The 288,358-nt window shown below is 38.6% G+C and overlaps 2 protein-coding genes, 2 non-coding genes and 1 pseudogene across 4 annotated transcripts; 3 read left to right on the top strand and 2 right to left on the bottom strand.

The window, feature by feature from the left end:
- Positions 1–39,742: 39,742 nt before the first annotated feature.
- LOC123953667 lies at positions 39,743–39,846 on the bottom strand. Its single transcript, XR_006820929.1, has one exon. It is a non-coding gene; the product is annotated as a U6 spliceosomal RNA (small nuclear RNA).
- A 51,399-nt stretch (positions 39,847–91,245) lies between these two features.
- On the top strand, positions 91,246–95,576 carry LOC123953524 (5'-AMP-activated protein kinase catalytic subunit alpha-1-like). Its single transcript, XM_046023853.1, has one exon. It carries the CDS (start codon positions 91,261–91,263, stop codon positions 92,911–92,913), a length of 1,653 nt encoding a protein of 550 aa, XP_045879809.1. The 5' UTR covers positions 91,246–91,260; the 3' UTR covers positions 92,914–95,576.
- Positions 95,577–128,878: 33,302 nt separating this feature from the next.
- ERCC6L2 (ERCC excision repair 6 like 2) lies at positions 128,879–264,099 on the top strand. The gene is made up of 19 exons (XM_046022877.1): positions 128,879–129,412; positions 134,659–135,083; positions 154,719–154,838; positions 169,348–169,541; positions 176,922–177,083; positions 177,487–177,694; positions 181,239–181,379; positions 182,397–182,510; positions 183,427–183,546; positions 189,009–189,080; positions 189,704–189,849; positions 192,438–192,533; positions 208,736–208,835; positions 218,848–219,000; positions 223,334–223,414; positions 224,610–225,774; positions 229,694–229,848; positions 252,397–252,578; positions 258,878–264,099. The coding sequence occupies exons 1-19, from the start codon at positions 129,367–129,369 to the stop codon at positions 259,839–259,841; spliced, it is 4,644 nt and encodes a 1,547-aa protein (XP_045878833.1). The 5' UTR covers positions 128,879–129,366; the 3' UTR covers positions 259,842–264,099.
- LOC123953624 lies at positions 132,968–133,128 on the bottom strand (annotated as a pseudogene).
- LOC123953658 lies at positions 223,111–223,217 on the top strand. Its single transcript, XR_006820921.1, has one exon. It is a non-coding gene; the product is annotated as a U6 spliceosomal RNA (small nuclear RNA).
- Positions 264,100–288,358: the final 24,259 nt, after the last annotated feature.

Genomic DNA, 288,358 nt, shown 5'->3' with positions numbered 1-288,358 from the left:
CTGACCTGCAGAAACCGTGACATCTTAACAAGTCAGTCTTACATGCCACTGGGTTGTGGGTTGATTTATTATGTAACAAGAGACAATTGGTGTAGTCCCCAGCTGAGACTTTTATCCCCTCACTCGAGACCTTGAGTCAGAGGTGAGCCTGGTGTGTTACATCTACTGCACAAGCGAGTGATTCTACCCTAGAGAGTCCCTTTCAGGTGTGACGTTTGAAAAGGTGATGGCTTGCCCATATCGGTATTTGATACTAGCTGTACTTCTCCTGGGCAGAAGTCTTGCCCTTCCTTGCCACTGTAGACCGGGGCTCACAGCTTGGAGCTTCCAGGTATGCTGTGATGCCCCAATGTGGCCACTACATCCATTGTAAGTGAGGTGAACCTTTCTGGTCTCCTGAAATTTGTAGACAAGGAAAGACTCTGAAATGTTGGAGACAGAACCATTTCTTGAATTCTATTTTTTTTTTAAGATTTTATTTATTTATTTGAGAGAGAGAGAACGAGCAGGAGGTAGGGGCAGAGGCAGAGGGAGGAGCAGGCTCCCCGTAGATCAGGGAGCACGAGGTGAGGTTTGATCCCAGGACCCCGGGATCATGACCTGAGCCAAAGGTAGCCGCTTAATGGATTGAGCCAACCAGGTGGCCCTCTTGAAATCTTTTTGAAAGAATTTCCTTTGGCTCTACTTTTTTCTTTCCCTAATACCACCTTCTAATACACTTTATACTTTACTCTTTTATTCTGTTTATTGCTTATTGTCTGTCTCCACCTACCTACATATACTCAAAAGAATTTCTGCCAGATGAGGATCTTTGCTTTATTCAAAGATGTACTCCAAGAGCTTAAAACTGCCTGACACACAGCAGGTGCTCAGTAAATAATCTCTCAGTAAGGGATTGTTTGTTTAGAGGTTAAGTAGGGTGTGGTGACAAGACAAAGGTATCAGGGTAGTTAGCAATAAACTTCGAACTGTGCCTGCAATAATAATTTTTTTTTTCTTTAATGGCCACATTGGGCCTTAAGTACCGTATTGTGCCCAAACTTAGAGTCCCAAAAGACCGCAGTACAAGTTACTGTTCTTCTCAGGACTTGGGATGTCTGGAATCCTGGCCAGGGGATCAGCAGGCACTAGGGGGTGGATCCCAAATCCTACCTCCCCACCCCCCCAGGCTGCCTATACACATTACACACATGAGAACCAAGACCTACAGAAGTTTGGGAACCCCTGCTCCAGCTAATTTAACCTGAATGGGAAAGTTCAAAATAGAACATTTGTGAATATTAGTATGTTGGTAATTATATAGTGAATTGGACACATTTTTCTTCTTGTCTAGGGTTTATTTTCCTTTCCTTTAATCAAAGAATCCATAGTTTTCTAGAAAACCTCTTACTTCTCCACTCTTAAATCCCTGACTATATTTATGTCTGGATCTGCCATGGGCACCTGCCCCAGGCCTGAGAAACAGGTTTCCCCTGTTGGAGTGATTGGTCTAAACTCCTGTGTGTGATCCAAGTCCTAATAAGATTCAATTAGGGGATGTTTGAATTGTTATGACAGAGATTCTTCTTTTTATGCAGTTTCAAGAGGATGAAGCATAAGCCTGAATCTCCTAGTGTCTGTCTTGAGTCCTGGACCTGCCTGATAAAAGAGCCAACATGGAGGAAAGCTGAACCGAGAGGGGAAGAATGAGGTTAAATTCAGATGGCCTCATTGGAGTTTCTGGATCCAGCTATGTCTGAAGGAGGACTTTAAGTTACATAACTCAATATATTCCCATTTTCTTACTTTACACTGGTTTGAGTTCAAAGAGTCCTGACTAATCAAATAAAATATAGAGGATATAGTACGCAAACCAACACATCTCATTTTCCTTATCTTTGAAGCAAGACAACAAAAAGATGTAAACATGCATTTTTTTTTCACATTTAGCAACATTTTAGTCTAGAATTTTTTTTAATTAATATATAATGTATTGTTTGCCCCAGGGGTACAGGTCCGTGAATCATCAGGCTTACACATTTCAGAGTACTCACCATAGCACATACCCTCCCCAGTGTCCATAACCCAGCCACCCTTGCCCTCCTCCCCCACCCCCCAGCAACCGTTTGTTTTGTGAGATTAAGAGTCTCTTATGGTTTGTCTCCCTCCCGATCCCATCTTGTTTCATTTTTTTCCCTCCCTACCCCTCACAACCTCCTGCCCTGCTTCTCAAATTCCTCATATCAGGGAGATCATATGATAAGTGTCTTTCTCTGATTGACTTATTTCACTCAGCATAATACCCTCTACTTCCATCCATGTCATTGCAAATGGCAAGATTTCATTTCTTTTGATGGCTGCATAGATTCCATTGTATATATACACCACATATTTATCCACTCATCTGTTGATGGACATCTAGGTTCTTCCATAGTTTGGCTATTGTGGACATTGCTGCTATAAACATTCAGGTGCACGTGCCCATTCAGATCACTACATTTGTATCTTTAGGGTAAATACCCAGTAGTATGATTGCCAGGTTGCAGTGTAGCTCTATTTTCAACTTTTTTTTTTAATATTTTTTAAATTTTCAACTTTTTGAGGAACCTCTATGCTGTTTTCCAGAGTGGCTGCACCAGCTTGCATTCCCACCAACAGTGGAGGAGGGTTCCCCTTTATCTGCATCCTCAGCAACATCTGTAACGTAAACGTGCGTATTACTGATGATTAAGCTAATATTGCCGTATTTGTGACAACACTTTTTTTTTTTTAATTTAAGAGTTTATTTGAGCAAAATTTGATTCAAACTGGGCAGAAATCAATATAGCAAAGAGGAGGTCTTAGTTATTGCACAAAATTGAAGACTTTTATAGGCAGAGGGGAGCAAGAACAAGGAAGTTATGGTAGGCAAAAAAGTGGGTTGATTATTACAAGGTTTTTTCCTTTACTCTTCCTTTCCTTCGGGGAATGGCAAGAGTCTGTTAGACAGATTATCTAACTAGGACTGATCATGTGATTCCTGATGGACTGGATTAAAATTTCATTTCTGGGATGCCTGGGGGGCTCAGTCATTAAGCACCTGCCTTTGGCTCAACTCATGATCCCGGAGTCCTAGGATTGAGTCCTGCAACAGGCTCCCTGCTCAGAGAGGAGCCTGCTTCTCCCTCTGCCTCTGTCTGTCTCTCTCTCTCTCAGTCCGTCTTAGTAAGTAAATAAAAATCTTAAAAAAAAAAAAATTCAGGGGCACCTGGGTGGCTCAGTGGGTTAAAGCCTCTGCTTTCGGCTCAGGTCATGATCCCAGGGTCCTGGGATGGAGCCCCACATCTGGCTCTCTGCTCAGTGGGGAGCCTGCTTCTTCCTCTCTCTCTGGCTGCCTCTCTGCCTACCTGTGATTTCTGTCTGTCAAATAAATAAATAAAAAAAAATCTAAAAAAAAAATTCATTTCTGTGAGAGCTGAGATTGCAATTAAGTCAAACTCAGTTTGGTGAAGTAGGGCTTAGCATAATTGACTCCATTTTGAACCTGTGGTCTTATTTTTCCCGTAAGTTTCATTGCTCTGTAGAGTGAGTTGGGTTTTTAAAATTTTTTTAAAAACTCAAACTCTAGTTAACACAGAGTTACCTTAGTTTCAGGAGTACAACATAGTGGTTCCCCAAGTTTATACTTGTGCTATGCTCACCCCAAGTGTAGCTACCATCTGCAATGATAGCATCTTAACAAAAAAAAATTTCTCTGTGCTTCCCTTCTATAAGGGGAACATTTTGGGCAAGGATGCTGCTGTTATCCTACTGCCAGAAGAACTCACTAAGATGCCCATTTATCTGGTATTTATAACTATTAGGTTCGTGGTGCTGCTGACCCACTTTGGAAACCTCTAGAACACAGGGTCCTGTTGGGTTACTCACCTCAGTCCGCAAGTGTGATAGTGACAAGTTCATACCAATTTTCCCCCCTTAACTATATTCCCTGTGCTGTACCTTTCGTCCCCCCTGACTTATTCATCCCATTACTGAAAGTCTGTGCCTCCCACACCCGGTCACCCCTTGGTCACTGCCAGTTTATTCTGTTTCTCAATTATATATAAAATTGAGATGGTCTCTTTAGCACAAACACCGAGTAGGAGCGCTGAATGGCCCTACTTCCTCTAGATAAGCATATAAGCAGCGGGTTTTACTGAACATAAAATGTAGTATGTTTCTCTTCTGCCACTTTGGGCCCCTACTGCCAGAGCCACACGCAGCCCGAGATCCGAAGGAGAGCAAAGTGGAAAGTCTGAGCCTGAGTGTCTGAGTGGTGGCTCTCTGCGCTGGGAAACCGCGTGGTGTGTGGTCCAGGAGCTTCAATTACGCAACCCCCCCTCCCCCGCCCATTCCGACAAGTCCCCAGGGGGCAAACGCTTTGTAAAGCTTCCCGGGGATTCCCCGGCGACCCCCACTCTAGGCTGAGAATCAAAGCAGGGCTTCCTGCCGAGAAGTCCCATCTCCCAGGCTCTTGTCAGAGGAGGCGCTGGGCTCCAACTACAGAGACCTTATCTCCAGCAGGAAAACACCCTTCTGTTGGTCAAAGTAACTAATGCGTTCATTACAGAAGATATGAAAATACCAGGGGACATAAAGAAGACAAAAACCCACATCCACCCGCTCTAGCCGCGGTTGTCCCATGGGGTGCGTGGGATCGTACCTGCATTTTCCCCAGCCCCCCACCCCGTGGCTTGTGTGCCCATTCCAGTGTAAGAAGCCCTGAGCTAGATAATCCCACAATTACACTTAGGTTCATTTCCTGGGAGGCTTCTGTTTACTGAAGTTGGGATAAATATGCAATCATTAAGGTGGCCATGGTCGACTTCTAAAATGTTGTTTTAATTTTATTGTAATATTATTCAAATATTCAGCTTAGTGTCCTGCTTCTTTTCCTTAAGAGCATATGCTAGACACTGGCTTTCTTGAAACCCAGTGTCTCCTTTCATTCTCCTGTGAAGACTACAATGGCAGGCAGCAAACAAAGGGTTAATGTCCGCCTGTTACTTGAATACCCACGGAGAGACCCTGTGGCCACCTCCAGCCAAGCCCAGATTTTGCAATGTTTGCCGTGTGTGCGTATGCTTCATGTTGAAAGATGGACTGAATGGAGATTTCTTTTTGTTTGCACGTATTTGTGTGTGTGTGTGTGTGTGTGTGTGTGTGTGTGTGTTTCTTCGCGCACAGTCTCCGTGTGTGGCCTTCTCTGGGTGAAAGCGCAGTGTTCCCACTGTTGCTTATCCTGAAGCCTTTCCAAACCTCCCTCCCCAGCCGACAGACAGCTGTGGGGGGGGGGCGTGCACGGCAGGGGGAACATCTCTCCGAAGAGAGGAACAGCAGCGAGCTGCAGAGATTTCTGGGTCTGTTCCTACCCAAGGAAGGTGAAGTGAGGGAGCCCTTGATTTAAAAGGCCTCTTTTACAACCCCTGTTTCTTTTTAGAGGCATAGTTTTGGAAGGCGCCCAAAGGACAGTCTGGAGTGTCCCAACCTTCTTCAGCAGGGCTGGGAAAACAAAAGTGGAGTTTGCAAGTATGGATGAAGGGCTGAGTGATCCCTGGGGCACTGGGGACCAGGAAGGCGGCAGGGGTGGGGGGTGGCAGGGTGGGGGTGGTTCTGGGCAGGGGCTGAGGGCAGAGACTGGCCTGAGGTGAGAGAGGAAGTAATGTGAGCCACTCTACAGGGGCCAACAGCTCACCTGGTTGTCCCCCTCCCTCACAGGAATGGTCTGATCTCTCTCTCTTTCTCTCTCTCTCTCTCTATTACACACACACACACACACACACACACTCTTGCCAGGAGCTCATTGTCCCCCAGCTGCTCTCACTCCCTCACCCCATGTTCTGCCCTGGGCTGGTGCTGTGGCCTGGCCCTTCTCTTTCTTGTCAGCACTACTCTGGCTTTAGAAGGCTGTTTGGCCTCTGAGCCTGAGCTGGGCCCCACGTCCCTGTGTTGCTCAAGTCTGTGGCCCATGGCCCTGTGGCCTGGAGAACAGACCAGCCAAAGCCCATAAGCTTCTCCCGACAACAACCCACAGCTCTGGTGGCTATCGTCTCCACGCCTGCAGCGGCTCTCCCCTGCCAGCTCAGTCCCCAGCAGTGTTACGGTCGTCCTGAGCAGCGGCCTTGCGGGACTTCCCAGAAGGCGGAGGCCAAGCCTGGGCCACCATTGCTCGCAGCCCTGTCATCCTCCCTTCACCCTTATGGACCCATGGGCCCCCAAGATACCCAGGACAAAAACTGTTCACTTCTGGTAAGCTCTCAACTCAAAAGATCAGTGTCCAGGTGAATGGGCTTTGGATCCAACCGTCCTGAATATTGAGAAATAAAAGACGGCATTTCATGTGTGTTTGGCACCAGTGGAAACCAGAATCCCGTGGGTGTCCGGCTCTGGTCCCCGCTGGCGTCACTGTGTGACCCCTGTGTCGCTGGCTTCCTGTTACCTGGAACTCATCCACCCTGTTCTCTGTGAAGGTGGGTAAGCAGGAGACTTCTCAGCACTCAGGATGGTTTGTCAGATGTGGACTTTGGCCAGACCCTGAAGGTACTAGAAAAATGTAGGTAGCTTGGCCACCTAAGTGAAAACCATGGTTGGTATTTCTCTCAGTCCCTGGCTGAATTCACACTACCACACTTTGTGCCTTCTATAGTTTTCCTAGGTATCGGGACTGGATGCCTCTAAAAAAACATTTCAAAATAATATTTTAAAACTTAGCATTATTTGTTTTTCCTTCTGGAAGGGCGAATAACTCATAATTTCTGCATAGCTTATTTCGAGGAAGGGGGTGGGTAAGGGACAGATGAGTGTTAGCCTGCTAACTAGGAAGAGCATGAGACACGAAGGGAACAAAAGTCCTGGGTTCAGATCCCTATTCAGCCACTTACTGACTCAGTCAAGAATCTTTCAGGGTCTCAGTTTCCTCCTCTGGAGAATGGGAAGAATAATATTCTGGGCCTGATTTTATTGCAAGATAGTTTTATGAATCAAAGGAGCTAGGGTTTGTAAAAGCATTTATTCACCAGAAAGCACAGCAAATGTGAGTTATTTTGCTTTAAAAAAATAATTTGAAATAGTATTAAGTGTTTCTGGAAGTCTTGGTATCCAGAACCCTATCTGGGCCCTTTGCTCTCCGGTGGTTAACAGTGGTCCCTGCATGATCTGTGACAGCTGCTTTCTCAAGAGTTTTGGGGAGATTTCCCAATGCAGCAAATATGAAGAGAAGAGCTCCAGAAACACATTCTTCACTTAGCTGTTTCTTTGTCTTAAACCACTACAGTGAGCACAATGGTTAGGGTTGCAGGTAGTATTGGAATAAGACTGATGGAGCTTTGAATCTGGCTCTGCCACTTGCCAAAGGCAAGTTACTTACCTTCTCTGAGCCCAGTTTCCTCATCTGTAAAATGGGTATAATAAGAAAAATTAAAATAAAAAAATAGCTTATTAAATTCATGTGAGATTAAAAGATAATGCATGCAAATTGCCTAATATTACAGGATCTAGCACATTGATTCAATGAATGTAAGATGATGATGATGATAATTATTAAAGAATATGAGGGAGAAAATTTCTATCAACTGATCTTTTGCATTTAGTGATAGGATTTTCCACTGGTCATGGATTCATTTGACAAGCATTTACTGAATACCTTCTATGAACTCAAAATACTTTTTGGTTCCCTTTTTTAAAAAGTATTTTTACTTTTTAAAGATTTCATTTATTTGTCAGAAAGAGAGAGCATGAGCAAGGGGAGCAGCGGGCAGAGGGAGAAGCAGGTTCCCTCATAAGCAAGGAGCCTGATGCAGGACTTGATCCCAAGACTCTGCGATCATTAACTGAGCTGAAGGCAGATGCTTAACCGACTGAGCCACCCAGGTGTCCCATTTTTTGGTTCCCTTTAATGAAGAGCTGCCGCCCTAACCAAGTACTACCCAGTACTCTAATACTGAGAACTCCAGTTGCAGTGCACAAAAGGAAGATGAACATAGGGAGAGTTAAGACTTAGTTGAGGTTAATGAAGGAGTTCAGTGGGGTGCTAGGAATGTGGTAACAGAGCTCTGGCATTTGGAGTAGATTATGGACACAGTAAAAATGATCTGGAGTAGTGCTGCATTCAGAGACAGGATAGACTGCAGAGCAAAAAGACTCAGAAATTTCGTGGCTGAAACAAGACAGAAGCTTATTTCTTGCTTACTCAAGGATATGGTTGGCAGTCCAGGTCTGCAGTGTGCCTGATGGTGTCAGGGAGCCAGGCTCTCTCCACCTTGTTACTCTGCCTTCTCCTAGGGTGTTCATCTGGTCATTTAGTTCCCAGACTCCTATAATGGCTTTGCATTCCAGCCAGCAGAAAGGAGAAAAGGAAAGGTACAACCATTCCCTTTAAGGACATGAGCTGGAAATTACACATATTCCTATAATAACTAGGTCATGAGATCAGAGCTAACCAAGAAGAGTGGGAAATGTAGTCTTCATGCTAGGTTACCATCTGGCCAACTAAAATTTGGGGACTTTTTTTGCTACAGGGAGGAGATGTTCTTGGGGAGCGGCTAACCTTCTAGAGGGTAGATTGAGAGGGATAGTAATATAGTAGACAGCACAGCAGACGAACGCAATTTTGCCAAATAAGAGAGAGTGGCGAACAAGAGGGCAGTAACAGTGGCTGATTGCCTGGGGGAGTTGAGCCACTGACCACAGAGGCCCCTGTGAACTGGAAGGTTATAAAGAGGACCGCGTGGTAAGAGGGGGAATGTTGTGCGTGTAGCCACGTGGATGGTTGGCACACCAACTCCATGGGATTGTAGGAGAAGGTGTGATATGAGGACTGCACATCATCCCCACGGTGCCTCTTCTGGCACAGCCTGGCTCTGTATGGGATCTCCGCTCCTCGGATCATTTGCCTCATTCATTTTGAACTCACTTCACTGACTTTCCACTCAGATTTCGACTTTCTTCTCTAGCCACTAATCACTCCTGCCTATGGTCTGGATGTAATGATATCAGCAAGGAAGGACGTAGGATTGGACTAAAGACTTCCAAGTGGTCTAGAGGCTGTCTCACTTGAGATGAGAAGGATGGATGCTGCCATCTTTCATGGTCTTCTCCAAATTTACAGTCTGGAGATCTCCACAGAGCTATTGACAACTCAAGAAGTCAGAGAAGTTTGAACTTGCATCAAACAGAGTAGGGAAGACACATCAGTATGTATGTTTTAAGTTAAATTAATTAAGGAATTATTTTACATCTTTTTAATTTTAGATTTCCTATCTCCACCCTCATTTTGACAGCACGAAGCCAGAGGTGGTCTTTACAAACATGTGTATCTTGTGTTTATTACAGTTTGAAGTTTTGTGCCTAAAATACACATTTAGCTGCCATTCTTCCAGGCTAAATGCATCTGAATGTGAGTTCCCGTGTTCTTGTTTGTTTCCCTGTGGACAAAATGTGCACTGAACCAACAGCGTGTTTGGAGCAGTGTCTTATGATTTCAGACGAGATCGGGTGCGTTCAGGGTGGTATGGCCGTAGACTGTCTTATGATTTCAAAAGCCTCTGTCTGTAGCCACCAAACAGGCATTCGTGGTGGGCATTTGAAGTTTCAGCTTGAACCTTACGTCACAGAGGTGTGGTTCTTCAGCTCAAACATGGTGCTTCCAGGGTGCCCTCTGTGGGGCTAGAGCCCTCAAGACTTGGAGAAAGAGAAACATGCTAAATGTGTCTATACAAACTTTCATCTGCCAGGAAGTAATATAGCTGATTGTATTACAGGAGAATGTGAGCTTACATATTGGTCCTCCAACTCGGACCTTTCAAGAAATCTTTAGGAGCAATGGATAGGAAGTAAATTACTAGCGTCTGGTTCAGTTTTATCACTCAAAACACTTTGGTCATTCATTAAGTTCCATGTGCCAGACACTTGTGTGTTCCTAAGGACAAAGGGCCTGGACATGATAGACAAGCAGACACATAATTACAATACCCTATGTGAGTTCTAGATTGAAGGCTGTAGGACTATAGCCAAATTAGAACACCAAATGTAGGATTTGGCACCCAGAGTGAAGCCTTCTACATTCTGGCATTTCAGGGTCCAAAAGAATCAAGGCAGGCACCCCTCACTCTAAAGTGAAGCTGTCAGTCAAAGCATGTAAATGGCACCAAGACTGACAATGGAAACTCAAAAACAATGGAGACAGAGATGGCAGGAGAGAAGTGAAAAGACTTGGAGGTAGATGGGCTCATGACCTCCTCTACAAAGAATGGGACAAGAAATTTCACCTTTAGTAGTGTAAATAATACTACATTTACAAACACAAGTAATAGAGAAATCCAAATAGCAATGAATCTTTATTGACAGGAAGAATAAAGGAATGGAGGAGGGGCTCAGTGAGCTGAAGTCAAGAGATGGCGTCTGCCACGGACAAATGGAGAAATCAGAATCGAACACTATTTAGAGATGCGGAAGTAACTAGTTGAAAGAGTTCAAAGTGCTGTTCTAGCTGGGGCTGGGGCAGTACCGGGGTTCATTTTAAGCCCTTCTCTACTGTTTGCTTTTTGTCTTGTTGCATTGGTTAGAATCAGGTTTAGTTGAAAGTGACAGAGTACTGGAAATAACAGTAGTGTCAACAAGAACAATGTTTATTTCCTTCTCATATAAATTTAGTCCAGGGTAGGCCGTCCAGGACTGCTATGGCAGCTCTGCTTTGTGCTGTCTTCAGGCTGCAAATTTCATCCAGCTCACAGCTCCACAATGCCATCCCTAGGCTGGGGTCCTTGTCCACGTGGCCCAAGATGGTGACAGCCATGTTCCAGGCAGCAGGGTGGTTGAAGGCAAATCAGGAATAGGCACTGGCATGCTGCCTCTTGGAAAGGTCCTGGAAGCTGTCACATGACATTTCCTATTGTATTTTATAGGTCAGAATTTAGACACGTGGCTATATCTAGCTGTAAAGGAGGAATGTTATTTTTGTACTGAATTTCCATACACATGTTTAAAATTCTGTTACTGTGGAAATAGGGGAGAATATATATTGTAGGACAATTCGCTGTCCCATCCTACACTCACCTTGATATAATAACAAAATAATGAGCATTTAACAATAGATCTATGTTTTCATAGGAAAATGCTGGAAATAACATGAATCAATGTGTGATCAAGCAAATATCATGGAATAATCACTGTATTATGGAGTACTCACTGTATGATTTTCAACTTCTCTATATATTTGAAATGTTTTATAATAAAATGTTGAGAGAACATAGAGTTAGGGAATACAAAAGAAAATCAATTATTTTTAAAACTTCTTTTAAATTTCATAGCATGTCTAACCTGAGAGCTTGGTTTTTCCCATTCTTCTAGTCAAGTCCTCAGGTTTTATACAAAATTCGTTTAATTCTTCATATTCTACTCATAATCAGGTCAGGGCAGAGCCTATGGGGAGAGGTCCAAGCAGGCAACTCAAGCCTGAGACAGCAGAAGCCATGCAAGACCCAGGCATAAAGAGAAAAAAAATATTTTTCCAAAGAAGACATACAGATGGCCAACAGACACATGAGTCTTACTACCATCAGGGAAATTCAAACCAAAACCACCATGGGCTATCACCTCATACCAGTCAGAATGGCTAGTATCAAAACTACAAGAAATAAAAGTGTTGGCAAGGATGTGGAGAAAAGGTACACTGTAGCTGAGAACATAAATTGATGCAGTCACCATGAAAACAGTACGGAGTTTCCTCAAAAAACTAAAAATAGATCATACAAACTAGCAATTTCTAAGATAACTACTTTCTGGACAATTAGCATAACTGGGAACATGAGACCAAATCTTACATAGGTCACAGTTGAGATTGTGGTCATTCATACATTCAGCAGATATTAAACGCCTACTATGAGCCAGACTCCATAATGGCTCTGGTCATGGATTCTTCCCAAACATCAATCATTTGTGCCTGCCCAGATGGGTCTTTCATTATGCTCAGACTTCCCCTGTTAGCTTTTCCTTTATATTTTGGCTTTGAAAGCAGTGGTTATGAATCTATTCAGTGTGTGGCCTTTGTGTGGTGCTTTCTGCCTAATATTTCCAAACTTCCTTTCTGTAGAATCTGGTGAGGAGTGGAGAGAAGGGAGAATAAGGAATGGAAGGCGGAAACAAAGCCAGTTCTGCTGAGAAGCAAAAGGGTCTGCCACCATTGACTACTGGGAGCCAGACATCTTGAATTTTCTTGTGGTTTGACTTTCCAGGTTATAGTGGATAAAGGTGGTGAGGAATGACTGGGTGGGTTCTTAAGAACCCTTAAGAACCCTTTCAATCTGGCCAGTGGCCTCTTTAGCCTAAAAATAGCTTATAATCAGAGGAATTTAATGTCAATCAGGATGGATCAGTTACTCTATCTCTTTGTAATTTCTTTGTAGTAGAAAGGGACTGGAATGAATAAGCACAATAATTATTAGTGATGACAACAACAATAATTCAGGTTCATTGTTCCCTGGCTTCTCAGAGCTCCTCAGTTCTGGAGGGCTGAGGGGATAACCCCTCCCCCTCCCTCTTTTGACCTGAGTAAGAGAGCTGGGCGGTGGCCTTCCTGGTAATCCCCTGGGTACAAACTGGCAAGATATATGAGAAGGAACTGTCTCTGAATGCATGCAGGTGGCTTCTTGCCTCGGGTAACGAGTCTCATTGTCCTTTTGTGTACTCCCATTCATTTAGTCTCTGGCGAAGCAAGAGTGACACTGTAGAAAAGGTAGGAGGGCAAACAGGGAGCCCTAAACAAAGAAGGTAGTTTGGAAGGAGGAAAAAAAAAAAAAAAAGACAGACAGACAATCCCTTGAACCATCTTAAAAGCAGCCAAGCCTGAGCACGATCATATGAAACAGACATTCTCTTTTATTTCACCATGTCGAGGCAAATTTACTTGCTGGCTTCTCCTTTTTAAGAGATTTCATGGCACAGATGAAGCCGCTTGTGAGATCAAGTCCATGGGCATTTTCAGTGATCCATTGAAAAGGACCGTCCAGTTCAAGCAGACATTTCAGACTCTATTTTCATAACACAGACTGCATGGTAAAATCAAGGAGAATAATAGTCCAGTAATACTTTGGTGCCTTCCTCCAAGGAGCTCACGGTAATTTGCAAGCACTGGTAATTCACAAGGCAAGTACATTGTCAGCTGGTTAAGCAAGCAGTAATGACTTATCCTTCTGGGCAGATGGGGAACCGAGGACCCAATGGATGCCCTCAAGCTTCTGGCATCTCTGCTTGAATGTGCAGAAATGGTACAGGCCAGTCTGACCCTGCTGGGATTTGCTCCCAAGCTGAGGGGCCACAGCCACCACCGACCAAACGTCTTGATGTCTCTTCAGCTGCAGGCTAGTGGCTCGGGGAGGCCCCGCTGGCCTGGCAGAGGAAGGTGGTGGCCTTAGCTACTGGAGCCTAGACTCCTCTGCCCATAATCATTCTGTCTTTCTCAATTCTGAATTTGCTGCCAAATCTAGCTTTGTGACATCACCTTGCCAATTAACCTCTTGAAACCCTGGTTTCCCGATTTGTTAAACTGGAGCAAGGGCAATAACAAGCACTTCTCAAGATGGTTGTAAGAACTTGAAGAAAAATGTGTAAGGTACATAGCACTGTGTCTCTCACAGAGACGATGTTTGGAAAATGGTGGATTTACATATTTCTATTTTGTTAGTAAGTCAAATTGTTACTCTGCTGCCTTGCAAGCATCAGATAAGCTCCCCTTTTAGAAATGCTTCCTTTGAAGATTGCCCTTAATGTGAGTTCTGAGATGGCTTTACCTAATAGGGGGAAAATGTGATTACACTCCACTTTCCTAATACATACAAATGCATAGACACCAAATCTTCCCCAAGGAGGGCTTGGTTATAGTTTTTAGCAATTTGTACCAAGCCCAGCCTTAAAAATTTAAAAAAAGTCTATAAAGCAAGAAACAGATTTTATTAGCCATGTGGTTACCCCTTCATGAAGGAAGCTGGTAGCCTAGGTTCACTTCCAAATAGAAAAGGATTTACCCCCAGTCTCTCCCAACAATAGGCAGATAGGTCATCTTTCCAGCAAGCCCTCAAGCTTTATGGAGCGCACAGGCTCTGAAGTCAGGCACACCCGGGCTTGGTGTTCTAGTCAGCAAGACTGGGGTTGATAGTCCTTCCTGGCTCACAGCTTGGCGGAAGAATGGCAATCGTGTAGGTGAGATGCTTAGCACTGTACCCAGGTGCTGCCTGGTGAGAGCCATAATGGTTCACGATCACTGTGCCGAGGTGAGAGCATATCTGAAACCTTAGCTGATACACGTTGAAGTTTGCCTCTGAGCCTGAGCTGTGCAGCTTTTCCCAACTATTTCTGCATGTGCACCCATGGCCTGGCTCCTGGAAGACAGGAAACTTTAACAGCTAATTCGTTTGAGAGAAAAGACAGACACGTGGCACTTACACACGATGAGCGTGGCATCCGTGGGTGTTTGGACTTGTTAGAACATTCTAGCATAGCTGCTGGAATTCAAGTTTCAGGACTTCATCTTGCCTTTTTTATTTTTAAAACTTCGAAGAGTTTTGTGGGGACTGAAAACATTTCAGGATAAATGTCTAAATGCAAGGCTTTTGGCAGAGACCAAAAAAATCATCATTCTGAATCTAAGTTTGACTTGGACAGGAAAAGACTTAAGAAAACATCAAAAACAGAGAAATTTACAAAAATTGTATTTATTCAAGGTTGAGGAGGTTTCTGTCTAGCCTAAAAGTGATGTCATGCAGATGACGAAGGGAAATGCTGAGGGGACACATTGGGCAATGTTTCTCAAAGTAGGCTCCATAGAACCAAGTCTCATGGGATGCTTAGTGACAGAACTGTTCTGTGTCACATAAGTTTGGGAAACTGTATGTTAGCTTGCCCCTTGAGACAAACACTACACATATAAGACAAATAAACATATACACAAATAAAATATAAAACATATAAAATAGTCACATATAAAAGCTTTCAGAAGTCCTGGAGCAAAGACGTCTATCATGGTAGACCCTACTAGTAACCCCCAAATAGCCATTCCTCCTTTTTTGCTGTCAGAACTGGGAGATAATGGGCCTGGGCTCAGGGAAAGGCAGGTCACAGGACTTGTGGTCTTCTTTGCCGCAAAGCAAAGCATATGACTCAATTCTTCTGGTCAATGAGACTTACCAAGGGGATGGGGGCTTCTGGGAATAAAAAGAGAAATGCAGGGATAGTGTGCTTCCTTTTTGACACCTCCTTGCTGTCTGCTTTTGCATGAGGTTGTGTGAGTACAGGATACCTAGAGCTGTAGCCGCCATCTTGTGACTAGGAGGGGAGGACCATGAGAATTGAGACACAGTGCCTGATACCATGGAGTTGCCCCCCACTACCCCTGCTTCCTGCTGATCAACAAATGTCCTTAGGGTTTGAAACTCTGGTGTCTGGGAATGGAATACACCCCAAAGAAGCCACCCTTTCCTTTTATTTCCCCCAGTGTTTCCCAGTTGGTGGCAGGCCATTCTTAGTTTCTGAATAGCCATGCTTCCCTGTCAGTGAAGATGCCCTGTTTCTTTCAAGAGGCAGTGTTACTCTGCAGCTGCCTGACCACAGGATCCATTATTTAGAACAGCTAGAGCTGTCTCTCACCGAGGGCACATACCAGATGGAACATACCTTGGGAGATGCTGGTGGGAGGGCACCAGGAGAGAGAAGCCAGGCAATTGGGCATGAGCCCTGTTCTTCCATTCCCCGACTAACTCAGCTTTTTGTTCCTTAGTTTTAGTATCTGGAAAATGAAGGGCTGGCCTACACCACCACTCTCCTTTGCCAGCTCCCTGCACCTGGCATCGGTGGGCCCCGGCCCGGGGACCACAGCTGTTGCCATTTGCCTCCTGCTGTTTCATCGGATCTCCGCATTTCCGAGGTTTCAAATGTAGGTACTGTTTAAACGAGATGAAAACAGCGCTGAAAATACACCCAGGGAGCCATTCATTATTTGACTTTACTTTTTGAAAGTTGGCTTTCCTGATTTCCCCACCGGCCTTCCTTGGGAGCGGGGTGGGGCCCGCGGATGGCACTGGGCACTCCTTGTAAGTCAGCCCTGCTCAGTGCCATCCGCAGGGCTGACTTACGAGGACAGCCCAGCCAGCAGGAAGGAATGGAGTGGCTTGGAGGGCCAGCAGGTGGTAATGCGACCCAGGCCAGCCATGCTGGCATGTCGCGGGGTCAGTGGGCTCCCAGGTCGCCAGTTACCAGGCCTGTGTGAAAATCCCATGGCAGAACTCGATAGCACACTGTGTTTCAGGTTTCCCTGGCTGCTGCGCTGGTGCGCTGGGCTCCGGAGGGTGGGGGGGTAGAGCAGTGGGATGGGAAGACCCCTTCTGGGGAAGGTCCCTGAAAGCTCCACACACGGGCTCCACAGGGGCTCCAGGACTTAGGAAGCTATGCCCCAAGCAGGCGCAAGACGTTGAGGCTCTGTTTTCCTGCTTTGCTGCAAACAGATTCTCTTCACCCAGACAGCAACCCCTTCTTCCCACCCAGAAAGCAACAACAGTGAAATGATATGAGGGGGTTTTCTCTCTGGGAGATTTCCTGCCTTATGCATATGTGTGGAGGGTGGGAGAGGAGGGAAGCAAAGAACCATGAAAAGAGATTTGTTCACCTAATTTTTCTCAGTTATCCTAAAAAGCCAAGCAGCAGGTTTTACTACACTGCTTCTTAGAAATGTAGAAACTGAGGCTCAGGGAGATGAAGCAGTCTGGCTAAGGACACACAGCCCTGCTCTTGACTCTACTTTGAACCCCATCTCTCTGAAGACAGAGCACCTGGGCTAGGAAATTCCCCCAATCTTGTTCTAGGTTTGCGGGAGCCTTCCGAGTTATAGAAGGGCCAAGAGAATGACAAGATGTTTCAGACTGAGTGTGCTCAGCACCGGGATGATCTGGGTCACAGCACTACTGCACATTGCATTAGAGAGGGAAAGGGGAGGACAGGGAGGGTAGAACCCAACCATGGCACGCCCAGCATGTAGACAGTTCCGGGCCATAGGCCTGGTAGGATCAGCCTCCCTTGGGACTGAGACCGCCTGGGGGCAGTGCTGTGACTGCTCCCTTGGGAAGGCAGCCCCCCACACTGTGGCACAAGAGCCTGGCAAGGCGTCTCACCCTGGTGCTGGACAAATGACCTCATCAGCTGAGGCCATCCACCAGACACCTTCTCACGAATGCTGGGGTAGTTTTAAAAGGTGGTGGGGCAAAGGCAAGGGTGAGAGAGGACTCCTCTTTAGGAATCCTGTGTTGACAGCCATCTATGACCTCCAAGATGGGAACTGACTCCTGCAAAATTATATGTTTAATATTAAAGGAAAAATAGGCAAGCTTGTGTGGGCCTAAATGAATTTCCAATGGTTCAGCAGAAAAGTCAACAAAAGGTCGTGTTTCTTGTTCTAATCCCTTCACTTATTCCACCAAATGGTTGTCAGATGTTCAACCACACTGAAAGTCAGGGGAAGCCCACACCAGAAGGTTAAACTTTTGGCTGCAGTGAGGTGTCTTAAAAGCAACGGTGTTACGTATGGTCCTGGAACCGGTTGAAAAGCCTTGAAGAAGAGTTTACCCTGTGTGTTTAATGGTGCCTGGGGACAAGCAGGAGGAAGGAGGACTAAAAGGCCAGCTCATTGCTTGGATAAAAGGAGTCAGGATGAAAACCCAGGTTTTTTAAGCAAAGCTGTGAGTTCCACAGGCTTTTCCCCCCATGTTGGAGGGCAGGGATGTCCTTCAGAATGAGTTTTGGACTCTTTCCTCTGCCTTCTAATAAGAAATGAGAGTAAGACTATTGATTCTTGATTTTACCAAAGGACTGTTTGCAAATAGATTTCCACTTATTTTCCAGCCCTGACCAATCGGTAGTGCTTTCATGGAACACTGTGTTAAGAAGGCTTCTGAAGCCATGTCTGGCCTCAGAGGATGAAGGATCAATCATCGAGGTCTACCATGGGTCCCCACAGAGGAAAGACAGAGCACACAGGCCAGATATTTGCATCCTGTGTGGATGAGAAGAGTGGAAACCAGCCAGGCTTAATCACCTTGCTTATTTTCAAATCCTGCTGCACGTTTGTGACTTCTGAGGTTCACATGTTGTGGGGCTCAGATTTACACACACTATTTCAGATGAACAAAAAAGACAAGTCTTCCTTATTTTCTAAAGGGATCTAGTATTCCTTGCAAGCACTCACCTTGCTGGGTAGCTGGAAAAGATGGGTGGCAAGAAGAGGAAGGAGGCAGTGGGATCTACTTCTATTTGCCAATTTGGGGGCACCTGGTGGGCTCAGTCAGTAGAGCATGTAACTCTTGATCTTGGGGTGTGAGTTAGAGCCCCCCACTGGGTGTAGAGATTACTTAAAAAAATAAAATCTTCAATAATAATAATAATAATAACACCAATAATAATAATAATGATAATTTGCCAATTTTTGTATTTCTCTTTTTTCTCATTGAAATAGTCTTTCTGGGGTTGGGTGGGTAATTTGGCCTTCCGTATTTCTTCTTCCTCACCTTGCTCTTCTGCAGAGGATACGTGGATAGGTAAGGATAGGGACAGATATGGTGGTGACCTGGCAACCGAGGGGAGGAGCCTGGTGTGGGAGCTGTCCTGGGATTCGGGTTTCACACTCTCCACATCAGGCTGTCTTCTGGCCCTGGAGCCTTTGAGTTCAGAGAGGTAACCAGTGGTTTGTTCTCCCAGCTTGGTGAAGACCCCATAGTCCTCCTTGACTAGACTTCTTCTCCTCTCTCACTGATGCCCTAGATGCTTCTGAACTTCTGCCTGCCTCCCATCTGGCCCCTGGCTAGGATGCTCGGTTTGCAGCCTCTTATCCAACATCCCTGTATAAATTAGAATTTCAGAGCTTCAAGTCACACTACAGAATTTCAATTCACACTGCCTGAGGCGCTGAGGAAATGTATTATTTTCCAACGACAAGTCCAAAGGCAGGCTGGAGGTACGTTGGGCTCAAGAGGTAGTATATTCTCTCCCTCCCTCTGCTCTTCACGGTGAAGCTGCTCTTCCTTCTCAGACCCAGTCACATGGCTGTCACAGGAGGTCAACTTATGGTAACGCATGTTCTCAAGTAGAACTGCTCTTGGAATTGTAGAGAATACCTAAAGTGAAGCCATAAGTCCCAGATGACCCTCCCAGAGGGCATTGCTGCCTGTGGAATGTCCTGGGTGTTCTCAGAGAGAATGGCCCCAAACCCTTCAGCCTCCACGGAGTACTCAAGAGCTTTATATGCTGACACCTCCCTTGGCTCTTGGCAAAGACTGGCTGAAGCCCTAGGACAGTCTAGCTTGCCATGACCTATTCCACAGATAGTCATGAAAGGCCGGTTTAAGACCCTCATAATGTTAGTGATACCAGCGAGTCCTCTTTGCAAAGGTCTACATTTTCAGATCACAAAGTGCTCGGGAACAGCATATTGCATGTAATAGTCTTGGAGAATTGATTCAATAAAGAACCAAAGGGGTCCAGAAGCGGGAAAGGGATTGACTGAAGGCAGTTTTCAGTGTGTGTGAAATGAACGCAGAATGGTACATCTGAGGCTAGATTCTGGGGCGGGATTTTATTCAGTGGATAGACTTCCGCCAAGTTCCAACTGCTGCCATGATTTAGCTGGGGCCAAAAGGAGACTCAGATGACTTTCATGAAGAGATGGGTGGCCAGCGTGCCCATTTTGCCTCTGCAGATGAACAAAAATTTCCTCTGCAAGGTCACCACGGGAGACCTTGGGACCAAGGGGAGAGCCCCAGTTCAGCTGAGCACTTTGTAACATCCTCATTAGAAAAGAAAGATAATTTTGTCATTGGCTGTCTGCTCAGTGTAGCTGCTCATGGGATGAGGCATCTTTGATCCACTGGCACAGGTGGTGATGTCAAGCCCCTGTCACTGCCCATCCAGATTAGTCTCAATGGGCAGCTTTGTTTTGAAGTTTATTGGTTATTGTCATTTGCAATACATGCAAACAGAGCTCCATCTCTCCCTCTCTGACCCTTTTTCTCTTTTTGCTTTTAGCCCCCCTGGAAGTATTAAAAAACCTAGACTTTTTGAATGAGGGTGTGTATTTTTTATTATGAAACTCTCTAATTCTGTGTTGTCCAATATGTATCCATGAGCCACCTGTGGTTATTTAAATTTGAATTCATTAAAAGGAAATATCCAGTTCCTCAGTGGTACTTGCACATTTCAAGTACTCAGTAGCCACATGTGGCTAGTGGCTCACATTGGACAGTGTAGATGATAGAACATTTCCATCATCGCAGAAAGTTCTATTGGAAGCATTTCTCTAGATTCTTGTTATTTCAAATGTGGTCTGGGGCCAGCAGTATCAGCTTCAACAGAAAGCTTGATGAGCAGTTCCAGCCAAGACCTACTAAATAAAAAATCTGTATTTTAAGAGAATGCTCAGATGGTTCATGTGCACATTGAAATTTGAGAAGCATCGCTCTAGTTCACCTGGCTACACCCTGCCAAAGACTTGAAACTTGGGCTTTGAAAGGTGCTAATTTTTTACTTTTTCCTGGGCTCATTCCATGAGAAAATAGTGCTTATTTTGTCCCTGTGACAAATTTTTCTTCTTGACCTCTAAAAGGTTTGATAATTATTCTAAGCTACTCTATCCTAGCAGGGGCTGTGAGCTAGTTCACCATTGTTACTTTCTTGGTTTTGACAAATGTACATCATGGTGATGAAGATGCTAATATTAGGGAGAACTAAGTAAATAATATTTAAGAGCTATCTGTATTATCTCTGCAAATTTTCTACATGTCTAAAATTATTCCAAAATGAAATGTTTTGTTAAAATAAAGAAAGTTAACCCAAAGTATTTTTTTGCAGCAATTTTCATGTTTCTAAATTCAGTCTCAGCCAAACTATACTGTGGGGGACTGTTTCATCACACTTGACCATCCTAAAGAATTTACCAGAGGGGTCTTCTGGAGTAATGTTTACGGGGGGTGCCAGTTTGATGTGGAGAGTCTTAGGCCAGGATTCTAAGGATAATCAGGAATTGGCAGAGCAGCCAGGGATGCCTCCAGGTCCCAGGATTCCAAGGGTATATGTTTCCCTCTACTTTTAGAGTGTTTTTTTTTTTTTAAATAATAGAACCCCAATTTTGTTGACATAACTTTTTCAGTTCTCCACTTGATGAATGCAAGATTTCAATGGGAAGACAAAAGATAAATCAAGAATTCTTCTTGTTCTTTACATTTTATATTGTGACAAAGTTATATGGTTTCTTCTTAAGACTTAGGTTATTGAGATGTCCCATCTCCTGGAAGTCCTGCCAATTAGTTACTGTTTTTGACCTTGATGAGGCAACATACCTCCCCTGTAAGTCCTCTTAACTATATCCCAAACTTTTATTTGAGCTAAATTTCCTACCTTCAGACTGTTACAAATGCAAATTTAACTGCTAGTTTACCTTATTGCCTATTAAGTATATGGCCAACCTTGAATTACTCAGAAACCTAAAATCTAGCATTGCTTCTCCTTTATCTTTGTTCCTTCATGTTGGTTAGTACTTCCCACTCAGGAAGAACGAGGAGTATTTTTTATTGTGGAGATGGAACAGATCAACCACCAAAAATCTTACTTATCTTCTCTGGTCTATGGTGTAAAAAGTACCAGAAGAAATAGTAATGCAGTTAGCCTTACTGAATTTCAGTGATATAACTCTTGAAGCTCACCAGAAAGAAAAAAAAAGTGTTATGCAAATTTACCTCTTTCTCTTCTTTATTTCCCTTCCCCAACAAAAACATTGTAAATTGTTAAAAGTCTTCTTGTGACTTGTCATATTTGGCACTAGTTTAATTGGTCTTGGCAAGTGTATTTTAGTGACTCATAAGAGAATACTTTTAGTCTCTTTACTAACAGATGCGTGTGCTAAAAGCAATGACAACAATGTCACATGGCCATAAAACTGCAGGAATTTGCTGCTGGTGGTCCAATAAAAACAAACTTGTATGAAAAGAGAGTCAAGAGAAGATAAGATTTAAAATATACATTGTTATAAACATTTAGTCATAAAAGATCTGACCTTTCTTCATTTATTTAACCACCATATGTTGAAATGGGGAATCTGCACGAGACATCTTAGGAATCACAAAGATTTTGCATCTGATGACGTGTTTATAATCCTCATATTTCATTGGAAGCAGTGTTCTTATTTCTCGTTCAGGAATGTTTCCGACATCATATTCAGGTGATATCCTACTCACATTGTGCTTCTCTAAAAAATTTCTTTTTGAAAACGTATGTGCTATGTTTCTGGGTACCTAAAATCATTACCATTTCCCCATGCAGCATCTGATTTGATGGCCATTATAACCACATGTGGTACTCTCATCTGAAACATGCCAATATTTAGGCAACAAATGTTTGAGTGCCTATTTGTCTGCATGAATGCTACTGAGTACTGGAGAAACAGCTCTGAACAAACCCTTGCCCCCAAGGAACCTACAGCAGAGGCAGAAGAGGCAAGAAAAGGTTTGTACTTAATCAGAGCTATGGTAGGATGCCATGCTAGTATCACAGAGATAAGATTCATTGATGTGAGACAGTCCCAGCCTCCTCTCTGTCCCAACCCAAGAACAATGTTGGTCTTTGCCTATTCTGCTTTGCCTGCAACCCATTACTCTCAGGAGCTTCTGTCTTTGCCAGCCTTGATTATGGATGTTTGTACTTCAGACTCAGGAGAATGGGTAGAGACTAAAAAGAGGTGAGGAAAGAGGGGCCAATAACTTTTACCTAGACTGTTTCTTGGTGTCACCATTACAAAGAATACTTGGGCAAAAGAGAAAGGACACTTTTAAAAAAAGGAAGTTTAGTGGCTAAGCCATTATACATAAAATCAGATTCATCAGGTTGTAGTGGCTAACTTAAGTCTAGACAAAAGGCATGTTCATGAGCAATTCTCTCTGAGCTGGGGTCCAAGCTTATGCCCCCAATCCCAGAGACAGAAATATTTTTTCTCCCCATCCAAGTTCTTGGCTGGTCTGTGACCCATACAGGCAATCATGGGAAATAATGGTACATTTCTCAAAGTTTGGAACATTCAGTTCAATCCAACACCATAGATGGGCATCTGTGTAATGTCTAAAATTCTCCAAACTGATGTACAGATTCAACATAATTCCTATTAGAATCCCTATTGGTTTCTTTGTAGAAATTGAGCAGCATATCCTAAATTTCTTGTGGAAGTGAAAGGGGCCCACAATAGCCAAAACAATCAAAAAAAGAAAAAGGTGGAGGACCTACACCTCCTGACTTCAGAAATTATCACAAAGTTATAATAACCAAGACAATATAGAACTGGCACATGGATAGACATAGACATGAACAGAATAAAATTTGAGAGTCCAGAAGTAATCCCATACAATTATGGCTAATTGATTTCAACAAGAGTATCAAGGCTATTCATTGAGGGAAAGTATAGTCTCTTTAACAAATGGTGATAGGACAACTGGATAGCCACATGCAAAAGAATGAAATCAGACCCTTCCCTCACACCATAGCCGACATGAATTCAAAATGGATGAAAAGCCTAAATGGAAGAGCCCAAACTGTAAGACTCTTAGAAGAAAACAGAGATGGGGCCCCTGAGTGGCTCAGTCAGTTAAGCATCTGCATTTGGCTCAGGTCATGATCCCAGGGTCCTGGGATCGAGCCCCACATGGGGCTCCCTGATCAGTGAGGAGCCTGTTTCTCTCTCTCTTCCCTCTCTTCTCTGAGTCCAGGAATGGGCTCTCAGCTCCAGGTCACCATAAACCATGGGCACAGTCAGGCTACTGCTCCCTGAGCAGGGGCCCCAAAAAGCAGCAGATCTGGGGAGACTGCCCTTCCTCCCCCAGAAGGAACCTCCTGCAGTAATCTGCTGGTTTTGGAGACTCCAAATAGGGCCATGTGCCAGAGATAGTAACATTCAGTCACAAGCCGGGTGAGCATGGAGTGTGGCCGGAGATGAGGGAGACAGGAGGGATTGATTGCTTTTCTCTAAGAGTGCACTGAGGAGTAGGGCCCCAAGCTCTCAGCTCCTCTGGGGCCAGAGATTGGGAGGCCACCATTTTCATTCTCATCCTCTAAAGCAGCACAGAAAGCCTTCAGGGAACAAAAGCTACCCAGAGCAAACCTGAGCAGATTACTTAGCCCAGCTCTTGGCAAGGGTGGTGCAATTCCACCTCAGACAAAGACATTTGAGAATCACTGCAACAGGCCCCTCCCCCAGAAGATCAGCAAGAACATCCAGCCAAGACCAAGTTTACCAATCAATGAAAACTGCAGAACTCCAGCACTAGGGGAATACAGCATATAGAATTCATGTTTTTTTCCCCCCATGATTCTTTAGTCCTTCAATTTAAATTTTTAAATTTTTTCTCTTTCCTTTTTCAACCAATTTTTTATCTCAACTCTTTTTATTTTTTTTTAGAGATTTCATTTATCTGACAGAGAGATCGAGAGCACTAGTAGGCAGAGGGACAGGCGGGGTGGGGGCGGGGAGAAACAGGCTCTCTGCTGAGCAGGAAGCCCGATGTGGGGCTCAATCCCTGGACCCTGGGATCATGACCTGAGTTGAAGGCAACCACTTAACTGACTGAGCCACCCAGGTGCCCCTCATCAACTTTTTAAAAAAATCTCTTTTAATTTTCATTTTTATATTTACAGTCTATACCTTCATTGTATTTAATTTTATTTTTCTTTATAGATGTTTTTCTTTGTGATTTTGCAATGCAGTTTCTTCTATCAGACCAAAATACACCCAAAATCTAGTGTATGGTTCTGTTATATTCATGTTTCTGATCATATTCTCTCTTTGTTTTCCTTCCTTTTTTTGGTTTGTTTTTCATTTTGTTAGAGAGTCTTTTAAAATTTTCATCTTTACAGTTACATTCTCTCCTTTCAATGTATTTAATTTTATTTTGGGATATATATATATATATATATATATATATATATATGAGTTTTTCTTTCTTTACAATTTTGAGATGTAGTTTCTTCTAACAAACTGACCAAAATACAGTCAAGATATAGTATATTGCTCTGTTCTGTTCACCTGTCTGTTTATATCCATTCCTTTTTGTTGTTGTTCTCTTTTGGTTTTTTTTTTGTCTTTTAATTTTCATTTTTACAGTTACATTCTATCCTTCCATTGTGTTTTATTTTTGTACATATGTAAATTTTTCTTTCTTTAAAATTTTGGGATCTAATTTTCTAACAAAGAGACCAAAATACACACAGCATCCAGTGTATTCCTCTATTCTGTTCACCTGTCTGATTATATTCTCTCTCTTTTTTTCTTAAAAAAAATTTTTTTTTCAGTTTCTGGTCTCTTCTGATTTGTTTAGTGTATATTTCTCTGGGATCGTTGTTTCTCTGGGATTTTCGTATTTTATTCTCATATTCATCTATTCTCCTCTGGACAGAATGACAAGATGGAAAAACTCACCTCAAAAAAGAGAAAAAGAGGCAACACTGACTGCCAGGGACTTAATCAGTATGGACATAACTAAGATGTTGGAACTAGAGTTCAGAATAATGATTATAAGAGGCTTGAAAAAAACATAGAAGACACTAGAGAATCCCTTTCTGGAGAAAAAAAAGAACAAAAATCTAACCAAGTCAAAACAAAAAGGCTATTAATGAGATGCAATAAAAAAGGGAGGCTCTAACTGTTAGGCTAAATGAGGCAGAAGAGAGAATTACTGATATAGAAGACCCAATGATGGAGAACAAGGAAGCTGAGAAAAAGAGAGATAAACAACTACGGGATCACAAGGGGAGAATTTGAGAGGTAAGTGATACCATAAATCAAAACAATATTAGAATAATTGGGATCCCAGAAGAAGAGGGAAGAGAGAGAGAGGGGCAGAAGGTGTTTGGGAGCAAATTATAATGGAGAATTTCCCTCATTGGAGAAGAAAACAGGCATCTAAGTCCAGGAGGCACAGAGAACACCTCTGAAAATCAATAAAAATAGGTCAACTCTGACGTATAATAGTGAAACTTGCAAATCTCAGAGACAAAGAGAAAATCCTGGAAGCAGCTCAGGATAAGAGATCCATAACTTACAAGGGTAAAAACATTAGCTTGGCAGCAGACCTACCCACAGAGACCTGTCAGGCCAGAAAGGTCTGGCATGATATATTCAACAGAGTGTTAAATGATAAAAATGTGCATCCAGGAATACTTTATCTATCCAGATATGATGCCATTCAAAATAGAAGGGGTGATTAAAACCTTCCAGGACAAACAGAAACTGAAAGAATTTGTGGTCACCAAACAAGCCCTATAAGAAATATTAAAAGGGATCCTTTAAGCAAAGAGAGAGCCCACAAATAATAAACCAGAAAGCAACAGACACAATATACAGAAAAAGTCACTTTACAGGTCACTAAATGTCACTTGAAATGCCACTAAATTCATATCTTTCAATAGTTACTCTGAATGTAAATGGGTTAAATGCCCCAATAAAAAGACACAGGTATCAGATTGGATAAAAAAGCAAGACACATTGAAATGCTGTCTGCAAGAGACTCATTTCAGACCCAAAGATACCTCCGGATTGAAAGTGAGGGGATGGAAAACCATTTATGCTAATGGACTTCAAAAGAAAGCTGAGGTGGCAATCCTTATATCAGTCAAATTAGATTTCAAACCAAAGACTGTAATAGATGAAGAAGGACGTTGTATCTCAATTAAAGGGACTATCCAACAAATTTACCAATTGTAAATATTTATGCCCTTAACATGGGAGCAGCCAATTACATAAGGCAATTAATCACAAAATTAAAGAAACATATTGATAATAATACAATAATACGGGACTTTGATGCCTGAATCACTACAATGGACAGATCACCTGAGCAGAAGATCAATGAGGAAACAAGGACTTTGAATGACACATGGGACCAGAGGGACTTCACAGATATATTCAGAGCATTCCATCCTAAAGCAACAGAATACACACTCTTCTCAAGTGCACATGGAATATTGTCCAGAATAGATCACATCTTGGGTAACAAATCAGGCCTCAAATGGTACCAAAAGATTGGGATCTTTCCCTGCATATTTTCAGACCACAATACTTTGAAACTGGAACTCAATCACAAGAGGAATTTGGAAGGAACTCAAATACATGGAGTCTAAAAAGCATCCTACTAAAGAATGAATGGGTCAACCAGAAAATTAAAGAATTAAAAGTTCATGGAAACAACTGAAAGTAAAAACACAATGGTTCAAAATCTTTGGGATGCAGCAAAGGCAGTCTTAAGAGGGAAGGATTAGCCTTTCTCAAGAAGAAAGAAAGGTCTCATACACCTAAAGGAGCTGGAGAAAGAATAGCAAATAAAGCCTAAACCCAACAGAAGAAGAGAAATAATAAAGTTTAGAGCAGAGATTAGTGAAATAGAAACCAAAAGGACAGTAGGACAGATCAACAAAATGAGGAGATAGGTCCTTGAAAGAATTAATAAGATTGGTAAACCCTTGGGCACACTTATCAAAAAGAAAAGAGAAAGGACCTAAATAAATAAAATCATGAGTGAAAGAGGAGAGATCACAACAAACACCAAAGAAATACAAACAATTATAAGAACATATTATGAACAACTATATGCCAATGAATTAAGCAATCTGGAAGCAATGGATGCATTTCTAGAGATGTATATACTACCAAAACTGAAATAGGAAGAAATAGAAAACCTGAACATAACCAGCAAGGAAACTGAAGAAGCAATTAAAAATCTCGCAACAAACAAGGCCCAGGGTTGCATGGCTTCCCAGGGGAATTCTACCAAACATTTAAAGAAGAATTAACACCTGTTCTTTTGAAGATGTTTCAAAAAATAGAAATGGAAAGAAAACGTCTAAATTAATTCTATGAGGCCAGCATCACCTTGATCCCAAAAACCAGACAAAGACCCCACCAGAAAGGAGAATTACAGATGAAAATCCATGATGAACATGGATGGTAAAATTCTCACAAAAATACTAGCCAACAAGATCTAACAGTACATTAAAAGGATTATTCACCATGACCAAGTGAGATCAATTTCTGGGCTGGAAGGGTGGTTCAACATTCACAAGTCAATGTAATTCACTACATAAATAAAAGAAAGGACAAGAACCATATGATTTTCTCAATAAGTGCAGAAAAACCATTTGACAAATTACAGTATCCTTTCTTTTTTATTTTTTTAAAATATTTTATTTATTTATTTGACAGAGAGAGGTCACAAGTAGGCAGAGGGGCAGAGAGAGAGGGAGAAACAGGCTCCCCACTGAGCAGAGAGCCCGACGCGGGGCTCGATCCCAGGACCCTGAGATCATGACCTGAGCCGAAGGCAGAGGCTTAAACCACTGAGCCACCCAGGTGCCCCTATAGCATCCTTTCTTGAATAAAACTCTTCACAGTGTAGGGATAGGAACACACCTCAATATCATAAAAGCCATATATGAAAAGTCCACAGAGAGTATCATCCTTAATAGGAAAAAACTGAGAGATTTCCCCGAAGGTCAGGAACACGGCAGGGATGTCCACTGTTCAACATAGTCCTACAAGTCCTAGCCTCAGCAATCAGAGAACAAAAAAAAGTAAATGGCATCCGAATTGGCAAAGAGGAAGTCAAACTCTCACTTTTTGCAGCTCACACTATACTTTATGTGGAAAACCCAAAAGACTCAACCCCAGAATTGCTAGACTCCATATAGGAATTCAGCAAAGTGGCAGGTTATAAAATCAATGCACAGAAATCAGTTGCATTTCTATACATTAACAGTCAGAAAAAGAAAGAGAAATTAAGGAGTCAATCCCATTTATAGTTGCACCCAAAACCACAAGATACTTAGAAATAAACCTAACCAAAGAGGTAAAGGATCTGTACTCAGAAGACTATAGAACACTCATGAAAGAAACAGGGGGAAACACAGAGAAATGGAAAAACACACCATGCTCATCTCATGGATGGGAAGAAAAAATACTACACGTTCAATTCAATCCCTATCAAAATACCATCAACTTTTTTCACGGAGCTGAAACAAAGAATCCTAAAATTTGGAAGGAACCAGAAAAGACCCCAAATAGCCATAGGAATGTTAAAAAAGAAAACCAAAACTGGTGGCATCACAATTCTGTGCTTCAAGCTCTCTTACAAAGTTGTAATCATCAAGACAATATAGTACAGGTACAAAACCAGACACATAGATCAATGGAACACAACAGCATGCCCAGAAATGGATCCTCAACTCTAAGGTCAACTAATCTTCGACAAAGCAGGAAAGAATATCCAAAGGAAAAAAGACAGTCTCTTCATCAAATAGTATTGAGAAAAATATTGGACAGCCACATGCAGAAGAATGAAACTGGACCATTTCCTTATAACATACACAAAAATGGAATCAAAATGGATGAAACACCTAAATGTGAGAATCTATCAAAATCCTAGAGGAGAAAACAGGCAACAACCTGTCTGACCTCAGCTGCAGCAACTTCTTGATAGACACGTCTCTAAAGGCAAGGGAAACAAAGGCAAAAATGAACTATTGGGACTTCATCAAGATAAAAAGCTTTTGCACAGCAAAGGAAACAGTCAAAAAACCAAAAGATAACTGACAGAATGGGAGAAGATATTTGCAAATGACATATCAGATAAAGGGCTAGTATCCAAAATCTATAAGGAACTTCTAAAATTCAACACCCAGAGAACAAATAATCCAGTCAAGAAATGGGCAGAAGAGGGTGCCTGGGTGGCTCAGTGGGTTAAGCCTCTGCCTTCAGCTCAGGTCATGATCTCAGGTCCTCGGATCATGTCCCGCATCGGGCTCTCTGTTTGGCAGGGAGCCTGTTTCCTCCCCTCTCTCTCTCTGTCTGCCTCTCTGCCTACTTGTGATTTCTCTCTGTCAAATAAATAAATAAAATCTTAAAAAAAAAAGAGAGAGAGAGAAATGGGCAGAAGACATGAACATATATTTCTCCAAAGAAGACATACAAATGCCAATAGGCACATGAAAAAGTGCTCAACATCACTGGGCATCAGGAAAATACAAATCAAAACCACAGTGAGATGCCACCTTGACACCAGTCAAAATGGCTAAAATTAACAAGTCAGGAAATGACAGATGTTGGCAAGGGTGGGAAGAAAGGGGAACCCTCCTACACTGTTGATGGAATGAAATCTGATACAGCCACTCTGGAAAACAGTATGGAGTTCCCCCAAAAAGTTGAAAAAGGAGCCACCCTACAACAAGCAATTGAACTACTGGTTATTTACCCCCCAAATACAAATGTAGTGATCTGAAGGGCCACGTGTACCCCAGTGTTTATAGCAACAATGTCCACAATAGCCAAACTATGGAAAGAACCCAGATATGCCCATAGACAGATGAATAGATAAAGAAGATATGATATATATGCAGAATACTACTCAGCCATCACAAAATTGAAATCTTGCCATTTGCAAAGACATGGATGGAACTAGAAGGTGTTATGATAAATGAAATAAATCAATCAGAGAAAGACAATTATTATATGATCTCACTGATATGTGGCATTTAAGATACAAAACAGAGGATCATAGGGGAAGAGAGGAAAAAGTAAAGGAAGACAAAACCAGAGAGGGAGACAAACCATAAGAGAGTCTTAATCATAGGAAGAAACTTAGGGTTGCTGGAGTGGAGGGAGGTGGAGCAATGGGGTGACTGAGTGATAGACATAGGGGTGGGCACATGATGAGCACTGGGTGTTATATAAGACTGATGAATCTCTAACCTCCACTACTGAAACCAATAACATTATATGTTGATTAATTGAATTTAAATTAAGAAAATGGAAAAAAATAATATAATATCAAAAAAAGAAACTAAAAATACAACTTACAGAACAGGAGAAAATATTTGCAAATCATATATTGGATAAGACTTGTATTTAGAATATAGAAAGAACAGTTGGTTACAAGTCAGTAATAAAAGACAACCCAATTTAAAAATGGATAAGATACCCAGATATTTTTCCAAAGATATTATAAATGGCCAATAAACTAAGATAGCTAAAATCATGAAGTCAGATACTAACACCTGTTGCAGAGGATGTGAAAGAATCGGACCCCCCATACACTGCTGGTGGGAATGTAAAAGAGTGTAGCCACTTTGGAAAACTTGACCCAGCAAATCCACTGCTTGTTATGTACATTGGAAAAATGAAAACATATGCCCAGGCTAAAACCTTTTCATGAATGTTCATAGCACAATTATTGATAATGGCCAAAAATGGAAACAACCCGAGTGTTCATCAACTGACGACTGCATGAACAAAATGTGGTTTATCTATAATATATAGTATAATATATATATAGTATAATAATGTACTATTATTTGACAACAAAAAGAAATGAACTACTGGTACATGGTACAACTTGCAGGAAGCTTGAAAAAAATACGTTTAAGTGAAAGAAGCCAGTCATGAAGGAACGCTACTCAGCCATCACAAAATTGAAATCTTGCCAGTAGTAGTCTGCATTTCTATTTATATGAAATTTCCAGAATTGGAAATCTATAGACAGTCAATTAATGATTGCCTATGGCTGGGAGAAATGGGGCGAGGGGTTAGGCAAGTGATGGTTAAGGGAGTTTCTTTTTAAGATGATGAAAATGTTCTAAAATCAATTAGGCGAAGATGCGCAACTCCGGGAGTAACTGAAAATCTGTTGAATAGTACACTCCCAATTGGTGAAATGTGTGGTATATGAATTATATTTCAATAAAGCTTTTACAAAAATCATATCCTTTTCAAATTTTACTTCGATGAATATGCTAATTCAAATTCTAAACAGTTTTGAACAGCTTTGAAAAAAAACAGACCGTGACTGATGTCCTCCAGCAAGACTGCGTCCGGCATACATCCCTACCAAGAGTGTATACAGATGCCTTCCCTGGGACGACTACACAGCTGTAAGCACCAGGATGGACATGGGCTAGTTTATGGCCTCCATCAGTTCTCAATGCTTGCTGCCAGCTATCCTCGTTGTTAAAATATTTTGAATTTCCCTCCTACTTGTTCCCCACACTCTGGCCTACCTTGGGAATCACCAAATTTTGTAAATATTTGCAAAATTCATAATTGGAAGTGATTAGATGGAATTCCTTTAATTATGAATGAGGTTGAATCTGATTTCTTTTTTTTAAGCATTGAAATTTTATTTGTATTAAAAACATCTACACATGGTTTAAATATTTAATTGGACAATAAGAATTTAAAATGAAAAGACCAGGGATGCCTAGGTGACTCAGTCACTTAAGCATCTGTCCTTGGCTCAGGTCATGATGCAAGGGTCCTGAGATCGAGTCCTGCATTGGGTTCCTTGCTTAGCAGGAAGCCTGCTTCTCCCTCTGCCTGCTCAGCCTGCCCCTCCCCCCTGCTTTGTGACTCCTCTCTCTCTCTAACAAATAAATATATAAAATCTTAAAAAAAAAAAAGAAAGGAAGGAAGGAAGGAAGAAAGGAAGAAAGAAAAGAAAGGAAGAAAAGATCAGTCCCTAGCTCCATCTTGGTCCTGATCCCCAGAGGTGACCATGTTATTCTTGTAGTATTTTCTGATTTTAGTTCTTTATTTTTTTTTTATTTTATTTTTTTTATTTATTTGACAGAGAGAGATCACAAGTAGATAGAGAGGCAGGCAAAGAGAGAGAGAGGGAAGCAGGCCCCTGCTGAGCAGAGAGCCCGATGCGGGACTTGATCCCAGGACCCCGAGATCATGACCTGAGCCGAAGGCAGCGGCTTAACCCACTGAGCCACCCAGGCGCCCCTGATTTTAGTTCTTGGCATGACTCTCAATCTCTTTACATTTACTCGTGACCTCTCAATAATATACACAAACTCTGATTTCTCTATTTTTCCCTATAAGCGACTAACCCTTGATTTCTGGCCATAGTACATAAGGATTTGGCTCATCTCACCCTCCTTACAGTCAGGTCACTATTTTTATTTCTGTTGGTTGCTTTTGTAACTTTGAATACTATTCTTACACATTTTGTTCCTTTTTTGTCAGTTACTAAGATAAGGATATTGGGCTAATAGTCTTTCCCTCTTCTCTCATTTCCCCCCTTCTACTTCCCACATTCTGTGATCTGTACTTGAAAATTCCACATTGTCGAGGCAGATGTCATTTATTATTTAGAGTCTGCTCTGAAATGGTAAATCCCCGGTGCTATGCCAATACTTTGATTCTAAAAGCTGAAACTGCATAAAGTGCTTATGCTATTATTACCATGTAAATACTGTTCACTGCAGATCGAAGTAATGCTCTGTGTTTATATTTCCCTTTCTTGGTCTTCCTGGAGCTTCTAACTGCTCATTTATTCTGCCATTGTTGGCTTTCTTGCATCTTTAATCATGTATTTCATGTATTTCAAATACATGAAATCTTCTTTTCCAAGATCCCTCATCCCTGGACACCTAGCTCTCCCGCACTGATCATTCTTCTATGTTTGTGGCACAGCTACCTTCTGGAACTTCCTCCCTTTTTCATTCTCCTGGGTTCAATTGTCTATGTCTCAGATTCTGGTATTGTTCATCCTGAGAAAAGCCATATGAGAGCTAAGCTCGGTTTGCAAATATCTTTATTATTTAGTCACATTTAAATTATAATTAGAGTGAATATAGAATTTCCAGCTGATAGTATTAGAATATTTTTGTTGCAAGTGTCAGAAAGTTCGATTTTAGAAAGGTGGAGTAGGAGTTCTGGTGGAAATAACCAAAAAGTCCAAAGTTAAATTATTTTCAGGTCTGGTTTGATCCAGAGGTTCACAGGATCTATGGTCTTTGGCTCCTTTATCTATCTATCTATCTATCTATCTATCTATCTATCTATCTATCATGTATCATCTATTTATTTTTATTATGTTATGTTAGTCACCATACAGTATGTCATTAGTTTTTGGTGTAGTGTCCCAAGATTCATTGTTTCATTTAATACCCAGTGCTCCATGCAATACGTGCCCTCCTTAATACCCATCACCAGACCAACCCATCCCCTCACCTCCCTCCCCTCTAAAATCTTCAGTTTTTTTCTTAGAGTCCACAGTCTCTCATGGTTCCTCTCCCCCTTTGATACCCCCCTTCATTTTTCCCTTCCTTCTCCTAATGTCCTCCATGTTACTCCTTATGTTCCACTAGTAAGTGAAATCATATGAAAATTGACTTTCTCTTCTCGACTAATTTCATTCAGCATAATCTCCAGTCCCATCCATGTTGGGGCAAAAGTTGGGTATTTGTCCTTTCTGATGTCTGAGTAATATTCTACTGTATATATGGACCATATCTTCTTTATTCATTCATCTGTTGAAGGGCATCTTGGCTCTTTCCACAGTTCAGCAATTGTGGACATTGCTGCTATGAACATTGGGGTACAGATGGCCCTTTTTTTCACTACATCTGTATCTTTGGGGTAAATACCCAGTTCTTACTGGGTTATAGGGTAGCTCTATTTTTAATCTTTTGAGGAATCTCCACACTGTTTTCCAAAGTGGCTGCACCAACTTGCATTCCCACCAACAGTGTAAGAAGGTTCCCCTTTCTCCACATCCTCTCCAACACGCGTTGTTTACTGTCTTGTTAATTTTTGCCATTCTAACTGGTATAAGGTGGTATCTCAATGTGGTTTTGATTTCAATCTCTGATGGCTAATGATGATGAACATTTTTCCATGTGTCCATTAGTCATTTGTATGTCTTCATTGGAGAAGTGTCTGTTCATGTCTCCTGTATTTTTTTTATTTTAAAAAATATTTTATTAATTCCCCTGCCCCCTCCTCCTGCATTATGATCAGGGAGTGTGATCTGCATTTTTAAAAATTTTTTTTACATTTATTGAGATATATGTGCCTAGTACATGATTAGTTTTATAAATGTTCCTTGGATTTTGAAAAATTTATATTCTTTCATTCTAAAAAAGAAGTTATTTGTAAGGTTCTATAAATATTCATTTTATGTTATATTTTTAAAAACCAGGTTTTTTCTTTCTTTTTCTTCCATTTATCTGGTATGTCTTTGTCCCTGTTGTTGCTCTGTTAGTCCAGCCCACTGTTGTACTGCAGGAGTTGTGACAGAAACTATTTTAAGCTCAAAGTATTAATTGGACTATCTATGGTGTATAATCTTTACATACATAGAGTGTAGAGTACAGTGCAAAGGTGCTCAAAATTATTTGTTAAAAGGATTAATGAATAAAATGCAACAGCATTCCTAATCAAAGCAGTTCAGTTCTGACCTATGTATGTTGGCAATTTTCCATTTGCCATATTTTTTTATTCTTGTTTGCCATTTGAGATCAATGTCTAATTTTCAGCAGGAATTTCTTAGGGACAGAAATATGTCACTGGCCACCTCTTTTGTCTGCTTTTCTATCCACCCAAATTCTGACTAATCATTTACTAAGAGTACAGAAAACCCATAGAAGAATGGTTCTTATCCACAACTAAATTAAAGGAACTTATGGAATATTGGTTTTCTCAAACTCCCAGAAACGTCCTAAAGCCAATCACCTAGGGGAGCCCAGTAGAGCTCACAAACAGGCTGGGATTGGGTAAAGGGGTGTCAGTGGTCTGCTCTTCTTAGAAACACCCAAGGGCCCGGCCTTTGTGATTTATGGAGCAAATCTAGCCTCGCCCAGAAAAGTTTCTCTTTTTCCTAAAATGAAACTTCTATATTCAGACTTACATCAGCAATTTTGTTCTTTTTAAGGACACAGTCCCGTTTAATCTCTGCCAACCTCAGTGACTTAGGCATAATTCGAACCTGTCATATGGTGTTGATATACAGAAGGTTTGGTCTGGCTGCTAATACTGGCAAAAGGAGTTGAGTTTTTCCCAGTAGGATGAACATTCTGCACTTAATGAAAGCAAGATTCTAAAATTGGCTTCTCCTTTACAACATCTAGGTCTTATAAAATTACATACAGCTTGGGGACCACTTAGATGATATATGGGGGGCAGTTACTTTATACAGAGAAATCTCCTTGGTGACTCCGGTTGAGGCCCAGGCCTAACAGCTTCCCATAAATCTTACCCGAGAGAGACCAGATAAGCTGTTGCCTTCAGTGTGACTTAATCACAAAGATCTGATCAGGTACCAGTGACTTTCAGATGGCCGTTTATGGAACTCTCTCCACGGCATGTTAAACAGGATACGCTACTCACCTGATAGCTCATTTTGTATTATCCTGGAGTGAGAAAAACATTGTTAAGGACCCCATTTTAAACATCTCTTCAAGAGAAGGGCCTCCCAGTTTGAATTTGAAATGAATCAAGGCAGCTGGACCTATGCATTTGGTGTCGTTGATGTTTTCCATTTTGTTCTTCCTAACCTAAGCAAAATAAAAAAGCTTTGCCCCTCTAAATTGTAGGCAATATTAAAGGTTAGAATAGATTGAAAAAGAGAACTTCTTTTTTAAAAAAATTCTACTTCTAGGAATTTAATCTACTAAGACACCCTTTTTTTAAGCCAAGCTGTAAAAGGATCTTCAGTCAGCATTTTTTTTAAATCAGAAAAACCTGGAAACTGTTTAAATGCCAGTTAACAAAGGGTTACTGAAATACATTGTAGACTGTATATATATATACAGTCTTTCTTAGGGAAATATATGTATACATATATTGGGTATATATAAAATCCAGCATAGTGGATGGTATGCCACTGCTAAACGGAATGAGGTTGGTCTATTTGTGCTAACATGGGAAGCTCTGCAAGACATCTTATTATGTGAAAACAAGCCAGGTGAGGCATTTCAGGTAGTGATTGCATGATCTCCCCATAAAAATTTGTGTGTGCGTGTGTTTGTATATATATATGTACATGCATATTTTGATGCGGGAGAAAAAATGTTTTCTAGAAGAACTCTAAGAAATGACTAATAACCTGGGTGACATGAGGAAGTAGAATATTACTTTCATTGTATAACTTTCTTTACAGCTTGAATTTTTCATTATTTACATGAATTAATTTTTATTAAAATATATTATCAGGTATTATCTATGTGGTAGGTACATTCTTTATCAGTACATCTTTTATAAAGAAACACTGGCAAATGTTTTAATTTTCAGAACCACGTTCATGGGAATAGTCTTGGCAACAACAAGTAGGGTGGTTAAATTTCAAAGTTTGATTTTTTAAAAATAACTTACAAATGACAAACTCTAGTCAAATAGAAATAACCTTTTACAAGAAAACTTTTGATCCAGTATGTGAAATAGGCTCTGGAATCCAGTTGAATCTGGGTGGAGAAAGTTGTTTCAAAGTGTACAAATTAGAATTACTACTTTTTCAAGAAAAAAAAGAATGATTACTTTTTCAAAGAATATTAGAAAGAAACTTTTGAAAAATATTGATGCATGGTGATTTCAGGAAAATACATAAAATGAATGTGCAAACACTATAGATAAGTTTTGTTTTCTGGTATTTTCTGAGATTGCACACATATTTTTAGAAGTGTTTTTTAAATTTAAAGATTTTCTCAAAGATGTTATTCGCCACGTTTTTAAACAGATAGCACCAGATGAGGACACTGGAACGGGTACTGGATATTTTCTTATCATGAAGTAGTCGGTTAAGTCATTCTGCATTTCCTTTTCTCTACCTGATCATTTCAATTCTGTGCTTAAAACTACTTGAATCCAGCCCTGAACCTTCACTTACCACACAGTGACATTCTGCTCTCTGTAACCTCATGCAGCCCATGACAGAGAATGCATAGCCCTCCTACTCCCCTTGGACTTGATTAACTGATTGATTATAAAGTAGGATGGAAGTTTATTCTGGTGTATATCACTTCCATAAAATTAATGATCATCTCAAAAAATGGTTCTAGTCTACATTCAACAGGACCTGTGAAGTAATTTTCACTCAGCTTAAGGTTTTTCTCTGATTAAAAATAGATTTTCCATTTTCCTTAAACTTAAATTTCAAAGAAAAGTTGCTGTGATTCTCAGTAAGAAAGAAGTGAGTCAGATTTGCTTTTGTGAGGTCCGAAGACTTTTAGTGGTGGATGGTGAGAGAGGAGGAAGTGGGATGTGTTGCTGCGGACAGGGACACCGGGCTTCCATGAAACCAAGAATTCTGTACCTTTTCTCAGAGTTCCAGGAGACTTAAAAGCATTCTTTTCTTAGCAGATACTGCTTCAGATGGGTGCCAAGTCCCAACATATTTATTCAGACTGCTTAATGTGCATGGTCAAATTGAGGACCACATTCCATATTAATTATAGGAAGAATATTTAACTTTTTTTGTGTGGGGGGGAGTTGACTTGCTATAAATGCATTTCAATTAAATATACCCAAATATTTGCTGACGAAATACCTATTCAGGTCACAGCTGAGTCTCTTCCGCATCAGGCCTCCATCCACTCCCTGTCATTTCACTGAATGTGCTTTCCATTGCTTCAGTGGCGACTCATTACATTTTATGAATTTTCTGGAAGACGTTTTCCTCTAACTGGGTTCTTATGGGTCTCCTTGGAAACTTGCTCCTGAATTTAATTCCTCTGCTCCATGCCAGTTGAGTTTTCATTCTAGTCCAGACATGTTCGAAGAACCGTTCCGGGGCTTAACTCTCTGTGGCCTATTTTGGTCCTGATAAAACTTCTCAGTACTTCAGTTTGAACCAACCCTTGCTCTGCTCCTATTCCCATCTGCTACAAGAGGCTGTGAATCTCCATCTGAAGTGGGAATTTGTTTGGCCCGATGAAGCTCCTTTAAAAGCCCTGGAAGTTCCTGTGTTTATTGTCTTTCGACTTTGAGGTCTCCAGGCTTGCTTACCTCCCATGACCTTGTGTCCCTGTGTCTTCTTGGATGTAAACAGTTTCACAGCAGCAAAGCTGCAGATCTCCATGACTTTGGCAGCAGGGAGGTGAGTCATGGCTTGCAGAGAGAAATCTCTTTTTGAATACATTTTCCTCCACATCTCCTGGCCCCAAAAGGACTGCTATTAGCAACAGTCGGACATGTCATTTCATCTCCACATGATCTTATTTTTAGATGAGTATCTTCAAAAAAGCAAACTGAATGATATTTGCCTTCATTTTTCAATTATCTTCCATTCCTTTTTCTCATCAAAAATAGACTCCCATTTCCCCACATCTTTGGGGGTATGTCTTCATATTTAGCCTTCTGTCAGAAGAAAGATATCTCTGCCATCTTCCTCCACTAGCCATTGATCTAGGTCTCTCACATCCCCATCCCAAATCTTTAGGAAAGAAGCACGGGCTGGTTTCTGCACTGAAGCAGCACTGCATGGAAAGACAGGGTCCGCTGACTTCCACCCTTGGCCCGCCTGCCTTCTGCCATCTACCCCTGTAGCTTCCAGGCAAACTGTCCAAGCAGAGACCCGTCATAGATTCCAGGAAGGAAAGAGAGCTGGGCTCAGGGACAGGGTGACACCCAGAAGACACTAGTTCCCTGAGAATAAGGACTCTTTTACAGCAGGCCGCCCTTACACAGTCTGAATGTGGCTTCCTGGGGTGCCCCTCTGTCCAGAAACAAGCCTGGGTCAAGGGGAGAAGTCCAGAATGAAGCAAGTAGGGCTTCTCTGCTGTTCCATTGGCTTTCCCAGGGTAGGGGGCTGGACATTGCTTGCTAATCACCTGGAGGCCAGGATTTGCAAACCTGATGCATGCCAATAAAGGCCGTCCTGTTTCGCTAGGACTGCTTGCTTATTTATTTATTTATAAATATATGGGACGCTTCGTGGAATTGCCTGTCATCCTTGTACAGGGGCCATGCTAATGTCTGTATCACTCTGATTTTAGTGTCTGTGCTGCTGACGCGAGTACCCTAATCCTGCTTTTTAAAACATCATTTGAACTTGAACTCCTTCTCTAGCTTGCCTTCTCCCCAGTGGCTCCCTGTGCTGCCGGCTCAGTGTCGGGAGTTTCCAGCCTCTGAGACTCAGCAGGCGCCCACCGAGGACCCCCTGAGCTCTCGGCTCTGTGTTAGGCACTATGGGGAGGACTCGGACAGATGAGACAAAGGCGGCAAGTTCCTCCCTAGCGAGGTGTCATGGGACGTAGGATCTCCAGGAGATAAAGCAGGAGATATGTAAGTAGCCCAGTGAACGTAGTTTTAGACAAACGGATCAATGTTGGCCAACAGAGCTGGGGGAGGCATTTTTGTCTTGTGTATGAAGAAGGGATTATTGAAGGGCAGGGAGGGTTTGTGGAGAGAGAAGAGCAATCAGAGATTCCGGAGCCAAGATGTAAATCTGTGGGCAAGCCCTCCGGGGGCAGGAGGAAGAGAGGATCACTGAAGCAGCAGTGAGAAGCTGTGTCTGACTCTGAGTGCTGCAGATTACTATCTTATTGACAGCGGCTTTAACTCCCCATCTCCTTTAATGCTCTTGTAGTCAATATTTAGATAGTATGATTTTGTCTCTGCATTGCCCAAGTGGCCAAGTGGCCAAGTTGGACTGCTGGGAATGGGTCCTCCAGGCCACATCAGCCAAAGCAGTACTTCGGATTCATTTTTCTGTGATCATCTCCCGTTAGAATCCTCTTGATTTTCACAATGCGGAGTGAAACCCGGCAGTCTTCTGTAGCCATACCATGGATCATCAGGTACATGAAAGACTTCGTTCTAGAGCCTGAGCCATACACTGAGCCTGCCCTAGATCAAGTCTAGTAGTAGAGATCATGTGACTGTTTAGAATAATCAAGTTAGAGTTAGTATTTTGTATATTTTGTATAGCACTTACTGAATTTCTCAAGCAGGGTAGTTTATTTTTATAATCAATCATTGCACTAAACCAATGTATTGATAATCAGGTTTGTTTCAACGTCTTATTACTTTATAGGTTAATTGTTGGAACGGTTAACCAGCAATAACAGGAGACATCATTCACTTTCTCAGCCATTAGGCTAATTTGGCTATTCACAATTATGAGATTCTTGGGAAAAATATAGGTAGCTTCTAGCAGTTAAAGGTTTACGTCCCTTCCCCTAGACAATCTCACCACCAAGACATATGTTTAAATGAAAACAAAACTCAGACCACATTCTGCCACCTACACTCAAACATGTCCTAGCAGGTAAGCCCAGAAAAATCATTCAACCTCTTTGCCCCAGTCTCTTGTCTTTTTAGGAACGCTGACAAGCCCCTTGCAGGAAATACTCAGTTTGATGTGGTCATGATGAAATTTTGACATCAGGATCAGGTGACGGGTGACAGAGATGGCCTTCCCTCCTCCCATGGTTTGGGACTGTGGGGGCAGAATTCTATCCCTAGGGCATCATTGCAGAAGGTGCTGGACTGCTGGGACTGCCAGATCAAAGAAGGAGGTGCCAGTGGAAATCTTAGCCAACGACTTGTTTTCTCCGGAGCAAACTTACTTCTAACACTCCCTGTGGTAAGGAACTCACCCTCTGAGGCAAAGGGAGATAGGGTTATTGAAGCCTTTGCTTTTGTTTCTTTTGGAGCCTGAATTCCTGATAAGAGTTCTTTATATGTTAATCAACAACTGTTGACTAATCACCCAAGAGCACAGATGAAAGTAAAGTATAATCACAGATATCATCTGGTTGGCCTATATTTTAGGTTCCCTCCCTTTAATCCCCAACAGCTGTTCTAAAGCCACCTCCAGTAAAAATAGAGCCTAAGAATAAATGAAACAAGATGGGATTGGGATTGGGAGGGAGACAAACCATAAATGACTCTTAATCTCACAAAACAAACTGGGGGTTGCTGGGGGGAGGTGGGGTTGGGAGAGGGGAGGGGGTTATGGACATTGGGGAGGGTATGTGCTATCGTGAGTGCTGTGGAGTGTGTAAACCTGGCGATTCACAGACCTGTACCCCTGGGGATAAAAATACATTATATGTTTATAAAAAAAAAAAAATTGGAAGGGGAGGCGAACCATAAGAGACTATGGACTCTGAAAAACAACCTGAGGGTTTTGAAGGGTCAGGGGTGGGAGGTTGGGGGAACAGGTGGTGGGTAATGGGGAGGGCACGTTTTGCATGGAGCACTGGGTGTTGTGCAAAAACAATGAATCCTGTTACGCTGAAAAAATAAATAAATTTAAAAAAAAAATGGAGGGGCGCCTGGGTGGCTCAGTGGGTTGGGCCACTGCCTTCGGCTCAGGTCATGATCTCGGGGTCCTGGGATTGAGTCCCACATCGGGCTCTCTGCTTAGCGGAGAGCCTGCTTCCCTTCCTCTCTCTCTGCCTGCCTCTCTTGTGATTTCTCTCTGAAAAACAAAAAACAAAACAAAACAAAAACAAAAACAAAAAAATAATAGAGCCTAAGTCCGAGAGCATACTTGCTACATACATGCAGCTTCCATCCAAACCCTCCGGCACCTCCCAACCCCTCTCTAGTCTAATGAGATCACCACCATTGAATTATTCCTCTGGAGAAATATAAGAGCTACTCCTGCTGGAACCCAGATGCCAATGATTGATCTCACAGAGACCCAGAGACAGCTACTTGGATCCATATATAGTAGACGTTGTGCCCCTTCAGGAAGGAAGGAAGGAAGGACTTGTTCCCTGAGCTGCTGAGAGTTCTGCTGGAGGCAGGCTGAACCTCTCAGACCCTCTGTGAATTGCCCAGGCTTGAAGACAGCTACTTTACCCAAGGTTACTTCCCAAGGTTGCAAGTTCCTGTGACAATGGGCATCCAACTGGTCAGTACTGGGATGTAAAAGTCTGCCCCCTTAGAGCGCCTGGGTGGCTCAATGGGTTAAGCCTTTGCATTTGGCTCAGGTCATGATCCCAGGGTCCTGGGATAGAGTCTTGCATCGGGCTCTCTGTTCAGCAGGCAGCCTTCTTCCCCCTCTCTTTCTGCCTGCCTCTCTGCCTACTTGTGATCTCTCTCTCTCTTCCTCTTCAAATAAATAAATAAACTCATTAAAAAAAAAAAAAAAAAGTCTGGCCCCTTGTCTTTAATACCTTTGGTCTGTCCCAGCTCTAGAACTCCCAGCCTCTCTCCCTGCCCAATGCTGCTTCCTTCCCTTTGCCCATCTCCTACACACTAAACTCCATCTCAGAATCTTGTTCTTTCAGAATAATTTACTATAAAATCATAGGTTTGCAGGGGTGCCCATGCATCCTTGCAGAATCCATTCTGCAAGTCATACCAGAAAAGGAGCTGTAAGTATCTGGAAATGGAAGGATTAAAGCAGGGTACCAAATAGGACTGAGTCTTCTGGGCTCTACACCATCCATACTGTCTGTTCTGGGGATGCCTGCACTCTGCTTCAGGACCCTTGTCTCTAGGTTTGAATCATTCATTCCCTGTTCAAAAGATGATCTTAAGGCATCATGTCTTAAATTCCATTTTCATTTGTATTGAAGTTACACAGACCCTTGGTTAAAAGAAATATATTTGACAGAGGCTGCTGGTGGAGCTACTTCCAGGTCGTGTTCCTGTCAAGGTGTGCACAGTGCTGTCCTGACCCATTGCCCCCTCCCCCTGGCTGGCGTCACAAGAACGAGAATGGCTGCTGTGGTTCCCGAGATGGAAGCTCCATTTGGGGATCATAAAGCCAACCCTTTAACCCAAATTGCTTCTCTCTGGACCATATCAAACAAGAACGAGATATACCTAAATCATTTAAGCATTTGTGTTTTGAGGTTTTTGTTTGTTTTGTTTTTTCATTAAAGCAGCACAGCCTGTATTTTCATCCATTTAGCTTGGTTGTTTTTTGAGTCATCTTTTCTTTTTCCCAGAAACAACCATAATAGGTTTAAAGAACATATTTCTATCTGATATATCATCTTTAGACATTCTCTATTGAGTCTCCAATTTGGACTATGACTATTCTGCTCTTTCTCCTTGTCTCCTACCCGTCCCATCCCGCCGCATACCTGCTACACTTCTCCCCTCATCCTCCCAAATAGTTATGTCATCATTTTAAATAGATCAATATTAAGTGGTTGTATCATTATGACAATACAAATGGTATCCCAACTGAACTCTACAGTGCCCTATGGATGCTTCTCCTTTCTTAAATAATACTTTCTTTGTCCCAGAGATGATATTGAGCTATTTATTTTTTTAAAATTTTCTTAGCTTCCCATTGACTTATCATTAATTCAAACCTAAACATTCCCCCAGTTGTATGATCTCCTCTGAATATGTTCAAATGTACTTGGGATGCAGTCAGTTTTATCTCTTTGAAGAAATAGTTCCAGGGTCTTCTGACTGGCTCCATCTGGACTAGCTGTTCACTAAGCCTCAGGTGTGTGTCTGATCAGCCATCTTTAACTGGACATCAGTTACCAGTTCTACCACTTTGGATTGATTGCTCTGCATGCCTTAATCCTTTCTATAGGCTAGAAGGGCTGCTCTGGCTATTTGCAAGAAGCAAATATTCTCCGTGGTAGAGGTTTCCTTTTGATAGTAGTAGCAACCTTCTGCACAGGGAAGACATTGCAGATCTCCAAGATGGATCAGTGTCTTCCTTTTCTGGAGTTGAAACTTAAAACTCTTCCTGCATTAGGCAAAAAAAATTAACAGCCTCCTTAAATACCCTCTAACTCAAGGTCATATGCTTAATTATTTGAAATTCAGTATTGTTCAGGCTATCGCATTGCACAGGGATACTGACCAACCTTCAACTTGACAACAGCCCCAGATATTTTGGGTATGGTACTAAGGCATAGTTTTTTGGCCTTTGTCCAAGTTCAGGTTTAAGTATAACTCTTACCAAGAAGGCCTGGAATCTAAAAAACCAAGTTTAGAACTTCAGCAGAACCCCCTTCCTCATGTTCTTTTACTGCCAACACTGCTAATCACCCCCCCTCCCCAACCCCTTTGAGCCCCTGCCAGGGAATTCTGGGAAGTCAACTCACCTTGGCATATTTTATTATTACAAGATGAAAGCATTGCAGGGAGGTGATCTGCCCAAAAATGGGTGGACACTGGTCCACTATTGTCAGTCTCATTCTCCCCTCAGTTATCTTTCTTAAATTGCAGTACAGTTTTAGATGGTTGAATAACCAGTGTGGTCTGATGAAAGTTTGTCACCTGAGAGTAGCCACGGAGAGCAGAGTGAAGATCACTGCTTCTCACTGAGGCTGATGTGAAGCTAAACCAGTCAGTGCAGCTTCCTAAAACACACACACACACACACACACACTAACAGCAATACAAAATCAATGTTTGATCATTTCAATCTAGCTATTGCTAAAAATTTTGAAAAAAATTTAATGTAAGGAAATTAAGAGTTGAATTCCAGGGAATGTAGGCATTCATTTCTAAACAGAAGTGTCTTTGAAATTTGTGCTTTTTTATTTGCAATTATCACCACACATTTCTGAACCCATGCTAGGTGTCAGCTGCCACAAACACAGATGACCAATGACAAAAGAAGGTAAGACATATTAACTGGCCAACAGGAAGTGAGGGGGGAAAGTAGAGAGGTAGGGACTTTACTTATACATCCAAGAAAGGATAGATTATATACTGGTGAAAAGGAGGAGGCGAGCAATGTGTGCAAAGGGGTGCACTGATTCTAAATTGTGGTGGAGCTGGAAGGTCAACTTAAGGGATTTGGGCATCTTGAAGCCATTGGGAAACCACAGGTTTCTGTTGTTGTTTAGGTGTGTGAGTCTGCGTAGGGAGGAAGGGAAATGTGATAGACACATGATTCATCTGACCGTGACGTGTGATGGATTAGAATGGAGAGACCTGGGGGTCAGGGACCAGCAGGCTCAGCATGAGGAAATGAGAAAGGCCCTCAGTGATGAAGCACCTAGGCTGTGAGCACACTACAGGCCGTGTGAGCTCACCACTCCACACTGTCATCGAGTAATTCTCCCAGCACCCCGTGGAGTAGGTATCTGGCTCCATCTTTCAGATCAGGAAAGTCCAAGGTCATGTAACGAGCAAACGACACAGAGGGGATTTGAACTCATTTGTTTTCTGACGTCAAAGTCTTTGTTCTTTCTATTCATCATGACACATCAGACTTGGTTTTTTGTTTCCATTAAAGATTTTATTTTTCAGTAATCTCCACACCTAACATAGGGCTCAAACTCATAACCTTGAGATCAAGAGGCGCGTGCTCTACTGACAGAGCCAGCCAGGCACCCCCAGCCTCTTGTTTTTAATAGTGGTTAAATATATAAATATAATTATAACCTAATTATAGGTGGTGACAGAGGACAGGGAAGGGGAACCTACCTACGACAGGGCTGTCCTTGCAGCCTCAGTGCCATGATTTCGTAACTCAATATCCTCGTATTTCCCCTTGAGAGTTGTGTGTGGGGGTAGTGTGGGGGGTTGTGGGGGGAAGCCATTCCATGGTGCAGGAGTCTCCCTGCCGGCCAATGGCCGGGATCGCCCAGAGACAGAAAGCGAGCAGTGAAACACGCTTCAGGTTTGTGGGAAATTGCGAAGGACAAGACAGAAATCATAAAGGTGCAATTGAATTACGTTGTGCCGTGGCCCCTGGGATAACAGCTGTTTTCCAGGCCTACGATCGTTCTCATTAGGAAATTAAAAACGTGAAGCTCCAGGGCCCAGCCCTGCCCGGCTCAGGCCACGTGGTGACAGGAAGCCCTGTGTTTGCACAGGTGGGGGAGCGAGCAGCCGCACAAAGTGGGTGGCTGAAGGCCCTGCCCGGATCGCAGGTGGGCTGTTGGAAGAAAAGCAAACCCAGGAAGAGGCTTGTGTGTTCTGGTGTTGTCAGCTTCCCTCTGCGGAGGGAGGAGTGGTCCAGCAGGCCTCTCCACGTTGGTGGGTCAGTTCAGGGCCAGAGCCAACTGATGGTTAGGGCCCCCCACCCCCGAGGCAGAAGGATTCTATCCTGGCGCACAGTCAGTTCCCCTCTCTGGGCTGGTCCTTGGAAAATTACCTACAACTTGATACTTTTATCCACAGATAAGAACAACCCGAACTGTGCCTTTTGAGAACACACTAGGAATGTCGTGGATTACAGAAAAGACGTTTGTTGCAGACAAAGGGAATAAGCAGCAGAGGACTCAGGAGAGTGCCCACCGCAGGTCTGGGGCTCAGGGAGCCAAGGGGTCGGGATGGGCCAGCAAGCTAGTTTCTTTCTCTCTCTGTCTCTTTTTTAAAGATTTTATTTATTTATTTGACAGAGAAATAGAGAACACAAGTAGGCAGAGGAGCAGGCAGAGGGAGAGGGAGAAGCAAACTTTCCACTGAGCTGGGAGCCCCATGTGGGGCTCAATCCCAGGACCCTGAGATCATGACCTGAGCTGAAGGTAGCCGCTTAACCGACTGAGCCACCCAGGTGCCCCAGCAAGCTAGTTTCTGAGTGGGGTGGTGACGTCATGCAAGTTGACGCAATTATTATTTTTTTCTTTTTTAATTTATTTGACAGAGAGAGACAGCGAGAGAGGGAACACAAGCAGGGCCAGTGGGAGAGGGAGAAGCAGGCTTCCCACTGAGCAGAAAGCCCAATGCAGGGCTCGATCCCAGGACCCTGGGATCATGACCTGAGCTGAAGGCAGACGCTTAACGACTGAGCTACCCAGGCGCCCAAGTTGATGCAAATTATTAAAACCACATCTACATACAGACCACAGAAGGGCAAGCATGGACCAATGAGGAGAGTAGGTCAAGAACCTAAGATGTCTGTCCACCTGAGGTGCAGAGAGAACAAGAGTACAGCAGATGTGACATCACTGCCACTCTGCCAAGACACCCCTAGGATGAGACACCTGGGCTCCCCTCCTAGCTTGCTGAAGGCCCTGCTGTGCTGCCCAATGACCTGACACCTGACCTCTGCAGCCTTCCTGGTTTGCAGCGCCCCCTGATCTCCACGCACAGAGATACCATGGTCCTTGACTCCAAGACTGTTCAGTGAGCCATGGTAGAAAACTTCACTGAAAATGAACATGGAGGACGGTAATGATACCAGACTCTACTGGAAATGTAGATGCCAATCAGCATTTCTTCCAATTAAAGGATATTTTAATATCAGAGAGAAAGTAAAAAAATGTTGAATTTTTACACCTGGCCTACAAGCAATCAGCTTTGTGACCTCAAGAAATTACTTTCCATGTCAGGGGCTAGAAGGACTCAAGTACACTTTTTATCATTCCCTTCCCCATTTCTCCTCCCCTTCCCCCCTGTACCCTTCCCTCCTCTCTATTTCTAACCTGAAACATTCTTTCCTCCCTGAGAGAACACACGATCTTATGAGTTTGGCTCAGCTGATATCCAAGGTGCCTCTGGGTTTGACATCCCTCCTGCTGTATGGGTCTGACAAGGCACTGGGGTCAGGGGCGGGACATGGGGCAGCTGCCACCTCCTCCAGTTGAAATGGTCCAGTCCAGCGTGAATTAGGGCGTCCTCTGATACCTCCTAAGACTTATCTTGTTTCTCTATCCAAAGTCAGGAAACTACCTTTAACTTCTTCCTACCTCGAATGCTTGAGGCCCAGAGTTGGAGTCATTGCAAAGTGGAGAGAAAGAGGGAAAAGAAGGCAGAGAGATTAAGCTTAATGGGAATGCGTGGCTGTCTGAGAAAGGCCCAGTGACCACAGTGAAAACACAATGGTGTAGTTCCGAATGTGTTCTCTGAACTCTTCTCGCAATGGCATTCATAGAATTAAAACGTGCTCCTGGTGTGATGGACAGCATGTGTAGTATTGGTGAGGAATAAATTAACAAAAATGTCCTGAGGAATAGCTATGTGCCCTCAAGTGTGTTAGGCCCCAAGGTCAAAGAAATGGCCACGCCCAGTGGTCCTCGCTCTGGAGGAATTGTATGGGGACAACGACAAACACCTGCATCTAAGTGACTATACTCCATAACTTGGGTGGAGAGGGTGCTTTGAGGTGGAAAGTCTTCAGCATGTGGGGAGGCAGGGACTGTGTGGGTGTGGTGGTCACAGAAGGCTTCTGTGGTGGGGAGACGGGAGACCTGAGTGAAGGAGAGAGGCAGCCGAGTGAATGGGTCACAGGGCGCATTCTTGGAAGCAGGAATGGGTAGCACCTGGCCTATGGCTGCAGCCTGAGTGGCCTTGTGCCTGACCCATGTGCAGACCAGAGGAGGCTCGTGTGCCTGCGGTGAGAGCCAGCCGCTACATGATTTGGGAGACCCAGTGCAAAATGAAAATGCAGGGCCCCTGGTTCAAAAATTATTAAAACCTCCCAAAGAGCAACAGCAGAGCGCTGAACCAAGTGTGGGGTCCTTCAAAGCTCAGGGCCTGGGCACCTGCACACGGCAGGCCTGGTGGCCCTGCCTGAGGAGGGAAAGGAAGTCTGAGAAATATTTGAGCTGGCTGTGGATGGTCTTGGAAACCGTTGTAGGGACCTTAGATGTAACTCCAGGTATAACAGGAAACCATCGCAGGTTCTGAGTAGGACAGCAGTGTGGCCTGGCTGTTTCCAGAAGGATTTCTGACACTTTTATGAAGGTTAAACTCAGGAGACCACGCTTGACAGTAAGGGGGCCAGGGAGGTGGCTGAAGAATTGGAACGATGACAATAAATGAAGAACTAACTCAGCATGCCCATCTTTCGTCATAACTGGATACAATATTGTCTTCACCAACTCCCCCATTTGGAATATTCTGTGTTCTTTGGCTCCAGTAATGAATGAAACTGCTGTGGCGCCTAGAGCAGATTTGGGTAATGTGCTCAGAGAACTTAGGCAGAAAGGGAAGCCAGGCTGAACGTGTCCTCTACCTTCTCCAGATGCCTTTCCTCAATTGATTTGACATCAGGTGCGGACAGGAAGTAGAAAGAACAGAAACACATACTTCAGAAAAATTCCATCCCGTGGGTCCCTGATCTGGAATTCCATTTCACTTTCTTTAAAGGAAAAGGAAATTCCTGAGGGCTTAAAGAATGTCTGTCAATGGCTTCCACAGGTGTCACAAGAAGGGAGTGTTGGAATTCTATCAGAGCCAGAAGGGAGGGGCAGGCTCTTAGGCATGATGGAGTTGGTGGCCTCCGTGAGGGGCAACCATGATGGGCATCCTCTATTTCTTCCCCAAGCCACTGAGGAGCACCCTGGAGAGTCCACTTTCTGAATGATGGCTTCGGGAGCAGATATTGATGCAATTATGGCAGGGGGATTGAGGGTGATCCTGCCTGAGAAAGGAGGTAAAGGTAGCTAAGAAAACAAAGAGGAGGATTAAAACTAGCCACCTGTTTGTGAACACTGATGCACTCTAACATGGATGTGTGCCTATCCATAGCAACCTGTGGTTGATGAGGTTATGTGTTTGTACAGTGAGGGAGAGGTCAGGTCAGTTGCCTAAGGTCAGCCATTTAGAAATGGAGGAATCAGGATTCAAAACCCAGCTCATATTTTTCCCTTCTTGCCAAAACCCTAATAGTGGTAGTTCTTAAAAGCAGTCACTCACTGACTCCTCCCCTTGAATCTGTGTGGGCTTATGAGGGTTTTACACAATATGTATGGCAGAAATGATGCTATATGACTTCCAAGATGAGATCAGAAAAGACCAGGCAGCTTTCCATCTGATTCTCTTGGAATCCTTGCTTTGGGAATGCTTGAGTTTGCAGTGTTCCCTTTTGGATCCTATCGGTTATGCTGTGAGAAGTCATGGCACATGGAGGAGCACATAAAGCACCTGGATCAAGACCCCAGGGAGCCTAGCCCCGAGCAGCCCAGCCCCAGAGCCAGACAGGGATGCAAAGAAGCAATCTTGGAGCTGAACCCTTCGGGCTAGGCTCTTCCAGTCTTCTCTGCTGAGGTCACAGACATCGTAAAGCCCTCATATACCCATGCTTTTCTGGGCCCTTTCCATATTTTTGACCCCTAGAATTCATAAACATAATCTAAGGGTGGTTGTTTTATGCCATTAAGTTTGGGATAGTTGGTTATGCAGAGAAAGACAACGCACCTAATGGTTTGGCTGTGGGCTGACTTGATGGTATAAATGGACCTAAGATCACAAGTCTAATACGAATGAGCACTATGTGCCATGATTCTGAAATATACTGACTACAGAAACAACAACTTAATTCTTTATTTCTTATCACCTGTGGTCCAGTTCCCGAGGAATGCCATGCATTCTCTTAAATCCCGTCATTTAAGTGACAGGTGTCTGAAATGAAAGGTTCTTGGACCAAACAATCAACATATCTCTCTATATAAAGTTTAAATAAAGTCTTTCTGGTTTACATAAGATCATTGAAGTCTCCTTTATCCCAATAGTTCCATGCTCTGTAATCTGTAAAGTTATTTGGAATAGCATGGCAAATGACATTTATAAATCAATCTCTGGTGGGAGCAATTTTAAATCAAAGTACTTGAATAACCTCATTTTTTTTTTCAAAAGTAGTATGTTTTAGGCTATATCTCATATATGAGGAGGCTTTGTCAAATTTGTATTTATTCATGTACCCAAACCATATCCAGATTACACTTGAGCCCCCTCTGAGGCCTCTATGTACTATTTAATTGCTTTTGACAGGCATGATATCCCATAAAAGATATGGCTTTCCTCTGAAAACCTCCTTCAGCTAAAAATACATTGTATTGAAAATAAAGTGGTTGCGTCATCTAAATTCGGTTCTCTGTAGCATTTTGTAAAATCTCATGACCATAGAGAAAGAACTCTTAAACCTTATTTCAGGATGTCTGGAACAAGACATGGGCATGAGGACAGGAGTGTGCTGTCCTCATGCCCGGGAATCAGGAAGCACTTTCAAGTTCCTTTTTCCAGGCTCCAAGCACACCAATGCTTGGGCTTTCTGAAGGAAAATCATTCCTGAGGAACAACTTTTGACGGGGGAAACTGAAGTTCTTGGAGCAGAGCATGGGCAAACATCTGGGGCAGAACCAAGAGGAGGAGAACGTGTCGTAGCTAAAAAGAAGGCATTTGGCAAGAGCTGAGAATAGGGACAGGAGAAGAAAGCAGTGGGTGACTGAAGTCAGTCACGCCAGGAGCTCTGAATATTCTTGTCACCAGGGCGCCTATCTTTTGCCTGATGGCGAAAACTGCATGGTTTTCCTGGCCAATCGTCTGCCTCCCGGGGCCTGCTTGTTGCCCGGATTCTGCAAACTCCAGATTCCTTCTGGGAGTGTGCAGGAAGGATTGTGGCAGAAACCACATGAAAGACTTGGGTTTCGGCATTGATAAATCTTCTGGAAGATGAAATGGCTCTGATGACTTGCATGCTGCCATCTGGACTGTGGTCATTTGGGAGGTTAACTCTTTCCTTGCTGCATTTGGTGTGGCCAGCACTGCTTGTGTTGTTCGATTAAAGATAAAACAAGGGGAACCCACCTCACTGCCACAAAGTTATGGCCTGAACACAGCTAGAGGTCTGCCTGTGAGCTTGTCAGGAATGACTCATCAGGCTCCTTGAAGCCAAAGGCTCCAGTAAATCTAAACATTTGATAATGCTTGTTTTTGTTTAATTTATGAGGCAAGGCCAAATAGTCAACCCTACTGCCAGGCATGAGGGCAGGCAGCTTTTTGTAAAAACAGAGGGCGTGTCCTCAAGATTCCAAGAACACCTATGTCATCGTGCTGTTTCTAGACTTCTGGAGGTTTACTTCCCAATGAGAAACATGTATAGAGCTTCAAATCACGTTCAGCTTGGTTGAAAGGGCCTTGAGAATTGATGCTGCGTTTTATACATGTTCATACACCCACAGAGTAAACACGCTTGTAAGGTCAGATTCTCCAGAAGTCACTCTCTGAGGTGCAGATTTGAATGAAGGGGTTTATTAAGGAAGTACTTGTGGGAGGACCCATCTGGAGAGAGGGAAGCAGAACATTAAAGGGAGGAAGCCAAATGGGGGAGCTATCTCAGGCTGAGGTCTGAGGGCGCGGCATCAGTCTGATGCTGTAGGGGACTTTAGTGCATCATGTTTGCCCCAACTGGCAGCAAAGGAACGGAGCAGTCCCATTCTCTAGGCATAGAGCCCCTGGGAAATAAGACCAATAAAAATTTTCTAGTGCAAATATAATTTGGTGAGACTAGGATTTGGTGAGCCCACTTTTTGTCAGCTGCCATAGAATATAGATGTTTCAATATGGTAAAGTGTGAGTGAGTGCCTCAGTTTCTGTTATGAATCAATGGTCTCCAATGCTAAGGCCCTCTCTTCTCACAGGAAGTTGGAGAATAATTTGAGACCAGACTGAGAAGGTTCGACATGGCCTCGTTTTCCCAGAAAATGGTGCTTCTCACATTTCCAGTTATTATTAGTGCTTTCCATGGCAACAATCCTGCCTTCCATAGTACAAGGGAATCAGAAGAAATAAGATCCAGTCTATATGGAATGGCTAGGTTTCCATTCGTTTGGCCACCAGTTCAACAAATACCTATTGTGTGCCTGCTATGGTCCAGGACTCGTGGTAAGTTTTGGAGATACAAAGCAACAAAAGATATATCTGTAAATGGGCCAACATCCTTGGAACAGAGGCTAGGAAGGACGGAGGGAGACACGAAACTGGAAAGGTAAGCAGGAACTATTTCAGGGAGCTTCTTGAAACCTATGTTAAATGCAATGAATTTTTATTAGTCATATTTCCTGGGGCTCATCTGCTTTGAAAAATATTATCAGCTTTCTAATTTCCCCCTCTCCCTATTCTAGGAGAATCAGAGACCACATGATGCAAATATATCCAGATGCCTCCCCCTCCAGTTCCAAATCAAGATTTCCATGTAAACTACCCCTCGAGGGCACAGATTTTACAGAGTATAGATGATTATATTCTTTCATGTTTCTGTCTTCTTTTCTGCCTCTTTTCCTGAATTCTTTAAGCTTCTGGGCATGTGACACTCAGATAAAATAATCAGAAAACAGATTAAAAATTTAAAATATTTTAGGAATCTTCTTCCTTTTCTAACTTGAATCATGTAAACTTGTATTGGCATGGACAGTCTTAAACTTCTTAATTAGCTACATGTTGACACTTCATTATTGATATGCAAAAGAAGTATTTTGTAATTATAAGAATGCAATCCCTAAAAAAGAGAGAGAATAGTTTTAAGAATGACATTCCTGAATTGAATTAAGAGTCCCTACCTGGGGTTTGGCACTATAGAAATAGGTTTTTTTCAGTCTTCTTATCTCTCTAGAATTCTAATTACCTGAGTGGTATGAATCTTAATTCCTATTTTTTTTTTTTTTTCTGATGACTTTAAATTTTCTGGTTCAAACTAACACCCACAAGATCTTCTGGTGGGGGGGTGGGGGAGGATGGCCGAACAATGGAAAGTCAGTTAAAGAGCCCAGCCATATTTTTGCATCACCCATGAGCCCAGAATGTGCTCCCACTGACTGTATCCTTCACTGATGGGACACTATGAGGCACCAGCTCGTTCAGGTATGTTTGAGGTATATTGTCTACTAAGGATCCCCACATGAAAGCGTGAACTCTACATTCTGGATTGTATTGGTACAAAAGAAGGATCATAAATAGGCCCCAATATTTACCCTAAAGATACAAACATAGTGATCCAAAGGGGCAGGTATGTTTGAGGTATATTGTCTACTAAGGATCCCCACATGAAAGCGTGAACTCTATATTCTGGATTGTATTGGTACAAAAGAAGGATCATAAATAGGCCCCAATATTTACCCTAAAGATACAAACATAGTGATCCAAAGGGGCATAGTGATCCAAAGGGGCAACATACCCGAATGTTTATAGCAGCAATGTCTACAATAGCCAAACTATGGAAAGAACCTAGATGTCCATCAACAGATGAATGGATAAAGAAGATGTGGTATATATACACAATGGAATACTATGCAGCCATCAAAAGAAATGAAATCTTGCCATTTGCGACGACGTGGATGGAACTAGAGGGTATCATGCTTAGTGAAATAAGTCAGTCGGAGAAAGATAACTATCACATGATCTCCCTGATATGAGGACATGGAGAAGCAACATGGGGGGTTAGGGGGATAGGAGAAGAATAAATGAAACAAGATGGGATTGGGAGGGAGACAAACCATAAATGACTCTTAATCTCACAAAACCAACTGGGGGTTGCTGGGGGAGGTGGGGTTGGGAGAGGGGGAGGGGGTTATGGACATTGGGGAGGGTATGTGCTATCGTGAGTGCTGTGGAGTGTGTAAACCTGGAGATTCACAGACCTGTACCCCTGGGGATAAAAATACATTATATGTTTATAAAAAAAAAAAATTGGAAGGGGAGGCGAACCATAAGAGACTATGGACTCTGAAAAACAACCTGAGGGTTTTGAAGGGTCAGGGGTGGGAGGTTGGGGGAACAGGTGGTGGGTAATGGGGAGGGCACGTTTTGCATGGAGCACTGGGTGTTGTGCAAAAACAATGAATACTGTTACGCTGAAAAAATAAATTAATAAAAAATAAAAAATAAAGTTAAAAATAAATAAATAAATAAATAGGCCCCAAGCAAAAGGTGATTGTAAGAATGAAATAATAGCCCAAATTTATCATACTCAGCTATATGGTACTATTTCTACCACATAAGAGAGATAATGAATGACTTACAAAACTATCAATAACTTAACACACTTTAAAAAAATCCAAACTGAAACATTGATGCCACCACTTAAGAATATGTACCTTAAAATCAATATACCAAGGTTTGAGTCTAACTGTATGATTCTGAGCAAGTTGTTTAGTCTTTGTTTTGTAAAATGTAAATAATAGGCAAAATAGGAATAATAAGAATAATATAATAATAATAATAAGAGGAAGAAGAAGAAGAAGAAGAGGAAGAGAAGATGATGATGATATGTTGGAATCTTCACCCCCAGCACTTGTGGATTTGACAATCTTTGGAAATAAGGTCCTTGCAGATATAATCAAGTTAGGATGAAGTCATCAAGGTGGGTCTAATTCAATATTACTGGTATTCTTATTCAAAGAGGAGAATAGACCCAGGGACAGACACACAAGGAGACTGCCATGTGAAAACAGAAAACAGAACAGAAATGACAATGAAACATCCACAAATCAAGGCAAGGACAACCAGGGATTTCTGGTGACACCAGAAGCTAGTGAAAGGCATGGCCCAGATTCTTTCCTAGAAGCAGCAGAGAAAGCATAGCTCTGCTTTCAGAGAGATGGTTTGGATGAACCAGAGAGGTGGTTTAGATCCAAAAATCATGGATCCAAAATTCATAATTTTGGATGTCTAGTTTCCAGAACCATGAGAGAATAAACTTGTCTTGTTTTAAGCCACCTTGTCTGTGGTACTCTGTTACAGCAGCCCTAGGAAACCAATACAATGAATATCTGTCCCACCTTTCTTCATGCAAATTGTATATGGGTGCCCTTTGTAAAGTTTATAAGTTACTGGTCAGGACACTTTCTTTTTCAAGAAAACAGAAAATTAAACTAGAAACTGAAAAAAGGAAATTTACTGACTCATGGATTAGAACTCAGGGAAAGGACTCTTAGATCTCAGCTCAGAATATTTCATCTTTTTCTAAGAAATCTTGTAATGGTACTTGTAGTCCCAGACATACATCTTCTCAGGTCAAGTTCAGGTGAAAAAGGAGGTGACTTCCTGTAGCTTCCGAAGAAGTTCTGGGAGTACCAACTCAAGGCATGTGCCCATTTCTGAACCAATCAGTATATGATGTTCCACTTGGTCAAGCTAGGTCATAGCCGCCCTCCCCCACCCCCTCCCACCAAAATAAGGGTTGAGCCTCTCTTGAACTACATGTGGTGAGATGGGACAGGAAAGGTTTCTTGAAAAAAGTTAATGGCGTTACTAGAAGAAAAGAAAAGAAATGTCCCATGTCTTCCTCCAGCTTCTGTCCTATTTCTTTGCTCATCTTCAGCAAAATGTCTCAAAAGAATTGCCTATTGTCACAGCCTCAGCCTCTTATAATCTACCCGGTGGGCTTCTGCTCCATTGCCCCACAGATGGGCATCTCCAAGGTCACCAATGGCTTCTGATGTACTCCAGTGTGCAAAGCCAGATCACAGTCTGTCCTTGTGGGTCTCAGCATCTCACAGATGACCTAGAAACACTCTCTCATCCATAAGCATGGGCATCTTATCTGTCAGTCACTGCTTGCTCCTGCCTTCCTTGCTTGCTCCTCTCTGTCTATAAGGAGGCCACCATCCATCCTTTAGCTGTACTTTCCCTAGCTGATTGAGGCATTAAATACAAAATGCTTGCCAATGGCTCCCAAATGGAAACCCCCCAAAACTGATTTCTCCCCTGGGTTCCAGACCTGCATTTCACTCTTGTGGATTTTACCTTTACTGGCTTGGTTCTCCAGGCTCTGTCTGATACTTTGACCTCATCTCAGCCACTGCAATGGCTCACCTGGCATCCTGCTTCAGCCTCTCACTCAACTCCCTGCTTCCACTGCTGCCAACATGATTGTGTTAGAAACCACAATGAAATTGAAGGTACTCTTCTTCTCCATCCCCCCCACTGGCTTTCCTCAGCACTTGACATTCAAGTAAAATAAAATCCCAAATCCTTACCCCAAGCTTCCAGAATTGTATATGGTCCGATCCTGCCTCCCCCAAGGACCAAGTGAGGGGAGTGGTCAGCTTTGGGTGTGGACAGGAAGAGGATGCATTTGCCACAGAAGACCTAAAAATCATGGTAAAACCCAGTTACTCTGCCTTCTAATATCATCATGAACCAGCAATTCCAAAGTATCTAAATGCTAAAAATACTCTTGTGAAAAAAGCACTTGTTGGTCTGAGTTCCGAACAATTGCAGAAAGGATGTAGAGTTTTGATGACATACAGGTAATCTGTAAATGGGCATATTTTCATCCCTTATCCTTTAATGAACTTTGTATTTTACATGGAAGTTAATTTGGAGTTCTCCAGATATAGTAGTTAGGGAAGACTCAGCCACACACATATACTAGTTCCAAGAGGGAATTTTTAACAGTTTGAGATCATTGAAGCTCTCTTTGGACACTGTATGTAGCCAACCCAATGAGACATAAATGCTTGTAAAGATGAAAACTAGGAGCTGACTTGCTTCAGTTCTGTTTTCTACTGTGTCTACTTGAAGCTTTTATTTGTATTCAAAATGCAAAATCAAAATTTCTTCTTCTTTAATTGCCAGTGATTTAATAACTTAAGAATGGATAAAATGATTCTTGTTGATTGCTGCATAATTCTTATAGAAAATAATTTGTCATATAGAGGGAGCAAGTGTTAAAAACATCTCTTGACCTTGTAGGTTGGACCCTTTAAGCTTGATCATAACTGAGCCTTCACTCCAGCTCAGTGGCTCTCAAACACAATTCTGCTCCCAGGGGACATTTGGCAAAGTCTGGAGATATTCTGATTGCCCTAAGAGCGGGTCGGGTGAGGGAGCTGCTACGAGTACTTAGTAGGTAGGACGTGGGGATGCTGCTAAGTAAGCATCCTACCGCGCATAGGACAGTCACCCAAAAGAAAGAATTATCCAAGCCAAAATATCAACAGTGCCATGACTGAGTCACCTGCTGTTCTCTCTGCCTCAAAATGCCCTTTCCTCAGAGCTCATTCCGTGGCACTCAAGTCTCCGAATAAGAGTCACCTCCTTGTGGAGGCTTCTTCTGACCACCCATCTGGAGTATAGCTTCCCTGATCACTCACCCTCATATCACCTTATTTTATTTTCTTCATAACACTTTTCACCGCCCGAGATTAACTTTCTCGCTCATGAGTTTGCTGTTTGTTGCTTATTTCTCTTCTGTGAATGGAAGTACACTTCTCTAAGCACAAGGCCTTGCTCGCTGTTGTATCCCCTGAGCTTAAAGAAGTAAATGACACTGAATATGAGCTCAATAACAATGTGCATAGTGAACAAATGGACAAGAATAAGACAACAAATGTCTACTAAATTCCTATAGTAACGCAAGTACAGCTTCACTGTTTTTCTCTATTTATTGGGGGCTTCTCACTTTGCTTTACTCAACAGGCATTCACATACCTACAGATCAGAATCACACTTCTGATTGTCCCAAGTCAGGATGGAAATACTCTTTTTGACATACACACTCAGTGTTCTTTTTTTTTTTTTCATGCCAATATTCCAGTCAACTGGGTAGTTCTTTCTTGACCATATTGAACTGCTTCTCTACTCCTTTTGGGCATATAGTTTTAGACCTGAGCAAGAGTGATAAATACTAAATGCAAGAAGGTAATTTCTCATTGATCTCTCAGATATCCTGCAACACTTGACTATGCCTATGATTATATCTGCTTTTTAAATGATATTCACATATTATTAGGGCAGGTTACATTGTTATTCACTATGATAAACTTATTTTGGTGGTAGAAGAGGGAGAATTACACAGAGTCATTTCTTTTAAATATCTATTTTTAAAGATTTTTTAAAATTTATTTGACAGAGAGAGAAAGAGGAGAAGCAGGGGGAGCAGCAGAGGGAGAGGGAGAAGCAGGCTCCCCACTGGGAGGCAGGAAGCCCAACACAGGGCTCAATTCCAGGACCCTGGGTTCATGACCTGTACCAAAGGCAAACACTTAATTGATTGAGCCATGCAGGTGCCCCTTAAATATTTTTTAATTGTCAACTTTCCTCCCATAGTAGGAGTGAGATGCCTTACAAATACTGGTGTAGATGGGTACCAGGAAGTAAAGCATGGCCCCTCTGGGAGCTTCCAAGAATTGACGGTCCTATTACAGGGGGGATAAGATAAACATCAATCAGCTATGACACAACCTATACAACATTTCATCCCTTGTGAGTGGTGTAGCTGAAATGTCCTAAAGTCCAGCTGTTAGACTTGGTAGAACATGGAAGACTCTGTGGAGGGGGTGGAAGGGAGTTGGGCTGTGAAGGCGGGGATGGATTCAAATGTGGAAGTCAGGGGTGGGGTGAGGGGGAAAAGGACCAAGAGCAATGTAACCTGAGGGCATTTCATGAGCCGAGCCACAAAACCCAATGCACATAGTGTGCAGCAAACAGCAAGTATTTTGATTTGACCAGAATTGGGATACAGAAGGGGAGTAACAGAAAAGAAAGTTAAAATGGTGGTGGGGGTAGGTTCTGGACACTGTAGAACTCCCTGCTGAGGCGCTGGTTGAGCTGTGAGTGGGAAATCAATGGGGGTTGGGAACATGGAGGTGAGATGACAGGAACTTTGGGAGATGCAGTCTTGCAAGGCTGGGTAAGAAGAGTCGGAGCAGGCTGGCAGCAAGTCATAGCTGGCCTCTGGAGAAGAGGCTGGAGGGGCCAGAATCATCTTGGCCTGGTAGCTTGGGGGTTGAGGTGAAAGTGGGCCAGTCCGGGGCAGCCATCTTACTTGCTTTTCAGTAGTTGCTCCTCTACATTTATCTAACGGAGAATCAAAGTGCTCTGTGGTGGAAGAAGAGAGAAGGTGATATTGTGTCAGAGCTAGAGTTCTTCAGGGAATGCTAGGCCCTTTTAGAAGGCAAATTACAGCCATTCTTTTCTCCTTGAGCTTACCTGTGGTTGGGTCTCCCCTGGTCCACCCTACATCATGGCCATGTATCACAGCATCCTTGAGGAGTCCCGACAAGTACACTAGTCCATTGGGACATTTCCAAAGTAGTTTGGTGCCTTTATCTGCTGGCAGCTTGCACTTTGCACACCTCAAGTGTCCCAGGTCTTGATCCAGATCTGGAATGAGAGGATGAAATATTATGGAACAGTCTGCTTCACCCCTAAATAGCACTTGTTCTTGGGTGTGACTGAGTAAATTCAACCAGTTACTCCTAGTGCCCATCTCCTTTTGACTATGAAATTCCTTTAAAAAAAAAAAGAATTGCTTCTCTATGTCAGTATCCTCTGAACCTCTTTTCAAAGAGCTGGGAATTATCTGAAAATGTAATGAATCTGCACTATTTCTTTAGTGTCTCTGACTAATAAGGTCAATGCTAAGATAAGGCCAAATAATGCAGAAACTGTACTACAAGGAGGTCAAAGAAGAGAAACAGGGGTTTGACATGTTGAAGTTTAAATCTGTATTTCTTCTTGTCAATGCTGAATTTACTTGTCAGTTAAAGATCTAATTTCTGGGAGGAAGAATGGATCTGGGTTGCTGGGGTCAAGAGCGCTCTTCCTGATTCACCCTAATAGATCCATTCCTTGATAGCAAGATGCAAAATCCTTCTTCCATCGGTTAGAACTACCCTGTTGAAGGGTCAAGTATGGTGAGGACACCAGTTAGTCTCCCTTGCGGAGTGCTCCATCCACTTGGGCCCTCCACCCACTCAGACTCCCCGCAGCTCTGTCTCCTTCTGCAGTCCCAGTCCAGAGCAGCCATGCCACCCAGACCGCCACAGCCCCAGCCCCTGTGGCTGACACCCAGGCCTTCTCCAGCAAGGAGACTAATTCATGTCTCCTGTCAAAGTCATGGTGGTCGATCCCCAGGCACTGTTTACTACTGCTGCTAACCCTGCTGTTATTATCTTCAGAGACTGCAGAACCAACAACCAGGCGTCGCTGCCATGGCTCCAGGGGCACTACTAAATGCTGCTGGGCCACTGGGGCCAATGCTCGTGATCCGCATAGCAGCCTTAGTGGCACAGCTTCTTGTTTTCCTACTCTTTTCATACAGCACCTGCTTAATATTACTCAGGCCTGAGCCCAGGGAACCAATGAGAGGAAAATCTGTGAGACAGACACTATGCTATACTTGGGATCATCGCTCTCACCAAGCCCTGCTTCCCCAGCTTCCGTTGACCCTAGTCTTGCTGGATAGAAAGCCCCATGCATCCTCACCTCATCTCTACCACCAACAAGTGGTTGCCTGGCAAATTCAAGCAATGAGAAAGAAGATGTAGAAAGAGGAAATAAATTTAACCAAGGAATTAAAGACCAGTATACTGAAAACTTATGGACATTGATGAAAGACACTGAAAGTCATAAATAAATGGAAAGATACTCCATGCTCATGGACTGGAAAAATTAGTATTGTTGAAATGTCCCTACTACCCAAAGCAATGCACAAATTCAACGTAATTGCTATCGAAATTCCAATGGCACTTTTCACAAAAATAAAACAATCCTAAATTGTGTATAGAACCATAAAAGATCCCAAATAGTGCAAACAATCTTGAGAAAGAACAAACCTGGAGACATTACTCTCCCTGTTTTCAAACTATGTTACAAACTATAGTAATCAAAACAGTATGGTATTGTCATAAAAACAGGTACATAAATCAATGGAACAGAATAGAGTGCCCAGAAATAAGCCCATGCATATATGCTCAACTGATTTACAAGAAAGGAACCAAGAATCTTATAAATGGGGAAAGGGTGTTCTCCTCAATAAATGATATTGGGAAAACTGGACAGCTGCATACAGAATGAAACTGGACCACTTTCTTACACCATACTAAAAAATAATTCCAAAATGGGTTAAAGACCTAAGTGTGAGACATGCAACCATAAAAATCTTAAAAGAGAACACAGGCAGTAACCTCATTTGCATTTTTTCCAATAACATTCATTCAACAGATTCATTGTTTCTTATCATATGTACTGGATATTATTAAAAACCATGACATTGACATGTTACATTAGTATATGGAATTAGGCTTAACAGAAAGGAGATATAGGAGAGTATCCTAATTTTATACCACTTAAGATTAGAATCTGATTTTTATTTTTTCTGATCTGCACACTTCTACTGGGGTTTAATCATAAAGGCTTTGACAGAATATTTTTAATCTGGAATCTTCTAAAATCATATGACTTATCTTATGGCATCAGACTAATAAACACTGAAAAACATTTCAAGTACCTTCTCAGTAAGAAAAAGCTGAGTATAGAGAAGGTCTGTTGGTAACTTTTTGTCACTAAATAAAGCCTGCTGGGTGTCCTACAAAATGTCAGATGGAGACCCCGCCAGCATGGGGATGTGGACGTGCTGCGTCATGTGCCTGAGGAACACGGAGGGTGGCTCTTCTGAAAATAAGATGGGGGTACCTGCTAAGGTCACCTTGAAGGAATGATACCTGCTGTTTCATTACAATAAACAGTTACGGAAGATTCAGGCCCATAGCAGGATTTAAACATCTGAAGGCATAAAGATCTTCCCGGAATGGCATTTCCCAAATTACCACAAATAACCATTTGTAACCATATGGAGGGGAAAGTTACCAGATTCTAATGGTGAAACACTGAATCTCATGTTGGATCCCTATCGTGCAGCCCTGTGGTGCCATGTCTTCGTTTATTGGTTGCCCATGTGGCTGTCTCCCACTGAAATTTTATTTATTTCTATTTTTTTAAGATCAGTTTATTTTCCAAATTAAGTGGATATTTGTTTTTGAGAATTTTAGTTAAGATGCTGTCTTTCTTACTTGGCCAGACTATTTGTCCCAGCAGTGTCTTAAACCAAGGGCAGGGCTGCTAGGCATGGGGTAGTCACAGCTGTTTCAAACTGTCTCTTAAGCTGTCCATTACCATGGCTTGTAAGGAAATTGCTCCAACAAAATAGCTGAGTCAAGACTCATGAATTCTTTGTTCTACCAAGTAAGTTTTATGAACTTCATGACATCCTCACTTTGTTTTGGTTTCATTAATACTTGTATTTATTCAACATACATGATTAGTTAGACTTAGGAACCTGAATGTCCTGGGTTATTTAAGTAGGAATTGATGCTTTTGCTGTCTAGTTTATTGGTTAATTATAAATCATCCTTAAATCTGTTCTCTTAATGAGAGATGACGGAAGTCCCCTTGCACTTCTCTGCCAATGAACAGTATTACTTGTGATTACACATGAATTGGTACAAGTGTTCTCTTGCCTGACTTGTCCTTTTCTGACTCTTAACTTAGTTTTTCAATTTAGATTATTTGTTGGTAGATGAGCAGAACCATTGCCCAAATTAGTAAGGTTTAGAAGATTGCTTGCCCAGGATGCCTCCAACCCGATGTGAGCATGGCATTTCTGCAGTTTCAGTGTCTTAACTCCAAGAAGACACAGAAATGAAAGATAGTCACTAACTTCAAATTGTTATTGAAAGATATGTTACCGATAATTTTATAAAAGTCGACTAGGTAACGTGCAGTTGCTCTCCAGGCAATGGCTAAGAGTAAAGTATATTTTTTGAAGTCTGTTAGCATTTCAACTTTTTGTCTTTTAGGTTTAACTGGGAGGAGTGAAGTAATAAAATTATGTTTCTCCAGGGGTGATTAGAAAAGAGTAAATATGTTTCTTTGTTGGAGAAGGGCCAACAGTTTTATTTTCCTAGGAAATCCAAAGCCTGAGCAATCAAATCGATAAGACATTTTAAATAAAATAACAGAAAAACACCTGGATGGGAAACTCCAGTTGTTGGTTAGTTTTACCCCAAATTGTTAAGTATGTGGATTTTGTCTTTGAGGTCCCCTTGCTCTCCACCCCTCCAAATGATGATAATTAGAATGTCTGCAATTGACCACAAAATACTTGCCGAGAGCCTAGCACTCCCAGTTGCTCTTACCAAAACCCCCCATCTAAGATGGTGAGCTTGCATCCTACCAGAGAGGACTTGCTCAGAGGCCATTCCTGGACCAACATGTGGAGCTTTTCTAATTAGCATAGTGAATGTCAAAAATGAGATTTTATTGATGAAAATCGTGGTCTGTTGAATGTTGTGAAAAACACTATAAACTCCAAATGTTAAATTTAAAAGTATTCAAGATGCATGGATTAACTAAAAGTTGTTTTTGTTTTTGTTTTTTTAATTTCGTGGTTAATCCAAAGGTGTCCTAAATTGGTCATGTTTCCCCCCATTGACTGTAAGGGATGTAAGACTCTAGTGAGTCTGTAGCTTGTGCCCTATGCCGTGGTCTTCATGCTTGATCCTTAAACAGTCCTATGTCCAGGCATTGGTTAAGGATCTGATGAGGTTAACTAATAAGGTTAACAGAATCCTGCTTCTGGAATACTGTTGCATTTTTCTCAGATGAGCCCCTCATGAAAGGCAGTGGTCAGAGCACCTAAAAGGGTAGGAGGCTGGGACCTTGTGGGGCCAACGAAACAGGTGGTAAGAAATGTTTGGGGTCTCCTTGCCTGCATATGTGCTTTTGATAAATATTTGGAAGGTAGCAGAATTTGTGAGACTTGCTTTCATTATAACCTGACAGTGAGTTTGGGGGCGGGGGAAGTTGCTAACCCTCACCACAGAAAACTTCCTTACCGCTTTCACCAAAATCCAAAGGGAACCTAAGAGTGGTACAATGGCCAGACTGGCTTGGGTTATTTTGGAACACATCTTTTCTTCTCTTCCGATTGCCTTTCCTTTTATCCCTCTGTGTATCTTCTTCAAAACATGCAGGTTTTGCAAGGATCCTGTGCTCTCCGTGCTCCCCTCTCTTGGTCCTCTCCTTTCTCTGTCTTCTCCCCTCACCTACACACCCAAGAGCAAACTATTAGCTTATTGTTAAGACTCAGTTGCTGAAAGTCTCCAGGGAATTCTCTTTTAAGCCCAAGAAATGAAATTTAACAACAGAACTTCAGGCATCAGGAAGAGAATAAAGGAGGGGTTTTAGGTCTGTTGTCATCCAGCTACTTTTATAGTTCAGCCCCGGGCAGTGGCAGGCAATTATTGGACAGCACCAAGGGGAGATGGGGACAGTTTTGGGAAAAGCTGGCACTGGTGTGCCATTTGTATTCTGTCCTCTGTGTTCTGCACTCAGAATTCCAGGCTCAGAACTTCCCCAATTTCTTGTACTGTGAAACCTCCTTTTACTTACTGACTCCTTAGCATCCAATGTCCTGAAAACTCATCACTGCACCAGTATCAGGGATATTTGTGGGCTCAAGTAGTATTTTTAACTAATCTACTTGATCATCATCACAGCCTTGTTGGTTCCAAATCCAGAGGGAGAACCAATGGGGGAGATGTTGGGGATCAGAAAGTCCAAAGGAGAAGGTGATTTTAAGTAGAGGTCTTTGTCTGTCTCCCTAGTTGTTTAATGTGCCTACCTGTCAGCTTCAGCTTCACAGACTGCTGGTCTCCCGCAGTGACATTCTTCTTATAAAAAAAACAAACTATCTTTCCACTAAGGAAGTGTTTTTTTCTTTTGTTCCTCCTGCTCTCCAAATTCACGGGTTCCAGTTGTTCATAATCATTTTAACAGCGATAACAATAATACAATGAGTGAACATCTTGCCTGCATAGGAATGTCATACATTTCTATATAAAAAAATACAATTACATGTTCACCTGAAACTAATGTAACATTGTGTGTCAGCTAAAAATTTAGAAAACAGATATATAATTAATAGATAGTCATATGTTAACATTTATATATTTACATGAGAACATTTCCATTAAGTTAAAGTGAAATGAGATGGTAGATGTTTTTATTTTTATTTTATAAAGAAATTAGCAGGTACTGTTGGTGCCCCACCCATATTCCTGGGTCCTGTGGCTTCAGCACCGATTGTGATCTCCTCCCTGAGGATAGACAATGTTTCTCTTCCCTGCTTACTAGAAGCAGAAGCATCATGGGGAATCATCCACCCCCACCCAGACACCTTTCCAATGATTGACCGAATGGATATATAAATGCCCCAGCTCACTCCACTCTGTAGCTATACCTCTGTAGTGTATTATACCTTTGCGGTGTGTCCTGTACCATTGCCTACAGTTTCTTCCCAGAATTAAGTTCCAGCTTTAGTCCAGGGGACAACAGGCATATATGAACGTGCCCTTAATAATGTGTCTGTGGGGCGCTTGGGTGGCTCCCTCCATGAAGCATCTGCCTTTGGCTCAGGTCATGGGATCAAGTCCCAAGTAGGGTTTCTTGATACAAGCCTGCTTTTCTCTCTCCGGCTCTCTTTGTCTCTCCCCACGCTAGTGCATGCTCGCTGGCTTTCTTCTGCTTGCTCTCCCTCCTCTCTCAAATAGATAAATAAAATCTTTAATAATAATAATAGTAATAATAATAATAATATGTCCTCTTTCCTGTCTTACTGCTCCCCTCTGCTACTGTGTATCCTATACTAATGGTGCTCACTCACAGCATAAAAGAAACAGAAAACAGCCCTGATGTTTAGCACTTGCTGATTTCCTTGGTGTAAATGCTCCTGCCTCTGCCTATCTCTGGCTCTCTGTATGCTGTCACCAAACTCGGACCTGAGAAGAGATGTGTCTGGGCAGCTCTCCCAGCCAGTAGGAGCTGCCTCCTGCATTCCACCCACTGTGAGTCTGAAGTAAGGGCTTCCCCTCATATCTGAGCTTTTCCTTAAAAAAAAAAAAAAAAAAAGTTGCTAAAACACATTTAGAACTTCATAACTTTTGAGAACACTGCCTTGAAGTCACTTCTCTAAATGTTTTCCACTGCAACTCAAAGCATTAAGTTCAAAGCGTTGAAGAAATTCCAAGCAACTCAACTCCTTTTGCTTTTCCTTTGCAACATGGGTTCCATATTGCCAAGCACATGAAGTCTGATCTGCAGGCATCTCTAGTGTGCAAAATAACAGGATTTCAACTCTCGGGCACATTCTGTCTTGGCCTCCTGCAAAAATGGGTCAGTGTGCCAAATATGATATGTGATATGAATTGGATGCTAAGAGAAACTTGCATGACTGATTCATACATGGCTCTTGGTATTTCTACCAGTCTTAAGAACTGTTCCACACTCCTTGGGTAGAGTCAGACGTGAGTTTCGGAAGTCAACAGTATGGAACCAATTCCTTCAACTCTACCGACCCTACCTGCAGATCTTAACGTCTCCTTTACTATGTGTGTATTCATGGCTCTATCAATATCCTCTTTGATTTAAATAGCTCTTTGAATTATATTCTACTTAGTAGATTGCACCAACATTCCTTATCTTCCACCTGAAGAGCACAGGACTAAAAAGACTTCATGATTATTAATGCACTGATCTATGTATGATTTTGGGACACAGAAAAAAATACTGGGTCTAATTATGCAAATTAAGAGTGAATAAATTGCAGACCAGGCCGTTAGAAAACTGTTTAGGCCTGGGAAGAGACATGATTTTTTAGTTCATTCAGAAAACCATTTATCGACTACCTACTTTTTTACTGGGAACTGGACATGCTAAGAGCATTCTAATGGATCCAGAGAAGCTGACAACTTACTGCTTTTGTTTTTGTGTTTGTTTGCTTGCTGAAAATTAGTCAATGTTTTGCTTGTATCTCTTACATAACATTTTATTTCCATGTCTTGCATTTATTAATTTGTGTATTTATCTTTCCCCCTTCATTAGATTGTAAACACTTTCGTGACAAATGCTTGGTCTTATTTATATACCATTGGCCTAAGTGCCTTGTAAAAAAAAAAAAAAATACTCAAGGAAAATTGCTAACCTGAACTGAGAGGTCGATGCCTTCATTTTTAGGCCTGTTCTTGAGCTAGCAACACAACTTAGGACTCCTGACTTTACATTCTTAGCTGCTTTACCCTCTATTTACAATTCATAACATAATTTGTGATGTAAATGCCTTGGTGTCTGAAGAGTTTATTATTAATGGGACCACGTGAGTGCTTGATATGGCAACATGTATGAATGCCGATTTGGATAATATTTTTTAAAGTGTTAGATTTTATTCTGACTCAGCAGATTATCTCTTTCACTGGCTCCTATAAATGGGGCCCAAGGTTGTGGTTGACAAAAATGCAGCCTGTGGACCGCATGTGTTCTCTAGGCCATATTCAAAACATGGAGAATTCTTGAATTCAAGATGCAACCCAGGCTTTGGGTACAACTTGCCTTAAAAAAGCCATGCCTCAGAGATTCTGAGCCAGTGATGGGGTCAGTCCCTGAAAAATACGTTGCACCCCCTGCCCCACCTCCCCCCCACACACAGAGTCTTTAACTTTCAACCCAGTTCTCAAGCTTTGGCCTGCTTTTAATTGAGTCCTTGGGAATTCACAAGAAATCTCAGCATACACTTTTCTGTTTGTCACTCTTTTCTCCAACTTGATCCTGTCAGCTTTCGCCCTTGTCTTTATTCTGATCCTCTTCTCTCCTCCCCCATTCTACCACCTCAACACCCTCCTCCAACCCCCACAAGGGAAAAACCTACACCCTGGCCTGGTTGAACAACAGCGACTTGAACAACAACTTTGGCTGAAGCCCAGCATAGCATCTAATCCTATGATATGGATTAAATTCAAGTGCAAGAATGAGATTGTACTATAAAATGGATATAACAAGAACGAGATCAAAACCATTCAACCTTGTGGATGATAAACATGTGGCATTTATGCTTTCAGCTCACCCTCCAGTGTCGATGATGTACACTGGTACTTTCCTAAAGTTCTTTCCCACTGAGCCTGGACATGATTAAAGAATCCTGAACATTGTATCTACCACCTTCAAACAGAACTGGTCCACAATTTGGAATATATTTTTTTAAATCCTCCTTTGAATGCCTTCTCTTGTTGGGTGAGAAGAATTCATCTTTAAAGGAAGGTTACTTCAGGTGTGGTTTCTAAGTCAGCAGCATGAGCATCACCTGGGAGTTTGTTAGAAATGGAAGTTCTCTGACTCTCAGCCAGATCTAGTAAAATCCTCTGGGGATAGAGCCTAGGAACCCATGAGTCGTTGTTGTTTTTATTGTCGCAAAATATGCATAATATAAATATACCCTTTAACAATTTGTATAGTATACAATTCAGTAGCATTAAATGCAGTGTTACTGTAGTGTAGTTATTACCATGATCCATTTCCAGAACTTTTTCATCATCCTAAACAGGAACTCTGTAACCGCTAAATAGTAACTCCCCATTACTCCCACCCATTCCCAGTCCCTGGTTACTTCTACTTTCTATCTCTCTGTATTTGTCTATTCTTTATACCGCATATAATGCAATCATACAACATTTTTCTTTCTGTATCTGGCTTATTTCCCTTAGCATAATGCTTTTAAGGTTCATCTATATTATAGCATGTACCTGAATTTCATTGGTTTTTTATTTTTTACAGCTCGATAATATTCCATTGCATCTATAAACCACATTTTGTTTAGCTTTTGATCTATTGATGAATATCTGAGTTGTTTCAAACTTTTAGCTTTTATGGGTAATACTGTTATGAACATTGGTGTACAGCATAACTTTGAGTTCTTGCTTTTATTTATTTTTAGATTTTATGTATTTATTCTGAGAGAGAGAGCCTGTGTGAGAGAGAGTCAAGGGAGCGGCAGAGGCAGAAGGAGAGAAAGAATCTCAAGCAGGCTCTATGGAGCCTGACTCGGAGCTTGATCCCATGACCCCGAGATCATGATCAGAGCTAAAATCAAGAGCCAGATGCTTAACTGACTGAGCCACACAGGCACCCTAAGTCCTTTTAATTCCTGTGAGTATGCACTAAGAAGTGGACTTACCGGATCATTTGGTAATTCTATGTTAACTCTCTGAGGAACTGCCAAACTGTTTTCCCTAGTGGTTGCACTATTTTGCATTCTTACCAGCAACATACAAGGTTCTAATTTCTCCACATCATTGCTAACACTTGCTATATATATATATATATATATATATATATATATATATTTAATTAAATTTAATTTACTTATTTGACAGTGAGAGAGAGATCACAAGTAGGCAGAGAGGCAGCCAGAGAGAGAGGGGGAAGCAAGCTCCCTGCTGAGCAGAGAGCCCGATGTGGGGCTTGATCCTAGGACACTGAGATCATGACCTGAGCCAAAGGCAGAGACTTTAAACCACTGAGCCACCCAGGCGCTCCTATATATATATATATATATATTTTGATAATAGGCATCCCAATGGGTACGAATTGGTATCTCACTGAGGTTTTAATTGACATTTCCCTAATGACAAATGATGGCAAACATCTTTTCATGTGCTTATCAACCATTTATATATCTTCTTTGGAGAAACATCTATTCAAATCTTTTGCCCATTTTTGAATTGGGTCGTTAATCTTTTGCTGTTGAGTTTGGGGAATTCTCTATATATTGCAGATATTAACCCCTTATCAGATATATTATTGGTAAATATTTTCTCCCATCCTTTGGGTTGTTTTTTCAATCTCTTGAACGTGTTCTTTGATGCACAAAAGATTTTTATGTTTGTGATGTTCAGTTTATCTATTTTTTTGTTTCCTATTTAAGAAGTCATTGCCAAATCCAATGTCATGAAATATTTTCCCTATTTTTTCCTAAGAGGGTTATAGTTTTATCTCTTATATTTTAATTTTAGCTCTTAGGTATTTGATCCATTTGAGGTAATTTTTGTACATGGTACAAGGATCTAGCTTCATTCTTTTGCATGTGGATGTTCAGTTTTGCCAGTACCATTTATTGAAAAGATTGTCCTTTTCCCATTGAAGGATCTTTGCACCCTGGTAACAACCTGTGTTTTGACTAAACCTCCAGGTAACTCTAATGTACACTGAAATTTGAGAACCAATATCCTTTATCTTAGACTTAACCAACATAAGATATGTCAGTCATAACTTGACTTTACCAATGCATAGAAGGCATTTTATCTTGAAATTTGAAGTCTCACTATAATCATCTAACTATAATCATCCTAGACATTGAGAGTACTCATATCAAAAAGGAAAATGTTACCAATTTAACATTTGTTAAATTTGTTGTTAACATTTTTTTATATCTTTTTTTTTAAAGATTTTATTTATTTATTTGACAGAGAGAGATCACAAGTAGGCAGAGAGGCAGGCAGAGTGAGAGGGAAGCAGGCTCCCTGCTGAGCAGAGAGCCGGATGCGGGACTCCATCCCAGGACCGGGACTCCATCCCAGGACCCTGAGATCATGACCTGAGCTGAAGGCAGTGGCTTAAACCACTGAGCCACCCAGGCACCCCTGTTGTTACATTCATACTTGTTACAACCAGTAAGTGATCCACTCAATTTTTCTCATTACTCTGCTAGAATTAACCATAAGAAAAGACCCATGACATTTGATTAACTGAGCTCTAAAAATAGTTTCCTAACAGATACTCTTAAAAAAGATTTTTATCAAACTTGATCTTAAACTTGTTTATGCTAAGCAATGTTCATCTCAAGTTTTAGTGTAGAGAGTTAATGAGACTAAAAAAATTTTTAGAAGATTTTATTTATTTATTTGACAGACAGAGATCACAAGTAGGCAGAGAGGCAGGCAGAGAGAGAGAGGGAAGCAGGCTCCCTTTGAGCAGAGAGCCCGATGCAGGGCTCAATCCCAGGACCCTGAGATCATGATCTGAGCTGAAGGCAGAGGCTTAACCCACTGAGCCACCCAGGTGCCCTGAGACTAAAATTTTCTTTTAATTTTTTATTTCTTATTAACATATAATGTATTATTAGCCCCAGGGGTACAGGTCTGTGAATCATCAACCCAAGGCTAAAATTTTTAAAAGCTTAGCTACATTTTATATTAAAGCTTGGCTTGATCCATGCTAAACTGGTACTTAGTTTTCATGTATTAATGAAAAAAGAGACTAGTACATTATAAATAAATCTATTTACAGTATAGTTAATTTTTTTTTTTTTTGTATAGATGGCTTATATACAACCAAGCTAAACCAGCCACATTTAAATGTACCCATGAGGGATGCCTGCGTGGCTCAATGGGTTAAGTGTCTGCCTTTGGCTCAGGTCATGATCCCAGGTTCTGGGATTGAGTCCTGCATCAGGCTTCTTTCTCAGCAGACAGCCTGCTTCTCTCTTGGGTTGCTGCACTCCCTGCTTGTGCTCTCTCTCTTTCTCTCTGACAAACAAATAAATGAATAATCTTAAAAAAAATAAAATAAATGTACCCATGATATACATGTCCAAGCTTTGTAGCAGTCCCTAGAAATTTATCTTCAATATAGTCCTAGAAGAAAGATAGTTACATGAAGCTGCCAAACATTTTAAAATTCAGTGACACAGATTGATTTCTACTTATTACTTAGATATCCAGGCTCATTTAATTGACAAATTAGACTTTATATCTTAGTTAACTGTATCTTTCAGTGATCGGTCATCATCCAACCCTGCAATAAATGTTAGTTGATTAAAGTAGTAAGGTTAAACGTTAAAGGTTAAAACGTTAAAACCACATGCTGCGGTTCTCAAAAATCAAGTCAACATGTGTAAAGGGAAGAATTATTAGAGGATTTATGGACTGAATCTGGACTGAACAAATTAATTCATCAGTTTAGCCAAAGGTCTGTCAATGAATTCAAGAATCTTTTCAAAAAGGGAAACATCTGTTGCAATTTAAGTTTCTGTTTTTAAGTGAATGTTGTGGATTATTCTTTCTGAAAAAGGATACAACAATTCATACAAATGTATTTGAAAGTTAACTTGAAATTACTCTTGTGTCTTTGGGGATCATGGGGCAGTCTTTAGGGGATTTGTACTATTACGGTATTCTCCAGCCTTTCTTGGTTATAGAAGGTAATGTGAACCTCATTGGGACTGAAAGATGTTGCAACAAACCATGATGCCAAATGTCCAGGAAGAGATCATTGTCTAGATGAGTCCACAAAGCCTCTACCTACCTGTGTGGGATCTATTGAAATGATGTACATAATGGGGGATTTAAAGGTACTTCCAAACATATACACATATATCATATGTATACTCTGTATATACATATATACATTTCTGCCTTACGCATTTACTTAGAACATAGACTTCGAGTTAGAAGGGCCCCACCATATTTTGAACTGGGTGTGACAGGAATTATACACACATAATAGATAAGAAAACTAAAGCTCACAATCATTGCATGAATTTGTTCCAGAATGCACATCAAGCAAGTGGTAGGACTTCAACTTACACTAATGTCATTTGATACTGGGGCATGGTTCTTCCTGTTGCAACATATTACCTTCCCAGCTGTTTTCATAAATAATGAGGGTTCATCAAGTGTCCCCTACTCCTGCTACTTAAAGTGTGATCTGTGGACCAGCAGTACGACATTTTTTGAGAGCTTGGGAAATGCAGAATCTCAGGCCCCTCTCAGACCTAATGGATCAGAATCTACATTTTTATAAGATTCCTGAGGTGCAGTTTTAGAACTCACTTTGGGAAATCAATGTTACAATTTACATGTTAATAAAGACTTGCTGAAATCCTTAAGATTTAATTTCAATTTTCAAAACAATAATTTTCTATATTTCAAAGATGCATAATAATGGGGAGGAGTTAAGATGGCGGAGAAGTAGCAGCCTGAGACTACATCAGGTAACAGGAGATCAGCTCGATAGCTTATCTAAACATTGCAAACACCTACAAATCCAACGGGAGAGCGAAGAGAAGAAGAACAGCAACTCTAGAAACAGAAAATCAACCACTTTCTGAAAGGTAGGACTGGTGGAGAAGTGAATCTAAAACGACGGGAAGATAGACCGCGGGGGGAGGGGCCGGCTCCCGGCAAGCGGCGGAGGAACGGAGCACAAAATCAGGACTTTTAAAAGTCTGTTCCACTGAGGGACATTGCTCCAGAGGCTAAACCAGGGTGAAGCCCATGCGGGGCCAGCGTGGCCCCAGGCCCCGCAGGGTCACAGAAGGATCGGGGGTGTCGGAGTGTCGGAGAGCTCGCAGGTATTAGAACGGAGAAGCCGGCTTCAGAGACAGAGCCGAGGACTGAACTCTCAGCTCGGGGTTACCTTGAACTGGTCGCGGGCTGGGTGAGCTCGGAGCGCGGCTAGAGGCTGGGGATACGGGAGTGATTGGGTGCTGTCCTCTGGGGGCGCACTGAGGAGTGGGGCCCCGGGCTCTCGGCTCCTCTGGGCCGGAGACTAGGAGGCCGCCATTTTCATTCCCGTCCTCCGGAACTCTACGGAAAGCGTTCAGGGAACAGAAGCTCCCAAAAGCGAACCCGAGCCGATTACTTAGTCCGGCCGCCGGTAAGGGCGGTGCAATCCGCCTCGGGCAAAGACACTTGAGAGTCACTACAACAGGCCCCTCCCCCAGAAGATCAACAAAATATCCAGCCAGGACGAAGTTCATCTATCAAGGAGAAAGCAGATTCAATTCCTAAGACAGCAGAGCAATTCCAGAGGAAGAGAAAGCAAAGCACGGAACTCATGGCTTTCTCCCCATGATTCTCAAAGATGCATAAAGATTGATTTTTGTGGAATTTATTCCAGACTTATTAAAAGACAGAAGATTCACTATTATGGGTTTGAGACTAATTCTTTAATTTTTATTTAGGAATTTGTTCAATGTTACACGCAAAAAAGTTGAGCAATTTCCTATTGAAAACAGTCTTTAAATCATGAATAAAGCTTTAAAAAAGATTTTTCTCACTTAAGTTTAAAATTCATGATATTCCCTTCAGCTATTTGTTATATACTCTGTGTGTTCTTTTATTTATTTTTTTTTCATTTTTTTTCCATTTTATTTATTTTTTCAGCATAACAGTATTCATTCTTTTTGCACAACACCCAGTGCTCCATGCAAAACGTGCCCTCCCCATTACCCACCACCTGTTCCCCCAACCTCCCACCCCTGACCCTTCAAAACCCTCAGGTTGCCCCAACCTCCCACCCCTGACCCCTCAAAACCCTCAGGTTGTTTTTCAGAGTCCATAGTCTCTTATGGTTCGCCTCCCCTCCCCAATGTCCATAGCCCGCTCCCCCTCTCCCAATCCCACCTCCCCCCAGCAACCCCCAGTTTGTTTTGTGAGATTAAGAATCATTTATGGTTTGTCTCCCTCCCAATCCCATCTTGTTTCATTTATTCTTCTCCTATCCCCCTACCCCCCCATGTTGCTTCTCCATGTCCTCATATCAGGGAGATCATATGATAGTTGTCTTTCTCCGATTGACTTATTTCACTAAGCATGATACGCTCTAGTTCCATCCACGTCGTCGCAAATGGCAAGATTTCATTTCTTTTGATGGCTGCATAGTATTCCATTGTGTATATATACCACATCTTCTTGATCCATTCATCTGTTGATGGACATCTAGGTTCTTTCCATAGTCTGGCTATTGTAGACATTGCTGCTATAAACATTCGGGTACACGTGCCCCTTCGGATCACTATGTTTGTATCTTTAGGGTAAATACCCAGTAGTGCAATTGCTGGGTCATAGGGTAGTTCTATTTTCAACATTTTGAGGAACCTCCATGCTGTTTTCCAGAGTGGTTGCACCAGCTTGCATTCCCACCAACAGTGGAGGAGGGTTCCCCTTTCTCCACATCCTCGCCAGCATCTGTCATTTCCTGACTTGTTAATTTTAGCCATTCTGACTGGTGAGAGGTGATATCTCATTGTGGTTTTGTTTTGTATTTCCCTGATGCCGAGTGACGTGGAGCACTTTTTCATGTGTCTGTTGGCCATCTGGATGTCTTCTTTGCAGAAATGTCTGTTCATGTCCTCTGCCCATTTCTTGATTGGATTGTTTGTTCTTTGGGTGTTGAGTGTGCTAAGTTCCTTATAGATTTTGGATACTAGCCCTTTATCTGATTTGTCGTTTGCAAATATCTTCTCCCATTCTGTCAGTTATCTTTCGGTTTTGTTAACTGTTTCCTTTGCTGTGCAAAAGCTTTTGATCTTGATGAAATCCCAACAGTTCATTTTTGCCCTTGCTTCCCTTGCCTTTGCCGTTGTTCCTAGGAAGATGTTGCTACGGCTGAGGTCGAAGAGGTTGCTGCCTGCATTCTCCTCAAGGATTTTGATGGATTCCTTTCTCACATTGAGGTCCTTCATCCATTTGGAGTCTATTTTCGTGTGTGGTGTAAGGAAGTGGTCCAATTTCATTTTTCTGCATGTGGCTGTCCAATTTTCCCAGCACCATTTATTGAAGAGGCTGTCTTTTTTCCATTGGACATTCTTTCCTGCTTTGTCGAAGATTAGTTGACCATAGAGTTGAGGGTCGATTTCTGGGCTCTCTATTCTGTTCCACTGATCTATGTGTCTGTTTTTGTGCCAGTACCATGCTGTCTTGATGATGACAGCTTTGTAATAGAGCTTGAAGTCCGGAATTGTGATGCCACCAACTTTGGCTTTGTTCTTCAATATTCCTTTGGCTATTCGAGGTCTTTTCTGGTTCCATATAAATTTTAGGATTATTTGTTCCATTTCTTTGAAAAAAATGGATGGTATTTTGATAGGGATTGCATTAAATGTGTAGATTGCTTTAGGTAGCATAGACATTTTCACAATATTTATTCTTCCAATCCAGGAGCATGGAACATTTTTCCATTTTTTTGTGTCTTCCTCAATTTCTTTCATGAGTACTTTATAATTTTCTGTGTATAGATTCTTAGTCTCTTTGGTTAGGTTTATTCCTAGGTATCTTATAGTTTTGGGTACAATTGTAAATGGGATTGACTCCTTAATTTCTCTTTCTTCAGTCTTGTTGTTGGTGTACAGAAATGCAACTGATTTCTGTGCATTGATTTTATATCCTGACACTTTACTGAACTCCTGTACAAGTTCTAGCAGTTTTGGAGTGGAGTCTTTTGGGTTTTCCACATATAGTATCATATCATCTGCGAAGAGTGATAGTTTGACTTCTTCTTTACCAATTTGGATGCCTTTAATTTCTTTTTGTTGTCTGATTGCTGAGGCTAGGACTTCTAGTACTATGTTGAATAGTAGTGGTGATAATGGACATCCCTGCCGTGTTCCTGACCTTAACGGAAAAGCTTTCAGTTTTTCTCCATTGAGAATGATATTTGCGGTGGGTTTTTCATAGATGGCTTTGATAATATTGAGGTATGTGCCCTCTATCCCTACACTTTGAAGAGTTTTGATCAGGAAGGGATGCTGTACTTTGTCAAATGCTTTTTCAGCATCTATTGAGAGTATCATATGGTTCTTGTTCTTTCTTTTATTAATGTGTTCTATCACATTGATTGATTTGCGGATGTTGAACCAACCCTGCAGCCCTGGAATAAATCCCACTTGATCGTGGTGAATAATCCTTTTAATGTACTGTTGAATCCTATTGGCTAGTATTTTGGCGAGAATTTTTGCATCTGTGTTCATCAAGGATATTGGTCTGTAGTTCTCTTTTTTGGTGGGATCCTTGTCTGGTTTGGGGATCAAGGTGATGCTGGCCTCATAAAATGAGTTTGGAAGTTTTCCTTCCATTTCTATTTTTTGGAACAGTTTCAGGAGAATAGGAATTAGTTCTTCTTTAAATGTTTGGTAGAATTCCCCTGGGAAGCTGTCTGGCCCTGGGCTTTTGTTTGTTTGGAGATTTTTGATGACTGTTTCAATCTCCTTACTGGTTATGGGCCTGTTCAGGTTTTCTATTTCTTCCTGGTTCAGTTGTGGTAGTTTATATGTCTCTAGGAATGCATCCATTTCTTCCAGATTGTCCAATTTGTTGGCGTAGAGTTGCTCATAGTATGTTCTTATAATTGTCTGTATTTCTTTGGTGTTAGTTGTGATCTCTCCTCTTTCATTCATGATTTTATTGATTTGGGTCCTTTCTCTTTTCTTTTTGATGAGTCTGGCCAGGGGTTTGTCAATCTTATTGATTCTTTCAAAGAACCAGCTCCTAGTTTCATTGATTTTTTCTATTTTTTTTTTTTGGTTTCTATTTCATTGATTTCTGCTCTGATCTTTATGATTTCTCTTCTCCTGCTGGGTTTAGGGTTTCTTTCTTGTTCTTTCTCCAGCTCCTTTACGTGTAGGGTTAGGTTGTGTACTTGAGACCTTTCTTGTTTCTTGAGAAAGGCTTGTACCGCTATATATTTTCCTCTCAGGACTGCCTTTGCTGTGTCCCACAGATTTTGAACTGTTGTGTTTTCATTATCATTTGTTTCCATGAATTTTTTCAATTCTTCTTTAATTTCCTGGTTAACCCATTCATTCTTTAGAAGGATGCTGTTTAGTCTCCATGTATTTGGGTTCTTTCCAGCTTTCCTCTTGTGATTGAGTTCTAGCTTCAGAGCATTGTGGTCTGAAAATATGCAGGGAATAATCCTAATCTTTTGATACCGGTTGAGACCTGATTTGTGACCCAGGATGTGATCTATTCTGGAGAAGGTTCCATATGCACTAGAGAAGAATGTTTATTCTGTTGCTTTGGGATGAAATGTTCTGAATATATCTGTGATGTCCATCTGGTCCAGTGTGTCATTTAAGGCCTTTATTTCCTTGTAGATCTTTTGCTTGGATGATCTGTCCATTTCAGTGAGGGGAGTGTTAACGTCCCCTACTATTATTGTATTATTATTGATGTGTTTCTTTGATTTTGTTATTAATTGGTTGATATAGTTGGCTGCTCCCACGTTAGGGGCATAGATATTTAAAATGGTTAGATCTTCTTGTTGGACAGACCCTTTGAGTAGGATATAGTGTCCTTCCTCATCTCTTATTATAGTCTTTGGCTTAAAATCTAATTGATCTGATATAAGGATTGCCACCCCAGCTTTCTTCTGATGCCCATTAGCATGGTAAATTGTTTTCCACCCCCTCACTTTAAATCTGGAGGTGTCTTCGCGTCTAAAATGAGTTTCTTGTAGGCAACATACTGATGGGTTTTGTTTTTTTATCCATTCTGATACCCTGTGTCTTTTGATTGGGGCATTTAGCCCATTAACATTCAGGGTAACTATTGAGAGATATGAATTTAGTGCCATTATTAGCCTGTAAGGTGACTGTTACTGTATATTGTCTCTGTACCTTTCTGATCTACTACTTTTAGGCTCTCTCTTTGCTTAGAGGACCCCTTTCAATATTTCCTGTAGAGCTGGTTTGGTGTTTGCAAATTCTTTCAGTTTTTGTTTGTCCTGGAAGCTTTTTATCTCTCCTTCTATTTTCAATGATAGCCTAGCTGGATAGAGTATTCTTGGCTGCATGTTTTTCTCGTTTAGTGCTCTGAATATATCATGCCAGCTCTTTCTGGCCTGCCAGGTCTCTGTGGATAAGTCTGCCGCCAATCTAATATTTTTACCATTGTATGTTACAGACTTCTTTTCTCGGGCTGCTTTCAGGATTTTCTCTTTGTCACTAAGACTTGTAAATTTTACTATTAGGTGACGGGGTGTGGACCTATTCTTGTTGACTTTGAGGGGGGTTCTCTGCATCTCCTGGATTTTAATGCTTGTTCCCTTTGCCATATTAGGGAAATTCTCTCCAATGATTCTCTCCATTAGACCTTCTGTTCCCCTCTCTGTTTCTTCTTCTTCTGGAATCCCAATTATTCTAATGTTGTTTCGTCTTATGGTGTCACTTATGTCTTGAATTCTCCCCTCATGGTCCAGTAGCTGTTTGTCCCTCTTTTGCTCGGCTTCCTTATTCTCTGTCATTTGGTCTTCTATATCACTAATTCTTTCTTCTGCCTCATTTATCCTAGCAGTGAAAGACTCCATTTTTGATTGCACCTCATTAATAGCTTTTTTTATTTCAACTTGGTTAGATTTTAGTTCTTTAATTTCTCCAGAAAGGGCTTTAATATCTCCAGAGAGGGTTTCTCTAATATCTTCCATGCCTTTTTCAAGCCCGGCTAGAATGTTCAGAATCGTCATTCTGAACTCTTGATCTGACATATTACCAATGTCTGTGTTGATTAGGTCCCTAGCCTTTGGTACTGTCTCTTGTTCTTTTGTTTGTGGTGATTTTTTCCGCCTTGTCATTTTGTCCAGATAAGAGGATATGAAGGAGCAAATAAACTACTAAAAGGGTGGCAAAGACCCCAGAAAAATGCGCTGTAACCAAATCAGAAGAGACCCCAAATTGTGGGGGGGAGAAAGGGGATAAAAACAGGTTCTTTCAGAAAGTGGTTGATTTTCTGTTTCTAGAGTTGCTGTTCTTCTTCTCTTCGCTCTCCCGTTGGATTTGTAGGTGTTTGCAATGTTTAGATAAGCTATCGAGCTGATCTCCTGCTACCTGATGTAGTCTCAGGCTGCTACTTCTCCGCCATCTTGACTCCTCCCTCACTCTGTGTGTTCTTGATAAGACTTATAGTTTTTCATAATTAACTGTGGAAAATTCATAGCTTTTAATTTGCCCAAAGAATGGGGGGGGTCTCAGTTCAATATACTGACCAGCAGTATGCATGAGTATTTCACTTGGAAACAACTTCATTTCAAATTAAGCCAATTCTCTCTATAATTAACTTTTATTACCTTCCTAAAACTGAAATCATCCCTAGGCAAAAGTATATTTTTATAAGCACAAAGTTGCAAAACAACTTCTATTATCAAAAGGTCTTCATGAAGTCCGTGGCTTCACAATCACCAGTTTCAATAGCAGAGGTTGATGTCTGATAACCACTCAATAGTTAAATTTTGGTCTTGTAGGTTGTTGTGAACTGCAAATTCTAACTGGCTTTTAGAAGAAACCCATAGCCATGTCAAAGAGGAGTTAATTCCTATCTCTGGTATTTTTTGTTCAATGAAAATCCATAGGATCATAACTCAAAACTTTTTAATTCTGCCTCTGACTTACCTAAGTGTAGCAGAGTCCCAGCCCAAGACAGGGTCATACTCACTATGCAACTTGGGCATAACTAATATATCAAGAAGCCTTGCTGGGCTCCCAGGGGTCAGTTCACACAGGAACCCATGGTACTTTGGCGGGAAGTTGAGTGATGGCATTTAGTTCTTTCCTGACTACCTTCACAGGTAGCTGGAGCAGAACGGGACAGGGTTGGGTACCCTGAAAGCTAGAGTGGGATTTCCTTGGTAGACCTGGCACATAGCAACAGGCATAAAGTAAAGGGATAATAAGCCAAATGCCTTCAGAAAGCAAGAATTATATAGTTGAGTGTCTCTTATAGTTTGCCTCCATTAATAATATACTATATGTTAACTAAATTGAATTTAAGTAAAAAATTTAGAAAGACATAGAAAGAGGAGAAAGAAAGAAGAATTTTAGATTAATAAATCCAAAATGAAGGGACTTAAATAGAAAATAAACACAGTATGGAATGAAGATGTGCTCAGTATCATTGGTCATCTGACATGGTGTAATAACATCACACACACAGCAGAATGGCTAAAATGAAAAGATTAGCAGCTCCAAGAGCTAGTGAGCATGTGAAACAACTAGAACTCTGAAGGTAGTATATATTGGTAGAACCACTTTGGAAAAACCTCCATCAGTGTCAGCATACATGAATATGTTTCACGACACAACAATTCCATTCCTGGGTGACAAAAATAAGTGCATATCCCAGTTTCCAGTCTGGAATATAAGAAGCATGGAAGTCATCACTCCATCCTAACAAGGTAAACAAGCAGAAAAATCAACAACTCTTCTTAGATCTGTCAGAGATGTGAAATCATAGGGGTAAGTGTTGCCCCACAAATTGGAGAGGCAAACAAGCAAATAAGAGTCACAATTTTTACTGCAGCTGAAACCCATGAGCAAAAATCTCTATGGGAACCAGTACCAAGGTAGGAAAACTGAACCGTAACCAAAAAATAGCTGGAAACTCAGCATGGACAGGTGTGTGACTTAAAACCTCGGGAGGGGGGGTACTGGAAGGAGGGATACTTTTGTGAGTTTTGGCTCTAGGACTCTAACAGATTCTCATGGTGAACATCAGAGAAAAATCCTTTCATGCTTTCAGCAAGGGAGAGGAGAAAAGAAGCCACTTTGAATAACCCAGAACATTCCATTCTTCTTAGAAAAGCCTGACCTCAAGAGAAACTGTTTTAACAGGAGCCTAACCTGTTGAGTTTTGTCAGAGTCTAACTGATTTGGGAGAAGAGAAATATGCAACTCCAACTCACTCTAGCCATCTCAGCCTGCCTTAGGAGGGTGGCAGGAGAACTGAGAAACCCTTGTGAAGTTCACAGCCCAGGGACACTACTCACTAAAACACTCAGACATAATCACAAGATGGTAGGTAGAATGCTTCCCTTCCTTTGACACCACAACACTAATGCCCTGTTTGCTGAGGTTCCTTATATCTAGCACATCATGTCCAGCTATCAAGAAAAAATTACAAAGCATACCAAAAGGAAAAAAAAAAAAAAAACAGTTTGAAGAAATAGAGAAAGCAACAGGACCAGATTCAGCTATGACAGGGATGTTGGAAATATCAGACCATGAATTTAAAACAATTGTGATTAATATGCTAAAGGCTTAAAGGAAAATTATTTCTCTACTTTCAATATTTCTGACACTACATGTGTAGACTTTCCACACTGAGCAATTCTCCAATTCTCTGTGGACACCAACTGGGCATCCTGCAATTGAATTCACTTCTGACATTGACTACCAAGAGTTAGCACAGATGGTCATAGGTTAAGGGCCCAGTCCCCCAAGATTTTTCTCCACTTCACATGCTAATTGCAAGCAGTGGGTCCAAGGTTGTCTGGCTCCCATACAAATCGGGAGTTCCCACAGCCCTCTCCTTCAGTTTGGTTATTTGCTGTAACAGCTCACAGAACTCAGGGGAACACTTTACTTACATTTACTGGTTTATTTTGAAGGATACAAATTAATAGCCAAATGAAGAGGTACATAGAGTGATGTTCAGAAGGGTCCCAAGCACAGGAGTTTCTGTCCCAATAGAGTTTGGGATGTATCACACTGCCAACATGCAGATACATTTACTGATCTGGAAGCTCTTCAAATCCCATTATTTAGGATTTTTATGGAGTTTCCATTAGGTAGGCATGATTGACTAAGTCATTGGGCATTGGTGATTAACTGAGTCTCCAGCCCCTCTCCCTTCCCTGGAGTTCAGGGTAGGGTGGGGGTAGGGGGAGTGGAAGGGGGTTGAAATTCCAGCCTTCTAATCACATAGGGGTTCCTCTGACAACCAGCCCTCATCTTCCAAGAGTCACCTTATTTCCCTAAACTCCTGTATGGTTGAAAGGGGCTTGTTATGAATAATAAAAGATGTTGCTATCACTCCTATCATTCTAGAATTTATAAGTTTCAGAAGCTCTACCAGGAACAAGGCATGAAGATAAAATATGTATTTCTTATTGCACCACAGTATTGCAGTGTTCTGTTGGAAAAGTAAACAGCATAGAGGAGCAGATGAGTAATGTGAGCAGACAGATAAAAATTCCAAAAACCAACATGTAATGCTAAAGATAAAAAAACAACAATCACTATAACAGAAATGAAGAATGCCTTTGACAGACTTATTAGTAGACTGGACATGACTGAGGAAAGAATCTCTGAGCTTGAGGATAGATTGATAGAAACTTTCAAAACTGAGAAACAGGAGAGACTGAAAAAAAAAAAAGAATCAGAATATCCAAGAACTGTGGGGCAACTAAAAAATGTAACATATGCGCAACAGGAATACAAGAAGAAAAAGAGAAAGAAACAGAATTAGTTAGACACCAAACCACGGATACAGATACAGAAAGCCCAGAGAACACCAAGTAAGATAAATGCCAAAAACAAACAAAAAACCCCCAAAACCAAAAAAACCCCACCAAACATACATGAAAACAAACACAAAACCTAACACCTATGCATATCACATTCAAACTTCAGAATATCAAAGGTAAAGAAAACATTCTGAAAAAAGCTAGAAGAAAAATACACCTTACCTGTAAAGTAACAAAGATAAAAACTGTAATGGTAACTAACTAGAGAACTAATTATTCCTATCAGATACCATGCAAGCAAGAAGAAAGTGGAGTGAAATATTTTATGTGTTGAGAAAAAAAACCCACCAACTCAATTCTGTATCCTGTGAAATTATCTTTCAGAAGTGAGAGAAAAATAAAGACTTTTCCACACATAAATCATATAGGAAATGTGTTGCCAGTAGATCTTACAAGAAACGTTAAAACAAATTCTTTAGAGAGAAGGAAAATGATATATGTCACATATTGGAATCTACATAAAGTAAGGAGAAGTACTGGAGAAGAAATAAGTGAAGGTAAAAAAAAATCTCTTATTTTCTGATTTTTAATTGATCTAACAGATAGTAGTTTGTTCAAAATAGTAATAGCAACAATGTATTCAATAATGTATGTTTATATGTATATGTGTGTGTATATAAGTGAAATGAATAACAGCAATGATACAAGAAGTGGGAGAGGGAATTACTACTATTTTGATATTAAAATGTATTTGCACTATACCTTGGGTGATATAGTGTTATTTGAAAGTAGACTTGGATTAGTTGTAAATATATATTCCAAACTCTAGAGCACCAATTTAAAAAGTTAAAAAGAGGAATAATCAATGCACTAAGAAAAGAGAGAAAATGAGACCATGTAAAATACTCAATTACAACCACAAAATGTGGAAAAATAATGGAATGTAAAGATAGGAACCAAGTGAAAGTTGCTAAGATAGTAGATCTTAGAAGTCCTCATCACAAGAAAAGAAAATGCAACTATTTATGGGGACAGATATTAACTAGACTTATTGTGGTGATCATTTTGCAACATATACAAACATCAAATCATTATGTGTACACCTGAAACTAATATAATGTTAAATGTTAACTATAAAATAGCAACAAATTGAGAATAATAACAAATATGGTAGATATTAATCCAGCTATGTCAATAACTTTAAAACCAATACTCTGAACATACTATTTTTTTGGTAAATGTGACTTTATTTTTATTTTTTAAGTGTTATATTAGTTTCAGGTATACAAAATAGTGATTCATATGCTATTATGAATAGTAATATGGATCAAAAAACAACACTCACCTATATATTGTGTACAAGAAAACCACCTCAAATACAAAGACATTTATAGATAAAAAAGTAAATGGATGGAGAAAGATGTACTATCCTAACACTAATCAAGAGGAGTAGCTATATTAATGTCACACAGAGCAGATTTCAGAGCAAAGAAATGTATCAGGAATAAAAAAAGGCATTCCATAATAATAAAGGGGTCAATTCCCCAAGAAGACATATAGTCCTTAATGTGTACGCACCTAACAACAGGGTTGAAAAATACATGAGGCAAAAATTGGTAGACACACAAGGAGAAATAAGTGAATCCATTATTATGTTTGGAGATTTCAGTACTCTCTATCAGAAATGGACAGATCTAGCAGGCAGAAAACAGTGAAGGACAGAGCTGAATTCAATAGAACCATCAATCAAATGTATATAATTAACATCTTTAGGCTACTTTGTCCAAAAACAAAAGAATAAGCTCACATGGAACATCCACTAAGACAGACCACATTATGGGACATGAAAATCACCTTAATAAGTTTAAAAGAAAAGAGATCATTTAATGTCTGCTCTTAGACCATAGCAGAATTAAACTAGAAATCAGTAAGAGAAAGATAGCTAGAAAATCTCCAAATACTTGGAGATTAAGCAATACTCCTTTAAACAAAACACAGGTCAAAGAAGAAGTCTCAAGAGAATTAAAAAATAATTTTAATTAAATGAAAGTGAAAATAGAACTTACCAAATTAGTGGGATTCAGCAAGAAAAGTACGTAGAGGAAAATTTATTGCATACATTAGAAAAAGAAGAAAGATCCAAAATCAATAATCTATGCTTAGATCTTAGGAAACTAGAATGAAAGAGCAAATTAAATCTAAAGTAAGCAGAAGAAAAGAAATAATAAAAATTAAAGCAGAAATCAATGAAATTTAAATAGGAAAACAATACAGAAGATCAATGAAACCAAAAACTGATTCTTTGAAAAGATCAGGGAAATTGATAAGCCTCCAGTTGTGCTAAGAAAACACGAGAGAAGATATAAATCACTAATACCAGAAATAGGGGACATCACTGCTGATCCCATGGAAATTAAAAAATAATGAAGAAATATTTATGAACAACTGTATGCACTCAAATATGATTACCTAGATTTAATGAGCCAGTTCCTTTAAAGACACAATTTGTCAAATATACACAATAAGAAATAGACTATCTGAATAGGCCTACATATATGAAATAAATTAAATCAATAATTAATAACCTTCTAAAACAGAAAACATTAGGCCTGGAAGCATTCACTGGTGAATTCTACTAAACATGTAAAGAGGAATTATACCAATTCTGTATAATCTTTTCCAGAATGTAAAAGCAAAAGTAATACTTCCTAAATTATTCTATGAGGCTAGCATTACACTAACACCCAAAGCAGACAAATGCATTATAATGAAACTATAGACCAATAACCCTCATAAACATAGATGCAAACAGCCTCAAGAAATTATTAGCAAATTGAATCCAACAATATATAAAAAGAATTATATACCACAACTACGTGGGATTTATCCCACATATGCCAGGCTGTTTCAACATTTAAAATCTCATTAAAGTAATTCATCACATCACCAGGCTAAAAAGAAAAAATACATGATCATATCAGTAGATTCAGAAAAAGCATTTGACAAAACGCAACACCGGTTTATGATAAAAACTCTCAGAAAACTAGGAATAGAGTGAATCTTCCCCAACTTGGTAAGGAATACCTACAAAAAACACACTGCTGACATCATACTGAATGGTGAAAAACTAGAAACTCCTGCTAAGAACAAGACCAAGGCAAGAATGTCACCTCTCAAACTCCTTTTAACACTGTACTTGAAGTATCAACTAATGTGATAAAAAAGAGAAGGAAATACAAGTTATACAGATTGGGAAGGGAAAATAAAACTGTCTTTTTTATAGACATGATGGTCTATGAAGAAAATCTGAAAGAACTGACAAAAGCACTCCTGAAACTAATAGTAATTGTAACAAGGTGGGAGGATACAATGTTGATACACAAAAGTTGATTACTCTCCTATATACCACCATGAACAAATAGAATTTGAAATTAAAAACACCATTAACATTAGAACCCTCCAAATGAAATACTTAAGTACAAATCTAATATATATGTACAAGATCTATATGAGGAGAACTAAAAACTCTGATGAAAGAAGTCAAACAAGAACTAAACAGATATTTTCCATGTTCACATGTTCATAGATAGGAAAATTCAATGTCATCAAGATGCCAGTTCTTCCCAACTCAGTCTAATAGATTCAACACAACCATAGTCAAGAGTCTAGCAAATTATTTCATGGATATCAACAAACTGACTCTAAAGTGTTTATTAAGGTCAAAACATGCAGAATAACCAACATGATATTGAAGGAGAGGAATAAAGTCACAGAACTGATACTACTAGACTTCAGGACCTTCTGTAAAGTTCTAGTAATCAAGTGTGGTACTGGTGAGTAGACAGACAGAATTGACAAACAGATCAATAGAACAGAATAGAAACCTCAGAAATAGTCCCACACAAATATAAAAAACTGACCTTTGACAAAGGAGCAAAGGCAATACAATGGAGAAAAAGATAGTCTTTTCAACAAATGGAATATCTAGATAACTAGAACAACTGGACATCCACATGAAGAAAAATCTAGACACAGACTTTGCCCTTCACAGAAATTAAAAACTGGATCATAGAACTAAATTTAAAATGAAAAACCATACAATCCTAGAAAATAACATATGAGAAAATGTAAGTGACCTTAGGTATGATGATAACTTTTTTTTTTAAATTTATTTATTTTTATTTTTTTATTTACAGCATAACAGTGTTCATTGTTTTGGCATCACACCCAGTGCTCCATGCAGTACGTGCCCTCCCTATTACCCACCACCTGGTTCCTCAACCTCCCACCACCCCCCCCCCCCCTGCCGCCCCTTCATAAACCTCTGGTTGTTTTTCAGAGTCCATAGTCTCTCATGGTTCATCTCCCCTTCCAGTTTCCCTCAACTCCCTCTCCTCTCCATCTCCCCATGTCCTCCATGTTATTTGTTATGCTCCACAAATAAGTGAGACCATATGATACTTGACTCTCTCTGCTTGACTTATTTCACTCAGCATAATTTCTTCCAGTCCCGTCCATGTTGCTACAAAAGTTGGGTATTCGTCCTTTCTGATGGAGGCATAATACTCCATTGTGTATATGGACCACATCTTCCTTATCCAGTCATCCGTTGAAGGGCATCTTGGTTCTTTCCACAGTTTGGCGACCGTAGCCATTGCTGCAATAAACATTGGGGTACAAATGGCCCTTCTTTTCACTACATCTGTATCATTGGGGTAAATACCCAGCAGTGCAATTGCAGGGTCATAGGGAAGCTCTATTTTTAATTTCTTCAGGAATCTCCACACTGTTCTCCAAAGTGGCTGCACTAACTTGCATTCCCACCAACAGTGTAAGAGGGTTCCCCTTTCTCCACATCCTCTCCAACACATGTTGTTTCCTGTCTTGCTAATTCTGGCCATTCTAAGTGGTGTTAGGTGGTATCTCAATGTTGTTTTAATTTGAATCTCCCTGATGGCTAGTGATGATGAACATTTTTTCATGTGTCTGATAGCCATTTGTATGTCTTCGTTGGAGAAGTGTCTGTTCATATCTTCTGCCCATTTTTCGATATGATTATCTGTTTTGTGTGTGTTGAGTTTGAGAAGTTCTTTATAGATCCTGGATATCAACCTTTTGTCTGTACTGTCATTTGCAAATATCTTCTCCCATTCCGTGGGTTGCCTCTTTGTTTTGTTGACTGTTTCCTTTGCTGTGCAGAAGCTTTTGATCTTGATGAAGTCCCAAAAGTTCATTTTTGCTTTTGTTTCCTTGGCCTTTGGAGACATATCATGAAAGAAGTTGCTGTGGCTGATATCGAAGAGGTTACTGCCTATGTTCTCCTCTAGGATTCTGATAGATTCCTGTCTCACGTTGAGGTCTTTTATCCATTTCGAGTTTATCTTCGTGTATGGTGTAAGAGAATGGTCGAGTTTCATTCTTCTACATATCGCTGTCCAGTTTTCCCAGCACCATTTATTGAAGAGACTGTCTTTTTTCCATTGAATATTTTTTCCTGTTTTGTCGAAGATTATTTGACCATAGAGTTGAGGGTCCATATCTGGGCTCTCCACTCTGTTCCACTGGTCTATGTGTCTGTTTTTATGCCAGTACCACGCTGTCTTGGTGATCACAGCTTTGTAGTAAAGCTTGAAATCGGGTAACGTGATGCCGCCAGTTTTGTTTTTGTTTTTCAACATTTCCTTAGCAATTCGGGGTCTCTTCTGACTCCATACAAATTTTAGGATTATTTGCTCCAGCTCTTTGAAAAATATCGGTGGAATTTTGATCGGAATGGCATTAAAAGTATAGATTGCTCTAGGCAGTACAGACATTTTAACAATGTTTATTCTTCCAATCCAAGAGCATGGAACAGTCTTCCATCTTTTTGTGTCTTCTTCAATTTCTTTCATGAGTGTTCTGTAGTTCCTCGAGTACAGGTCCTTTACTTCTTTGGTTAGGTTTATGCCCAGTTATCTTATGGTTCTTGGTGCTATAGTAAATGGAATCGATTCTCTAATTTCCCTTTCTGTATTTTCATTGCTGGTGTATAAGAAAGCCACTGATTTCTGTACATTGACTTTGTATCCTGCCACGTTACTGAATTGCTGTATGAGTTCTAGTAGTTTGGGGGTGGAGTCTTTGGGGTTTTCCATATAAAGAATCATGTCATCTGTGAAGAGAGAGAGTTTGACTTCTTCCTTGCCAATTTGGATACATTTGATTTCTCTTTGTTGTCTGATTGCCATTGCTAGAACTTCTAATACTATGTTGAACAAGAGTGGTGAGAGTGGGCATCCTTGTCGTGTTCCTGATCTCAACGGGAAGGCTGCAAGCTTTTTCCCATTGAGGATGATATTTGCTGTGGGTCTTTCATAGATAGATTTTATGAAGTTCAGGAATGTTCCCTCTATCCCTATACTTTGAAGCATTTTCATCAGGAACGGATGCTGGATTTTGTCAAATGCTTTTTCTGCATCAATTGAGAGGACCATGTGTTTCTTCTCTCTTCTCTTATTGATGTGTTCTATCACACTGATTGATTTGCGAATGTTGAACCAACCTTGCAACCCAGGGATGAATCCCACCTGGTCATGGTGGATAATCTTTTTAATGTGCTGCTGGATCCTGTTTGCTAGGATCTTGTTGAGAATCTTTGCATCCATATTCATCAGTGATATTGGTCTGAAATTCTCCTTTTTGGTAGGGTCTTTGCCTGGTTTGGGGATCAGGGTAATGCTGGCTTCATAAAAAGAGTCTGGAAGTTTTCCTTCTGCTTCAATTTTTTGGAACAGCTTCAGGAGAATTGGTGTTATTTCTTCTTTGAAAGTTTGGTAGAATTCCCTAGGGAATCCGTCAGGTCCTGGGCTCTTGTTTTTTGGGAGGTTTTTGATCACTGCTTCAATCTCATTACTAGATATCGGTCTATTCAGGTTGTCAATTTCTTCCTGGTTCAATTTTGGGAGTTTGTAGCTTTCCAGGAATGCATCCATTTCATCTAGGTTGCTTAGCTTATTGGCATATAACTGTTGGTAATAATTTCTGATGATTGTTTCTATTTCCTTGGTGTTAGTTGTGATCTCTCCCTTTTCATTCATCATTTTATTAATTTGGGCTTTCTCTCTTTTCTTTTGGATTAGTGTGGCCAATGGTTTATCAATCTTATTGATTCTTTCAAAAAACCAGCTTCTAGCAGACTCAGTTCCTGGAGAAAGATGGTGACAGCCGAGAAGCAGAAACACGACGGGCGGGTGAAGATCGGCCACTACATCCTGGGGGACACGCTGGGGGTCGGCACCTTCGGCAAAGTGAAGGTTGGCAAACATGAATTGACTGGGCATAAAGTTGCTGTGAAGATACTGAATCGACAGAAGATTCGAAGCCTTGATGTGGTAGGAAAAATCCGCAGAGAAATTCAGAACCTCAAGCTTTTCAGGCATCCTCATATAATTAAACTGTACCAGGTCATCAGTACACCATCTCATATTTTCATGGTGATGGAATATGTCTCAGGAGGAGAGCTATTTGATTATATCTGTAAAAATGGAAGGCTGGATGAAAAAGAAAGTCGGTGCCTGTTTCAACAGATCCTTTCTGGTGTGGATTACTGTCACAGGCATATGGTGGTCCATAGAGATTTGAAGCCTGAAAATGTCCTGCTTGATGCACACATGAATGCCAAGATAGCTGATTTTGGTCTTTCAAACATGATGTCAGATGGTGAATTTTTAAGAACAAGTTGTGGCTCACCCAATTATGCTGCCCCAGAAGTAATTTCAGGAAGATTGTATGCAGGTCCAGAGGTGGATATATGGAGCAGTGGGGTTATTCTCTATGCTTTATTATGTGGAACGCTTCCGTTTGATGATGATCATGTGCCGACTCTTTTTAAGAAGATATGTGATGGGATCTTTTACACCCCTCAGTATTTAAATCCGTCTGTGATTAGCCTTTTGAAACATATGCTACAGGTGGATCCCATGAAGAGGGCCACAATCAAAGATATCAGGGAACATGAATGGTTTAAACAAGACCTTCCAAAATATCTTTTTCCTGAGGATCCATCATATAGTTCAACCATGATTGATGATGAAGCCTTAAAAGAAGTATGTGAAAAATTTGAGTGTTCAGAAGAGGAGGTTCTCAGCTGCCTTTATAACAGAAATCACCAGGACCCTTTGGCAGTTGCCTACTACCTCATAATAGATAACAGGAGAATAATGAATGAGGCCAAAGATTTTTACTTGGCAACAAGCCCACCTGATTCTTTTCTTGATGATCACCATTTGACTCGGCCCCATCCTGAAAGAGTACCATTCTTGGTTGCTGAAACACCAAGGGCACGCCACACCCTTGATGAATTAAATCCACAGAAATCCAAACATCAGGGTGTAAGGAAAGCAAAATGGCATTTGGGAATTAGAAGTCAAAGTCGACTGAATGATATCATGGCAGAAGTTTGTAGAGCAATTAAACAGCTGGATTATGAATGGAAGGTTGTAAACCCCTATTATTTGCGTGTTCGAAGGAAGAATCCTGTGACAAGTACATACTCCAAAATGAGCCTGCAGTTATACCAAGTGGACAGTAGAACGTACTTACTGGATTTCCGTAGTATTGACGATGAAATTACTGAAGCCAAATCAGGGACTTCTACTCCACAGAGATCGGGATCCGTAAGCAACTATCGATCTTGCCAAAGGAATGATTCAGATGCTGAGGCTCAAGGAAAATCCTCAGAAGCTTCTCTTACCTCATCTATGACCTCACTTGACTCTTCTCCTGTTGACTTAACTCCAAGACCTGGAAGTCACACAATAGAATTTTTTGAGATGTGTGCAAATCTAATTAAAATTCTTGCACAGTAAACCTAAAACTTTGCTTATTTCTTTGATAGCAATAAGCATGCATAATAAATAATAGCCAAATGCTTCCATATATAATCAAGTTATACCTAATTATAACTGAGGATTGGCCTTTTGGAATGCAGTTTGCACAGGAATTGGAATATGATTAATAGTTAAAAGCCTAATGTGCAAAAATGAATTAAGATAATTTTGTTCATTGTTCAGTAGGCATATAGCATAATGTAATATTCACAATGAATTATAGGTCTCTCAGGCTCACTTGATATTTGGCTATTTTATATTTAGTGTACACAGGGCTTTGTAGAATATTAATTTACCATAAAGGCCTTCATATATTATTACGTGTTGATATGTTATATAACTGCTTCATAAATTTATTCAATAAATATTTGCCTAGAATCCCCAGAGATCTTTATAGGTGATTTTGTTTTGGGGGCTCCTTATCTTCTTAAATAGCAACTGTCTTCTAACAGTAGTGACAGTCTGGATGACTATTCCGTATCTCTTCCCTTAATATTCTTTAGTATCTGGTGAGCACATCAAAGATATTAGACACAATTAAAATTTTCTCTTTAGCTTGGTAAGTCCAGAAATGCACAGAACTTATATATTCAGATACTCTAGGCACTAACGTAAATCTTAGTTTGTCTTACTATATTCTGTATATAAATCTCTTTTTGTCACAAGAGCTGAGTTGCATATACTATAAATCATGTTTTTGTCAATCTCACAAAGTTCGCTGCTCATGTCAGTATTGAATGTATATAAAAAGTTTCTAGTCATTCAATTATGTTTTAAATTGATTTAGCACACAGAAAGAACATATCTTACAAACTGTTTAAATGCTCAGATATGACTTTTTCTCCCAAATTTTATTGTGAACATTTTTAACAACAGAAAAACTGAAAGGCTGTAGGGTGATCACATGTGTATCTACCACTTAGATTCCACATTAGTCAACGTTTTGCCATGTTTGGTTTATATCTATATCTGTATATAGATATAGTTGTGTATATATGTGTGTGTGTGTGTGTGTGTGTGTGTGTGTGTGTGTGTATGCTTTTTCCCCCTGAACCACTTGGCTGTTGCTGACATAATCACCCTCAACATTTTAAGCATTTCCTAAAAATAATGACATTTTCCTAAAACATAAAATTAGTAATTCCCTAATGCCATCTAACCATGCCCCAGTTGCCCTCCAAATTTCTTATATAGTTCATTATTTCAAACCAGGATTCAGTCAAAGTTTACACATTGCATTTGGTTTTGTCTCCTTAGTCAGATAGGACATTATTATTTCAGTATAATATGGAACAGATTGGTTAGTGCTTGTAAATGGTCACATACGTTTTGGATTTTAATCACTTTTTAAAAAGTAGCATTATGGGAACTGCCTAAAGATGGTTAAATAATCTTTGTAAGATCTCTATATTTTCTTTTCCTTGCTCTTTCCTTTTTCCTAGTAGCATCCCGTAATAGTTGTAAATGAAAATTTAAAAGTCATATCAGTTAAAATTGGTGTCCTGTGTATGCTAATAAAAAAAAATACTGTATCACCCATAATTGCCTTATACTATTTTAACTTCAAGGTATTGATTTTTTTGGTATCGATCATTTTTCCATTTCAAAAGAGCTATCTTATTTCTCATTTCATACCTTTGTATTATAGAAATGTTTTTGTCAAATACAATGAGCACCTTTGTATTCAGACAGTAATGTACTCAAGTGTCTTGATAGCTACATACTTAACTGTCGTAGATTTGGTTCCAGCGCCCCTAGAAACATGCACTTAATTCAAAAGAAAAATCTTGTTTCTTTTTGTCCAGGGCTTCTCTATTCAACTTAGAATCTGAAAGCTGTATAAACTAATAAGAGTTCAACTTAAACAATAAGTTCACAAGTGTATTTATAACTTGTATGTGGCCCCATGTTTTGGGGAATATTGGCTTAATGTAGGGTCTGTAAAATGCAGCATTATGTTCCTGATGTTAACAGAAGACTGTATTTTTAAAGTTACAGATTTGTATATAGAACTAAGGCATCTTCATAATGTCTCTATAAGCTGTTGAGGGGAGTTCGGGAGAACAAAAGGAGGAACCAATTAAATAGGACCTTCCAAAAATTGTTAATTTTGTAAACTTTGCTTCTTGTTAAGTTATTGTGATTCCTTTTAGTTACTGAATTTTATTTTGAAGATATTTAAATATTGCACTTGTACAAATAGTATGATAAACACACAGATTATTGCAGTAAATTCTTTTTTAAGCTGGGATATTTGAAATGACAACTTTTGGTTGAATATGTCAAGGTTGCATCAGAACTTTCAAAAATTTGTAGTTTGAAAATTCTTAGTAACTAAAGATAAAGGGAGTCAATGCAAATGATTTTTAATCTTTTTTTATTATCTTTTCAGCAATTTATATTTTTTGTGATTTTCTGCAACCATATTTTTACTTTGTCTTGACAACTGAAAGATGTATAAGGTTTTTGCCAGAAATGTACTGTATACATAGTTTTAAATATAACAGATTTTACTGATATGTAAAAAATTTTGCCATTAAAATAAATGATTTCTCACTGAGAGGAACTTTTCTACAGGTTGGGGGATATGGGAGCTTAATATATGTAATTTAATTTCACTGAAATAAACTCCATTGCTTTTACTTTGAAAAAAAAAAAACAAACAAAAAAAAAACCAGCTTCTAGTTTCATTGATACGTTCTACTGTATCTCTCGTTTCTACCTCATTGATCTCTGCTCTAATCTTGATTATTTCCCTTCTTGCATGTGGAGTTGGTTTGATTTGTTGTTGATTCTCCAGTTCTTTAAGGTGTAGAGACAGCTGGTGTATTCTGGATTTTTCAATGTTTTTGAGGGAGGCTTGGATGGCTATGTATTTCCCCCTTAGAACCGCCTTTGCTGTATCCCATAGGTTTTGGACCGAGGTGTCTTCATTCTCATTGGTTTCCATGAATTGTTTAAGTTCCTCTTTGATCTCCTGGTTGATCCAAGCATTCTTAAGCAAGGTGGTCTTTAGCTTCCAGGTGTTTGAGTTCCTTCTGAACTTTTCCTTGTGATTGAGCTCCAGTTTCAAAGCATTGTGATCGGAGAATAGGCAGGGAATAATGTCAGTCTTTTGGTATCGGTTGAGTCCTGCTTTGTGACCCAGTATGTGGTCTATTCTGGAGAAGGGTCCGTGTGCACTTGAGAAGAATGAGTATTCTGTTGTTTTAGGGTGAAATGTTCTGTATATGTCTATGAGGTCCATCTGGTCCAATGTTTCCTTCAATGCTCTTATTTCTTTATTAATTTTCTGCTTCAATGATCTGTCTATTTCTGAGAGAGGCGTATTAAGATCTCCTACTATTATTGTATTCATATCAATATGACTCTTTATCTTGATTAATAGTTTTCTTATGTAATTGGGTGCTCCCATATTGGGGGCATAGATATTCACAATTGTTAGATCGTCTTGGCGGATAGTCCTTTTAAGAATTATGTAGTGTCCTTCTGTATCTCTGACTACAGTCTTTAGTTTAAAATCTAATTTATCTGATATGAGAATCGCTACCCCGGCCTTCTTTTGAGGCCCATTGGCATGAAAGATGCTTCTCCATCCCTTCACTTTCAGTCTGGGTGTATCCTTAGGTTCAAAATGGGTCTCTTGTAGACAACATATGGATGGGTCCTGTCGTTTTATCCAATCTGCAACCCTGTGTCATTTTATGGGCGCATTTAGGCCATTCACATTGAGAGTGATTATTGAGAGATAGGTTTTTATTGACATCGTGTTGCCTTTGAAGTCTTTCTGTCTATAGATTGTTTCTATATTTCTGTTCAATGATATTCTTAGGATTTTTTCTCTTTTATAGGACCCCCCTTAATATTTCCTGCAGTGTCGGCTTGGTGGTTGCATAGTCTTTTAAGCCTTGCCGGTCTTGGAAACTATCTCTCTATCCATTTTAAATGTCAGTCTTGCTGGATAGAGTATTCTTGGTTGCATGTTCTTCTCATTTAGTACTCTGAATATATTTTGCCAGCCCTTCCTGGCTTTCCAGGTCTCTGTGGAAAGGTCTGACGTTATTCTAATGGGCTTTCCTCTGTATGTAAGAAGCTTCTTTGTCCTAGCTGCTTTTAAGAGGGTCTCTCTTGAAACATAATTCCCCATTCTAACTATAAGGTGCCGTGAGGACTTTCGAGAATCTAAGATCTTGGGAGGAAATCTTTCTGCCTCTAGTACATGAACTTTGTTTCCATTCATGAGATTGGGAAAATTTTCATAGACAACTTCTTCCACTATATCTTCTAGAATTCTTTCTTTTTCTTCCCCTTCAGGGATTCCAATAATTCTGACATTGGAACGTTTCATGGCATCGTTTATTTCCCTGATTCTGTTTTCGTGGCTTCTGAGCTGTTTGTTCCAGGCTTCCTCCTGATCCTTTCTCTCTATCTGTTTGTCCTCCAGATCACTAATTCTATCTTCTGTCTCAGTTACCCTAGCTTTTAGAGAATTTAGATTGGATTGGAACTCATTGAGAGCATTTTGAACATCATCCCTGGTGGCTTTCAGTTCTGCCCTAACATTGTGAACATCATCCCTGGTGGCTTTCAGTTCTGCCCTAATCAATTCTGTTTGGTCATCCATGGCTTTCTCCAACCTAGCTATTGCCTGGATAATTGTTAGTCTGAATTCCTTTTCTGACATATTGTCTATGTCGATAGCCATTAGCTCTGTTGCAGAAGGCCCATCCTCTGTATTTTTCTTCTGTTGGGTATTCCTCCTCCTAGTCATTTTGGTAAAAGATGACTAAACAGATGCAGCTGGACTTATCGATTGTGGTGCAGTCAATGTGCACCCTGGAACGCTTCTGTGCAATCGGGATTCCCCACCCAAATGAGAGAAAAAAGAAAAGAAAAAGAAATAGAGAAGAAGAAAGAAAAAAAAGGGGAAAGAAAAAAGGAAAAAAAAAAGAGAGAGAGAGATAGGAAAAAAAGGGAAGATAAAAGAGAAGGCTCAGCCCAAATGGGCCACAAGGTAAGATTTGTGGAGTATACAAACAAAAACAGACAGACAAAAAGAGTGATAAAAGTATATGACAAGAGAAAAAAATATGTATATATAAGCAAAAAAAAAAGGGAAGAACCTCATCAGAAAGAACCCCAAGTATAAGATTTATATATTATCAGGACAAACACAAATTCACAGAAACACTGACAGAAGGAAAAATTGGGAGAATGGTTATAGATTCTCAGTGTGGGTGACGAAGGTTATTTTGATTCTTCCTGAAGGTATCTTGATGTTTTTGTTAAGGGACTCAACTTTCCTAAGTTACAGGGGGATTAGAAACTGGTTTGCCTATAGGGGTAGCATTGATTGGGGAAAGGGGATTACCTTGAAGTTTAACTCTATATGTATAGTAGAAAATAAAAATTAAAAAAGAATAAACTAGACTAAACTAAGTTAAAATTTAAAAAGAATTAAAAAAATAGAAAAACAAAAGAAAAACACGGGTGTGTGTATCAAAAAGTTCAGGTTAGAAGGCTATTAAAGAATTCGATGTACTGGACATCTCAGTGTGATGGTAAATAGGTTAAAAAATTATCTGTATGTATAAAAAAAAAGAACCAGAATATTGGTAAAGAGTTAAAAATAAAAGTTGTATTTATGAAGTAGTGGTGGTTGTTCTCTTGTAGTCTTTTTTTTTTTTTTCTTCCTTCCTGGTTGGTTTTCTGGGGGAGGGGCCTGCCACGTGGGTTTTCAGACAATGATGTTCCCTGAGTTAGGTCCTCCCGCTCTCCTCAAGGGGTGAGCTCTTTTTTTTTTTTCAGGAAACTGTTTTTTTCAGCCTTTTGTTCTCTGGGGGTTTTTATGTTCTTTCATCTGCTTTCTCTGGCCTTGACAGCTTTTGATGGTTTTTGGAGGTTTAGAGGAGAGCAAACAGCACCCCAACCTCCCTCTCAGAGAGAAGCCTCAGACTGTTTTGCAAAAGCTGCTGGCAGAGTCGGTTCTGAGTCACTGTCCCTGGGGATGCAGGAGCTCCTCCTTGTACCCAAAACCAGGGCAGCGGTGGCTGTCTAGGCAGCTCCAGACCGCCAGAGAGGTTCCGAGCAGAGATCGCACACTGAGATTTTCCCGCTGTCCCGGGCTGGGAATGTCTGGTTTTTCTAGCTGCCAGAGCTCCAGGCTAGCGCCTATGAGCACCTACCCCAAGGGAGGGTGTGGGACGCGCTTGTTTCAGGATTGCCGTCTGGCCAGGCTCCCAGCCCCTCACGGAAGCCAGACCCCACTCGTTCTCGGGCGCGCTGGCATTCAGGTGCACTGGCGGCTCAGGGACAGAGACCTGATTTCTCCGCCGCACTCTCTCTGGCTCCGCGCCAGGGGAGGCTGTCCTGGGTCTGGGGACTTAGGTCCCTGACCCTAACCGCCCAGGTTCCCACTATTACCCCCTGCGATCCTTTGCTGTTTGTTTTTTGAGTGCTTTCAACCAGACTCCAAGTTAATGCTGGTCCCCAGACGCAGAGCACTCTCGTGTTGGGGTATTACTTTCCAATCAGTCACCTCTGGTGGCTCCCTCCCCCTTTTGTTTATCTTCCGATATCAGTCCGATGCTCCCAGTCTGCTTTACCTGCCACTGGCGTCTTCTGCTCCAGTAGAGATCCAGACGTGTATAATTCTGATCTCAGGCTGATTTCATGGGTGGTCGGAGTTCTTTGGTAGGTAATCAGCTCACTTTAGGGTACAGGTTGAAATGGTGCCTCCTCCTACTTCCCCGCCATCTTGACTCCCCTGATGATAACTTTTTAGATACAACACCAAAGGCACAATCTGTGAAAGAAACAGAACTCCCTAAAATAAAACTTGAGATGAACACTGTTTACCATAAGCAAGTTTAAGATCAGTTTGGTCAAAATATTTTAAGAGTATTTGTTAGGAAACTGTATTAAAATTAAAAATGTCAGGGGCTCCTGGTTAAGCACCCAACTCTTGATTTCAGCTCAGGTCATGATCTCAGGGTTGTGAGATGGAGCCCCATGTCAGACTCCATACGTGGAGCCTGCATAAGATTCTCTCTCTCCCCATCCTTCTGTCCCTCCTCCGCCAACAACACGAGTGCTCACTCTCAAAAAAAAAAAAAAAATTAATTAATTAATGAATTAAATTAAAAACTTCTGCTCTGCAAAAGACACTCTTAAGAGAATGAAGAGAAAAGCAACAGATTGTGAAAACGTATTTTTAAAAGACAGATCCGGTAAAGAACTGTTTTCCAAAATATACAAAGAATTCTCAAAAATCAACAATAAGAAAACAAACAACCTGATTTAAAAATAGGCCGCAGACTCTGACCCTTTGTCAAAGAAGACATATAGATGGTAAATGAGCATATAGAAGATGGTCTAAAACATATATCATTAGAAAAATGCAAATTAAAAATAACAAGTTACCACTACACACATATTAGAATAGCCAAAATCCAGAACACCAACACCACCAAATTTTGATGAGGAGTAGCAGAAGATCTCATTCATTGCTGGTGGGATTGCAAAATTGTACAACCATTTTGGAAGATGGTTGGCAGTTTCTTACAAAACTAAACATACTCTTACCATACAATCCAGCTATTGTGCTTTGTAGAATGTACCCAAAGGAGTTGAAAACTCTGTTCTCACAAACACCTGCACATAAATGTGTATAGTAGCCTTATTCATAAATGCCCAAACTTAGAAATACTTAGAAATAACCAAGACGTCCTTCAGTAGGTGACTGGGGAAATAAACTGGAATATTCGGACAACGGGATAATATTCAGTCCTGAAAAGTTCCAAGTTAGTTATCAATTCATAAGAAAACATGGGGGAAATTTACATGCATATTACTATGTAAAAGAAGTTAATCTGAAAAGGTTACACACTATATGGTTCCAACCATATGACATTCTAGAAAAAGCAAAAGTAAGGAGATAGTAAAAGAACCAGTGGTTGGCCGGGATTAGTGGGGAGGAAGAGATGAATAAGCAGAGCACAGAGGAATTTTAGAGTTAAGGAAACTATTCTGTATGATATTATGACTGTGGATACATGTCACTATACACTCACTAAAATCCATAGAATGTAAAACACCAGGATAAAAAGTTAATATAAACTATGGACTTAGGGTGATTATGTATCAACGTAGGTTCATTGATTATAACAAACTACCACCCTAGAGGGGGACATTGATAATGGAATGGCTGTACATATTTGGGGGTAGGGGAGATATGGGAAATCTCTACACCTTCTGTCCAGTTTTGCTGTGAACCTAAAACTGCTCTATAAAATAAAATCCAATAAAACAAAACAAAGTGCTTTGTTCATCAAAAGACCTATTTTGCAACAATCAAAGCAGCAGAATGGAAATATGAGTGATGGCATTTTCATACACTAGAACACTATATAGGGCAATGAAAAAGAACAACAAGGTGGACAATTTGCATTTTATGTCTCACATAATAGGCAGGAGAGAGTACACATTTTATTGTTATATTTACATCAAGTCATTTCTAAGGTGATGGAAATTAGGATCATGACTATCTTTGGGTGGGGGTGTATCTTGAGCTAGGAGGAAGCATGAAAGAATCTTCTCCCTGTTCAGCAGGAAGACTTCGTCTCTCTCTCCCACTCCCCCTTCTTGTGTTCCCTTTCTGTGTTTCTGTCAAATAAATAAACAAAATCTTAAAAAAAAAAAAGATTTGTGCACTCTGCTATACAGCAATGAATCTTTCCTTCAGATTGCCCTTCAGGTTAGTACCCATGTCCTCATGCCTGGGTCCCAGGATGAAGGATATATGGAGCTCATCTGTTGAAATTGTGTCGGACACTGAGAGCTGAAGGTGGTAGCAGCTTTGGTAATAACAAAGTGTAGTACCACCAGCAGCGATGGAGAGGATCCTTTGTATGGAAAGGAATATCCTCCACAGCTTTGGTTTCCACATCAACAGCAGGAGCAGTACGTTCCATTATAGCTGTTGTACCATTGGGGCATCTCAGCTGTTTTTTATATTTTCTGGGACTGGAGATTTTAGCACTGAGGTGGAAGAGGAAAATGGAGGCAACTTTGTAGGAGCCAAGAGAACCAGTTTGTGGAATCTACTTCTCCTGAAGACTGCTGACACACAAAGAGACCAATGCATTAACAACCTTGTCTTCCACTACTGTTCTGAGCCATTTGAAATAGAAAGTGGAACCAGACAGATGACAAGCAAAATATCAGCTTCATTTTTGATAGAGCATTGGGAGAATGTGTACAAACATGGGAAGAATGAGATTCCTGATACTTAACTTTAGGATGAGGCAGGTTTACTAATCTACTGGAAAACCACAGTCACTTGGTCCCCCACAATAGCAAAGCCTTTATTAGTTACCTCATGGTCAAGAACAGCCTGAAGCACACGACTTCTGCAAGCAAACAGACTCCAGTAATAAAGGACGGAGGACTAAGCTGTAAGTGTTCATTTCATTTTCCCAAGCTCCCTACTTAGACAAGTACTACCTTCCAAAGGAGAAAGTCAGGGAGCACTATGCCACATGAACAGATGTTCTCTACCTGGAAACGTCGGAATGAAATGAGTGCTTTCCAACAACTGCCCCAAATATCTAGCAGGAATATGAGAATCTTGAGTTCCCAGACAAAGATTTGTGATTACCACTATGATCTATTTTTAGTGAGATGATGGTGTGGTCTTGGGATTATGTTGCAAAGGAATGGCACACCCTGAATTTAGGATGTTTTATGATGACATCTGGAGGTCATCATCTTATGTCAGGGTCCTGAGAGAGTATCAGGAGACAACGGGAGAAAGATGATATTTTTTTTTTTTGTCTGCTTATGAGAAGAAAAATAAAGCAGCTTCAGATTTGAGTCAGGATGCAATTATCATAATTCCAAATGCCTCTTGCACCAAGGTGACCTGAAAAGGAGTATTCTTCTTCACAGGTGGGCCTGTGGGGGAATAGGAGATCTATCTCCAGAGGTCTTTCCTCTGGACAGCCAGAGGCCCCATGAAGAGGTCAAACCCAACCTCTCTCTATTCTAAAATAGGAGAAGTCTGTTCAGATTTCTGGGGTAGGGCTCCAGTTATAAGGAAGGGAAAATCTCAGTGTGTTCATAAAGTCTCACATTTTCATACAGAAAATAAATTTAAGTTTAAGATTATTTCAAGTTGAGGGAAAGTGAACTAAATTGCTATAGTTTAAAAAGTAAAGATAAAGAATTGCCACAATTACGTGAACAATGTGTAGAAAGTACCAAAGTTCAGGTACTTTACAAAAATTGGGCTTAAGACATCTTATTTTCAGTTATTACTACATAGTATTTTCTTACTGTTTTGGAAATTATTAATATATTTTAGAATTATTCATATTTTTACCCATAAGAGTTCATTTAAATACATGATTTTAACAGCTGCTGCAGTAAGCCTTATCTAGACACTAAAATTACGTTCAGGATAATATATGTCTAATTTTATAATGAAAGTAACAACCACATCACAAAATAGAATTCACTGGAAAGATATGCTTTAATTTTTTTTTTAAACCAAAATTCTAGTACTCCCTAAGCAACTGTTCCGTGAAAGAAAAATAGAGGGTTTCAAATCCTCTGCTGGGTGGATTATCAAGCCAGACATTTAGTGCATCCTTGAGAAAGCAGAGAAATTGTGAAAGAATCAGAGAAGATTCTGGGGAAGCACAGAGGAGATATAACCAAAGGGACATCAGCCAGGGAGGGAAAGGAATGACAAGAGCAACCACAAGGAAGGAAGGAGGCAAAGTTGTTACAAAATGCCCCTATTTCATAATTTTGCAAAAGAATTGGGTCTAAACTTCTAGCAAATCAGGATGGAAGATATGTAAAACCGTAATTAGATAAGTAAGGGCAATTCTTCAAGTTTGACTTTAATCTTTGGCATAATTTCCTCTATTTTCTGGATTATTAGAATCTGCAGACAAAAGACAGTCTTGTAGAAACAAGGAAGTAAATGATTCTCTTTTATATTGGCACTATATTTTTCTCCCTGATACATTCTTTCTGTGGGCTTCTTCAGCTGTCCTGAGTCTATGCAAAAGGACATTTACCAGAAAGTCATTGAATACTTATTTATATCCCTCTCTGCTCTACTGATCAGGAGAAGAAAACTTATCAACTTCTTAAAAGTCCAGTTTAGATGTTCCTTAAATGACTCAGTTGACATGTTCCTTGGTGATAAGCAATCTCATGATGACTAAACCAGGTTCTACTTTTGACATCGTCCAGTAGAAGAAATGAGTCGCTGTGTAGAAGTTTCCCTTCAGGTGGCCTTACCTCAATTTTAACAAATAACCACTTCTATAATAGGAAACTTTCTTTTCAAGAGATGAGAATGTTATATTAAGGCAAAGTGCTTATTGCTGCCTTTCTGCTGCTGTAGAGCTCTTTTTTAAAGAGTTCCTTACTTGGCACCCAAGAATAATACTTTTTTCTTGTGCTTCAGATTTTTAGAAAAATAAGAACATTCCTCCTAAGAAACAGGCACCAGCAGTCTCTGAATGCAGCTGACTGAAAAGTGGACTTTTGCATGCAAGGTGGAAATCTACATTCAGTTCAAGGTAACTAGAAAGCTAATATTTAATATTTGATTGCAGTGAGAGGCAGGTCCTCTCTTCCTAACAGCCCTGAAAACCTTCTTTATTATTTGTGGTGGGTTTAAAAAGCAGACTCGGATTATCAAGGCACTTGAGAAGGGTTGGCAGGGATGCTGTAGTGTCTGATGAAGCTGCAGAGGGTAGACTGGGTTTGAGAAAATGATGGAGGGACCATGACTCAGTACTTGTCAATGTTCTCAGGGCTTGTTGGAAACAACAGGATATCATGATAGATTTTCCAAACATATTTAAAGTGAAGGGAAAAATCAAAGAAAACAGAAAGGTATGTAGGATGGTAGAATAAACGCAAAATAAACAGGAAAAAAAAGAGTAATTGAGTATTAATAGCAGAGTGAATAGCAAGGACAATTAAAATTATGTGGCATCAATTATTTAATGATAGATCTTTCATGCTAATTTAGATCACAGTGTATGATGTAGTTTGTGCATGAACCTTATTTTAAATGATATAATTATTATATTTTGTCAACAGCCCCTAAATTAATAAATAACTTACCCTGATCCCACTGCTTAGCATTGTCTCAATGTCAATGCCAGATATTAAGGGAGAAATTTTTATCACCATTGTATAAGACTAACAGATATTTCTTTAGCTTAATGTTTCACTTTTATATTTAACAGGTAGACTGGTTTGCTTCTCAGTTTGTTTCTCCAGTCTGGGCTGTAAAAATAAAATAGCATTCTCTGGGGAAGCCCTTCGCATTTAATCCAGTATTACAGAGATGCCAAGACACAATTTCAGCAAGAACCACGCTTACTCTGGTAAACTCACTCATTCATGTGCTATGTTAGCTAAATAGTAAAATATTCACCTAGTTGTTATGCTTACAAAGATTGTTAGATTTTATACTAAGAATTTCATCTGACTCATATAAAATTTCTGTACAGTTTGGATATCTATCATAGCAAAGATAATTAATATGCTGACTTCTCTGAGCTTATAGTTATGTAGCACTCTAAGCCATTGGCATCCTGCTTTATCCTGAGAACATACATAATACTTAGAAACAGATAATTGATATTGTAAGGCCAACTGCCTATGTCTTAAGGATGATTACCATTATTTTCTTGGCATTTTATTTAGTAACAGACAAATTGTATTCTTTGTAAAGAGTTCTTGTTCACTCTTGAGCTTAACTTTCTATATTTCATAAAGAATTCCTTTAGATCTTTTTAAAAATATTTCAAAAGGAACTTCTATTATAAATGCTTAAATAATTTTTGTTTTTTTCAACTTTTTATTATGAATTTTTTAAGCATATAGAAAGTTTGCAAGAAAATTACAACAAACACTCATATCACTCATATACCTACCATCTAGATTCAACAGTTGTTAACATTTTGCCATATAGGCTTGTGAGCATATTGTGTGTATGTTTGCTGAATCCATTTCAAAATAAGTTGCAGACTTCACAATACTCTTCCCTAAATATTTCAGCTGTGTCTCTTAAAAAATGGCATTCTACTGCATGATCATATCATTAACACAACTCAAATTAACAGTAATTTTTAATATTACCCAATATATCCAGACCATATGCCAATTTCTTCATTTCTTGACCAAATATATTTTATGTAATATATTGTATAGCTGGGTTTTTGGTGTCTCTTTAATCTCTTTTAATTTAGAACAGAGCTCTCCCCAGTACTCCCCACTCTTCAACACACATTTTCTTTTCTTTGGCATTGAACTTTTAAAGTGTCCAGGCCAGTTGTTTTGTGCAATGCTCTACCTTCCAGATCTGTTTGATTATTTCTTCTTAGTGTTAAACTTGTTTACCTCTCCTGTGTATTTCTTGTGAATTGTGAGTCTTTAGATCCATTTTAAACATTTTACCCTAGTTACAGCCACTCAGATTGGCTTTTTATTTTAAATCATTTTTTTGTACATAGATAGGACTTGGCTTTACTCAATAGACTAAAGGCTATCTGATTTCATAAAATATAACTGTAAGTGGCATTACGTAAGACCTCTTTCCTATGACTTATAATTTCTTAGCAAAATATATACCACACATTTGCTAGTTGAATCATGTCATTCATAGTCAAGTTCTTTGCATTCTTGTAAGTCATCCAAACATTTTCATTGAGAATGTGGTGTACTATACTAAAAGTTAGTCTTTTTCTGTCAGTGTGCCATCTTTTTTTCCTCAGTAATCTGTGACTTTTAATTAAATAAACTTTTCTGTCCTGATAGGCAGTAGGTCCTAGAATTATCTAGACTGCAGTTTATCTGTTTCTGGAGTAATAATACATAATGTGAATATATGAAAAAATGCAATTTATAAAAATAACTGTTTAGTGCTCCAACTAAGTGTGAGGGAAAGCTATATGGTACATCTATAACATGTAATGAGTAACATGAAGTCTCTAAAGAATTGCGACATTTTAATTAATCCAAGCTATGAGTATCTGGAAAACTTATGTCTGGAAGGTTTCAGAGTGATTGCACATTAAACTAATTACGAATCTATTACAATTTATGTTAGTTCTTTAAGCTTTTCTCAAGATAAGGTGAAAGCAGAATTTTTATTTGTGACTGAGTGACTTTTTATGCACAAAACCTCTTTTAGGGCCCCATTTCAGTCCTTTCAAAATTTACCTCTTAACTAGATACTGAGGGGAAATTAGCCTTTTATAGATAAATATATATGTTGCTGGTCCAGAGGGCATAAATTCAATTATAAAAAGATACAGTAAATTGTACAGTATGAATTATCATACAGCATCTTGTATCCAAAAATCATTATATATAGTGTAGAAAAGACTTATAACCAGAAAACGAGATTTTTTTTATCTATTCAACTAGTCATTTAAGTTGAGAATTAAATAGACAGCTGATATGACCTTGAGGTATATTATCTGATGATAGAGGAGGGCAATATTTTAAAAAATCTGTTTATTAAAAGTTAATTTACTAATTTCTCCAAATTAATTTTAACTGATGTTCTTCTTGAATATATTTGTCCACTAAAAATAAATTATTCTTGTACATATTCAAGTGATTCATTCAACAAATATTTATTGAGTGCCTACTATCTCCAAGAGTGTTGTATGTATTATCCCATAACAGGGAGCATCAATAGCAAGAAGTCACTGCCCTCATGGTGCTTAAAGGAGATGGACAATGAACACATAAAACATAAATGCAATATCAGGGATATATAGGTGCTATAAAGTCCCACCCATACCTCCTCTTCCTTTCTTTACTGATTAGATGTCAATGGTCTGACTCTGGTATCCGTCCCCTGGTAAAAAGCCAAGAAAGCCAAGAAAGTGATCCTGCCAAAGTCACTAAGGATCCATGGTCCCTACCCTGGATGATAGATGGATTCAGTGAAGCATCTGACAAAGTGGCATTTCAACAGAAATCAGAATAAACTTGGACTGTGAGCCCTGAGAATATCCAGGGGAAGAATAGTCAAGCTGAAGGAAGGGCAAATACAAAGAATCTAAGGACAAATTTCTTGATCAATATTTATTTAAAAATCTAGACTAGAAGAAAATGATTGTTAAGTATACTAGACTGCCTACAGCTTCACTTGCTACAAGTTGAATATTCCTTAAAATGATCCCATGAACACATATATTCATGAATACATGTATTCAATATAATCAAGTATTTTTGAATGTCAAGTGATCTTATCACTATTTCTCCATTTATTTCTACCTTTGTATCTTATCATTGGCCTTGAAAACTTTGCCATAGAGAGATTGCATATTATTTTAAAAGTTTATTACCAGACACTAGCATAGTTTCTATTATGTTTTGTAGATGCTCATTGCAGGTACAGAGAAATGCTACTGACTTAAAAATTGGCCTTGTGCCCAGCATCTTCACTAAGTATCTGATTTGCTTTACTTTATTGATCTGTATAATATCTATCTATCATCTATCTATATAATGTTGCTCTTTGCCTTTTATAATATTTTGCCTTGAATTCTCTTCTGATAGATCATAAGTTTGGTAGGTTAGTCCTTTTTATGATATTTTTTTATTTCCCTACTAGTATATTTTTTCAATGTTTTTAAATTCCACCTTTCTGTATCTTTTTGTTTTAGATGTCTCTTATTTTTACACTTAGCATTTTGTTTTGTAATCCAGTAGGAGTACCTTTTACATTTACTATAATTACTGTTATAACAGGATTTATTTCTGCATTTCATACTTCCTCTTTGTATTCTTTCCTTCTTCTGAACAGATAAAAATTTCTTTTGCTGGTTTGAGATTGACATTCTAACATTATTCTTCTAATGGGTTATACCTAACTTATTAAGACCTATTGTTATACTTTTTAAAATTTTTCTGTTTCCTAAGTTTATCAGTATCTATACCTTTCCTCAAATAATTTTCCCCATTTTTTTCTCTTTTTTTTCCTTTTCATTCTTTATTTTTTGTTCTAACAAAAAATTTGTTTATTTTTTTAGGCAATAATGAATTTTAAAAAGTTACTTGCTCACTCTTTCTTCCCATATTTATATAATATCATACTGAATTTCTCTTTTTAGAGTTCTTCCAGAAGATTTTATATATATTTTAATTGTGGTAAAATATACATGACATAAAATTTACCATTTTAACAATTTTTATTTTTAGTTGTGATAAAGTACACATAACACAAAATTTATCAGGTAATCATTTTTAGGTGTACAATACAGTAGTGTTAAGTACATTCTCATTTTTGTGCAACCATCTCTACTCTCCCACTCAGGAACATTTTTCATCTTCTCAAAATGAAACTCTGTACCCATTAAATAGTAAGTTCCTATTCCCTCCTCTCTCCAGTCCCTGTCTAACACTATTCTAATTTCTGTCTCCATAGATTTGGCTACTCTAACTGTCTCATCTAAGTGGAGTCATATACTATTTGTTCTTCTGTGTCTGGCTTATTTCATTTAGTAAAATGTCTTCAAAGTTCATCCATGTTACAGCATGAGTCAGAATTTCCTTCCTTTTTAAGGCCGAATAATATCCTATGGTGTATATACCACATTTTGTTTATCCATTCATACAGTGATGGACACTTGGATTGCTTCACCTTCTGGCTATTTTAAATGATGTTGCCATGAACACGAGTATACAAATATCTGAGTCTGTACTTTTCATTCTTTTGGGAATATACACAGAACTGGAATTGCTGGATCTATGATAATTCTAGAATCTAGAAGTCTAGAATCTTACAATAATTCTATGTTTAAATTTTTGAGGAACTGATAAACTGTTTTACATAGTATTTGTACCACTTTACATCTACAGTCCCACCACCAATGCACAGGCTTTCAATCTCTCCACATCCTAACACTTGATGTCTTCTGGGTTTTTTGTTTGTTTGTTTGTTTGTTTGTTTTTAATAGCCATTCTAATGGGTGTCATGTGAAGTAGCTCATTGTGGTTTTGACATGTCTTTCCCTAATGATTAGTGATGTTGAGCATCTTTCCATGTATTTACTGGACATTTACACACTGTCTTTGGGGAGATAGCTACAAAAATCCTTGACCATTTTTGAGTTGCTTTGTTTATTCAGATTGTCCATTGCTTGTGTATATATATATGCAACTGATTTTTGCATTTTGACTTTGTATCCCGCTAGCTTGCTGAATTCATTTATTAGTTGTTGTTGCTATTGTTGTTGTTTTTAAGTAGGCTCTCTGCCCAGCATGGAGTCCAGTGTGGGGCTGGAACTCAATCAACACCTTGAGATCAAGACCTGAGCTGAGATCAAGAGTCAGATGCTCAACTGAATGAGGCACCCAGGCACCCCTTCATTTATTGTTCTAACAACTTTTTTGAGTGTGTATGTAGTCTTTAGGAGTTTCTACATATAAAATTATATCATCTGCAAATAGAGATAATCTTACTTCTTTTCCAATTTGGATTCACTTTATTTCTTTTTCATGCCTAATTTCTTTGGCTAGGACTTCCAGTACTATGTTAAATTCCTATTTAACATGCTAAACATACATGCTTTATTCCTGATCTTAGAGGAAAAGCACTCAGTCTTTCACCATTAAATATGATTTTTGGTGTTGGTTTTCCATAAAAGGGCTTTATTATGTTAAAATAGTTTCTTTCTGTCCCTACTTTGTTAGTGTTTTTCATCATAAAATGGTATTGAATTTTGTCAGATGCTTTTCTGCATCAATTGATCATGTTGTTTTACTTTTCCCTTCATTTTGTTTATATGGTCTGCTACATTGATTATTATATGTTGAGCCATCCTTGCACTCAAGAATAAGTCCCATTTAGTCATAGTATATAATCTTTTGAATATATTGTTGAATTTATGGGGTGCCTGGATGGCTCAGTCGGTTGGGTGGCTGACTCTTGATTTCAGCTCCAGTCATGATCTAGGGTTCTGGGATGGAACTACGTGTCACACTCTGCATTCAATGGGGAGCCTGCTTCAGTATTTTCTCTTACTCTGTCCCTTCCCCTGTTCTCTCTCTCTCTAAAATAAATAAATCTTTAAAAAAAATGCCATTGAAATGGTTTACTAGTACTTTGTTGAGGCCTTTATTTGTAAGAAATATTGATTGATAGTTTTCTTAGTTTAATGTAGCTCAGGGTAATGCTGGCCTCATAAAATGAGTTAGGAAGTGTTCCTCCTCGTCAAAATTTTGGAAATGTTTGAGACGGATTGATACTAATTCTTCTTTAAATATTTGGTAGAATTCATCACCAACGAAGCCATCTGGTCCTGGGTTTTTGTTTGTTGACACCTGTGATTTCTTTTTTTGTTTGTTTTGTTTTCACTTGAAAAAAATTTATTTTTTTAAAATTTTTTTTATATTAATTAATTAATTTATTTTTTTTTTCAGCATAACAGTATTCATTGTTTTTGCACAACACCCAGTGCTCCATGCAATACATGCCCTCCCTATTACCCACCACCTGGTTCCCCCAACCTCCCACCCCTACCCCTTCAAAACCCTCAGGTTGTTTTTCAGAGTCCATAGTCTCTTATGGTTCGCCTCCCCTTCCAATTTCCCTCAACTTCCTTCTCCTCTCCATCTCCCAATGTCCTCCATGTCATTTGTGATGCTCCACAAATAAGTAAAACCATATGATACTTGACTCTCTCTGCTTGACTTATTTCACTCAGCAAAATCACTTCCAGTCCTGTCCATGTTGCAACAAAAGGGTATTCATCCTTTCTTTTCTTTCTTTCTTTTTTTTTAATAAACATATAATGTATTTTTATCCCCAGGGGTACAGGTCTGTGAATCACCAGGTTTACACACTTCAAAGCACTCACCATAGCACATACCCTCCCCAATGTCCATAACCCCCTCCCCCTCTCCCAACCCCACCTCCCCCCAGCAACCCCCAGTTTGTTTTCTGAGATTAAGAGTCCTTTATGGTTTGTCTCCCTCCCATCCCCATCTTGTTTCATTTATTCTTCTCCTATCCCCCTAGCCCCCCATGTTGCATCTCCACGTCCTCATATCAGGGAGATCATATGATAGTTGTCTTTCTCCGATTGACTTATTTCACTAAGCATGATACCCTCTAGTTCCATCCACATCGTCGCAAATGGCAAGATTTCATTTCTTTTGATGGCTGCATAGTATTCCATTGTGTATATATACCACTTCTTCTTTATCCACTCATCTCTTGATGGACATCTAGGTTCTTTCCATAGTTTGGCTATTGTAGACATTGCTGCTATAAACATTCGGGTACACGTGCCCCTTCGGATCACTATGTTTGTATCTTTAGGGTAAATACCCAGTAGTGCAATTGCTGGGTCATAGGGTAGTTCTATTTTCAACACTTTGAGGAACCTCCATGCTGTCTTCCAGAGTGGTTGCACCAGCTTGCATTCCCACCACCAGTGTAGGAGGGTTCCCCTTTCTCCGCATCCTCGCCAGCATCTGTCATTTCCTGACTTGTTAATTTTAGCCATTCTGACTGGTGTGAGGTGATATCTCATTGTGGTTTTGATTTGTATTTCCCTGATGCCGAGTGATGTGGAGCACTTTTTCATGTGTCTGTTGGCCATCTGGATGTCTTCTTTGCAGAAATGTCTGTTCATGTCCTCTGCCCATTTCTTGATTGGATTGTTTGTTCTTTGGGTGTTGAGTTTGCTAAGTTCCTTATAGATTTTGGACACCTGTGATTTCTGATTCAATTTCCTTAACTAGACTATTCAGATTTTGTGCTTCTTCATGATTCGGTCTTGGTAGGGTGTAGGTGTCTTGGAATTTTCCATTTTATCTAGGTTATTGAATTCATTGGTATATAGTTATTTATAGCACTCTCTCAAAATTTTTTTAATTTCTGTAATGTCAGTAGTAATATCTTCCTTTTCATTTCTGATTTTAGTTATTTCTGTCTACTTTTTTTAGTCAAAATAAGATAAATCAATTTTGTTGATTTTCTTTAAAAGAACTCTTGGTTTTGTTTTCTCTATTTTTTTTTTTTTCTATTCTCTATAGCTGCTCTAATCTTTGTTATTTCCTTTCTTTTGCTTGCTTTGGGTTTAATTTGTTCTTCTTGTTTTAGTTCCTTAACTTGTAAAGTTAGGCTGTTGAGTTGAAATCTCTTGTCTTTAATATGTTTATAGCTATAAATTTCCTACTTGGTACTACTTTTGCTGCATCACATAAGTTTATGTTGTGTTTTTATTTTCATTTTTCTCAAGATTTTTTCAATTTCCCTTATGATTTCTTCTTTGGCCTATGGGTTATTTAAGAGTTTGTTGTTTAATGTTTATATATATTTAAATTTTCTAGTTTCCCTCCTGCTGTTTATTTCTTGTTTCATTTCATTATGATTGGAAAAGACACTTTGTATGATTTCAGTCTTTTAATATTTATTAGGTCTTGTTTTGTGGCCTAACATATGGTGTATATTGGAGAAATTCCTTGTGTACTTGAGAAAAACGTGTATTATGTTGTTGCTGGAAGGAGAGTTCTCCATATGTCTGTTACGTCCAATTTGTCCACAGTGTTGCTCAGGTGTACTCTTTTTTTTATTTGTCTTCCATCTAGTTATTCTATCCGTTATTGAAAGTGGTGTCCTAAAGTCTCCTACTATTATTGTTCTCAAGAGTGATTTTTTTCTTATTTAAAGAGGTTGTTTGTGTAGCAAAGTTTCTGAGAGTGTTTTTTTTTATAATTGCACTCTCTTCTTTAAATGACAGTCTAGATAAGTGTGCAAAATGCTAGCTTTGGAGATTTTCCTCCCCTAAAAATGTATATACAACTTAGTTGTCTTCTTGCAGAAGTTTTTGAATTATCTAAAATGAATATTATTTATTCACATGTGAGTGATCTGTTATCTCTCTCTAGAATTTTTTTTTTAATTTTGATATTCTTAAATTTTACTGTAATGGGTCTGATTATAAAAATTTTTCCAATGGGGGCGCCTGGGTGGCTCAGAGGGTTAAAGCCTCTGCCTTCGGCTCCAGTCATGATCCCAGAGTCCTGGGATCAAGCCCCACATGGGGCTCTCTGCTCAGCAGGAAGCCTGCTTCCCTTCCTCTCTCTGCCTGCCTCTCTGCCTACTTGTGATCTCTGTCTGTCAAATAAATAAATAAAATCTTAAAAAAAAAATTTTTTTTTCGCAATCTGTGTTAATTAACTATGTGGGAGCCTATGCAACCTTCATTTTAGCCTACAATTTTGGAGAGGTTGTCAACTTTTAATTTTATGAGGGCAGGGACCATGTCTTTGTGGTTCATGGGTGTATATTCAGTTTCTAGCAAGGTTTCTGACATATGGTAGGTGTTCTATATAAATATCTGTTGAAAGAACAACTAAATAAATAGACACTAAGAGAACTGCCAACTTTTCTAAGATTTTGTAAAATTTACTAATATTTCTTTTGTCATCTCTCTCAATAGCTAGAGAATTTTTTAAAGATTTTTTATTATTTTTAAAATTTATTTGAGAAAGAGAGAAAATGAATGGGGGAAGGAGCAGAGGGAGAGAGGGAGAAGCAGACTACATGCTAAGCATGGAGCCTCACACAAGTCTCAGTCTCACAACCCTGAGATCATAACCTGAGCTGAATTCAAAAGTTGGGCACTCAACTGATTGAGCCGCCCACATGCCCCAAAAGCTAGAGAATTTTTATGGCAGAAAAGAAATAGGCATTTAATAGAATTTAAACTGATTTAGTCCATTAAAATGGTCTATGGATTATATACGATGTAAAAAAAAACATAGTTAGGAAAAGAATCATTCAAGTTATCATTGGTCTATATATCTATATTTGGAGCCTGAAAGATATTAGTTTCAGTAGAAAATGTAGCAACCCTTTGTACACATCATTTATCACATTATAGTTGTTCTACAGCCCTTTCTTCCCTATTAAACTGTGATCAGCTTGGAGGGATGACCTGTTTTGAACAACGTAGATGAAAAGATTTGCACTATACTCCATTAGACTAGTAATATTTATCACTATATAATAATTAAAATTCTTAAAAGTGGAAAGAAGTGGTAGTTTTCTTTTTTTCCTTCAAGAATATCCATTTAGGATGTAGTGTACAACATGGTGATCATAGTTAATAGTACCATATTGTATATTTGCAAGTTGCTAAAAGGGTAGATCTTAAAAGCTTTCATCACAAGAAAAAATTTTTTATAGCTATACATAGATGACAGATGTTAACCATACTGTGGTGATCATTTCACAATATATACAAATATTGAGTCATTATGTTTTACACCTGAAACTAACAGAATGTTATATGTCAATTATATCTCAATAAACAAAAAAAGAATATCCATGCATATGAATGAACGCTAAGTTTTTTAAGACGGGGAGGAGAGAATGGGGGCTTTGTTTGCTTAAATCACCTTTGTTCTGGTTTTAGGCTTATTTTGCTTAGTCATATAATTTTTTTCTAATAATAAACAACCATGTATGAGCCCCAAATCATATTCTCTGTTTCTCCTAATTGCTTTCTAAAATAACAGGAATAATGGCCCACTTTCACAGATATATAAATTGTCAAAGACTTGGGAACTGATAGAATCTTTCTTGAAGAAAAGCAATAAAAAGGTTGATAGAAAAAAAAAAGATTCTGTCACGACTGTGAATATGGAAAGACTCAGGACAATTCACAGCCACAAGAGGCATTATTGTAACAACAATGATAAATGCAAGAAGACCTTAAGAAAATGCAATTATTGCAGGCTGTTAGATATTGAGAATATGTTTGTAAAAATGAACTATATAAATAACTAACAGTAAGAAAAATAAAGCCCATGTTTTTCTACAGAAATTGAATGAAATCTTGAAATTTGAGAAGGTGCTAACAGTCTTGAAAATATAAATTCTTCGGGTTTTTCATTTCTACTGTGCAAAAGTGGAATGGAATATTTCAACCAGTCTGTCAAATAATCTATGCATAAATTGGAGAGAGCAGTTCCCCTGAAAGAGTTGTTTTATATTAACAAAAATAGTATCCAGTTTAAAAATAAACTCATTTAACTTTTACACGCTTTTCATATTTCCCTGCTTTAATTAGTTCCTCGGGTAAATTTCTTACTAACCAAACACTGTCAATTCCCAGATCATGCCATCTCATTCAAATATATTGATGAATATAGGGAAATGTGCTAAAATGATACTTATGAAGGAAACACAATATTATATTTGCTTTTGGAATAAATTCCCATTCAAGTCTACACATCCTGTAATGACCACAGAATTCCCTTGTACCATTGTTTCATGATTCCTAAGGTGTCACTCCCTTCGGAAACATATTTGAAGAGTTAAACTTTTGCAACCCTCTTTATTAAGTACAAACCATGCATATAGATTCTCTTTTGAAACGGCTGCCTTGTTTAAAGAATTTAAGCAATGAAATCCAGGTAAAGTAAAAAATAATGAAGTGATGTGGTCTAAAGTAACTTAGGGAAAAATTTTCTTTTACAGAAATCACCTTGAATTTTAGACTTGAAATGGACCCTACAAAGCATATAATCTGAAAACATTTTTCACCCTAGGGTAAAGACTAGAAACATTTTTCAACCTACAATTTTTAATGTAAGCCAGATATTTAAAATTTCTATCTTGCTTTGTGAAAGTAAATCTACATTTTTTTTGCATTATCTAGACATTATCCAAATGTAATTTCCATTACTTTAACTGGAATCTTTTGGGAAAAAAGATTCTAATATGAATATGTCATGGATTTTTAGAGTTTACTTAATTCCTTGGAATAATACATCTTCATTAGTATTTTTCTGGTTGGGCAAAAAGTTTTCTATGGTACTTCTATCAGCTAATTTACTATGCTGCCACACTTGGGTAAATGAGTGAAGGGAGATAGTCTAAATATTAATGAGATCTTATTAATATATAATATCCTTCTTTGTCTTTTGTAACTTATTTGATTTTAAGTCTATTTTGTCAGATATTAGCATAACCTTTCCTTCCCCAACCTTCTGTTTACTGTTTGCATAGAATATCTTTTTCTACCCTTTTGCTTTTAACCGGTGCCTTTGTTTTTTGTTTTATTTATTTATTTGACAGAAAGAGGGAGAGGGAGAGAAAGGGAGAGAGCAAGCACAAGCATGGGAGATCACAGGCCAGAAGCAGGCTCCCTGCTCACCAAAGAGCCTGATGTGGGGCTTGATCCCAGCACCTGGGATTATGACCTGAGCTAAAGGCAGCCACTTAACCAGCTGAGCCACCCAGGTACCCCTTAATTTGTGTCTTTGGATATCACATGAGTCTCTTGCAGATAGCATATGGTTGGTTCATGTGTTTTTCTCCATTCTACCAATCTCTGCCTTTTAACTGGAGTTTAATTCATTTACATTAAAATAGTGAATGACAAGGAGGGACTTATTCTGCCATTGTGCTATTTATTTTCCATATGCCAATAGCTTTTTTTGTCCCTCATTTCCTGTATTACTGTCTTCTTTTGTGTTTAAATGATTTTTTTTTTTGAAGTGAAATGTTTAAATTCCTTTCTCATATCCTTTTGTTTATATGCTACAGCTATTTTTCTTTGGTGGTTACTATGGGTATTACATTTAACATCCTTAAGTTATAATACTTTAATTTGAATTGATACAAGCTTAATTTCAATAATATAAAAAACTCTTCTCCTTTTATAGCTCTGTCCATACTTTTATTTTTTAATGTCACAAAATTATACACTGATACATTGTGTGCCCACACATATAAATAATTCTTTTAAATGAATTAGTCTCCTCAATTATGTAGAAAATACAACTTGGACTTATAAACAAAGGTTACAGTAAAACTATCATTTATAACTAATGATTTTTTCTTTAAATATATTAGTTTCCTCAATCATGTAGAAAACAAAACATAATTATGAACCAGTTACAATAATACTAGCATTTATAATTTCCCCTGTATACACCTTTATTGATAACTTTATTTTGCCATAAGCCTTTGAGTTACTGTCTTATGCCCTTTCATTTCATCTTGCAAGATTCCATTAAGCATTTATAGCAGAGCAGGTCTAATGGTTACAAACCTGCTTTTGTTTATCTGGAATTGTCATAATTTCTTCACTTTTGAAGGATAGTTTTGGCAGTTTTTGTTGACAGTTTTTTTTTTTTTTTCTTTTTGCACTTTGAATATATGGGCTCAGTGTCTTCTGGCCTCCAAACTTTCTGATGAGAAATCTGCTAAAGATCTTGAGGATCCCTTGTATGTGATGATTTATTTCTCTCTTGTTGCTTTCAAGAGTCTCTCTTTACCTTTGGCTTTTGAAAGTTTGATTATGATATGTCTTGGTGTAGGTCTTTTTGAGTTCACCTTCTTAGAGTTCATTGAGCTTCTTGGATGTTTATATTCATGTTTTTCATCAAATATGGGACATTTTCAACCATTAGTTCTTCAAATATTCTTTCTGCCCTTTTTCTCTCTCATTCTTCTCCTTCTGGGACTCCCACCATGTATATACTGGTCTGCTTTATTGTGTCCCCAGGCCCCTCAGGTTCTGCTCAATTTTCTTCAATCTTTTTTTCTTTCTGTTCCTCAGTCTCAATAATTTCCATTCTCCTATCTACAAATTCACTTATTCTTCTGCCTGCTCAAATTTGCTTTTGAATTCTTCTGGTGAGTTTTTTATTTTAGTTATTATGCTTTTCAGCTCCAGCATTTCATTTTGCATTTTCTTTCTAGGTTTTCTATCTCTTTAATTTCCATTTTGTTCCCACATCATTTTCTTGACTTTCTCCATATCTTCCTATAGTTCTTTGAGCATTTTTAAAGACAGTTTTAAAAAAGTCTTTATCTAGTATATCTGCTATTATTTCTTTTTCAGGTAGAGTTACTGCAGATTTGTTTTTCCTTTTGAGTGGGTCATACTTCTTTCCTGTTTCTTTGTATGTCTTGTGATCTTTTCAGCTGGACACTGGACATTTGAATTTAATAATGTAGTAACTCTAAGGATATCAGATTCTTACCTTCACCAGAACTTGCTGTTTTTGTTACTGTTTTTGTTTTTATTTGTTGTAGGCTGTCTCTGTGCCTAGGAATACCTTGAAGTGTAAATGTAGTGTTTTCTTACGTTTCTTCTGAGACTTTCTCTGGGCATGTGTGGTCACTTTCTAATTTTCCCCGTGTATGCAGTTTTTTCCCCAAATGTCCTACTCCTTAATGTCTGGCTCTCAAATGAAAAAAAGGCAAAAGATATAGAAGGGGAAAAAGGGTGGCTGGCCTTTTAAATACCCTGGTTATCAATTCAGCCAGAGAGGGAGGGGCTTGCAACAATGGGGGTAGGCCCAACAATGGCTGCTTCCTCTTTGTATTTCTGTGATTGGAAGCAGTAATCAGCAATGGGAACACAGATTCTTTTTGTCCACTCTGTAGTTTACACAGCTTTGTGCAAGCTGCTTGAGGAACACAGCCACAACCAATTAGTGGCTGGGGGTGGTGGATAGGTTGCTGCTACTGTGCTATGATCTGAAAATAACCAAAAAAAAATTTTTTTTTAAATTAACCAAAATTAACCACAATTCACTGTCCCAAGTCTTCCCCTAGAAATTGCAAACGTTCAACAAACTCTGGAGTTCCAAAACAGTTATATTAGACAGATTCTACCAGTTCAATTATTGCCTAGGTAGGGAGACAGATTCCTGGTGCTTCCTACCCCATCACTTACTCAGAATCTTTTCCTAAATAATAGCGGTTTTGATTCTTCCTAATATCTACAATTTGTATCTGGTTTTCTTTTATTATTGAAATGACTAGGATCAATGTTGAACAGATGTGGTAATAAGAGATATATTTGTGTTCATGGTTCTAAAAGGAGTGTTGTGTACCATTTTGCCATTTAGTGTTTCCTACAGGTTTGGAATTGACACCTTTATTAAGTTAAGGAAGTCTACTTCTATTGCTATTTTGCAATATTAATATTTGGTTGAATATTATAAAACGAGTTTTTCATCTCTTAAGATTATCTTAGAATTTTTCTCCTTTAATCTGTTGATCAATTACACTACTAGATTTTCCTATTTGAAACTATACTTGCATTCCTGAGATAAACTTAACTTGGTCATGATGCATTATGATTAATGTTATAGTTGTTATTCAAAGTTAGATTTGATTCACTAGCATTTCGTTTAGAATTTTTGCATCAGTCATCATAACTACAGTGGGTTTGTAATTTTCAATTGTCATGCTGTCCTTATTAGATTTTGCTGTTAAGATTTCACTAAGTTGATAAAATAAGTTGGGGAGTTTTCCTCTATTCTCTGGAAGAGTTTATATATACTGAATGTATCTATTCCCTTAAATATTTAGTAGAATTTGCCTATCTAACCATGTGGACCTGGTCTTTCCTTGGAGGGACATTTTCAACTACTGACACAAGTTATTTCTTAACAGTTATAGTTTCATTCGGGGCCTCTTCCTTTTTGACATTTTTTAAGGAAATATGCATTTAAAATTTTGGCATGATATTGATTAGCGTATACTCCCATATTTTTCTAATCTTTGAATTGGCTTTAGTTTTGCCCCATTTTTTCATTCCTAATATTTATTTGTATTTTTTCTTCTTTTTCTTGATGCATTTTACCAGTGGCTTGCCTACTTTATTTTTCTTTTCAGAGTTAACTTATCACTTTGTTTATTACTGCAATTGTATTTTTTAAATTACTCTTTCATTAATTTCTGTTCATTATTTTTCTTCCATTTTCTTTAGGACTAGTTTTTCTTTTGTAAGTTACATTGGAAATTATAGGTAAAAATCGGTATTTTCTTACTCCCTAATTACTAATTTCTTACTAACTTTGATGTGCAGTATTTCTATTATTATTCCATCCTAATGGATGTTGAAAAAGCAGAACCCATGAGATGAAATTAGAATAGAAATTCATTTACTTGCTGCACTGTTCATTCAAACCCACTTTTTTTTTCTTTTTTTTTTTTTTAAAGATTTTATTTATTTATTTGACAGAGAGAGAGATCACAAGTAGGCAGAGAGGCAGGTAGAGAGACAGGAGGAAGTAGGCTCCCTGCTGAGCAGAGAGCCCCATGCAGGGGCTCGATCCCAGGACCCTGAGATCATGACCTGAGCTGAAGGCAGAGGTTTAACCCGCTGAGCCACCCAGGCGCCCCTCAAACCCACTTTGAGGGGTAGTTTTTCTCCATACTCTTGAAAGGAAATTAGGAAAAATCACAAGTCTTCTTCAATAAAAAATCCTATCGTCACTTCGAGTGACTAGACAAATATAGCAGAAAATCTCAGTTTAGCAGTTAAGCCAACTGTGATATTAAAATTAAGATTTCAAAACTCATTCAAACTTAAAGTTCTTCCTCTACCAGAGTTCATGTCTGCGACAGGTGATTTGTGTGCAGTGAAAAAAGTAGGAACGACTGCTTCTTTTATAAGAATTAAGCCTCTGCCTTCCTCTCCCACTTACTAGGCTGCTTCTAACTTTGCCAGGATTAATCTTGGGAAAAGGAGATAAAGTAAGGAACAGGAAAGGTCTTATTTAACTGTAATGAAGCTGCAAAGGCTCTCCTTAAACATCTTTCTCTCACAGGATGCTTTCCTGCGGTCTTCAGTCAGTACTTTACTCCTAGGCATCCAGCTATCCAGGTCCCTGATTAGGGTCATCTTGAAATGGCTGCTGGCTTCCTCTCACCTAGCATCTACATCTGCTCCAGGGAAAAGTGCATCCTTTTGTCATCCTTTGTAAGGTGGTCCCCAATGCATCTACTTGTCTTACTCAACTTCAGAGCAGTTAGCCCGCCACAGTATTTGTCCTTCAGATTTCTAAGGTTTGAGGCAAATGGCCTATGATGTCCCACAAATTCCAAGGGTTTCATATTAAACTTTCCAAGTGATCCCTCTAGAGCCTTTTGCTTGTCTAGAAGTGTGGGATTTAGCACTACAATAGCTTTATCAGTCTCTTCTTCTAATCTCCCATTCCTAGTCCTCTAATTCTGCTTATTCCACCCTTTTTATCCTCAATGTAGATGAGGAGTTAGGAACCTAAAATCTATGTTGGTGACTTCCTTTGGAAATATTATATGGAAGACTATCTTACAGTAAAACACGAGGTTTGTCATTTTAGGACTGCAAGCTGAAAGAGCCTAAAAATATATTTTTAACTCTGCTTCACAATTATTTTCTAATTTCCATCATGATTTCTTAAACTCTGACCCCTAAGTTATTTAGAAGTGTTTTTAAATTTCCAAATATATAATCCTTTGTTTTATTTTTAAATAATTTATTTATTTATTTGACAGAGATCACAAGTAGGCAGAGAGACAGGCAGAGAGAGAGAGAGAGTAGAGGAAGCAGGCTTCCTGCTGAGCAGAGAGCTCAACCCCAAGACCCTGGGATCATGACCTGAGCCGAAGGCAGAGGCTTTAACCCACTGAGTCACCCAGGTGCCCCAATAATCTTTTAACAATAATTTTAAAATGTTGACTTCTAACTTAATTCATGGCATCAGAAAACATCGTCTGTATGAATCAGATTTCTGGAAAGCTGTTGAGAATTGCTTTATGACACAGATCATGGTCAATTTTTTTAATGTTCCCTATGTACTCGTGAAGATGTTTATTCTCTAACAATTGAATGCAGTAGTCTACATGTCTACTAGATCAAGACTGCTAATTGTGTGGCTCAATTCCACTTTTCTTCTTAGTCTTAGAATTACTGTGAATAGTATTAAAAATTCCTACCATGTTTGTGGACTTATCATTTACCCCTTGAAATTCTGACAACTTTCATATATATATTTGGGACTGTTACTAGTGGTGATAAGTAGAAAACTTTTTACCTCCCTGGCAACCTAAGACTTTTATCATTTATGTGGCTAATTTCTTTATACCTACTGCATTTTACATTAAAGCTTGTTTTGTCTGATGTTAATATTCTTAGCATTTTTATTAAGAACTTACACATTCCTTTAATATTCCATTCCATTTACATATACTCTGACACTTAATGAGAATACTCTGCTTAGTAAAGGTTATCTCTGCTCTTCTCTTTCCAACAGAAATACCTCAAATACCTTAAAGTCTTCCAACTATTATCACATTTTTAAGTTATTTCTGTCCAGTGTTTTAATTTCCCTTTATTTTTTATATTTCCGAATTACATCGTTGTTAAAGTTTTATACAGTCAATGGTTATTTTTCATTTTGTAAGGTTTAATCATTCTTACATTTCACTTTTTTTTTTAGTTCAAAATCCTTAAAAAGGTCTTGCAAAAGTCCATTGGTGTTATATTTTTAGTTTTGTCTGAAAATATTGTTATTTTGCTCTTATTATAGTTCAGCTGATTATAAAATTTTAGGTTGGTAGTTATTTTCTCTGCTAGTTATTTTCTTTGCACTTGGAAGTTACTATCCAAGTTCTTCTGACTTTCTTGTTACTATTAACCATTATCAGTTAACTTTTACCAGTTAAATTGTTATTCTATTCTACACAGGTAATCTGTCTTAGAAAATGGCTGCTTTCAAGATTCTTTGTTGCTTCTGTAATTTTACTTCAACATGTCTAAATACTGATATATATTATTTTATATTACTATTATTTTAAATGATTTTATTTTATTATTTTTTGTATTATACTTAATTCATTATGATTTCTGAATCTGAAATTTCAGGTATCACTTCTTTCAACATTTTTACCCTCAGTGTCTCTATTTATTATTTCTGGAAATCCAATTCTACCCTCCATTTCTCTTAACCTTTCCTTTATATTTTCCACCCATCTGACTTTCTGCTCTCATTTGGAGTCATTTCTTTAGATCTTTCAGTTTATGAATTCTCTGTTAGGGTGTATTTAATCTGCTGTTTAACTTACCATTGAGTTTTTAATTTCAATAATTAAGGTTTTCATTTCCAGAAGTTCTGGTTCTTTTAACAAATCTATTAGCTCTTTTCTGACAGTCTCTTTCTTTCTCATATTTTCAGTTCCACTTAAAAAAAAAAATCAGTAAATATTTAACCACACACAAACACTTTTATCTAATACTTCTGTTAACAGAAATCACTAAGAGTCTATTTCTGTTGCATGTTTTCCCTGCTTGTTTTTGTTCATGGAGGCTTGTTTTAAGCAATTTTTTTTTTCTTTCTACAGTTTGGGAATTATGAATTGTTTCGGATTTATTTCTGGAAACTTTGGGGAATCTTTGTTTTAACATGTTTTCCTTTAGAGAAGATGAGCTTGCTTCCTTCTTCCAACCTGGATGCAATTAATCTGACACTACATTATGTTATTATCTTGGCTTGGGGTTTCCCAGATCATACAGAATATGTGAACTCAAATCCTAAGTCCATTTGAGGATATGGTAGTGGTTTCAAAATGTTAAAGGAAATTGACACACATACATACATACACACACACACATGCACAACCCTGTCCATAGAGCCCAAGCCACAACAGACAAGTCTCTCTTCTTCATCCTCCCCCTTTTCTGCTTTCCAGATTTTTATCTACCCAGTAATTTCACTGAGGGTGTTGCCTTTCAGGATTTCTGATTTCAGATGAGGGTCTCAGTTCCAGTTTGTGACCTTGCAAGAGCTGAATACCATGTCTTCTGTCCCCATAAGACAGACAAAACTCAGACCTTTCTGTAACTGAGATGGACAAATACCTCCAATACAGTAGTAGAAGATTAGTAAGCTGTTTTTCGGTTTTCTCCTTATTTTTGGCGAGTATTTTAACTTTATTTAATTTTCAACTTTTAATTAACTTTTAATTTTTAACTTTTAAAATTAATTTTTAACTTTTTTAAAGTATTTTTCTCCTTATTTTGGTGAGTATTTTAAACTTTTTTTTTTTTGCTTAGTGATACATTTTGGATATTTTTATAGCAGTATTTCAACCTGCAGATCTTGGTGTTTTGTTGCAGGATTTTTAGGCTTATTACATGACATGAGATGGAATATTATAGGAAATAGAATCATAGGTTTTAATTTTTCAAATTTAAAAATATCTTCTATGAAATAATATTTCTATACATCTATCACATTGGACTGAGAATGAGAAATCATATTCTAATCCTGGTTTTTTTATTTTCTATTTGTGACCTTGGGAAAATAAACTAACATTTCTCAAACTATCCTAATTATCTTTAAATTAGAGCATAGGATTGAGGACCTCTGAGATTTCTTCAAGTTTTAATGTTCAGTGAGTCTGTGAAGTAAAAATAGCATTGATGAATGTTCAAGATGTAATAATCACACAGTCCTAGCACTAAACTGCGATTCACTATGTATCTTTCACTACACTTGGCTCAAGCGTTAAACAGTTCTTTTGTTGACCCTTTTGGTTTGTTTTTTAAATGCAGTAAACACACACACACACACAGACACACAAAAGTTACCTTCTTAATTATTTTTAAGTGTACAGTTCAGAAATGTTAAATATATTCATACTGTTGAACAATGCTGCCTTTTAAACTCTATAGATTGGTAAAGGACACATCTATTTCTACCATGTCTGCCTTGCTCTTACTCATCTATTCTTCCTTTCCTTCCCTTGACACAGTGGCTGGTACATTTTATCAAGGGAGAAACCTAAAATTATCTAACTAAGAAATTTTCAAAGTTCAAAGTTTTCATATTGCTATGATCTGAATGTTCATGTCCTCTCAAAATTAATATGCTAAAATCCTAGTGCCCAAAGTGATGACATACACACATGTGGAGCCCTCATGAACAGAATTAGTGTTCTTAAAAACATACCACAGAGTTCTCTAGCCCCTTGCACTGTATGAGGACACATCAAGAAGGTGCCAGCTATGAATCAGGAAGAGGGGACTCACCAGAACACAACCATGCTGATGTCTTGATCTTGGATTTCCCAGCCCCCAGAACTGTGAGAAAGATTACTGTTGTTTATAAATTACCCAGTCTGTGGTATCATTATAGAAGCCCAAATGAACTGAAATACATACTTATTTTTTTTTCTTGAGCTTTCCTGCTGAATTAACACACAACTTTGGAGCTATATGAACCACATATAGCTATACATTTGATTTTTGCAGTGCATACACAAAAAAATTTCTTTGGTAAAATTTAAGAATCATTTTTCTCAAGGGTCTCTTTGATATTTAAGTAATATTCTTTGAAATGTCTATGCTATCATCCTCTGTGTTTCTTGTCTTTTTGTAGTTTTAATAATTCAATTTTGCTAGCTTCTCCTTTGCCAATGGTTTTCCACATGTTCTAGTTATCTAAGATCATTTATATTGAGTTTAGGAATTCCCAAATATCTTGCAAGACTTTCAATTTCACTTTGCAGTGACTAGCATTACAGTATTATCACATCAGCACCTAGACAAGGATGTCCTTGCAATAGCTTTAGACAAAAGCTACTGTTAAGTGGGGGGAAGGAGTGTTTAAGGATATCTAATTTTGTGAGGCATCTAATTCACTAAAACATATTTTTATGTCATGATTTTTTCTGCTTCACTCTGCATCATAAACATGGTGGTGAGGTTAATTAATACTCAGAAATTGAGGCTTCCTCCTCCTCTGTTAGTCATAAGAGTATTCCTTCAACCAGATGACCTCTTTCATTTAAATAAAATTCATTTCTGATTTTATCACTTCTATTTAGATGTCAGCTCTTAAAGATCAAGGTCTTGGGGTACTTGCGTGGTTCAGTCAGTTAAGCATCCACTTTAGGTGCAGGGTTAGAACCTGCAGGGTTCTGGGATCAAGCCTGTGCCAGGTTCCCTGCTAAGTGGGGAGCCTGCTTCTTCCTCTGCCTCTGTCCCCTACCTCATGCTCACTCTCTTGAACAAGAACAAAAACAAAAACAAAAACAAAAAACAAACAAAAAAATTAAAAAAAATAAAAATCAAGGTCTTAAATTAGTAGACCTCTGGAATAACAAGACAATATTACAGAACTAGTTATTTTAGTGTATGTGTGGGGGGGAATAATCAAACCTTTCTGGTAGTTGTAAAAAAGTAAGCTTGGTTGAAATTTCCAACTGCCATTAATTTTGGAGACAATGTGAAAAGAGTTTAAGTAAAACAGATATATTTCATCAATTCCAAGAAGCAGATTTTTTCCCCCTACATTTAAAACTTTTTTGTATCAGGATGCATATTAAATTTATATAATGAGCAGTTTTTCCTTTTTTTCAGTTGTACCTAAATAATATGCCTTACAATCTATGGTGTTTTAAGTTAGAATGTAGTCTAAAATCCTAATCTAAGTAATAATGTACTATCAACTATTAGCCAAAATATTAAAAAATGAAGCCATGGTTATATAGAATGCAACTCTCAAGTGGATGCATTCCATTGATAAGAACAGTAATAGCAATCCACATATTTCTTCCTACAACCGGGTACTGTTTTAGATGTTTTACTTAACCTATTTAATTCTTACAACAACACTTTTTTACGTAGGTTACTGTTACTTGCCTCTTTGCTGTCACGGTTGAGGACACTGAAGCAATGAGGTTAAGTGATATAACCTCTCAACCACATGTGAGGGCCAACATCTCACACATAGTGAGTGAATTAGATGTTTTTCTTAGATACGGAGTTTCTACCTGTCGGTAAACAGAAACAAGTGCTATTCTAGACAAAGGATTTTATGAAAACATACTGCTAATTGTTCGCATCTCTCAACGAATAGATACCTATTGGCAGCAATTGGCAGACATTGTTTTCCTCTTTTAGACCAGTTGGTAGGTTGAATAATAAGCCCCTAAAGATATTCACATCCTAATCCTTGGAACCCATGAATGTATTACTTTACCTGGCAAAGGCAATTTGCTGATGTAATTGAGGGTACAGACCTTCAAATGGGAAGGTTATCCTGGATTATTCAAGTAGACCCAATCTGGTAAAATCAAAGAATCTTACCCAGCTGCAATCCGAGGAAGATGTGACTATGGAAGTCTCAGAGAGAGGGAAGGCTGGCTTTGAAGATAGAAGGAAGGTGGCCATGAGCCAAGGAGTATGTCGAAAGGCAAGGAAATGGATTCTGCTGGTGAGCCTTCAGAAAAGAATGTAGCCCAGCTGATTCCTTGGTTTTAGCCTAATGAGACCCACGTTAAGAATTCGGACGTACAGAACTGTGTGATAATAAATTTGTGTTATCCCTAATACTTTTGTGCTGTTCTAAACCACTAAAATTTGTGGTAATTTGTTACAGCAGCAATAGGAAACCAATACAAGCCCGTTCAAGCAATCCAGTTCAATGAAATATCCCACAGTATATGAAAACATTTCAATATGTGCAGAAAACATTTTTGGATGAATCAACGTATGAGGTCTGGCGAAGTATTAGATAAGTAGTGTCTATTAAGTTGTGAGTAGTGTGTTGTTCTGATGATGCTTGAACAATAACAGCCCACCGCCTGCATAGTGTTTTCCCGTAATGTCACACAAACCACTGTTAACCGTAGATGGCACACGGAAAAACACTTTAAATTTTCGTAGTATTTTTACCTTTATCTTCCATTTATGGCACGTATTGCTGGTTTGCACTCACAGGAGTCGTTTTTGACTATATTTTAGTGTGTGACCTCTAAATTTCCTCAGCCACCCGTGAGTGTCGTGAAGCGCTGGCTTCCGGGTGGTGTCCCACCCCGCTGAGACAGCGCTCCAGGAGGGAGTCCCTGAACTCAAGTTCCTGGGCAGGCGCTACACGGGGGACGCGAGAAGTATCAATTATAAGCCAGCAGGCAGCGAGCGCGCACAAGGTCTCCAGCTCTGAGTCAGCCCTTAAAAGACTGGCGCAGGTGCAAGCCCACGGGTATCCTCGCGCCTCCATGTTGTCTGCAATATCGGCGCCAGGCAGGCCGGCGACATCAAACTTCGCGACATTTGCAAGTGTCGCGGACCTTTGTGTTACAGGCATCTGGGGCAAAGATGGCGGGAACACGACTCCGCCCATGTGGACCAAGATTTTGTTATCGCGAGATCGCAATGACAGTTCAGGCGCCCGATCTCGCGGGATTTTCCGAGCCAGGGCTGAAAGTTGCCGGGGAAGGTAGCGGTAGGGTCAACTGTGAAAGAGAGCGTAAGGTCTGTCCGTTTGCCGGCCTGCTTCCTCCCCGGGCGGATCGCGGGGTGACTAGGTGAGCGCCGCCTTGCCAGTCTCCACACCGCTCTCCAGCTCTGCCGCTGCCTGGGACGCCGCCTCCCTTCTCCCTGGATCCTCTCGGGCTCCACCTGTGTTCCCCTCGGCCGCTGGCGTCGCGCTTCAGGGGGGCGATGTACGCAGGGCTGCAGGAAGTGGCGCTGGCCTCAGTCTTCCCGCCCGCCTCGTCCTCTAGGTCCTCGGCCGCCTGTCGAGTGTTGTACGCAGCCAGGCTGCCCGGCCCCTCCCCCTGGCCAGATGGATCCCTCTGCCCCCAAGCCTCGCGCGGAAACCGCCGGCAAAGGTACAAGCTCGGTGCTCGCCTGTCAGCCCAGGCATCTGTCTACTGCGCTGGGTTGGACCCATTCCTGCCAGTTCCCTTGGGGTTGGGGTTTTACCTTGTGGGCTCTTCTCAATGACAGCTGGAGTCTGGCGCAAGCTCTTTGGGATTCAGTGTTGAGAACTTGGATTCTGGAGTCAGACTGGATCTAGTGCTAGCTCTGACAGTTACTTGCTGAGAAACTGGGCAGTTTCCTCATCTGTAAAATTGAGACCATTGCTGAGTTCTTGTGATTACGAAATGTGACGGTGGATGCAAAGCACTTATGTGACCCAGCTTTTGGTCCATATTAAGCCCTCACTAAAAGTGTAGTATGTTTATTCTTTATCCTTCTATGCCCCAGTTCTTAGCGAATGGTAGAAGTTTGTTGTTACAAAGGTGAATAAAGGTTGAGATATTCAGTTCACATTATTTGATGGCACAAAGACCTTAACATATGATGTCCTGAATCAGGGCCTTACAGTCCACCTTTATTCGATCCTCAAAATGAGGTTTAAGGGGGGTGTGGTTATCTAACACAAGTCAAGTGGAATTCCTTCTTGCCCCCAAATTAATAGCTTTCATTCTTTAAAGTGATATAATAAAAACTCTCAGTTATTGAGTGTTCTGTGCCCAGCAATATGCTGCTTGTTTATCTCCATGCTTTCCTTTGAGGAAGGTATCCACCTCATTAAATAGATGAAGAGTTCAGAGCTAAAATTTAGAGAAGTCATGTAATAAGACTCAACTCTGAAGGCTAGGAATTGATGACACTCTAACTCAGGGATCACAAGTATAACTACCCACAGAAGCCTGGCAGGTGAAACAACTAGTGAAGCTACTGAGTGGGGATTGTAGTGGCTGTGGTACTCAGACATCAGTTGAAAGGAAGAGGGACTACTCAGTTCCCGGCACTTGTTTATTCCTGTGTGCATGGTACAGTAGTGTAGCTATAAGGTCAGATAGCTTGATTCAAATCCTGGATCTGCCGTTTGTAACCATGGGCAAGCTGGTTAACGTTTATCTGTTTCACCATTTGTTTTGTTTTTTAAAGATTTTATTTATTTATTTATTTGACAGACAGAGGTCACAAGTAGGCAGAGAGGCAGGCAGGAGAGAGAGGGGAGCAGGCTCCCTATTGAGCAGAAAACCCGATGCGGGGCTCGATTCCAGGACCCTGGGATCATGACCTGAGCGGAAGGCAGAGGCTTTAACCCACTGAGCCACCCAGGTGCCTCTGTTTCACCCTTTGTAAAATGTAACTAATAATATCACTTACATGAAGTCATGAAAGGATGGTGGCAAGGCTTACATGAAATAAAGCACATGCCTGGCACACACAAGTCTTCAAATATTAGCTTCAAATATAACAAATATAAATATTTGTTAGTCCTACAAGTTTGAGTTTCAAACTCAATGTTTGAGTTTCAAACATTGTTCTAGGTGCCCAGGATATAGTAGTGAACAAAGTAAGTCCCTGCTCTAGGGAGCTAAGTTGAGATAAACAATAACAGATATTTCGTATTTTTCTTTGATAATGGAATTAAGCAGGGTAAAGGAAGAGTGGCAGGGAGTGCTATTTTAGATTGAGTGGTCAGAGAAAACACCTCTGAGAAGATGCCATTGGAGCAGAGACCTGAATGAAGTGAAAGGATCAGTCATTCGGGTGTTTAGGGAGAGTGTTGATGAAAAGAATAGAAAACTCAGGGGCCCTAAGGTGGGATCATGCTTGCCATGGTTGACCAATAGCAAGGAAGCCAGTCTGGAATGAAGGAGGAAAGGTAGTGACGTTAAAGAGGACCTGCCATTCAACCCCATAGGAAATCCTCCCAATGTAAGATATTTGTTCTAGAATTTAATACAGAGAGATTCCAGCCTTTGCTCAAACTTAACTGAATCTATTTAGTTCTAGAAATTATTCAAACTATGGAACCAAATAGATTTCCAGAGATTGTTGTGTGTAGCCCATAGGGCTTTTGCACATGCTGTGTGCTTAGAGATCCTCTTAGATCTTCTTCCCCTTTAAATTACCTTTTTTCAATACTTTTTTTTTTTATAGTACTCTGTTCTTATCTTCTGAAGCACTTACTACAATTTTGTGTTTGTGAACTTTTTAGTATTTGTCTCCCTCACTAGATATCGAGGATCTGTGAGATAGAGGATGTGTGTTTGTTAATAAATTCAGCACATGTATTGAGTGGCTATTGAGTGTTGATGCTGGGGATAAAACTTGAAAAATACAGACATTTTCCTGGAAAGGAAATTACCCCTTAGTGGGAAAGACAGATAAAAACAAATAAACATAGTCATTAACCATTGTGATATGAGTTATGGAGGCAATAAAATACTGAGATATAGAATAAAAGGGTACCCTACTTTAAATAAGGTGAGAAGATGACATAAAAACAGCTGAGAGAAGACTTGCTTAGCATGTTTGACTACAGGGAAAAAGTGAGATTGATTTGGAGAGATTAAGTATTAGCAGATCATGCTGGGACTTAAAGGCCATAGTAAGGAATTTGTACTTTATTCTTTATGTAATGATAACGATTGAAAAGTTTTACATTCAAGATTTACTAGTAATTTTTAATTTTTTTTAAAAGATTTATTTATTTTAAAGAAAGAGCATGCAGGCAGGGGGAGGGGTAAAGAGAGGGGAAGAGAATCCTCAAGCAGATACCACACTGAGCATGGAGCCTGGCTCAAGGCTGAATCCGAGGATCCAGAGATCATGACCTGAGCTGAAATCAAGAGTCGGATGTATAACTGACTGAGCCACATAGGCACCCAGTAATTTATATTTTGAAATAGTATTGCTGCTGTGTGTAAAATGGATTGTAGGGATGGCAGCAGAGAGAATGGTTAAGAGTTTATAGTGGTAATTTAGGAGAAAGCCAAAGTTAATACTTTAGGGCAGAGAACAGCGAACTATGGGCCAGGGCCAAATTCAGCCTGATACTTATTGTAGATAAAGTTTTATTGGAATACAGCCATGCCCATTTGTTTATGTGTTCTCTGTCCCTGCTCTTGTGTTACAAGGGTAAGAGACTGTATAGCCTGCAAAACTAAAATAATAAATAACTAAAATCTGACTCTTTGCAGAAAAAGTTTGCCAACAGTTGTTTTGGAAAGGTGGTAGAATAATGAAGGGAGAATGAGCAGGACTTTCTGGTGGATTGGATGTAGGGAGGAATATAAAACAAGAAATAAGGGCTGGCTAACGGTTTTCTATCGTGAAAAGTTGGCTAGATGATGATGCTATTTAATGAGATTTGGAAAGACTAGTTCTGAGCAAGGTTTAATCATTATCATTTTTACATTTTTTTTCATTTTATACCTATTGTGGTACATACAGTATTTGGTAGGTAAAAACATATATGTTGAATAATAACACATTAATGACTTAAGTGTTTAAAAATTGGAAGGCATTTTCTGGATAGGCAAGCAAATCATGTGAAACAGAAATAATGTGTTAAGAATTGCTATAAGGGTTAATTCAGGTCCTAAGGCTCAAATGGTACAGTTATGAAAATAGGGCCAACTGATCTGTTATCCCTGTACAGTGGATCAAGGTTTTAGTTTCTTGTTAAAACTATGTCTTTTAGAATTGTGTGACAGTTCTTGAACAGTTTGGATCCAATTAGCAATAATCGTGCCTCGGATAAACCTCATTGGCTACGATACTGCCACTGCGCAAAGCTAACAGTTTGGATCCAAAGACTAGAGTAGGAGAATAGATTTTTCTTGACGTACTTCTAATTGTTATGCAAAATAACCTTACCAAAGTTAGTGGGGAATAATGGCTTTACTTTTGAAGCACAACTGCTGAGGAATAGCATAATGAGTTATTTGTGCTTAAGACAGTATAGATACACCAGTCATATTATAATCACAAATGTTATAAAAACCTAATGAGAAATCATCGGAAGATCCTAAGAAACTACCAGTGGTCCCCTGATCTCAATAAGAAATATGTGAGAAAAATAATTCCTAGTATTCTTATATCTGTAGCCATATAACTTCTCTGTTATTCTTGCTATATGAAATTCCATATAGCAAATATTTTTATTTAATATCCTCTATTTGGTATCTTTTAATTATACTAGTTGTATGCTATAAAGATACTCCCCTCCCTATTCATAGTGCTATATTTTCTGAATAGAAAATAAAACAGATAGGGTGCCCGGGTGGCTCAGTGGGTTAAGCTTCTGCCTTCAGCTTGGGTCATGATCCCAGGGTCCTGGGATTCAGCCCTGCATTGGGCTCCCTGTTCAGTGGGGGGCCTGCTTGTCTCCCTCCCTTTGCTGCTCCCCTGCTTGTGCTTTTTTGCTCTCACTGTGAAATAAATTTAAAAAAAAATCTTAAAAAAATGAAAATAAAATAAAAAGCTATACAATTAAGCACCGAATAAATACATATAGAGAAAGGGGTCAGACTTTTCAAATAATAGAATATTAGCAGAAAGAGATCTTGGAATTCATTTCTTTTTTAAGAACTGCAACCCTTTAAAAACTGGAAAGGAAAAAAGCTATGATAGAGCTGGCACATGTTACTCTGTGGTTGAATTACAGATTCCCTTGGTTAGTTGTATACAAATTCAAGAAACAGTTTAGAAGCAGCAATACTAAAAAAATTTTTTTTCAAGTTAAAACAAATAGTAGCAGTATTGACAAGAAGGAACAGCTGTCTATAGAGAAAGGAGATGGGAAAAAGCAGACAGGAGAATCACAAAAGCATTGCTGTCTAGAGGATTTTAGCTTACTCATTATCAAGTCCCATTTATTATTACTCTACCATATCATGAATAGTATACATAATGTTCATGAATCATCATGACTATCTAAATCAGTGGTTCTCAGCCATGGCTGTGAATCAGAATGGCCCTTTGAATTCAACAATATCCACCAAACAAAGTAATATAACCAGAAGCCTATGGCCCATAGCCACTGAACCACAATCAACAGAGGTAGTGTCCAAGCATGAATGAGGAGATTATGACACACAGCCAGGGTGAGAACAATTGGAAGTAAGTTATATATCCTTTATTCTGCTTTTACAGGAGAACATCTGACAATATGTTTTAGGAGAATATCTACACATGTTATAATTTATCTTGTTTCAGTAATTTGGAAAGGGTATTCGTGTGAGATATTTTTTTCTTATTGCAGTGGATAAATGGGTTACTTTATAAGTTAGATTTGGAAATTTTATTATCTTCTTTATTATTACAGACATATGGCATCCAGGAGAAAGATGTCTTGCCCCTTCTCCAGATAATGGGACACTTTGTGAAGCAAGCGTAAAATCTGTCATAGTGGATGAAAATGGGAAGTCCTTTGCAATCATCTTATATTCAGATTTTCAAGAAAGAAAAGTACCTCTTAAAAGACTTCAAGAAGTAAAATCCGTTAAAGATTGCTCCAGGAATTTTATATTTGATGATGAAGATTTGGAAAAACCTTATTTCCCAGACCGAAAATTTCCATCATCTGCTGTTGCTTTTCCGTTATCTGAAGATGGGGACTCTATTCCTTATACTATTAACAGGTATTTGAGAGACTACCAAAGGGAAGGAGCCCAGTTTCTTTATGCACACTTCATTCAAGGAAAAGGATGTATTCTTGGTGATGACATGGGACTTGGAAAAACAGTACAGGTATTTCTTTTAATTACTTTACAATTAAAATTCATTAAAGTCATTTTATTATGTACATGAATGTATACCATATACAAATCTCTATTTGTACGCCCAACTCTTACAGTAGCTATTTCGTGTGTGTGTGTGTGTATGTGTGTTTCTCACCCACTGGACAGGAAAGTCCTCAAATTTAGGATGGTGTATAGTCATTATTTTATCCTCACTACTTATTTAGTATCTGAAATATGTTATTCAGAATAATGTTTTGGTATAACTTGGCTTGATTTTACCTTTGGTAATACTAGTACTAAGATACCAGGTATATTTAAAGTAGTTTAACTTTCTTAGCAATACTGTGTGGAAGGAAAGTATACTGCCATTTGTTAAGCTACATAGCATGGTTAAATTGATTTCTTGCGGGCATTTTGTGTATATTGTTTAGGATTTATCATATCAGAAGTTTCTTAATCTGGGATCCCTGAACCACTAGGAATTCTACTGATGGACTTCAGGGAGGTTTCCTATTTCCCTAAAATGTGTGCCAGAAGTCTTGAGAGGAAGTGCTAGTTATCTATTGCTGTATAAGAAATTACTATGGACATTGGGGAGGGGAAGCGAACCATAAGAGACTATGGACTCTGAAAAACAACCTGAGGGTTTTGAAGGGTCAGGGGTGGGAGGTTGGGGCAACCTGAGGGTTTTGAAGGGTCAGGGGTGGGAGGTTGGGGGAACAGGTGGTGGGTAATGGGGAGGGCACGTTTTGCATGGAGCACTGGGTGTTGTGCAAGAAGAATGAATACTGTTACGCTGAAAAAATAAATAAAATGAGAAAAAAAAAAAAAAAAAAAAAAGAAATTACTCCAAACTTCAGCAGCTTACAACAATGCATTTATCATATTACAGTTTCTGTGGGTCAGGAATCCAGGTACAGATTAGCTGGGTCGTCTGGTTCAGGCTCTCACAAGGCAGCAGTCCTCTCAAGGTTGGACTACGGCGGACTCCCTTCCTGGGCACATGATTGTTGGCAGGATTCAGTTCTTTGTGGGATGTTAGACTGAGGCCTCAGTTTCTTGTGAGCTATTTATTGGTGAAGGGCTCCCTTGGTTCCTTGCTATAGGAGCCTCTTAATGGAATTTCTTATAATATGGCAGCATACTTTCTCAGGGAGAGCAAGTGAGAGGGCAGGAGAGAGCACAAGTGAGAGGGAACTCATGGTCTTTTGTAACCTAATCACAGAAGAGATAGCTCTTCACTTTTGCCATATTTGCTTCTTTAGAAGCAAGTTTCTAGGTTCAGCTCTTACTCAAAGGGGAAGATTAAACAGGGCTATGGATACCAATAGGTGGGGATTATTGGGAGTCCTGTCAGAAGCTGCTTATCACAAAGTTTTGTGATCTAAAAAGATTAGAGTTCAGAAACCAGACTTTATACTATACAATCACTCTGGATTTTCAGGAGTGTTTGTCTAGTTTCTGATTACCTTCTGTGTTTCCTTCATTATAATTGAATTTAAGCCATTTTATTCTTCACGACACCTCTATTGTTAGTGGAACTCAAAGGTAAGTGAAAAACTAATTTTAACATTTAAAAATTGTCTAAGGGCTCCTGGGTGGCTCAGTGGGTTAAGGGTTATATCTTGGTTTCCGCTCAGGTCATGATCTCAGGGTTGGGAGATTGAGTCCCACATCAGGGCTCCCTGCCCAGAGTCTGCTTCGGATTCTCTCTCTCCATCTTCTCTCTCTGTCCCTCCCCCGGCTCACCGGTGTGTGTGCTCTCACTCTCTCAAATAAATAAATAAAATCTTAAAAAAATAGTCGAAAAATGCAATTATGTATAGGCTCTTATGTAAAAAGCTAGAGTGAAACTTAATCATTCAATAATCATAGTCTATCACCATTAGCCATACTGTTTATCCCTTTAAGCCTAGGCAATGCACATAGTTCTAAGCTTGCACACTGAAGGTGCTAAATAATTGCTTATGGAGTAAACAGATTTACTTTCTCAGGAGAATAGGTGGCAAGAATATAGAAAGGAACCTTTAGGAAACTATCATCTGTGACCAAGGTGTATGGATGAATACTAGAGGAAAATAAATAACTATCTATAACTATAAACAACTAATATGACTATCTTTACATGTAGTTTTATTGTTTTTGCCTATGCTAGAATGTCTTCCCACCAATGCCTGCTAATCTGCAAAATGAGAAACATCAGGGTGCTACAAAAAGTGACCTTTTGGGGAGCTAGTTGGGAGTTTCCTCGCATCAAAACTACCAAATACAATTCAAATTCTTATGCATGTTTTAGGCTCAAATACAGCTTTCATCTCTGAAGTCCATGTTATAAAGTTATTCCCTTTATTTTATGTTGTATTTTTTCAAGTGATTTTACTGCACAATTTTATATTACCTGACACACTGAAATCCTTGGAACACTTTCAATTGTGTTATGAATGTGCTTTGAAAGTCCTGAGGGCTTATCTTCTGAAGGTTAGGACATAGTTTCTACACTAGTTTTGATACTTGGTTGGATTTTTCTGATCCTTGGGGACCTACATCTCTAGTTATTATTCTTAAAGTTCAGAGAATAAGTTCTACATAAATAGGGGGTTTGGGAGATCCATTTAAGGTGGAACTTCTATAAATACAATGACTAAACCAATTAAAGAAATGTGGACAATAGTTAATAAGTTTAATAGAATTTCAAAATACAGTAGAATTAGGTAAAAATGGTCTATGAAATTTTACTTTTGGCATTTATTAACATTGGCATTTATCATTTGGACTGTAGTATAATTTTTTTTTAAAGATTTTATTTATTTATTTGACAGAGACACACAGAGAGAGGGAACACAAGCAGGGGGGAGCAGGAGAGCCCTTGGAGCAGGGAGCCTGATGTGGGCCTCAAGCCCATGACCCGAGCTGAAGGCAGCTGCTTAATGACTGAGCCACCCAGGCGCCCGAATAATCTTATTCATTTTTTTCCTTTTTTCTGATAGCATCCTTAAGTTTTCCCCTTCTCACATTCTGACTTGACCATAATATGAAATTGAGCTTTTCTTTTTAAAAAAGCTTGGTTTACATACCAAATGAAGTTTGTTTCTCTCCTTTCAAATTTAAAAATATCAGTTTAATATTTTACATTCTTCAAGGGATGAGGATTTTAAAATATACATTTGATCTAGTGACATTGGAAATTATTGGTTTGTTTATTTGTTTATTTATTTATTTATTTGACAGACAGGGATCACAAGTAGGCAGAGAGAGAGCAGGCTCCTTGCTGAGCTGAGAGCCCGGTGTGGGGCTCAATCCCAGGACCCTGGGATCATGCCGAGCGGAAGGCAGAGGCTTTAACCCACTGAGCCACCCAGGTGCCCCAGAAATTATTGGTTTCTTGAACAAGAGCTGTTTTGCTGGAATTTGCGGGGGCACAAGCCAGACGAAGTAGGTGAAGGCATAGACAAGGGAAGTATGCTTACCTCCTTAAGAATGTGGCTTTGCCCTCTGCCTTCGGCTCAGGTCATGATCCCTGGGTCCTGGGATGGAGCCCTGCAGAGCCCTGCATCGGGCTTTCTGCTCAGCAGGGAGCCTGCTTCCTCCTCTCTCTCTCTGCCTGCCTCTCTGCCTACTTGTGATCTCTGTCAAATAAATAAATAAAATCTTTTGAAAAAAAAAGAATGTGGCTTTGCAAGGAACAAAAGTGACCTAGTAGCTGAAGGAGGTTGGAATTTTGAGGAAGTTTCTTTTTTGTTTGTTTGTATCATTTGGGAATAGGAGAAACTTGAGTATTCTTTAAGTGAATTGGAAGGATCTATCGGATTGAGAGGGAGCAGTTGAATATACAACATATATAAACATATGTATGCATATATTTTATATATGTCGGTCCACGAGTATACAGACAAATAAATGTGCAAAAATGGAGTCTTGCTGTCTTATAAACTGATTTTCCCCCAAGATCTTACTATGAAACTTTTCAAACATATAGAAGAGTTGGAAGAATTATAAAATGAATACCCATATATCTACCACCTGGATTCTTTCAACATGTCATTATACATGGGTTTATCACTTACCTATCCCATCCATCAAACCATGTTTTGTTGCATTTTAAAGTAGCAGTCATTAATATATCCTATCCCCAAACACTTGAACACATGTGTCATTAGCTAATCAGTATTTATTTACAATTTTTTTTTCATTTTGAAGTAAAATTTAAAGTGAAATGCACAAGTCTTAAGGGTACCCATCATTCCATGAGCTTTGACATCAGTGTAAGCCAAATAAACACTTTCAAGATACAGGACGTTGTCATCACTCCAGAAGAGGTCATTCATTCTCTTTCTTCCTGGTCTTCTACCACCCCAAGAGGCAATCACTGTTCTGCTTTTTTATATCATAGATTAGTTTTGTATTTACATATAAGTAAGATCATACCTGTGTACTCTGTGTCAAGCTTCTTTCACTTAGCATAATATTTTGAGTCTCATCTATGTTATTAATTGCATAAGTAGTTTGTTCCTTTTTATTGCTGGTAGTTATTCCATTTTATAGATGCTGCATTTTGTTTATTCTCCAGCTGATGGGCACGTGAGCTGTTTCCAGTTTTTAATTGTTATGAATAAAACCGCTAGAATTCTCTTGAACAATTTTTTATGTATTCACTTTTCTTGAGTAAATAATTAGGAATGGAATTACTTGGTCATAAGCTAACCTATGCTTAGTTTTAGAAGAAATTGCCAAACCTTTTCCAAAATGTTTGTACCATTCTGCATTCCTGCCAACAATGTGTGAAATTATGGTTGCTTCATGTTCTTACAAAATTTGATTTTGTCATTCTTACTAGTTTTAGCAGACTTATTGGTTGTATGTGTATATGTACATTTGTGTGTTGTGTATGTACTTTTTAAAGATAAAATTGATATACAGTGAAGTGCATAAATTTACAGTATATGGTTTGGTAAGTTTTACATATACATGCACCCAACAAATGATACCTATAATACCACAATCAAGATAATGAATATATCTATCACCCCAGAAGTTTCCTTGTGTACGTTTGTGCCCATGATGTGTTCAACACCAATAGTTCATCTGTTTTCACTTTTAGTTTTTAATTGGACTAAGAAATTAAAATTGGGAATGAATACAAAATCCTAGATTTTTATTAAAATTTCCTAATATTTTATAGAATTCTCAAATTCATGGAATTTGACAAATTAAGTTAAAAGTAAGATTTTCATCATTGTGAGAAATGAACAGATTGAATTATGAACTATCATAATTAAGAATATAGTTTTCTTGTAATGAAACAATCCATAGATGAATTTAGAGGAAAGCAGTGGATTGATATCTTTTGGTATCTTTTCTGCCTTTGAGGACCAGTTTGCCTGTAATTCAAAAGAATATATGTATCTGTGTGTGTATATGTGTGTGTATGATTCTGTTTTTAATTATAAACACTAAATGCATGGATCAAAAGTATACAGTTATGCATATTCAACATATATATATATATACACACACACACACACACACACACACACACACACATATATCCACCACTCTAATAAAATACAGAACATTTCCCTCATTGTATAGTTTCCTCATGTCCCATTGTAGTCAATATCCAGTTGCCTAAACTTTTTATTGTCCTCTGTCATTTGTGAAACATTCTTTCCACCTTCTTTAGTCTGAGGTCTACATCAGCCATTTTGCTCATATCAATCTCTTGCTGAATTTAGTAACTGTTTTCTGCTCATCAGTTTTTTTCTCAGCCATGCTTCCTCAACTCATTTCCTTTCCCACTGTACCCCACCCTCAAGTCAACTGGATTTTGAACTGCTGGCAGATACAAATAAGCATTTCATTTAAACTTTTCTAGCACCTAGCACAGCACCTGGCATATATTAGGTAGTGAATTTATTTTTATTGAATGGACTAATAAATTTTAAGTTGGATTAGGTAATCATGTGTTATAGCTTATACTCAATGATCCCTGTATTGTTAGGCTCTATGACAGACATTTTCTGTTAAGCATACATGTTAATTAGGCATTATTGCCCCCATTTTATTGATGAAAAAATTGAAATCTATTGACACATTATGTAAATTGCCCAAGGTCACATAGTATAAAACTGGTCGGTCAGACTCCAAACTCCTGCATTACACTGCCTTATATAATATGGGTTAGGAATGCAAATTTTGTTAGAGTATTTTAAAACTCAGCCCAAGTTTTGACCATTCTTATATATCAGTACTTTATAATCTTTTAGATAACATAATTTGCTGAAAAAACTACTTTATTTATTGTGATATTCGAGATTGTGTACAAGTCTCCTTACCTCAGTAGAATGATGCTGACAATAACAGCTCCTGTTTATTATATCATTGATGTGTATTAACTTGACATTTTACACTTTTTCAACTTTAAGAACAAAAATAATGCTGATTATATTTTAAATGTACAAATATCTCTCATAAAAATGTAAAGTGTAATTTAAAATCTTTTTATTGAGGCAAAATCCACATAACATAAATTAACCATTTTATTTTATTTTTAAAAGATTTTATTTAGTTATTTATTTGTCAGAGAGAGAGAGAGAGCACGTGAGCCTGAGCACACAAGCAGGTACAGTGGCAGGCAGAGATGGAGAGAGAAGCAGGCTCCCTGCCAATCAAGGAGCCCAATGCAGGACTCCATCCCAGGACCCTGGGATCATGACGGGAGCCAAAAGCAGCAGCTTAACCAACTGAGCCACCCAGCCATCCCTAAATTAACCATTTTAAAGTATACAAGTCATTTAGTGCATTCACAATGTTATGCAACCCCATCTCTCGGTTTTAAAATTTTTCATCAGCACAGAACACACCAGAAGTAATTACCCTCATTTCCCTGACAATCACTAATTGGCCTTTTATCTCCATGGATTTGCCTTTCCTGAATATTTCATGTAAAAGGAATCATACAATTGTGACCATTTGAACCTGACTTCTTTCATTCATCTAGTATGATGTTATCAAGGCTCAACCAAGCAAGTACTTCATTCCTTTTATGGCTAAGGAATATTCTATTGTATGTAAATACAATTTGCTTTTCTGTTCATCCTTTGGTAGACATTTGGATTGTTTCCACAAAAATGCTGCTATCATGTACAGGATTCTGTGATAGCTTTCATTTGTTTATGTACCTAGTAGTAAAATTACTAGATCATATGATATTTCTTTATTTTTCTGAGGAACTGCTGTACCATTTTCCACAGTGACTATTCCATTTTACATTCCCACCAGCAATGTGTAAGATTTCCTATTTTTGCACATTCTTGTCAATACTTATTAGACTTTCTTCATTATAGCCATTCTAGTGCATGTGAAGTGGTATCTCATTGTGCTTTTGATTTGCATTTCTATAATGACTAGTGATGTTGAACAACTTTCCATGTGCTTTTTGGCCATATCTAGCTATCTAGCTAGCTAGCTAGCTGTCTTCTTTGGAGAAGTTGATATGTAGACTGAATGTTTGTGTCCCCCCAGAATGCATGTGTTGAGACTCTAATTCTCAGTGTAATAGTATTATTTGGAGATGGGATCTTTGAGGAGTAATTCAGGGTGAGATTAGTGACATTGTAAGAAGAGATAGGAGAAAGGTTGCTTCCTGTCTCTGTTCTCTGTCATCTGAGGGTACAAGAAAAAGACTACAAGCTATGTGTAAACCAGGAATTGGTCTCTCACCAGACCGATCTGCCAGAACTTTGATCCTGAGCTTCCTAGACTGTAGAACTGTGAGAATGTTGTTTAAGCCATGCAGTCTATGGTAATTTGTTACAGTGCTCCAAAGTGATTAAGATTCAAGTCCTTTGTCCATCTTTAAACTGAGTTGTTTGTCCATGTATGTAAGTAATTAACACAAAATTGAGTATGAGGATAGTCAGACTGAACAATGGTAGAGAACAAAAAGACGAGAATGGTCTTATTTGGTTTGACTAATACTCAATTTTGTGTTACTACTTTCTTGTTATACCTTGTGTATCTTTATGTAATCCTTTATATGTTGAAGTAAAGTTCTAATCAATGTGTCAAGTTCCATGAACATATCTTTTTAGGATTTTATTAGGGTTATGGAGATCAATTATATTGAATTTATAGAACACTTTGGGGAGAATTAACATGGAATGATAGCTCTATTAATTTAGGTCTTTAATTTGTCTCAGCAGGGCTTTATAGTTATGTATATGGGCCTTACACATATTTTGTTATATGTAATTATATATTTTTGATCTATTGTTAGTGGAACTTTTAAATTTAATATCCTAATTTTTTGCTGGTAGTATATAAAAGTCAAATTTATTTTTATATATTGAGCTCATATCCTGCTACGTTGCTAAATTCATCACTTGCTAGTTCAAGTAGTTGTTTGTTAGATGCCCTACTTCTTTAATTTTTATCTTTTATTTCTATTTCTTGCCTTATTTCACTGGCTAGGTGGGATTCTAGGACAATGTGAATAGAAGCAGTGACATTCTTATTTCATTCCTGTTTTAGAAAAAATTCAGTATTTTAACATTAAGTATATTAGCTGTAGGATTTTCATACTATCTTTTATCAGATGCAGGATATTTCCTTCCAGTCCTAATTTCTAAGGGTTTTTTTTTCATAGTTACTATGTATTGAATTTTATCAAATACGTTTTCTGCATCCATTGAGATAAATTTTTCTCCTTTTCTCTGTTAACATACTATATGAATCAATGTGATTCATATTCATTGTGTTTTTTAATCTTAAACTAGTTTTGTATTTTTGAGATAAACTCAATTTGATCATGAGGTGTTGTTTTTATATTTGCTGGATTTAATTGGCTAATATTTTAAGAATTTTTGGTCTATAGTTTTCTCATGTTTGTCTGGTTTTGGTTTTGAAGTTATGCAGACCTAATAAAATAAATTGAGAAGTGTTTCTTCCTCCTCTTTTTTCTGAAATAATTGGGTAAATTTTCTAATATTTTATACTTGAATATTTGATAGAATTTACTAGTAATGTCTTTTGGACTTGGAGTTTTCTTTGAGGGAAGGTTTTTGATAATGGTTTCAGTTCCGTTAGTAGATATGAAGCTATTAAGATTTTTTGCTTCTTGGGTAGGAGGTTGGGGGAACCAGGTAGTGGGTATTGGGGAGGGCACATATTGCATGGAGCACTGGGCATGGTGCAAAAACAATGAATACTGTTACGCTGAAAAGAAATTAAAAAAAAAATAAATAAAAAAGAAAATTAATAATGCCCATTACAGAGAATTTAGCATGAAAGTATGGGGATCAAAATTTATATTTTAATACTTCTGTGAATTATCACTCTTAACATATTCATATTTTCATTTCCTTCTGCTTATAAATATTTGTAGAAGCAGTAATTATAATTTTGTTGAACACTCTTTTTAAAATATATATATATTTGTGTGAAATATTGTAAATGCTTCCACAGGGGGACCTGGGTGGCTCGGCTGGTTAATCACCCAACTTGATTTCTGCTCAGATCAGTATCTCAGGGTCTTGGGATTGAACCTTGAACAGAACTCTGCACTGAGGCAGTGGTCTGCTTCTCCCTCTCCCTCCCCCTGCTTGTGCTCCCTTTCTCTTTCTCTCTACCGCAATAAGTAAAACCTTTTAAAAAGTGCAAAAAAAAAAAAAAAAAAGATTTTTTGCTTCTTGCTGTGTCAGTTTGGTAAATTGTACTTTTCAAGGAATTTATCCGTTTCATCTAAGTTGTCAAATTGATAAAGATTTCCATGATACTCCTTTTCACTCTTTCAGTGTTCGTAGGATCTGAGTGATACTTATGCATTTTTAATGTGAATATCTTATATTCTGTTTTATTGTGTTTTTTAAAAAGATTTTATTTATTTCAGAGAGACAGAGTGCGTGTGTGCATGAGTTGGGGGAGGGGCAGAGGCAGAGGTAGAAGCAGACTCCCTGCTGAGCAGGGATTCCCTGTACCTGGATTTGATCCCAGAATTCTGGGATCATGACCTGAGTCCAAGGCAGACTCATAACTGACCGAGCCACCAGGCACCCCTCTGTTTTATTCTTGATAGCCTAACAAGATTTATTGATCATGTTGATCTTTTCAAAGAACAAACTTTTAGCTTTGTTAATTTTATCTGTTGTTTCTTTGGTATTTCATTGATTTCTGCAATTATTTCTATTGTTTTCCTTCTACTTACTTTGGATGTATTTCACTCTTCAGTTTCTAGCTTGTTAAAGTAGAAACTTAGGTCATTAATTTCATACCTATCTTCTGATGCCCTATTTTTATGTTTGAACTTTGCTTTATCTGTGTTCCATAAATTTTGATGTGTTACATTTTCATTTTCATATAATTCAAATTATTTTCTAATTTTTCCTGAGATTTTTTTTCCTTTGGTTCTTGAGTTAGTTACAAGCGTGCTTGATTTGCCAGTATTTATTTTTTCCTAGATATTTCATCATTAATGATTTCTAATTCCATAGTGGTTAAAGAATACATTTTTACAAGATTTCAATATTTTGAAAAATTTATTTTTTTTCTATGGCCCATTTTATGGAACATACTATATGTACATTTTAAAAGAATATCTATTCTGCAGTTGGTTGTAGTGTTCTATCAATATCAATTAGTAAATCAAGTTAATTGAAAATGTTCAGATTTTCTATATTCTTAGTATTACTGAGAGAGGGAGGTTAAAATCTACTGTATTTGGGGGTTTATCTATTTCTCCCTTTAATTTTGTCAGTTTCACTTTCATGTATTTTGAGATTCTCTTATTAGTCATAAATATTTATAATCACTTTGTCTTCAATGAGGAATTGACCCTGCTATTATTATGAAATGCTCTCTGTTTCTGGTATAATACTTGAAATCTACTTTATCTGATATTAAGATAGTCACTCTGATATCCTTATGCTTGCTGTTTGCAAGCTTGCTGTATGCTTTTTTGAATTCCTTTATTTCAAGCTCTGTGTCTTAATACTTAAAGTGTATCTTGTGTAGCAGAAATAAACAAAATGGAAAGCAAACAAACAAACAAAAACCAATAGAACAGATCAGTGAAACCAGAAGTTGGTTCTTTGAAAAGACCAACAAAATGGAAACACCTTTAACCAGATACATTTAAAAAAAGAAAAAAGGAAAAAAAGAAAAGATAAAAGAGGACTCATTCAGAAATGAAAGCAGAGAAATAACAGCTAACACCACAGAAATGCAAAGGATTGTAAGAGATTATTGTGAACTAGAAAAAAATGGATAAATTCCTAGAAGCATAATCTCCCAAAGCTGAATCAGGAAGGAATAGAGAATTTGAACAGACTGATTATCAGCAATGAAATTGAATCAGTAATGAAAAAGCTCCCAACAAACAAAGGTTCAGGACTGAACAGCTTCACAGTTGAATTCAACCAAACATTTAAAAAAGAGTTAATACCCATTCTTGTCAAACTATTCCAAAAAATAGAAGAGGAAGGAAAACTTCCAGATCCATTCTATGAAGCCAGGATTACCGTGATACTGAAATGAGGGTTACAGAAATGAGAACTATAGGCCAGTATCTCTGATGAACTTGGATGCAAAAAAATTCTAAAAGATACTAGCAAACTAAATTTAACAATACATTTTAAAAAACCACAATCAAGTGGGATTTATTCCCAGGATGCAAGTGGTTCCATGTTTACAAATCAACCATGATACATCATATCAATAAGAGAAAGGATAAAAATCATATGATCATTTAATAGACACAGTAAAAGTATTTAACAAAGTAGAACATCCATTCATGGTAAAAACCCTCAATAAATAGGTCTGAAGGGAACATACCTCAATATAATAAAGGCCATATGTGAAAAACCCACAACTAACAGCAGACTCAATGGTGAAAAACAGAGCTTTACCCCTAAGGTCAAGAACAAGACAAGGATGTCCATATTCACCACTTTTATTCAACATCATAACCAGAAGTCCTAACCACAACAATAAGACAAGAGAAAGGATTAAAAGACTTCCAAACTGGTAAGAGGAAGTAAAATTTTCAGTATTTGCAGAGGACATGATACTTACATAAAAAACCCTAAAGATTCCACCAAAAACTACTAGAATTGATAAAGGAATTCAATAAGGTTACAGGATACAAAATCAATATACAGAAATCTGTCACATTTCTATACACTAATAATGAAGCAACAGAAAAAGAAGTTAAGAAAATGATCCAATTTACAACTGCACCAAAAATAATAGAATATCTAGGAATAAGCTTAACCAAGGAGGTGAAAGATGTGTATTCTGAAAACTGTAAAACATAGATGGAAGGAATTGAAGATGATGTAAACAAATGGAAAGACATTCCATGCTCATTAACTGGAAGAAAAAAATTGTTAAAATGTCCATACTGCCTGGGGCGCCTGGGTGGCTCAGTGGATTAAGCCTCTACCTTCAGCTCAGGTCATGGCCTCAGGGTTCTGGGATCCAGCTCTCTGCCCAACGGGAAGCCTGCCCCCTCTCCCCCGCCTGCCTCTCTGCCTACTTTTGATCTTTCTCTCTGTCAAATAAATAAGTAAAATTGAAAAAAAAGTCCATACTACCCAAAGCAATATACAGATTTAATGTAATCCCTATCAAAATACCAACAGCATTTTTCACAAAACTAGAACAAACAATCCCAAAATTTGTATGGAATGACAAAAGACCCCAAATAGCCAAAGCGACCTTGAAAAATAAAAATAAAGCTGTAGGCATCACAATTCCATATTTCAAGTAATACTACAAAGCTGTAGTAATCAAACAGTATGGTGCTGGAACAAAAATAGACACATAGATCAATAGAACAGGATAGAAAACCCAGAAACAAACTCACAGTTATGTGGTCAATTAACCTTTCACAAAAGAGGCAAGAACATACATACATGTGAAAAGTCTCTTCAACAAATTGTGCTGGGGATCTGGACAGCTGTGTGCAAAACTGGACCAGTTTTTTACACCATATACAAAAATAAACTCAATGAATTAAAGACCTATGAAGCCATAAAAACTCTAGAAGACAGCACAGGCAGTAATTTCTCTGACACTGGTTGTAACAGTATTTTTCTAGATATATCTCCTGAGGCAAGGGAAACAAGCAAAAATAAAATATTGGGACTACATCAAAAAAAAAAAAAAAACCTTCTGCACAGCAAAGGAAATAGTCAACAAAAGTAAAAGACAACCTACTTAATGGGAAGAGAAGATATTTGCAAATGACATTTGATAAAAGGTCTATATCCAAAATATATAAACTTACAAGAACACCAAAAAAAAAAAAAAATGATTAAAATTGTCAGAAGATATGAACAGACATTTCTCCAAAGAAGACATACAAATGGCCAACAAACACATAAAATATGCTCAGCATCAACTCATCCTCAGGAAAATCAAATCCTCATCAGTGGCTCAAGTAAAAAACACAAAAGTAAACAAGTGTTAGCGAGGATGTGGAGAAAAAGGAACCCTTGTGCACCATTGTTGGGAATGCAAACTGGTACAGCCATTGTGGAAAGCAGTATGGAGGTTCCTCAAAAAATTAAATATGTAATTACCCTATGATCTAGTAATTGCACTACTGGGTATTTACCTAAAGAATACAAAAACACTAATTCAAAAGACCATATGCACCCCTATTTCTATTGCACCATTATTTACAATAGCCAAATTATGGAAGCAGCCCAAATGTCTGTCAATAGATAAATGGATGAAGAAGATATGGTATCTATATCTGTATAGATATGTATAGATATATCTACACACACACACACACACACACACACACACACACTGGAATTTTATTCAGCCATAAAGAAAAATGCAGTCTTGACATTTGCAACAACATGGCAATCAAAGTAATCAGCCAGAGAAAGAAAAATACCGTATGATTTCACTCACATGTACAATTTAAGAAACAAAGGGGGAAATAAAGAGAGAGAAACCAAAAAACAGACTTTTAACTATAGAGAACAAACAAGTGGGTTACCAGAGGGGAAGTGGGTGGGCAGATGAGTGGAATAGGTGAAGATTAAGAAGACACTCATCTTGATGATCACTGAATAATACATAGAATTGTTGAATCACTATATTATACACCTGAAAATAATACAACACTGTATGTGAGCTATACTGGAATAAAAATTAAAAAAAAATGTATGTCTCTTGTAGACAACTCTTTATCCATTTTGGCAATCTTGATATTTAATTGGAGTGTTTAGTCCATTTACATTTAATGTAATTTCTTTTATATTTGAATTTGTACATACCATTTTATTATTTGTTTTTTGTTGGAACAGACTGTTTTCTGTCTTATTCTTCCTCCATTCCTGCTTGCTTTTGGGTTGCTGGGATATTTGTAAAAATTTCAGTTCTTCTATTGGCTTTTTAACTATTTACATTTTTGTTGTTGTTGTTGGTTGCTCTAGTGATAAAAATATACATTCCCAACTTTACACAGTGTGCTTGAATTTAATAATGTAGCACTTTCATGTAAAATGTATCATGATGAAATGGGTTGTCCTATTATTTTAAGGAAACTAATGTTAGGAAAGTTACGTATAATACCTAATATCAATACAATATCTAAATTTTGAAAATTAAACCAAACTTACATTCCCAGAATCAGCCCAAGTTGATTTTAGTATATATTTCTTTTTTATATTTCTGTTATATTTGCTAATATTTTAAGGGATTTAATTTAATATTTGCTTCTGAGTCAGAAAAATTGGCCTATAAATCTCCTGCCTATAATATGCTTGTCATATTTTCTTATCAAGATTATGTCAAACTCATAAAATGAGTTGAGACCATTCTCCCTTTCTAAAATCTGAAACAGTTTAAGACTGGCATTATATCTTATCTTATCTTATCTTACCTTACCTTATCTTATCATCCTTTCCTTTCCTCTCTCCTCTCTTTCCTCTCCTTTCCTTTTGTTTCCTTTCCCTCTCCTTTTCTTTTTTTTTTCTTTCTCTTTTTTTGAAAAGATTTTATTTATTTATTCCACAGAGAGAGACACAGCAAGGGACTAGGAACACAAGCAGGGGAGTGGGAGAGGGAGAAGCACGCTCCCCGCTGAACTGGGAGCCCAATGTGGGGCTCGATCCCAGGACCCTGGGATCAGGACCTGAGCTGAAGGCAGATGCCCAAGGACTGAGCCACCCAGATGCCCTGTTTGGTTGGTTTTTGTTGTTGTTGTTGTTGTTGTTTTAAAATTTAAAACATGGGGCATGAATTCAAACCCTGAGATCAAGACCTGAGGTGAGATCAAGAGTTGGATGCTTAACTCAGTGAGCCACCCAGGCACTCCAAGGTTGGCATTATATCTTTCTTAAGCATTGGTAGACTTTATTGGTGAAGCAATTTGACTTTTAGTTTTCTTTGTGTAAGGTTTATAATTATGTATTGAGATTTAATATTTTATGAAAATGTAAATTTTATGTTTTTTCTTGTGTCTGTATAGATAAGTTCTGCTCTTCATTTCTTCCAAATTTTTAGTTATTGGCATGACATTATTTATTATGTCCTTTGTGTGTATGTGTGTGTGAGTATTTACCTCTTCTTGTAGTTTTTCTACTTCATTAATTATCTAGGGGCTTTATCACTTTTTAAAATCCTCACTAGAATGATCATTTGGCTTTGTTGATCCTTTTTATTACATGCTTTTCCACTTATACATTTTGTTTATAATTCTGTTTTTTTTTTGTGTTATGTTTTCTGTATTATTATTATTATTATTATTATTTTTAAAGATTTTATTTCTTTATTTGACAGAGGGAGAGATCACAAGCAGGCAGAGAGGCAGGCAGAGAGAGGAAGAAGCAGGCTCCCTGCTGAGCAGAGAGCCCGATGGGGGGCTCCATCCCAGGATCCTGGGATCATGGCCCGAACCTATGGCAGAGGCTTTAACCCACTTAGCCACCCAGGTGCCCCTATTAATTTTTGAAATAGATTCTTAGATACTTTATTAGCAGCTTCTTTTCTTCCTAATATAGGCATTAAGTCCCTAAAACATGATCTTAGGCTGCAGTTTAATATGTAATTATTACTTATTATTGTTAAACTCAAAATATATTCTAATCTTAATTGTGAAATTAGAAGTATATTCTAATATACTTTATCTTATATATATATTTTTAAAGATTTTATTTATTTGAGAGAAAGAGAGAGAGGATGGGAGGTGAGTCGGGGCACAGGGAGAGGGAGAGGGAGAAGCAGAGGTTCGATCCCAGGACTCTGAGATCATGACCTGAGCTGAAGGTAGTTACTTAACCAACTGAGCCACCGAGTCACCTGTTATTCTAATATGCCTTAAAATATATTTCTTCTTTGGGGCACCTGAGTCGCTCAGTCCTTGGGCGCCTGAGTGACTCAGTCGTTAAGTGTCAGCCTTTGGCTGAGGTCATGATCCCAGGGTCCGGGGATTGAGCCTGGCATCAAGCTCTCTGCTCAGCCGGAAGCCTGCTTCTCCCTCCCTGCCCTGCCCCCCTCCCCCTCCCCCAACCCCAGCGTGTGTTCCCTCTCTCGCTGTCTCTGTCAAATAAACAAAATCTTAAAAAAATAATAATAAAATTTATTTCTTCTTTGAAGTATATTTCTTACTTTATAAATATTTGTGGATTTTCTTCTTAAACTTTTGTTATTTCTAATTTCTCACATTAAAGAACATATTCTGTATTTCTGTAGAACCATATTGAGATTTGCTCCATGACCTTATATGGTGCTTTGATAAATATTTCATGTGTATGTTATTAATTTTTTAAAAGATTTTATTTATTGGGGCGCCTGGGTGGCTCAGTGGGTTAAAGCCTCTGCCTTCGGCTCAGGTCATGATCTCAGAGTCCTGGGATCGAGCCCTGCATCGGGCTCTCCACTCAGCAGGGAGCCTGCTTCCCTTCCTCTCTCTCTCTGCCTGCCTCTCTGCCGACTTGTGATCTCTGTCAAATAAATAAAGTCTTTAAAAAAAAAAAGATTTTATTTATTTGAGAGAGAAGGCATAAGTAGGGAGGGTGCATAAGGGTAGAGAAGGAGAAGGAGAGGTGACTCCCTACTGAGTAGGGAACCCACGCAAGGCTCAGTCCCAGGATCCTGAGATCATGACCTGAGCTGAAGGCAGATGTTAAACCAACTGAGCCAGCCAGGCACCCCTCATATGTATTTTAAATGAAACTATGTTTTGCAATAGTGTGCAGTATTTGATCAAATGTTCATTAGGTCAAGTTTGCTAACCATGTGATTCAAATATTCTGTTTCTTTACTGATTATTTTGTTTCTGAGTCATTTCAAAATCTTACCATTATGCTATGGATTTGTCTACTTTTATTTCAGTAAGCTGTTTTTTCTTTGCTTAACAATTTACACTAGTTATAACTTCCACATGAATTAATTTTTTAATCAATAAAAACAGCTATATCAACTTTCTTTTGGTTTTTGTTCACATGTCTTTTCATTTTTTTACTTAACAACTTTTCCTATTCCTTGTTTTAAATGTTTTTTTTGTGTAAATGGCATATATATTTTATGGACCTGGTGATCATCGTTTTTAATTGTAACATTTAGTCCCCTCCATGGAATGTGCTTTCTAATTTATATGGATTTAAATCTACTATTTTATTATTGTTCTTTATTTGTTGTATGTTACCTATGTTTATTTTCTTCTTCTTTTTTGCCTCCTTTTGGATAGATTATTTCATATTATTCTGTTATCTCTCTCTTAATAGGTTACTACTTACACATTGATGTATTTTCCTTCTAGTGGTTACCCCAGAGATTACAACAAACATTCTTGACTTATAAAAAATTCTAGTATAAACTAGTACTTTTATTTCCTCCTGGACAGTGTAAGGACACCAGAATATTATAATTACACTGGGCCCTTTCAGACTAAACTGCATGTATTGTCATATCTTTTAATGCTTTTATTTAATTTCAAGAAGACAGTTTTGTTCAGTAATGTTTACATATTTATATTTTCTATAGATTTACATTTTTGTTGTTCTTAAGTTTTTCCTGCATCACTGAGCATGTACATCATATAATTTTCCTTGTGCCTGAAAACATTCATTAATTATTTCCTGTACTGTGCTCTTTTGATGAGGATTTTGTTCAGTTTCTGTTTGTCTGAAAATATCTCCATCTTTATTCTTGAATAATATCTTTACTGGGTATAAAACGAGGTTACTTTTATTTTCTTTACCATCTTGAAAATATCTTTCGACATATAGTGTCTTTTGTTGTTTTTGCTGCCAGATCAGCTATGTGTCCAGTTGTTGCTTTTTGGTAGATAATCTATTGTGTTGTCCTTGTGCTACTTTTAAGATTTTCTTTTTGGTCTCAAGTTTTGAGCAGTTTTTCTATGCAACACCTACTTGTGGATTGATAATTTATTCATTTACTTATTTATTGGTTTGATGTTCTTAGTGGATCGGGAATATATGGCTTGACTTTTTTTTTAATCAGCTTTTAGAAGTTTTCAGCTTTTATCTCTTCAAATACTTCTCTTACACCATTCTTTTTCTTTGTCATTTGGGATTGAGATTGTAGGTAGCCATTCTTTTTGAAATTTATTTTATTTTTTTTAAAGATTTTATTCATTTATTCATGAGAGACAGAAAAAGAGAGAGAGAGAGAGAGGCAGAGGGAGAAGCAGGCTCCCCACTGAGTAGGTAGCCCAATGCTGGACTTGATCCCAGGATCCCAGGATCCCAGGATCATGACCTGAGCTGAAGGCAGAGGCTTAACTATCTGAGTCGCCCAGGTGACCCCATTCTCATTTTAAAAACACTGTTTTTTTTTTTTGTTTTTTTTTTTAGTTTTTCCAATCTCATATTTTTTTCTTTAGGTTTTAATATTTATATGATTTATTTTTCTAAAGTAATGATTCTCCCCCCATATGGATACCTCAAATACTTTCCCCAATCTTTAAAATAACTCTGCAAATATTTATTTTTGCATTTTCATGTATTTTTACAGTTACGCAAAAAGGTTAACTCACCTAAGTTTACATAATTTCCAAGCAACTAAGGCTGAAATTTGAACCAAAGTCCAATTGATTAAATATTTCTTGCTCTTCATTATGTGAGGTAATATTTCCTTTATTATGTCTCTTTGTCTTTCTTACTTGGTATTTAGAGAATAGCTGTTATTCCAAGTGGTGTGTGTATTGATGAATTGTCTTAGTCTATCTTAAAATAACACTCTGTCATTCCATCTGTAACTATTAGGTGAACCGAAGTACACAACAGGGAAAAAAGAGTGTATATAGTTTATTCTAATAGAATATATGAAGAGATAGTTTCCGTGGAGAGAGACAGATAAGAAGGTAATGTCCCAATTGATGAGATCAAGAAAGAATTCATTGAGTAGGTAAAACTTACCACGGAAGTGATAGCCATGTGAGAATTCTTTTTCACCGTACTCAGGGTAAGGTGTACTGTACATTTGTTAATATATATAAAGAAAACCAATACTACTATTTCATGTTGTTTATCCCTGTAACAAATTTATTTGTATATACTCAAATTTTCACTAATTGGGTAGTCAGTCATGTAAGCCATAATAATTTGTCCATCTTGAAACATTTATACAGTAACTAAAAAGTTTTTTTTTTTTTTTCTCCTAGGTTATTTCATTTTTGGCTGCAGTTTTGCATAAAAAGGGAACTCGTGAAGATATTGAAAACAACATGCCGGAATTTTTACTAAGAAGTGTGAAAAAGGAGCCTTCTTCTATAGCAAAAAAGGTAAGATGTTTAGGAACATAAAGCTCATGAAGCTGGTATTGGAAATGTATATAGAAACTTGTACACAGCATACATTATAGCATAAATTCAAAACACATAAGTTAAAGACATTATTAAAATATTTGTTTTATAAACCTCATTCTTAAAGGATTATCAGTTTCATCCTCAAATTAAGTATGATTGACTCAAAATGGCAAGATACAATTTTAGCTTAAATTTTTTTGGAGGTTTTCAGTCTTTTTCTTGGCTGGATTTATATGACTTACTTTCATTAATTTGTTAAATTTCCATAAATGTGTGTATAAAGTTAATCAAAGTCCATTATATTGTTTTTTTTATTTATGTGAGAATGAAAGGGAGCCATTGATATTGATAAAAAAGGTATGTCATTGGTAAAGTTGTTCAGGAGAATAATTATATCCTGAAACTCTGAAACAAATTCTTCCTACATGAGGACTGTTGAAGTTGGAATTAGAAAGACTAAGGTCTAGGCGTGTCTTTGTTTCTGCTCCTGTCATTATGAATGCTATTCATGTCTATATTTCAGCTTTCTCCGTTGTAAATACATGTTTATAAATATCTCATGTATGATTCATAAAAAGTAAGAGATTTCTAATAAAATAATGAAATGCAAGAAAAAGTATACTTTTGTGTCTGACTTTTATATTCTCAGAAAACTGGATAGAAATAAAGATGAAGTGATTTTATGAAATCTTTATTTTCTTATGGTAATGAAATCACTTTCTACAAGTCAAGTTTTAAATAGTCTCATCTATACTAGAGTCTTATACATAACATTGGTGGGGCCAATTTACTATTGTCAATCATTGGGGCATTTTAGTGCAAAATTTTGAGAATTATTGGCTTATGGAATTATTATTGCTTTAAAAATTTTTATTATTTTTAAAATTATAAATATATCCTATATCAAATTTAATTTGATCCTAAAGTATGTAATTCTTTTTTAAGCATATTTTTTTACCAGAGTCATTTTATTTTATTTTTATTTTATTATTTTTTTGAAATTCAATTAACATATAGTGTATTATTAGTTTCAGAGTTCAGTGATTTATCAGTCTTATACCCAGTGCTCGTTACATCATATGCCCTCCTTAATGTCCCTCATTCACTTACCCTGTCCCCCATCCTACTTCCTCCCCAGCAACCCTCAGTTTGCTTCCTATAATTAAAAGTCTCTTGTGGTTTGTCTCCTCTCTGATTTTGTCTTGTTTATCTTTCCTTCCCTTCCCCTTTAAAGCATATTCTTAACGTGTCTTTAAATCTTCTCGAGTTCAAAGACTGTTTGTAGTCCTATTTTCAGTTATTTGATTCTAAATGTCACTACAGAATTTATTAATATTTTATGTCAGTTCTGGTAATTAACAGGGCAGAGAAAGCAGGGAAAATTAATACTTTAAATAGGTAAAGATATTAATACATAATATATATTTCTAATACATATTTATTTACATTTATATATTATATGGGCACATATGCATATATATGTATATATATGTATAATTCCTTGTTATAATGAACAGTGCTATTTTTCTATCTCTTTCAGTTCAATTCTATTTATTTATTTATTTATTTATGATTTTATTTATTAATTTAATTGATAAAGATGGAGACAGCAAGAGAGGGAACACAAGTAGGGGGATTGGGAGAGGGAGAGAAGCAGGCTTTCAGTCTAGCAGGAAGTCCTATGTAGGGCTCCATCCCAGGACTCTTGGGATCATGACCTGAGCCAAAGCAGATGCTTAAAGAGTCAGCCACCCAGGCGCCCCCTTCAGTTCAATTCTTAAGTGTTTATTTTTAATCTTTCTTATATTCTAATAAATTTCACTTAAGTTGTGTATGTTTTTTTGAGTACCACTGTGGCTACATTTCATAGTTTTCATTAGGTGGGCTTTTCATTATTGTTTTCTAAATTATCTGTGGCTTTATAGTTTTTCTCTTTTACTAAAATACTATTTAAAGTAAAGTTTAAAATTTCTAAGTAACTAGATATTATTGGGGTATGGAGAATAATAGGAGTATTTTGCCTTTGTTGTTGATTTCTACTTTGTTGTTCAGGTACTACTGGCTTTATTTGTACTTTTATTTTATTTTATTTTATTTTTTTTGTGGCTAAATCCCTGGTCAGGTGTTTTTATGCTGTGATGTTACATAGTCTCAGTTATTTTAAAAATTTTGCAAGGATTTTGCACATTATTTGTTATTATGGCCACATAGGTCTAAATATATCTGTTTAATCAAGATAATTTGATAATTGTAGTGTTCAAATTCTTAATACTATTTTGTTTTGTTTTTGTTCTATTTAAACAATTAAATTCTGAGAAAAATATATTAAACTTTCCTGCTATGTCTTTTCAGCTTTCTCATTTCTTCTTTTGTTTGTACTACTTTTTGCTTACTTAACAACTTCAGTTAATTGTTTCTAAAGTTTTATGTACTTCTATATTACTGTCATACTGGGTTGATAGTTTATCTATATGTAGAATTCTAAGTTAAAAATCTTCTTTCAAACTTCACCAAAATAATTTTATTTTCTTCTGTCACTCCATATTGTAGATGAGGTTCCAATACTGAACTGATATTTTCCTTGGATAGGAAATTTTATTTTTGTTTGAAAGTGTGTAGGAGGGGCGCCTGGGTGGCTCAGTGGGTCAAGCCTCTGCCTTCGGCTCAGGTCATGGTCTCAGGGTCCTGGGATCAAGCCCTGCATCGGGCTTTCTGCTCAGCAGGGAGCCTGCTTCCCTCTCTCTCTCGCTCTCTGCCTACTTGTGATCTCTCTCTGTCAAATAAATAAATAAAATCTTTTAAAAAAAAGAAAGTGTGTAGGACTTTTTCTTCAACCTTGAAATTTATAAATTTCCTCAGCCGCAACACTCACTATGATTTCTGAAGAAGTTGTGCTTTGGAAAAGTATATACAGTACTTTATATAGGGGAAGTGGAGTGCTGCTTCTCTGAAGCAGATGATTGGCCTAATTGCTTCCCTTTTAATTACTCTGCCATTACTTTGCATTGTTTTCTCAATTTCCTTTTCTTATAAGTCATGCTAATATATTAAAACAGCTGATTTTTATATATTGATTTTGTGTCCTGCATATTTACTGACTTTATTTTACTGAGTTCTAAGAGGTATTTGTTTTCATTTATGGCATCTTTAGGTTTTTCTACATGTAATGTCATGTCATCTGCAAACAGACAGTTTTACCTTTCCAATTTGAGTGTCTTTTATTTCTTTATTTACCTAATTGCTCTGACGAGGACTTCCAGTCCTATGTGGAATAAGCTTTGTAAGAATAGGCGTCTTGTTACTGATATTAGAGGAAGAATATGAAGCTTTTGACTGTTGAATGTGATATTAACTGTGGGTTTGTCATATGTGGTCTTTATTAAGTTGAAGTATGTATTTTCTGTGTCCAGTTTGTTGGAAGTTTTTTATATAAAAGGATGTTAAATTTTGTCAAAATTTTTTTGCATCTATATGCATCTATATGATTTTTACCCTTCATTTTGTTTATATGATGTATCACATTTTTTGATTTGCATATGTTGAACTATCAGTTCATCTAAGGAATAAATCCCACTTTGATCATGGAGTATGGTCCTTTTACTGTTGAATCTGTTTGTTTCATATTTTGTTGAAGATATTTGTGTTTCTATTCATCAAGGATATTGGCCTTTAATATTCTTTTCTTGTGATACCCTTGTCTTTGATACCAGGGTAACACTGGCCTTGAAAAATGAGTATGGGATTGTTGAGAAGGATTGACATTATTTTTGAAATGTTTGGTAAAATTCACTAGTGATGCTGTCTGGCCCTGGACTTTTCTGTGCTGGGGGGTGTGTTACTGATTCAGTCTCTTTACTGCTGATTTGTTCAGATCTTCTTTCTTCATGATTCAGTCTTGTTGGGTTATATTTTTCTGGGACTGTATCCATTTCTTCTAGGTTATCTAATTTTTTGGTATATAATTACATGATTTCATATGATCCTTTGTATTTCTTATCACTTGTAATATCTCCTCTTTCATTTCTAATTTTATTTATTTGAATGTTTTCTCTTTTTTTTCCTATTCTAGTTAAACTTTTCTTTTAATTTTTTTAAAGATTTATTTATTTGACAGATAGAGATTACAAGTAGGCAGAGAGGCAGGCAGAGAGAGAGAGAGGGGAGCAGGCTCCCAGCTAAGCAGAGAGCCCGATGCGGGGCTTGATCCCAGGACCCTAGGATCATGACCTGAGCTGAAGGCAGAGGCTTTAACCCTCTGAGCCATCCAGGTGCCCCCCCATTCTAGTTAAACTTTTGTCAACTTTATCTATTCAAAGAACCAGCTCTTAATCTCAGTGATCTTTTCTAGTGTTTTTCTAGTCTCTATTTCATTCATTTCCACTACCATATTTGTGATTGCCTTCTACTAACTTTGGGCTTAATTTTTTTTTTTTTTAAGGTTTATTTATTTTAGAGAGAGAGAGAGCATGCATGAGCAGGGGTGGGGATGAGCAGAGGGAGAATGAGAGTCAGTCCCAAGCAGACTCGACACTGAGTATGGAGCCTGACGGGGGGCTTGATCTCACAACCCGGAGATCGCAACCCTAGCCAAAACCAAGAGTTGGACGCTCCATTGACTGCACCACCCAGCTGTTCCTTGTTCTTTTTATAGTTTCTTGAGGTATAAAGTTAGGAGGCTGTTTATTTGTGATTTTTCTTTTTTCTTAATGTGAGTCTTCGTTACTAAATATTTATTTTTAGAACTCCTTTTGTTGCATCCTATAAGTTTTGGTTTGTTGTGTTTAAATTTTTATTTGTCTCAAGATTTTTTTTGGTTTCCTTTTTGATTCCATCTCTGACACCTTTGGTTGTCAGGAGCATATTGTTTAATATCCACATATATGTGGATTTTTTGTTTTCTTCTTGTCATTGATTTCTAGTTTCACACCATTGTGTTCAGAAAATATGTTTGATATGATTTAAATCAAACATTTATTAAGACTTGTTTTGTGGCCTAACATATTATCTGTTCTAGAGAAAGTTCTATATGTGCTTAAGAAGAATATGTATTCTACTGCTATTAGGTGAAATCTTGTATATATGTCTCTTAGGTCCATCTGGTCCAACATGTAGTTTAAGTCCGATATTTCTTTACTGATTTTCTATCTGGATGAGCTATCCGTTGTTGAAAGTAGGGTGTTGGAGGTCCCCCATTATTATTATATTGCTGTCATTTTCTCTCTTCATATCTGTTAAGTTATAGTTAGATGTTCCGATGTTGAATATAATATTTACATTTGTTATGTTCTGTTAATGCATTGATCCCTTTATTATGATCTGATGACCTTCCTTGTCTCTTGTTATAGTGTTTGGCTTAAAGTCTATTTCTAGGAAAATTTGCTTTTTTGTATTTTGGAGAAGTTTTCTTACATAGGTATAGGATGGATTCCTCAGTTCTTCAAGTATGTCAGTTTTCATCTAATCTTACACAGTTCTACTCTTAGACAGGTTATCTGGCAGCACCACTTCCAAGCATTTTATACTATTATGATTTATTTTTATATTTGTTCTTTTGTTTCAGTTGGCATCAGTAAATACATTTGTTTAGTTAATCATTTGAACTGGAATTTCATAAAGCTTTTAATGGGATTACCAGTGACATCCTAAATTAATTCCTCAGAAGGAAATTCAAACAAATACTCTGTTTTTATGTGATGAAATTCTTAAAAGATAAATTTGTATTCATCCAGTTAAAATTTTGTGCATTTTTAAAAGATAGCCTACGAAATAGCTAGAAAGGAAATAAAATTCCTTTATATTTATTATGTTAATGCCAGAATTGCAATGGAATCCTGAAAAATTAATGTTGGAACTCCTTGAAAAACAAATCCTTTTAATGAATCAAATGTTACAAATTAAGGAGTGGTGAATTTGAGGTATTTGTATGTTATATGATACATCGTAATTACATATATTTTGAAACTTTTCAAGTGTGAACAAATCATCTAAAAATGCATGCAATAGATGTTTCTTGCCAGGAATAAATTCCGAAAAGACACAAAGTATGCATTTCAAATATTAATTCTTGGAATGAGTCTTTAGATTTAGGCCTTTAGGATTAGAATTCAGTCTTTAAGAAAATCAAGGTAAATTAATTTTAAAATATTGCTCTCTCATATGATAAAGCTTTCAGGTCTTACTTTCAAGTCTTTAATCCATTTCAAGTTTTGTGTGTTGTATAAAATAGTAGTTTCATTCTTTTGCTGTGGTTGTATAGTTTCCCCAACACCATTCATTGACATGACTGTCTTTTCTTATTGGATATTTTTGCCTCCTGTATAATAAATAAATTGGCCATGTAAGTATGGATTATTCGTATTAATGTGTCTCTTGTTATGCAGTAGCATACTGTTTGATTACTATAGCTTTGTAAAACAATTTCAAATCAGGGAGTATAATTCAGCTTTGTTGTTCTTTCTCAAGACTGCTTTGACTATTTGTGGTCTTTTATGGTTCTATATAAATTTTAGGATTGTTATATTTCTATGAAAAATGTCATTGGAACTTTATAGGGATTGAATTGAGTCTGTAGATTGCTTTGGGTAGTTTGTACATTTTAATAATATTTGTTCTTCCAAACCATAGAATGGAGTATTTTTCCAATTTTTGTGTCTTCTGTGGTTTCTTTTTAAAAAAGATTTATTTATTTAATACACCGAGCCTGGAATCTGATGCTGGGCTCAGTCCCAGGACCCGGAGATCATGACCTGAGCCAAAATCAAGTTGGTCACTCCACTGACTGAGCTACCCAGGTGCCCCTTCTGGGTTTAGCAGTGGCTTGTAGTTTTCAGTGTCCAGGTCTTTTGGAAGGGATAAATTTAACCTCCTTGGTTAAATTTATCCCTAGGTGTTTTACTCGTTTTGATGTAATTATAAATGAGATTATTTTTTCATTGCTGTTTCTGATAGTTTGTTTTTAGTGTATAGAAAAGCAACAGATTTTTGTATATTAATTTTGTTTCTTGCAACTGTACTGAACTTGCTTATTCTAACAGGTTTGTTTGTTTATTTTTGTGGAGTCCTTAGTGTTCTCTATATGCAATATCATCTCATAAGCAAACATTGACAGTTTTCTTCTTACTTTGCAACTTGGATTTCCTTCCTTTCTTCCTTTCCCCCTTCCCTCCCTCCTTCCTTCCTTCCTTTCTTCCTTCCTTCCTCCCTCCTTCCCCCTCCCTTCCTCCCTTTATAATTGGTCTGCCTAGGACTTCCAAGATTATGTTGAATAAAAGTGGTGAGAGTGAGCATTCTTGTCTTGTTCTTGATCTTAGAGGAAAAGTTTTTATCTTTCACCATTGAGTATGATATTAGTTGTGGCTTGTTATATGGCCTTTATTATGTTGAAGAACTTTCCCTCTATACTTACTTTGTTGAGAGTTTTTATCATAAATGGTTGTTGAATTTTGTCATCTATTAAGATGATCATGTGATCTTTATTCTTCATTTTGTTAATGTGGTGTATTATGTGGTAGATTTGCAGATATTGAACAGTATTAACATTCCATCCTTGCATCTCTGGAACAAAAACCACTTGATCATGGTGTATGATCCTTTCGATTATTTCTGAATTGACTTTGTTGATATTTTGTTGAGGATTTTTGCACCTATGTTCATCAAGGGTATTGACTTTTAGTTTTCTTTTGTCGTGGTGTCCTCGTCTGGTTTTGGTATCAGGGTAACGAAGGACTTGTAAAATGAATTTTCTCCTATTTTTTAGAAAGTTTGAGGAGAAAAAAAAGTTTGAGGAGGATTTGTATTGACTCTTCTTTGAATATTTGGTAGAATTTGCTATTGAACCACCTGGTACTGGATTTTGTTTGTGTTTTGTTTTGATTACTGATCAAAAACAAAACACAAACAAAAAAATCAGTAGTAATTCATCTTACTAGTAATTAGTATATTTAGATTCTCTTTTTCTTTGATTCACTCAGGGGGTGTTGTAGTTTTTAGAAAATAGCCATTTCTTTTAGGTTTTCCAATTTGTTAGCACATAATGGTTCATAGTACTCTCTTTTGAGTCTTTGTATGTATGTAATATCAGTCAGTAATATCTCCTTCATTTCTGATTTTATTTGAGCCCTCTGTCCTTTTTCTTGGTGAGTCTAGCTAAAGTTTTATCAGTTTTATATTTTCAAAGAAGCAGCTCCTAGTTTTACTGATTTTTTAAATGTCTTTTTAGTTTCTATTTTATTTATTTCCATTCTGATCTTTGTTATTTCTTTCTTCTACCAACTTTGGACTTTGTTCTTTTTTCTAGTTATTTGAGATGTAAAGCCAGGTTGTTTATTTGAGATTTTTCTTATTTTGGAGGGGTAGGCATAGATTTCTGTGAAATTCTCTCACAGAACTACTTTTCTACAGCCTATATATTTGGTATGTTTTATTTCCATTTTCATTTGTCTCAAGATATTTTTTTATTTCTCTGTTGACCTTTGATTGTTCAATAGCATATTGTTTATTTTTTAAAATTTTTATTTAAATTCTTTTTAGTTAACATACAGTGTAATGCTGATTTCACGTGTGCAGTATAGTAATTCAACACTTCCATACAATACCCTGTGCTTACTACAGCAAGTGCTCTCCTTCTCCATCACCTATTTAATCTACTCCCCCCACCTCCCCTCGGGTAACCATTAGTTTGTTCTCCAAAGTTAAAACAGTATATGTCTTGTCTCTTGGTTTACCTCCTTCTCTCTCTTTTTTTCCTCCTTTGCTTGTTTGTTTTGCTTCTTAAATTCCACATATGAGTAAAATCATATGGTATTTGTCTTTCTCTGATTGACTTTGTGTAGCTTAATACTCTCTAGTTCCATCCATGTTGTTGCAAATGGCAAGATTTCATTCTTTTTTATGGCTGAATAATATTCCTGTGTGTGTGTGTGTGTGTGTGTGTGTGTGTGTGTGCTTCCATAATTTGGCTATTGTAGATAATGCTGCTATAAATATCAGGATACATCTATCCCATTGAATTAGTATTTTTATATTCTTTGGGTAAATATCTGGTGCTGGATCATAAGATAGTTCCATTTTTAACTTTTTGAGGAACCTCCATACTGTTTTCCAGAGTGGCTGCACCAGTTTGCATTCCCACCAGCAGTGCAAGAGGATTCCCTTTCTTCATATCCCTGCCAACATCTGTTGTTTCTTGTGTTACTGATTTTAGCAATTCTGACGGATGTGAGGTGATATTTTAGTTTTGATTTGTATTTCCCTAATGATGAGTTATATTAAGCATCTTTTCATGTGTCTGTTGACCATCTATATGTCTTCTTTGGAAAAATGTCTATTCATGTGTTCTATTATTTTTTGGGGGGGTATTGAATTTTACAAGTTCTTTATATATTTTGGATACTAACCCTTTATCAGATGTCATTTGCAAATATCTTCTCCCATTCCATAGGTTGCCTTTTAGTTTTGTTGATTGTTTCTTTCACTGTGCAGAAGATGTTTATCTTGATGAAGTCCCGGTAGTTTATCTTTGCTTTTGTTTCTCTTGCCTCTGGAGATATATCTAGAAAAAAGTTCCTAAGGCTAATGTCAAAGAGGTTTTGTCTATATTCCTTTCTAGGATTATTATGGTTTCAAGTCTCACATTTAGGTCTTTAACCCATTTTGAATTTATTTTTGTGTATGGTGTAAGAAAGTAGTATGGTTTCATCCTTTTGCATGGTGCTGCTCAGTTTTCTGAACACTATTTATTGAAGAGACTGTCTTTTTCCCATTGGATATTCTTTTCTGCTTTGTTGAAGATTAATATAATACCATAATATTAATACCATATAGTTGTGGATTTGTTTCTGGATTTTCTACTCTGTTCTATTGATCTGTGTATCTATTTTTGTACCAGTACTGTACTGCTTTGATCACTACAACTTTGTAATATAACATGAAGTCTGGGACTGTGATGCCTCCAGCTTTGCTCTTCTTTTTTTTAAGGTTGCTTTGACTGTTTAGGGTCTTTTGTGATTCCATACAAATTTTAGGATTTTGTTTAGCTTTGTCAAACATTCTTTGGTGTTTGATAGGGATTTTGTTAAACATGTAGATTCCTTTAGGTAGCATAGACATTTTAACAATATTTGTTCTTCTGATCCTTGAGCATGGAATGCTTTTTCATTTCTTTGTGTCATCTTCAGTTTCTTTCATCAGTGTTTTATAGTTTTCAGAGTATAGGTCCTTAATCTTTTTAGTTAGGTTTATTCCTAGGTATCTTACTGTTTTTGGTGCAATTATAAATGGGATTAATTCTTTAATTTCTTTTTCTGCTGCCTCATTATTGGTGTAGAGAAATGCAACAGACTTCCATATATTGATTTTGTATCCTGTGACTTTACTGAATTAGTTTATCAGTTGTAGCAGGTTTTTTTGGTGGAGTTTTTTATATGTAGTATAATGTCATCTGCAAACAGTGAAAGTTTTACTTCTTTCTTGCCAATTTGAATGTCTTTTATTTCTTTTTGTCATCTGTTTGCTGTCACTAGGACTTCCAGTACTGTATTAAATAATTTTTGAGAATGGACATCCCTGTCTTTTCCTCATAATAGGGGAAAAGCTCTCAGTTTTTCCCCATTTAGGTTGATGTTAGCTGTGAGATTTTCATATATGACCTTTATTATGTTGAGGTATATGTCCTCTAAACCTACCTCGTTGAGGGTTTTTATCATAAGTAGCATTTGATTAATCTCTACATGTTTGTGAATTCTTGAGTTTTCTTTTTGTAATTGTTTTCTAGTCATACCTTTTTGGTTGAGAGATGCTTAATATGATTTCAGTCTTTTTAAATTTATTAAGGCTTGTTTTGTGTCCTAATGTATGATCTATACCAGAAAACAGGTGCACTTGAGAAGAATGTATATTCTGCTGCTTTGGGATCAAATATTCCATATATATCATTAAGTCCATCTGGTCTAATGTATCGTTTAAGGTGCAACACATATTTGATAAATTTCACTTTCTAATTTTTTTACTGTTCTTAATAATTGATTTACTGTTTGGGTGCGTGGGGGCTCAGTTGGTTCAGTGTCTGATGCATGATTTTGGCTCAGGATATGAATTCATGGGTCATCAGATCAAGCCCCAGGTTGGGCTTCATGGTCAGTGGAGAGTCTGCATGTGATTCCTCTGCCTCTTGCTGCACTCATGTGCATGTGCACATTCTCTCTCTCTCACTAATAAATAAGTCTTTAAAAACATTAATTGATTTACTGTTCATTTTATTGTTTTACTTATATTTTCTACAAATATGTTTACTTGTCATTTCCATTTTCACCCCTTATTTACTTTTCTTGTTTAATTGAAAGATTTTATATTTATTGGTTTGCTGTCCATTAATTTAAGTGATATTGGCCTATAATTTTCTATTTTTGAAGAATGTCTGGTTTTGGTATAATTTTTATGCTGCTTTTCTAAAAAATGATTTAGATAAATCCATGACTAGAATGGATTCTAAACTTAAATTCCCATATGTTAAATAGCCACAGCATTCCAAAAGGAAAAGTTACCAGTTATACATAATAGTGTTTAAATTAATTACTTTTGGCATTTTTAAAAGAATTAATATTATAGAGGTAATTATGGGAATATTTTTTAGAACTTTGAGTTATATAGCAAAAATTTCAATTTTATGGTCTGTAATTTCTCTCTATATAAAGATACATATTATTTTTCACTTTAATATCTCACTTCCTCCTGCGTGAGACCTTTGCTTTCGTCCTGTTTGTCTGTTGTTATTCTCTGAATATACATTGCTGTTCCTAACCTGGCACTGACATGCATGGTTGCATTTATTATTTCATTTATCACTTGAACACCTTTGTTTTCTAAATGCGAGAAAAAGGTCTGGAGTTGCATGGTAAATGAGAGCTATATTTATCACAGTCATGGATTTTCTGAATTATAGTACCAACATGATTTTTAATGGTGGTTACAGATTTTGGAATTAGACAGACTTGGGTTTTGAATACTTATTTTGCCATCTAATAGCAATATGATCTTGGGTGTGTTATTTAACATCTCTACACCTCAGTTTTTTCATCTCATCTCATTCTCTAGAAAGGAAATACTAAATATTCCTACTAGATAGCATTTTTTTGTAAAGTCCTTGAATTAATATTTGTCAACTACTTTGCCCAGCCCTTGGCACACAGCAAGTACTCAATAATGATATGATAATTATTGTGAATATTATAACTTGCCTACCATAAAAATCATTGCACATGAAAACCATCTTTAGGTATTTTGTACAGTCCACATCACATCATCCTCCTAAGACCATAGTGCATGAAGAATCAAACTTTAAAATCACGGCTTTCAGTAATTGAGATAGATTTGTTGAAAGAGATAAAAGTAATTTAGTATTCTCTAGTTGAACAATTGAACGTGACCTCTGTTGATTTTACTAATATTTAAGTGAGAAATTTTAAATTATGTTTGTATTAAATTTTAGATCTAGTTTTATAAAATTGTTTCTTATCTTCAGAATAACAAATACAGTTGCTTTGTGTACAGTGATTTAGCAACCGGACACTGCTTTCCATTTTATTGTTTTGGCATCTTTTGCTTAAATAAGGCTAGTTAAATGAAATATTCACAGCGTGATAGTGAATACTTTACATTCTTCTTATACACTTTCTCTGGACTTCGTACATGGCATAACTCAGTTCTCTGACTTTTTCTAGTATTAAAACAAGTTACCGGACCATTTTATTTATGTTTTGCAATTTTAAGGACCAATAATAAGAAATATCTTAATTTTAAAACTTTTTGAATCTTAGGGCTGATTCTAGGAGTCTTTAGATTCATTGCCAACTTTGATGAATGATACCTGAAGTGGAAAACAGCTTAAAGTGAGCAATGGAGTTTGGACCCATCGTTTTCATCTTGTAATATACAAAAATGGGGGAGGGAATGAGACTATACTTGGATTAAGTACTTGGATCCCAAATTTTGTATTTTTGAAGGTAGGGGAATAATGGAATTCATAGGATAAACTCCAAGCCAAAAGGCAGAAGTATTTGAGGTGAATCAAGTATGACAAGAAGTATTCATGTGTGTTTGATGATGGGGTGGAAAAAGGAACTTTCACACTGAGTCCGTTAATCTTTGTTCTTTTTTTCTTCTTTCTCTTTCCAAGAGTCAGCTGTCAAATGGCCTACCTGAAATATTTCACAGAAGCAAGAGCAGGATTTAGACTAGTATTGTGTTATTTAATTTTTTGCTAAACTGAAAATTTTCAGTATGTTTAATTGGTTCATCTTTATCAAATAGGACAAATATAAAGCTTTAGGGAAGAAACTTGTAACATTATTAAATATAATAGCTCAGAAGTAGTGATAACAGTAAGAAATAAAAACATGAAAAAATTAAAATGGGTAATGTCAACACAATTTGGGGTTAGTTTATGGGGAAGATCGCTAGAACCCCAACATTGATTCAAGACTACAACAGGTACATTTTGTTAATCTTGATAAGGACTACTTTGATTGGAGGTTAGGACAGAAGTCATTTATATGAATTCAAAAGAGAACAGGAGGAAAGTAAGTAAGAGCAATTAAGTATTGATAATTCCTGAGTATCATTGCTAGAAAGGCAATAAAGTTAATGGGGAATAGCTAAAGAGAGATATAAGGTTAAGGAAGGGGATTTTGGTATTGTTTTGGTTTTTTTTTTAGCCCTGGAAATATTAGGACTTACTAGCTTGTGGATGGATATGGTCCATTAAAAGGGGAAAGTTAGATACATAAGGGAGATTCGGGCAATTTCTCCAGCATTAACTTTAGGTTGACAAGAAGTGATGGCAGCCACTGTTTAAGTTTAGGGTTTGTCTTTAGATAAGAACATGGTTAGTTGATCCATGGTAATGTGTAGGAGAGCAGAATGTTTGCAAATAAATATAGATAGATTACTGATCTAATGAGAAAAGAGGTAGGGGATTTCTTCGAATTGCTTTAATTTTTTAGTGAGTTTTCGAGGTCTTCAACTGACAGTATCTGAGAAAACGAGAGAGGAATTGTACTAAGGGTGTACAAAGGAAAAAGAGCTTCAGAAAACCATATATTTCAAGAAAAAACCTGACCTGCTTTACATGTTTGTACTACCCACTTGGCTCTTGAAGTTATTATTTGGATCCTGATTAAACTCTTTTCTCTGTTTTGGAGAATTGTTTCTCTCTAACCTCTCAGTCCTTTTTCCGGGTGGTAGGGGAGGGGAATAAAAACAGTTTTTCTTTGGACAAAGTTAGATATCTGTTTTATTCTAATAAAAAGATAAACAACAAAATATTTTTTGATGGTTTTTTATATCCAGATATATCCAGTCACTAAGTTGTATTTATTTTTATTAATTGCAGTGCCAAAAATGAAAGAAAAGGACTGTTGATATTCTAGATTTCACTTTTTTCCATTTTTTACAAAAATATATCATAATTTTGTTTTTCTTCTTCTTTTAGATGTTCTTAATAGTTGCTCCTCTTTCTGTCCTCTACAACTGGAGGGATGAATTGGACACCTGGGGATATTTCAGAGTCACTATTTTACATGGTAACAAAAAAGACAATGAACTGATTCGTGTAAAGCAGAGGAAATGTGAAATTGCTCTAACAACTTATGAAACACTACGTTTATGTCTGGAGGAACTTAACAGGTAATGTGAATAATGGAAATGAGTGCATTAATATTCTGTTTACACCCATTGTATTTATCCCTTTATATAGTGATTTTTTTAAAGTTCTAAATATTCCTTAGTATAATTTCATTTCATTTCAGAATTACTGAAATACTTTATAATAATTTATTCTCTAAAAGGGAAAAACCTGTGGGGTGCCTGGGTGGTTCAGTCAATTAAGCATCCCACTCTTGAATTTGGCTCAGGTAGTGATCTCAGAGTCATGGGATTGAGCCCTGTGTCATGCTCTATGTGGGTGTGGAGCCTGCTTAATATTCTTTTTCTCTCTCTCTAGCCATCTCCCACCCTGTCTGAAAACAAAACAAAACAAAACAAAACCTGCATCAGATTTTATACAGTCTGTTCTATTTCCTTTATTCTATCTCCAAACAATGCATGTTAAAGAGGGGTAATACTGTCCTAAATTTTATGCATATGTTACCTCTAGACTAAGACAGCAATTTTCATAAATGATTTTAATTATGGGAATCTGTTGCGAATGTTGAGTGGCAAAAAATACATATACATACTGAGAATCAGGGTTCCAGGACTGTAAGTACCCAAAAGAAATGAACTGGCTTATGCCCACCTGAATCTTAAGATTTTAATGAGGCATCTAGAGCTGTAACTATAAAGCCATGTGAGTGTTATAATATGTAACAGAGGGGGTGCCTGGGTGGCTCAGTTGGTTAAGCCGCTGCCTTCGGCTCAGGTCATGATCCCAGGGTTCTGGGATCGAGCCCCACATCGGGCTCTCTGCTCAGCAGGGAGCCTGCTTCCCCTCTCTCTCTCTGCCTGCCTCTCTGCCTACTTGTGATCTCTGTCTGTCAAATAAATAAACAAAATCTTAAAAAAAAAATATGTATGTAACAGAGAATGTTGTGGGAGCACATAAGGGACCTAACTCTGTTGCAGTGAGGAGAGTTGTCAGGGAGCTTCCCAGAGAGGATGACCTATGAGCTGAGTAAGAATTGAATTATGGTAAGAGTTGAAGAGTAGAAGGGTAATGCAGGAAGAAGGAGCAAAGAGCATTTGCAGAGGCCTTCAGCCCACAAACATCACGGCCCACTTTTGAATAAGTGAAAGCAGTTCTGATGCTTTCTGTATCTCATGGCTGCAGCATATGTGTAAGAGGGAAGTGGCTGGGAGACAACTGTGTGGTAAGCAAGAACAGATTATAAAAGATATTGAAAGCTGTCTGGAAATTAGAGGTCTTTATTCTTAGAGTAGTAAAGTGTCCTAGAGATGTTTCCAATGAATTACTAATAAAATTGATCAGATTTGCATTTTGTAAGTAACATATCTGCTGTGTGTGCAGACAGAGGAGAACCAAACTAAATGGACCAAGATAACTTAGGAGGCTTATTATGAGCTAAATTGTGTCTCCTCCAAATCTGCATGTGCAAGTCCCAACCCCAAGGACATCAGAATGTAACTGTATTTGGAGATAATATTTTTAAAGAAGGAATTAAGTTTAAATGAGGCCATTAAGGTAGCCTAGTCCAATCTCTCTGGGATCCTTAGAAGAGAAAGAGATACTAAGAACTTGAGTGCACAGAGGTTGGGATACATGGGGACACAACAAGAAGGCAGCCATCTATAAGCCAAGGAGAGAGGCCTCAGAAGAAACCAAAGCTCCCAACACTTTGGTCTTTGGATTTCTAGTCTCTAGAATTGTTGTGTCTGGCACATCATAATATATATATAATTTTTTAAGATTTTATTTATTTATTTGACAGAGAGAGATCACAAGTAGACAGAGAGGCAGGCAGAGAGAGAGAGAGGGAAGCAGGCTCGCTGCTGAGCAGAGAGCCCGATGCGGGACTCGATCCCAGGACCCTGAGATCATGACCTGAGCCGAAGGCAGCAGCTTAACCCACTGAGCCACCCGGGTGCCCACATCATAATATTTTTGCTCATCATAGTATTTTCGAGATTAATCCATGATATTGAATGTATCTGTGATTGTTCTTTTTTAATGCTGAGGTGTATTGCATTTTATGAATATATCACATTTTATTGTTACCCATTAATTTGAGGATGATATTTATATTTGGGTTTTCCAGTTTTTGGTTATTATAAGTAAAACTAAGGAGTATTATTGTAGAAGCCTTTTTTTAAGCATGCATTTTCATTTATCTTGGGTAGACATATTTGCATTTCCTGGGAATGGAATTGTTGGGTTATGTAAATCTAGGTTTAACTTAGAAGAAACTGCCAAACCACTTTCCTGAGTAGTTGTACCATTCTATTCCAACTAGCAATCTATAGGACTTCAGTTGCTTTATATTCACCAACACTTGGCATTATCAGTCTTTTTGTTTTTGGATATTTTAGTGTGTCTGTAGTAGTACTTTGTTGTATGATTTGCATTTTTCTGAATGATGTCTACATGAAAAAATATTCATTCTACAGTTATTCTATAATCTATAAATATCAATAAAGTCAAGTTGGTTAGGAGTTCTTAAGTGTTCTTTGGCTTTACTAATTTTCTGTTGTTTTATAATTTCTGAGAGAAATATGTTATAATCTTAATTGTGCTTATATATTTTTAAATTCTTATGAGTTCTGTCAGCTTTTAGTTCATATATTTTGAAGCTCTTATTGGGTATACACACATTTAAGATTAGTATTTTTTCTTAATGATTAATCCTTTTATCTTAAAAAATGTTCCTTTTTACATCTTGAAGTTTTATCTGATATCAATGTAGACAATACAGTCTTCTTATACTTAATGAATGTTTATCATTTTCTGCCTTTCTATTTGAATATATTGGTTCTTTATATTTAAGTGAGCCATTGTGATTAATGATAGATTTTGCTTTTTTATCCATTCTGATAACCTGCCTTTTATTTGGAGTATTTAGTCTATTTACATTTTATATAATTATTAGTAAGTGGGGCTTCCATTTTTGTCAGCTCTAGAATTTGATTTCACCTCACTTAGAAGCTAATAGCCTGCTCCTGTTTTATGGATGTGATCAGAAAGATAAGTGTAATCTGAGGTGTGGAGAAGTTAAGTAGCTCACCAAAGCCTACATGGCATGAAGTTTAAACTTTGACCAATTAACTCCAGAACTTGTACTTTTATTTAATATTTTACATGACCCCAAAAGATGTTCTGCACTTACATAAATGTCAGTGAGATATTCATTCATCATAACATCAATCATATTTTAATTTTTAATTGTCTGCCCTTTTAGACTGTTAGGACGTTGGTGTAGGATAATTTCTGTATTTCAGTGCTTGTTACACTTCCAACACATAATACTTGCTGAATAAATATTTGTTAAGTAGTTATTTTCTGTGATTGTTACAAATATTAAATAAGAATTCTGAAGTGGAATTTTCTAGGTATGTGTCCCAGATTTCTGTGTAAAATTGAAAAATTGAATGTTACAGTGTTTGTTATATATAGCATTCTGTTATTTGTTCAAATGGCTTCATTTTGACAAATGTTCAAAATAATTTATATTTCATTTGAGTAAATATTAAGTAATCCTGTTTTAGAGTTGTTGCAATCTGGTTTCTTTTTTTTTGAAGTATAGTTGAAATACATGTTATATTAGTTTCAGGTGTACAACATGGTGATTCAACAAGTTTATATATTATGCTATGCTCAAATATTAAATAATTTTTGTGAGAATAGCACCTTGTGATAGAACAGGATTAAATGTTGATCATAGATAATCCAGAGTAAACACACTATATGAGTGAGCTTTATCTCTTATTATTATTATTATTATTATATTTTGCTTTACTTTTACTTTTATCAGTTATATATGTATATTATTTAAAGAGCCAAATATGAAAAACTGCAATTCACTCCTTTCTGCCACCTCTATAAACCCTTCTTCAGACACAACTACCTTCAATTCTTGTACTTATCTTCCTACTTTTACCACCATATCTCTAAAGAACATTTTTATACTACAACTTTTAATTTTAATTTAATTTAATTTTAATTTTATTTTTAGTTTTCAGCACACCTGCTGATTTCTTCTTAAGAAAATGAGGATTTTGCCCTCTTTTGCTTACTGTTTTATGGAGTCGGGACTACTATCTAGGAGATCCAATTGCTTCTTAAGCTTGAACATTTACATAACTCCAATTTCCAGAGGCATCTGGTACCACCAATTCCTAGCTTTTTAAGATCTCAATAATATGAATCAGATTGCTTTTTGGCTCTCCCCACTACTGGCATAGGCTACTGCTTTCTCTGCTTTTGTAAGTCATTTTGTCCATCTTCTTCCTAGCTGCTAAAATTTTGTCGTCATTTTTTCCTTTTTCTTTGTTCTTTTGTTCTTTTTCAACTTTATATTAAGAAATTATCAAACGTATAGAAAAATTGAAGTAACAGTATATGAACATCTATATACTTAACCACCTATATTCACCAGTTTTGTGTGTGTGTGTGTGTGTATTTGTGTGTATTCATATGTTGGCAAAATATGTTAATACATGTGTGTCTAAGTCTATGTACAGTGGTGGTATTGAGTCATTTCAGGAAGTTGTATATAACATGACAATATTATCTCTAAATATTTTAGCATAGATTTCCTAAAACTAATTATATTTTTTTCTTGTACCAGATTATCATTGTCACGCCTAAGAAAATGAACAGCAATTTAGATTTCCTTACTTATCTTCAATATATTATTAAAATCTAGTATTTCCAGGTGCCTGGGTGGCTTAGTGGGTTAAAACTTCTGCCTTCAGCTCAGGTCATGATCCTAGGATCCTGAGATCGAGCCCCACATTGGGCTCTCTGCTCCATGGGGAGCCTGCTTCCTCCTCTCTCTGCCTACATGCGATCTCTGTCAGAGAAATAAATAAAATCTTAAAATAAAATAAAATCCAGTATTTCCAAAGCAGGGTTTAATAAATGTTTAAATGATGGATTTGTTGATTAAGTCTATTTAGTCCCTTCTAATCTGGGACATTCCCCCAACTTCACTTTTTTATTATAGAATATTTTGAGGGGATCACGCCAGTTGTCTTTAGGGTATATCAAATATTAGCTTCGTCTATTTACTTTCTCAAGGAATAGTGTATTCCTTTAACATCTGTGTTTCTATAAGCTGATTTAAGTTTAAAGTCTTAATTAGATTCAGGTTAAACATTTTTGATAAGAATACTTCATAAGTGAGCCTGTGGGCTTCATATTACATTACTTCAGGAGATATTAATGTCAGATTGTTTCACTATTAATGGTGCCAAGAGTGTCCTACAGGCTAAAGAAATTGTCATCAGAGATTATAAAGTTATGTTTTTCCCTTTACAATTAGAAGTAATTTGTGTGGTGATACTTTGCCAGTATTTGAATATTCTGATCCTTTAGTCCTTTTGTTTAGTGGTATTAGCATACAAAAATTATTCTTGCCTCAATCAGTTATTTTATCGGGTTTTGCAAAATAATGTTTTCCTAAATTTATAATTTCTTCTACACTTATTAACTGGCAGGCTCCTTTAATAAGGGATTAACTATAATATCAACAAAGCAAGCAAATGCTTGATTCTTTGGCCAACTTTCAGACTAAGATGTTGCTGTAATGGTCATCTATAATAATAGCAAAGTTTTCCTTCCATCTCCCCCTTTTTTGAATGTCACTGTGGATTACTGGATTAATGAAGTAGATTTGACATACCATAGAATATACCCAGTCTAAGTATAGAATAATTTTTAGTAAATTTTTATGGTTGCGATTATCACCACTGTCCAGTTTTAGAACATTTCTAGCACCTCAAAAAGTTTTTTGGTTCAAGTCAATCTGTGGTCCCATTTCCAGTTTCAAGCAATGCAATCTGTTTTCTGTCTTTATAATAGATTTGCCTTTTCTGGAAATCTGATGTAAATGGAATTACTCACTATGTAGTCTTTTGTATTTGGTTTCCTTCACTTAACATCATAGGTCCATCATGTTGTAGCATGTTTCAATAGTTTGTTGCTTTTTATTGCTTAACAGTACTATTATATGTATATACCTCATTTTGTTTATCTGTTCATCAGTGCATGGACATTTGGATTATTTCCAGTTTTTGGCTGTCATGAATAATGCTGCTGTGAACATTTATGTACAAGTCTTTGTGTGGATGTAAATTTTCTGTCTTCTTTTTTTTTTTTTTTTTGACACATACTTAGGAATGGAATTGCTGGATGTTAGGAGAAATTTAATTTTTTAAGAAACTGTCAAATTGTTTTAGAAAAGTAGCTGCACCAAAAAAAAAGGGGGGGGAGAAAAAAGAAAAGTAACTACACTTTCCCAAAAACAGTTTATGAGGATTCATTTCTCCATATACTTGTCAACACTTGATATTGTCAATCTTTTTTTGATTATAGCCATTTAAATGGGTTTGTGGCAGTATCTTATGATTTTAATTTGCATTTTTCTAATGACCAAAGAAGTTGAGAATCTTTTATGTACTTATATGTCCTTTGTATATCTTCTTTGGTTAGCTGTCTGTTAAAATATCTTACTCATTTTTTAAATTATATTGTTTTAACTTGTGTTGAGTTGTAATAATTCTTTATATATTCTGTGTATAAGCTCTTTACCAGATTATGATTTGCAAATATTTTCTCCCAGTCTGTAGCATGTCTTTCATTTCCTATGGTTTCTTGAGAAGAGCAGAGGTTTTTAACTTTAATAAAATTATCAATAATTTTTTATTGGTGTAATACCTAAGAAACTTATGCCTAACCCAGAATCACAAGATTTTCCCCTATATTTTATAATTTTTAAAGTTTTGACTTTTGTATTTAAGACTGTGATCTGTTTCGAGTTTATTTTTGTTTATAGTGTGAGGTTAGGATCTAAATTAATTTTTTTCCCAGAATTTGGGGGTTTTGATTTATTCAGTGTTTTATATTGAGTTATAATCGTTATTCTTAATGATGTTCAAATTTTCCAATTAGTTTGGCTTTTGTGCCCTTTGGACATTCCCTCATTTGTCTATGGATACATCTGTGTTTTCTGGCTCTTCACGATTTCCTCTGCTGCCTGTCTGAAATCAATCATTTCTCCATGGGACTTTGTTTTGTTTTGTTTTGTTTTAGTGGACTCACTACTATGGGAGCTCATTGCTACTGGGGCAACAATTGATTCTAAACATTCATTTTGGTGATGGTTAAATGACTTTTTCATTCCACCATCATTAAACAGAATCTATGCCCTTTTGTCTCCCTACACATCTTATTTTTATGGGTTGTCCAAACCCACCGTTGCCCTAATGGAGAATCCTAGGGAGTCATCACAGAGTGAATAGGAAAAAACTCTACAGCTTTGAAAGAGAAAGCTGCTCTCTAAAAATGGTACAGAAGTTTTCTCAACATTTCCCCACTTTTTTCTCACCTTGCAGTTTGGAATGGTCGGCTGTCATTGTAGATGAAGCTCATAGAATCAAGAATCCAAAGGCTAGAATAACAGAAGTTATGAAAGCTTTGAAATGTAATGTCCGCATTGGCCTCACTGGAACCATTCTTCAGAACAACATGAAAGAACTGTGGTGTGTTATGGACTGGTGAGTGAAAAGTAATTTGTCCGTTTTGGAAAAATTTTCATATTTCTTTAACTTAATATTACCTTGTTTGCTAATTAATAGTTTCTAAAAAAATTGTGTTTGTCTATGGATGTGTTTGTCCCAAACACAGTATACAGAGTAGAAAGTCCCATGAATGCCTATCTTTATATATTATTCTTTGTCCCTGAGGTAAATATCTGAACTTATTTATCAATTCTGTCATCTTAGAGTTATTTTCTGAAATGTCATAAAGAAAAAACATTATCTTTCCTTGCATTTTGTTATTGTTATCACTTAAGAACAAGTGACTTAGTATATTTCTTAGAAGCAAAAAGAAGTTCATTTTGTTTCTTTTTAGATAATTTAATAAAGCTGTCATATTTTTTTAATTGTCTTTATAAAGGGCTGTGCCAGGACTTTTAGGTAGTAGGATCCACTTCAAGAAGCAGTTTTCTGACCCAGTAGAACATGGTCAGAGACACACAGCAACAAAAAGAGAACTAGCCACTGGCCGAAAGGCCATGCAAAGGCTTGCGAAAAAGATGTCTGGATGGTTTCTCAGGCGTACCAAGGCTCTAATCAAGGATCAGTTGCCTAAGAAGGAAGACCGGGTGAGAATTGCATTTGTTTAAATTATTAACTTATCATCATTTAATTATTAATCTCTCATGGTTTTTTTTTCTGGAAAAAAAAATGTTTTTAAGAGGAAATCTATCTCCTGTGGTATTTTATGAATATAGTTTTTTGCCTTTTACTCAGTGTGGAAAAAAATTATTATATGCAAATTCAGAAAGCACTAATTCAGCCCAATTTAACAGGTTAGTTAACAGGTTTATTGTTAGTATACATTAAATTCATTTCTCTTATTTTATAAGATTGCTTTTGGTATAATTCTTTCTCACTGAAGAAAGAAGAACTCTCTCCCTAATTTATTTTCTGTTCATATTTTGCCCTTCATATATTTTGCCCAGTGTATTCTTTGAGACCTTAATAATAGCTATAGGACTGCAGTGATTAAAAACTTTCATAGGTTTGTTTCTTATAGAATGCTATCTATAGTTATACAATTAACTTAATTTGAAGAATTTTAGGAAAGTTACAATTAAATTCTGTCAATTGTTTAAAAATATAGTGGTCCTCTTTTATAGTTTTTAATCTTGTGGTTCTTCTAACTCAGGTAATGGAATAAAGGTTCTATAAATTACTATGAACAAAGCTTAATTAATGTCCCAAATATGGGCAATACTATTAGATACTCTCTAATCTGAGGATATCCTATTGATTATTACTTTAAAAAGTAGATTTGAAAGGAAAATATAGTAATATACAAGTTGGGGAAGTTGACTTTTTGATCTAAAGAAAATGTTACTGTTTAATTGGAGTCCTTAATGAACCCCCATTTAAAAAAATATTTTACATAACTTTACATATATTATTTAGTTATCTGTCCAGTAGGAGCAATAAGTATAAATATATGAAGAGAGAATTGTGTACAAAGTGTTTAGAACTTGGGCTCTGAAATGAAATAATGTAGACTCGAATCCTGGCTCTCCTACTTAGGAGTTTTGTGACCTTGAGCAATGTGCTAAGTCTCCCAAACCTTGGTTTCTCTATCTGTTATATAAGAATGATGGGGCGCCTGGTTGGCTCAGTGGGTTAAAGCCTCTGCCTTTGGCTCGGGTCATGATCTCAGGGTCCTGGGATCAAGCCCAGCATCTGGCTCTCTGCTCAGCAGGGAGCCTGCTTCCCTCCCCTCTCTCTCTCTGCCTGCCTCTCTGCTTACTTGTGATCTCTCTCTCTGTCAAATAAATAAATAAAATATTAAAAAAAAAAAAAAGAATGATGATAGCAGTATCTGCCTTACATGATTGCTCTGAAGTGTGTGGCATGTGAGAATTGTTAGTAAGTGTTACTACATGTTTTAAGGTACTTAGGAATAAATTTAACCAAGGAGGTGAAAGACCTAAACACTGAAAACTGTTAAGATGAAAGAAACTGAAAAAGACACAAAAAAATGGAAGGATACCCATGTTCGTGGATTGGAAGAATTAATATTGCTAAAATATCCATACTACCCAAAGCCATGTATAGATTCATCCCTGTCAAAATTCCTGTGCAATCCCTGTCAAAATTCCTGTGGCATATTTTTACAGGAATAGAAAAAACATTCCTAAAATTTGTATGGAAGCACAGTAGATCCCAAAAGAGACAAAGCAGTCCTGAGAAAGTACAGCAAAGTTGGCAGGCATCACATTTCCTGATTTCACACTATGTTACAAAGCTATAGTAATAAAACAGTATGGTACTGGCATAAATACAGACACATAAATCAGCAGAGTAGAATAGAGAACCCAGAAACAAACCCACACATATACAGTCAATTAATATTTGACAAGGGAGCCAAGAATACTCAGTGAGTAAGAGAGGAGGATACTCTTTTCAATGAGTGGTGGGAAAATTGGATATTCATATGCAAAAGAATGCAGTTGGACACCAGTCTTACACCACTTACAAAAATTAACTGGAAATGGATTAAAGATTAAAACACAAGTCATAATCTTGTAAAACTCCTAGAAGAAAACAGGGAAGGAGCTCCTTGACGCTGGTCTTGGTGATGAGTTTTTGAATATGACATCAAAAGTATACAAAATCAAAATTAATAAGTGAGACTATGGGGCGCTTGGGTGGTGCAGTTGGTTAAGTGTCCGACTCTTGGTTTCAGCTCAGGTCATGATCTCAGGATCATAATACCGAGCTGAGCTGAACTGTGTCAGGCTCAGTGCTCAGTGTGGAGTCTGTTTAACACTCTTTCTCCCTCTCCCACTGCCCCTCACTACCCCCTCAGCCCTGCTTTCTTTCTCTAAAATAATTAATTTTTTTTTTTTTTTAAAGTGAGACTACATCAGACTTCAAAGCTTCTGTTACCCAAAGGTGCTCAGTCGTTAAGCGTCTGCCTTCAGCTCTGATCATGATCCCAGGGTCCTGGAATTGAGTCCTGCATCAGGCTCACTGCTTAGTGGAGAGCCTGCCTCTCCCTCTTCCTCTGCTGTTCCCTCGGCTTGTGCGCGTGCGCGCGCTCGCTCGCGCTCTCTCTCTTTGTCAAATGAATAAATTAAATAAAATCTTAAAAAAAAAGCTTCTGTACACCAAAAGAAACAATCAAAAGAATTTGTCATTTTTTTTGCAATAGTCTGTTTTAGTGATATAAACATATAAATATTTATAAATAGAAGGCTTTTCCTTTTTATTCACATTTTTCAAAATCTTATTATGGGTTTTATAACCTGGATACATACAGCTACATCTAGAAGACTTTTACCAGTTTCTGGTGCTACTAGAAATATAAGGCAAATTATATCCTGTATAACTTAGTGGCATGATTTTATCAAATTTTCTTCTTTTTTTGAATTTGGGTACAAAATAGAAACTTGTAGTTGCTTTTATGTGTATTTTCCTAATTCTTATCTTTATTAATCTTAGGAATTTATAGTAGGATATGAAATACAAATTATAATACAAATGGTAATAATTAAGTTTTAAATTTTTTTCTACGTTTTTAAGGAATTGAGTAAGTACTATTCATACTGTTGTTCCAAAGTTTTCCCTTCTTATCCAATTTTTTTTTTTGAGAGATTGTATTTATTTATTTGAGGGAGAGAGAGAGCACAAGAAGAGGACAGGGGTAAACGGAGAGGGAAAGCAGACTTCCCGCTTAGCAGGGAGCCTGATGTGGGACTCTATCCCAGGACCCTATGATCATGACCTGAGCCGAAGGGAGACGTGCTTAACCAACTGAGCCACCCAGGCACCCCCCCATCTAGTTTTTTTATTTGACCTAAACCGTAGTAATTTACTTGCATTATGGGCTAATAGTATGAAACCCTGAAAAGACCCAGAGTATATTTAGAAATAAATAAGGAAAACACTTGTTTTTTCGTATTTTGATTCCTTTCAATTGAAAAACAAACTCTATGAGATTTATTTGAAAATAGAGTTATTTATATAGTTTAGGGTAGGGTGTCATAATAATGTATCTAAAAGAATAATAGTTTGTAAGCAGTTTTCACTCTTACAGTCTTTAAAATCTGGTGTACGTTGTGATTATTACTGCTATTTTTAAAAGTACCAATAATTCTTCGTGCTTCATCTTGGCAGATGGTATATTGTTCTCTGACAGATTTTCAGAAAGCTGTCTATCAAACGGTATTAGAAACAAAAGATATGACTTTGATACTTCAGTCTTCTGAGCCTTGTAGCTGCAGCAGTGGCCGGAAAAGGAGAAATTGTTGTTATAAGGCAAGCATTTCTGGGTGGTTATCTTCACATCTTGCTTTTGATTACATTGTTCTCTATTCCAGTGTCAGAGGTAAGGAGCAGATAAAATAACTTTTCCTCAGTTCTTTATCTTTAGAAGCCACAAGTTAATAAAAAGGAAGAGTTTTCAAAAGTATTTTGCAATATCAAATAGTAGTCATAGCAAAATATAATATTCAAATATCTTCCCAATAAACTGGTTTTTCAGTAGCTCTCAGAAACTAGTACCTTCAATTTTATATCCTCCCTTTCAGCTTTTATTGGGAAGTAGCCTACTTCATCTTGAGACGTAATCTTATTTCCAGAAGTTTCTCAGTAATAAACTTAGTCTTTGACAGCACGCTTAAAATCCTGTTCTGATAGGCTGTTAATCAAAATTGTGTATTAGTATAATAAAGTATTTTATTTTTATTAAGCAACAAATATTAGTTTATTTTTTTTAACTTTCTATCTGTATTTCCTACCTTTTTTCCATCTCTCTGTTTTAGTATCAAGATATCTATCAAATATCCATGTACATCAAGGGACCTTGAATAAATATTTATCTAGATTGATATTTATGTCATCTCTCATTTATTTTGCTGTTTTTTAACCACGTCACTTTTTCATAATAGTGCAGTTTCCTTGGACACCTTGGAATATAAAGGAGAGGACAGAGAAGGGACAGTGAAGTATGACCCTGCCCCTGTGCCATTTTTTATTACCAGGAACCTCTTATGGCAACATTCTCTACCACTATGTATCATGAGGGTAGATGCTTTCTGGAATGAGGACTTTCTCCCCTCTTTTATTAAAAACATCACCAAAAGTACGAGTCCACATGAAGTGATTCATGGATTTTTTTACATAATGGCAGACCATCATTTTCTCAGAATGTATTGTGCCAGTAGTGACCAGATGATAAACATTAGTGTGAGCGATAGAGTTTATGAAGTCACTTGTTACATAGCCATGTTAGTCTCTTGCATGTTTTTATTTTCTCTTTTTTTCTGGTTACAGACCAATTCACATGGTGAAACAGTGAAAACCTTGTATTTCAGTTACCTTGCAGTCCTTCAGAAGGTAGCCAACCATGTTGCACTACTGCAGTCTACTGGCACCTCCAAACACCAGGTTTGAGTGGGCTTTGTACATTTCTTTATGATGCTATTTGGTATAAGGATTTTGTATTTGCTATAAAATGCCGTAGCCAAGTATCTTTAAGTTATTTTTGTGTGCAGCTGACGAGGAAACTGACTTGCTCATGTTTTAATTTAGGTGTCAAAGAAGTATATGCTCTTAAGTTTTTTAAAGAGAAAACTGAAGCCTAAGTTAAAATGATAACCCTTTTTTATGCCTCTGTTAGTATTGCTGTATTTGTTTTCCTAACATGTTTTGATACAATTACTAAGTAAGATATTTGATGAGTCGGTCTCATTCCATTAATAGTATATCTAACTCCATTTATCCAACCTACTGGATTAAAATGCATTTATAGTAATCTGTATATTAAATATTAGGAATATATCCCAAGTTGGCAAAAATCAGCAATTTCAAAGTTTAGAAATAAACGCAATCATATACTTTGATCATTTCAATTGTATCTTATTCTAGAGCACACATAAATAAAAAGAAGTCTTTAAGGCTTATTTTTTATTACTTTTTAAGGCTTTTTTAATATAATTTTATATTTTCTTTTTGTGTTATAGTCTTCATGCTGTTCAAATATAATTTTAAAATCTAATAAGCATTTAATATTGTTCTTTGATAGTACTGTTTGCTCTTTGGGAAGTATTTGAGTCCTTGATTTAGAGATTATAAAAGAATAATGATAAAATTATTAGTCTTATCATTTCAGAACTCATCAAAGCCATATATAATTAACATTATCACTTTAAGTTTTTCTAAATTATTAGTCTGACTTAGAAAAGATAATATCTTCAAAGTAATATATTCCTTCTAAATAGAATTTTTTCATAAACAATCTCAATTTATATAGATATAAATGTGTTAAGTTGAAATTTCTTTTCTTCTATCTTTTCCTCCTAAGGAAACACTTATCAAAAGAATATGTGATCAGGTATTTTCCAAGTTCCCAGATTTTGTGCAGAAAAGCAAAGATGCAGCTTTTGAAACCCTTTCTGATCCAAAATACAGTGGGAAAATGAAGGTAAGTGCTCTTCTTTCAGACTGCACACACATAAGCATGATACACAAAATATTTATCAGTGGTGTGATGGAGACACTAACTAATCAGAACAGATACCCAATCATTCAGAAGAGACTGTGGCCAAAGACAACTGATGTAGCCTTATCAGCATTTACTAACTTACAATGAACCAGGCATGCAGTAGGTTCTCAATTAGTACTTACATCAAATATTCTTCAGACTTTCCTTATTGATTTATGAGATATACGCCCTCTTAAAAATGTATGTTGTTGCCACATATATAATAGCTTATCTTCAAATGTTTAAGGAGATTATCTATCAGAAATATAAATTCTCATTCCAAATACAAGGATGAGGCTAGGCAATAGCTCAGAATTAAAGAAAGAAATTTCTTAAGAGTTCAAGGTAGACAAGACCTCTATGTCTAGACTGAATTTTCTGCCAGTCTATAGGGAGCATTTGTTTGTACACTAGGAAACTGACCTGTAGATGCTATTTTACTAAGGGAGGGTGGGAAAAATAAGGCTAGGTACTCCAGCCATTACCCAGGCCTTGGGGCATTGTCTGTGACAGCTGCATGAATTACTGATAGCTTCCAGCCTTTTTGCAGTCACTTTCTTTAACTCTTTAGTAACTATGAAGAATCTTTATTTATGGATTCAGATATTATTACCAAACAATTCCCAGCATTATGGTTTAATTAAGAAGAAAGTAAGTTATTTCTTTTGGCTAAATAAATAATTTTAGATGGTCAGGTGGTCATTTTCTTAAAATCTTGGAAATACTTTTAGTAGTTAATCTATATAAACTCATAGTTTAGTTTGCTTGGACCTCTAAATTCAATGAAATAAAATAAAAACCAAGAATATTACCTTAAAAACTTGTGTATATATTTTTTTATTGAGAAAAAATTGACATATAACTATGTTAGTTTTAGGTATACTGCATAATGATTTGATATGAGTATATGGCAAAGTGATTATCACAATACATTTAGTTAATATCCATCTCCACACATAGTCTTTTTTATTGTGATGAGAGCTTTTAAGACCTACTCTCAGTAACATTCAAATATGTAATACAGCGTTGTACATTTAAATATGTAATACAGTTGCTGTACATTAAATGCCCAGGACTTACAACTGGAAATTTGTACCTTTTGACCACCTTCACCCAATTTGCCTGCCTTCACCCCCTGCTGCTGGCAACCACCAACCTATTCTCTGTACCTATAAGTACAAGCATTTTTTTTAAGATTCCACATATAAGTGAGATCATAGTATATTTGTTTTTCTCTCTTCTATTTCATTTAGCATAATGCCCTTCATGTTGTTGCAAATGCCAGGATTTCCTTCCTTTTTATGTCTCAATATTCCATTATATATGTATATATCACATTTTCGTCATCTATTTATCTGTCAACAGACACTTAACATTTTTTCCATGTCTTGGCTGTTGTAAACAATGTACAGTAAATATGGGGGTGCAGATGTCTTACTGAGATCTGTTTCATTCTTTTGCATAAGCATACTCAGTTTTCCCAGCACCATTTATTGAAGAGACTGTCTTTTCCCCCCATTGTATATTCTTAGTTCCTTTGTCATTAATTGGTTGACTGTATATATGTGGGTTTATTTCTGGGCTTTCTATTTTGTTTCATTGATCTGTATCTGTTCTATAATAGCATACTGTTTTGATTACAATAACTTTGTGGTGTAGTTTGAAATCAGGAAGTGTGATGCCTCCAGTTTTTTGCTGTTTCTCAAGATTGCTTTGACTATTTGGGTTTTTTTTTTGTGGTTCCATGCAAATTTTAGTATTGTTTGTCCTATTTCTGTGGAAAATGCTGTTGGAATTTTGATGGTGATTACATTGAATCTATAGAAGCTTTGAACAGTGTGGACATTTTACATTAGTTCCCAACCTATGAATACTGAATACCTTTTTATTTAATTGTGGCTTCTTTAATGTCTTATAGTTCTCAGTGTACAGGTCTTTGACCTCCTTGGTTAAATGTATTCTTAGTTACTTTATTCTTTTTGTACAGTTGTAAATGGGATTGTTTTCTTAATTTCTTCTTCTGATATTTCCTTATTAGTATACGGAAATGCAATGAATTTTTGTAGACTGATTTTGTATTGTACAACTTCATTGAATTTATTAGTTCTAACAGTTTTTTTGGTGGAGTCTTTAGGGTTTTCTGTATATAAGATCATGCCATATATAAATAGGAACAGTTTTTCTTCTTTCTTTCCCCTTTGAATGCCTTTATTTCTTTTTCTTGCCTAATTGCTCTGGCTGGGACTTCTAGTACTATGTTGAATAATAGCGGCAAGAGTAGGCATCCTTGACTTGTTCCTGAGGTTGGAGGGAAAGCTTTCAGTTTTTGTCACCGGGTGTTATGTTAGCTGTAGGCTTGTCATATGGCCTTTGTTATGTTGAGGTGTGCTTTCTCTATACCCACTTAGTTAAGAGTTGTATATTTTTAAAATAAGTCTGTATTGGTGAGAATATTCTATGATTTATTATCATAATAAATAATTCAAACCTAACAATAGTAAATTTCCTAACAATCTTTCCTAACATTAGTTAATCTATTTTTGTCATTCATTTTGCTGACTTTATTTTTAAATAAAACAATGTAAAAAGCTCAATTAATTTGGAACTGAGCACTTATTATCCCCTTGTTTCCCAGGCCAGAATCATGGCCTCCTGTGAAAACTGTATTATCTATTGTTATATATTTAAATTGCATTTTTTATGACTCTTCACTAAAAAGTTACTCTTGATATTAAGTGAATTTTATAACTCTACATTTTATATTCTTATACTCAACATATGATTTAAAATGTATTATTGAGTTGTCTAATTAAAATAATTATTACATTTAATTTTTGTTAGGTTTTTTAGAAAGGAAAAAGCAAGCATGAATTGTTGCTAGAGGCTGGGTAGGTGTCTGTATATGTGAAAGAAGCCTGTAATTTATTTGTTTTGTGAGAGAATACCAACAAGCGGAGACTGATAGTAATAATCTAGGGTTATATTTTTAAGGTTGTGTATCATCATCTGATTATCAACACCACCTGATGATTTAGTGATACAAAATGTATAGGCATATAACCTATTGCCTGTGGGGAGAGTTAAGAAATCCAGGTTGCATGTATGTCTTGAATTCAGGTGATACTAGTTCTGCTTTTCTTATTATTCATCAGCCTGCAGCTGTAATTTGTTTGTTGATGTAATGCTTATTATACCCTTCATACCCTCAAAGCTACACCATGAACTCAACCTCTTTCTTTTATACTGAAGGTCTTTTTTTTTAATCTCAACTACTATTCAAATGGATGGTCACAAGTTGAACTTACTCCCCTGATAAGAATCCTCATTTTCCCTTTCCTTGGGAAATACCACATGGCCACTTACTGTTGGGGGGGGGAGAAGACTCAGGAAACCCAATTTAGTGCTATTGGGATCATATAGGGGTCATGTTCCTCTCTAGGCCTGACTAATTTGAGAAGAGTTGGGCCCAAGATTTCTTAGCTGTGAACATTGTTATTTACAACACTCCTTGGTATTTACCCAAATGAGTTAAAAATCTCACACAAGAGCCTGTACCCAGATATTTATAGCAGTTTTATTTATAACTGCCAAAACTTGGAAGCAACCAAGATGTCCTTCAGTAGGTAAATAGATAAATTGTTGTATATTCAGACAATAGAATACTATTCAGTAATAGAAAGAAATGAACTATCAAGCTACAAAAAGACACGAGGCACTTTAATAGTATATTGCTAAGTGAAAGAAGCCAGTCTGAAAGGCTGCATACTGTCTGATTCTAACTATATGACATTCTGGAAAATGCAAAACTGTAGAAAAAGTAAAATGATTAAGTGGTTGCGCGGGGTTTGAAAGGAGGGATGCATAGAGGGAGTACAGGGAATTTTTAGGGCAGTGAAACTATTCTTTGTAATACTGTAATGATGAATACATGTCATTATATATTTGTAAAAAATCATGAAATGTACAACACAATGAATGAACCCTAATGTAAGTAATGTAAATAGACTTTAGTTAATAATAATAGTTAATGATTTAATAATAATAGTTAATGATTATATATTATTAATAATAATTTATTCATTCATCAGTTGTTACAAATGTACCACCCTAATGCAAAATGTTAATAATAGGAAAAGCTGGGTGCAGGGGAGGGGCAGAAGTACAAGATGGGGGAACCAGGTCTGTGGGAGTTCTCTATATATTCTACTCCATTCTTCTGTAAATCCAAAGTTGCTCTAAAAAGTAAAGTTTTTTAATTTTAAAAAGCTAATGTATTATGTGAAACTCTAATGCACATACTTTATATAGAATCAGTTGTTTTATTAAAAATAAAGTAAATGCAAAGCTTATTTTGCAAATAAATGCAAAGCTTACTTTGTAAGTTCTGCGAGTATTAAAATTATGTTTACCTGATCTGTGACATTTTTATTCACCATTTGATTGGTTATCTGAGTAGCTTTCTTTTTAACTCCATGGCTTCTTCCAAGGGATTGGACATGGGGGTCAGAGTTAGCACAGTGTCTTCTCTTAGTCGACTATTGAAAGTGTCTTATGTTTCTTATATTGCTTATAATTTTTTATTTTTTAAGTTTAAATGCTTATCAGTGAATAAACAAAATTGCTGAAGTGCTTGTTGCATAATTCAGAAAAATTTTAAGCTTAGTTCAGAAAATTCCTTTTCTTTCCTTTGTGGATTACTTTCCCACAGTGTTCTGGAACTGTCATTACCAGATGTAGAAATGCCCGTTTTAAAAGTAACAGTATTACTATTATAAATAGGCTTTGGATTATTTGCTCCATCCCTAAAAGCACTGTGTATGGGGGCAAATTATTGACATTTTGAGGTCAAAATCAAATCTGGAAGTCAGGGCTTACTGTAAATAGAGAAGCAGAAGGGATAAAATGAGAAGAGGTGTATATGTGACTGATTATTTTAAGAAAATAAATATCAAGACTTTTAGAACTTAAATGTAATTAAACACATTTCATTACATCTATCTAGAAAAAACTTAAATACTTCCTAAAAGGAATGCTGTTCTGTAATTTAGTTTCTGAACATATTGTAGGTATAAAGAAAGTGTGCTTTAGAAATTAAATTAATTCATTTAAATGCATCCCATAATCTAAAATGCTTCCTTTTTATTAAAACCAGATGAGATGAAACAAAAGTCTTTGGGAACCTTACCTCATTATTGACAATATGATGATGAATAACATCTAATGTAATATCTAATACTTTATTTCTCTAAGTTGGCAAAAATGAAGGGAATTAGGAAAGAGGAGTGAGGTTATGTTGTATAAAAATAATTTTTAAGAAATTCTCAAGTGATGTTTATACGTATAAAGTGTGCTTTTAGTTGGAACTGTTTCACTAGTGGTTGATTTCTGTGGTTCATTTCCAGGTTCTTCAGCAGCTTTTAAATCATTGCAGGAAAAACAAAGATAAAATACTTCTTTTCTCCTTTTCCACCAAGGTGAGTTTCTTCTGAAGTATATTCTTGATTGGCCCAGCACTAACTCTGAGGCACAAAGCCTAAGAGACATATGTGTCCAGACACATTTTCTATGCTATACATACTGTAGGAAATGATAGTGAGATAAGCAACTTTTAAAACAGAAGATGCTTAAATCTCAAAGATATCAAGGTTATTGTCAAATAGCAGATTCAAAGATAGATTTTTAATTCTCTGTTGATATTTTTGCTGTAATTAAAGTATTTAAGACATTTAAGAGATTTTAGAACCTGGACAATAGCACAAATAATGAAAGTCATTTACATAAATTGGCCAATACTTTTCTTTTTATTTAGTTTTAGTTTAAAAAAAATGAAGTTTGACTTCTTTTTTTCCCTAAAAGATTGATTTCTTTCTTTTTTTTTTTTTTTTAAGACAAGCATTGGTGAACTTTAGAGTCAGTTTCAGGATAATAGGAAGAAAGACATGAGCCAGAAGTCAGGAAAATATTTGTTGCTCTTATAATTGTAAGAAAGTATTTGTAAACAGCAATTATTAATACTTAGTAAATCTTATCTCTATAATTGTATGAAACTTATTACACCATGAATTTGTCTTTGCCTTTCTTCATACCTTCTCTGTAGTTGCTTGATGTTCTGCAGCAATACTGTATGGCGGCTGGACTTGATTACCGACGACTTGATGGAAGTACGAAATCAGAAGAAAGACTCAAGATTGTGAAAGAGTTCAATAGTACACAAGATGTTAACATTTGCCTAGTATCCACAATGTAAGAAAATAAAATTTGATAACTTGATTTTTATCAAATTGCTTTTAAGATTTAGGGTAATTTAAAAATTATTACTGGATTAATATTCAGTGGTATGCTTCTATTGCTTTGTTTTATTTGGCTTTAAGGAGAAGCAGCAAAAATGCTATTAATTATGACTGAAATAACAATATCTTGAGTTTTACCTAACTGTTTCTCTCAATTTTCTTATCATCACTGAATTCTCCTTATATGTCTGGGTTTCTAAAGATAACAATCAAAAGAAATGGATGTTTCCTCCCAGGAATTTTCTGTGATAGTGTTTTTATTCATGTCTTGTGGTCAGAACAGCCAGACTTAATTGAGTAATCAAGTTATTAATCATATAACTGAGAATCATGTGTAGCAGTATTTTTAAACTGTGCTTAAGGAGCCCTAGAGAGCCCACTGGGCTTAGTGGGCCAGGTACTTCCTCCCTCTGTCTACCTCATCTCAACCACAGCCACTCCACATTAATAGGTTTTATAGAAGTTAAGCTAGTTCTAACACCTATTTATGAATCTCTCAATAAAACCTTTTAAAGAACATACACACTAGAGAAAGAGTTAAGCCAGTATAAACACCTAAGAAGATTAATCCCTTTTTGGGGGTAACAAATCCTTACTTTGACATCTAATATGTAAGTATTTTATAGATCTGCCCCCACTATCTTTCAAAAAGAATTTCAAAAGACTTTAAAAACAAATATACGTAAAATGTAAAAAGTCAACACAATAATTACCTAAATGAGGAATAAAATTATGTATACGATGAGTGAGCCACTTACTGTTGAGAACTAAGTTATTCTCATATTCTTGCAATGAAGTCATTAAGGAGAGAAGTTCTGGATTCCCATTTTCCTGTGAATGAATCAAGACATACTTTCTCACATGAGCCCTTCCTTACCCACAGAGCATTAAATAACATAGAATATTGTCTTCAGTTAAGTTTTATAAAGTACACACAAGCATTCTTAATTTCCTATATAATAAGCATTTTTAATTTCTTAAATAATGTTTTTCAGAGTCATAAATGCCTTCAACAGCATTTGTACAGCAACAGCAAATAGTACAGAACTTCCCATGACAAGCAGTCATCTCTCACTCTTCACAGCTTCAACAGCAAATAGTACAGAACTTCCCATGACAAGCAGTCATCTCTCACTCCTTTTCTGCTCACACCATCTAATTTGATGAGATATGCCAGAAAGCTCCTAATTATCTCTTCATATTAGAAATTGTTATTTAACCCATTCATTGAATTTTTAAAGACCGCACTTTTTCATGTTTAAAAGTCCTAGTGATATTTTTCAGATCTGTCTGATTGTTTTTACGTATATTTTGTTCTTTATGGTTTCTAGCCTTCCTTTTATTTCTTTAGTAATTTTAATTATTTTTTTTAAATCTCTTTTTGAATGGCATTTTTTGTTCTACTAACTCCTGTACTTAGGGCTGCTAATCCTTCTGTTTGCTTTTCTCTCAGCTCTTGCTTATGGTAGATGGTTTCTTCACACATTTTGTAATTTTTTATTTTGAGCTTATCTGTCATGGGGCTTTTCCCCTCTGTTTTAGGCAGACGCCATGCCAGCTGCATAGGGATGGGAATCCATGTTTCTTGCTTGGCTTCTGTTGACATCCTAAAAGTGAGACACTTCATTAATGTTCGGTACAGCCTCCACTGACATCACAGAGGGTATTTGGTTATAGCTGAGCATAAATGAACGTCCCCAGTTCCTCAGTCTGTTTTCTCTGACACCCTCTGGGTGTGGATGAGAGGCACCCCATTAAGGCAAGGGTGGAGATCTAATCTCCTCACTCAGCCTTTACTGACCAGGTTAGGAGTGGGACCATAGATTTTTTTTCCATGGTGTTTACAATAGACTGGTTATTATCTAACATTTTTCTGTCTTAAAAGGCTATTCCTTTTCCTATTTCCTATTTCCTGGTTCTTGGCTAAAGGAAGAAGGCTTTTCTTGGGGCTTTTTTGTCTCAACTGTTGGCATTTCCAGTATACTGGTTTCTTCAGAACCCTGTCTGGGATTTTTAGGCAAAAAGACAGCTGGAGAACTCGTTGCCGTATCATTCCTTAGTTCATATATTCCCTGGCGTGTCTTTGTTCTCTCTACCTTTCTGAGTCTTATGTTTATTTTATATATGATATCCAGGGATTTTTAGCTGCACTTAGTAGGAAGAATAAGAAGTGTATCTAATCCTGTATTGACTTTTAAAAATGTGTATATTGCTTTATTTAGCTGGACTATACTTAGAATTTTTAGAATGCATGTTAGGAAAATCGTATAGCATAGTATTTGAATAACCAAAAAATGAAAAAAACCAGCACAACCTACTTACGTGGGCTTTAATGGTCAATTTTTTTTAAGAGATAATCTAGAATGGTAGAAAAATGATATTCATAGCTATTTCGGTTTTGGCGTGTTTGTGTTGTAATCTTATTTTTATGATGTTAATGCAGTATTGTATTGATTTGGTTACAGAAACCTGGCACAATTGAATTAGAGGGCAACAATTATGTTTTTGTTATTTTAATATGCCCTTTTCTGGTTCCTCTAGGGCTGGTGGACTAGGCCTCAATTTTGTTGGTGCCAATGTTGTTGTATTATTTGATCCTACTTGGAATCCAGCCAATGATCTTCAAGCAATTGACAGGTATAATACTGACAAAATGTAACAAGTACTTTTTATCTAAAAATACTCCTTTGGACTCTTTTAGATTGCTTCTATGATTAGAAAATAGAGAAAACCTTATGAAAAAAAAATTGTATTTAAGATAACCCCGAATCCGAATCCAAATGGCAGCCTGATAATAACAGTTTATTTTCTGTCCATCCCAAAATCCCATTATTATGACAGGACTGGTTTAAGAAGGAACAAACCCATAATACTGCAGGAAGAGAGGGAAGGTCACTACTAGTAAATCAGAAGTTTTGAGAAACTCCTAGAAGACAGAAGGTAAACAGAATCTGTATGATCAAGAAACTAGCAGAGAAAAGCCACAGTCCAAAGTCGGTAGGAGAGCACAGAGAAATTTCAAGCTTGGGGTCAGCAACTATAGGATGTAGAAAGAGACCAGATGGAATTGTTGTGGGAAATTAATTAATGTGCTAATCCTAAAACCATTTCCTCTTCTACACTCCATATATAAAGAGGGCTTGGCCTACAACAGATGCCCTTTGATCAAAGCTGAAAGATTTATTTCATAAATTTTATAAATAAGTGGGGAATTAAACTGACAGAAGGTTTTTGCAGTGGACATTGGGACCAGATCATAAAACAGAGCTGAACCTAAAGTAATCTCAGATCTCTGTGGAACACAAAAAGGGGGGAATGATTTAATAGACCTATGTACCTGTTTGGAAATCCAGACCAGCTTTCCTATGCAGTCCATCCAGTTCCTCATTTGTAATTATGAATGAAAAATTAAGAATTATGAGATGGGGGTGCCTGGGTGGCTCATTTGGTTAGGTGACTACCTTTGGCTCAGGTCATGATCCCAGGGTCCTAGGATTAAGCGCCATGTCAGGCTCTCTGCTCAGCAGGTGAGTCTGCTTCTCCTCCTCTCCCTCTCGCTCATACTCTCTCTCTCTCAAATAAATAAAATCTTTTAAAAACAGAATTATAAGATAGTTTAATAAAACCAGCAGTATGAAAGAAAAAGGCCAAGATGAGAAACAGACCTTGAAGGAAATAAAATAAGAATGGGACACCATGTAAAGAAGTGCACAGAAGAGAAAAATAGAAATTCTTAGATATTAGGGGCACTTGGATGGCTCAGTCCATTAAGCATCTACCTTCGGCTCAGGTCATGATCCCCACATCGGGCTCTCTGCTCGGTGGGGAGTCTGCTCTTCCCTCTCCCTTTGCCCCTCCCCTCTGCTTTCTCTCTCTCTCTCTAGCTCTCTCTCAAGTAAATAAATAAATAAAATCTTAAAAAAAAAGAAATTCTTAGAAATTGCAACTATTGCCAAATAATTCAGTTCAAGGTCTAAGTAATAAAGTGGAGAGAACTGAAAGTAGAGATTGATACGGAAAATAAAAGGAATGATTATTTTAGAATACAATGACAGGGCAGGAGAGAAAAAATACACATAGTGGTGATATTTCTAAATTCCAGAGATAAAGAAAGGGGCTAAATGATGCCAGAGTGAGAAAGAGGGAGAGAAAATTATTTAGAAAACAAAGACAAAAAGAAAAAAACAGGACCCTAAAATATCAGTATGTAAAGGAAAATAAAGCAACTCTTGACATCTAGGAACAAAGAAATTTATATTTAAGTCTAAATAATTGTTGATGGTTTAGTTGAGAGGCTTAATGCAGTTTTTTTAAAAATATTTATTTATTTGACAGAGAGGTCACAAGTAGGCAGAGAGGCAGGCAGAGAGAGAAGGAGAGAGAGAGGGAGAGAGAGAGGGAGAAACAGGCTCCCCACTGAGCAGTGAGCCCGATGCGAGGCTCGATCCCAGGACCCTCAGATCATGACCTGAGCTGAAGGCAGAGGCTTAAACCACTGAGCCACCCAGGCGCCCCTTAATGCAGTTTTAAAGAAAGAATTCTCAAGAATATGAAAGAATGGTATAAGAAAATTAATAAGAGGAGTGCCTGTGTGGTTCAGTCAGTTTAATGTCTGACTTTGGCTCAGATAATGATCTCAAGGTCCTGAGTTGAGCCCTGCATCAGGCCTGCTCAGCAGGGAGTCCGCTTGAGATTCTCTCTCCCTCTGCCTCTCTCCTGGCTTGTGCTCTCTCTCTCGCAAGTTAAAAAGTAAAATTAAAAAAAAAAAAAAATAAGAATCAAAAACTAAAATTCCATATAATTTCAATAAAACACTGGAGGTGGGGATAATTGTGTTAGAATTTATATTTCATCAAAAAAGAATTAGAATATCTTATTTTTCAGATTTATGTCAAAAATTGTTTTTAAATTTTAACAAAAAATTTAAGGGCAACAACTAGGAGAGTTGGGCATAATAATCATTTGGTTCAATTTTTAAACACAGATGTTCAAGCTCCATCCTTCTGCACTGTAGGTCTAGTGTGGGGATCTACGGTTTCCACTTTAAGAAACTCCTCAGGTTGTACATCAAAGGACAATAGCAACAGAGTAAAAAACAACCCACAGGAGAAAGTAGTTGCAAATTATATATGATAAGGACTTAACATTTAGAATATATAAAGAACTTCTAAAACTCGGTAACAAGAATCAGAAAATAAAAACCCAGTTTAAAAATAGAAAAAGGACTTGAATAGACATTTCTCCAAAAAAGATATACAAATGGCCAATAAGAACATGAAAAGGTTCTCAATATTACCAATCATTAGGGAAATGCAAATCAAAATTACAATGAGCTATTACTTCAACCCATTAGGATAATTTTTTTTTTTTTTTTTTTTTTAAGAGAGCTGTGTGTGTGAGCAGGGTTGGGGAGGGGTTGAGGGAGGGGGAAAATCTTAAGCAGGCTCCATGCCCAGCCCAGAGCCTAGGCAGGGCTCATTCTCATGACCATTAGGATAACTATTACCAAAAATAGATCAGGGCACCCAGGTGGCTCAGTAGGTTAAGCATCTGCCTTCATCTCAGGTCATGATCCTGGGGTCCTAGGATCAAGCTCCACATTGGGCTCCTTGCTCAGTGGAGAGTCTGCTTCTCCCTCTCCCTCTGCCTGCTGTTCTCCCTGCTTGTGCTCTCTCTCTCTCTCTTTCTTTTTCAAATAAATACATAGAATCTTAAAAAAAAATAGAAAAGTCTTGGTGAGGATATGAAAAAATTAGAACCCTGTGCATTGCTGCTGGGAATACAAAATGATGCAGCTGCTATGGAAACAATAGGGTGATTTTTTAATGTTTAAGTATAGAATTTCCACATTTTGAATTGAAAGCAAAAACTCAAAAAGATGTTTGTACAACCATGTTTATAGCAGTATTATTCACTGTAGCCAAAAAGTAGAAGTAACCCAAATGTTCACTGATAGATGAATGGATAAACAAAATGTATTCTGTACATAAAATGAAATATTCAGCCTTAAAAAGGAATGAAATTCTTTGTTTTATAGAGATATAGTTGACATACAGCACTATATAAATTTAAGCTATACCATAATGGCTTGACTTAATGTGTATTATACGATGAATACCACAGTTAGTTTAGTTAATCCCCACCATCTCATGTAGCTTCTAAAAAACAAAAAAGAATGAAATTCTGTTACATGCTACAACATGGATGAACCTTTAAGACATTATGCTAATTGAAATAAGCCAGATATATAAAGACAAATATGGTATATTTCCACTTATATAATTGTATCTGGTATAGTCAAATTCATAGAGACAGAAAATAGAATGGTGGTTATGAGTGGCTGGGGAAAGGAAGAAATGGGGAGCTACTGTGTAATGGGTACAAAATTTTTGTCTGGGATGATAAAGTTGTGGAGATGGATGATGGTAATGTTGCAAAACAATGCAGATTTTCTTAATGCCCCCTGAACTGTATGTTTAAAAATGGTTAAAATGTAGAGAGCGTGGGCGGCTCAGCTGGTTAAACATCTGACTCTTCATTTTGGCTCAGGTCATGATCTGAGGATTTTGAGATTGAGCCCTGTGTCAGGCTTGCTCACATTGGGCATGAAGCTTGCTTAAGATTCTCTCTGTCCTTGCTTCTGCCCCTCCACACTCCACTTAAATGCACTCTCGCTCTCTCAACAAAACAAAAGCAAAAACAAAAAAACCCCACATGATTAAAATGGTAAATATTACATGTATTTCACCACAAAACTACCCATGGGCATCTGGCGCTCAGTTAGTTAGGCATTCAGCTCCTGATTTCGGCTCAGGTCATGATCTCCAGGTGATGGGATTGAGCCCTGCATCAGGCTTTGCACTCAGCATGGAGTCTGCTTGTCCCTCTCCCTCTGCTTTGCACCCCACCTCCCCACCCCTCACTGCTCATTTTCGTGCACGTGTGCTCTCTCAAATAAAATCTAAGAAAAAAAAAACCAACGAAGGTGATTGTGATACAATTGATCCCCAAATCCACTTAGAGAAACATTGGAAATTAGAAGTAAAACCAAACAGAACTTCCAAAATAAATTTTTTTTAAAAAGTCACTGAGAAAATGTGATTATTTCAGTAAATGATTAGAAATATGAGTGAGAGTGATGTGCAGTGAGATATGTGCAGTGAGAGGGAAAGAAACTAAAAAAGCATGGCAACACAAAACATAAAACTGTAAGAAATAAGGCCAAATATAAATATGAGTGGGCTAAAACTTCCTTATTTAAACACACAAAAAAAGAAAGTTAAAATGAAAAGTTAGATTCAGGTCTATGTTTACTACTAAATATAAAATTTAAAAATACATAGAAGGTTAAAAATAAAAATATACTTAAAAATCTAATCAGGGAGATAGTAACAAAAAGTAAGAGTGGTGACCAAGAGAAAATCCTGAAAGCAGCCCGAGAAAAGAAGTCTGTAACATACAATGGTAAAAATATTAGATTGGCGGCAGACTTATCCACAGAGACCTGGCAGGCCAGAAAGAGCTGGCGTGATATATTCAGAGCACTCAACGAGAAAAACATGCAGCCAAGAATACTCTATCCAGCTAGGCTATCATTGAAAATAGAAGGAGAGATAAAAAGCTTCCAGGACAAACAAAAACTGAAAGAATTTGCAAACACCAGACCAGCTCTACAGGAAATATTGAAAGGGGTCCTCTAAGCAAAGAGAGAGCCTAAAAGTAGTAGATCAGAAAGGTACAGAGACAATATACAGTAACAGTCACCTTACAGGCTACTAATGGCACTAAATTCATATCTCTCAATAGTTACCCTGAATGTTAATGGGCTAAATGCCCCAATCAAAAGACACAGGGTATCAGAATGGATAAAAAAACAAAACCCATCAGTATGTTGCCTACAAGAAACTCATTTTAGACGCGAAGACACCTCCAGATTGAAAGTGAGGGGGTGGAAAACAATTTACCATGCTAATGGGCATCAGAAGAAAGCTGGGGTGGCAATCCTTATATCAGATCAATTAGATTTTAAGCCAAAGACTATAATAAGAGATGAGGAAGGACACTATATCCTACTCAAAGGGTCTGTCCAACAAGAAGATCTAACAATTTTAAATATCTATGCCCCTAACGTGGGAGCAGCCAACTATATCAACCAATTAATAACAAAATCAAAGAACCACATCAATAATAATACAATAATAGTAGGGGACTTTAACACTCCCCTCACTGAAATGGACAGATCATCCAAGCAAAAGATCTACAAGGAAATAAAGGCCTTAAATGACACACTGGACCAGATGGACATCACAGATATATTCAGAACATTTCATCCCAAAGCAACAGAATACACATTCTTCTCTAGTGCACATGGAACCTTCTCCAGAATAGATCACATCCTGGGTCACAAATCAGGTCTCAACCGGTATCAAAAGATTAGGATTATTCCCTGCATATTTTCAGACCACAATGCTCTGAAGCTAGAACTCAATCACAAGAGGAAAGCTGGAAAGAACCCAAATACATGGAGACTAAACAGCATCCTTCTAAAGAATGAATGGGTTAACCAGGAAATTAAAGAAGAATTGAAAAAATTCATGGAAACAAATGATAATGAAAACACAACAGTTCAAAATCTGTGGGACACAGCAAAGGCAGTCCTGAGAGGAAAATATATAGCGGTACAAGCCTTTCTCAAGAAACAAGAAAGGTCTCAAGTACACAACCTAACCCTACACGTAAAGGAGCTGGAGAAAGAACAAGAAAGAAACCCTAAACCCAGCAGGAGAAGAGAAATCATAAAGATCAGAGCAGAAATCAATGAAATAGAAACCAAAAAAACAATAGAAAAAATCAATGAAACTAGGAGCTGGTTCTTTGAAAGAATCAATAAGATTGATAAACCCCTGGCCAGACTCATCCAAAAGAAAAGAGAAAGGACCCAAATCAATAAAATCATGAATGAAAGAGGAGAGATCACAACTAACACCAAAGAAATACAGACAATTATAAGAACATACTATGAGCAACTCTACGCCAACAAATTGGACAATCTGGAAGAAATGGATGCATTCCTAGAGACATATAAACTACCACAACTGAACCAGGAAGAAATAGAAAACCTGAACAGGCCCATAACCAGTAAGGAGATTGAAACAGTCATCCAAAATCTCCAAACAAACAAAAGCCCAGGGCCAGACGGCTTCCCAGGGGAATTCTACCAAACATTTAAAGAAGAACTCATTCCTATTCTCCTGAAACTGTTCCAAAAAATAGAAACGGAAGGACAACTTCCAAACTCATTTTATGAGGCCAGCATCACCTTGATCCCCAAACCAGACAAGGATCCCACCAAAAAAGAGAACTACAGACCAATATCCTTGATGAACACAGATGCAAAAATTCTCGCCAAAATACTAGCCAATAGGATTCAACAGTACATTAAAAGGATTATTCACCACGATCAAGTGGGATTTATTCCAGGGCTGCAGGGTTGGTTCAACATCCGCAAATCAATCAATGTGATAGAACACATTAATAAAAGAAAGAACAAGAACCATATGATACTCTCAATAGATGCTGAAAAAGCATTTGACAAAGTACAGCATCCCTTCCTGATCAAAACTCTTCAAAGTGTGGGGATAGAGGGCACATACCTCAATATTATCAAAGCCATCTATGAAAAACCCACCGCAAATATCATTCCCAATGGAGAAAAACTGAAAGCTTTTCCGTTAAGGTCAGGAACACGGCAGGGATGTCCATTATCACCACTGCTATTCAACATAGTACTAGAAGTCCTAGCCTCAGCAATCAGAAAACAAAAAGAAATTAAAGGCATCCAAATTGGTAAAGAAGAAGTCAAACTATCACTCTTCGCAGATGATATGATACTATATGTGGAAAACCCAAAAGACTCCACTCCAAAACTGCTAGAACTTGTGCAGGAATTCAGTAAAGTGTCAGGATATAAAATCAATGCACAGAAATCAGTTGCATTTCTGTACACCAACAACAAGACTGAAGAAAGAGAAATTAAGGAGTCAATCCCATTTACAATTGTACCCAAAACTATAAGATACCTAGGAATAAACCTAACCAAAGAGACTAAGAATCTATACACAGAAAATTATAAAGTACTCATGAAAGAAATTGAGGAAGACACAAAAAAATGGAAAAATGTTCCATGCTCCTGGATTGGAAGAATAAATATTGTGAAAATGTCTATGCTACCTAAAGCAATCTACACATTTAATGCAATCCCTATCAAAATACCATCCATTTTTTTCAAAGAAATGGAACAAATAATCCTAAAATTTATATGGAACCAGAAAAGACCTCGAATAGCCAAAGGAATATTGAAGAACAAAGCCAAAGTTGGTGGCATCACAATTCCGGACTTCAAGCTCTATTACAAAGCTGTCATCATCAAAACAGCATGGTACTGGCACAAAAACAGACACATAGATCAGTGGAACAGAATAGAGAGCCCAGAAATCGACCCTCAACTCTATGGTCAACTAATCTTCAACAAAGCAGGAAAGAATGTCCAATGGAAAAAAGACAGCCTCTTCAATAAATGGTGCTGGGAAAATTGGACAGCCACATGCAGAAAAATGAAATTGGACCACTTCCTTACACCACACACGAAAATAGACTCCAAATGGATGAAGGACCTCAATGTGAGAAAGGAATCCATCAAAATCCTTGAGGAGAATGCAGGCAGCAACCTCTTCGACCTCAGCCGTAGCAACATCTTCCTAGGAACAACGGCAAAGGCAAGGGAAGCAAGGGCAAAAATGAACTGTTGGGATTTCATCAAGATCAAAAGCTTTTGCACAGCAAAGGAAACAGTTAACAAAACCAAAAGACAACTGACAGAATGGGAGAAGATATTTGCAAACGACATATCAGATAAAGGGCTAGTATCCAAAATCTATAAGGAACTTAGCAAACTCAACACCCAAAGAACAAACAATCCAATCAAGAAATGGGCAGAGGACATGAACAGACATTTCTGCAAAGAAGACATCCAGATGGCCAACAGACACATGAAAAAGTGCTCCACGTCACTCGGCATCAGGGAAATACAAATCAAAACCACAATGAGATATCACCTCACACCAATCAGAATGGCTAAAATTAACAAGTCAGGAAATGACAGATGCTGGCGAGGATGTGGAGAAAGGGGAACCCTCCTCCACTGTTGGTGGGAATGCAAGCTGGTGCAACCACTCTGGAAAACAGCATGGAGGTTCCTCAAAATGTTGAAAATAGAACTACCCTATGACCCAGCAATTGCACTACTGGGTATTTACCCTAAAGATACAAACATAGTGATCTGAAGGGGCACGTGTACCCGAATGTTTATAGCAGCAATGTCTACAATAGCCAGACTATGGAAAGAACCTAGATGTCCATCAACAGATGAATGGATAAAGAAGATGTGGTATATATACACAATGGAATACTATGCAGCCATCAAAAGAAATGAAATCATGCCATTTGCGACGACGTGGATGGAACTAGAGCGTATCATGCTTAGTGAAATAAGTCAATCGGAGAAAGACAACTATCATATGATCTCCCTGATATGAGGACATGGAGAAGCAACATGGGGGGGTAGGGGGATAGAGAAGAGTAAATGAAACAAGATGGGATTGGGAGGGAGACAAACCATAAATGACTCTTAATCTCACAAAACAAACTGGGGGTTGCTGGGGGGAGGTGGGATTGGGAGAGGGGGAGCGGGCTATGGACATTGGGGAGGGGAGGCGAACCATAAGAGACTATGTACTCTGAAAAACAACCTGAGGGTTTTGAAGGGTCAGGGGTGGGAGGTTGGGGCAACCTGAGGGTTTTGAAGGGTCAGGGGTGGGAGGTTGGGGGAACAGGTGGTGGGTAATGGGGAGGGCACGTTTTGCATGGAGCACTGGGTGTTGTGCAAAAAGAATGAATACTGTTACACTGAAAAAATAAATAAAATGAAAAAAAAAAAGAAAATAAAAAGTATGAAATACAAAAAAAAAAAAAAGAGCGGCAATATTAATATCAAGCCATCAAGCTTCAAAGCAAGATGCATTAAGGAAAAAAATGGGGAATAATCCATGAGGAAAGTATGATAGCATTACATAACAAAGCCAAAACTCTTTTATGATGAGAAATGGACAAATCCACAATCATGATGGGAAACTTAATATCCCTCTCTCAAAAATTAATGGATTAGGCAAAAAAAGAAAATACGTAAGTTATTTAAATAACAATTATTTAACCTTGAATTTAATAAATGTATATAACCATATTACAACCAAAAATACCCAGTCTTTCATTTTAGAGCATACTTTTAAATGACTATATATTTTAATATAAATCACAAGGACTAGATTACATGGCTCCAGTCAAAAGACCCTAGAAAATAACAATGAACTTGTAGCTAATAAAAAAATCTAGCCATATGGATGTTTTTAAATATATTTTTAAATAACTCTTGTATTAAAGAGGAAATCAAAAAGTGATGCCAGCAAGATGGCAGAATAAGAAGCTCTAGGTACATGTTTCCTTATGGGTGGATTAAAAAAAAACAGAGACTGATTAAAATAACTTCATTGGATCTTTTTAATTCAGTCAAAGATCTATAGTAGTTCAATTCCCAATGAAGAAGAAGCTATATTCAAAACTGGGAAATTTCATGGCATCTTTACTCATTCTTGCCTCAGCCCCATTTTCTAATGCAGTACAACCACGAGGAAGCAACCAATTCCCAGTTCCCTCCCTCTCAGGTATGAAACACCTTTGCAACTTTCTAACCTGTCCATAAGCTGCCAAAGGGAATTGTTTCAATTTCACCTGACAGTGCTTAGAGGAGGAATGGTGGCATAGTTTGGATCTCAGACAACAGAAGCTATTGAAAGCAGTGATAGGCCCCATGGTGCATAAAAGCTGCAGTGGGATTCTATCCCTGGTACGTGATATTACAGTAGAAGAATATGATAGAATATGTTTAAGGCCCTGAGAAGACACTGAAATGAGACTCTTTGGGAAATTAAGACATTTAAAAGCACATATACACAGACCCAGGCAGGACATATGACCAGAAATGACCAAAGTAGGTTTTAATCCTTACCTGAGCTTCTCCCAAGATTTAAGATATACCCTGCTAATTAATGTGTGTTTTCCATACTAGCTTGCAAAGACTAGAAGTGGCTATTTTATCAAGTGGCCAATTTTTTTTTTTTTTACAACAAAACAAAACAAAAACATCAGACATTTAAAGAAAGAGGAAAACCTAGTACAGTCAGAGGAACAAAATCTCCAGAAACCATCCCTGAAGAAACAGGGGCATAGGACTTAGGTGACAAAGAGTTTAAAACAACTGTCCTAACTCTAAGAGCTGGATGGAAACTATGGACAAAGACATAAAGAAAATCAGGGAAACAATATATAAACAAAATTAGAATATCAGCAAAGAGATAGAAATTATATATAAAAAAAGAACAAAGCAAAAACTCTGAAGCTGACAAATACAATAACTGAATGTAAACAACAACAACAACAATATCACTGGAAAGACTCATCATACTCAAACAGGCAGAACAAGGATCAGCAAAGTTGAAGACAGATCTGAGGACAAAAAACAACAACAACAATGAAACAAGCAAAAACAAAACAAAACAAAACAAAAAACCCACCAAAACAACAACAGCAAAAACCAAAACCAAAACAACAAAGAAAAATGAATATAGCTAAAGGAATTTATGGGATATATCAAATAGACTGAAATACATATTATAGGAATCCAAAAGGAGAGAGAAAAGGAGAAAGTTACTCAAAGACATAATGACTGAAATAATAACGACCCAAATTTGGGAAAAGACATGGATATACAAATACGAGAAGCTTCACAAACTCCAGGTAGGATAAACCCAAAGTGACTTACGCTGAGACATGTTATCAAGTTTTAGAAAGTTAAAGACAAAGAGAATGAGAACCTTGAAAGCAGCAAGAAAAAAATGACTTGTAATGTACAAGGGATCCCCAGTAAGAATACCAGCAGATTCTCAACAGAAACTTTATACACCAGAAGGCTGTGGAATGATAGATTTAAAGTACCAAAAGGAAAAAAAAATTCAACCAAGAATTCTGTATCAGGCAAAACTGTCGTTTAGAAATGAGGAAGAAATTAAGACAACAGAAGCTGAGTTTGTTATCACTAGACCTGACCTACAAGAATGCTAAAAAGAGACTTTCAAATTCAAATTAAAGGACTCTTAACAGTAACTCAAAGCCATATGAAAATATAAAACTCTTAAATATAAAAACCAGTATTACTTTAATTTTGGTTTGTAAGTCTACTTTTTATAGGATTTAAAACATAGGGGTGCATGGATGGCTCCACTGGTAGAATATGCAGTTCTTGCTCTTGGGGTGTGTAGAGATTAGTTGAAAATGAAGTCTTTGAAAAAGAAAAAAAAATCTTTAAAAAAGAAATAAAAGACAAATGCATAAAGCTATATAAATCTATATTAATGAATAAATGATATGTAAAGGTTTAATTTGTGACATCAGTAACATAAAAGTGGGGGGCAAAGCTGTAAAGGAGGGGTTTTTTAATGCAATTGATGTTAAATTGGTATCAGTTAAGATAAATTGTAAGTTTTGGATGTTATATATAATCTTCACAAAGAAACTATCTGTAGACTATACGCAAATGGAAAGGAATAAAAATTTGTCACTAAAAAAATCGTGTAACACAAGGAAGGCGGTAATGGAGGAAATGAAGTGCAAAATAGCCATGAGACCTGCAGAAAACAAATAAAATAGCAAAAGTAAGTCCTTCTGTATTGTTAATTACTTTATTACTTTTTAATAAAGATTTTATTTATTTATTTGACAGAGGGAGCACAAGTAGGCAGAGTGGCAGGGAGAAGCACACTCCCAGGTGAGCAGAGAGCCCAGTGCAGGGTAAATCCCAGGACCCTGGAATCATGACTTAGCTGAAGGCAGACTCTTAACCAACTGAACTACCCAGGTGCCCCTCATTAATTACTTTAAATGTAATCGGGTTACAATTGGGTTAAACTCTCCAATCAAAAGATACAGATTGGCAGAATAGATTAAAAAACAACAACAACACACCATATACCAACTATATGCTGTCTGTAAGACATTCACTTTGGGTTTAAGGACATGCAGAGGTTGAAAGTGAAAGGATGGAAAAAGATATTCCATGCAAATAGTATCAAAAAGAGAGTAGTGTGGTTATTCTAATATCAGACAAAATAAACTTTTGAATACTGTTATAAAAGATAAAAAAGGATAATACACAATGATATGTAGTATATAATGATATAATCCACCAATGGATTCTACCAACCACAATGATAGTTCTTGATTTAACTCATCCAGAAGCTATAACAATTATAAATATAAATGCACCAAACAAATGAGCTCTAAAACATTAAAGCAAATATTGACAGAATTGAAAGGGGAAATTGTTCTACAATAGCAGTAAGAGACATCAATACCCCATTTTCAATAATGTATACATCCAGTCGGGAGATCAAAAAGGAAAGATTTGAACAGCCCTATAGACAAATTGGACCTATGAAAAATGTGCGGAACTCTCCTTCCAACAAGAGTGCAATACACATTTTTCTCAAGTGTACATGGAACATTCTCCATGATAGGCCATATGTTAGGTTATAAAACATGTTAATAAATTTAAAAGATTGAAACCTTACAATTTCTTTTCCAAACGCAATAGAATGAAATTAGAAATCAACAGCAGAAGAAAAACTGGAAAATCCACAGATATGTTGAAATTAAATGGGGCCCTTGGGTGGTTCAGTCAATTAGTTGTCTGACTCTATTTCAGCTGAGATCATGATCTCGGGGTTTTGAGATGAAGCCCTGAGTTGGCTCCACACTGGGAATAGAGCCTGCTTGGGATTCTCTCTCTCCCTCTTCTGCCCCTCCTCCCCCTCTTGGCTCCCCTGCCATCATCTAGCCCCACTTGTGCATGTTCTGTCTTTAAAAAAAAAAGATGGATGCCTGGGTGGCTCAGTTGGCTAAGTGCCCCAACTTTTGATTTCAGCTCAGGTCATGGTATCTGGGTTGTGAGATCAAACCCCAAATAGGGCTCCATATGGGTGTGGAGTCTGTTTGAGATTCTCTCTCTCCTTCCCTTTGCCTCTCCCCCACCTTCACTCGTACTCTCTCTCTCTCTAAAGTAAATAATTTTTAAAAATTACACTCTTAAACAGTACACTCTTAACCAATGGGCTATGAAAGAAATCACAAGAGAAATTAGCAAATATCTTGGGAAAAATGAAAACAGTGTATTAAAAAACTTATAGTAAAAAGTGAAAGAAGTGCAAAGAGAAATTTATAGCAGTAAACACATTTTAAAAAAAGGGTCTGAAATCAACACTCAAACCTTATACCTTAAGGAACTAGAAAAAGAACAAACTAAACCCAAAGCTAGCAAAAGGAAGTTAAAGATTAGATAAGAGATAAATGAGAGACTAAAAAAGGAGGGGGGGATTAACAAAACCAAGAGATTTTTTTTTCAAAATGATCAACAAACTTGACAAACCTTTAGCTAGATTGACTAAGAAAAAAAGAAGACTGAAATAACTAAAATCTGAAGGAAAGGGGGACATTACTATTGATTTTACAGAAATAGAAAGGATTGTAAGACAGTACTATAAACAATTGTACACCAACAAATTGGATGACCTAGATGAAATGGACAAATGCCAAGAAACATAACGTACCAAGACTGAATCACGAAGAAGCAGAAAATATGAATAAACCTTACAACTAATAAAAAGATTGAATCAGTCATCAAAATGCCAACAAACAAAACCAGGACCAGATGGCTTCACGGAGGGATTCTACCAAGCACTTAAAGAAGAATTAATACCAAACCTTCTGAAGCTCTTACTAAAACTTGAAGAGAAAGAAACACTTCCTAACTTATTCTGTGAGGCCAGCATTACCCTAACAGCAAAACCTTTATGGGGTGGGCACTATTATCATACCCATTTTACATGTGAGGAAGGTGCGGCACAACAAATTGAAGTAACTTATTCAAGGTCAGAGCCAATGATTTCAAGGTCTGAATTCACGTACCCTGACTTGCAGAGCCCACACAGTTAACCAGCCTCTCTCCACTGACAGCTGTAAAGGAAAATAGTCAGATGAAAGCCACAGAGAATTCTCTCTCTCTCTTTTTTAAATCTTAACATTTGTCTTAATTTTGTTCTTTTTCACCTGGGCCATTAAGACCTAATATCCTATTTATCCCAGGGTACTATGTTTTCATACTCAGTTTAAGTTAGTTGCCAATAAAACGAAATGAACAGCGTTTCTCTTTCCCTCCCTGCCCTTCACTTGACGCTGGCAGGAGGAATCAAGGAGGGAAACGAAGATCGAGACTTCCATATAGTAACAGTTCCCCAACACTTGTTTTCATAGTAAGAAGACCATCACTTAACATATCTCTTCTTAATGGACCTAGAAACTGATGAAGCATAGGTCCAAAGTAACATGTTATAAGGTTTTTATCTGTGTAGATTAAAGAATATGTATTCTAACAGAATCTGTCCTATTCACCAGTTGACTGAGCACACATCCAAAAGCCGTTTCCTTAGATTCATTAAAAAAATTTTTTAAGACTCCATTCCACTGTGGGAGAGAAAGGGATTATGAGTCCCTCTGTATTTGGGCTGCAGGATGAAAGTGAGAAGGCAGTAACTTACCCTGGCTGTGCTGTGCTGCAGGATCCCCCATTCCCCTCTGCTGGTGCAAGATTTTACTCTTTAGTAAAGTCCTATTCTATGAGGAGCAGTGGGTGAAGGAGGCAGAGAGGGAACGAGATACAACAACACAGAGTGACTTTACAAGGTCAAATTAAATTTCCCCCAGATTTTAACAGTTTCAAGCATGAGGCGGTATGGCCTTGCCCCTGATCCTCACTGCCCAGCCCATGACTGTAACAAATATTTAGAAACAGGTGACTTGGGGCACCTGGGTGGTTCAGTCAGTTAAGCATCTGCCTTCGGCTCAGGTCAGGATCCCAGGATGCTGGGATCCAGTCCTGATAGGGCTCTCTGCTCAGTGGGAAGTGTTCTTCTCCCTCTGCCTGCCCCCTCCTCCTGCTCATATTCTCTCTCCCTCTCTCTCTCAAATAAATAAATAAAATCTTAAAAAAAAAAACCAAAAAAAAAAAAAAAACAGGTGACTTCATTCATAGCATCCAATAAAGCCTCTACCTGAGAGAAGCTCCCAGGCCTAGACCTACATTAACCAGTATGGTAAATCAGGTTATTGTTTTAAATAGCACTATGGTCCATGTCAAAATACCTAGGGTGCTAGTCAACTGAGTGATTCAGTCAGACAGGAATCTCTGTGAAATTAAGGCTACAAATTTGCACTTTCCCCTCCCCCATTTTAAACAATTTCATTGAGATACACATAATTAACATACAATGAACTGTGCCTACATTTCTTTCTAAATTAAAATTTTAGTAACAGGGGTACCTTCGTGGCTCAGTCTATTAAGCCTCTGCCTTCAGCTCAGGGCATGATCCCGGGGTCCTGGGATCGAGCCCCACATGGGGCTCCCTGCTCAGTGCTTGTCCCTCTCCCTCTTTCCCTCCCCCTCTTCCCCCTCCCCCGGCTTTCTCTGCTCTGTCTCTCACTCTCTCTCTCTCAAATAAATAAATAAAGAATCTTAAAAAATATTTTAGTAACATTCCATTTTTCTATCCTAAAGGTATCTCCTGAACCCAAGTTGTTTCATTTGATTTTTGTTGGTTTTGTTTTTAATCTTTTCACAGAGCATATAGGATTGGGCAGTGCAGGGATGTGAAAGTGTTTAGGCTAATATCTTTGGGAACTGTGGAGGAGATCATGTACTTACGACAGGTATACAAACAGGTAAATATATTTCCCTTTTCCTAATTAACAAGTAAACATCTATTTCAAAAATTTCAGAAATTTGTGTAAAAATAGGTTTTTCATTTTATTCTAATTCTAACTATAATATGGAATTTAATATTATGAAATAAATTTTCAAATATATTCTGTAAAACAGATGGATTCTTACATTTATTGAAATTCAGAGCTGAAATTTTCTTTGAGTAGTACTTCTTAAGTTTTAATGTGGACATAAATTATATAGGGATCTTTAAACTATGGATTCTGATTTAATAGCTCTGGGTGGAGCCCAGCATTCTACATTTTTAAGAAGCTCTAACACTTACAAGTGTCAACTACTATAGACCACAATTTGATTAGCAAGGTCACAGCTTCCCCCCATGTGGGCCAAGACATGACTGTATGCCACAGATGGGAGACAGGTGCACTGACACATTGATCTCACAGCTCTCTGGGCAGCAAGATTACCTAAACCAACTTCCAGCCTTAAGAAACCCTTCCAGGTAAGTGTTCATTTTACTGTTTTCTGTAGGTACCATTGCATGAAGACGACTAAGGGGAAAATCCCTTACACATATCTAATGCAGCCATTTCATGTTATACATAATGAAACTGGGACTCAGGGACACCTAAGTAAATGGAATAACAGGAATAGCACTCAAGTGTACTAACTGCTCTCTGCTGCTTTTAGTGTTCATCTGAAATTCTATTAACTCTTTAATATCTTTAGGGTATCAATTACCTCACTATTTATGGCTCAAAATAAACAAAACATATTTAGTTTATAATTGCTCACTTGAGAAGATCTGGAATGAGTTTCAAGTTTAATTATAAATGTTAAATTTGAGTTACTCCCTATATATTCCCGTTGGCATCTATTTAAGAGCAAACATCTGCCACATGTGGTGGTAGTTAACCTAAGAATGATCCAATCTTAAATTTATGCTATTTTCTTAATTCTAAAAATAGAATTGTACACAGCAGTTTTTGTTTTTTCTTAAGGCACTTAGCTGTATAAGAAACCTTTCATCTTTTTGTTCTTTGGTATAGCATTACTACTTGAACATTATTTTGTTCAGATATATTTAACCAGTGTTGGAAAAAAAGTAAAACATTACTCTTTTCATCTTAGGAGCAGTTTTTTAGAACACTCTCTTAGACTTGTCACAATCCAGTGTGATTTTTCTGTCCCTTTTCTATATATGTGTAGTAATTTTCTCTCTTATATAATATTATTACTTCAGAAGATGAGGATAATGTCCATTATCAGAAGTTTGTATGCTCCACTTGGTTATTAAAATATTTTTAAGCATGAGCCCTTTAGGAAAGATTCAGCCATACAATTTAGTAGGCACAAATCAGGATAATAATGGCAGTTGTGTGAGGAAAAGGCAAGAGATGTGATTTAAAGGTTGATTGGCATTTGAACAAAGAGTGCATATGACATACACACTCTAGCTAGCTTTCTGAGTATTCCTCAAATTCCTTGGGGAAAAAGAAATCCAAAAATGATTTTTTAAAATTTTATTTATTTACTTAAGAGAGTGAGAGCAAGTGCGCAGGAGTTGGGGGAGGGCCAGAGGGAGAGGGAGAGAGGAAATCTCAGGCAGACTCTGCTCAGAGCATGGAACCCCATGTGGGGCTCAATCCCACGCCCCTGAGATCATGACCTGAGCTGAAACCGAGAGTCAGACACTAAACCAACTGAACCACCAAAAATGATGTTTAAAAAAGCTTAAAATTTTTAGAAAGTAAGAAGAGTTCTATTTGTGACCCAGAAGTTATAAGGAACCCTAAAAGACAAAAGGCATTTGGACATCAGATTGAAGGAAGAAGCCAAGCTAAACTCAGAAAGAGACTATTCAAAAAGGTAGGTACAGGGGCGCCTGGGTGGCTCAGTGGATTAAGCCTCTGCCTTCGGCTCGGGTCATGATCTCAGGGTCCTGGGATTGAGCCCCGCATCGGGCTCTCTGCTCCGCGGGGAGCCTGCTTCCTCCTCTCTCTGCCTGCCTCGCTGCCTACTTGTGATCTCTCTCTCTGTCAAATAAATAAATAAAATCTTTAAAAAAAAAAAAAAAGGTAGGTACAGCTTCTGGATATTCCAAGTTAGAGTCAGCAGATACTAAAAAAAAAAAGGGGCAGAGAATCTTAGGGTGACTATGATGCCCCCTCTTTGGGTTATAATTGATGATCTAACAAGATGGGTTAGCTCCATACAATCTTACCCCAATTGCAGCAAATTATAGCCACCAGTGGTGTCTGCTATCAAGTAGAAACAAATAGAAATACTAGAAGCAAAGAAGCAAGACAGAGCTCCATATTTTGCTGAAATTGAGAAGAAAGTCCCTCCTGTTGCCCAGCAGTTTAAATACTTGCACTTCCCGTGCTCTGAATGATCACTGCAGTAGGCTGAGATAAGAATGTAGGATATTTGAAGACAGATGAATACCCAACAAAAAAATAATTGTTGAACAGTTTAAGAAAAGAAACACTAGGGGCGCCTGGGTGGCTCAGTGGGTTAAAGCCTCTGCCTTCAGCTCAGGTCATGATCTCAGGGTCCTGGGATCGAGCCCCACATCGGGCTCTCTGCTCCGCAGGGAGCCTGCTTCCTCCTCTCTCTCTGCCTGCCTCTCTGCCTAGTTGTGATTTCTCTCTGTCAAATAAATAAAATAAAATAAAAAGAAACACTATGAAAATGGTCCTCAAAGATACCAAGTCCTAATCTCTGGAATCTGTAAATGTTACTTTATATGGAAAAAAAAAGGGGGGTCTTTGCAGATGTGATTAAGGATTTTGCAATGGGGGGATTAGCCTGGATTAGCCAGGTAGGTTCTTAAAAGGTTCTTATATGAGGTTCTTATAAGAAAGAAGCAAGGGGAAATCTGACACAGAAGAAAACAATGTTACCACAGAGGCAGAGAATGGAGTGATGTGGTCACTTGCTAAGGAATGCTGGCAGCCCCCAGCAGCTAGAAGAGGCAAGGAATGGATTCTCCAATAGAGCATCTGCAGAGAGCATGGCCCTGCCAAAACCTGGATTTCAGCCAGTGATACTGATATCAGACTTCTGGACTCCAGAACTATAAGAGTAAATTTCTTTTAATTTAAGCCACCAAGTTTATAGTTTGTTACAAGAGCCATCAGAACTATTTTAGGCATTCAAAAAGGAGAAGAGGAAGAGGAAGAATTAACATCAGAGAAGACAAAAATTAATAGAAAAGAATAAAATAAATGTTTAAAGATATATAAGTAATATTTTCAAAACATGAGTGAGGGGATGCCTGCATGGCTCAGTCAGTGAAGTGTCTGACACTTGAGTTCAGCTCAGGTCATGATCTCATTGGTCATGGTATCAATCAAGCCCCACAACTGCTCTGCACTCAGCAGGCAGTCTGCTTGGGGATCATCTCCCTCTGCCCCTCCACTCTCTGAAATAAATAGATATTTAAAACAACAACAACAACAAAAAAAAAAAGGTGAGTGAGGTTGTTGGATCTTAGAAATAAGAACAGACTGCTAGAGGGGCGCCTGGGTGGCTCAGTGGTTTGAGCCGCTGCCTTCGGCTCAGGTCATGATCTCAGGGTCCTGGGATCGAGCCCCGCATCGGGCTCTCTGCTCGGCGGGGAGCCTGCTTCCCTCTCACTCTCTCTGCCTGCCTCTCTGCCTACTTGTGATCTCTCTCTGTCAAATAAATAAATAAAATCTTAAAAAAAAAAAAAAAGAACAGACTGCTAGAAAAAGAATCCATTAACATCAGAAAATGAAGAACTCTAGAGATATGCTGAGTAACACAGAGCAATGTTTTTATCTAAAAGAGAGAACTAAACAATTGCTCTAGATTACAGAACAAAAAGACAAAGAATACATGTAAGAAAAGTTAGGAGAAATGAATTCTAGGTCCAGAAATTCTAATAACAGTCTTATAGTTGAAGAGGGGAATAAAAGGAAGGGAAAGAAAGAAACTCAAAATAAAGGAAGAAGCATATAAAAAGCAGAAAACAAGAGTCCAGGAATTATATCGGTCCATATAATTATATGAGTGCTAAACAGGATGGATGAAAATGGAACCACACTTAACCATCTTTCTATTATTATAAAACACCAAGGATAAAGTGAAAAGTCCTTTAAATTTCCAGAGATGAACCTTCTGCAGAGAAAAAACAAAAACAAAAACAAAAAACATTACCTATAATAGTACTAGGATAAGATAAATATCTAACTTCTTGTTAGTGATTCTGGATACTTAGGAGCAGTGATTTCAAATGAGGGGAAATGATGCCTTATATTGTCAAAAAAGGTGAATTTTTAGTTCAAACTTTTCTCATAGAATAAGATCCTAACCTAGATGACTTCCACAGTGAATTCTATCAAACAATATTCTTTTTGAAAACAAAGGAGGAGGGAACACTTATAACTTATTTTAGAAAGATAAAAAAATTGTTGATACCAACATTTGGCAAAGATATTATAAGAACAGAAAATTATAGACCAATATCTCTTATGAGCATGAATATAAAAATCTTTAACAAAATCTCTGTTAGAAGTTGAATTGTGCGCTCCATCAAAAAAAAAAAAAATGTTAAAGCCCTACCCCTGTGTGTAACCATGAAGTGGTCTTATTTGGAAGTAGGATCTTTGCAGATGTAATCAAGTTAAAAAGAGGTCATACTGGATTAGGATGGGGCCTAATCCATGACTGATATACTTACAAGAGGGAAATTTGGATACAAACTGACACTGAGGGAGAATGACTTTGATGAAGGAGGCAAAGATTGGAGTGATGCAGTTTCAGACCAAGAATGCCAAGGATTGCCAGGAACCAAGGGTCTTCACTTGGAACCTTCAGAGAGAATGTGGTCCTGCCCCCATCTTGATTTCAGATTTTAGCCTCCAGAAATGTGAGAGAATCAATTTCTGTTGTTTTAAACCATCCAGATTGTGGCAATTTGTTACAGCAGTCATAGGGAACTAATACAGCCTCAAAGGCCAATATTGTAAATTTAACTACATTTTTATGTGAAACTTCTGTATGACAAAGGACCTATTAGCCAAATTAAAAAATGTCTAGGACATCATTAGTTTTTGATGTAGTGTTCAGCAATCCATTATTTGCACCCAGTGCTCCTCAGCACACATGCCCTCCTTAATATTTATATGCTGGATAATTGAACATAATAATAAAAAAATTAAAATAATTTTTGGAAACAAGAAATCAGAAAATACCACAGGCTCATTATTAAAGGCAGAGCTAAGAAATAGAATAAAATACATGAATATGAACCAAGAAATGATCTTGTATATGCTCTTTTTAAATGTCTAGATAATCAATATAAAGAGTTTTTTGGGGGGAGGCTGGGTGGCACAGTGGGTTAAGTGTCTGACTCTTGGTTTCAGCTCAGGTGGTGATCTCAGGGTCTTAAGATCACGCCCTGCATTGGGCTCCACAGTCAGTGTGGAGTCTCTTTCTCTCTCAAATAAATCTTTAAAAGGAAAAAAAAAAAGTGTTTAGAAGGAAAATTTCCATGTATATGGTAAACAAAGGATTAGCATCTTTAGTACATAAAGAACTTCCACAAACCTATAAAAAGACTATGGTCAGGCGTTTTACTGAAGGTAAAATACAAGTGGTTAATGCATATATGAAAAGGTGCCTAACCATAGTTATAATCTAGAAATATAAAATAAAACAATGCTGTGTTACGCACATTCTGCTAAAACTTTCTTGTGTATGGGTTTTGTTTGGGGGGTGATTAGGGATATACGGAGATTGGCACTCTTCATTGTAGATGGGAGTTTTTGTAAAGAGGTACTCATTATTTTTGAGAATATAACTTGGTCCTTTTATTTTATAGGCAAAGTTATCATTTTAAAACACATAGCACCTTCTTATTTGTCTGGCAGAAATACTGTCATATATAAACAGTGAAGGATGACAAGGATTTATATTCAGCAGTTAGTATTTGTTTAAAAAAATGAAAAAAAAAAGAGAGAAACAGCCTAAATGTCCTGTAATAGCAGAATGATAACATCAGTTCTCATGCATGCAACAGAAAAAAATTATAGAGCAGGTGTACTAACCTGGCAAGACTAACACATTCTTAAGTGGGACCAAAAAAGCTGACTTGCAGAACAAGTATATCAATTATGTTGATGCATGAAGTTATTTCTATGTGTATATGTAAACAGCTCTTACTGCATTGAGATAGATCTAGAAGGGTATACCTAAACATTACAGTGTTTCTAAGACTGATAGAGGATGATCTGTATTATTCAAGGGGAACTTTAACTTTGATATTTTGTTTCCATTTGTTATGATAATGCATTAAGACATTTTATACTTTTAAAAAATAAAACACCTACAAAAAAAACTGTACTACTTCATGTTTGGAGCATTTCATGTATTCTAAATTCACCTTAATTTCTGAATACCACATTTTAGATTATATGAAATCCTCTAAACATGAAGAAGCATATATGTGTGTGTGTATGATGTGTGTGTATATATCCACACACATACAAATATGTGTATGTATGTATATACACACAAATATATACATATACAGAAATATATACACACAAACATATATATGTATGCATGTATATGTATATATACACAAACATGAAGAAGTACATATATATATGAGAAAGGTGACTAGATATATTAATTTAGAAATACACTTGTAAATGCAGAAGAATTGCAAGAATAGCTCAAAGAACACCCAATTCGGAGCACCTGAGTGGCTCAGTCATTAAGCGTCTGCCTTTGGCTCAGGTCATGATCCCAGGGTCCTGCGATCAAGCCCCACATCTGGCTCCCTGCTCTGCAGAGAGCCAGCTACTCCCTCTCCCCTCCCCCTGCTTGTGTTACCTCTCTCACTGTGTCTCTCTCTGTCAAATAAAGGAATAAAATCTTAAAAAAAAAAAAAAGAAAAGAACACCCAATTAACTTCACCTAATTTCCCCAGTTGTTAACATTTTATCATATTTGCTTTTCTCTTTCCTTCAATAATGATCTTTATTTTTCTGAACCGTTTGAGAGAAAGTTATAGATTTATCACTTCTAGTTCTCTAGTGTGTATTTCCTTCAAAGAAGGACACTCTTCTATTTATATGTACATAAAGAAATAGTTTTATGCATATAAATACGCAGTTTTGTGTGCTGTTCTGCACTTGCTTTTCCCCCTCTCCTCTCCAGACTGGTAGTTATCCCAATCAAAAAACTAACATTGAGGGGTGCCTGGGTGGCTCAGTGGGTTAAAGGCTCTGCCTTCAGCTCAGGTCATGATCTCAGGGTCCTGGGATCGAGCCCCACATTGGGCTCTCCACTCAGCGGGGAGCCTGCTTTCTCCTCTCTCTCTCTGCCTGCCTCTCTGCCTACTTGTGATCACTGTCTGTCAAATAAATAATAAAATCTTTAAAAAAAAATTAAAAAAAACTAACATTGATACAACATTATCTTGTAATCCACAAAACTCATTCAAATTTCACCAGTTTTCCTGGCTCCTTTTTCTTTTATGGTTCAGGACCCAAACCAGGATCCAGGTTATAGAGTATTTCTTTTCATGTCTCTTTAGTTTTCTTCAACCTAGAGTACTTAGTTACCCAAGCTTGCCTTGTCTTTCATGACCTTCACAGTGTTAAAAAGTAAGGCCTTTCCTTGTGTTAGCTCACCTTTAAAGTAGGTTTTGATGTTTCCTCATGCCCAGACTCAGGCAACAATAGTTCAGAAACAATTCTGTGCTGTTCTCATTGCATTGGTCAAAAGGCACCTGGTGGTGACATTTATTTCCATTCAGTTTCATGTCTGTTAGCTTTCTTCACTGCAGTCACCATTTTTTCCCTTTATAATTGATAAATATTTTATGGGAACATCCTCAGACTTTGCCAGTATTCCCGTTCCTTGTTAAGCCTGTACCCATCAGCCTTAGCTACACTATGATGATTGTCAAATAGTGACTTAAATTTCCATTATTCCTTCTTCTTTGTTCCTATTCTACCATAAAAAAAGAGTTTCCCTTTTTGTCTATATATTTATTTAACCTATATGGATTCATGGGATCCTGTATTAGTAATAGGTTACAACCTGTTGAATTTCACTGTATATTTTGATGTTAAAACGGTTTCACTTTGGTCCAATGAGAACCCTTCAAGGTGGGTTCTGTGCCATTTTGTCAAGTGCCCGTCATTCTTTTTACACATCCTTCCTATGATAGGCTGAATGATGTTCCCCCAAGGATGTCGATATCCTAATTCCACAAACCCACTTGGATTCTCTGGGTGAGCCAATGTAATCACTGAAGGGAGAAGTTGGGAGGAGGTTAAGGAAAAGGAGAGGAGGAGGAGATGTGATGGCAGAAGCAGAGGGTCAGGATGATATGAAGATGCCACGCTACTGGCCTTGAGATGGAAGAAAGGATATGGCTTCTTAGCATGGTGAACGTGACTTCTTTTCTTTCTACTTCTTCATAACAATGTACCATCCTGTATATTGTTATGAAGAAATCCAAACATTTTCTAGCCTCAAATGGGTTTATCTTAAGCCAGAAACTGAGCTACATTTTCCAATTACTGATTTTTTATCTCCTCACCCTCTTTAATTCTAACATTATTTTCTTATAGCAGCCTATAGATGGATGTATCTGACCTTCACTTTTAACTGGAGCCACTTTGAAAAATTTATTTTACATACAAAATAGTGTGCCTTTTGTAAATTTGTGGTAAAACTATGGTAGGGAATTTATAAAGATGCACATTAATGCTTAGAAGTTACTTTGGTGATTCTATTTAGTAGTTTGCAGTCTGACAATACAGTGTTTAAGGGATAATCAGTAGTAAAGTATAAAATCATTAACCAGACCATAAGGTACATCAGTTGCTATGCCGATTAATTTTTCCCAAACTATAGCCTATGTTTCTGGAATACTGATACCAACTGATCCAACTTGGATACTGATCCAAAGCTTCCTCAAACTAAGTTCCCAAGGGTCTTGTTTTAAAAGGGACATCCTGGAGATGGGAAGTTGTTACAAGTATAAATTTTGAATTTAGCCAAATCAGGTATAAATTCTAGAAATGACACTTCCTATCTGGGCAGCTATGAGAAGACACTTAATTTCTCTAAACTTATATCTTTATTTCTATAAAAGGGAAATCATAATGTCTTATAGGTAGATATTAAGTGAGAGAATGTACAAATATTACACAGGTACTAAATATTCAATAAATAACAGCTATTATTTATAAGAATTATTTTAGTTGCCTAGAGTAATATATTACAGTACAAATCAACTTAAATCACTATATGGTATCACTTCTTACTAATCCTTACATCAACGATAGACTGAAGTTCTTTTCTGCTCTTTGTTTCTTCCAAGAAATTTTAAAGGTGTATATGGGGTTAATCTGATTATATTTACATTGCGTTTAGTAAAATATCTAGCAAATAAAGAAATACACTGTTGTTGTTACTAAAGTGGTATATGTCCTTCAGGGTTCCTTCTGTATTCAAAAGTGTTTCAAAGATGCAACGTTCTAAACACGACTGGGTTTTGCTGTTAGTTGACAATATAACGATGGCCAATTAGTTAGACAGCAACATAGTTATCATGTCGTTACTTAGGTTGAATTTAACTTTGGTGAATTAGTGATATTTTTGTTAGTCTTAGTAATTCCTGTTGTAATGAGTCTGGAAAGGTGAAAAGTGTATTCAAATGTTTGCTTTATCATTAAACATTTGACATCAAATGAATATTACATAGTGATGGGCTCTTGACTCAGTTGGTAGAAAACAGATAAATTGGAAATGTAAGATCTCTTCTTCAATAAGACTGGCCCAATTACTATTATTTCACCATAATGGCAACATCTGCCAGGGAAATTAAAATAAAATTTCCTCCCTAAGGAGACTCTGCCTGGTCCAGCTAAAGCTGTGTATATACAGGGAATGCCAGGAAATTCTGACATATTGTTGGAGCAAAGACTTCAAAAATATCTTGTGTTTTTTCTGTTTTAGCAACTTCACTGTGTGGTGGTTGGAAGTGAAAACGCCAAGCGATATTTTGAAGCAGTTCAAGGATCAAAAGAGCATCGAGGAGAGCTTTTTGGGGTCTATAATCTCTTCAAACTAAGGTCCCAAGGGTCTTGTCTTACAAGGGACATCCTTGAGGTGTGAAATTGTTCCCTGACCTTTTCATTAATATTTTAAGTACAGTTTTCTCCCTCAAGAAATTTGAAGTAAAATTGCTGGTACCTTTTTAGAGGAATTTGGGGTTTTCTTAGTAAAAAATGCCTTGTGTTTAGAATTTTGACTTTTAGAAAAATAGGAAGTGAATTATTGTACCTCTAAGCTAATATTTCCCCATCCGTAGTTGTAAATAAGGTATACACACAAACACAGATACATATAAGTAGATAGTATGTCCTCCAACACCATTTTCAGACTGGCAAAGAGAAATATATTATTTTGAAAACAGCTGCTAAAGTCAGAAACTAAAAAAAAGTGGGGGGGGGGAGAGAGAGAAAGACACTTTCCTAAATAAACAAAAATATAAAATGTGTTTTGATTAAAAGTTACCAAATACTCCCTGAGATGCACTCTCATGTCTCATGGACATTTTTGTTTTCTGTTCCCAATAAAAATTCCACACCAATATTTCAAACTCTCCCAGTTGTGTTCATCCTTAGCATACAGATGTTTCTTATTCTTCAAACGGAAATTTCTATCTTTTCTTTTTAATTGCTTAAATTCTTTGATATGTCAGGATATTAAGGGTATTAGCCTGTTTTCTAGTTGATGCTGATAGGAATATTATAAAATCCTGGAATAGCAGCTTTTTCAATCCCCTAATCATATAGATGAGGAAAATGAGCCTAAGAAAACTCAAAGATATTTCAAGACTTTGTAGTAAAACCTTCACGTACTTCATTGATTTAGTCAGTTTCATAAAAACAGGTCAAGAACAATTGGTCCCTGCCCTTAAAGAACTTAGATCATCTTGATGAGAGGTGGACGAGAACACTTACATAATGAACATGTAATATCAATAAGTATGTTAAGCAAGATGGCTAAGAGGAAGGCATATATTGTGTATATCCTGTGAATATTGCAACTATTATACAGCGTCTGATGTATACTGCTGACTTTTTATTTTATAGTAACTATTTGGTTTGAATTGAGTGGCCCATTTGAAGATCCCCTGCCCTGGGACGCCTGTCTGGGTTAGTCGCAAGAACATGCGACTCTTGATCTCAGGGTTGTGAGTTCAAGCCCCATGTTGGGTGTAGAGATTACTTAAAAATAAATTTTAAAAAAGTAAAATTAGATCCCCCGTCTTTTTCTTGATATGCCGTCTCTTTCACAGACTTGTTCTTTCCCATTCCTTTTTTATAATCAGTAACCTTTTTAGTATTCCAGGCTCCCCTCAAATCCTACTTCCTTCTCAGAGTAATACCTAACATACCAACTATATTGGTGTTTCTCACTTGAAATTATTATCTATAAAGTATGTTAGCAATATATGACTTATTCCTTTTTTTCTCATTTATCAAATATTTGAGTTCTCTATTAGAATACAGCCTATTTCTTAAGCAAATGTTAGGTAGGTCATTCAGTATGACAAGTTATTAAATGAAAAATTCTCTTCTTTTCTGGTTGTCCTAAGTATATCTTGTTTCTCCTCCAGAACTGTTTATTAATGACAGGACTCTCCATGTCTTATATCTTGTTTGTGGTAAAATATGCTTCTTACTAGGCGCATTACCAGCACCCCAATATTAAATTAAATTTTGAATTAAAATTGCTCATTTGTTATCAGCCAGAATTTAAAATTATTCAGGCCAGGTGCTTACAGGCTAGAATAAATACCTCTTCCCCTAAAAAAAATAAAGGATAATAATAATTATTATCATTATCATTATTATTATTATTACTATTCAGGCATGGTTAGATTCATGCTGCTTTTGGCCAAACAATGTTTTAAAATACTATTATTCCAAGCCCTATATAATAGAAGCATATATCACAAAGTAAAAGAATTATTTCACTTCCTACAATACATTTTTAATTTTTAAAGGTTATAGAAAATTCCTTTTAAAATGTTTTAAGACATAGAAATTTTCATATAGAGCACTTTTAATCTGATGATTTCCAGGCTATTTAGTTTTACTTTGTATTGACTTTGTTATCTATATTTATATCATGGTCTCCTTTTTCTTCCTAATTTCACAAATGTCTACTGAGTATATGCTCAATGTCAGCTAGCACACATCGTAGAGCTAGGCATACAGAAATGAAAAAATAGACAAAAAGCCCTACCTACAAAAAATTTACCTTCTATTTTGGGGAAACAAAAAATAAACCAAAAAACTGGTACATATAGCCTACTATGACAATAGGCTCTAAGGATAAAAATAGAGCAGGTAGAAGATGAATGACTTCTGGAGATCTAATGCCCAGTGTCATGATTGTTGTCAAAACTGCTAATGGAGTGGATCTTAAATGTTCTCACTACAAAAAAAAAAAAAATCATTCTGTGGCATGATAGAGATGTTAGCTAAAACTATGGTGGTGACCGTATTATAATATATAATATATATAATATATATATAATAATATATAAATGTACACCTTAAGTGTACATAATGTCATATGTAAATTATATCCTAATTAAAAAAAAAAAGAATAGAGCAGGGAAGGGACATAGGAAGACTGTCATGGAAAGAACATTGCAGTTTTAGCTGGAGTAGCCAAGGAAGGGCTCACTAGGAGGTTCCAATTGATTCTTTGAAGAGGTGAAGAAGGAAGATGTGTTTTACACAGAGGAACAAATACAAAAGCCCTGCAGGAGGAGCATACGCAGCAGAATTTCCAAATGGCAGGAAAGCCAGAGTGGCTGGAGTGGAGTGAGCAAGAGAGCAAGAGAAGGGGCCAGAGAGATGACAGGAAGCCAGGTCAGAGGGGCACTCTGACTTCTACTCTGAGTGAGACGAAAAGCAAGTAGAGGGTTCTGAACAGAAGAGAAACATAGTCTGACCTCTACAATCGAGATGAAATATGAAGAATTAGGCTATAGAGGAAACATGAAAGCAGAAGGAAAATGCCAGGTAGGTCGATACTGTAATAATCCAGCCAAGAGATGATGGTGGTTCAGACCAGAGCGACAGTGGTGGATGGTGTGAGAACTGGCCGGATTCTGTATATGTTACCTAGGTGGTGCTGGCAGGATTTGCTGGTGGATTAGATACAGGGTATGAGAAAAAAAGAGGCATTAAGGATGACTCCAAGGTGTTTGGCCTGAGAAGCAGGCCACTAGAGTGGGCATTTACCTATCACAAAAGGGTTCTGACAGGATTGAGTATTTCTGGAGCTGCCTCTTCCATCCATAGTAGCCATCTGGCTTCAGAAAGGATAGATGCAGTACTGGGATGGAGACCTCCCTGCCCCTGCCCACCCCCACAGTAATTGCCTCTAAGCTCTGGAAGAAAAGATCTCAAAGAACTATTTATCATTCTCCACAGTTCTGGAAGGGAGATTCTGACTTGTTGCCCTGGATACCAGGTGGCTGGAACCATGCCATTGGTAGATATGTGTATTTGTAAGTTGGGCATCTGTAACTCTGGTGGTGATAGTAGTATTTCCCCTTGTTCAGTCCACGAATAAAGTCTTAAAGGAGAAATAATTTGACTTCCTTTTGAAGGAGAATTTAATGGTCCAGAATCTAGGCGATTAAGTACCTTTGCTGAACGGTGTATCAAAAGCTTTAAAAGAATAAATACTTTACCAAAAGATCTAACAAGGCTGTTACACAATTAGGATCGTTTTTTAGTTTCATATTAAATGGACCTTTTCATTTGATATTTATTGACCAAAGGATCACTAAGTATATTTTAGTGAATATGTACACTAGCAGTGTAGGCTAGAATATCGAGTTCCCAATATTCAACATTACCTGTACTATTGATATGCTAATAATATGTCCTTACTATATTTATTATGTAGACATAGGTACTAGGAATATCGTTATTGGGTAAATATGTAACATTTTTTTCATTCTCTCTTCCCTACTAGAACTGTTAGTGGAGTTGGCTGAAAAGTACTATTTTCTACCTGAAAAAGACACTTTAAGACAAGAAATAAGAGTACTTTATGGGCCCAGCACACTTCCACCATACCTCTCTATTACCTAAGAATTATGAACATTTTAAAATGTTATGTAAACTGTATATAAGTTTATAGTAATTAACAAAATTGAAAAATAACATTAAGAAAGCTAAAACAGTGCTCGCTTTGGCAGCACATAGACTAAAACTGGAACAACCCAGAGAAGATTAGCATGGCCCCTATATAAGGATGCCTTGCAAAGTCCCGAAGCGCTCCCTATTTAAAAAAAAAAAAAAAAAAAGACTAAAGCAAGCCGCTCTCAGTTTGCCTTTCTTAGTTCCAAGTTTTAGCCTGCCACTGCTATTATAAAATATTTTACAGTTATTTGCATTCTTTATAGAGAGAAGGCAAAGTGGAAGCAGGGATCATGACAGCCACATCATGGTTGAAAGAGGAGCCTCTGGTACACAAACAAGAAACAGTAAGTAATTTTTGAATCTGTAGCCTAGGACTCCTAGAAAACACATATTGGGACAATTTTAAGTTACTTTTTCCTTTATCTTCATTTTTCAATGCATAAAGAAAAAGGTCTTAAAGTCAAGGACACAAAGTCAGAGGACTGTCAGTTAAATGAACAATTTAGGCTGATTTCACATTTCATATCATAAGAACAAAGTCAAGAAAAATCAGCAGTCATTTACATCCAAACTGGAATTTTAACTATACTAAACCATAAATCCAAAATTAAATACACTGTATAGGTGAATAATCCAACCTAACTAAACAGTTTTTCACTAACCAAAAACTTAAATGGAAAGATAGTAACCAGTGTGTGTTTAAGATTATTAAATCCAAACATCAGAATTATTCTCTGACTCAAACAAATTTTATTTTATTTGAGTCCTTGATCTTGTGATCTTTTTGGTAGTTCGTCTTCTCACATACTACAAAATCTATATTGTCATCATAAGGCCTCTTTAAAAGTAAAGAATCTACATGTAGAAGGTTTTTGTTGCTGTTTTCGCTGGGTTTTTTTTTTCTTGCTTTTAGAGATTTAACTATACATTTAAACTGGCTTAATGATTTGGAATATGGAGTGAATATTTTTCTGACTTTATAGAAATACATGAATAGCAAATGTTGGCAGAAGTATTACTGTATTAAAATAAAAGTATTACTGGATAATACTTTCCCCAAATCTTTTCCTAATAAAGCCTTGGTCTTAAGAAACTAGAGGATATATTTAGCTCTAATTGATGTAAAAAGAAGAAATACTGGATTTAAATTTGTAGCAAATTTTACTGTAGAATATCTAAAATATTTTCTTTATTTCTGATGGTCAGGATTCTATCAGATCTTATTCTTATTTTTAATCTATTAGAACCATTTTCCAGTTGTGAATTCTTGACTGCTTTGCTCTGTGTTTTCCTTACAGATAAATAGATTACGTGGTATTCTGTTTAAACTTCTAGTTATTTTGGAAGGTTATTCAACTTGAAAAAACAGTGTACCAGACTGTAATATTGAATCCTTTACATTTGTTTATAAAATGCTGTACTTTCAGAAAATGCCAAGTGATATATTAGTTATCTGCCCAAATTTAATTCCCTTCCAGTGTGATAGATCTGATATTATCTTGACATTTTCTAATGTTTCTGTGACTGCTTCTTACATAGTCTAGAGAGACTGACTGTCAAGAACACAGAAGTCTAGAACAACCTGCAGAGTTGCCAACAAATGAAGCATGTGATCTCTGCAGTGATTTTAGTGATGATGAATCAGTGGGGAGCTCAAGAACAAAGACTGCTAAAAACAAAGCATCTGACTCAAGTAAAGCTTTGGGTTCTCCTGGACAGCTTACCCTACTCCACTGTGGTTTCTCTAAATTGTTTGAAACGAAATACAAAGCAGTTGAGGATAATGATGGAAACATTGCCTCTGATGATGAAAGTTCTGATGAACAGCCCATGTGTCTTTCAACAAAAGCCAAAGATGTTGGTTATCAGAAATGTCATGACTCTCTTGGTACTTCAAAACACCAGAAATTAGCTAGTATCCTAAATCCAAATGAAAAATGTATTTTTGATAAAAGTGAGAAAATTTTCAAACAAAATATTTCTTCAGAGTCTGGTGATGAGAAACATTTTAAAAATACAGCTGACCACCATTGCACTTTACCGAATGTCACAGAATCGGAAGATAGTGATGTCATCTTTCCTACACAATATACGACTCAGAGATGCCCTAAGAATGGTATAAAGTTTAAGCCACTTGTGGATGGATCTCAAGATTCTGAAACAGATAATCCTGTAAAAATAAGAAATAATGGTGATGATAGAAAGACTGATGTCAAAGGAAATAGACAAATTTCAAAACAATTAAATCCTGAGAACATGACCCTGAAATCTATTATGAAAAGAAAAGGCAGTAGTGATATTAGTGATGAGTCTGATGACATTGAAATTTCTTCTGAGTCAAGAGTAAGAAAGCGAAGAACTACCAGTTCTTTGAGGCTTAAGAGAAAAAAGGAAAATAAAAAGGAACTTCTCACTTTCCCTAAAACAATGAAGAAAACAAATCAACTGTATGCAGCAGATGGAGATTGTAACTCTCAGACTATTGATGATTTTTCATCCTCAGACGATGATTTAACTGTTCGCCACATCAGTTTCTCTAAACAGAGCCATCCACCAAAAACTGTAAAAGATAGAATCAGTTTCTCTTCAAAATTGCCTAACCATAAGCAAAATGGCACTTGTATGCCAAGAAAATCAATGAAATTTTCAAATGAGAAAGTTGTCAATCAAGAGCAGGTGTATGAGTCAATGGATAACTTTTTAGGTAACTATAGATACATTTTGAAAACTTTATATTACATTATTTGTTTTGTGCATTCAGATAGCTCTGTAAGATACAGATGTTTAAATTGGCTTGTAAAATAGTTCTATAGTCAAGATGCTATATTGGGGCACAAATGAGGAAGTGGGTGGAAGGTAGATAAAGGGAAGACCACCTAGGTCAACATAGTGAACTTGTTATCCACCCCAGGACCCCTTCCATGTACCCCATCTGAGTCATAGCCCCCACCAGACTTCATTTAGTCTTGACCTATAGATAACTTTAAATTTAATGGTCCTCTTCCATCCTTATGTGAGTGTCTCACCAGTCTGTGTGATTGTCAGAAGCTTATTTTCTAGTGTTATCCCTCAGGAAGTGCTCCTGAGGATAACACTCCCTGAGATTCCTGTTGGTAACAGTCTGTGCCCTTTATACTTAAAAGTCATTTTACCAGATATAAAATCATTGACTCACACTTTCTTTTCTTAAGTATTTTAAATATGAGGCTTCATTTTCTTTTGGCATGAAGTGTTATATTACATGTTCTTTTTCTTCCCCCGTGATGTCCAAATAATTTCTTTTCATTTTTGTCTAGTAAATGTACTACATTGTGTTTGAACGTTTGTCTTAGTTTGAGTTGCTATAACAAACTCCTGTGGACTGCATGGCTTAAACATTTATTTCTCATAGTTCTGGAGACTGAAAGTCCAAGATCAGGATGCCAACATAGTCGGGTTCTTGATTAGGGCTTCGTCCTCGCCTACAGAAGGCTGCTGTCTTGCTGTGTCCTCACATGGTGGAGACAGGAATCACCTCTCTTGGGCACCTCAGTGGTTCAGTCCATTAAGTGTCTGAGTATGGCTCAGGTTATGACCCCGGAGTCCTGGTACCAAGCCCCACATCGGGCTCCCTGCTCAATGGGGAGTCTGCTTCTCCCTTTGGCCCTCCCCCTTCTCATGCTCTCTCTCACTCACTCTCTCTCTCAAATTAAAAAAGAAAGAAAGAAAGGATCTCTCTTGTGTCTCTTTTTTTAAGGGCAGTAGTCCCATTCTTTAGAACTTCACCTTCATGACCTAATTATCTCCCAAAGGCCTAACCTTCAAATACCATCTCACTAGGGGTTAGGGCTTCAACATACAAATTTTGGAGGGACACAAACATTCAGCCCATAGCAGTGTTGGTTATTCTGGGTCAGTAGTGTCATAATATAGTTTCAACTCGGTTTTTCTTTTGGGAAAGCTTTCTTGTACTAGTATTTTTAGTTACTTTTCATATCTCTTTGCTTTGGCTTTCTTCTTCAGAGACTCCTGTTACTCAAATATTCAGTTTTCTTTGCCTGTCTTCAGTATTTGTCACATTGTCTCAAATCTTTTATCTTTTCCATTTCTTCTTGCTTTTTAAAAATATCCTTCCATTTTTCTTAAAGCATTAGTTATTTGTTCCCTCTTATGTTCCTGCAGTTTAGTCTTCATTTTTGAATTTTTTTTTAATCTCCAAAACTTTCCTGAGTCCTGTTTGTCCATTTCTGAGTTATTCTAATTCTGATTTATGTCAGAATTATGTATCTTAGCATTTTATTAATGTCTTTTACCGCATTTTGAAATCAGTTAAAATTTTAATCTGCTTTGTGAGTACATGTTTATGGCATATTTTCATTCTGCTTCTTATTCTTTTTTCTCATAATAATTTTTATGAGATTGACCCTCTTGCTCATTCTTATAGAAATTATATTCCCTGAATTTTTTTTTAAAGATTTTATTTATTTATTTGACAGAGAGAGATACAAGTAGGCAGAGAGGCAGGCAGAGAGAGTGAGAGGGAAGCAGGCTCCCTGCCGAGCAGAGAGCCCGATGCGGGACTCGATCCGAGGACCCTGAGATCATGACCTGAGCCGAAGGCAGCGGCTTAAACCACTGAGCCACCCAGGCGCCCAATATTCCCTGAATTTTTTAAGTGAGGCAGAGTTTAGGATATTTTTTACTAAGTTGATCCATATCTGTTTTTTTGTACAGTGTTCAAAACTATTGTGGGATTTCCTGCCTCTATCTGTGCCCACTGCTTTGCTTTAGACCTTTCTCTTTCCCTCATTCCCAAACTTCCTATCCTGTTCTTTTTGACTCCCTCCCAGCAGTTTTTCTTCATCATGTGGCCCTGACTTGGGAGCCCTGGTGGATCAGTTTGGAGAGTTCCTAAGAGCTAGTTTGTTTCATTCTCTCAGGCCTTCTTATTGTAAGCCCCCTGCACCCACTCAGCTTTGGAGAATGGAAAACCTTCCCAAATTTAGCTGCTCATCTCCAAGTGGCCCACTGTGCTCTCCAGGACATACTTGTCAACTGTTCTAGGCTCTTCCGTTCTCAGATCCATCAGATGCCACCTTGTTGCTCCCTTCAACCATGCCATGCACAGTGTAGCTATTGGTGGATTGTCCCCGTCTATTTGTATTTTAGGGTGTCTTATTATCTTAATTTGTTGTATGTGTTGTCCATGGCCTTTTGTTTTGCTCACTTATTGCTGGCAATTTTTTTGTAGGGATTCAGAGATTGAAAAATCGCTTCCCCTGCTACCAGCTACCACCATCTGCTGAGAATCTGTTTAGTGATTTTAAGAGTTAGCATCATTTCTAAAAGTATCTGACTCATTCCTGGGGGAAAAAAAAAGAAAAAAAAAAAAACTATGTGAAAGAAGCTGATGTATAAGCGAGGATAGTTTGATATAGAAACTTTAATCATTGTGTTTGACTTATTTACATATAAAATTTTCTTTTGTGGTTATTCACAAGTTCATTATGATATATATTTTGATACCCTTGTAACTCAGTGCTGGACTATCCTTTGGTTTGATTTAGGTTTGAGAAATTGTTGCATAAACTGTTCTTTAAAAGATCAGCTGAGCTGTTTTTGTTTTTTACTGTGTAAAAGATGTCAGTGGTGTGGAACTAAAGCTATTTTGAATAATACATAAAACATGTCATCAAAATTAAGAAAAATCTGACTGAATTTTCTGCCAGAAGAATCCTTGATCTTTTTAAAGGTTTAAAACTTTTGCCTTGCACACTACTTGGTATTTTGAGATTTATGGAGAATATTATTGGTTGTTCTTTTTGTTATTTAGTATTTGTTTTCTCACGATTATCAGTTTGGGTTGAGAGAGGTTCAGGACTGAAACAGCACACGTGTTGAAGGTCATAATTAAGGTTCATTGCCAGAGATGTTTGAGGGAGCTTTTACAGACCTCAGTTCTAACCTTCTCTTTTATGGCCACAATTTAAAAGTAAATTATAGGTGCCTAGAAGCAAAGCAATAAAAAAATGTAGCTATTTTTTATACTTCTTTCAGATAAAAACTGTAAGTTAATTTTTTTCATTTCCTAAAAAGCTCCCAGTCTTGCCATTCTCTGGGCATATGTATAAAAAAGACAAAATACAAACAGTAAAACTGAACAAAGCCAACCAAACGAAACTCCCTGGTCATAAACCCCAGCTCCCACTCCATTGTTGTAATCAAGTACATGTTTAAAGGAACAGATAGATGAGGTCAGCACTGCTGTTTAAATTAGTAAACAATTTTTTAAATCAATAGGAACACAAATCCGTAGAGATGACCCTTCACCGTGACTTTTTTCTTAGCCAAAACCTTCATTTCAGGTCGAAATCTAAAGGTTGATATCTAATCTCAGAAATTCTCATCTTAATGAGGAGGAAAAGTCATTTCCAAGTTAACCTAGACCAATATGTTTGAACTCTTTTCAAATTTTTAAAAAATAGAATATTATGATGTTAACATACAAACTCAGTGTTTTTCTTGAAGATTAAGAATAGGGCATAACTTCTTTTTTAGTGTATTGCTGATAATTTTTAAAGTATACGTGGAACTCTATTGCTTGACAACAAAACATCACCTAATAAACACCAATTGCCTCCCAGATGGTGTTCAGGAAGTGGCTTATATTCACTCCAACCAGACTGTGATTGGATCCAGCAAAGCTGAAAATCACATGAGCCGATGGGCAGCACGGGATGTGTTTGAACTGAAGCAGTTTTCCCAGCTTCCTGCCAATGTAGCTGTTTGCACTTCTAAGGTAAGAGAACACAGGGTCCTGACATCTTTAGTATTTAGAAGTTACTCAATAGGATCTTCTCTAAATACTTCCTCAAAAAAAGTGGCTACTAAGACTATAAGTGACATACAAACAAGTATAAAAAACAGAATGCCATTTGGAGCACTATTGTGCTAAAATGTTTTGTATTAAAAGGCACATCTACATTTAAATGCCTAATACTGTTGAGTTGCTTAATAATTCCCCTTAATAAAGTTTGCCAAAAAAATGAGAAATCTGAGGGAATCATTCAGTTAAATCAGAATCAAAACCACTCACACTGATACAGAAAAGGGAAATGTATGATTAGATTTCCTTCAGAATTTTTCATCTAACATGAAGGCATGCACAAAAATTAACTTCATATAGAATTTATATATATATGTATGTGTATATACTTTTTTTTTTTTTTTTGAGAGAGGGGTGGGGGGCTGAGGGGCAGAGAGAGACTCTTCAACAGACTCTACACCCAGCATGGAGCCCAGTGTGGGGCTCTGTCTCATCATCTAGAAATCATGACCTGAGGCAAAATCAAGAGCTGGACACTTAACTGACTGAGCCACTGAGATGCCCCTAGAATTTATATTTTTAAAAAGGATTCATATAATGTTAAAAGTAATAAGTAGATCCTCTATGCTTTTCTTATTTAAAATTGCTATTATATAAAAATAAGGATTTATGTAAATGTGGTATTTTATTTACACATAGTCACTTTCATCAAATATTTTCAAAAATGTTTTCTTCTCTTTGGCTTATTATTCTTGATTCCTAAAAGCTGATTGTCTGAGAAGTTTTTCTCTCACTTTATGTGTAGGAGTTAAAAACGGGTTACTTGGGGCTCCTGGGTGGCTCAGTGGATTAAGCCGCTGCCTTCAGCTCAGGTCATGATCTCAGGGTCCTGGGATCGAGCCCCGCATCAGGCTCTCTGCTCCACAGGGAGCCTGCTTCCTCCTCTCTCTCTGCCTGCCTCTCTGCCTACTTGTGATCTCTCTCTGTCAAATAAATAAATAAAATCTTTAAAAAAACAAAAACAAAAACAAAACAAAACAAAAAAACGGGTTACTGTATATAACAATGATACTTTGTTTCTAGTTAGTACTACTTTATTAAGAATGAAGCGGGCGGTGGGGGGGGAGGGTTGTGGAATGCCTCTGAACTGTCAAGCTGTCTTTATTTATTTGTACCTCCTCTGGTTCCACAAAGGATTTGGATTGTCCTAACAATAAAATCAGAATACAAAATGAAATTCAAAAACAAGGAAAATATAAATTAAACTAGAAGTTCAGGACTGAGAGAAAGTTAAATGCAAATATAAGACATAATGTTCTTAGCCAGATATTTTTTTAAATGACAAGTTTGAGTTTCCTTGTAGACAAAACAAAGGAAGTAAACAATTTATTTAGTGTTTTCTCAACTACCGCATTTGGAAATGTGTGTGGGCACTTTGGGTGGTCACAGTGACTGAGTTCCCGAGTGGCATTAATGTCTGAAGGCCAGGGAGACTAAATGGCTGTCATGGGGGAAGGGGGACCATTCCACATGCCAAGAATTGTTCTGCTCAAAATACCATAACACCCCGCTGAGAAGCACTGAGCTAAATTGTTGTCCTTAAGGAAAAGAAAAAGAAAAAAAAAATGCTGGCTCTTCTAAGGAGGAAGAAAGCTCTTCTTAGCACTTAATTTGAGGGAAATTTGTCACATGGGATTTTAAATGGTGACTACCAATGATCTAGTGACCAATCAGTTGTCTGATAATATCCTTAGAGTAAATGAAATAACGGACTTTGAAAGGCTGTGCTTTTAGCATGTTTCATTCTAATCCACAGGCACAATGCCACAATATAACACATGAAAGCATTCTTTCATCACCCACATATGCTGCCTTTTTTATATATTCTCATTTGATCTAGGAATATACCATATCTCAACCAACACTGTAGAGAGCTATTTCTATAGCTGGTCTACCTTGTAAACGAGATATCTGAAAAAGATAAGCAGAAATATGCTGGGTTTGCCAGAAATTTTCTATATTAGAATGAAGAGTCTATCAGAATCTCTTAAATAGACAACTAATTTTTTCTTAGGGTTGTATTTTTTCAACCATACCCCCCCCCCCTTTTTTTAACCATGCCCTTATCCAAACAAAGAGATTTTAATGTGAAAACATCAGCTAATTTGGCAAACCCCTGTAGTAGATGTTAACGAAATCATTTAACTGGATATTGGTTGTTGGTTTATTTAAATATTTCTCAGAAAACAAATTTGCAGTCTCATGTAATTCTTTCCAAAGCAGATCTGAGAAGCAACCACCTAAATATAAAAGAAATAAAGGTCCCTTTGGAACTTTCTTAAGGCAAGCTGTAAAAAATTAAAATGGTAGGAATACACTTTGCCCTTAATTAGGCCAAGGAACAGGGGCAAGGGAATTCCTTTATCCTTAGGTTAGCAATCCCAGTAGTTCTCAATCTTTTTTAGCCCTAACATTCTTGAGGTGGACAGCTCAATCTCATCAGAAACTTTGTCTCTTCACAGTGATTTTTGGAGTGAGGGACATTTCTTACCAAGAAACAAGTTGAAATATTCATCCCCTAGGATTTCTAATATGCCCTTTGAGGCTGTATGTCTCCCCATCACACACAGACCAGCTTAGTAAACCTTTTTGCAGAGTGTATAAAGAAATGTGTTGTTTAATGACTAAATCATAGTGGGTGTAAAGTATTCAGGGAAGTTTTAAAGCCACTAAGCAGGAGGTCCCATCCCATGCCACCAGTGCTAGCAGGCCAAGAACAGTCTGTACAAACATGCTCATCTCAGCAGCCAACCTCTTTAAATCAATACTTGATACAGTAAAATTCCAACAGAATAAGATTCAGTCCCTCAGATTTTACCTCTACCATTTAATACATCAGGTTAATAATACCGCTATAATTTCTTGAAAGTTGTAATCTATTACCTATATACAAAAGTCACTTGGGGGGGGCGCCTGGGTGGCTCAGTGGATTAAGCCGCTGCCTTCAGCTCAGGTCATGATCTCAGGGTCCTGGGATCGAGCCCCGCATTGGGCTCTCTGCTCCGCAGGAAGCCTGCTTCCTCCTCTCTCTCTGCCTGCCTCTCTGCCTACTTGTGATCTCTCTCTCTGTCAAATAAATAAAATAAAATCTTAAAAAAAAAAAAAAGTCACTTGGGGACAGTACATGACTTAGGATTAAAAAAGAAAATTCTTACTTGTTATAAGAAAATCAGAATTTTCAAAATAGTGATCTTACGTATTTATGATGTTCTTAATTTTTCACCACCATCAAAGACTGAAACTTGGTTTTTTTGACATACAACTACAACTTCTAAGACATGTCTCACGCTTTCCTCCTTTTAGTTTGGTTAGTAATAAAGGCCTTATATAATGAGTTTCATTTTCAATTTGTTGAATTCTGTAATCTTCCAGGGGCCAAAGTTATAACTAGCCTATGGCGTGAACTCTGTTCAGAATGTCATAGTTAGATTGTAGCTCTACTTCATACTTCCTATGTGACCCTGAGAAAGGCACTTACCTTCTCTGTGCCTCAATTTCTCTGTTTAAAATACAAAATAATTATATTTCTTACCTCAAAAAGTTGTTGTGAAGACTAAATGAGGTAAAACACCCTGGACGGTACCTGACACAAAGTAAGCACTCAGTGAGAAATAGGTATTGTCACCACTGGGTAAGACTAATGTCCAGTCTCTAATTCCCCTGGAAGGGAGGTATCAGTGAGGAAAAATCCATAAAGAGTTGTATGCAACCATATTTAATTATAAATAAAAGAATGGGTGATATTAGCAAATCTGGGGCTTTGGACTCCCTTAAAAAGAAAAACAAGAATATTCATGGTAGAATATCCTTCAGAAGTTTATATGTGACTACTGAGATTTTGCTTATGAAAATAGAAAGCCATCAGTACTTTATAATTTATATTAGTTTATTCTAAATATTCTATTAGAATTGGAGATATTAGTAACTTTTCTGCATAAAGCTGATAGATTTACTTTATTTTGATACACTGATTAAAGTGACTGCTTTTAATTCAAGATATCTGTATTGCTGCTGACATTCAAATGAGTGAGACATCACTCTGCCATCAGACTAGTCCTTTCATATTATCTCTGTATATCGTATTCTTGGTTCTCATTATTACAAATCTTCTGGAAACTAAATACCACCTCAGTAATGTCAGGGAGATAGAACTATGGTAGTATCCTTTTTCTCTTTTTACTAAAACTATTATAAAGATGGTTAAATTAGGATATCTGGAGAGACTTTTTAAAATAATACTACTTTACATAGATGAGATATTGATGACATTTCGGAGTCATCTCGCAGAAGTTCCAAGTAAAAAAATTCATAATCACCGATTTCATCACATCTGGTCAAAATTACTTAAACACCTTTAATGAGTAAATCACCGAAACACACCGTCATCTTTAGTTAGAGATAACGTATGTCACTCAGTGAGAGAACTGTAGAGCGGTCTTGGCGATAGCGTGTGGTGGCAACAGTGAATTTGCAGTTTTCAAAAAAATTTGAAAGTTGTTATGGGAAGAAAAGAGAACAAACTAAGGTAAAGGGAAACAAAGCAAAAGAGGTTCAGCCATCGTGTCGGAAAGTATCTGCAAACCTCTTGCTTCTAAAGTCTCCAGAAATCCCCAGACCTCCCACCTACAGTACAGTATCTTTCATCTTGGGGCTCACATCCAGAATCTTTATTACTGAGAATTCTTCTGAGTGCTTCTTGTCTGTCACCAAAGTTTTATTAGAGACCTTTATTTGTGTTTGAAAAGATTGTGTGTGTGTGTGTGTGTGTGTGTGTGTGTGTGCATATGCTTGTGTGTGGTCTGTGTGTGTCTGTGTGTCTGCAGCCAGATGCAGATGTGCTCTCTCACTTCCCAAGAAAATGAAACAAATCCTATTTACTTGTATGAAGGCAACACACATTTAACAGTAGTCACAACATGCAAGTGTTTCACTCTCCAAGGAATACTATAGTTGAATGTAAGTAGGAACTTTTAACTAAATTGCAAAGGAGTATACTAACTAAATGGAAAAGTTACAAAAAAGCAGTAATGTACACCACAATCCTGGATGAACTCCTATGGTTCTTTTAGAGTTTCTCAGTCCTTTTGATGTCATTATTGATAACCAAAATGACAAGAGCTCAGAACCTGCTTTTCAAATTCAACCATATATTAGAAGGCCTCAAATATACTACTTTTGCATGTTTTTTATAGTTCATACTTTTATAAATCAATTTCAATTTATATATTATATAGATGTCTTGAATGAAAACCTGTCTCTCCTAAAATAAATTTCTAATCAAACTTGGTTATTTAGTAATACAAACTATATAAAATAAGAACTTGTTTTGCCTTAAGTTTAGATATTTTAGAGCCGTTTCTGAAGACAGCTTATCTTAAAAGATGAGATGTCTGATAACAAGAGGGAAAATGTGGGTGGTTTAGGTTTAAACTCAGACCAGAAAGAAATGTTTTTAAGCATCTGAAAGGACTGATAATACCTTTATTAGAGTTAATTTGTTCTTTTAATATATGGAAGTATGTAACAGAATTTAGCTATACCTATTTGTGATATGAGGCCTCATTTTTTCAATCAACTGCGTGTTTTCAACTTAAGTATACTTAAAGTTTTCTGAAAAGAAATGTACAAAGACAGCATTCAATTAAGGATTAATCACTATGGCAACTGAGACGTGGTGACAGAGAGGAGGGGATGTATTCTCCCCTCCGTTTCCTGCCAGCTGTCATGGTCAACCTCTGTGCCTGAATCCACGCCAAAATATAGACTGTGACCAACTCTAAGAAACTATATCTGTATTTTTATAAATTGGTACAAGTATCAGACTATAAAAGAAGACTTAATCCCCTGAATTGGATGACAGACACTTGGCACTCTTGCCAGTGTTTGACAGAGAAATAACGGGTCGCTTTGTAGTAAAACCTGGATTAATAGTAAACCCTTCTTTATGTTATTGCAGTGTGGTGTAAATGAGAGGCCTAAGCACGCTGTCAGCCCAGGCCCGGGGGAGCGTGGGGAAGGGTGCCTTTTATAACCCGTGCAGGTTTAAGCACTGCTCAGAATACTGTAAATACAAAATGTTGTGTTAGTAAGAACTCCTCTTTCTTGTATTCGCATTAGATTGGCGTTTTGTAGATTACTTAAAGAAAGGATTTCTATGAGCTATGGTGGATTTGATTGCAGTATGTTTATACAGCTTTTGGAGTCAGCAAGGAGGGATGGACTGTTTACAATGAAGCCGACTTTGGGGAGATATAGCATTCCATTATCCTATTTTTCACGATAGTGAATGGCATGACGGTTTAAAGTAATTGTTCACAAATGACTGGTTTATGAAGTAGTTGAGTAAGGAAGGTTTATGGTTTCAGCATGTAACAAAATTAACTCTTACTGGGTGTGAGATTTCTTATGGTTTTATCATTTTTATTTCTATAGCTAGATGCTAATTTTATGGTATTTGTATCAGAAAGTTATTCTTTCAAGTAATTTGAGTAGAGATCAAGATTTTTTTAAATTTTGTATGTGTGTTTATGTCATTATGTAACTAGTGTTGGCATGAAGACTTTCTATCTTTGGAACTAGGGTTGATTCAGAAAGATAGTACTAATTCATGAACTAATTCATGAAGAAGACCTGTTACCTAGTCAGAGGAAGGAGACTCTGATATTAACTTTTAATATACACACCTAGTCCCCTCCTAGCTGGTGGCTGTGAGTAGACATGACATCCTTCCTCACAGTGGTGTTACCAGGATTAATGGAGTAACATTCAGCTTCTTGCAAGAAAGACATTGAAATTACTCAGAATATAATATGAATTTTTATTCTTGTAATTATGATTATTGCTGATCAGTAAAGGCGATGAGTGAGACTCCTTACAATGTCCTAATATGATTTTTATTGTTAATAGTACCAATAATAGCATGTGTTAGAAAACCATAGAAGATGTCTAGTTCTCTAATTTTATAGATGAAGGACCCACCTGAGCTATGGCTTATTTTTCATGAAGAATTCTATAGGAAAAATACATTTGAAAGGAATTATAAACTAATTTAACAATGAACTGGACTGACACCAATAATCTTTGCTTATCAAGAAGTAATTGGATTCTTACTCTTCTTCTAGTCAGTTATTGTTCCAGTTGCACAGAAGATAGATGTTGCTTCTTAAAACAATTTCTCCGATTAGAATTGGAAGATTCTAAATAGTTAAAAAATACTATTTCTTCAAATAATGCTTTCTCATTAACAATATAAAAACTTAAAGATATATGATCTCATTGAACTGTGATTGACTCTACTTAGTGACTTAAAGAAAGTTAAACACATAACATTCCTTTTCAAATTATATTTTATCCCTCTGTGAAAACCGTGGTATCAATTGGACATGGCCACTTAATGGAAACACCTATTGCCTTGTCATCTGAGACTCTTGTCTCTACGCATATGAATTCTGAATTTTTATAGGATGAATAAAACAAAATTTTAAGACAAGAGAATCATAGCATTTCAGAATTTGGAGGATTCTTGGAGACTATTTAATGCAAATGAATTGTTTTTACTGATTTTTAAAAATGAGATGGTAAGTGATTTCCCTCAGGCCCAATAATATCAGTAAGCTTAGATCCCTATAGCCTTTCAACACTTCTATCTTCTGTTGTATTTTTTCCCTCAGTTCCTTTGGCTTTTATTTTGGTTTGGAGGTTTTATTTATTTATTTTTTTAACTCCATTTTACTTTTCCAGTATGAAAAATCAGTCTAATTTTCCAAAATAACTTGCCTATGAAGAACACCCTCACTTTAGCAGTTGAACAAAAAATTCAGGTGGACTGAATGTATCCTTTACTTTAAAAAAAAATTTTTAGATACTTAAAACTATCTGGTATACACTTTCATAAGCACGATGACTTAGCAACAGGCAGCACAGAGTGAGAATTCAGAAAATGTTGGTCATTGGGAATTCCTGCACGAAAGTATTACATAAGGCACCATCATCTTCACTATGACGTCAAGGCTCCTGCACTCTTAGCTCCACAAGTTAATGTTAAACTGGGTATGCTGGCAGATCATATAAGGATATTAGTCATTTTAGAGCAGCATAAAGGCTGGTATTCATTTTCACTCACTCTTTGTCATCCATTGGCCATAGCGCTGGAATAGGAAACTGCTCAAGAATGGAGAACGTAGGTAACCATGTCAGAAAAGATATCCCTACCCATGAATGCCTTTATGAGCTTCCTTATTTAGCAGTAATAATACATCTAAACAGTCACTTTGTGCCTTAATTTTCTGTCTTCCAAAGTTCTGTGAAGTGTCTTTTTGTGCTTCTTTTCCATGGCACACAAGGCCTATATCAGTTGGGCCCCAGTCTGCCTTTTCAGTCTCATTCTGTTACACTCATTCAAAGTTACTGATACTCTGTATAAATCATTGTGCTAGACACTGGGGATATAAATATAAACAGGCTCTTCTGGTCAGCCTTCAGCTTATAAACCAGTCTCTGAGCACACTATGGACTATTACCCTGCTATGCCTTTGCTCCTGTGATTCTTTTGTTTAAAATTCCATTTCTGGGTACGTGGGTATCTCAGTTGGTTAAGCGTCTGCCTTTGGCTCAGGTCATGATCCAGAGTCCTGAGATTGAGCCCCATATCAGGCTCCCTGCTCAGGGAGGAGCTTGCTGCTCCCCTTGCTTGTGCTCATTCTCTCTGTGTGTCAAATAAATAAATAAATAAATAAATAAATAAATAAATAAAATCTTTAAAAAAATAAAATAAAATTCCATTTCATCTGTGTTTGCCTATTGAACTCTTGCCCCTTGGATCATCAATGGTGGCTGCCCCTCAGGCTTCTTCAAAGCAATGTGAATGTCTTCTTCATCTTCATGTGTGTGTGTGTGTGTGTGTGTGTGTTTATGCTGTAGCACTTTTCACTGTAGTATGTGTTATTATAGTATGTCTACAGTATGCTTTCAGCTGCAAGGAATAGAATAACCATCTAAAAGTGGCCTATACAAACAGACACATGAAGAGATGCTCAACATCACTAATTGTAAGGCAATTGCAAATTGAAACCACAATAAGATATCACCTCACATCTGTCATAAGGGCTAAAATTAAAAACATGAGAAACAAGTGTTGGATGTGGAGAAAAAAGAACCCTTGTGCCTTGTTGGTGGGAATGCAAACTGTTGCACCCACTACAGAAAACAGTATGGAGGCTTCTTAAAAAACTAAAAATAGAAATATCATATGATCCAGTAATTCCACTACTGGGTATTGTGTGTATATATGTGTGTGTATATATATATCACCCCTATGCTTATTGTAGCATTATTTACAATAGCCAAGATATGGAAGCAACCCAAGTGTCCATCAATAGATGAATGGATAAAGAAAAAGTGGTGTATTACACAATGGAATTTTACTCAGCCACAAAAAAAAAAAAAAAAAAAAAAAAACAACCAAAAAGAGAAACCTTGCCATTTGTAACAACATGAATGAACCTAGAGGATGTGAAAGAAAGAAGTCAGACAGAGAAAGACAAATACCATGGGATTTAACTTATATGCAGAATCTAAAAAAACAAGTGAATAAATAAACAAAAAACAGAAACAGACCTATAAATACAGAGAACAAACCAATGATTGCCAGAGGGGAGAGGGGTGAGAGGGATGGGCAAAATGGGTGAAGGGGAGTGGGAATGGGAGATGCAGGCTTCCAGTTATGGGATGAGCAAATCACAGGAATAAAAGGTGCAGCACAGAGAATATAGTCAAGGGTACTGTAGTAGTGCTGAATGGCGGCAGGTGGTGGCTATGCTTGCGATGAGCCTTGCATAACACGGAGACTTGTCAAATCATATGAAACTAATGTAACATTGTAGGTCAACTCTACTTCAATAAAGATTAATTAATTGATTAATTAATGAAAGTAACCTATACAATGGACTATTGAGCTAATTCACATACCAGCCAGTCTGTTGGGGGGCTATGTCCAGGTTTAGTGCTACAGATCAGTGACACTAAGGATTCAGGCTCTCTGCGTCTTCTACCCCACTGTCCTTAGTAAGTTACCATTTAGTCCCTGGGCCTTTTGCCTCATGTTGTAGGATAACTACTGCATCTCAAGAACTCATTTTCTCATACAAATGTATCTAAAGACAGGAAGGTGTGGTTCTTTTCATATTTGTTTCCCTTTATTGAAGAGAATGGTCTTTCCTGCAAAACATGCCTACTAGCTTGCCTAACCTCAGTTTATCCCCCCCAAAACAGAGAGCAATCCATCTTCCCCAAACACATCTCTAAGAGAACTCCGCTTTTGTTCAGACAACAAAGAGTAACAGTGGCTGTTGTTAAAGCCATCAAAATGTTTGCCACTGTATTCCTGGTTAGCCTGTGAAATTCTTTTGTGTTAGGAACTGAGTCTTACTCTTTTATTCCCAGAAGCTAGGTACCTAGTACCTAGATATTCAATCAGAGCTTACTAATTTTAATTGAGTTTCTTATAGACACTAAATAAAAGCTTCTCAAAGAGATTCTACAAATAAAAATAGGAGGAATTTTTAACATAAACATGAATTCTTGTGTGGATACGAAATTTGGGACTCTTTTGCACATTTCTTATGGAATTTGTGATATTTTTGCCAATTTCCTGATGAGGCTGATATCCCTGTCAACATAACCAGAGTCAGCTCTCACAGATTTTATGTCAAGATTGTTGGTACGTTGATGTTTTTTTAAATGTATCATCATCTCGTAGCCAAGTTACTATCAGAATCAACTTTCAATTAATCTGTAAACAGTTTTCATGACTCTGGCAGCAGTTGCTTAAAAATGGAATTGGAGGGGCGCCTGGGTGGCTCAGTGGGTTAAAGCCTCTGCCTTTCGCTCAGGTCATGATCCCAGGGTCCTGGGATAGAGCCCCGCATCGGGCTCTCTGCTTGGCAGGGAGCCTGCTTCCTCCTCTCTCTCTCTCTCTGCCTGCCTCTCTCCCTACTTGTGATCTCTGTCAAATAAATAAAATAAAATCTTTAAAAAAAAATGGAATTGGAAAGACATATCCTACTTTTATTCAGTATTTAAGGTTATGCTGTTCTTGTTGCCAGGTGAAGTAATGAATACCTTCAGAGGAAGAAATTTTGCTTTTGGTAAATTGTCTTCCAGAAATTTTTCTTACTTCTGTTATGTTTGTGTAAGTTTATATTCATCCAGCATTCATTTATTGGAAGTCTGTTGGGTACGTGACTTAGGACTCTCCCTCTCCTCACTTTCCCTCTCTCTCTCTATATATATATACACATATACATACCTACCTACACATACACACACACACACACACACACACACACACACAAACATATGGTTGTTCTCTGTTAGAGGCATGTCTAGATCCAGTTACACAGGTAAGATCTAAGCAGTCAAAATAGTTTCCAATAGTACAAGGGTCCTACCTATTCAAGAGGGCCCCTTGATTTTGCTGTATTCCCTTGGTGTGTGAAATTAGGATTTTTGGTCTACATGCAACATTGTTGCTGCTTGGCTTAGTATGCTGTGTGTGATTACATTAAGTCAAGGTAGATTCCATTTATGAGACTGACTCGCTACCTACTGCGCTAACAAGGCACCTGGTAGATTCCATTTATATAGTAAAGCTATCAAGTGAGAAATTGAAATAGCAATGCAAGAAAAAAAAAGGATGCAAGGAAAGTCTCATGCATCTGGACCTTCAGGAATGGGTAGGACTATGCTGGGCAGAAGGCAGGGCTGAGGAAATTTGACTTCAAAAATGAACATCGTGATGTGTCTGGCAGTAGCAAGAAGACTAGCCTAACCAGACCAGCCTATATTGGACATCAGAAGGAGTAAGGCTGTATAGTGTGGACGGATCATGAAAAGCCTTGAATGTAGACCAATAATCAAAAGATGCTAAACTGACCTGAACCGACCAAAATGTAAGAGTTTATACTCTGACAAGTAACTTTCAACATGTGCAGAATGTCTTACTATTCTCTGGTGAAGAAGGCCAAGAGCCAGGCCTGGAGCTGCTAATTATTTTTCTAGACAGAAAGACTCTTCTGTTTTCCCACACTAAGCCAGGAGCCTTTTCCTGTGTGTAGACATAAAGCTGGGTGAAACCAAAACCCATTCTGGATCAGCCTGGTCTGTTTCCAGCATGGAGGTATCAAGTATGTGCTGAATGAAGGCATGTCAGTTTCTGGTAGATGAGTGGTTCTCAAAAGTGTCATCCATGGAATGGACCCCTAAGATACTGGAGACTCTTATAGGGGTCTGCAAGGTCAGAACTTCTTTCAGAATATTTCTAAGTACGCTTTCCGCTTGTTAACATTTGTACAAATGGTGCAAAAGCGATGGTTAGCAAAGTCCTGGCAGCTCAGTGTGAATTGAGCTGTGGCCCCCATGATGCCTCATGGCCTTTAGGTTCTGTACTGTTACATATTTGCAGGAAAAGAATTTATGAATTTATATTGAATTGATGAATTTATATCTTTGATAAAAAATGACTAATTTTATCAAATCTCAACCCTTTCATACTCATCTTTTTTTCTATTCTGTTTGATAAAATAGGAAGTGTACATAAGCATTTGTTTAATTGAGCTAGAAATGGAACTAGCCACTTTTTTAATATATAAAACATCACTTGTCCTGACAAACTGGTTATTTAAATTTGTATATTTGGTAGATAATGTCTTAAAAATGAACCTAGTGAGTTTTGTTTGTACTCCAAGGAAAACAATGAGCAGTATGTGTTGTCAGGAACAAAAGTCAGGCTTTCGAGTGAAAACTAAAATGTTGAAAAACCATGACCATGACACTGTCCCTATACTTAAAAGATTTTTTTTTCTGATGCAGTAGGTGATGATAACAACAGATTTGGTTTTCCAGTGTTGTACAGTTGAATGTGTCAGTGTTTTGAAGATCTGCATAGCTCAATTAATCGATACTTTCAAATGACCAGTGAATGATACCACAAAATCATGCTGGGGAAAAAAGCCAACCAAAGTGCAAGATATACCCATGAATTTTAATTTTAACAATGTAAAAAATTTACTGATACAGTTTCAGGTTTTACATGAAATTAACCTTGAGTTTTGATATGATATAAGAAAAGAATATCTCCAGGTATCTGAAAAGGCTATTAAAATATTCTTCCCTTTTCTAACTACATATCTCTATGATACTGATTTTCTTCAGATACTCCAACCAAAAGTTACCTTGTTGCAACAGATTGAGTGCAAAAGCCAGATATGAGAATCTGCTTTATGAATCCAGATATTAAAGACATTTACAGAAATGTAAAACGTAGACACTCAGGGAGCCTGGGTGGCTCAGATGGTTAAACATCTGCTTTCAGCTCAGGTCATGTCCTCCAGGTCCTGGGATCGAGCCCCACGTCAGGCTCCCTGCTGAGCAGGGAGTCTGCTTCTCTCTCTCCTTCTGTCTCTCCCCTCTGTTCCTGCTCTTTCTCTTGAATAAAATCTTAAAAAAAAAAAAAAACTATAAAAACATGTTATTAAAAAAAAATGTTATTGATTTTTTAACAGACTAATAAATATTTTAAATATTTAATAGGTAAAACCCACACAAAATCTCTTTGGGGTCCTTCATAAATTTTAAAGTGTAAAAGTGGGGTTTAAGTGTAAAAATGGGGTGCCTGCGTGGCACAGTCAGATAAGTGTCTGTCTGACTCTTGATTTCAGCTCAGGTCATAATCTCAGGGTCCTAAGATTGAGCCCCAGGTTGAGACCTACATTGGACTTGCACTGGGTATGGAGCCACTGAAGATTCTCCCTCTGCTCCTTCCCCTGCTCTCGAGCACTCACTCTCTTGTGTGCACTCTCTCTCTCTCTCTAAAATAAGTAAATCTAAAAAAAAAAAAAAAAAAGAAAGTATAGGGAAGCCTGGGTGGCTTAGTCGGTGGCTTAGTCAGTTAAGCATCTCCCTGTGGCTTAGGTCATGATTCCAGGCTCCTGGGATCAAGCCCCATATGGGGCTCCCTGCCCAAATGGTCTTCAGAGAAGGTTTTACAGTACTGTAATTAATACATATAAAAATTCAAAAGTGGGGGCGCCTGGGTGGCTCAGTGGGTTGAAGCCTCTGCCTTCGGCTCGGGTCATGATCCCAGGGTCCTGGGATCGAGTCCCGCATCGAGCTCTCTGCTCGGCGGGGAGCCTGCTTCCTCCTCTCTCTCTGCCTGCCTCTCTGCCTGCTTGTGATCTCCCTCTGTTAAATAAATAAATAAAATCTTTAAAAAAAAAAAATTCAAAAGTGTGTCAGGGCTATAAGATTCTAAGGACCTATTCGTTACTTTCTGGAAATCCTATAAGAACTGGTAGAATTGTGAATTTTAAATATGGAAGAGACTGATGGGAGTCCCTGATCCAGATTCCTACCCCCTAGATCCTGATCCCCAAATCAGTAATTATCTCCCAGGGTAGTGAGACTCAAAAAGATACAAAAACTTCCAAGTTTCCCCTGAACCCTAGGGTCTGAGGTGCTGAGTCCAGTGTTCCCACTTTTATCCCAGGAGCCCCCAGATCCTGCTCTAGCCTTTCTGCAGGAGGTAATAAAGGGAATTTATACCCTGACCACACTGCCACATAGGACTGAGGGTGTTTGTGAGCACTCCCTTTTACTGGGCTGCAGACTTTGGTGATTGCCACTATCTCATCTGGCCTTTTCCACAGATGACTGCCATGGCAGTGCCTTCAGGGTCACAGATCCCAAGGAGATGGGGCTTTTATATTTCTTTCTGTAGTCTGCTCTACAGTATTCACCTGCTCTCCCAAGGCTGTCACTTTGTTCTTTTAGATGGGTGGATCTGTCAGACAATGAGAAATGGATAGAAATTTCTTGTGGATAGAAAAGGAACCTAGGCTCAGGACAGCTAATATAAACTTGTCCTGTTGTGACTCTTCTAGAAAGCAAAGCACTATTAAAAATATATAGATATAGGGGCACCTGAGTGGCTCAGTCATTAAGTATCTGCCTTCGCCTCAGGTCATGATCCCAGTGTTCTGGGATCGAGCCCCAAGCCCTGCATTGAGCTCCCTGCTCAGTGGGAAGCCTGCTTCTCCCTCTCTCACTCCCCTTGCTTGTGTTCCCTCTCATGATGTCTCTCTCCCTCTGTCAAATAAATAATATCTTTTTAAAAACTAGATAGATAGATATAGAGGTATAGAGATATATAAATAGAGATGTGGCTGGGTTGTAACTGTTATTTCTTCCAGGAAGAAAGCAGACCAAAACCAAAAAAGATTTGGAATTTGCATCTAAGTGTTTTTTTCAGATTTGAATGTCATTTTTAAACATGCGGAAAATTTGACTTTACTATGTATTTGTGGTGACTCCTCTAAACAGCTGGCTTTTCTCCAGAGGATGAGTAAAGACAATTCAGGGCTCATAGTTGCCTTAGGCTTTCCTGAATATTAGAAAACTGCATTTACAGTAATATTGCCTACCTCCAGGCAAAAATCTTGAATGATTACTTTAAGGATGGGCGATTTTTCACACCTGTACAAAGATCCTTAAAAGTTTTTGTCCTTTTAGAAACTCAGATGCCATTGAATGAATATATTTACATGTGCTATATGTTTTTATAGTACTCCTGATTCCCTGCTTTGCAAAGACAAGGAAGTTTATTACTTTTTATGTGTTTACAGAGTTCAGCCCTTACCCAAAGGGAGATTTCAACTTTCATCTTTCATTTGAACAGATGTATAAACAAAAGTTGCCTCCCAGACTTCACTATTTAAGATTTAATGAAAGAAAAAAAAGAAAGAGTGCTTTTTTTTTTTTTTTCTTAGTCTCTATGGCAAAGTTGGTGTGATCAGGACAGCGTGAGGACCTGGACCTGTGACTACATGGTACGCCCACAGGTGGCCATGACCATAGAACACCTTGTGAGGCTCTGTGCTTTTCTCAGGAACAAGGTGTAGACCAAGAGCTTCTTGTAATGGGCAGATCCTTTGGTAATCTTGGAATCCAACTTTAATTAATTTTTCTGTTCAGGCTTCTCGAGGGGTCCAAGTGATTCAGACCTCCCAATGCCTTTGAAAATCTCCTTCCTGATTTCAGTTTTCTCAATGATGCATCAAGCATAAACATCTGGTTATGGGAGAAAAATAGTGAATGTGTCTGTTAAATATGCACTGCTCTTTGTTCTGGTGTATGTTCTACAGGGTGTTTTCTGGAGAAACCAGCTTAGCAGACAGATCTATTCCAAAATTGCTTAATAAAACATTTCAGTAACTCCCAGTAGCCTACCGTGGAATAGTAGGAGCTTATCAGGCTGTTCTGCTTCATTGTGCCCTCTCCCTGTCCAAGCCTAAGTGGAGGGTACAGATGAGCAGGGGAGAAAGAATCAGCAGTATCTGCACTGGCTATGGGTGTGTCTCTAGGAATTGGTCCCAAGGAGCTTTAGAAAGATGGCAGAGATTACAGTAGTATTTCTCCTGCCAGAATGGGAATTGGAGGCTATTCATGATTGCTTTTGAAACTCACTCTCCTGGATTGTAATGCTTCTTGCCCATTTGTGGCAAGAAGGTGGGTGGCTACAGGCAAGATTGATCCCTATCAACTTTTTTATTGCCTTGCCAGTCTCATCTAGGTGCTCTCTGCAGTTCTTTTGATAATTTATCTCCAAAGTTATTTTTTACCTTCAAGACTATTAGGAGAAAGTTGTTTTTTTTTTTTAAACTTAAACATTCTCTGTACTATTCCCAGTAAAGTTTCCTAGTATATGAAGATAGATTTCCTACATAGCAAAAAAAATAGAAAAATGTTAATGTAATCATATGGCTCTGAGGTAGGGGCATATGTCTTTTTTTCTTTTCTCAGTACACTGATGCCAAAGAATGCTATCTTTAAACTTTTAAGAGTCAGGTTTTTTCCCTTACTTTCATATTGAAAACGTATATATACTTTTTCACCTTTTTTTAAAGCTGTGCCTTTTAAAAAATAACTATTGATTCAGTTAAAGTAATGCAATTTGGTTTAGATCTAATGTCTTGAAATACAGACAATGCAATGCACTTTTGGTTCCAAGGAAAAATAAAGTATTATCAAAAATTATCTGAATGTTTCTTAATATTGGTCTGAAGATAAGGAGCTTTCCTGTAGAACCAATATAAACCTAAAACTTTCCAGGAAGAAATAAATTGCACAGAACTATATACAGTTGTTTAGGTCTAGTGTGGATTCATTGTGGCTACTCCAGAAGACAGAATTTTTCCCTACAAAAGTGCCCTCTTATTTATTATAATCCTAATGTATATCTTTTACAACTTAAAATAAGTATAGCTTTTACTTTATAGAATGTAGACACTGTACATTTTTAAATAGTAATTTTTATGATATATTATCAAACACATTTTACAGATACAGTGGAAAAATCAATAATGATTTTATAACTTCATCAAAATTAAATCAAAGCCGATAGTCATGAAGTCTTTAAAGTGAGCTATTTCTAAGTTAAACATTTAGTTCTGAAAGATGAGGAGACTGTTTTGGCCAAAATATATTAGAACAATTGTCATTTATAGGAATAAAGTGTTTAATGTTTTAGCCGAATTGAACAAATTTTTATATTATGAATTTTAGTTTTAACAACAATTACCTTTGTAAAGACAACACATCGTGTGTTTAAATTCTTAATTATATAAATCAGATTAGAACTTGGAGAATCAGACATAGCCTTTTATCTTTTTAGCCCTGTTTAACTGTGGTCTGAAGGGAGACAGTTTTTCCTTCACTTTTTTAATTCTCAACTAATGCTCCCTATAGTATGTATATGCCCATAGCACATTACTGCTCAGAGATTAAAATTATTACTTTAAGATTCTCTGATAAACCCACTTTCTTAAGTAGCCCCCCATTTCCATTCAACTAATTTCATTGTCAAATGGATTCTTAACTGCATTCTTACATTTCCTAGAAACAATTACTATGTTCCTTATGCTCACTAAGTTTTGTTTCTAATAAAGATTCCATAAATTAAATTTAACTTTTCATACAAACACTATAGTAGAAACACCTAACAATACAATACTCAGTAATTAAGCAAAAATCATGAATTTAGCAATACTAAGTTATAAATTATATTCTAATAGTATCAAACTTTCCAAAACACTTACTAACAGAAATATTTATACTATATAAATACTGTACAAAGTCCCTATCTTTGTAATTTCTTATCATTATAATCATAAATTATCATATGAAGGTAAGCTTCATCAGAATCACAGAATATAGATGTACTTTCTTAGGGCAAATCTTGATGGATACTTTTAAAGAAACTTTTTAAGAAAATATTAGGAACAGTTAGGGGCTTTTGCAGAAACTGGCATTTCTGCTTTATTTATGTCATGATTGCAAAATTTCTTTTTAAATACAGACAGTGTTCCGGTTATTGGCCATTCTACTCTCTAGAGGGGAAAAGGAGTGGATTCATTTTGCTTTCTTTAGCAAGCAACCTCACTCTCTTTCCTAGTGTTAAGAAGGGATAGTATTGTCTTTTCAGTTCCTAATCTAGTTCATTTTACTGAATTTTTTATTACTCAAGCCTTTATTACTATTGCTACTTCTTCATGTTGCCTCAGTGTCATATGACTTCACAGCTTTGACATAGTGGTAATGAATAAGCTTGAGTCCAATCAACATAATCTGGAATCTTTTCATCTTGGCCATAAGCCTTGAACTTTGCTTTATAATAAATTATAACTATCACTACAATTGCAACTGCACTTTGGCACTGTTTTCCTTGTATCATCTAGTGTAAAGGATACTATTTTACTGGAATGAAACCAGCTTTATGACAAGGTCACCAAAATGTTTATTAAGTTAATTAATAAAATTTTGTTTCATAATCTTGTTTCAGTAGTTTCAAAGGACTCTACCAAAATGGAAATCTGAACCTGGATAGATTTAAAAAAAAAAAAAAAAATGAACGATAGGGTACTGAGTCCATGTGGGAAAAGAATGTTCTTCCTTTTTTTTATGATTGTCTAACATCATCAGGTTTTTAAATATGGAATATTTGGTAAAAAATTAAAGATCCAAATGTTTGATACCTGTTGTTAGAAAAGCTGAATTTCCCTGAAGAATTTATAAAACTGACTTAAAAAAAAATGTATCCACACAAAATGTGAGCTCTGTAATCCTGCCAAGGTCAGAAAGACCCAGAGTAATCATGTAAATTATTGAAAATTGCTATTGTCTGGCATGATTTCTCTATGGCTTCAGAAATTGCAATATATAAGAATGGAGTGTTCTTGGTTGGCCCAGTTCCTTCTTTCTCTGTTTATTCCCCTTATCTTCATGTAAACAACCCATCTCTCCTTACAGTAATAGATCATTATTTCTTGGGGACCATCTAAGATGATGAGCCTTTTTATTGGAAACTTTCAACCATCATCTGTTTTCTTGTGATGTAAATAAATGCATCAAATCTCTTTCAAATTTATCTTTAAAGATCAGCATTTTCCTTTCTGTTAATGTTTTGAGATTCAAGAAATTATGTCTTAAAGGAAAGTACTTTCAACATTTTATTTCTGTCCATCTGGTTCACAAGAGATATTTAAGAAGTCAATTTATTTTCATTAGAAATGGTTTGTTACTACAAAACATACAGTTACAGGGTCTCTGGCTGGCTCAGTTGGTAGGGCGTGTGACTCTTGATCTCGGGGTCATAATTTTGGTACCCATATTGGATATAAAGATTATGGAAAGAAGGAAGGAAGGGAGAGAGAGGGAGGGGGGAGGGAGGGTAAGAGAAAGGAAAGGGAGGAAGGAAGGAAGGAAAAGGGAAGGGGAGGAAGGAAGGAAAGAAGGAAAAGAAAAGAAAGAAAGAAAATAGTTGTATTGTATGTGTTATCTTATATTCAGTTTATTCCAATAAAATGAACTTGAATATAAGCTGAAGAGATAAATGATTTATTTTTTAAAAGAAAACTAAATGTTCCATCTTTAAAATAAAATAAAAAAATGGGCTTGTCACTTTTAAGTTCCTTAAGGGTTGGGGACTCTTTGTATATGTAAATATCTTTGTTCTCAACTGCATACTGTGGTGGCAGGAAGATAGCAGGTGCTCAGTAAATATTTGTGGAATGAAAAACTATCCCCTACCCATATTCATTTATATGTGCCATTTCAATCCCATCTAACTCCTATAAAAGAAAAATAATTATGTCATTAGCAAGAATCTGTATCTAGTACACTCTTATAGTCTTTGTATGTCTGAAAAAAAAGAGTAATTTAATGATAGTTAAACTGGGTATAGAATTCTAAGTTTACAATTTTTTCCCCTCTCTGCATGTGGAAGGTATTATCTAATTATCTTCTGGTGGTGGTGGTATTAATGAGAAGTCTTTCTTCAGGTTGATTGTCATTTCTTTGTGGGATATCTTGTTTTTGTTCCCTGCCAGTTTTTAAGATGCCCTCTGTGATATAACAAAGTACAAGATTTATTATTATTTTTCCCACTAGAGATTCTCTCTCCTTTTTTGTTTTGAGGATTCATGCCTTCTTCAGTTACCTGCCATTATGTTTTTGCATTATCTCTTCTATTTTCTTTATTCTGTTCTTCTAGTATTTTAGAAATTTTGGTATGTCTTCTTACTCTACCACTTTCCCAACTGTCATAGTAAGGTTGTTTAGTCTGCTGCTTTAACTCATATTTTGAGCTTGTTGCTATCTCTGTTTTTTTATTTCAAAACTATATTTCCTTTTAAGAGTTTGTCTTTGGTTCTTTTTCAGATCTGCCTATCCCAGTTTGCTGGCAAATTCTATTCCTTCCTTTATCTTTCTGGACTTTCTGGACTTGCTAATGATTTAAAGTCTCTTTCAGGTTGCTTCATTATAATTCCTCCAACTGCGTATTCTCACACTTGTTGCATCTACCTATTTTCATGGTGGTGGGTTTTATATGTTCTTCATAATTTTTGCCTCAGCTCCTCCCCACACCCCCACACTGGAATCAAAAGCATTCTCTGGGTTATAGAAGTCTTCCTAGGGTATGTTTTTGTATTCATCTCTCATTGACAGCCATAATTTTCAGTGATTCTGGACCAGTTTTTTATGTTGGTTTTTAGCTTAGATTTTCCATACCACTCAGGCGCTACAAAATCAGATTCCACAACTGGCATAGCCTGGGCAGTCCACATTTCATCAGTGATTCTTCCTATCTAGAGTAGGAAAGTAGCCTGCTTCTCTCCTGCGTTCCCAACTTGGGCTTTCCTAGCTTTAATATGCAAACAGGATATCCTCCTTTGTTTTTGGTTTGTTTATTTTTTAATGCAGGGAGTTCAGTCATTTTCATCTCCCCTCTGGACATGGGGTCCTGCAGACTATAACTTAAGGCATTAGCTCCCATTCACCACTACATTACTTCTTTGCTTTTTGGCACCTACTGATTTACCTTTCTTACTTCTGAGCTCAAATATAATTTTCCTCTTGTTGTCAAATTGTATACAATTTTGGAATGGGATAGGATTTTCCACATATTCACTATACCATCATCTCAGGGAAATTGGAACCATGCAGTTTAAAGTTATTTTTTTTCCCTTGACCCAGCATTTTTAACAATTTATGTTAAATAAGCAACCCATATAGTCTATAAAATAAATATAATTTCATGTATAATTTTAACCAACTGTAACTAGCATCTTAAAACTATTAAGTATACTGGCAGTCCATTAGAGATTAAAAAGTAGGATTTAGGGGCGCCTGGGTGGTTCAGTGGGTTAAAGCCTCTGCCTTCGGCTCAGGTCATGATCCGAGGGTTCTGGGATCGAGCCCCACATCAGGCTCTCTGCTCAGCAGGGAGCATACCTCCCCCTCTGTCTCTGCCTGCCTCTCTGCCTACTTGTGATCTCTGTCAAAAAAAGAAATAAAATCTAAAAAAAAAAAAGTAGGATTTAAGAAAATAATTTCTTATTTAATTTTCACATAAAGATTATTATTTTTTTTAAAGTTTGGCTATTTATGAATACCTGAAAATCTGACTTATAATATTGAGAGAAGTTACTGAATTTTAGAATTTTAAATAGCTCATTTTTATGCCATGATTTTTATAATCATTCACTTTTATCCTCAGTATTGTGGTTATGGTATGCAATCAGTCTTGACAATGAAGGGATCATCTTATTCTTATTACTTTCATTCTATCTTTAAGAAAGATATATCTTTAAAATATATCTTAAACCATAGATACCATGGAAACATCATAGTATTGCCATTAGTTTTATATATTTCAGAAAGATATAAAAAATAACTTTTCCCTATATCTTCTTTTTAAAAATCTAGGTTAACTTCTCTTATAGTGCTTTCAGTTGGAGAATTTGATATACTTGATTATAAAGAGTTTGGGGGAAAAATAAGGACATCTTCTCATTTAACCAAAAATAACTGTTTTTTCAGACTTTGTTTTTGCTTTCCTTTTCTTTTCAGACACATAAAGAAAAAGTGAAAACAGATACATTGACACATACACAGAAAGGTCACCAACTAAGTGAAGGAAGTATTTCATTTCCCCTTTACATTTCACACCCTGTAACCCAGAAGAAGAAAAAAGTCTACCGCACAGACCAGACCACCTTCATAATTGGAGAAACACCAAAAGGAATCCGCAGGTATGTCTATAACAACATTGGACTTCAAGAATTATTCTCAAAAGAAATATAGCTACTTAATAAAATATACAAATTATTTGAATCTTGACCATACCTAGCATTTCAATTTGTATACTTTAAAAAATAAATTCCAGATGTTTTAAATGTTTTTAGAAAGCTAATTCCTGAATTGATTAAAAAAAAAACAAAATCATTTTATATGGACACATGAAATACTTAAGTGCATTATATTCATTCATTGAATATTTATTGAGCACCAATATGTACTCAGGCATTGTGCTGTGTGCTAAATACACAGGGTGTAAAAAAGGACATAGAGCTTACAGGGCAGTGGTAATTGGCATTAAACCATAAGAATTTTCAAAAGTAAAAAAAAAAAACAAACTTATAAAATGATATAAGAAAGAAGTGGACAGGCCTCCTTGATAGAGAATAATGGGATCTGGAGGGGGTGCAGATAGCTTTCTATGAGGTAGTCAGGGAAGACCTCACAACAGAGTTGACATCTGAGACCTGAGGGATAACCAGGCAAAGAACTAAAGTAAGAACATCCCTGAGGAGGGAAGAGGTTGGTACACTCAAGGAATTGAGAGAAAACTCATGTGCTTAATTCATGATAAACCAAGCAGGGTGCCATGAGGTGCACGCTGAGACACAGATGGGGCTGGAGCATACAAAGCCCTGTAGGTTGCAGACAAGAGTTTAGATTTTATTCCAAGTGCAGCCAGAAGCTTTTGAAGCATGAACATAATCTGATGTATGTTTCTAAAAGATTGTTCTAGTTTCTTTGTGGAAGAGAGCAGACAAGGCAAGACTATAAGGAACTAGTTAATGGTGGTTGGTGATAGAGTGGTTGCCATGGAGACAGTGAAGTGGATGAATTCAGTTTGGTGCTGGACTGGTTGTCGGAACAACAGACTGGGTTGACTAAATGGGGAAAACTAGCAGAGAAAAGAGTTTTGAGTGAAAAAAATCAGGAGTCCTCTTTTTGTTCATATTAAATTTGAGGTTCTCCGGAAATGCAAAATAGGCAATGGATATGCTACTCTGGGGTTTGGGGACTGGAGATCTAAATGTGGAAGTCATCAGCATTGAGATTATAAATGACTTTTGAGCTACAGACTGTGTGAACAGCCTACGAGTCCAGCACAGAGGGGAGAAGAAAATCCCCAAGACTAAGTCTTCAGGTGACAGTAGCCCACCGGATAGGAGGCACAATATAAGGTCCTGAAGTCCAAGAGGAGTGAAAGTTTCAAAAAGGAGGGAGCACTTCACTTTATTAAATGCCTCTGAGAATTTGAATCAGATGAAGTGGGAAGGTGCCTCCTGGAACTGGCAGCAGAGAACTCATTGGCTGCCTTGATTGGGAGCGGCCTGCAAATCTATGAGCAGATGATGGGGTGAGGTGGGCAAGCAGGGGATGGGCGGGTAGACCCTGTGACAGCTCTTGGAGAGTGAAAAGTAGCTGGAGCTAGAGGGCATTGTCAAAGAAGCTTTTTCAAAGTTGGGAAGTTAATAGAACCTGTTTGTGTATGGAACAGGGGAAAAAGAGAACATGCCCAAGATATACTAACAGAAGCCCTGGAGGCAGGAGAGAGTGAGGTCAAGACTTATGAAGAAGGTCTAACTCCTAGATGAAGGGATGAAGACAGGCATTGTACACAGTGATATTTCCTCAATTAATTGAGAATTAAAGCATCAATTCAGAGGGAGAGATATTTCAAGAGAGAAAAATCATTAAATAAGTCACTTATAAAATAGGACAGCAGGTTTAGTGGGACTAGAATTCATGACTCATGTTAAGTCCCTGTTTGAGAGTAATTCTAGAACCTTCCATGCAGTTGTACAGACTTTGTTTCAGCAAGCTTCAATTGCTCAGTTACAGACACAGAATAGAGAGATGTTCAGGGGTTAGAACAGAGGGAAAGAGAAGCAAGGAAGCTGAAGGATGTTTGCAAAGGAGTAATTATAAAATTGAACCTAAGCTAGACAAGGGGATGAGGTCGGAAGTATCTTCCAGCATTATGGTCGTGGAGCCCAATTGAACAGTTGGGCTGTTGTATAAGGTGCCTGAATTCAGGGATTTGCAGGTTGTGCAGTTAATGGTATGCCAGTGGCAGTCTATGATCTTGGGAATAGGGACATGACATGCAGTTGATTCTTGGGTCAGGAGTGGTTAAGAAATTGGTGGGCCAGGAGTTGGCAGTGGGTGGGACATCCACATGGATATTGGTGTTATCAAGAATGATGGCAGGAGATAGGAAAGGAGGCAGGATTAATCTCCAGTGTTCAGTCACTAGCAGGAAGCAATTAAAAGGTCACTTAACCAGGTGCAGGAGAGAATTGTTTAGTGAGACAGCATAAACTTAAAAGAGGGGAAGGAGTCTCCAAGAAAATAATCATCTGGAAGCAGCAACGTGAACCATGAACCCTGAGATTTAGGGTGTGAGGCGTAAGAGCTTTAGCGTGTGAGGGCTGCATGGGAAGAGGCGGTATGAGGGGACAGAGGGACCATTCTGGGAGAAGAACAGGGAGTTGGTAGATCATGGCCTTGTTCTGGGGGCACCGCAAGAATGGTCTGGAAGGGTGAGGGATTGCATTAGATTGGGAATGGAGAGACAAGGAGGGGATGAGAGGCCAGTGGTTCCAGGTAAGAGAGGAATAGTGGCTGAGGTAAGTGGGGATGGGAGGTCTGCTTGAATTGGCCCCGAAGGCTCAGCAGGCAAATGGTGATGGCTCTCTAGGTTCCAAATTCTCCCCTCAGGGTTTGGCAGCTCCTCGGCCGTTGGGTGCTGGTGTGATAGGTTAGAGCATGGCTCTTAGCGGCCCACCATTGTCCAAAAAGGTGAACACCCCACATGCTACAGCCCCATATCTCCTCTTAAACAGACTTATAACTATGATTCTGAGCAAACTTGGGGCAATTTACTTTGTGCAATTATTTTGTTCAGAGACTGACCATATACATTTTACCAGTTTTTGAGGAGCACAAGAGTCCTTACCCGCTCTAGCACCGTATATTAAAATAAAACTATTAACAATGCTTAGTTTTTGCCTCTCTTCCTTCTTTCTCTGCCTAGCCTAGGAAATAAATACCTCAAACTAAGTGAAGGGCAAACATTGGGATACCAATATTTGAGCCAGGGAACGGTATTAGAACTGCTGACACAACTTTCCCACCAACCCCTGCTTTGTGAAAATCACGGCTGTGTACCAGCTGCTGCCCTCAGGTCACTGGAATGAAGTTTCTGTCTCCCTTCACTTCAGAAAGCTCAGGTGAAGAGAAGATGGTTTAGTGGTGTTCTACCCCTTTCCCCCAGTTCCTCAAGAAAAGGGGATAGAATGTGATTTATATCCATGGCACACAACTTCTCTGGATATATTTGCTGAAGGATACCTATCTTTGGTTTTCTCTCTTTTTTTTTTTTTTTTTCTTTCTCTGTAGTGGCTCGTGAGTGTCTATTCTTGTTTATTAAATTGTCCTTACAAAGTGGCTAGCTTATACCTCCTGATGGTACCTTGCACTTCCTTCAGTACTTGGAGAAAATTCTTTTAAAGACTAAGAATTATGAAAGCCAGGTAGAAGGCAAAAATAAAACAAATTATAATCATAACTCATCCTGTGAGGGGGCTTCCACACAGCCGAATTTACTTGCATAATACTGACATGACCAGGTTCAGAAGCAAGTCTCCTCCCAGAAGTGACAGAATCATGGGGATTGTGAGTGAGGTCAGCACAGCAAAGGTGAAAGTACTTTGGCAGCTGCTGAGACATCACCAAGTCTTGGATAAATAAAAAGACATCAGCCCATAACTTGGCCATTAACCTAATCTTCGCAGCACAAATATTTATTAGAAAGGCCATGAAAATGGATTTGGAGATGATTAATAAACAAAATAATAATACCTCATTACTTCATATGAAGTGAAAACTGGAACCTTTTAAGAACGTGCTTGTTGCTTTCCAACAAGAACATTGGCAATTTCCAGGACAGAAATTTGGAAGCTTGTATTTGTGTTATTAAATATTCTGTTGGCAGGAAGAGTGGCTGTTGATCAAGCATAGATAATATCTGGACTTGGAACAGTTAATAGGACCAGTGTGGTGACGACTGGAAGCCAGTGTGTTCATCTGGAGCCACAAAAGAAAGTCGTGAGCGCACGGGGTGGATTGCCACTCAAATCACAGGAAACAAACTTTATGTAACCTGGCCTGAGCAGCAAAAATCATAGTGGCTTTAGAGCTCCTACGTACATATATTATAAATAAATCATTATTTTACCTTCAGGAGTCTCTGTTGTGTGCAGGAGGAAATGCAAACTTCTGAAATTGGCATACGGACCCCTCATGATTTTCACCCTCTTTTCTGGCTGTTCCTCCTGCTCCACTGTATGCCAGGTCCTCTCAGAAGTGGGCCTGTGCATGTTCCCCCTCTCCCTGGAATATTTCCTCACTCATCTTTATCTGACTGGTGACACCAGAGAAGCCTGCCCTGCTACCTTACCCATGACCCATCGCTGGCTTCAGTATCTGTGGGCACCCACAGGGCCCTGTATTTATACTGTAGTGGGCTTTATCAGTCTCTTCTGGTTTGATTTGCACGCATCTGTCTCCCCTAGCTCAACTATAAACTCCTTGAAGAATATGATATAGGGCTGTTCACCATGCCTAGCACATAGAGGGTCTATAAGTATTTGTTAAATACATAAATGACTGTTTTAAGAAAGTATTATATAAAATATAAATATAATTCTAAAACTTTGGGCTACAAAACCATCTCTGGCTTTTGTCTGAAAGAATGTTTGGGAACATTGAGCTCTCCTGATTCATGGCCCAAACTCAGTATCAGCAAAGCAGTACCCTCTGTCTCAATCTACTCTGTCTCCTGTAACGAAATCCCATAGACTGGGGCTTAAACAACAGAAAGTTATTTCTCACTCTAGAGTCTGGGAAGTTCAAGATCAGTATGCCAGCTGATTTGGCTTCTGTTGAGGACTCTCTTCCTGGCTTGCAGATGGTGACCTTCTCACCATGTCCTCTCATGTGGAGAAAGATCTCTCTGGTGGCTTCTTATGACCTTATTTAGCCTAACTGCTTCCTAAAGGCCCTATTTCCAAATACAGTCACACTGAGGATCAGGGCTTCAACATATGAATTTGAGGGGGACACAGTTGAGTCCATAGGACCCTCATCTGGGGAAAGGAACAGAGTCTGATGTCTAGGGTTCTGAAACAATCTTTCTTTCTGCATCTGTCTTACGAGAGTTCTGGAAGGCCTGTTTCCTCACATATGCACAAAATAGCTTTTATTAGTATCTTACACTAAGGGTGAAACTCACTGCTTTAAATAGCATCTTACTTCTTAGTTTAGCTGTCTAGACCCAAGTTGGACCAGTTGAGGGAAGAAAGAATCTGGGTTTATCAGTTTAGAATTTTCCTTTAGGATCTTCAAAAAATTGTGTGAAATTTCTATGTTGTGTTTGCGGAAGAAGGGAAAAAAGGAGAGAGAAGAAAAAAATTCCTTTATTTTTCAGAATTTTCTCTCTTCCATTCATTAAGACCTTTCTTTGACAATTCAGTTATCAGACAAACACAATATAGATTTTCAAATACAAATTATATAAATTATGATTCTCATGTCAGTCATAAATTGGCTGACTGGAGGAGTAGCATGCTGGGATCCCACAATTCCCAGGAGATAGCTAATAGTATAAATCAGAATAACTTAAAAAGTTCATTATTTCATAGGCTAAAGTTTTTTTCAGTGGCATGAAGAAAGAGGTCACATCCTGCTAGCGTAAAATACATTTTCATTATGGAATGAAGGTAATATACACTAAATGAATAAAATTATATTTGACTCAAGTAACACGGGTTTAAACAATGTAAATGCACTTATAGGCGGACTTTTTTTTTTTTTTTTTTTTGGGAAATACAGTCCTGTAAATGTATTTTCTCTTCTTTATGATTTTCTTAATAACATTTTCCTTTCCTCTAGCTTACTTTGTAAAAATATAGCACATAATACAGCACATTATATATAATGCATATAACATACGAAATATGTGTTACTTGACTGTTTTGTTACTGGTAAAGGTTTCTAGTCAACAGTAGGCTAATTTGGGGGACAGTGAAAAGTTATACTCGTATTTCCAACTGCATGGGGAAACCTAACATCCTTGTTATTCAAGGGTCAAATATGCATAGCTTTGTCTCCTTAAAAAATATCACTGATGATGAGGTCTTTAAAAATAAAATGTAATAAAAATAACCACTGCTTTTGTTCATTAAATCTTCAGAAAACAATTTGAAGAAATGGCTTCTTATTTTAACTTGCCTTCTGTAAAGGAATTTGCTGAACATATAACTAATGCCACATCAGAAGAACGACAGAAAATGCTAAAAGACTTTTATGCTTCTCAGTATCCAGAGGTAAAAGAATTTTTTGTGGATTCTGCTGTAGAACTCATTAAATCTTCCCATCAGGAAAGAGAGAGAGTCAGGAATAAGTCTGAAAAAAGAGAATCTCTTAGAAAAGAAAGGCTGTCAGATTCTGAAACTTTGTCTTTCAAAGATTCTCCCAAAAAAGTTTCTCAAATTTGCAGCCCCCAGAAATATAAAGAAAAATCAATTAAGTTTCAAAATCATGGTTTCCATAGAGAAGAGGTGCTTCCTAATGATGGAGAAACTAACAAGTCACCTATAAACTCTACCCAAGAGACTGACAATGGGAAAAACAGCCAAGCCTCCAAAGACACTGTAGCATCCCATTCCCTGAACACTGAAGTATATGAGTTAGAAAAATTTGAATATACCATGAAAGACCAACAGGACCTAACAAGAACAGGCATTTCAAGAAATGAACCCCTTTTCAAAGTGGAGAACAAAAAGCTAGAAAATCCAGAGTTAGGAAACACTTCCGTGGTAGGCTTACTTGGTGACACATCTATTCTTGATGACCTCTTTAAAAGTCATGGGAACAGTCCCACACAGCTGCCAAAGAAAGTTCTTTCAGGGCCCATGGCAAAAGCAAAACAGAGACCAAAAGATTTCTGGGACATCTTGAATGAACAGAATGACGACAGTCTTAGCAAACTCACCGACTTGGCAGTGATAGAGACTCTATGTGAAAAAGTGCCCCTTGCTGCCTCCAAAAGGAAAGAGGAGCTGGAAACTTCACTTTGGAAATCAAATGACAAATTTTTGTGGAAAAAATTTAGCACAAGTGATACAGATGAAAACACAACTAATGCACAAAAGTAACGCATAAACATACAATGAATTACTCTAACCAGTGAGCTTCTACCCTCCCAAGATCACAACACTGTGTTCCACACTAATAATGATGTTCCCTTGAACACTGTTGTCAACATATGCTTTTATTCAACTCTTGCTCTAGGGTTGTTTTAGCCTAAAAGGTTATCATGTATTTTTTCCTTGATATCTGATTTGATCTTTTAAAAATATGATTGTATTATAGTGTAAACATCTTTATGAAACAGAAAAGGTTTGAAGTTGTTATCAGGAGACCTGGGACATCTCCCTCACTGAGTAATTATGTGCCTGTAGATAAGTCACTTACCTTGGTGCGCAGGTATTTCCTAAAATGAAAGATGAAGGGTTTGAACTCAAGCAACATTTGTGTCCTTCTGGATTAAAAAGGCTTTGGTTTACTTTTCCGGATTCCATTAAGTCGCAGGGCAAATTATGGTCATCCTCAAATATGGTGTACATTGATGTGTTTCTCACTAGCATCTAGAAAATTCAGTTAACTGTCTTCCTTTTCCCAAAGTGTCATTTATTATTACTAAATTATGATAAAGTGTTAACTAGTACTGAATATACGATGTGTTAAAATAATAAGTTTATAACTGCTCCAATACAAAGGGTTAATGTATAACTGTACTATTTGAAGTTTGACACTGCAGTAATAGAACTACTACGGATAGCCACAGAAGGCAACACCTCCACTTCTTACGCAGCAGTTAGGATTTAATCAGTATCATTTAAACTTGGTGTAGTACTTTTGTATGACATATAGAGAAATGAAGAGACCGTTCATTTAAAACTGTTCTATTTGATTGAATTTAATGTATGTGGTTTATAATCAGCGGAATGTGCTTACTGTTGGATTCGTTTCTGTGGAAACACTCGGTCCCCGTGTGTGCACGAGGCGTGCAGGGGAGGTACGGCTACGGGTAATAGGCGGGAGACCGCATCTGTGAAGAGCGCAGGCTGTGAAGGCCGGGGGCGGGGGGGTCATGCCAGGCCCACGGCAGCAGAGACCCGAGGTTTCCACTGACTCCGTTCAGACGCGCTGTGGCAGCTGTGCTTCCGTGCTTCTGTTGAGCTCCGGATCTATAGGTCGGGAAGAAAAATAGGAAACATTGGTGAACCGGAAGTGGTGGCGCGCAGACCACACTGGACGGTTGCTGGGTTGAGGGGGCGGGGCCTCCCGATTACCCACCACTGCAGCGCAGAACCATGGCAGGGAGATGGGAAAACCAAACAAAAACAAAGACACCAATCTTTTCTCAAGGGACTGAGTGACCAAATATGACTTTCTCTGGGGTGTTGTTGAGGGCTGCAAAATCTATTTTATATCATGATTCAGTACATATGTGTTAATACAGATTGAAACAAAATATTCATGAAATAATATTTACCCAGAAGGCATGCAGAGTCCTTTGATATCTCCATTTCTGTTGTACTTTTTGGCTCTTATGTCTCTGTGTTTTTTCATGCTCTCATAACACACTAAATTGATTTTATGACCCGTTAATGATTAGAAATCACAGTTTGCAAATCATTTTTCCATGAGTTAGTCTTTTTTTTTTTTTTTTTTTTTGCTATTTTCAGCTGAGTTGTATCCAGACTTAGTAGATGCCAAGTTTCACCACTGGGGTGGTTCCTACAAAATCAATGTATTGTGTATCTGTGGTAGACACATCAATGTTGTTTGCCTGCTCTAGGCCTAGCTATAGGAGGAGCCCAGAGAAGCAAATAGAAACCTCTTCATCTCAGTTTATATACCAGATGGGAGAGTTCAGTCAAAAGTGGATATTTCATAAAATAAAATACCCTCAAAAACTTTAATATAGATATGACCTTTGAATCATAAAATGATGTTCATACAATAAAATGAAATACTATTAAGAGATTTTTATCAGTAAAAGTCAAAGGGGGAGCAAAAATACAGACCTGGAATTTAAAAACTAGTTTTCAGCAGTTGCCAGTGAAACTCATCATGCAGGAACAGCTTGTCAAGCAGAGTACGAGGTGCAGCATGACCAGAGTATAGGGGTCCGTCGGAAAGTTCCCAGAGGGAAACTGTAGGGGTCAACTTGCCCTGCCCCGGAGCAATGGGAAGAGTTGGATCAGCCATTGATGAAGCTGGAACAGACACTGTGAGGGGGGCTGACAATGAGAATCCTGCCTAGCCCACCCCCACCACGTTCTTCAGGATAAAAAGGTGGCCCCAGGCAAATCCCAAGGCTTCTTTCAGCCTGTTTCCCCCTTTAAATTTGAGGTGGGCTGAATCAGTGGTGTTCAAGCATTTTTTTTTAAAGCAATTGAACTCTGCCCTGTCTTAATTAGAAGATCAATTGTTGAAAATAATTAAAATGGAGGTCTGCTGGTTCCATCAGCACTGCCGTGCCTCCACGGAGCACTGGTGTGAAAAACCGCAGGGGTGATGTCACTGCTAAGAAACCTTCCAGCTTCAAGTTTCCAAGATTCTATTTGCCACAGTCTGTCTTGTTCACTTCTCTTTAAAGCACTCAACACACAGTTATCAATATTGGAAACTGAGGAAAAATACTGAGAGGCTTTTGCACCTGAATTCCTTGGGGTTCCCTTAAAGCCCTGCAACCACTTCTCAGAGTAAATTAACATCATTGGCAAGCCATATGGCTGCCCCTGAGTGGTCAAGGTAAAGAAGCCTCAGTTTGCGGAGAGGAGCTGGTGATAAACTTTCTGGCAGTCCACAGAAAGTGAGAAAGCCAAGGACAGTATAGTTCAAAGGTTTTAAAAGTACAATGTATGCAGTTTTTAAATTCTGAAGTTACCCTTCCTTATATTAAAATTGCCTTCTTTGTATGCAACAACAGATAGTGGTTTTTAGTCTTTTTTCCATTGTCCTTAGTTGATACAAAGTTGACAACCATATGTCAGTTCCTAAAAGTTTTATTTGACATTTACTAGTCTATAAAATCCCTACGAATGGAAATCACTGCCTGCCTCAACATTCACGAATGGCTACCTCCGTGGCCACTATATTATAAATCCAGTTAACAGTAGGTCTAGGACCCACCAAGGATGTCATTGAACACATATGATCCTGTAAGACTGATCTGCCTTCACAGAGCCCAGAGTGCAGAGTGCGTTAAGCTCCCCACGGAATTCTCATACGTTCATCATTGATGTAATCTTGCCCCCCAGTTCCATCCCCGCCTGCGTTTGCAAAGCATCCTCCATCCAGTGCTTCTGGGAGTGTTAAAGGGAAGGCTCATAAGTTCAGGAACACATCTTGTCACCGGTGCCACTGCATTTGCCCTGGGTGACAGCCTTGTGTACTACGTGGCCCCTCCCCCACTCCACATGGTGTTTGTGGCAGATGGGAGGAACATCACACTTTTTCTCTATTAATGGGCAACCACAGGAGGGCTGTCTTTCCTCACAAGGTCTTACAAAGTTTTAAATGAAAACAGCCCTTTGGGGTTGATCCTCTGGAGGGAAGTGCAAGGCTGTGAGAAGTGGCAAGTCAGAACCACCTGCAGAGGCTTTCAGGGGATTGAGGGGTCAGCACAAGCACCTATTTTTAAAGTTTCACACTATGATGTGACGTGCTAATATTTTGTCTGAGGCCATCACTGGGCAGGATTGTCTCTCAAGTGAGCCCTTTTGCTCATGGATATGCAGCAGAGCTCATCCTGGAGCCCCAGAGTTGTCCTTAGCATGTGTTTCAACTTGGTCAATATGTACTTGATTTGCTTTGCTGCAGGTTAACAAGTGGCAGTGGTTATATCCCCTCAATTTCCAAATTTAGTCTTAATTATGTGAGTACGATGCCTTTCACTGACACAGATAATGCCCACTTGACTCCTGGGTTTGTACTGCTTTCTCTTATGGTGAAGAATCAACAATAGCTCTTTTGGGGTGCCTGAGCAGCTCAGTTGGTTAAGTGTCTGACTTTGGTTCAGGTCATAATCTCAGGATCCTGGGATCCAGCCAGGGACGTAGCTCTGTGCTCAGCCAAGAGTCTGCTTCTCCCTCTTCTCCCTTGCCCTCTGCTCCTCCCCCACCCCATGCTCGCTCGCACTCTCTCAAATAAAATCTTTTTAAAAATTCTTAAAAAAAAAATGCCTCTTTCTACAGATGTCTTTTTGGTTAGCTAAATGGGCCCCCTCCATCTTGTTGAAAGAAATAACTGTAACTCACTTTATATTCTTTTAGCTTATGTAAACAAGGGGGGAAATGTGCATCTCTGAATGTCTTATAGGTCTCTAAGGAAATTCTAGTGAGTCATCTTGTCAAATTAAAATATGAATTAGTCTCCCCCTCGTCCCACATATATCTTTTAACTTTGATTGTATTTTTTCATAAAGGGAGACATGCTTCCAGACTGAAAGAGTTCAAAAGAAGACTCAAAATAGCTAATGCACACATTTTTCTTTCCTAAAACTATTATAAAAGCATTGATGAGAAGAAGAGGTTGTAATTCTTCGAGACATAAATGCCAACATGTACTCCATGAGAACTGATTTCACATGACCAGATCATGCCTGTTCCGCCCCGCAGCCACCAGCCAGCGCCATCCCTGTGCTGCCCATAGTTGACTCTCTCTCCCCAGCCAGTACTCACTGTCTCCTTGGCCACTACCATAAGTCACCTTCCTTCAGCGCTGCCTGGCAGAGCCCCAAGTTCATTTCGGGGCAGTCCCTGACCTCAGCCTTCCCTGCTCTCTCCAAACACCTTGTTCTACTCAGACCACTTCACAACCTATTTTCCCCAACCTCTTCCTCCACAAAACTGGAAATGCATCAGCAAAGCTGAGCAGGCTGAGCGACCTAGGAGGAGCGCTAAATGTCGTACCTGGGACCCTCCTGAAGCCAGATCACCAGGCAAGTCATCTCCGGGGACAGCAATTCACTGACCTGCCCAGAGAAGGCAAAACCAGCCAGTCTGTAGAGCTGCGGCTAGGGTGCCATTATGCCCCTCCCAACATGGCCCAGAACGGCCACACTGCCCTGAAAGGCACAACAGCTCCTAAAAGACAGCTTAGGGCACAGCATTGTGCTAGGGCATGTTGGGGTGGACAAGCAGATCTCAGGAAGCCTGGAGTGTCCCCTAGGAGGGTGTGAGAGGACAGAACAAACCAAGCAACCCAAGTGCAAAATGTGTGTTGAGTGATGGAAACAGGGTGGCTTCCAGAGTCCAAAAGTGAAAAAACATTTTGGGATGAGTGATCAGGAAAGGCCACCCCAAATTCTGGGAACGGGGGTGGGGGCCAGGCCTGAAAGAACGGGAAGGCCAGAACATCACTTCCTCCACTCTCCCTTGGCCTTTAAAACCCCAAACGACCAGGAATGTGGGCTTTGTAGAGAAGTTTGAGTTTGGGACTGGCCAAATACAAAAACGCTTCTGACAGTTGAGTCTAACGTCCAAGATACACAAAGGCGGCGGGAGACCCAAGTGCCCAAGAAAAGCGAGACAGAGTCAGGTGGGGTTAATTGCAAGTCCTTAGCGCGGGGCACAGGCAGCGCCACCAGCGGGAGCCCGGGCCCTGGGGCACCCGCGGAGTCCGGGCAAGGAGAGGCCGTTTGGCCTTTCCTCCCGCGCGTGTGGCGACCGGGTGGTTCGGCCCCGGGGGGCCGCGCTGTGCCGCCGCCCTGCCAGGTGGGACCCGGACCCAGGCGTGGAGCTTGCGCTCGGCTCTGTCCGCTTCCCCGGAGCGCAGCCACCAGGAAGGCCGCCTACCCCTCCCGCCCCGCAGGCCACTATTAGAGGGTACAGGTGGCTAGAAACAGCTTCAGATACAGTTCCTCTGAAGTTTCCAGGAGGCCACCGCTGCCGCTGAGAACCGTCCCCGGAAATCCCGGCTACGGAGGCCACCGCACCAGGCCCGGGATTCACGGCCTCCGGGCAGAGGAGACAATCGGTTCCTCCCACTCAGGTTCCTTTTCTCCCTTGGGGAAACGAAAAAGAACCTAATAAAGTTACGCTCCGGCTGTAGTGATGGAAAACATGAAAGCCGACTCCAGGGGCTTGTGCCTCGAGGGCGCGGTATCTGCCACCAGCCGCAAAACTCAGGAAAGTCCCAAGTCCGGGCGTTCGCAGGAAGCCCTGGGTGGGCGGACAAGCCCCCGGGCGCGGCTGAGAGCGGCAGCCGCGCCCGGGGGCTCGTCCGCAGCTAAACGCGAGGCGGGGAGGAGGGGCAGCGCTAGGTGGGGTCCTGCCTCCCCTTGAGCTGGGGAGCGCGGGCAGCGCGAGATAATCCCCAACCCGCGCCCCTCCCCGCCCCCAGTCTGGGAATTGAGGCCGGAGTTGGGACCCCACCGGGGACAGGAGGGATCGGTGTCTCCCGGGCGTGCGACGGGCTGCGGATGGAAAGGGATCCTAAACTGGTGGGGCGGGGTGGGGGGGGGAGGGGTGCAGGAGGGATCCCTGGCTTGCGGTGAGCGAGAACACAGAGAGATTCTCGGGCTTGCGGTGCCCCGGGTGACAAGGGAGATCCCGGGCCTGCGTGGAGTGGGGAAGGCGGGAGTCCGGACTGGCGCGGGGGTGGGAAGGCAGTGACCTCTAGTTTGCAGTGGGCTGTTGGGGGGGGGGGGGCACTCCTGGGCTTGCGGTGGGTTTTGTGGCGGGGTGGCGGGGGTGGGGCAGATCCCGGGCTTGCGGGGGCCGGGGGGATCCAGGACAAGCGGTGAGCGCGAGTTCCTCAGGGCGCACCCGCCCCAGTTTGTGGCGCGCAGCGGCCGATCGTCCCCCGCGCGCCACCCTTGGGGCCCCGCCGCCTTAGAATTCAGCGGACGGTGAAAGGCGAACCTCTCCGACAGCCGCCGCCGGGCCTGGGGGCCCAGCGAGAGGGGTCCGTCCCCCGCCGCCCGCTCCTGTCCCGCCCTGGCCGCGGGAGGGCCGCGGCCGCCGGGTGTGAACGGCGGCGGTTTCTGCGGTCTGGCCAGCGGCCCGCTGGAAAACCAGCCTCAACTTGATCCCGAGCGCGTCTCACTGAGGTCATGGGAAGCGGGAGGGCTGAGGCGCCGGGGGCCTCGCGGAATGAGAGCTCGGAGGCGGCTAGAGGCGGAGGGAGGGAGGAAGGGAGGCGGCAGGAGGGAACTCCCGGCAGGTCCCCAGTGCGGGGTCAGCCAGTGCCCCGGCGGCTCCTCCAGCCGGCCCGACTGCAGTGCAGCAGAGAGTCCGAGGAGGAAATCGGGCTTAGCGCCTCCGCACACCGCACCTAGACAAGCGCCAGCTGCGCCCGAGAACAGCCCCGTTCCCGACCCCCCCGCCCCCCGCACAAATTCTCCACCTCCAGCCCGAACCCCACCCCTGCGCTCACAGCAGCCTCTGGGCCTGCTGCTTCTGCCTCCCGTCCCAAGCCGCCCTTCTCCAGCTCATGCCTCTAAGATCTTCCCTGCAGCTGCCTCCCTACCTTCCACCTTCCTCCAGCCATCAAGGTCGGTGCCCTGCGCCGAGGGTCCGTGCCCAGCCTGTTACCAAGTCCTAAAGAGAATTTCTCCAAAAATATTTCCCGAATGCCACTGCCAAGGGCCTGAGTTTCCGCCCCTCCACCTCCCATCTGGATGCCTGCAGACTTCTCTGGATTTCTAGCCTTTAGCCTCCTCCGTTCCTAATCTATTTTCCACACCAATTACCCCCAAAGCGTGTTAAAGCACACGGGGACCTCGGTAGTTATAAACTTCCTATTTCCCCTGTTAAGCAGGTTAAGGGTGCTTCGACTGGGGAATAAAAACTTTGGCGCACGTTTATTGAGCATTTACTATATGTCATTGTTAAACACATCGAGCAGATTTTCTCATTTAACTGCCCAGCAGTCCTTCGGGGTAGGTATTATCAGGTGTTATTATTATTAACCTCTGCTTTATAGAAGAAGAAATTGAAACAAAGAGCAGACAAACTGCCCTTTGTTCTGTTTCTCCACCACTGCATTGAACTTCTGCAGAGAACCCTGACTTCCTAACAGGGATGGACTGACCCACAGCACCTGACCACAGGGCCAGGAGGCAGCAACTCTCTGTGAGTAGCAGAACTAAGTGGATGGGTGGGTGGATGTCAGGTCAGGTTTGATCTGGAATGTCACAGAGGCCCTGTTGCCCTTCCGCCTGCCTTTAGTGGATTAGCAGTCTGAATTTCTGGGCATGGACAAGTTAGAACCGCCACCACATTTATCTCCTCCTGTGCTCACCCAACAGCTTTCTCTACTCTCCTCAATGAGCTTCTCTTGCTTGGCAGCATGCTGGAGACACCACAGGTGTCCTACCCACAAGGAGGACTTAGGACAGTCTCCTCATTCTCCCACAAACACAGACCCCTAAGAGCCCTCCACACCACCAGCATCCTCCCAACCCCAGCCCCTGCCGAGCCTCAGCCTCTGGCCACTTCCTTTGCATGTTGATGAGGCCCTATCTGGGCTGCCTTTGTCCTGGCAGGGTGTGGGATTTTGATCACTAATTAGTGGCTGGGAGATCAGGAGTCAGCAGTGGCCCTCCTTTCCAGGACCCACAAATAATACTGATGTAGGAAACAAAGGCAAAAGGAAAAAATCAAATTTCCTTACTGCCTACAGCCCACTGACAAGTCCTTAGAATAGGCAGATTGACATTCCTCTAGGAATTCAGCTGTCATGATGTTAATGCTTTGTTAAGGGCAAAAGGCAATCTTAGCTTTAACATTATCCCAACCTCCACCCCCCAGGATCCTGTAAGTATACTTTAACATATAAAAATTCCTTTGGAAACTCCTTTTGTCTCTACTCCCCAAGATATATGTTAGCAATCATCCTCCAAGCATATGAGCCACCGATACACATTTGAAGTGTCTCATGACTGAGTTTTTGCTAAACAGTAATAAATGACCTTTTCCTAACAACAGCCAGCCCCCTGGAATCCTTGTTTCCAAAATACCTGTCCTTAACCGCCTCCCAACTTCAATGTATATGACCAGCCACTATTTATGACCCCATGGCAACTCTTTCTGCTCACTGGTCTTGTCCCATGTTTTAATAAAACCACCTTCTTGCACAGAAGACGTCTCAAGAATTCTTTCTTGACTGTCGTCCCCAAACCCTAACACTTCAGACCCCATCAATACCACAAGGGTTCATGCCTCCATTTCCTGCCTGGGATTTAGGGTAATTCCTCCCTCCCTGTCCTTCCTTTCGTGATCTGAGTAAGATGGGCAGAGGCTGCCAGGCAGCCGTGAACTGAGACTATGTGATTAACGTTTGCTCTAGTGAATCCTTGTTGTTTATTTCTATGAACGCACCTGTTATGTAATACTTATGCTGTCCTTTTCCTCCTGGAATGCATACCCTACCGGCAGCTTTGAATAAGGGTTGAAAAAAAATTTTTTTTAAAGATTTTAAATAATCTCTCTGCCCAACATGGGGCTCATACTTACAACCCTGAGATCAAGAGTCACATGGTCTACCAACTGAGCCAGTTGGTAGTAAAATTCAGCTCTAGAGTTGAATTTTTAAAAGTGATCATTTGGACTTCTCTCTTGACTTGCAAGGGAACCATGAGCAATGCCTGAGCCCACGCATTTGGGAGCCCTGCGGAGAGGGAGAGCCTTCTTCCAGGTAGAAGTCAGTCAGGAAGACAGACCACACCCCTTAGTTTAATAGAATATAAACTGAACATGAATTGGTTGAATAGATGTTGGAGGGCTGAAAGGCAAAAAGGGACACAGAGTCCTTGAAAAAAAAGCGGCCAGCATTCCCAAGGAACAAAGGGAAGAAGGCAGCATCTTAGAAGCCCAAAAGCCCAGAGAAAGGGCCCCCACGAGTTGGAACCAGACCCCAATGCCAGCGGGCACTGCGGCCTCACAAGTCGGAAGTGGGTCTCCCCAGGGCTGAGCTCACTTCTCTGAGGTGGACGAGCCTGCCTGCAGGTGCTGATGTTCCTGAGGGAAGGGATGAGGCTGGTCCCAGGAGAGAGGGAAGCAAACCCAAAAACTGGAAACCACAGCCACTGTTGGGGTCCCATTCCACTCTTGTGGGGTGATGCAGACAGGATCGGGAAGGAACAGAAGGACTACATCCAGAAGGGCAGCCTCCCTCTAGTGCCCCCTATTGGTAGAACCGAAAAGACAGCAGCGGGGCCGAGAGAGGGCTGGGAGTCCTGTGGTGGTCCCATCTGCCACAGAGCAGAACAGATGGGGTGGGTGGGAGGTTAATAAGTGGTTTGAGGGAGAAGGTGGAAGAGAGGGGAGACTGGGAGCAGGATAGTGAGGTGCGGACTGTGGGAAAGTGGGAAAGTTCTCCCACGGTCACCTCTTCTGGAGTGTGGAAAGCCCAGACGATAAAATACCCTCAAGACACAGGGCAGCGTGAGAGCCCTTCTCCTTCCACTTCACGCCCTGGACTTAGTGACACACACACACACACACACACATACACACACACACACCCCACGCACAAACACGCAACACACCTGCACACCACACCCGCACACCATGCGTTTACTCATGAGCTTCTTCAGCTCAGCTCCAGTTCCCCAGGAGCAGTCCTGGGACAGGTCCACACATGATGTATTAAAGTACATCAGGGGAGATGCGTGAGGGAGGGAGGGAAGCTTGGGGAAGGAGAGGAAGCCAGTCAAGGACCTGCTAGGTCCCATGACAGCAGGTTCAGCCTGATTCTTCTGGGGACTCTGGAGGGTAGGTTATGCCCAGCATTATCCCAACCTGATGCCAGGGACACTGGATTTCATATTCTCGCACCTGGGAGTCAGAGTCAGAAGTGCCGGGTTGTTCCTGGGACGCCACACAGCCACCACCCTCCCCCTGCCTTGGTGACTGTGAACTTGGCCAATCCTGCAATTCCATCCCAGCTCCGGATGGATGATCACTCAGAGTTGTCACTGTTAGAAGGTCTTCCTTCCTTTATCACCTGACTTTCCTAACCTTTCTGAGGGCCTGGGAGATAAATTGCATATGGCGCCCCCAACAGGCCGCCTACCCTCCTACTCTCCCTGCTCATGGCTCCGCCTTACTTGCAGGGGTGTTGGCCTCCCAGCTGTGTGGGAGTGACTGCACACCTCCACCAAATACCTGCCCCTTGGCCGCCCTGCGAGCTTAGGAGCCTGTGTTTCAGGTGCACACTCTAGAAGAAGACACCGACCTCTAGCTCCCCCTCCCGATTTATATGCTTTTTAAAAAATTATGCTTGATCTCTTTAAAGAGTCATTGTTGTACAGGACACTATTGTTGCGTTTTATACAGATAATTCTCTTTGCACCTTGTGTCATTATTTTTACCTTCTTGTTCATCAATCCATACTGCTTCTCGAATTGCCCATCAGGGGCCTTTTCCCTACTATCTGAAGTGCATCCCAGAATTTCCTTTTGTTAGTGGTTTTGGAAAAAATTTACCTTTCCTTGAAAAGCACTGATTTCAGCACTTTATTAACTCTTTGATATACTGAAGAGTTTTCAGACAGCTTTTGTATTATCTGGTGATAGTGGTAAAGAATGTGAGAAATTGATGATTATCCAATAAATGGAAAGGAGGAGGCAATGCTAATCGACCAGTTTTTTTTTGGGAGGGGGTCCTTTATACAGAGACATCAAAAAGAAACACAGCTTTGAGAAAGATGTATCCACCAAAGAGAAAAATGACTGCTCATCATTACTTTGATTTTCTTTTATATAGTGCACATCTCTTTCTGGGGACTATAGGATACTTAAAGAAGTATCTGTTCTCAAACCGCCAAAAGCATTTGGGCCATCTGAGCCTCCTCAAAGGAATTGTTTATACTTGCTGGCTCCATTTTATCAAATCCTACTCACTCTTAATTCCCCCCTCCCCCGCCCCTGGTCTGGCTTCCAGCCCCGTAACCCTGCCTAATCATCTCTCAGTGAGGTCACCGAGGGCCGCCGTGCCAGTCCAGGTTCTCTGGAAGCCGACTCTGAGAGTTAGAGGTTTGAGAGACTCAGGAGGGGTAAGAGTCATGAAAGAGGGCATGGGTGCAGACCAGCCACCTGCCAGAGAGGGAGCAGGATAGGGTAGGGAGAGCACGTGGGGCACCCAGGTGGGGCTGCAGCACCGAATTTACCCACAGTGGCTGGGAGCTTGTGAGCACTTCCACCACCACTCAGCTCACTCACTGGCTGAGGGCTGCCTGAGGAGGAGAAGGCTTTGTCAGATTCTGAGGCCGATCCTGGAGGCACCTGTAGCTGGAGGCTGTCTGATGGGCTCCTTGAGGCAGGGTCTCTCCTGCAAAGGGGGCTCTGGGTGGCACGCTTCCATGCCGCCTTGCTCACCCGACTTCTCGGAAGCATCAGGACTGTTGACCTGTCCTTTCTTCTGAGATGCTGTCTTGCAAATTGGCATCTGAATCTCAGTATTTTCTTGATTTGCCTCACATGCACTGGCTGAGAGTTCTTTCTAGGTTCCTCTTCATCACATGGCCTCTCTACACCGCTATTGCCCAAGCCTTATTTATTCCCTCCCAGATGATCCCGGCCATGCCCATGACCGCAATTAACAATCCCCATCTAGAAGCGAGTCATACATCGGCAGTCATCTGAGTTAGTGGACAGCATCATCAGGTTTTGCACACGACCCCATGTCTGTGTCTTCCTTTGTTTCTGTGGCCCCCAGCTCCCTAAGAGCACAGGGCATCAGTGGTCAGATCTGTAATCTGGGCTAGTAACTCCCACTCTCAGAACTGACCTACCTAATGTACTTAAAGGTGTTCTGTAAACTGCAAAACTCAAACGAAAGCTTGGTGTTGTCGTAACATTTGCCAGATGGTTATTCCTGAAGTAAGTAACGCGGATCATCTATTTTCAAAGTTCCCTCGTTCGTAGAAAAAACATCCCAACCCCCCTCTTTGCATTAAAAACTCAGTCCAAAGCATGTTTTCCTCTATTTTCCTTTCATCCGCACTCTGTTCTGGATCAGTGTTTCCTAAAGCTGCATTCCTTGGAACACTAGTGCTCCTTGAGATAAAAGTTGATGCTCCATTAAAAAGTCATTTGGGGGGCACCTGGGTGGCTCGGTGGGTTAAGCCTTTGCCTTCTGCTCAGGTCATGATCTCAGGGTCCTGGGATCGAGCCCCACATCGGGCTCTCTGCTCAGCAGGGAATCTGCTTACCCCCCTCTCTCTGCCTACTTGTGATCTCTCTCTCTCTCTCTGTCAAATAAATAAAGAAAAATTTTTTAAAAAGTCATTTAGGAAATACTGCCCTCCTCAAGGTTAAAATACACTCTCCTAGTAAAGGTACTGAAAAGTATGACCTTTTTTAACCAGTTATCCCAAATGACTTAGCCACAGGCTCTTCTCACACCACACTGTAGAATTCTTGCTGGCCCCTAGTGTTCCACCCCAAGAGACAGGAATCCCTGTTCTAGGCAGGGGGAGAAACTTACCATTTTATCTAAAGGGGTCATCCACAAGTTCTTGATCCATTAGTATGGGGGCCCTGATTCATATCCTTTCCCAAACCTAGCGGTTCCCTCTTTTTCTTCTATCCTATGAGCTACTTAGAACAGTTCCAATTAACCTACCTTTCTGAGTCAAGTTGTCTGCAAGACTGGCTGACACATCAGTGCAAAAAGTCCATGGGGGAGGGGGGTCATAGTCTCAAACTGGAAATTTCCCAAATGGCCCTTAACATTTGAATGGGTAAATTAATTCCAGAGCGTCCGCACGTGGCATAATGTCCAGCGGCAAGAATCAAGTCTCTTCGACCATATGCAATGATATGCATGAATTTCACAGGTGTAATTAGAAAAAAAAAACTAGACACAATATGAATCCATATAAGTGAAGGTAAAAAAAAGCAGACAAAACTAACCTGGGCTATTAGACATCATGACAGTGGTTACCATAGGAAATGGAGGGACCATGAAAGGGCCTCCAACTATTGGTAATGTTCTCTTTGGATCTGGCTCTTGGCTGCCTGGATATATTCAGTTGTGAGCATCATGACTGAACTTTCTGTAATTCTCTGAATGCATGTGATACTTCAGCAAAAGTCTGGGAGAGGTGGTATCAGGCAAGATCATTCTGCACCAGGTATCCCATTAGCAAACCACCCAAAGGAAACATGGTGATTTCAGGACCAATAGAAATAGAACAATACCATGGCTGTCTCCAAAGTATGTGTGGTTCTCACATTTGTGTAACCTTCTACATTTCTATGCATATCAAAGAGTCCTTCTGTAGTGATCATGTTTGTTTGTGGGGTTTTTTGTTTTGGGGTTTTTTTTTTTTTTGGTGTTTTTTTTTTTTTTTTTTTTTTTTTGGTCTATATTGTGATACTGTGACAGCCTGGGAACTTGGGGACAGAGCAAGAGACTGTCCTTCCCAGTTAGCTATTTCCGACAAATAGCAAGCAACTTATGTGTATGTCTTTCATGCACAAACCCCCCCTTCCAGAACCCCTACTCCAAACCACCTCCTCTCTCCGCTTTTACAGTCCAGGAGGCGATATCCCTCCATTCAAAGCACTAAGTACTAGGCATGGAGGGACCACCCCTCCAGCGGAGAGCCTGTGGAAATTATTCACACTAGTCAATCCTAAACCTGCTCAGCTCCCAGGAAGACCTTGATCAAAGGTCATGCCTGGGCCTTTCTCCTCTCCTCTTCTGCCCCCTGTTGGGCCCTGCTGCTCCCCCCAGGGGCCCTGCATGCTGTGTGGTGCCTCCTGTTTCTAGCGACCTGTGAGTGTAGACTTCTTCCTTCATGGCAGGCATTTCTGCATGTCTTACCAACCCGATAAAGACAAATCCTGGGGACCTTTTAAAGTACAGTCATTCATTCCACAATGTGTATGTACTGTATTTCAGGCACTGTTTGAGATGCCAGGGATAGAGCCGTGACCATGCAAATAAGGTCCCTGTTCTCGTGGACCCCATGTCTAGAGGAACAAACATAATAAACAAGCAAAGAAATAAAATATTGCCAAATAGAGTTAAGTGGTATGAATGAAGGGGGCCAGGATGGGTCATTTATGTGGTCTTGCTCTATTTGTTTTGTTTTTTTGTATTTCTTTCTTTCTTTTTTTTTTTTTTTCTTAGCAAGACCATTCAGGGGAGGTCTCCCTCACAAGGTGACACTCAGGCCAAGACCTGAATTGTTGCTTGTACACCCAGGGCACCCAGAGATCTGTGCTGGATGTCTGGAAGCATCCAGAATAACCAGAATGATGTATCTCCTGCCAATGGTCATCCAGAACAAACGCTCTCCCTTTCTCGACAAGCAAAGCAGAGCTTGAATCCAAGAGAAAATAAGTTCCTGGCATCACAGCTTGCTCCAATCAAGTTGCCTTCTAAATGCTAGAAAGTCTGAGGTGTCCAAGCGCTAGGAGCCAGGGGATGGGCTGGCCGCATTCTAGAACTCTTAGGGCCCCAACCAGCTTGCATATGTATTTGTGTAACTTTGCAAATAAAAAGTAAGTATGCAGATTCCTGAGCCTTCTTTGCTCCCCATCCCTGGGGACCCACTGCCCAGTTCAGCTTTGCAGTAACACAAGCCTTCTCTGATCACTGCAGACCTGACCCACTGCCTGCTGCCCCAAGACCTGGTCTGGGAGGCCTTCATCTGGGCCTGTCCCAGAAGGGGCAGGCTGGTCATCCTCTATCCACAGTGACAGCACACAGACATTCCACCATTTTATTTTGATTAGATCCAGCTTGCAGTGGACAAGATTAGAATCAAAAAGGGAAGAGAAAATAAATCTCTGGCCCCAGCTGGTCGGCGACATTCTTGGGTCACTGGTGTGGCATGGGTCTGACTGGAGGCCCGCCCCTGAGCTCTGCGTGAGCCTGGAGGCAGGGAGGGGGTGGCAGTGGGCACAGTCCCTTCCCTTGGAGCTCCAGGCTAGGCCTAGGGATCCCTCACTGGGGGATCTTCGACACACATCTCGAGCCCCCAGGCCAGCTCTCCAAGCACCTTCCTTCATCAAGGAAAGACCAGAGACCCCAGATCTGAAAAGTCACTCCCATGCCCCGCCCCCTCGCCCCTGTATCCTCCAGGAAAGAGCAGATGCATCTCATTTGGTGCAACTGGAGCTGAGCTGAGCACGTTCTGCTTTGCTCAAACGGAAGTTACACTGAGCGTCGGACTCAGGCTCTTTTCCTCAGCCTTGTCTCTCCTCACAGGATGTATGCCAGTGACGGCTCCTCGGGAGAACATTTCTGGCGAACCCAGGGATGATCTGGCTCTGTCCTTGCCACCGGCTTGTTTATCTTTGTCTCAGCGCCTCTGAGAGCTTGTCTCTCCAATATATCTCCCTGATGGGTCTGTTTGGGTATTTACACAAATGCAGCCATTCAGCTTTGATCGTGGTCCTGTGGGAGTCTTTTTATCTGTCAGTAATGTCATGCTCCAGGGCAATGAAAAGCCAGAAAGACGCTCTCAGACCTTGCAGCAGCTAAAACCAGTGGAGATCTCACCCAGAACCTCAGGCTGGCAGAGCCAGAGAGAACTTCTGTGTGGCCAAGAGACGATGCTGACCATCTCTGAAATGCCTCTGTCCTTCACAGACTCTATCAGGCTCTTGACGGCCTGTGAACAAGTCCATTCCCCTCTATGTAGGTCAAATCTCAAATTCTCAAGGCTCCCAGCTGGCTTCAAAACATCAACAAAGAATTTTTCTACTTATGAAGCATTTTATTTCCCCATTTAAGCAGGAAGTCTGCAGAGACCAGAGCCCAAGTTGCTGTTTAATCTAAGAAACAGGACGCAAGGGTTGTATGTTGGCAATTTAGTAACCTGCATGCACAGACGCTTCTCTGGATAAACCAAAGCTTCCGTGGGAAGTGCCTAATTCCTATAAAAGTAATTTATTTGCTTATCCACCAAATTATAATATTCGTTTCGTTTGTGTAAACCCGCCAGTCACCAATCATTAATAGGAACCACAAGAAACTGTTTCAAGTAGGATTTCGTTCCAGACATAGTTTCCAGTTTGAATCTGACATATTATACCTGGGAGGATTGCAGGAAACCATAAATAATTCCTAATTCGTGCACTGGATCTACGTATAATACAGATTTTTTTTTTTTTCTGCCTAAAAAAAAACCACCACCACCACCAGAGGCTGGGAACGAGGTGCCCAGACAGGAAGCCTGGCCTCAGAGTGACGATGCCCCTTCTCGTAGTCATCATGAAACAAGAGCTACCCTTTCTGTCTGCAGACACCGACCAGGCACATTGCAGAAACTCATTTCGCATAAGGCACACGGTTCGAATCCAGAGTCCCAGAGCAGGATCTGGGCCAGCACCAGCAGGTAACATGTGGGTTTCTTCCACAGGATGAGGCAGGGAGGCCAAGGCCACCGTGAAACCTGCCCAGGAAGGAACCAAGGAAGGGCCACCTGTCTCTCAGCCGAGCCCCTCGGGGTCATGGTGACCAGCTTGGCCCAGCCCACGGTCTGCCTGTCAGGAAGCGCATCAGAAACCTGGCCTGAAGCCTTCCTTGGTTCTTCCGAGTTGAAAGGAGAGACAGAATCTGCAGCACCCTTCATGATGGACTCAAGCCGCAGGTCCTGCTGGCAGCTGCCACTACCTGCCAGCTTCGCAGAATGCCTGGATTGCTCCCGCAGCCCCAGAAACACACGGTGGTGGCCCGAGGGCCTTCTTGGCGAGTGTCAAGTAGCTGAATGCCTAAAGCTTCCCTCCTCTGGCTCATTCAAGCGCCTGACCTCTTACTTTACAGCTTCTTATGCTTCCATCAATGCTGAGCAGGCTCATTTTCCCGTCATTCACTATGCAACGTGAGAATAGTGAGGCCTCAGCCTCCAGAGGAGGCTCCTTGGCCTTTGACGTACAAGCAAGAGTCAGTGGGTGGGGCACGGAGGCAAAGGCACTGTGATCAAGGGGACAGCCAGTGCACTGGCGGGGAGGCACAGAAACTGGGGGGCACTGGGAGGAGTGGCAGAGCCATCCCAGAGCAAGGGACTGTGAGCCCGGGCAGAGGTGCCACTGGAGCCAGGGGGCTCTGTGTGCCCAGCTAGGCGTTTGAGGATTCCCTTGAAGCAAGTTTAGAATGACTGAAAATCTTTGCTCAAGACAGATAGACACAAAGTTAGACTTGCTCTTTGAAAAGATCACTGTGGCCAAGGTTGAGAATGGACGGGGAAGGGGTCAGAGTGCAGGCGGACAAACCAGGAAGGAATGGAGGTGAACCTGATCCAGGGCAAGCGGTTCTAGAAGCATCTGTGGTGTGCAGCATTTTGGTTCCAATTCTTGGATACTTTTGTAAAACAAATTATCAGAAAAATGTAGTTTTAAAAAAACAAACAAAGGGCACCTAGATGGCTCAGTCCATGAAGCGTACAACTCTTGATTTCGGCTCAGGTCATGATCTCAGGGTGGTGAAACTGAATCCTGATTTGGGTTCCACGCTCAGTGGGGAGTCTGCTCGGGATTCTCTCTCTCCCTCTGACCTTCCCTCCATTCATGCATGTGGGCATGTGCATGTGCTCTCACTCAAATAAATTACCTTTTAAAAATAAATAAATAAATAATAAAAATAAACAGACAAAATGCAAGCCCTAATCTTTTATCCAAAAATTTTAAATTGAGATAAAACATACATAACATAAAGTTTACCATCTTAACCATTTTTTAAAAAAAGATTTTATTTATTTGACAGAGAGAAAAAGATCACAAGCAGGCAGGGAGGCAGGCAGAGAGAGGAGGAAGCAGGCTCCCCGCTGAGCAGAGCTCGATGCAGGGCTTGATGCCAGGACCACAGGACCGTGACCCAAGCCAAGCCGAAGGCAGAGGCCCAACCCAGTGAGCCACCCAGATGCCCCCATCTTAACCATTTTTAAGTATACTGCTCACTCATATGCTCAGCATATGCTAGTCATATTGCTAGCCAGCCCATCTCCAGAACTTTTCCATCTTGCCAAAGTGAAACTACCCATTAAACAGCAACTCCCCTTCTGTTTTCCCCAGCCCCAACAAGCCCCCATCCTCCTCTGTCCCTGTGAGTTTGAGTACTCTAGCTGAGGACCTCCTCTAAGTGGAAGGATACAGTTTTGCATTAGCTTGTTTCGCTTAACATCATGTCGACAAATGTCATTCATGTTGTAGCGCGTGGCAGATTTCCTTCCTTTCTAAGGCTGAATACTACTCCACATTTGGTTTAGTCTTTTATCCTACAACGGATATTTGGATCTGTTCCACCTTTTTGGCTACGAATAATGCTGCTATGAAGACAGGTGTCCAAATGTCTCGTCACATCCCTGCTTTCATTTCTTTGGGGTGTGTGCCCTCAAGTACAATGGCTAGATCACACAGTAATATGTAAAAAAAAATTTGAGGAAACTCCATACTGTTTTCCACTGCAGCTGCACCATTTTACAGTCCCACTAACTGGGCACGAGAGTTCCACCTCCTTGCCAACACTTGCTACCTTCCATATTTTGTTTCGTTTTGTTAAGATTATGTATTTATTATTTATGTAAGTGTGTGTTTGTGTGTGTGTGTGTGAGAGAGAGAGAGAGTGCACACGGACGAGCATGAGCAGGGATAGGGGCATACAGAGAGGGAGAAGCAGACTTCCTGCTCAGAAGGGAACCAGACGTGGGCCTCCATCACAAGCTGAGCTGAAGGCAGCCAGACGCTTAACTGCCTAAGCCACCCAGACACCCCTACCTTCTGGTGTTTTGATAGTAGACACCCTGTTGTGAAATGAAGCCCCAACTTTTTTTTTTTTTTTAAAGATTTTATTTATTTATTTGACAGAGAGAGAGATCACAAGTAGGCAGAGAGAGAGGAGGAAGCAGGCTCCCTGCGGAGCAGAGAGCCCAATGCGGGGAAGCCCCAACTTTTTATTATGAGATTTAACTTCTATAGAATTATCCACTGGACCCCATATTCATTTAAAACACTTTAGGGTTATAATGTTTAAACCACCTCACCTCCTCTCAACCTCTGCACTTATCCCATTACAGACCAATAACAAACATTTCCCAGACTGGAGCTCCCATCCAGTCTGAGTAGTACTGCCTGGTCAATTTCCATTGTTGGGGGGAGGGGCGGGGGGAGAGGACAGCATGGTCAGACTCACCCTTCCCAAGTTCATACTCCCTGGGCCTCTGTGGATTCACTACTTAAAAGCACTACAAGCCTGCAAAGTAGATATTTATTATGCCTACTTTACTGATGAGGAAACAGGTGCCTGGAGGCTAAGGGCCTTGCCCAATCGATGTCAGGAGCTTGGCAGGTGGCAGAGGACATGGGAACCCAGCAATATGGCCTCAGCTAGGTTTTTTTGTTGTGGTGGTAGTGCTTTGTTTCTCAAGATTACTTAATTGATTGGTCATATGGGGAAAGATAGCAGGCTCCTGGGTTCTGGCTTGAGTGACCAGGTGGACAGGATGCTACATTGAGAGGAACCACTACCAGTCTAGTTTTGAATGTGTTAAGGTTAAGGATCTCAAGTGATATCCAGGTGGAATGATGCCAAGGGCAGCTGGGCAGTAAGTTCTGAGCTCCTGAGCAAGGCCTGTGCTAGAAGTTCAGTGGAGAAAGGCCAGGGAGGGGGTGGATCATGAGTTGGTGAGATCCCTCAGAGACACCAAGAATATTCCAGGAGGAAGCAGGGAGCCAGAGAGAGAATGAGGAGCTGGGGGGGGGGGGATGGGGAAAGAGGGTGTCAGCAGAAAGGAAGTTTCAACAAGAGTCCAGGGCTATGTGGAGGTCACACAAGATAGGACAGTCTGGGGCATCCCCATTAGTATCACAGAGGCTGGGGGAGGGAGGCTAGATTGCAGTGGGTTGACAGGTGGGCAGTGGTGAAAAAGGTGGGAGAAGAGACCAAAAGTGCAGCTCACTCTTTCTAGAAGCCTGACTGTGAAGTGGAAGAGACATGGGACAGTTCCTGAAGGAAGCTGTGGGTGTGTTGTTGGGGTAGGGGAGAGAGCAGGCCAAGAATGGATTGTTATTTTGTTTTGTCTTAAAAAAAAAAAAAAAAAAAAAAGTCTGGAACAAACGCAGGGAACCCAGTACAAAGATGAGAGATTAAGAGGAATTTGTGCCAACTGCTCGTTGGATGGAAATCTGATCTGGAATTATTAGGCTTTAGTAGAGAAGGAGAGAAGCCCCTCTTCCCCTGAGATGGGAGGGAAAAGAAGTTTACGATGCAGATGCATTTGTGCAAGCGGAGAGGAAGCAGTTGGCAAACTGGCTGCTGAAAGGAGCAATGTCAGGTACAGAAGACAGAGGTGAACTCTGGAGCATGAGCATCAGCCTCCACGACCTGCTTGTGGAATTTTTCTCCAATGGGGCTCATCTGCCTATGCATAGAAGCAGAGAAGGTGGATGAAATTTCTCCACAGAGTTAAGGGTTCACCAGTTGGCTGTGGCTGCAACCAAGGGGGCAGGAAATCATCCTTATTGTGCTCCTGAGAGGAAGAGAATCAGGTGAACTGGGGTGGCTTTAAACTAGGCCACCCCCTTCCCGGGTGGGCCCCATTTCCCTTAACCATGAATGTGGGCAGGCCTTAGGGACTTGGCAGCAGAAGTCACAATGACATGTGAGATTTCCAATGCCAGCTCACAAAAGACCATGTGGCTTCGGTTTTGCCCATTTTCCTTCTTGGATCACTTGCTTTGGGGTCTTGAAGACAGCTGCCATGTCATAAGGATGCTCAAGCAGCCCTGAGGGGTGGTCCTCAAGGCCAGGAGCTGAGGGCCCTGCCAACAGCCCTGTGTGGAGTTACCTTGATAGCAAACCCTTCTGTCCCAGCCGAGCCTCCCCATCCTGTGTCCCTGGCCAGCATCTCCTCTGCAACCTCGTGAGAGACCCTGAACCACAGACAGCAGCCACGTGCACAGAAACCATGTGTGACAGTTAGTCAGGGTTCTGCTGTTCTGCCATTAAGATTTGGGATAACCCGTTATGAGCAGTGGAGAGGCAATATGGCGGCCCAGCAGGAGCGGGAGAGCAGAAAAGGGGGCTGACTCAGAGTTTTCAGCTTTGGCAGGGGGCCCTGGGAGAAGTCTGAGGGGTGGGGGGGGGGGGTCGAGGGATTGGTGGCCTGAGAAGAAGAGAATCAAATGGGGCCAGAAGGCACTGTGGAGAAGGCCACAAAGAGTCAGGAGCCTAGAGGCATCGGTGAAATCAAAGTGCCCATGCCTGGGAGTAGAGGTGAGTGGGTGAGATGCAGAAGAGTCAGAGCGGGTTCTCCTGTCTGGGGGAACGAGTAGCGGGGAGGAGGCTAAGGAAAGGCGAGGCCCAGTGAAGTGGAGGCTCACGCCAGTGGAACCAGCCAGGACAGGGTTGGACTCAGGCTACAGAAGCCATAGGTCTACACCCCTGTTGGGGCAGTGCTGGGGTTCAGGCTAACAGATGGCAGGGGGGTGAGGGTGGGGGAACATGGCTTCTCTCTGTGGCTTGGATTTTCAGGGAGGTTTTTCCTGAGAGTGGAGGCCTGTGCGGGCAGAAGGAGCACTGAAGTCCGGCTGCCCTGAGCCAGGCAGCCCACAGAGAGCAGGGCGGGCCTGCTCACTGGGGCGGGCACACTTGGGCTGGCCGCAGGTCACTCCGTGGACCGGATCCCACCGACAGCGGAACACCAACACACCTAAATCAAGACGGGGGCCCCATCTGCAGAAGACACGGGCCGTAGAGGGAGAAAACCTGAGAGGGAAATGGCTTTTCTGGAAACAAAGTCCCCCCACCCAGCCCCCCCAACTGCAGCCTATCTCCTTCGGTTCTTGGATCTTGGTGCTGTGCTGGGGCGCACTCATTCATTCATTCGTTCGTTAGTTTGTTCTCTCCCTCACCTTCTGAGGCAGCATCCTCGTTTTCCTCTTGTCCTGGTCCAACCCTCCCCCAACCACCGGCCCAATGCGACCACAATGACTGCTGCTCTTCCTTCCTGCTGTTCCCCAGCACCTCCTCTCCTGCTGAGGGACTTCTGCTGCTGCGTCACCAAGCAGGGCCTGGAGTCCCCCTCGCTATTGTGCTCGTCTGCTGAATTCTGTCTTTGCTTAGATGAGCCTTCCCTCCAAGGCTCTGCAGCCACTCGTGGGAATAAGTCTCAGGGTGGCCTTATCACCAATGCCAAGCAAGTCTCACTCCCAGAGCAGGCAGAGCTCATCACCACCCTCTCACATTTACCCTGAAAGCTGGGTATCTGTGTCTCTATCCTTAAATTCACTAAGGTTCCCAAGCCTAGGCTTCTCCCCCAGGCAGAATGCTTTCCAGAAGACAATGGTAGCCCTTCAGGGGGTCCCCCGCCCTTTCCTGCCTTCTTTGTGGATGCCCAGCTCACAGCCACACAGTCCTGTGAAGTGACAGGAATGACAGCATTTGCCAAGAAGAGAACATTGCTGCCTGGCAAAGCCAAAAACACCCTCTGCAAAAAATAATAATAATAATAATTAGAAGTTAAAAGGACAGGCTGGTATGCTTTGGACACCAGTTCTTATCCCTCGGCTTTTGTAGCTGTTTAATGTTGGAACAAGTCAACTTGAAGCTGTGGAATAAATGAATTCCATTGAGCCTTGGAGGGATGTGATTTGCTTGAAGGAGGTTGTTTACGCTAACGCGTGCCCCCCACCCCCACAGAGTTGGATTTATGTTATACAGAGCCTTGTCCATCATCTGGATGCTGCTGTAAACAAGATAATCTTTGTCTACCAGGAATGCGTCCCAAGCCAATAACTTTAAATAAACGCAAGCACCAGTTTTGCATTTACATTGTCTGAGGGAATGGCTGCCAGGAGTTTTTAATGGCGCCATGGGCCCCTCCCTGGCTAAGGTAGCATGGGCTTCTGGGACTGGTTTGTGGAGGATTCACGGGGTGGAAGATTTCAGACTAGCAAGTGAGTGCCACACCCAGGCCCATATTCTTTTGTGTGGTTTTAGCATTTTTTAATTCCGTCAAGTTAGCATTGCCCTTTTCTGTGCTGGGTGGAGTGGAACAGGGGTGGAGGGGAAGGCCTTAGATGGGTGCAGTGAAATTGGGAGCTCAAGCTACTTGACATCAGCAGTGGCGAGGCTCTGGTGTGAGTGGGGTCCAAGGACTGTGTTATTAATGGGGCCGTGAATGGTGTATGGAAGACATGGGTGCATTGAGCTACGTTCCATGCAGAAAATAAATGGAATTTTGCAGAACTCAGAGTGTCTGTTGCAATTCCAAAGCAAGCAAACACAGAATATACAACTCCTCAAACAGTGATAAATTATCTCTGTGGAGGAGTGATGAGAAAAGCAATTTTCCCTGCTAATTTTCCCTACAAAGAAAGCAAGACCCATGTAGTGTGTGTGATTCATACTCCCAGCCCTCTTTAGGAACAGACTGAAAATATGTTATTAACTTGGTTAATAGTCCAGACTTCAAATACAGGACATAAGAAATCAGTTTTTTAAGAGCTAAACAGGCTACTTATGGAATATCCTTCTGCTGAGGGATGGTTTTAGGGGAGGGTGGGAAAGTGAGTCTGAATACCCCATGTGGGAAAACATAGTAGGAGTGAGATCTCTGTGGTCTCTTGTTCGAGTTCAGATTTGAAAATCTCTCAGGTCTGATTTATAAACCCACAAATTAAGACGAACAAAGTCAAAGAGTCAAAAAAACAACCCACTTCTTAATTGTGTACCTCATGGTGCTTGGTTTTAGTCCTTGCAAAAGAGCAGACACATTAGACCAACCATCAGACTGTCTAGACTGTAGGCATATGAGAGTCTGGGTGGCATGAAGACCGTCTGTCCCGGAGCCACGCTGCTCAGGAACAGAGCTTGCTTTGCCTCTTTCCCCCAGGAAAATAATGGACTCTATGTGTGGCTCGGTTGCCTCTTCTGGATGAAAGGATGGATAACGGTTTGCAGCTCATAGGACTATTGAGAGGATTAACTTAGGGTTAGTTCACCACATCAGAAGCCATCATAATACCTCTCTGACAGACCTCGTCTTGCCTCGTATGATGCAGACTCGCAGCAGAGGCTCAAGGTAGACCTAATACAACAACAGTATCCTTGGGGGCTCGGTGGCAGAGAATAGAAGCCACTCAAGCTAGTGCCAGTGAGTTAGGCTTAATTTTGCAAAATGGCTAACAGAATCAGTGAGAGGGCTGAAAAGCCACCTGTAGGCTGAGCTTTCAGGGATGAGTCCCAAACCACCCTGCTGGACTGAGCCACCAGGGAGCTGCCGCCTCTTCTGGAAATTCAAGAAATAGCCACCACCACTGCAGACCCCAGAAAACACTCCTGCTTAAAGTCATCCATTCCCAGCGAAGTGGAAGGCCCTGGGCCTCCAGATGTCCACAAGCTCACCAGGGTACCACAGACGCTGGCCTCACTTCACTCCCATCTTCTGAGCCTGTCACAAATGTATCTGAGTGGCTGACTCAAACTTGTGTGCAAAAGCTCAGGTGCAAGAGAGTTTGGTAAAATTGTGTAGTGTTCCAGCCCCAGTGGATCAAGAAGGTGAGTGGAAGGTGGTGGGACAAAGGCCGGGACCCAACCACCCTCTTACCACAGGGGCCATGACGTAAACACCTAAGTGCACGGCATGTGAAACGGGACTCACATTCCCCTTCTCTCCCTACCTTCCTTGTCCTTGGGCTCCTCAGCCTCTGTGGCCAAGAATGAATCCCAGTGTGGTTCTGAAAGCTGTGTTCTTTTAGAGCAGTGAGGTAGGGAAGACTGGAAGTTTCTAGGAATTTCTAAAAGAAAGAAAAAAAATGGAAAATATGGATGAAGTCAAAGCAGATATTGCTGGATAACAGAGATATTGGAAGCTGTATATATATATATATACACATGTATATATATATATATATATACAGCTTCCAATATATACATATACATATATGTTTTTAACATACTTATATATATGTTTAAAAAGCCCTAAAATGACTTCTGATGTTACCTAAAGTTCATTGTCTACTTTGGTAGGTGTCTGCAGGATACCAGCACAGTATGAAAATTGCTTTGTTTTTGCTGGTTAAAAATGAAACAGCAGGAGGAAATAAAAAAAAAATTAGTGGTGTTTACTTCTGGGTAGTGGAAAAAAGAGATTTTTTTTTTTTTGTCTATTTCTTTGTATATCCATCAATATCTATGCAGTAATTTTACAACCTATAAAAAAGCAATTCATATGATTTTTCAAACCAATTAACCAGAACCAAAACTTTCTTCCTCCTTCTCCCTTCCTTCCTTTCTTCCTTTCTTTCTATCTTTTAAATCATCTGCTGATACTTAAAAAGACCTCACCAATAGGTAAATCCTTACTCATGAAACTAATAGACCATTAGACATTTTCGAAGTATTATAAACACACAACTTTTGAACTAAATTAATCTGTTTGTCAATGGCTGGATTTTGTCCCATCTTTGGAGTGAATTTTTCTATCAACATCTTAAAACTGAAATGCAGGCTTAGAAGCTATTTAAAGTTGCTTCTGGTTTAACTTGTTCCTCTAAAAACAATGTCAATGGCAAAAACCAAGAAGCAGACTGTATTGAAGATTAATGTAATTTTTAACCCTCAACAATGTGGAGCGTAGTCTCCATAGGGTAAGTTTAAAATGGGTCTTTGTTTATTTAAAATATAGTATATGTGTGTGGACCACACAAAGTTCTTCTCATGAAGGATCTCATGTAGCCTTCATAAGACCCTGGAGGAAGGTGCTGCGTTTTTTATTTTAGTGATGACAAGGAAACAGGCTCAGAGAGGTTGAGTGATTTGTCAAAGACCACACAGCCCTCTAATTCCATCCATGGAAACCCATCAGCCTCACACAAACTCGTGTGTATTTGCATCCCTCTTTCTCAAGCTGTTCTAAATGCACATTGCCCTTGTCTCACTTGTCAGTGAAGGATGGTGACTCATGTTACATCAGCTTGTCTCCTGTAGCTATCCCACGACTGCTCACGGCCTGGCTCCTGCTCCTCAGCCCAATGTGCTTACTGATCAGGGAGCCGATCTGAGTGGGGTGGTAAGTACCTGTCCCCGGCACCTGTCCCATCTCCATGATGCTCACCGGGCCAAGAACCCCTACCCTGCACGATCCTTGAACCCTGAGGTTGTCAGTTTCTGGCAGCTGCACGGGTGAGACTCTGGGGGAAGACACAATGGGACAATTTGCTCCAAAGCATTGTTTCCCACAGGTTGGAATTTCACAGACTAGGAACATTACAGTTTGCCCACTTTTTTTTTTTTTAATTTTCTCAAAAGGGCATTTCTTACTATTTAACACCTCTGCCCCCAAACTGAGAAGGCATACTTTAGAATTATAATTTTAAAAACAAATTAGCTCCCTGAAAGATCATTATGGCGCCATTTTTCTCATTTTGCCGTGAACCTCTGTTGTAGGTATGACGACCGCGTTTAACCCTGGAACCTGTGAGTTTATCACCTTACACGGCCAGAGGGAATTCAGGCAGCAGAGAGAATTAAGGTAATTTATGAACACACCTTCTAATGGGCAGATTATCTTGGATTATCCAGGTAGGCCCAGTGTCATCGCCAGTGACAGAACAGGAATTGGAGGGGTGTGACATCATGAAGACTTGCTCTACTGTTGCAACTGGCGAAGATGGAAAGGGCCATGTGCCCAGTGCATGTCATACTGGAGCTCCCAACGGCCAGTCTCCACCTACTCCCTGTTTGTAAGGTCAGAGCCTCAAATGAGGGACATGCTGCCGGAAGAGCAGGGCATGGAGGACCCAGGTGAAGGAGAGCAGCCTCATGGGGAATCACTTGCCCAGGAGGCTTGGGGAAAGAGCAACTCAGAAGATACTGGGCCTGGAAATGCCAGCACGAGCCTAGGGGTAAAGACTGGGGTTACTTACAATTGTTACTAGGACCACAGTCGGTGCTTGATAGATGACAGCTATTATTATTAATAATAGCATTATTGCTGTTTAGTCATTGTCATTATTGTCATTTTTAAACCCAGGTTAACTGATCTAGTCTGCTATCAAGGAAGGTCATCCTGGGGCTAAGACAGAGAATAACTCAGGCCAGAAGGGTTGGATTACGAGGAGAATGATAGGGAGACTACTGGTCACACAACTCCCCAATATTGTCATACACCAAGTCCTTTCCTATATGTGCACTTCTCATCCTTGTGAGTCTTGCAGCAGGAGAATGAGACTTAGAGAAATCCAGTGACTTGAACTGGAAAAGTTAGCATGTGCTGAAGGTGGGAGCTGATCCCAAGTTCCTGATCCAGGAAGCGGAATGATTTCTTTGCACTAGAAACCAAAATAGTTTGCAACCTGAACTTGAGTTTAAACCTCAGACTTTCTGGTGTGCCATTAGTCAGGATAAGTAGAAGTGACTGCAGTAACAAATAAATCCCAGACACATCAGTGATTTAACATAAGAAAAGGTTGTTGGTTTTGCATCCCAGCCCAGTGTGGGAAAGAAATGGAAGGACTTTACTCCACACAGCCATTCAGGGTTCCAGACTCCCTCCCTCTGATGACATGCCTTCCTCTTGGTCCTGGAAGTATCTCCATCAATCCAGTGGACAGGGAGAAAGGCCCAAGATCATGTGAGGGGTAATAATCAGGGGTAGTAATAAATCAGCAGTAGTAATCAAACTCTTGAGACAA

This window comes from Meles meles, chromosome 11 (genome assembly GCF_922984935.1).
Source record: "Meles meles chromosome 11, mMelMel3.1 paternal haplotype, whole genome shotgun sequence".
NCBI classification, from domain to species: Eukaryota; Metazoa; Chordata; class Mammalia; order Carnivora; family Mustelidae; genus Meles; species Meles meles.
This window is presented reverse-complemented; position numbering and strand designations above follow the sequence as displayed.

Bases quoted from the DNA above. Each gene is read 5' to 3' on its own strand.
- ERCC6L2 (XM_046022877.1), top strand. From the start codon at position 129,367: ATGGATCCCTCTGCCCCCAAGCCTCGCGCGGAAACCGCCGGCAAAG. The intron at 177,084-177,486 runs GTGAGTGAAAAG...GTCTTTATAAAG, and splicing joins CTGTGGTGTGTTATGGACTG to GGCTGTGCCAGGACTTTTAG. The intron at 183,547-189,008 runs GTAAGTGCTCTT...GTTCATTTCCAG, and splicing joins AATACAGTGGGAAAATGAAG to GTTCTTCAGCAGCTTTTAAA.
- LOC123953524 (XM_046023853.1), top strand. From the start codon at position 91,261: ATGGTGACAGCCGAGAAGCAGAAACACGACGGGCGGGTGAAGATCGGC.